The following is a 243,394-nucleotide window of genomic DNA, read 5'->3' on the forward strand; positions in this document are numbered from 1 at the left end:
CATAGGGCTATGGTGAAGATTAATTCATGTTTGTGAAGGGCTTGAGATCCTTGCTTGAAAAGTGCTAAAGGTTTGAGATTTTATTATTTTCGGGGCCACAGCTGATTACATCATTCTCCTGCAGTACTACACATACATGCTGTTCTTTTTCTGTGTAGTCAAGACTATTAGGATGATGTAACTGATGAAATCCTGACCGAAACTCTTACTCTGGAGGGATGGGATAAGCTTAGCATACAGGTCTAGGAATGAGGCCTTTCACATCCTAAAGTTCTGCCAACTTCTTTCCCAAATCTGCATTACAGTGTAGTGCCACCAGTCAGTGTTCATTCTCAGCTCAGAAGTGGCACTCCCCTGCCTGCAACTGCTCCATGAACACTACCAAGTACGTTGAATTATTTTTGCTATGTCGTGAAGCAATGTGTCAAAGAAATCCTCCTGTCCCCAGTTGTGGTGGTGGTACTTTCTGAGGGTCTGCAAATACAGGACACTTGTGCACTATGTATGTGCAATTTCCATGACAGTAGTGCAGAGCCCTAGGTGCTTCATGCTTTTGTGTGAGATAGCAGATACCAAAATACTTCATGTAGGTTTGTGGTGTATTTAAAAAAAGTGAAAATTATGGCATTGTAAGATGGAGAAAGTTGCATGCTGGGAAGTTGACCCCTCGCTTCCTGAGGTGTCTGGATGAGCCATTGCTATACTGAAAAACCTTGGAAAAATGTCCCAAAAGGCATTGTAGTGTCTTCATGTCACTCTGAGGTACCTACCTGTAGTGTAGTGTATTTTACATCAACACAAGCACTCCTGGTATATATGCAGTGCTGACAGGAGCAGCCATATGCATTCACCTAAGTGATATATAACTTTTTGCATGTGTATGCTCACATAATTTCTATTAATCAATGTTTGTAGCAGGGACTATCATATGTTTACACTATGGAAACTATACCAGCATATCTATATTCCGATTCAGTGCTATACTTTTCCAGTAATTCATGCTGTAATCCTACGTCAGCATTATTCATGTTCCACTGTATGTGACTTGAAGAAGAATCCTTTCATTGAACAAACAGAAATCACTAAGGAGAAGTTAATTCTACGTCTTTAATACATTAAGGTAGTTTAAAAGATCCACTGAACTAATGAGGATAATCTACATCTTCAATCATTCTAGTCCCATTTTTTGCACAATAGCAATGAATGAGAGATGTCATTTGTATTTCACGATAATAGCAGCACACTACCTACTTAAATGTCTGGTTCAGTCAGAAGCTTTTCCTGTATGAATCTCATTATGCTGACAAATGTCAGGTATCTGTTTGCCAAGTAAAATTCAAGCCTTCTTTCTTGAGAGTATTAACTCTTTCCTGTTTTATAAAAGGTAAGTCTCTTAGTTGCCTTATGATTATTACTGAATATTAATCCATAAAGAAAACACTTTAAAATACATGCGGGAAAGATGGTGTGATGGGAACATTATGCTGGCCAGGAGGGGTTAATAAACTGCAGTGTCTCTAACCCCACACCATGACACCTAATTGATTTGAAGCCAGGAAGGAGGAGTTAAAAGAAAGGAGCACAGAAGTGGGCTGTGCCCATGAAAGCTCGTGATACCATCTTCATGTTTGGTTAGTCTATAAAGTGCTACCAGACCATTTGTTGTTTTTTTTCTGTAACAGACTAACTTGGCTACCTTCTGAAGCAGATAAATTGGGGGTTGACTAGGGTGATAGGTTGTGAGGGAAGAGTAGTTGGGGGTAGGAATCACTGGAGACTTGTGATAGCACTTAAGAGATACACCACCCCTAGCATCCCTGTCAGAATTTCAGTTGCTAAATGAGGTGCCCCTTCCTGCCCTCTCCCTCTTTCTCTGCTGGTCCTCCCTCCCCCAGGCACAAGTTGCCTATCTTAAGAATTAATTGAAGGTTATGGTCTGCTATATAGCCTTCTTATGGAAGGGCATACCTAACACAGACTGTTAGGGTGCATCTAGACAGCACCCTTTTGTTGGAATAAGCTACACAATTTGCAGTATGCAAATTGTGTAGCTTATTCCGAGTCTAGGTTGAAACAGCTTATTTTGAAATTTGGCACCGTGTAGACCATGCCAAATTACAAAATAAGTCATTATTCTGACAAATCCCTTAACCCTCGTGGAATAAGGGTTACAGTGATGCCGGAATAGCGTGCCCGCTGTTTTGGGAAATGGTGGGAGTGTTTAAAGATGTGGCGTTACTATTTTGAGATTTTTCTGGTATCCCATAATAGCATCGCAGTCTAGACGTACCCTTAGGCTGTGTCTAGACTAGCCAGTTTTTCCGGAAAATCAGCCGCTTTTCCGGAAAAGCTTGCCAGCTGTCTACACTGGCTGCTTGAATTTCCGCAAAAGCACTGACTTCTTACTGTAAGAAATCAGTGCTTTTTGCGGAAATACTATGCTGCTCCCATTCGGGCAAAAGTCCCTTTTGCGCAAAACTTTTGCGCAAAAGGGCCAGTGAAGACAGCTGAGATTTGTTTTCCTCAAAAAAGCCCCGATCGCGAAGAAGGCTATCGGGGCTTTTTTGCGCAAAAGCGCGTCTAGATTGGCCACGGACGCTTTTCCACAAAAAGTGCTATTGCGGAAAAGCATCCGTGCCAATCTAGACGCACTTTTCCGAAAATGCTTTTAACAGAAAACTTTTCAAAAACATGAGGCAGCATGTTCTTTTAAAAAAGAAACGTGATTTTTAGGGTTAATGGAAGGTGCTAGCTTTATGCTCTGGAGGCTTCTGTTTATATGCAAAGCAGCTATAGTCTGAGCAGCATCATTCTACTTGATCACCCATATTGCCCTGCTGCTTTGTGTCTCTAATCTGAATTCAGGGGTGCCTTGTGGGTTTGGAAGGGTACCGTTTCTGTTGATAAGACTGCCAAAAAGCCATTTGCCCTAGTGGTAGGATTTTGCCCTACCAAATCACATTACATTTGCAAAATACTAACTGGATTATTGGGTCAAACTTGATGTATAATGCTTCTTGTGGGGTAGGAGGCAGAGGGGTTAACACATGGATATCACTGGAGGCTGCCTCTTACATGTGTCTTAGATTATACGTAAACAGGCTCATCTGCTTCCATTTTATTCATTACAGGACAAGCAACCAGAGCATTATTCTTCCCTTTTATTAATATATGCAAATGTCATCCTGTCCCCCTTTGTACCCTCTTTCAGTCACGAAGCAGGAGATCTGAGACCAGGCATTCCCTCTGATGGGAAGGTGGAGCATTGGACACTACCTCTGGCACATGGGTTTGAGGACCAGGCAAGATGAATACTGCAGAAGTACAGGAATTTTGGATCCTGCCTTTGGTTAGGATGGCACTGAGACAGGCAGATGCTGGGGAACTGCTACATTTCCCTCTTTAAACAGTGGATTTAACACAGGTATGAATCCCTATAAAGGCCCTCAGGGATTTTGGAGGATTAATTGAAAGACTCGGGTGCTCTTCAATGTCAAATGGCACTTTCCCTCTTTCTTTGAAGAAGGGCTAAGTGGATGGTGAGTATTTCATGGGTCCAGTTGCAGGATAGGACCAGATGTGGCAGCAGAGTGATGATAGTGGTACACCAGCGAAGTCCATGAGCGCTGTGGGTTTGGTCTCTATCTTCTGCAAGGATAGTGGGGAGCCAGGTGCTGCATTATTATGGGCACAATATAATTTCTCCCCTTCTTGGGAGACTGGAAGCACTTCTGCTCTGAGAGGGGTCATACCATGCCCCTTCTTCATCCACTCTGGGATGCGATTTATGCCCTGAATGGGGGGATACTTCTGGGGGGCAGCTCTAAGCCCCCTATGGGGGTGAGGTTATGGGGTACCCCTCCCCTGTGGGGTCCTAGAGACATGCCCTTTCAGACGGCCTCATTGTGTGGGCGGAGCCTTCCTCGGACCCGCCCCTGCGGGCGTGGCACTGCTGTGTCCCCTTGTGTGGGCGGAGCTTCCCGCGGCGGGGGGTGGGGTCTGCGTGGCCCCGCCCCGGAAGGACGCGCGGGCCAGGCGCTGGCGCGGGGCAGGCGGCGACGGCGGCGGTTCGCGGCTGCCGGCACCGGGGAGCGCGGGGCCCCGGCGGGGCCGGGCCATGGGGAAGGAGCAGGAGCTGCTGGAGGCCGCCCGCACCGGCAACCTGCCCGCCGTGGAGAAGCTGCTGTCGGGCAAGCGCCTCAGCTCGGGCTTCGGCTCCGCGGGCGGCGGCTCCGGGGGCGGCGGCGGCGGCGGGGGGCACCCGCTCTCCAGCCTCCTCAGGTGAGTCCCGCTCCGCGGGGCAGCGCCCGCCTCGGTCCTTCCACGGGCGGGAGGGGGGCGGGGTTCCGCGCGCCGGGGCGGGGGGCTGGATGCCTGGTGTGAGGGGGGGGGGCTGGATGCCTGCTGTGAGGGGGGGGGCTGTGGTGCCTGCTGTGAGGGGGGTCGGTCGGGCGGGGGGGGGGGGCTGTGGTGCCAGCCCAGGGGGCTGGATGCCTGCTGTGAGGGGGGGGGCTGTGGTGCCTGCTGTGAGGGGGGTCGGGCGGGCGGGGGGGGGGGGCTGTGGTGCCAACCCAGAGGGCTGGATGCCTGGTGTGAGGGGGGGGGTGCCTGCTGGTGGGCGGGCGGGGGGGGTCTGTGGTGCCAGCCCAGGGGGCTGGATGCCTGGTGTGAGGGGGGGTGGGGGGGGGGCTGTGGTGCCAGCCCGGGGGGCTGGATGCCTGGTGTGAGAGGGGTTGGGCTGGGGGGGGGGGCTGTGGTGCCAGCCCGGGGGGCTGGATGCCTGGTGTGAGGGGGGTGTGTGTGGGGGGAGGGAGGGAGGTGGGCTGGGGATGCTCAGAGGAAACTCCCCCCCCCCCAGAGGTGTTGGGACGGCGGGGGGGGGGGGTCTTGAAGAGGGGACCACTCTACCCTGGGCTTGCAGTCCGGTTCCGTGGCTCTCCGCACCCTCACGGCACAATTGCTCCAGCCCCTCGGTTTCCTTCCTGTGTGAGGTTACCCCAGCCAGGCCGGGCATGCCTTTCCCTGCTGTGATTTCTGTGACTTTCCAGTTTTAGATTTATAGTCCCTTGGCTCCCCGTCAGGACTGGGGGCAGTGCTGGGTGCTGCGCACACACCCCCAGGGTCATAGGCCTTTGCCTTGGCTGGGAATGCTCCGTGATGTGCGATCTACCTTGCTCTACCTTGCTCGGTAGCTTCCAGCTCTTTGTGTAGCTGCTTTCTCCTTCCTCTCTTCCCTGGAAGCAGCTCTCAAATAAACCTCTAGCTGTAGCATTTCTCGGGGTGCTGCTCGCTGCAGTTTTCCTTCCATGCAGTTCCAGTCCTGCTGCTAGAAAATGCTGCTGATCCTGTTCCCTCCTATCTTTCCCTCCCTCTGGCTGTTTGAGTTGTAGGAGGATGGTCTGAGAGTTGACGGCTACTTTTGCTTGCGTGTCTCTTGGTGGCATTCTTCGGAGATGGGGAAGAAATTTCTGACATGAATGCAACTAAATTTCATATCTCTCTTCACCTCTCCGTGGATTAAAAAATATAGGAGGCAGGGAAAGGCTCTTAAAAGGTCAAGTCCAGCTTCCTGTGCTGAGGCAGGACCAAGTAAACAGATCACCTCAACAGGTGATCTCAAACTTACAATGGTGGGGATTTCAGATTTTCCCTTGGGAATCTATTCCAGAATTTAATTATCCTTATAGTTTTTCCTAATATTGACCATAAATCTCTTGCTGCAGATGCCCATTTACTCCTTGTCCTGCCTTTAGTGGACAGCTGATCCCCATTTGGTTAATAACATCTTTTAAAACATCTTTTGAAGACTGTTGTTAGGTTATCCCCCCCCCCCCCCCCGTATTTCTTTTTCAAGACTAAAAATACCCTTTTGAATTTTTTTCCTGATAGGTCAGGTTGTATAAGACTTATCTTTCTTTTTCACTCTTTTCCGTTTGCTCTCTAATTTTGTCTTCATTTTTCCTGAAGTGTGGTGCACAGAATTAGACTCAGTACTCCAGCTGAGGCCTCATGGATGCTGAGAATAGTGGGACAAATAGCTCCTTACTTACACTATTCCTCTTAATGCACTCCAGGTAGGATGTTAGCATTTTCCACAGCTATATCATATTGACCTGTATTCAATTTGTGCTCCAGTGTAACTTCCACATAGTTTCCAGTTATACTACCTCTTAGCCAGTTATTCCCTATTTTGTAGATTTGCATTTGCTTTTTCCTTCCAAGTTCAAGTGTGTTGTGCTTGTCTTTATAGAATGCAATCACTTTGATTTCAGAAAAATGCTCTATTTTATCAAGGTAGTTTTGATTTCTTAGTCTCTCCTCTAAAGTGCTTGCAATGCCTCCCACCATCATCAGTAGGATCTGTTATTCAAGTAATTAATGCAAATATTGAATAGTACCAGAGGGAGGACTGATCCCTGTGGGATGATATATTGGGCGTTGTTCGAAGACACGATATTGGGCTACATTGGTCTTTAGTTTTCATTATGATGGTTCTTATGACCCTACTATTTATGTCCTCCCAGTTGGACAGCGAACTGCTGATAACTACTCTGAACATGGTCTTTCATTACTAGCTGTGCGTTTGTTATAGTAACTTCAGCTAGACTACGTTTCCCTTATTTGCATGTGAGAATATAATCTGGAACTATGTCTGTAGTCTTACTAAAATAAAAACATTTCACTTGGACTCCCCCAAACTAGAGCAAAAGCTCCGTTTAAGAATGAAATTCATTTAATTGGCATGATTTATTCTTGATAAATCCATACTATTTCTTGTAACCCTATTATCATCAAGGTGCTTACAAATTGCTTGTTAACTTGCTCCAGTATCTTTCCAAGTATTGGTTAGTGTGACAGGTCTTTTAATTCCCTTGGTTCTCTTTGTTCCTCTTTTTTAAAGATTGGTACTAAGTTTGCCATTCTCCAGTCCTCTGAGACCTTCTCTGTCCTCCATGAAATGTAAAAGATGATTGCTTCCACTAGTTCCATAAGTAGTTTTAGGATGAATTTCATCAGGCTCTGTTGACTTGAACTCCTCTAACATAGCTACATATTCTTAACTTGTTCTTTCCCTGTTTTGCCTTACTGATAATTGTTAGGGGTAATAGCACACTGAGGTACCAATGACATGAACAGCAGGGAGCCAGTGAGGTGAGTTGAGGAAAAGCAAAGGAAGTTTGTTTGCTGTCTTGTAAATATTTGTGATTTCTTCCCCCAAAGTGTAAATGTTGTATGTTTGGTTAGGTCAAACTTTAATATACAAGACATAGAGGGAAAATAATCAACGTTTGCTACTTCTGTTCTGGGTCAGAAAGCATTCAAACGTTAGTCTGCATTAGAGGAGAGATGTTTTAAATGGTGTACACAGGGTCAACGCAGTTAAATGCATGCCAGAAAATTTTATCAATCCCTTGTTCCAGCTGCTTGACCACAGTTCCTTTCAACATGTGTTGGTTATGACAACCCTGTCAATATTGGTAGGATGACTGCTTGTGTTATACGGGACAAGGATGTGATGTATGACAACTGATCCAACAGCTGGCTGTGTTGGCATGTATGTCAGCCTCAGATATGTGCATGTTGGTGCACCATATATGGTGACAACTAAAAAGTGTCAAACTGCTGTTATATTCAGGATCTCTCAATGTCTCTAACAGCAGTGTTATTAGAGGCTCCCTTTTCCTCAGGGACTGTTTTTTGTCTTGGATTCTGGAAGCTGAAGTTAAATTGGAATGTTGAGAATGAGGACATACAGTAGCTTTGAAATTTCCGTGTTACTTCTAGTACCCCATTAATTTATTTTGTGAATTCTTGTACTTTGGATCAGATGAATCCACAGCAGGAAATGTGTGTGCTAACTTTAGGCCACATAATGTCTTTATGAAAAAGAGTTACTAAATTTACCTGAACTAGGTGGCCTGAGAATTGTGCAGGGTGGAATTGGAATAAGATGGACAAACTTCCATAATTGTTTTCATAAATTGTCTGAGTTGAAGGGGGTGTCACTTGGGTTTGTGTGTGATACTTCGTTTTTAATATCCTGGGACTGACGTGACTACAACACTGCTTAAATGTAATTGAAATCCTGTTAGTACGGCTAGATCAGGCTTGCAAAAACTGGTGAAGGGGAGCTCTCTGATCTCTGAAATTGTTTGTCATTTTTGTAGCAATAGGTATGAAGGAGACATGAATATGATCCCTACTATTCTAGGGGATTGATTCTCCTCCCTTCCAAAAAATAAGACAGAGTGTCTTAGCGGTCTTGAGGTGTCCACTCTTTCCTCTCAGTGTGCATGTGTTGCAGTAGTCCAATTAAAACTACGGTACTGCAAAGGTGTGAAAAGTAGAAACACAGGGAAAAAATGTAAATGTTAGCCCAGCCTTTGGTAGAAAACTGAAGGGGGCACCTGTAAAGGTCACAAGAAGAAAATGGCAGATGAGTAGAGGAGGCAGGAAATCAGTTGAGCAATGAAAATTGTATTTATTGTAGGGAAGGCTAAGGGGGTGAGTCTCAAAGTAACGGCGTCTGACATTCAGCTCAAGAATAAATGTTTTTTTTTAAAACACTGAGTTGAAGGAGCTGTTCTTCAAAGTTCTCATGGCGCCATGAGTTTGTTGCAGAGAGATATGTTTTCTGAATTAAACAAATGAGCTGGAGTTATGCCCAGAGAGGAATTTCCCTTGAAAGATAGCATAAATGCATGCCAAGTGAAGTGAATCAATGGGGGCGAGGTCTGAGCATTACCAGTGGGGGGCTGGTAATTATCCTTATCAAGAGTGGGAAAAGGGGGTGGTTAAAGAATAATAGATGCTTCTGGCATGAAATGTCTTAGGGCTTCTCAGTTTGAGTTTAGAGTAGGGATATGAAGTCATGTTTGTGCTGATGTACTGTACTGAGGAGAAAGATGGTCCACTGTGGTTCTGCTGTGGGCCACATTAGCAACACTGAAGGGGTCTGTGGAGACTAGCCCATGCCACTGAAGCAGCCAAATGTGACTTCCTACTAGTGAATGATTATGGCAAAATCAGGCATTTGGTAAAACTTTCCAAGTCCGAAGTCACTCATATGCTCCTAAAAACTGTTTCCATTGCGCTGTCATTGGAGAGCCACTGTCAGATGGAGTGGTGCAGGAGAGATACTGAGCCTTCCTTTCTACTGAAAATAGAGGTTGCTGGGGAGCCAATTTAGGAACACATGGGCTATACGTTGTGGGCTCTTGCTGCAGTAGTCTTGGAGCATGGCAAGTGATAGGGGAACATGACAGCTTTTCTCTGACTCAGTGTGCGCTCTCAGTTGTGGTAGGATAAGGATAAGTTCCTCCCCACTATGTTGGCCAAAGTACCCTGGAGGAAGGAAAGGTGTGCAACAAGTTTCCTTTTCTTGGGTAGCAGCCATCTCTTCCTTCTGACTCAAGTCAGGTGGGTTAACAGTCTTCTTCTGAAAGCTCCTTCTGGGTAACAGGGTTGTAAGCTTTCTTTGCCATGTGTACAGATTTCCCATGGTTTTTCTGTCTCTGAGTTTAGGTCTGTTCATAACTTACCAGTTTCTGCTTTTTTTTGTACCATATTACTTTTTGGACTACTCTTTTGTGTGTTGTTTGAGGGAATGTCTGGCTGTTCTGGGCGTTGTGCCCAGTTTAACTCTTTTGAATAGGATTGTCCAGCATTTGGATACTGCATCTAACAATAGGCATTCTGTTTGTAAATAAGCAATCTGAGAATCTTCCTTTATGTGATATTCCTGGGGGGGATTGCAAAAATCTAGCTTGGAGTCCTGCAAAGCCTTCTGAATGGCAGAAATAAGAAGCAATAGACTGGGAAGAACTGAGCACAGCCTTGGGTACTTAAGGAACAGGTGAAGTATGTTTGTGGACATAATGCAGAAGGCTGAGTAACCTGCCTAGTGCTTAGGTGAGATGTCTAAAAAGGTAGAAGCTAGGATAGGCTTCTAAATCAATAATAGCACTGCCTCAGTGGTTCTCAAAACTCTTTACACTGTCCCCATTTTACAGCTGGAAAGGTGACTTGCCCAAGGTTTCCAAGCGGGTATTGGCAGAGCCAAGAATGGAATCCAGGTCTCCTGAGTGCCAGTGCAGGCTCTATTTCCGTAGTATCTACTGTTGGTTAAATGCTGATGTGGTGCCTCCCATCCCAGAATGCTTTGTGTAATAAGGTTATTTTTCATCCACCTGCTCAGATGCAGCACATTCAGGTTGGTGGCCAAATAACTTTACGTTACACTCTGGCATAATGATGTGGAAAGGGAGTCTCTAGGCTCGTCCCTGGTGCAAGCCTGTTTAAAAGCTGCTAATGCTTCAGTGGTCTTCATCTCATTCTGAAGGCGCCTGAGCAGGAAATTATCTGGAACTCAGTTTCTTTCAGCCTCATGCAGGTGATGGGCTAAGCTAATCCTTGCTGATATTCAACTCTCAATTGGCAGAGATTGCAGAGTATTTCATACATGGTGCTTCAACCGTTCAGCCATAACCTCTAGGGCAGTCCTTTTCAAAATGAGATGAATGGGTTGAAAATAAAAATGACACAGTTCCATCGTAACAATGTTGTAGGTATTTAGGAAGAGAGATCTGATGGGATGCAATGTGACAAAAGGGGAGAAGGAAATGCCCGAGTACTGTTAAAGATAAATCCTCTTCTTGGGATGCATACATTCCATTATTTAATACTTAAACATTAGGCAGGGAAATAAGCCCCAGTGTAAAATGAACATGAATGAAGTAGTAGCCTTGGCAGGAGGACCCAAGAGCAGGCATGGAGCAGCAGGTAGAAAGCTGTACTGAATGGACTAGGGAATGAAAGTTCAGTTAACAGAGAGGAGGATCATGCTTCTAGTCTTCCAAGCTATTGCCTAAGGAACATGTCAGTAAAGCCATACCCATGTTACTGTTACCTTACTAGTGTGGCACTCCCAGGTGAGACTGCTAGAACTTCTGAGAGCCTGCCCCATGGTTCTCTGAGCAACTATGAGCTGGGTCACCCCCTTTTCCCAGTGAATTGTGGAAGAATTAATGTGTCCTTGTAGGTGCAAAAAGAGGAGGAAGTGAATGGGCAGAGGAAACTCTGGGTCTAGGGCCATCAGCATTGAAGTATATTAACCTGCCTCCCTTGCTGAAAAACAGGTGGATTAGCGCCGTGTTTCTCAACCTTTTTTTTTTTAAAAGGGGGGGGTACTTTATAAAAAAAGTACCTCTAGTACCTACAGTTTTCAGGCACTTTTTTTTTTCGACCATTGCAGCACACTTGTTTAAACAACTTAATCGTACCTGGGCAGGTGATTAAATTTTTGTGTGTAAAAAGTACGAAGATAATAAAGCGCTGTAAAACTTAACACAAATTCAGTTTTCTCCAAACTTCAGTTGTGTTGACGTACCCCCCAGACTTCTCTCAAGTACCCCTAAGGGTACTCGTACCACTGATTGAGAAACACTGTATTAGTGGTCTGAGTGAAAGTGGAGCCCTGACTCTAACCCATGCCGTAGGTTGGGTTAGTCTGAGTTGAAAGCACCACTTAGTTTTCATGTGTAGATGGGGTGGGGTTTAGGGCAGTAGTCATCAGTGTGGTCTGCAGACCACTAGGAGTCCATGGCCGTCTTGCAGGTGGGCTATGGGCTCTCTCTTCTGCCACAGCAGGGAGCCCGCATTTCCCCCCCACTCCAAGAAGTTTGCTTCTTGCTACAGGAGGTGGAGCCCCAAGGCTTGCGAGCCGGATCTGGGTTGCAGGGGAAGGAAGTGGCTCTGCGTATGCTGCTGCTCCCCTTTGCCAGGGAAATGGCAGCACAGGAAACGGCACACCTAGAGGCTTTCCCCACTGCTTCTATTGGCCACATGCCCACCCCAAGCCTCCTCTTGAACCTGACCTCCTGCACAGATCCTCCAATCCCAGCTCACATATGGCCCCAGCCTCCTGCCCAGACTCTGCACTCCCAGCCTGTCCTGCACCCATTTTGTCCTTGTGGGTGGTTGGCTGGTGGGCTCCAGAAAGGTTTGTGTTCAGCCTGGCAGGCTGTGGGTCAAAAAGTTTGAGAATTGCTGTTAGGGTAACACCCAAGAAAGAAGCCTAGGTTAATGCTGCGCTAAAGATGCATTGAAATCATGAGGAAAGCATGCAAAGGCAAACAGCCACAACTTGAATTTTCAGTGTTCTTTACCTCTGTGTTCCCAGTGGAAAGTGGCAGGCACATGCCTGTTCTCAGTATGGAAGGGAGGAGAAAAAATAAAATAGGAGCGCACCAAACCGGGTGATGTGGACATTAAAACTGACAACTGCAGAGACAGGGACTTTCTACCCCTAAGCACTGAGCTGGCAAGAAACAATGCACAGCAGCTTCTCAGCTTTAAAAAGTGATTTGTGCTTTTGGAAGGTGCCAGATAAACAGACCTGCAGGCTGGATTCTCTGTTTACAGGTGGAACATGATCAGGGACAGTATAATTCTGAAAAGAGCTAGGAAACAGGAAAGGGAGTGCAGCCATTGGCTGTTGCTGAGACCCCTAACAAGGGGCCACTTGTAGACGTGGTTGGGTCACATGTTGTGTAGGTTTAGACTGTCGAGTTATGCTATGGGCATACCCATTTCCATATTCTAAACGTGCAGTATGAAGCCAGTGGGGTTTCTCACTGGTTCAGAAGTTTAAGCATGGATCAGATTATAGGATTCCTGGTCTGCGTACACAGAGATGTGCTCCTTGATACAATTTCTGCTTCTGCCCTCTCCAAACCATACCTCAAGTCCTTCATATATATGAACATAATGTTTCCTACTGACCCGTTAAAACAGCGGTTCCCAGTCGCCCTGCTCAGCGGGAGCCTTGCCCTGGCCTCCAGCTGCTCCCACCCAGTGCATAGGAAAATATGAATGTCAGCATGGTCGGACCTGTTAACTCCTGCCTCTTTAATTCTGGTGCAATTGAGGCAAAAGGTTTGGACTGGAGAATGCTCATGAACAAGCAGTAGCAACTATTTTATTGTTTTTTAAAATGCCTGTGCAGCAGTTTTTCAAATTCTTGTTAACCATCATGTCCTCCCTCCTTTGGTGTGCTGATATTCCATGGGCTAAAATTGCCATGCAATATGCAAATATTTCAGTGCCAAGTGTTTTTTAATGGGTTTGCCGGTCCATGGTATAAAAAAGGTTGGGTACCACTGAGTTAATCCGGAGATCTTCTCATCTTGAACCAGCATAAATAGTAAGCTAAGTAAGTAAAAGGAAGTCCAAGGAATACAAGTGCCTTACAAATCAAACAAGCCATTGGCTGGCCTGAGCAGGATACTTCTGCTTACAGCTGTGAAATTAAAATCTTCTTTTCCTCTTCATTGCAAAATTCTGTAGCAGGAAGCAGTGAAATGATCTTGTGGCCTATGCTGTTGTGAGTTGCATTCAAAAAGTTTTAACAAGGTTTGTAACAGTAATGGTATATTTTTTTTCTCTGGCAGAACTTTCAGAGTAAGCCTTTAATTTTGGTTGGCTGGTGTCAAGAGGCTGTGAATTTTGGTTGGCACTTGGCAGAGTGGGAAAGTGAGGCTATTTTGAGTTGTGGACTGTAAACTGAGACAGTTTCTATTGAAATTAAGAGTTTCTTGCATACATGTGTTGAGAAGAGGGGGCTTTTGTTTGACTCGATTTTCAATAGTAGTATTAGAAGGGTTTAGGAAATAACATGAGATGGGGGAATGTTTAATCATTATAAACAATTTCAGACTGTCCACATGCAGATGGTCAGAAAAGTGATTTGGGGACAAACCTGTTAGTTTATTCAGTTTACCAGACAAAATATGACTTACTGCCTAGTGCTGCAATCATTGCCTATGAACAGAAAATCCAACTGAGCTCTCTTTGGCCATTACACTTTCCCTAGAAATAAAAACTACATATTAATTGCACTTGGTTGATAATTCTGCTCATAAGCTAAGGTAGACTAAATTCAGCTCAATCAGCTGTATTGGCTATGTGTGGCTACTGGGTGTCAGCACTTTGTCACTAAAGAAGGATTCAAAGGACTAAAGAGAGCAAAGGACCCATCTTACATACCTCTCTGCCAAAATTGCTACTTATTACAGCTACAAAAGACACCTAAAAGGAACTGGAAGAGATTAGAGAAGTGCTTGTCTTTATTTTTTTTCGCTTGAGGGCACTGTCAGTTTCACTGTTTCTTCTGAGTAGGTCATTCTCACAAAGGAGAAGAATAAGAAAAGGGAGCTATGAAAGTAATAGTTGCAGGTAAGAAGCAAGAGCATGGATAGATTCTTAGTTGGGTTTTAGATCACTTTTTTTTTTAAACTGACTAGTTGTGAAAATGAAGTCCCTTTATAGTAGATTAAGGGAATGGGTAGCTCCAGTAGGACAATTTGTTAGATGTTTGGACTTGCTGCAAAAAAACCATGAGATGTATATACAGTCCAAATAATATTAAACTGAAAAAACAACAGATAGTCGGGTAGCACTTTAAAGACTAACAAAACATGTAGATGGTATCATGAGCTTTTGTGGGCACAGCCCACTTCTTCAGATGACTGAAGTGTTGGATGTCTAGGACCAAAATAAACAGGGGAGAGGCAAGGGGAGTGGAAGAAGGGAAAATTGGGGGGGGGGGGGGCGGAGAAGATGGATGACCAAGAAAAGGCAGTGGGTAAAAAATGTATCAAGGGAAAGCTGAGTCTATAAGCACCTTAAGACTAGATAGTCAAAGGGGGCAGATAAGAACCATTAATTAGCAAACAAATGATATTAATAAGTTCATGTAACATCTTACAACAATCAAACAATGAGCATCCTCTGGCTTCTGCCAAAGGGCAAGGAAGTTTGGATCTTGACATTGTACCATTGTAGCATTTGCTTGATTTCAATGTGGCTTTTCTCTCAAACTGATTTTGAACTATTAGCCAGTATGAAAAGGACTGACAACGTGATTTAAATGTTCAGAGACCTCTCATTGAGCAAAGCTGTTGAGATTTCAAGGCGATTTTCTGAAAGCTGTGGGACTTTGGTCAGATTACAAAATGTACAAAAATAATAAGGTGCTGTGAAACTTAAAACACAAATTCAGTTTTCTCCAAATTTCAGTTGTTGATGTACCCCCCAGACTTCTCTCGAGTACCCCAAGGATACTCTATACAGTGAGAGACACTGATATGTGCCATCAAGTTTCAGCAATGCCCCTCTACCATGTATGTTGGACAAGCTGGACAGTCTCTGCCAGCAAGGATTAGTAGACACAAATTCAGTACTCAGAAACTTGTTGGGGGAATATTTTAACTTACCTCGGCACTCATTAATGGATCTCAAAGCGACTCTGACAAAGCAATTTAAAAAACCAGTTGGAGAGAGAAACTGCAAAAATTGCCTTCATATGCAAATTTGACACATTTAACCACGGTCTGAACAAAGATGGGAACTGGATGGGCCGCTATATTCAATGCCCAAATGACATCAGAAGCTAAGTATTAGGCACTTAAAGCTCACTCAGTTGGTGTCATTCAGCACAAACACTTTGTGCTGGGAGACAGGGTTTTTTCTTTTTCCCTTCCCTCTCTCCCCTCTTTTTCTGCTATTTATTTGTACCTCTGGACCCCTTGTTCCATTCATATGAGGAAGTGGGCTGTACCCAGGAAAGCTTATGACACTATTTACATTTTTTGTTAGACTTGAAGGTGCTGCAGGACCATTGTTTTTTAATTTTTTTAATTAGGCTATTTTGGCCTTAAAATCTGTTTGTGGGAGCAGGATCTGGATGGATTCTGCTCCATGTGGAGTTAGGCTGAATTTCTAGTGTTCAAATTGCCCCTCTGCTCTTAGGTGCTGTGGTATCCCTTATGGATAGCTAAGCTTTATGGTGTGGTGTAAAAGCTGCAATATCAGCAGAAACTAGGCTGCTGCTCTCTTCTGAACTCCATTCAAGCTTTGAGAACTGTGGGTGTGGTGGGGGTGGGGCGGGATCAACAAAACTACTCCTTCCCCCCTTCAAAAAAGGAAGCTTTTCTGAGCACATAGTACAAACCCATTTTATGAGGATTTGTACTAATAGAAACATGAGGACTCTTCCTGAATCTTTCTTGCTTGGCTCTGTTAGTTGAACAATAGCCTGCTCACCCAGGTGAACTATGGAGTATTCACCACACCCTGTCTTGCAAACAGTTAAGTACAACAGGCTTCTCCAGGACTCTGAGTGCCAGTACTGTGGAAGGTATTAGGTGTGAATTGATATGCAGTCTCCCAGTTGACTCTCTTCCCCTGTGAATTGTTGACTTAAAAGCACTTTTTTACTGTTCTGGAAGGTTGCAAGGGATTGTTTTGCAGCATTCTGTTTGCTCACTGACCCAAATAGTTCTGTTACCCACAAGCTTGTAGGTGCAGCAGGGAGTTGAGGTCTGGGTTCAGTTTCTGGCTCGATCACAGACTTGCTGTGTGACAACAGAGAAGTCATGCAATTGGCACTTCAGTTAGCTCATTAGTTAACTGGGGGATAGTTCTTTAACCTGGGGATAATTATTCCTCAGTGTCTCTGGCTTAGATTGTCAGCTCTGTGGGGAGGGGACTTCACTGTTGGTACAGCACCTAATGCTCACTTGGAACTCGCATAAGATCATGTGACTACTAGTGTAGGAAATGGACACATCATCCTGACTGTTGATAGGTGATAGACACAGGCAGGACCCTGGTACATTTAGGCTGGCTTAAAAGGCAGTGTCCTAGCACAAGGTAATGGAAAGGGTTCTTATGCTCTATTAGTGTTGAGAGGGATGTTGAGACAACTTATGGATCAAGTTGAACTGCTCTGTTTTCAAAGGGCAATAGTTGTGGCACTGGTGTGGAATATTGAATGGTATTCACCCTGTTCCACATTACCTTTGAATGCAAGTGCCTTAATTGTTTACATAGGCACTTAATTTAGAACATCTGTGACTTATTAATCAAGTGCTGGCTCCACAATTTAGATAAATGCACTATATGGAATATGGAAAATATTCTTTGCAATATTGCTTTATTGTCAATCTCTTACGACTTTAGGAAGATTTTTTTTCTTGGCATTGAAAGTCTCAAATGTCAAAGGACTTGAGGTATCTTGGAACAGAGTTGCAAAAATATTACAAGTCTAAGGTGGAACAAGCCAGAATACAGTAGTTTAATATGAGCACCTTGCACTTGGATAGAAATTCTCTGAAGTTTTAAGCGCACGCACTCACGCACTCACACTCTTTCTCTCTCTCGTCCACTTTGCCCTTAGTCCTGGGTAGAATTCTTTCTTGGAAGGCTAAGATGTGACTCGGTTTTGATAGAAGGTTGAAAATTGAACTTACAATGGGAGGTTTAATGATTAATGGAGATGCATTTGTCTCACAGCATTTCTATGGCTGTCTGTCTTGCATTACAGCTGGGGAAAGTGAGGCAGATGTCTGGCAAAGCTCAGTTATGGCAGGAGGTAAGGATACAAGTCCTTTGCTTTGTTCAATAGATCACATTCCTTTATAAGAGCTTCCTTTTGCTAATGCTCTTGCTATTAGTACAACTTACATAAGGGTCTCTGGTCTCATGCCACTGGCAACCCACAAGTTCACCACTTAAATCACCCTAAGCGTGTTTCAGACACTAATGAAGACCAGGTCTTGTTCTAACCAAAGGCTGCAAGAAGAGTATCTTAAATAAATGGAGATAATTGGCTAGGGATAACTGAGAAGATGGTTTCTGGGCCATGGAGATGGCTGTACTTTGCCTTTGGTTCTGACAATTTGGTTAAAATGCAAGACACATGCTGAAACTGAAGCTGTTAGGGTTGGGTGCACTGGTGCTGAAATAACTGACCACTCTCTCCCAAGTGCTTGCATTAGCTTTTGGGTTTGGTTTTGCAAGATTCTCTGATGGCTTTTTCATTTTCATGCCATGACATATTTTGCCATTGAGTTGTGTGTAGGAATTTCAGGACTGTAGCCACATGTAAACAAACATGAGATATCTGAGTTATTAGATACTGTCATTTCAGTAGACTGCTGCTTCACTCTGCTTTCATCTCAGAGCCTGCAATCCTGAAAATGAACCAATGATGCTGCAGATTCAAATACAACATGAGCATCTGGACAAGAGTGATGCACCATATAATTCATCATTAAGCCTCAGAAAATAGATTTTTGGCAAACTGCCTTTGATAAATCTGGGTTGCAGGAAGGTTTTGGTTATGCAGCTGAAGTTAGGGCAAATGGAACCTTGTTCTTTCTGCATGTTCCCTGCTAGTTGTTTCACAAGTAGCCTCCAACACTGAAGGCAATGTTCTTAGTCTTTCCTGGAGGAAGTAAAAGGACTTGTCATAAGCAGAGTTCAGTAATGCATGACTGTTCTCCTGGATTTGTCCTTGCTGGTTACAAAAGGGGAACATTCTATTGTATCTAATCCTTTTCTGTCCACTATCAAGGGAAGACTTTGAATTCTCAGTTGGGAGGGCAACACTGCAGAGTCTTGATGCAGAAGTGGCTTCACAGCCAGAAAATTAAACATTCCTGAACATCTCAAGCTTGATGAGCCATTTTGTACTTTTGGAGCTTGAAGTGCAGAAGAGTCTTGGCTTTTACTGTTGCTTACTGAAGTGAACTGCTCCTTTCTAGGAGGCTAGCAGTCTGCAAAACTGCAAAAGAGAGGGACAACTGTCCATGCCCTATGCCTGGTTTTTTGTGGTCACAGAAAGAAGAAATTACTTCTGTTGGTGCACAAGTCCCACCAGGTAAAATGTGTTCACAAGTAGGGCAGATCATTCTGTGTGGAGTGAGGTATGTTGGAATAAGTTGCTGCTGTTTTCAGATGACAGAGCTGAGATTCTGACTACTAGTGCTCATTTGGGCCTCTGAGATATTAACCCTGGTTTCTTAGTGAAGTTCCTAAGTGCCTATGGAGTATATTTAATTGGATACAGTCTTTCACTTACCATGTGTTAACTTGTGTAGAGTTGCTATGTGTTTCTGAACAGCTGTCCTGCTTCATTTCAGTAGTGGATGAATAAAGTTCTAAATACTTCACTTGTCATTTGCATCCATGATCAGGTTCTTACCTTATGTTTATAGATGGGGTAAACTGAGGTGCAAAGAGTTCATGAGACTTACCTGAGTTAATACTCCTAATCAGTGTCATCCAGTCTCATGTCTTGTCCACGTGGCCACACTGCATGCTTGTCATGCTTTAAATCAGGGAAATGGCATTTCCACAACAGAAAGATGTAGCTTGCAGTCATGTGGCGTGTACGGGGGGTTGTCTGCTTGATGTTCCTTTTGTCATCTGCAAAACATAGTTTGCTTTTTGCACGCTAGTGCATTATAGGGAAATGGGATCCTAAAAAGATCTCTGTAAGCACTCAAGCCATTAATTGTCTGTAAAGTGCCACCTATGCCTATTGCACTGAATAGTGTATATCCATTATTTACACCTTGATTAAATAATTGTTCACCAGTATGATGCAGGTCCTATGCTACTAAAGATGATTAAATGGTAGGGGCTTGTGCTTTCGTGTTTGGTGGGGGCTACATTTTGGAAAGATGAACGCGTGAAATAGGGATGTAAAAAGTAGTCGACTACTTGGATTTGCTACTCGGAGGCAGCACGGTGTGTGGGAGGGAGCAGGAGCCAGTGCTGGAGGAAGCTGTCTCTGTGGTCTGGGGCGGGGAATCAGGGAGAGAGGCACAGCAATCTGGGACCTGGGTCTGGGAGCCACCTGCATTGCTGCTCTGCCTTTTTAATATAGCGAGAGTCCAGTGGCTCTTACTACATTTAAAAGGCAGAGCAGAGTGGTCCTGGAGCTGGAGTGAGCCAGGACTGCTCAGTGTCAAATTGCTACCCCTGCTGTTGCTCTGCAGAGGACCTCCCCTTATCAACTAATTGTGTAATCAGAACAAATTGTATCAATTACACAACTGAAACAGAAGTTGCTGCTTGCTTGTGCTCATTTGGGGCCAAATTTAATCAACCAACTGACCCTTGGAAATCTCCATGCTTGAATATAGATGAGGAGGCAAGTCAGCTAAATGAAGCTGTAGCAAGGGATAAAGGAACACACCAGAGCGCAAGAATGAAAATAAGGAGAAAGTACATCTATCGCTGTAATGAATGCATGGAGTTTGGGCAATAAAATGGAACAACCACAACTACTGGTGCAGGAAGCCAAATCAGATGAGATGGCATGAGGCTTACAGAAGAATGATGGAATAGCCTTCTTGACAAGAACACAGCATATTGCCTTGAATACCTGTATAAGGGAGAGAAATAAAGATAAAGATGGTGGGGTAGTATTGCTTGGTGATGCAATAAATTGTAAAGAAATTAAATGTGATAGTATGGACAAAGCAATCTGTTTACATCAAAATCACGTTAGGGAAGGATTATAAGAGTTTTTGTGAAGCTAGTGTTAGGGGGCCACCATAGGACTTGGGTCAGACTAATATTAGAAATACTGAAGGTTGAATCATAATGGAAGACTTCAATTTCCCAGATGCAGATCAGAGAATAACTGCTACTAATACTTGTAGGGTCCACTTAAATACTTGGATGTGGTAAATAACTGTTCATCAGACTGTTGGTCAGCTAACGACATAATGAAGTTTTATACACCATTTTGGTAAGTAATGAGGATGTTACAAAAGAGCTAGTAATGAGAAATAAACTTGTGATCACTCAATTCATGGTTACCTCATTTAATTTCAACTGAATCATCAAAACCAGGTGGTAGCTACAGTTTTTAATTTCCAGTGGTCAGACTTCAGGAGATTAAGGGAATTAGTTAAAAAGTCAGCTGGACTTGAAGCTCTCAAACTTAAATATGGATGTGGTTTGGAATTTCTTTAAATCAACAGTATAAAAAACTCTCAGCAATTTGAATTCTAAGCTGAGAGAGAACTTTAGGGAAAGGCTCCAGACACAGCTGGATGAATAACTACTTCAGAAAAATGAAGAATAAGCAGAGAGCTTTCAGGGAGTGAACAAGGAGGTTGATCAGCAAAGAAAGCCACATCTTAGAGATGAGAAAATGTAGGAATAACGTGAGATTTGGTAGAAGTCAAGCTGAAAAATAAACAATAAAAAGCTTAGTTTTCTAAATAAAAAGTTAATAAGGAGGGATGAGGTTTAGCTGCTATGCAGTGTGAGTGAAAAGGAGATTGAGATAATCTAGGTATGATACAAAACTTAAATGAATACTTTCCCTTGGTTTTCAATAAGGATGTTAATATAGAAGGGCATAATATAGAAGGGCATGAAGGCAAGACAGCTGATGGAGATGATGAGCATGTCAAAACAGAAATTACCACATTTGAGGCAGAAGGAGAATTCCAAGAGTGATGTGCTCAAAGTGTGGGACTGGGTAATTTCTATCACAGAATACTGAAAAAATATGGCACAAGATTGCCAGTTGAGTGGCAAGGATTTTTTTTATACACTTATCTATTCGGGGATGGTATTATAGGTTGAAGAACAGCTAAACATTTTACCAGTATTTAAGTAAAGAGGAAAAAGTGATCTGAGCAATTACATTGGTTAATCTAACCTCAATAATATGCAAGAGTTGGGAACACATTATGAAGAACCAGATGATTAAATTTATGGAGGTGAACAGAAAAGGGAGTGTAATGTTACATGGATTTACCAAAGGTAGCTTCTGCCATTCAAATTTGATAGGGTAAGAAAGTGGGTCCGTTTTTTACCAGGAAAATGCAAGGTGTATCCACTATACCTGGACTTCAATAAAAGATTTCATATACCACATAGGACACTTATTAGTTACAGAAGGTGAGGGATTAGTACACAAATTGTAAAATGGATTAAGAACTGACTGAAAAGGAAAAGGCAATGGATTGTGCTGAAAGGTAAACTTTCAAACTGGAGGGAGATGGCTAGTAGATGTCCCTAAAGATTAGTTTTGGGACCAGACTTATTGAATATTTTTATGAATTATTTGGCACAAAAAGTAGGAGCGATAATTTGTAGATAGTACAAAGTTGGGAGGAATTGTTAACAGAGGAGGATTGGAGTATTCTACAGGAATATCTGCCTCACCTTGAAAATGCAGTAACAGAAATGTATTAGAATTAAGGTTTAAGCACATGCACTTCTGATCTATTAATAACTTGAGCTACAAGCTTGTAGCAGATCAGTTGGAAGCAAAGTCCTAGGTGTATGGGTTGGTCACAGGGTGACCGTTGTAGTGGTGTAGCTGTGGAAAAAGGCAAACGTGATCCTAAGATGCATCAGATGAGGTGTTTTCAGTAGAGGGAGAGAGAAGTATTAATGCTATTCTACAATACTCCTGTAAGACTTTATTTGGAAGACTATCATTCTGATCCCCCATGTCCAAGAAAGATGAAATGAAACTGGAAGAATTGCTGAGAAGTTTCCTTTTTCAACTAGTGCCAGAAAAATAAATCTTTAACATCTAATTTCTATCGCTCTGTGGAGAAGCTGATAGAGCTTCCTGTAGAAGGGAGGAAAATGTGGATTGGGATGTTGGCTTGAGTGAGAGAAGGGAAGTCTTCAGTCTTCTAGAAGGGGTCAAATGCTGGATTGCTAGGGACAGAGGCACCAGCTTCCTGGATGCATGGGGCACGGTGCTTAACCCCCGCTTGGACCCACATCTTATGCCTACTCAACCCCTCTCCTCCATGCCCCTGCTTTACCCTGGCTCTTCCTGGCCTGTTGAGCTTCTTCCCCCTGCCTTTTCTTACCCCGCAGCTCCCACTCATTCCCAGTGCCTCCTGCAGGCTGCTGAACAGCAGATCAGAGGTGGTGGGATGGGGAGGAGCTGATCAGCAGGGTGTTGAGCAGCCACTGTGGCTTTTTTCCTCCCTTGGATGCTCCAGCCCCAGGGTCTGTGCCTGTCCTTAAGGAGGTCAGTGAGGTGTGAATTAGGGATGTAAAATCTTGTTTAACCAGCCAACCGGGTAAACAGGGGAGGGCTGCTCTGGCAGAGATGGTGGCCCTGTGCAGGTCTGGAGTGGCCCTCTACCTGTGGTGGGCTGCTCCCGGGTGCTGGTTAACTGGTTGCCGTTAACACTCTTAACAACATCTGTTAGTCTATAAGGTGCTGCAGGACTCCTTGTCACTTTTAATGGGAATCGTGCTCAGAATGAGATGACCTCTTTCCTGTTTAACAGAGGAGGAGCCTACATTATGTCCTCAAACTATTTATACACTCGCTTCCCTAAGGACTGCTCTCTGAGCTGGTACTCATCCACCTTCCTATGGTGTGAGAAATGGCCTGGTTAAAGTAAGACAGCAGTGCTTTCTACTGCAATGCATACTTGGCAGTTGGCAGGAAGGGATCAGAAAATATTGAGCCAGAAGTTTCTCTTAAAAAAAAAAAAAAAAAAAAGGGGGAAAGAAGTGGGGTGAGGGGGGTGTTGCCATTCTTTGCTGTGAGCATGGATTCTGCACTTCTCTCCTATGATAGTCGTGTAAACGGGTAACTGGCTAACCAGTACCTGGGAGCAGCGGCCCACCATGGGCAGATGGCTACTCCATCCCTGCATGGGTTGGGAGCTGGCTGCCTCGTGTGTGGGCTGGGGGTGGGACCAGTAGTGGGAGCCTGCCTAATCAGTTAATCTGTTAACCAGACTTCTACATCCCTGTCCTATGCTCTGGTTAGTGTGGTGAGGACATCATGCATTTCAGCGAAGTGACTCTTGAAATTACTGATAGGAAGAAGGCTCGCGGGTAGTTGACATTCTGCAGGAGATGGACATGAGCAACCTGTCGTGATCAGCACTCAGAGCAGCAGCACTTTTGTGCTGGGGAAACCAGCACTGATGAGTTCAATCATATTGTCCTGCAGGTGTATGATGAAGAATAGTGGCTACACAACTTTAGCATGCGTGAAGCAACCCTCTGTGCTGAGTTGGTCCCCAATTGTGGGTCAAGGATACCAGAATGAGAGCTGCCCTCTCAGTAGAGAAGCATGTTACAATTGCTGTCGGGAAGCTGGCACCTCCAGAGGCTACCAGTTGGTTACAAATCATTTTGAAGTGGGGAAGTTGACTTTTGTGGCTGCTTTGCTGCAAGTGGGTTGATCTGGAAAGGCGCATGACACATGCATCTTCAGGAACACTGGCCTGTACAGAAAACTGCAGGCACGGACTTTCTTTCCAGACCCCAGGGTTACAGTGGGGGATGTAGAAATGTGTACAGTAATCCTGAGTGACCCAGCTTCCCCCTTAGAGCAGCGGTGGGCAATAATTTTTGAAGGAGGGGGGCACTTCATGAATTTCAGAAGTGGTTGTGGGCTGCCCTGGAAGGAGAGCGTGCATGAAGTCTTTGTCCCTCTGCCCTGCCATGGGTGCGCAGTGCCTAGGGAGATTTGCCAGCTGTTGAAAAGAGCTGGTGGTTCCCTCTGGTGCTGCAGGCCTTTGCTGGGAGGAGAAGGCGCGGAAGGAGACTTGGTATGCTCCCCCATCCCCAGGTCTTGATTGGCTGGGGGGGCAGGGAAGCGGTTGTGAGCCCAATCTAAGGGCTTGGAGGGCTGGATCTAGCCCACAGAGGCTGTCTTGTCCACCCTTGCCTTAGAACAGTGGTCCTCAACGTTTTGGGGCTGCCGGGCACCTGGGGGCGGGGCCACTCATGGGCCACAGGCCTGGGGGCGTGGCCAAGCATACGCCGCGCGCCCGGGGCCGACACCGGCATGTGCCGTGACCCCGGGGCAGGGGCCGCCCATGTGCCCGGGGCTGGCTCCTGCCACACGCCCGGGGGCGGGGCCAACCCAGATTGCTCTATGGGTGCACATAAATGGCCCGGCGGGCACCATGGCACCTGCGGGCACCGTGTTTGGGACTACTGCCTTAGAACTATGGCTCATGATATGTTACATGGGGCACCCAGATAGCAGTAAGGAACTTTTCAACAGCAAGCTTAGCCAGTGCTGCATGACTGTGGAGTGTGCATTTGGCAGATTGAAAGGGAGATGGAGGTGTTACTATGGCAGGCTGGACCTCGCAGAGGACAATATTTCCATGGTTATAGCAGTGTGCTGCACTTCCCATAATCTGTGTGGCTCTAAGGATGAAGCGTTTGCTCAGGTGTGGAACACTGAGGCACAGTGCTTGGCTGCAGAGTTTGAGCAGTCGATCACTAGGGTTGTCAGAGGAGCCCAGTGGGCTGCCGTCAACATCAGGGAGGCTTTGAGGAAGCACTTTGACAGTGAGGGGAACTGAAATCTACCTCTTGTGGCTGCTTCCCTGCTGCATCACATTTAACATCCCATGTAACATGTATCCATGCAAGAAAATACTTGAACCTGGGACCAAGTTGATTGCTGTAGATGAATAGAAAATAAAATTATTGTACCATTCAACTTTGCCTTTATCCATCAAGACAAATTACAGTGAAACACACCACAGCACTAATGTATGCTGGTAAGGGAGGGTCTGGGAAAGGGTAAAACCTGACATCTGTGTGTAGGTCCAATTATTGTAGCCAAGGTTGTGAGAGGCAGTGGAATGCTGGGGAAATTGAGGCTTCCCAGAGAGTGAAAAGGAATGTGTGGGCATAGTATGTGCTGGACAAAGAATTTTGTGCGCGCTGCAGAGGTGGTCGAGCCTGGATCAGCTCTCTGCAGTTTGATTGAACGCTTGAGCATTTTGGTTTGCTCCTCTGTGACCTTGATCATGTGATCAGTGGCATCTTTCCTATCCTGCCTTTCTGTTACCCAGTGGTGGTCCTGCTCCTTGGCCTCTGGAGAAATGCTTGATCACTTTGCTCACTAAATCCTCCCTGTTGCATTTGAGTCTTTCTTATGGCGCAGCCTGTCAGCTGGGGAAGGCCCGTGTGTCTGCAGGGTCTCTGCTGCCTAAAACAATGCATAAAAGAGGGATGGTTTACATTCCAACTCAACACTGTAACATTTCACTTACAAGCGCCTCTTGCAACATATCCATTCGCTTTCCCACTGGTCCTTGCAAGGCACACATCTCTGCAGACCTTGTTAACATGGTGAGTGTGGGGAAGGGGTTCATAGGTATGCATAGGGGCAAAAGAAAATACAGTTGTGGCTTGTGGAGCAGCTTTTCAGAGAAATTATTCTATTTCACACTTCCCCACATTGGGTATCACTCAACCACACCTCACTTCTTAGTGTAAAGAGGAAACAGGACTCAATTACTGGATGCTAGCAGCTTTCACCCTATTCCATCTGCAGCCCGCCTATGTGCCTTTTTGGTCCCGGCATCATTAATTGGCAGAATGGTACATGACCTAGACTTGCTTTCGGACTCCAGTGCTCTTGTCGCGTTTCTGGGGAGGTCCCTTTCCAACAGTCTCTTTGCTTCATATGTCCTGCGAGACGCAACCTGGGAAGGAGGATCAATGAGTGGGCACAGGCACTTTGGCAAGACGCTTTGTACGGTTCTTTTTGCCCTAAGAAATACAGCCTCTCTCTGAGTTACGAACGAGTTACGGACCAAACATTTGGCCGTAACTCGATGCGTTCGTAATTCGGACCCTATTGAGTTACATGCGACTGTGCTGTTTGTAAGCGCAGGTCGCGTTCGTAACTCGGGGACCGCTTCTACGACTGCTCCATGTGAACTTTGGTCGTAAGTGCGAATGGTCGTAACTTGACAGTTCGCAACTCGGGGAGCGACAGTAAATGAAAATGGCAGGAAGCCAGAAGAAAAACATGGTTGGTGAGTGGCCCGATATAGCTGGCCCTTGGCTGGCAGGGAAGTGGCTCTTGGTAAATAACGGGAGCAAGGAAAATAGACCCAAATCTGCTCCCCACTGCTTGCTTAGGCAGCCCTGTGCTTGAGAGCTTGACGGCAGAAACTGCTGCTTCAGGGTGGTTTGGGGAAGTAATTGCTCGCTGCTTTTGCTTTTTTGCTCCTTCTTGTTGCAGGCAGCCGACCCTGTGTCTGGCTAGTGAGGTCTCCTATGCCACAGCTGCCTTTTCCTCTAGCAGGGCCAGGTCACACTGTCTCGTGTGGCTGTTGTTAAATGTCTCTACCAGGCCTCTCCAGAGACGGTTCTCTCGGGGGCACCCACTGGAGGGAGATGGTTCACGGGGAAGGGTAGTCAGGAGGCTGCAGGATATATAGTAGTGTTGGGCAGTCCCAGATGTGAATTTGGGCCCTATTGCGTCAGGTGCTGTACAAAACTCAGTCTTTGCCAAGTCCCCTCTTCTTCCTGACCAGGACTTTGGGGACGGATCCAGCACAAATGTATCCCAGGTGTTACGTCATGGTGAGCAATAAGCAGTCCATGGGCCGGACATGGTTCACCACGTTCAGCCCTGGTGGGATGCTGATGCTGTGTTTACCTGTGCCTCCGCACGTACGGCTGCTTGCAGCTCCCTACTGTGGGTGGAGAAACACGGTGGCACTGCCATGGAACCTGTGACAGGTAAATGAAGAAGTTCCTCAGCAAAGTTTCCCGAGTGTCTCGGCAGGAGTCCATTGACACCTTAGGGTGCATCAACATCCTGCTTGGGCCCATCAGTTAGCTATAGTGGGCTGTGTCCAGCTCACAGAAACATAGCCAGCCTCCCACTTTTCTGTGCCCTGCTCTGTTCAAGCGTCAGCCACCTACCCTGCATTTCCTCTCCTGCTCCCCAAGGAGCAGCTGCTGAGATTGGCGCTGCACCTCAGGAGTGGAGAACAGTTCCTGGCTGCTTTCTTAAGGTGCCCCAATCCTTAACTAGCTTTCCTCTTTTGTTCACCGGGTTAGGTTATTTTCTGCTGACTCTGTGCTCTCTGAAGTATCCATGGGGCTCGTGGTGGTGGTGGTGGGGTTGCCACCAATAGCTCCTTTTAAAATTGGCAGATCTTGGGTGCAGCATTGGAGCGACTGTTTGCCCCTTCCACCTTATGATATGAGACCTCAGCTCCTTTATCTTGCTTTATCTTCATTCTTCATTGTGGCGTGTCCTGCTCATAGCCCTTTACATTCAAGCTTTGCAAAATATGTTCGTGTCCCAATTCCTCTAGGTTAGTGGCCTCCAACCTTTTTCACCACAAGATGACTTTTTCAATTTCAGTGCAATGTAAGATCTGTCTCAAATACCCTTGCCCGGCTTCCCTCCCCCCCCCCCCCCCCCTTCTCTGAGGCCCTCCCCATGCTCCATCCCTTCTCCCAGGCCTCACCCTGCTCACTCCATCCCCCTTCCTCCACAAATCTCATTCACTTTCACCAGGCTGGGGAAGGGGTTTAGGGTGCAGGCTCTGGTCTTGGGCCAAAGGGTTCGGAATGTGGGAGGGGATGCCCTGTAGGTAGGGAGGGTGGGGTCTGTTCTGGAGAGGCCTTGGGGATAGGGCATTTGCTTGAGGAGCATAGGGTTGGGGGCTTGAGTCCCGTCTACCCTGGGAGAGGCCAGAGAGCCAACACCAGCTGCCCCAAGCATGGAGCAGGCTCCCGCACTAGGAAGGCAGGATCAGGAACTCCTTGAAGGTAGGGAGGTGGGGGTGGGTTATGCAGTGAACTCAGGAATAGGGCATCAGCCTTTGGAGCATAGGGTGGTGGGCTCAATACTAGGGGTGTTAAATATTGGTTAATTTAATAGTCATAAGAACGGCCATGCTGGGTCAGTTAAAAGGTCCATCTAGCCCAGTATCCACTGTCTACCAACAGTGGCCAATACGAGATGCCCCAAGGGGAGGGAACATAACCGATAATCCTCATGTGATCTCCTCTGTCACCCACCTCCAGACAAACAGAGGCTAGGGACACCATTCCTACCCATCCTGGCTAATAGCCATTGATGGACCTAACCTCCATGACTCTCTCTAGCTCTCTTTTGAGCCCTGTTAAAGTTCTAGCCTTCACCACATCCTCTGGCAAGGAGTTCCACGGGTTGACACTGTGCTGCGTGAAGAAACTTCCCTTTTGTTTGTTTTTAAACCTGCTGCCTATTAATTTCGTTTGGTGACCTGTAGTTCTTATATTGTGGGAATAAGTAAATAACTTTTTCTTATTCACTGTTTCCATGCTAGTCATGATTTTATAGACCTCTATCATATCCCTCCCTTAGTCTCCTCTTTTCTAAGCTGAAAAGTCCAAGTCTTTTTAATCTCTTCATATCGGGCCAGTTCCAAACCCCACATCTTTTTTGTTGTCCTTTTCCAATACCGGTATATCTTTTTTGAGATGAGGCGACCACATCCATATGCAGTATTCAAGATGTGGGCATACCATGGATTTGTATAGAGGCAATAAGATATTTTCTGTCTCATTCGCTCTCCCTTTTTAAATGACTTCTAACATTGTTTGCTTTTTTGACTGCCACTGCATGGATGTTTTCAGAGAACTAGCCACAATGACTCGAAGATCTTTCTCTTGAATAGTTGTAGCCAGATTAGTCCCCATCATATTGTGTATATATAGTTGGGATTATTTTTCCATTTATTTACATTCATCAACATTACATTTCATTTGGCCGTTTTGTTGCCCAAACACTTAGTTTGGTGAGATCTTTTTGAAGCCCTTCAGTCTGCTTTGGTCTTAACTATCTTAAGCCGTTTGGTATCATCTGCAAATGTTGCCGCCACTGATCTAGAGAAAGGGGTAAACAATGAGGTCTCCAACCTTTTTACATCCAAGATCACTTTTTAAATGTCAGGACAAGCCAAGATTGACTCCGTCCCTTCCCCAAGACCCCACCCCTTGCTTGAGGCCCCACCTTCTCTGTCCCCCTCCTCTCCATCATTGGCTGTCCCCAGCCCTTATACACTAGGTTGGGACAGGAGGTGTGGGCTCTGGGGTGAGAGAAGGATTTGGGTATGAAGGGGTGAGAGGAGCAAGCTCTGGAAGGCAATTTGGATGCAGGAGGAGGTGGGGAAGGGGATGCTGGCTTGGGGAGGGGGTTCCTGGCTGGGGAGTATTAGGGTCAAATGAAGGGTTGGGGTGCTGAGCAAGCCACGGGTGTGTGGATATGAGGGTGCAGGAGTTTGGGTTGGGTATGTGAGGGGCTCAGGGCAAGGAGGTTGGGAGTATGATGCATTCAGGACACAGATTTGTGGTGTGTGGATGGTGCAGGAGTGTTGTGGCAGAAGACTGAGGATGTGGGGTGCAGAAGTTTGGAGATGACAGGCTGAGGACAGGGGATTCCAGTGTATGATTTTGGGTCTGAGGGAGGTGCGGGGTTGTTATGATGTTGCAGCAAGATGGGGACTTGTTCCCAATTGGGGGCATATTGGCCAGGCTTCATTTTAAATAAAATATTATGTCAAACACAAAAGGTTTCAGCATTGTCTTTATTTGAGGGGTGGGGAACCTGTTTTGAGTCAGGGGTCAATGGCCCACAGAAAAGTCAGTTGGGGCCGCACAAGTGAGATGGTAAAAAAAACAACCCTCCAAAACCCCCAAAGTCTCACTAATGTGGCCTGTGCTGGGGCAGGGGACTCGGGCTGGGGGAGTCTGGCTAGGAGGAAGGGACAGGGACAGCTTGTGGCCAATACCTGGGGATCTTGCAGCTGCATGCCAACCCCTGGTCTCAGGAAGCATGTGCGCTGCTTCCCCCTCCCCCAACAGCCAGTACGTTTCCTGAACAGCCGGGTCTGTTGCACACCAGAGACTTCCTTCCCCTGCTGCCTTCCTGCACGGGGAGCAGAAGAGTAGGAGCTGGCACAGTCCTGGGACTCCTACCCCTCCCTTTGGCACCCCCTCCCGCCCCAAACATAGGAAGGCATCATGGGAAGGACGTTGCTGGTGTGCGACAGACCCGGCTGTTCAGGAAACGCGCCCGCTGTTTGGGGGAGGGGGAAGCAGCTTGCTCACTAGTGGACTCAGGTCCCCCCACCTCAGAGCAGCCGGATAGCCAATACAATCTGCCCCAGAGATAGAGCTGGCTCCCACATTAGGAAGGCAGGATAAGGGAAGCCCTGAAGGTACAGAGTTGTGGTGGGCTCTGGAGTAGATTGGGGATAGAGCATTTGCTTGGTTGTGTTTGAGTCTTGCCCACCATGGATGCCCACCCTGGAAGTGGCCAGACAGCTGCTCCAGAGATGGAGTAGTGGAGCTAAGGCAGGCTTGCTCCCGCCCTGCACTCATGAAAGACCCTGGCATGTACAGTTGTGGCTGATCCTCATCCACAGGCACTGACCCCACAGCCTCTGCTGGCCACAGTTGTCTGTTATTGATCAATGGGAGCTGCAGCAGTGGTGTCTGCAGGCAAGGACCCCCTGCTGTGACTTTCTTAGGGGCTGCAGGGATGTGCTAGCCACTTCCAGGAGCACAATTGCTACAGGGAACATTATTCCAGACATGACAGGCACTTTAGAACTCACTGCTTAAAGAATTAAATTCAAGTGCAAGAGAGAAATGAAAGTGAGGAAATGCACAGACCAGTCAAAAACCAAAACTAACCCACTTTGCAAACAGTAAAAGTAGTAAACTGGGGAGCATCAGGTCTGGAGATGAGGGGAAAGGACAGTGTGTGTTTGAGAGACTGACAGACACACACACTGTGTGTGACAGATTTGTATTGCCAAGCTCCCTCCATTCCCTTCTCTCTGTGTGGAGACCGTGTACAGGATTGGGGGGAGGAGGGACACCCTGATAGCAGCAACCTTTCTCCTTTCCACACCCTGCACAGGGAGCAGGAGGCTCCCAAGGGACAGCTCCAAGGCAGAGGGCAGGAGCAGCATGACAACAGTGGGTGGAGGGGCAACTGAAGTGCCAGCACTTGATAGTTTCCCGGCCAAACCAGTCAGTATCACCTGTCAGAGGCCCCAAGATCTACGGGTAGATCCTGATCTACTCTTTGGTGACCACTGTGGTAGATCACTTGCAGCTGAGACTGCACAGACTCCTGTACCCATACGCTCATGGGCCAATCTGGAAAGCATTTAGAGTGGTATCCAGCCATGGTCAGCTGGGAAGGTGCCGAGACACCACTCCATGCTGAGCCAGCCAGCAGGAAATGGAATGTAAAATTCATGGGACTTGCACGGTGGAGAGGTGGATTGCTGTGTACCTGGCTGCAGGGCAGCAGAGTTCAAAGTGCTGACCAGAGTGGCTGCTTGAGGCATTTGGGAAACTATGGGGTGGGCAATAAATGTGGGGAGGGGGAACCCTTCCCTGTATCCACACCACATGTTTGACAGTGAAGAGAGAGGGAAAAGAAACAAGTCCCTCGTGGAGGTGCATGTTTTTTTTGACGAAACTGGGCGTTATTCACGCGGAAGTCATGTGTGTACACTCCAGCAGTTTTGTCATCAAAAGGCACTTTCTGGCAACTGAACTTGGTAATGCAGATATGCACTCAAGTCAGCTGACAACAAATGATCAATTCTGTCAACTTACCCAGCTATTTCTAGAAAGATTTACAAGGAAGAGTTAAAGAATCTTTTTAATAAATATTTGGTATGCACTTGGCTACCAAATGCTGGGACCACATAAATATCTACGTTTCTGAAGAGCAATGAAAAAACACCAGTACAAATAGAGGGAGCAACAGAGCCTGGGTAGCATATGCCACTTCCCTTGGACCTTGCTCCTTTCTTTATCTGAAATCCTTTGGGACTAATCTGATTTGAGCGTAGCTGCTAAAACAGTTGGTTTTCTTAAACTCTTCAAGTCTGGGTTCATCCTACCCTGTAATAGGCTGTTTGTATTCAGAGCTGTCTGTAGTTTAAGGAAGGATGGAGTTTGAGGCCATATTGTATTTTAAGTTGGGAAAAGTACTTGGAAAGCAGTAGTGAGAAAGCACTTTCCTCCCGTACTTCAAACCTGTGGCTTCTTTTAAAGGGACGTTCAGTTTAAAAATAAACAGTGTGGTTTTTCTAGTGAGGGAAAGCCTCTAAGTATTATGGACAGAGGAACAACACCACCTCCTCCAAAAGCTAGTGACACAAGCGGATGCCAAGAATGTGGTAAAAATATTCTCAGTTTTGTCTGTTCCTTTTGCCTGCTGCTTTCCTCAAACGCAGTGACCTGAAAACTAGGTGAAATGCCTCATCTTAATCAGAACAATATCTGAAATTTGTTGACCAATCTGGAAACCCGAGTGGATTTTTTTTCAAATGTACTGCCATCAAACAAGCGTAGGTCCTTAAAGCCTTGCAATGCAGACACACTCATGGATTTTAATAGGGATGTTAAATATCAGTTAATTGAATAGCCGGGCAATCTCATGAATTCTTATTGGCTACTCCTACTTGGATATTCTATTGTCCTCCGGGGTGGGGCTGGCAGCCAGAGCACTGTGGCCCTACTCCCAAGGAGCCCTGCTGCTCCCTCTGTTACAGAGGCAGTAGCGCAGGGTGTCAGGTGAGAGCTGGTCCACAAGAGGAGCCAGTTTAAAAATCCGCTCCTTTCATGGACCTGTCACCCTGTATTGCTGCCTCTGATACAGGGGTGACAGTTGCCGCTGTTAGGGGTGTGTGTCAGAGCTTCTGGACCCAGTGTAAGCCGGAACTGAGCCAGGCTGCCTACCTGTCTACCTCGTAATAACAGTTTACATTTAGAACTGCAGTGGGGGTAGGTCCTGGACTCATTGCAAGCCAGGACTGAGAGAGGCTGCTGGCTAGCTTGCTATACATTTATTGGCAGGAGGTGTGTGTGTGTGTGGCGGGGGAGAGGAAATGTGCATGGTCTATAGCATAACCTATAAGCTTTTGCGTACTGGTTACTTGACTATACTATTACATCCCTAGATTTTAAAAGCTCTTTTACTAACTGTGCTTAATGTTAGAATCCAACATGGATTTTTTTAGAAAGAGTGGTTGTGGAGTAAAGCTCTGAACCAGGACCCTGGAGATGAATGTTCTGTGGCAGAACCAAGAGAGTGGGAAGATGGTCAGATCGTTTAATCTTTCTTGCTCAAGACCTCTGGAAGAGCTTCCTTTATTCCATCCTTTCTCTCTAGGTAAGGTAGGTTAGAAACTCTGCAGGCAGGGGCTCTGCTCTGTGTGCACGTACACGCATCTGTATGGTGTCTAGCACGGGGGGGTTTTCATCTTGGCAGGGGCTTTTAGGTGCTAATGCAAATTAAGGATGTTAAGTAGTTAATGATAGAAATGTAGCCGTGTTAGTCTGGGGTAGTTGAAGCAAAATGCAGGACAATGTAGCACTTTAAAGACTAACAAGATGGTTTATTAGATGATGAGCTTTCGTGGGCCAGACCCACTTCCTCAGGGACGAAAGCTCATCATCTAATAAACCATCTTGTTAGTCTTTAAAGTGCTACGTTGTCCTGCATTTTGCTTCAAGTAGTTAATGGTGGGAGCTTGCTTTCCCTCACTGCAGCTTTGCAGTTTAAATGTAGTAGGAGCCAGGCATCCTGGCATCCCGGTGCTATTATATCTAAAATGCAGAGCTGCAGTGGGGGTAGCTCCTAGGGGTGGGGCGAGCTGGGATGGCTCTGCCTCCCTTGCCCCTCTACTTCTTCCCTCCCCCGCACCGCGGAGATGGTGCTGGGGGTAGCCAGCTTTTAAGCTGACTGCACCAGCTCCAGCTCCCTCCCATCCCTTACTGCCTCTGCTACAGAGTCAGCAAGGGGAGGGGGGAGGTGTGTAGTAGTGACTCAACTACCTGATAAGCCCAAGCTTCTCAGGTAGTTGGCTTCTTGAGTAGTGGCTTACATCCCTAATGCAAATGGTGATTCATGTGATGTTGTAAGACCAAAACAGAGTGTTTAAAAATTGTGGTGCCCCCATCTAAGCCCATCCCTTAACCACTTTTTCATGTTCCTGTGGACATTTGAAACACACACGTTTTCTTTTCCAAGCCCTCATCTAGCCTGCTAGAAAGGTGACCTAACATATCTAAAAGTTACGTAAGTTTATCTCTTTCCAGTTAAAAACGGATAAAAATACTTCTCAGCTGGGAATATATGAAGCAGGAGGGCCTGATCCTACATGGAAAATGGGATTGGAGCTTGTCCTTATTGGTAAAATTGTTTAAGACCTAGAAAGTTGGGAATTGACTCAAAAACTTGGTTCTAGTCATCTAACTTTGAAGTGCATGTTGGTGTGACATGCCTGTCACTCCCTTAATTGGAAATAATCCCTCTGTGAGACTTGCTGGAAGATATTATGTCCTGCCCTGCCTGCTAACCTAGAAACAAGATTTCTCAACTTAAAATCCTAAGGATGCTTGTGCTTTTTTTTAAACCTTGTTCTGCACATTACAGCAGTAGAGGTCACAGTGTAAAGAGGACAGTCAAGTGGCAGACTTAAGAAATAGTAAGAAGGATTAAACCTCCAATGCTTTTTGTTAAGTATAGGGCTTCGGTGCCAGTTAAGATTCCTCAGGGAAGGCTGCGTAGCACTTGCTTGTCCCATTTGAGTTGGATGCACTATGATCTTTCTCTGCTACTTTGGATTGGTTCAGGTATACAGAAGGGTGCACTCCTTTCAGAAAGGTGCTTTCTCTGGTCTTGGTTAGATAAATTCAAGGAGGATAGGTCAATCCATGGCTATTGGCTAGGATAGGTAGCAATGGTGTCCTAAAGTTAGTTTGTTTGAAAACTGGAAATGAGTGACAGGTGATGGGTCCCTTGATCACCTGTTCTGCTCATTCCCTCTGAGGCATCTGGCATTGGCTACTGTTGGAAGACAGACTACTGGGCTGGATGGACTTTTGGTCTGAACCAGTGTGGCCCTTCTGATGGCTTCTATGTGTGGATTTGCTATGGAAATGACTTGGAAGTGTCTATTTCAAGACTAAGGATTAAAATGGCCAAGTAGGGTTATTGAACAAAACATTGGCTCGGGTCTCCCAGTCCCTTGCAACTTTTAGCATGCTCTCCGTGGTCATTCTGTTGCCTAAAGCTTCTTCCTCCTATAAATATTGTTTCTAATGTGTGCTCTCTTGTTATGCTATTTTAAACTTAAATGGCTTCTCGGGTTCAAAGAAGCCACTTTGTGCAGGATGTTCTCTGCTCCAGGGCCTCTGAAGGAAGTTGCCTGTTTGCTTGTTTAATCTGCAATCAACCACATGGGTTCAGATGAAAAATCAATTTGGTGAATGAGGTAGTGTGAGTGTAGGGGTCAGGGCTGTTTATATATTAGACTGAAAACCCACAAACCAACTTGAAGGTTTAAACTTGAATATTCAGAAATCTGTTTAAACAGGTGTTGCCTCTAATGTTCCTTTTTTAAAAAATCACGCATGGAAAAACATGCATATTCACTCAAGGCTCCCACCTCCCTCCCCCCCAGAGTGAGCCTTAAATTAACCTGTGAGTTCCAATGTTGACTAGATCTTAGCTGTGTCTTTTAGCTGAGGCTTAACGTACACACTTGAGAGAGCCAGGTAAAGAAATCTGATGAGGTTCAAGAAGGACAAGTGTAGAGATGGAAGAATCCCTTGCATTGTTACAGTCTGGGGACCGAATGGCTAAGTAGTAGTTGTGCAGAAAAGGACCTGGGGATTACAGTGGATGAGAAGCTAGATATGAGTCAACAGTGTGCCCTTGTAGCCAAGAAGGCTAATGGCATATTAGGAGGAGCATTGCCAGCAGATCCAGAGATGTGATGATTCCCCTTTATTCGGCTCTGGTGAGGCCACACTTGGAGTATTGTGTCCAGTTCTGGGCTCCCCGCTATAGAAACGATGTGGACTCATTGGAGAGGGTCCAGCGGAGGGCGACCAAAATGATAGGGAACTGGAACTCATGACCCATGAGGAGAGACTGAAGGATTTGGGTTTGTTTAGTCTGTAGAAGAGAAGAGTGAGCGGGGATTTGGTAGCAGCCTTCAATTTCCTGAAGGGGGTTCCAAAGAGGATGGAGAGAGGCTGTTCTCATTAGTGACAGATGGCAGAACAAGGAGCAATGGTCTCAAGTTACAGTGGGGGAGGTCTAGGCTGGACATTAGGAAAAACTATTTCACTAAGAGGATGGTGAAGCACTGGGATGGGTTCCCTAGGGAGGTGGTGGAATCTCCATCCCTAGAGGTTTTTAAGTCTCTGTTTGACATGGCACTTGCTGGGTTGATTTATTTGGGATTGGTCCTGCCTTGGGAAGGGGCTGGGCTTGATGACCTCCTGAGGTCTCTTCCAGCTCTGATTCTACGATTCTACAGGTCACACTTGTATTTGGGTTACTGCCTCCCTAAATTGCCCCTGAAACTGTGGTTGGATTTTGTGATCTTAAATTCCATTCCCAGACTCTGTAGCATTGCTGTCGGCTGATAAACAGTGCGTGCTTTCGGTTTAGAAGTGACTGAATTTCGGGGGAATTTCAGTAGAGGGCAAGGGTTTCTTAGTTAAGCTGTTGAAGTGATTAGGACTCCAATTAGCTATATAAATATAAGTTGTTAGAACTTTGGCATAACTATGGAAAACAGGATTCAAGTGCAAAACTTCTAGAGTGCTTAGAATTTTTGTGCTCTGTATGTTGGACTGATGTGCATCGAAAAATGTGTTGGGTTCAGAAATCCTTTCATTTGGTGTTGCCACCAGAGCTAGGGCTAGGGGTACTACATTAACAAGTCAAGAAGGACCAAAAGGCTTTTATCTGTAGCTATGCATTTGCCCTCTCAAGTAAGCAGTGTTTTAAGGGCTGTAACACATGCGGCTTTTCAGTATTGCTGGTTAGGTCTGATGTATATTCATGGAAGAAAATAGTCATCCTTGTTGCTGAGGAGATGGGAGTCTTGTGGAAAAGGTAAAACAGCCCGAGAGGAAAAGCCTGCCCGTGCTGCTTTCTGAAACGGAGCAAAGCAAGGTGGTCTGGCAGGTGTGACTAAAGCAGAGCTTACTTGAGCAACCTGGTCCAGAATCTGTCACCTACTCTGAACCTAGTTAGTGTGTGTGTGTGTGTGTGTGTGTGTGTGTGTGTGTGTGTGTGTGTGTGTGTGTGTGTGTGTGTAGTGAAATCTATGCTAAGGACCCACCTCTTCTCACTGCTTAGTGTGGTTAATTGGTGATAGATGTTTGACTTGTATGCGTGTGCTCTGTACCACCCCAGCCCTGCGCACATCGCTTGCACAGCAGACCTCAAGCGAAACGCCCAGTGACCACAAGATCTGTTAAGGGACAAAGGCCCTCAGCCACCTTCATTGTTGACAAAATATAGTGTTGGTATCCTGCAGACTCTATTTGATGACTAATACATGTGTGCCTGTAACAATGGACCAACTCAGTGAATGGTGGGACTTGCCATTCCTACCTAGACTAGACAAAGATACTCCCTCTGAGGTACATCTTCATGCCCTGATACAGACAGATCGGTACTGACCCTTTAATATAGCTAGTTTCTGCCCCAATGTTGCTTATCACCCAGCTCCTTGTATATGCTGGTTCAATCAAAACTTCTTTATTATATAGTGTCATCCTGACTTTGCCTTTCAAGAGGAGTTGGTATGTTCCTGTTATTCTTGAGGAATATTTTTGTACCGTCCTTGATATCAGGAAGTGTTTGCGTGAGTACTCTGTGAGCACTTCTTAGGAATGGGTATTCCTACAGTATCGGCCCTGTTCTTGCTAGATTATTTGAGCAGTTCCTGCCTTGTGCCAAGCATCTGATAGAAGGGCTTGATTCTCAGGCTCTCTTATTACTGTACTTGTTCCATTATTTGGTCCACATACAAGCTTACAAGGTATGCTGAAATGTGGCAGGTACAAAGATGAGTATTATACTTTTCCTCTGGTCTTGAGATCTCTTCACTTGTACATGACTTTCCCAAAATAGTGGGTTAGTAGATTCCCTTAACCCAGGAATACTCAACTTTGGAAGCCTCTGGGGCCACAGTGATACTCACGGCACATGCCAAAGGCTGCAACTTAAGTGTGGGTGCATATACATGCAAAAATATGTAAATAGTGTGGAAAAAAGCTAACAGGAATGAAGACAAAGATTAAGTCCAGTTGTGGCCAGTGTAAGCCAGTCAGCACTTCCCACGATGTCCCAGCGCTCCTGGCACCTCCTCCGTGAGGGCTAGAAACGCTGACACTCTGTACCAGTCTGTTCCAGCCAGCCCATCCGCTTGCGTCTTTCAATCCTCACCCCGCCTGGGAGACGCCTTGCCGTTGTGGAGCATGTTCCCAGTGGAGGCCACATTCAAAGGATGCCACCTGCAGGCCACGTGTTGAGCCCCATGTAAACCCAGACCGCAATGTGGGCCGTGTGTTGAGTAGCCCTGCGTTAACCTATACTATAATGCATGGCATTTGGACTGGCTTACTTTTGTGTAAGTGTTCGAAATCTACCTACTGTTTGTACTAGCAGTCTGTAAAGTTGTTGTTACTTGCTTTATTTCAAGACAGATTGAGTGCGTCAGCCGCTTCAGGTATGTTTTTCATTGGCCACTTTTTTCTTTTGATACATTTTGTAAATGTCCTTATTAGGCCAGCTCTCCCCATGCTCTAGGCCAGGGGCTGCTCTAGCTGCCCCTGCCAGCCCTGCTCCCGAGGAGGCAGCTTCACTGCAGTATAAAGCTTATTTAAGCTTTACGCCGCAGAGCCTGCAGCACGTGTAACCATGACCATTTTTAGTGGTTAGCTACATATTTAACAGCATTTTTACATCACTAGTAGGTACCCACTAGGGATGTCAATGTGTCAACTATTACATGATTAACTGGTAAGTCTGATTCTCACTTAATCTTGTTGACTACATTCATTCTCGCTCCTCTCTGCATCAGAGGCAGCAGGGGGGAAAGAGTGGGATCCAGTGCCCATGAGGAGCTGGCTTAAAAACTGGCTTAAACCACTCCCTCCCCCTAAACGTGCGCAGGTGAGGAGGAGTAGGTGGCAGCCAGTATGTGTGGGGAGCAGGCTTCCAAGCAGGCTCCCTGAATGTGCAGACTCCACTGACAACCCTTCCTTCCCCCCTGCTGTCTCCTACAGAGGCAAGAGCTGGTGCTGGGGAGAGCTGGCTTAAAAGCCGGTTTCCCCCAGTACCAGCTCCATGGTGCTGCCTGTCCCCACCTCATGCTGCTGCTTCTGATAGGGTGGCAGGTGGAGCCAGTATGTGTGAGAAGCTGGTTTTTTAACTGTCTCCCCTCACGGACTGGCTCCTGCTCGTCACCCGGCGTTGCTGCCTCTGTCTCACTGTCTGCCGGTCCTGCCCCTGGGAACATCAAATAGTCATGTAACGGCTAAAATTTCATGCAGTTACATGACTATTCAATTACACGCTAGATAACATCCCTAGTACCCGCTTAAGTGACCTATTAAGCAGCTATTTCTAAAGGAGACGGTCTGTTAAACAGTCACGCTAGACGAAGGGACTATTTCCCATAGTTGCTAGTAACCTGTTGATTCTGTTCTTTGTTCTTCCCTTTTGACACCATTATTGTGTATAGTTGATTGCTTACTATGCCACCATTGAGTTCTTAAAATAGACTGTGAAACTGTGTGTGGTCGCTGTGGCTATATTGCCATCGATTCCCAAGGGCAGGAGCATTACATACTGTCATAGGATAGGGTCTACCCAAACATTTTAATATTAGTAGCCTCTCCATGCCTCTAATTCTTGAGATTTGTGTGTTCTTTTCATTTAGTCTTGGATACTGAAGCAAACTCCTTTGCTGTAGCTTAGAGTCAGCATTTAAAACTCCTTCCTTTCCACTAATTTCCCACCCTTCGCACAAATTGAGACATTTTGGGGTCGGCTACTGATATAAGAGAGCAAGCCACTATCGGTGACTGCATAGACAGGACTGAGAGCATTATCCATATGGTTCAGAGCCTCAGTGAAGTAACGGGTTCCTGAAAATCTGACGGTACGGATCTTAGCACTGCAATGAGGGAAGTGTGGTATTTTGGGTTCATCCTTTTCTATGGCTTTGGTGTCTGTTGTCTGAACATGATTAGTGGTACAAAATGATGGTTAATTCCTGTTGCTCCTTTGAGTAGGAGAGAAACTCGTTGTGCATCTTATTTTCTTGGTGGTTTCTTGGTATTTTTCTTTACTTATTATCCTGGTTCCATGTTTCTCTCCCTTTACAGTGGTGATTAGCTGAGTGCCCACCACTAGGTTTTTTGTTTTTCCTGGTGGTACACATTCATACAGGACATGGTGCACATGGATTTATTCTGCACGTGCATGGAAAAAATCTGCACATGGTTGGAAAAGATTAGAGGGATCATTGGTCCACAACCATCCACCTCTGCTGATGATAAAGCAGTTCTATACAGCTTCAGAGAGCTCTCTATCAGGGTAATCTGTACTGGTGCAAGGGAGACAGAAGGTGGAGCCATCCTTCTGCAGCTGCGTATCACTTAATCTGAGGTGGTGAAAATATAACTTTCCTGATAAGCAATGAGAATGCCAGGTTCCCTGCCCAAAATGCCCTATGAGAATCAGATTAGGTCTCTGGTAGTGTATGTTTTAAATTTGTCAACAAGCCTCTGCTTTCTCAGTCCTATTGACATTCTGACAAGAAACATGTAGTAGTTTTGCAGACAAGGCAGCTAGTTGTGCGACTCATGCTTTCTGCCATCCCAAGATGTCGCTGGGGCTCGTGGGAGTGGAAAGGTGATTGATGTAATGAGTTAGGCGGCATGCTTCCCTGCTGATATGTAGGCTTCAGCATTTTTTGCACAACTTCCTTTTGGCAATGTTGTTGTTACCCTTGAACTTTCCCCTGGGCTACTGCTGGTTGCCAAGGGGAACAGAACAGATGAACTGTAGTTAGCAAAGAGAGAGCCTGGGCCAGCTCTGTATTTGCTAGCCGTAATTTAGCTGCACTTTTGAGGTTGTGGAGTTATGTATGGCAGAAGGAAGTAACTATCCATTTCCCCACCATAAAGAAATTGGAACAGACGATGCACTGCAAGTATGGTGGCTGTAGATAAGGGCAGTGTGTGACCAACGCTGCTGGTGGTTAAAGCAGGGAGGAACTATCTTGGTACAATGAAGCTGAATATCCTAAATAAGGAGAGCCTTTCCTAAATCTTCAGAAGTTCAGAGCCTTCTAAGGTAGTGTTGAGCACACTTCTGAAGGCGTAGGATTTGGTCTCGGAGCAGTCTTTCACTAAAAGAGCCCTTATTCAGCAGAGCCTGGTAGAGAACATTCTATCTTGGACATTTGGTTTAATTCCTTTGATTGCATCATAGGGACAAGGTTGAGCATCTGGCAGGCAAGGTGAGCAGCAGAGATCCTTGGGCGGTTAAGCTGCTCTTCAATACTGATGCAATTAATTTCTTTAAATGTATCTTTCTCTTTGCAGAGCTCAGACAGGAAACTGATTCAAATGATGAGCCAGGAGTATTGACTTAACTGATGGTACCAGTTCAAGTATGGAAGAAGAGCTTAAGCATTTGTCAGCTTTAGAGTTCTATACAGCCGGTCCCCGACTTATGAACGGGTTACGTTCTGAACAGCTGGTCGTAACTCGATTTGTTCTGAAGTCAGAAATACCCTTACACGAAGCATTCTGAACGTAACCAAGCACCAACAAATCAACAAAGAAAAATAGAAACACACGAAAAAAGACACTACTGCAGCGACAACAAACTGTAATTGACAAACATGAACTACAAAACACAGTATACTAATTTAAATACAATAATGGGAATTGAATGAATTGGATGAGGAATAGGAGGAGGGAGGCGACAATACTACAGTAACAATGTCGTCAACAGATTCATCTTCTACTTTACCAGTGCCTCTGCTTGTAGAAGGCATTGGTTCAGTGTGGGAGGCAGCAGTGCTGGGGGCTTGCTTCAAAAGAATATCCATTTTTGGACTGGACAGTTTGTTTTTTCTTTTCATTATAAATTTCCTTATAGCAAGCCAGGATGTCCTCAATTGAATGATCCACTTTTGAGCATTTCACAACATTAAGGGTCCATTTTTTTCAAACCTTTGCATTCCTTCATTTATTTTGCTGAAGGCTGCAGCCATTTCGTTCATCACAAACTTTTTGGGGCGGCTGCTTCTTCTTGGGCTTTTTGTGTGTCTTCCTCTGCTACCCTCTCGGTCTCCAGCTGCATTAAATCTTCATTGCTCAGCTCCTCCTGAACATCCTCAACCAGTTGGTGTATGTCTCCATTATCCATTTCCAGATCCTCCTCTTTCGCCAGCTGTACAATGTCATGGGAAATGTCTTCTAGTGCCTTTTCTTTTTCAAAGCCTTTGAAACTGTTCACAAATCTTCTTAGGATTTTCTTCCGTATGCCATTCTTACATTGTGGAGTGACTTCCTCCCACCCAGCAGCAATGTTCCTTATGCAATGCAGAATGTTGTAGTCCTTCCAAAATTCACGTAATGTTTTGCTTTTCACATTCTGTGGCAGATAGTGCCTTTGCAAATGTGTTGCAAAGATAATATGCTTTGAAAGCAGCTGTGGCCCCCTGGTCCATGGGTTGGAGAATAGATGTGGTGTTGGGAGGCAGAAACACCACTTTCACGTTGGAATGTAAGTCATTTAGGTATTGAGGGTGACCTGGAGCATTATCTACAATAAGCAAAATTTGGAAAGGAATTCCTTTCTCCAGGAAACTATGCCTTGACTTCAGGGATAACACAGTTCATGAACCAATCTTCAAAAAATGCAAGCGTCATCCATGCGCGATAATGAACTGGTAAAGTAGTCTTGCTGATATTCTTGAAGGCTCTAGGGTTTTCAGAATGATAAATCAAGAGGGGTTTCAATTTATACCCAGAAACATTGCCTCCTAACAAGTCTGTTAGACGGTCTTTGAAAGCCTTAGAACCAGGAATAGTTTTTACTTCCTTATGTACATAGGTATGTTCGGGCATTTTCTTCCAAAAGATCTGTCTCATTGACATTAAAGACCTGTTCTGGCAAATAATTCCCCTCTTTTATCAGCTTATCCAATTCTTCTATGAAAGTTTCTGCTGCTTTTGAATCAGCACTGGCTGCCTCCCCACTTAATTTCACATTGTGAAAGTTTGCACGAGTCTTGAAACGGTTGAACCAACCGTGTGACTGGCAATGAAAATTTGGTTGCAGTCATTCCCTTCCTTTTTCTTTAAGTCTTCAAAAAGACTACGAGCCTTAGCTTGTAACATCATGAGGCTTAACGGCGTGCGTTTTTCAGTTTGATCTTCCATTTAAAGCACTAAGAGTTTTTCCATTTCCAGGATAGGACTTGCTCTTTTCTTTGTTAGAATTTTTTATTTCAGAGGTGCAGATCGTCTCACTGCTTCACGAATATGATCACTATCCTTTATAATGGTGCTTACGGTGGATTTTGATATCCCTAAATTACACGACATGAACGACATTGTTTTACCCCCTTTGTATTGTCTCTCTCTCTCGCTATTTTCTGTTCCAAAACAATAGCTTTTCTCTTCCTTTTCTCACCACCCTTATCACTAGCCCTTTTCCTGTTACTTGCCAGGATGGCCACAAGCAAACACCGAAATACTGTAAGGGCAAGATACGTATATGAAGAAATGAAACGTAAACACGCTGCCGAACCGCAGACACGCAAACACAAAGTGCTACTGCGAGGTTGGTTAAGTGTGGATGGTCATATGTCGAGGTGTTTGTAAGTCGGGGACTGGCTATATATGAACTTTTTTTTAATGTAGTGCCCATAGAAGAATTTCAGTACTTCCTCTTAACAGGCATTCCTCCAAAATGACTCTATTCAGATGCTAAGGAGATATGGGGGAGTTTGTTGGGATGCTAATAGTGTCTCACATCTGAGGATCCCTAAGCACTTGTAGGATTGCCAGATGGTTTAACTAAAAATACTGAACTTCTCCCCCCCCCCCAAAAAAAAATACCAGGGGAAAAATTCTGTGGGGGGGGGGGGGGAGAGACCCAAGTTGTTGACCAAAAAAAGGACCCTGAGAGTTGTTAAGCTTAAAAAAACCAGCTTGGCCCCTTTAAGAAATGCTTTTGAGGCTTTTTGGCTCTAACAGGCTGCTGATGGCCATCCACCATCTTGTCTTCCTGCTCTGGGCCAGACAAATCCCCCACGGAACCAGGTAGGCACCTGGTATTTTTGCCTCCTGGCCAGGAAGAAATCGGAAAATACCAGACATTTTAGGTGTCTGGTATTTTATGAATTTTTTTACCAGACAGTATCAGAGGGGTAGCCGTGTTAGTCTGAATCTGCAAAAGCGACGAGGAGTCCTGTCGAAGTGGGTCTTTGCCCACGAAAGCTTATGCTCCTACACTTCAGTTAGTCTATAAGGTGCCACAGGACTCCTCGTCGCTTTTACCAGACAGGAAGCGAAAATACCAGACTGTGTGGGTCAATACTGGACACCTGGCAACCCTAAGCACTTGGCAAATATCAGTCAAACACCAACAAGCAACTCAATTTTAAAACTACCAGCTTCCCTTTTTTTCACTACCCCTGACCTGCCAGCTTGCTGCTTTGTGGGGAAATTGGCAGCGTGTGCTGCTCAGAGAAACCAAATTCCTGTGGAAATCCTTAATAGGGTGTTTGGCTCCTCAGAGTTTCCTGTGCAATTGCAGGGGCCAGGCTCCTGTAGGCTGCACACGCTGGTACAACATCAGTTGCTGAGTGCTAACCATTTGGCCTTATCTTCCCTGAGATTTAAAGCTATTGCACTTGCCTGGAGAAGATCTGTTTAGGCACAGGCCTTTGTGTACTTCCATCCCTCTGCAAATTAACCAGTGTAGAGCGCATAAAGTGTGTGACCTCTGCTGCTGTGTTGTACCTAATCAGCTGGAAATGCTCCAGTAGTGTGAGCGGGTTGCTGAGCAAGTGAGTGTAATGGTTTTAGGAATAAAAAGCTACATGTGCACTCAGTGCATGCAGGCCTGATGTTTTCTTATGGCTTTTTATTTTGTCTTCTGTTTAGAGTTGTTCTTTGTAGTGTAATGTGCACAAATAACCCCATTCTTTACTTTCTCTTGTGTTACTTAATGCTCTGGGTAAAAGAGCTGACTCCTTCCCTCACCCCCACATCTTAAATTGAGTGAGATGCATTTCTATTGCCAGGGGCCTGGATAAAAGTAAGGCTACCCTTTCCATAATGGGGACTTACCTTGTGGCTGGCCATTTTAGAAGAAAAAAAGCCTATTTGTTTTGCTCATTTGTAGCAGAAACCTGCAGTCACGGTGGTGAAACATGTGATTGTCTGATTTCTCAAACCTATGGCCCAGAATGCCTAAACCATAGCAGCCATGTCTGAAATTCAGAGTAAGGGCAGAAGACAGAAGAACAATAAGGCTGTGTCTAGACTACATGCCTCTGTCATCAGAGGCATGTAGATTAGACACATAGGCAAAGGTAAATGAAGCCGCAATTTAAATGATCGCGGCTTCATTTACATTTACATGGCTGCCGCACTGAGCCGACAAACAGCTGATCAGCTGTTTGTCCGCTCAGCGCGCTAGTCTGGACGCTCCCCTGCCGACATTAAAGCCCTTTGTCGGCAGCCCCGTTATTCCTCATGGGACGAGGTTTACCTGGGCTGCCGATAAAGGGCTTGGATGTCGGCAGGGGAGCGTCCAGACTAGCGCGCTGAGCGGACAAACAGCTGATCAGCTGTTTGTCGGCTCAGCGCGGCAGCCATGTAAATGTAAATGAAGCCACGATCAATTAAATGGCCGCTTCATTTACCTTTACCAAAACAACAAATCTACATGGCTCAGTCAACGGAGCCATGTAGTTTAGACGTACCCTAAATGTTATAGTGGATAACTCATACACTCATAGACTTTAAGGTCAGAAGGGACCATTATGATCATCTAGTCTGACCCCCTGCACAGTGCAGGCCACAGAATCTCACTCACCCCTCCTAGAATAATCCTCTCACCTATATCTCAGATATTGAAGCCTTCAAATATTTTGAAGACCCCAAGATGCAGAGAATCCTCCAGCTGTGATCTGTACCCCATGCTACAGAGGAAGGCGAAAAACCTCCAGGGCCTCTGCCAGTCTACCCTGGAGGAAAATTCCTTCCTGACCCCAAATATGGCGATCAGCTAAACCCTGAGCATGTGGGCAAGACTCACCAGCGAGACACCCAGAAAGTTCTCTATAGTAACTCCTATCATCCCTCCATTGACCTATTTCCCACTGATAATGAATGGTCAATTAGTTACCAAGATCATGTTATCTCATCAAACCATCCCCTTCATAAACCCATCTAGTTTAATCTTGAAACCAGATAGATCTTTGCCCCCACTACTTCCCTTGAAAGGCCGTTCCAGAACCTCACTCCTCTAATGGTTAGAAACCTTCGTCTAATCTCAAGTCTAAACTTCCTACTAGCCAGTTTATATCCATTTGTTCTTGTGTCCACATTGGTATTAAATTTAAATAATTCCTCTCCCTCCCTGGTATTTATCCCTCTAATATATTTAAAGAGAGCAATCGTGTCCCCCCTCAGCCTTCTTTTGGTTAAAGTAAACAAGCCAAGCTCCTTGATTCTCCTTTCATAAGACAGGTTTTCCATTCCTCGGATCATCCTAGTGGCCCTTCTTTGTACCTGTTCCAGTTTGAATTCATCCTTCTTAAACATGGGAGACCAGAACTGCACACAATATTCCAAATGGGGTCTCACCAATGCTTTGGATAATGGCACTAACACCTCCTTATCCCTACTGGGAATACCTCGCCTAATACATCCCAAGATCGTATTAGCCTTTTTCACGGCCATGTCACAATGGTGGCTCATAGTCATTCTGTAATCAACCAGGACTCTGAGACCCTTCTCTTCCTCCATTACTTCCAACTGATGTGTCCCCAACTTATAACTAAAATTCTTGTCAGTTGTTATTAATCCCTAAATGCATAACCTTACACTTCTCACTATTAAATTTCATCCTATTGCTATCACTCCAATTTACAAAATCATCCAGATCTTCCTGTATGATATCCCGATCCTTTTCTGAATTGGCAATAGCTCCTAACTTTGTGTCATCCGCAAATTTTATTAGGACACTTCCACTTTTGGTGCCAAGATCAGCAATAAAAAGATTAAATAAAATTGGCCCCAAAACTGATCCCTGAGGAACTCCGCTATTAACCTTCCTCCAACCTGACAGTTCACCTTTCAGTATGACCCGCTGTAGTCTCCCCTTTAACCAGTTGCTTATCCACCTCTCAACTTTCATATTAATCCCTATCTTTTCCAATTTAACCAATAATTCCCCATGGCAAGCTCCTTTTTGGTCTTGGAGATTTTGTTAGTTGATGCCATGGTTGGAGACAGTTTTTGCTGTCCTAGCCTGTTGTGCAGGTAGGCTGTTGAACAGCTGTAGTACTCCAATCCAGAGGTGGCTGAGTTTCAGTAGTGGATGAAGTGATTCAGGTATGCTTTAATCTCCTTGGTGGTGTAAACCAAGAGGCCAATATTGTTCAGCTACTGCAAGACTGTGGTATTGCTGCATTTGTTGAAATGTTGGCATTTGTACAGCATCTTAGTGACCCTCTTTGGATAGCTGTTAGTGTTGGATACCCAGGCAGAGGTGCTGGAACTGGGGGTACTGCACCCCTTTGCTTGAAGTGGTTTCCATCATACACAGGGTTGCTAGTTTGGTTCAATGGCTCTCAGAACCACCATTATCCAAATGGTTCCAGTTCCCCTGTACCCAGGTAGTTACAATCTGTGTAGATCAGTCATTTTTCTTGGTCCAGAGTTGTGCTCTGTAAGGGAATATGCAAATAGAGATGGGAAGGTCTTTGGGACAGGGACTGTCTTGCTATGTCTTTGCACAGTGACCAGCCCCGTAGGGCCAGTTTGTCACTAATACAAATACAGGCAGTCCCCGGGTTACGTACAAGATAGGGACTGTAGGTTTGTTCTTAAGTTGAATCTGTATGCAAGTCGGAACTGGCGTCCAGATTCAGCCGCTGCTGAAACTGACCGCCAGTTCTGACTTGCATACAGATTCAACTTAAGAACCCCAAGCTTCCCCAAGTCAGCTGCTGCTGAAACTGATCAGCGCTGATTCCAGGAAGCCTGGGGCAGAGCAACTCTGCCTCGGGCTTCCTGTAGTTAGCGCTGGTCAGTTTCAGCAGCGGCTGACTTGGGGACGCCTGGGGCAGAGCAGCTGGGGTGCTGCTGGGTTGCTCCAGTAGCACAGCTCCTTGGCGCTACTGGACCAACCCAGCAGCACCCCAGCTGCTCTGCCCCAGGCGTCCTGATTCAGCCACTGCTGAAACTGACCAGCAGCGGCTAAATCAGGACCTGGGGCAGAGCAGCTGGGGTGCTGCCGGGTTGGTCCAGTAGTGCCCAGAGCGGGTGCTGCAGGACCAATCCGCAGCGCCCCAGCTGCTCTGCTCCAGGGTCCAAAACAAAAGCCTGGTCTGCTGGGGGGGGCATACTATCCGCGCCCCCCCCCCCCCAGCAGACCAGGGACACGGGGAGCAGAGCAGCAGCGGGGTGCCGCGCCTCTGAGGCTTTGCTCTGGCAAAGTCTCAGAGGTGCGGGACCCCCCCCCCCCCCCCCCCCCCCCGCGGCTGCGGCTTCAGTCCCGGTGCCTGTGATCTGCTGGGGACCGTCCCCAGCAGACCACAGGCACCGGGACTCAAGCGGCAGCAGCGGGCGGGTTCCCGCGCTTCTGAGGCTTTGCCAGAGCAAAAGTGGCACAAAAAATCTCCCATGTAATCAAGACCTAAATGCAGCGTTGGTTTTGCAGTTTGTGGGCCCTTACGTTTTCAGGATAGAGCCATGCAAATAAATTACACTGAGTGAGAATGATGCAGTAAATGTGCATCTTTGAAGGACAAATGGGAAGGCAAGTTAAAACCGTAAGCCATATTTTAGTCTTTTTAACTGGCTTAAATGCTGATGACGAGTAAAATGGAAGTTCTGAAGTTCCCCAACAGAACAAGTCCTAACACGGCTCTCCCTCCCTCTTTCTTGTTCCCTGGAAAAGTCAATGGTTGGATTTCTTGCAGGGATGTCTCATAGCTTTGCATGTGCTGGAATTTACTGGGAAGGTAGGTGGTTTAGGAGTTGATTGCTTTTCGTCTCCAAACAAAAAGGGCATGCACAGGAGGTAAATTCCAGGAGTAAATGCTCTTAATTCCAGCTTCAAGGGTTTGAATCTCCTTAACTACAATGTGCACATTTTAAAATATGCACAATGTTAGGGAGAGGGAGCTTTGTGATTAAACAGCAGGAGGACGGCTTTCTTGGGCTACTGTCTCAGAAGAAAGAAACCAGATGGCTCTCAGAATCCCTGAACTTTGTTAGTATGATTGGTCATTGCCACAACAGTGTTCGGAAGTGAGCGTTAACAGCCTGGCTTCGCCTTGAGTAATTCACTAAGTTTTGTGTGCCTCCATATACCTCAAATCATGAAGTTCAAGCTCTGTGCTGTTTTTGCTATGGTATGTTTTGCTGAACTACATATCTGCCACCGACCTCACCCCTGCTCTCAAGAGAGAGTGGGTGCCCCATGGTGGAAATTGGGCTGGGTGACAGTTTGGCTTAGGAGCAAGTTTCACTTTCTCTCATTTATGGAAATCTGTTCATTTTGGCTTTGCATTTTAAAAGGAAGGAAAAATAATTCTCTGTATTGATACCTTAGATCAGAAAAAATGGTTCTGTTTTTCCTCCATATGCACTCACCCCAAATTTCTCCTGGTTACAGTAACAGCGTAAAGCTACTCTCAGGTTTTTCCTTTCATCTATGCTGATTTCCTTTCCCAGGGCAAGTTGAGCTGGGTCACTTGCTCTAATGCTCTGAGGTGTTTTTTCTTAAATATCCCTGTTTTTTCCTGTTTAATATATGCAAATAAATGTTTGCCTTTCCCCTACTATCTTTAATAGTTCTTGTCCAAAGTTGGGCTGCCAGGAAGGCACAGATTAAGTATTGGTTTTAAAGATAGCTGATGTGAAGTTACAACTTGCTGGTAAGCTTCACTGCTTTCTTCTCTCCCACTTCCCTGTGAAGCAGCTGCCTTGAGCGTTCAGACGCTTGTTTCCTAGAGCCATAATTGTCTCTTTGTTTGAGTTAAAACTCTCTTGGGTCACCCAAACATAAAGGGTTTGCAATAAAAATACAGGATTGTGTCTGTGAAGAAGGTGCCTGAACCTGGAGGCCTGATGGTGGTGTTGAAGTCTTATCCCCAGAGAAATTAAAAGCATCTTTCAGATTGGCTGGAGAGGGTCTGCTTGCCCTGTGAAGCATTTTGCTGGTGAGTCTGGTTGCTTTGCTCATTAGATCCTGTCTGCATGTTTTATTCTGTCAGTGCAGCTTGTTCTATCAGCCTTTTTGTCAAATTCACTTATGGAGACTGTATTTTCTGCCCATGGTCAGTAGCATCTTTCTGCAGTCTTTCATATACTGGTTGGCAGTGATGGTTGCAGGTTATGGGGTGTTGTAATACGCAGCATAAAAATCACCTTGATGGACATTTGTCCAGTAGAACCCCAATTCTAAATTATATAAAAACAAATAGTGCCATTGGAAGCAGTGATACGAAATACTACTTTGGTACTACAGGTATGGATGGCATGGAAACCTGCATTGAGAGTCCCAGAACTATGTCAGAGGCTAACAAATCTGCAGAGCACCCACTTAAAGGTTGATGTCAGTAGTTATAGCTGCTGGAGGAAGGATGGATTGGGGGGGAGAGGCGGAATTCTTCCTGAGTACTAGAAACCGTAATGAAACAGACGTGCTGGTTAAACAGATGCATCTATTAAATGAACAAACTTTTCCTATCCTCATTTGTAAATCAGGGCTCTATCTTTGGGCAAGGACAATACCTGTGCAAGGAAACAGCCCTGTAAGGTAATTCTTTCCACGGGCTTCCATTGCTTAGTTTTCAAGATTGGCTTACCAAGGTGCTTTTGGAAAATTTTGTGTGCACTAGTAAAGCTTTCTTTTTCTCCCTGCTCTTCACAGGAATTTCCTAAAAATAGCTGAACGCAATTAAAGTAGGAGAAAGCATCTCTAGTAGGCAGAGAGTTGTTGGTTCTTTAATAGCCTGCATGTCTTCACCTACTTGCCTTAGCTGGGAATACCATGGTCAGATACTCTTTGCACTGTCTTGGCGAATGCCTGCTCATACCCAGGCTCTCCAATAGGTTGGACATGACTTTCTGGCTGAGGAAGAAGAGATTCAGTCCAACTACAGTGGCCTGCTCTTCGGGCCTGTATTTTTTTCCTCATTGCTATTCTGCAGTGGGGTGTGGGTGGGTGGGGGTGTGTGTGTGTGTGTGTGTGTATTAGTTTCTCCACAGCTTAACTGGTCCTGCTTTGCACAGACTGATACGCACCATTTAATTTCATAGCTGTGATGCTTGGACTTGTACAGGAAGTGCTGACTGGATAGCAATCTAGACTCCCATTGAAGTTACTGGTATGTTCGGTCCGATGATCTTTTTAAATTCCTGCCTTCCCTCACTGGGACACACTTTGTTCATGTATTTTGGAAAGACTGTACTCAGTACTATATATATATAGTGTTCAAATTCTGCAGTTAGTAGATACCAGTACGTTTAATATGTGTGCCATATTGATTTTGCACAAGTTTGTCAGGTGACCTCTAATCTCTGCTCAAGGTGTACAAACTGGAGGAGGGTGGTTTACCTATCAGGTTGAAATATCCAGCTATCCTGGAACCATATGTTCAAATCGTAGGCAGGTCTGTTAGTCTCATTTTGCAGTTGACTTTCAGTTTTATGTAGCACTTGATCAATGTGCTCGGCATGCATGTGAAAGGTCCCAGTGTGGTTTTCATTACAGGTATTGCCAACTTTTCTCTTCCATTGTACATTGCTCTGTGTGCCAGTTGATTATTTGTCTGGTGCCTTCCATTTGGAAGTGGCTGGATTTCAGTAGTGCCTGTTCTCATAGCATAGGGAGGGCTCTGAAGCCCTTAGGGTGGGGTGGGGAAGTGCTGTATAAGTAATTGAGCACTGACTATATAAAAGTAGTATTCTGCATGTTGATTGCAGTAATAAGGTGTTCTACCACTTCCTCAAATCTGTGCAACTACAAACTTAAACAGATCACTGTGGGAAACTTGCTTCCAGGAAAAACTGGTTTTGTATGGCTCTCACATTGTTAGCTATGCAAGTCAAGGCTGTCAATTGGGTTATTTGCTTCCTGTGAAAGAGTGGATGAGAGAGGTATCACTTGGATATGATGGTTGGGGATGATGACGTATTCCATCACAAATAAGATTCTCTGTCCCGTTTGTATATGAGTTGCCATCTACCAGGAACTCACCATACAGGGCATAGAGTTAAGGTGCTGCTTTTCTGCCTGCCAGATGATTCCTCCTTCCTTTCATCTTGTCACTTGATTTTTTTTTTCTCTCCATTGGTCTGATGCTGTCATGTTGAATGTGGAGTGCCAGTCAGTGGATACGATTGAAGATACATTCCTGCCTCCGCCCCTTTCAAGAGAGTAATGTGTATTGAGTGGCCAGTATGGAGATGAAGTTCAGTCCCCAGTATCTGAGTCTGAGTGAGAGTTGCTGTCACTGTGAGAGGATTAAGACAGAAATTTGGAGTCTGGGGTGCTAAACACAAACAAGTGAGACAGTAGGTAGCACAGAGCTAAGCTGATGGCCACTAGGATCTGCAGCTGGCATCAGGGAGTAGAATTGACATCAGTCTTATAGTGCCCTTTCAGAGTGCATTGTGTGACTTGGCGAATGGGTGGCTTCCAGGTAGTGACTCAGTCATTTAACTCTGACTTCCCTAGTGCATGCAGTGTGTGTGGTCAGCCGTATGTGGGCCCTGCTGTCTTGTTAGATCCAGGGCTGCTATATTCTGTCTTCTGCCCCTTGTCATTTCACTGAACTCCATAGTCTGTCCCTTCGTGTCCTCAAAGAAGGGTAAATGCGGATGCTGAGGCAGAGAGCTTGGTGCTTGGAATACCTAAGTCTTCATAAAGCATTCCTGACGACTTTGGGAATGCTCTGTGATCTAGCTCCTGCTTCATTGAGGTTTGTCCTTTATCAAGACAGCTGGCTGGGGATGGCGTCCTTGGTTGCTGCCAAATCCGCTGTTAGTGGGCATTTTAAAAAGTCCTCAGCTAATGTTGTGGACATGTACAGCATAAATACAGATAACTTGACACATTACTCTACTGCACCCTCCCTAGTGAAACGTGCTGCGGCACCCTTCAACACCCATGCCAACAGTAAATTTGCTTTATAGCCCTTGCATCCCACAAGAAGAAAATAGATTTTTGATCTGAACAGTAGTCCACCCTCAAAAAACCCCCACACATGACTTTTTGACAAAAGGTCTCCCATATTGAGTCTGTTAGCTACAAGCTACCCTACTTTGCAAAAAGCTTGGCAATATTGTGATGTTTGAAATGCTAAATGAGTTATTGAATATTTCTCTTCTGGTAAAATTAAGGCACAAAAGTTAGAGAACATTATACATGCCAAATGCTTCTCGTATAAGATTGGAATGTTAAGTGACACTTAATGCATGCATTTAAAATGCCTATTCTCTGCAATGCATTATATAATTATGCTTTGGATTAAATGGCCACACACATCTTCTATAGTAGGTCAGAATTTTTTTTCAGAATTGATAAGGCAATTCAGTTGTAAAATGCTGCTAATCTGTTTAATGTTTGAACTCTTACGTTGCTGGAAAATATATTTTCCTTTAAGTCCTCTTCTCTCAAACCCCCCCCCCCAAAAAAAAAAAACCCAAAACAGAAGGTAGCATGGACTTTGTTTAATGTTTGCCCTTTTACAGCATTGTCTCGCTGTGAACGCACAAGACTGGGATTGAGGGTTGTACTCGCAGGTCTGCCATATGTTAGTTTGCCAACATTTTCTCATCTGTGAAATAGGCGTAATAGTGAGCTACCTCACTACATTAAAAAAAAGTTTACAGCATGCCTTGAAAACATAAATCAAGAGTTAGAGATGTTAAGTATCGGTTAATTAACTAATTGAGTAGTGGATGGAATTTCCATTGTCTACTTGATAAGGGAGAGGAGGGGTGCTCCTGCTGCAGTTCTGCACTTTAAGGCTGTGTCTACACTGGCATGAATTTCCAGAAATGCTTAAAATGGAATACTATTCCGTTTTCAGTTTTTCCGGAAAAGGAGCGTCTACATTGGCAGGCTGCTTTTCCGGAAAAGCGTCTGTGGCCAATGTAGACGTGCTTTTCCAGAAAAGAGCCCCGATCGCCATTTTCACGATCAGGGCTTTTTTCCGGAAAAGACTACTGGGCTGTCTACACTGGCCCTTTTCCGGAACAGTGTTCCGGAGTAACGACTTATGCCTGAGGGGGAGCAGAATAGTTTTTCCAGAATAGCGGCTGATTTTGTACAGTAGAGCATTGTTGCTTTTCCGGAAATTCAAGGGCCAGTGTAGACAGCTCGCAGCTTATTCCGGAAAAGCGGCTGATTTTCCGGAATAAGTGGCCCAGTGTAGACACAGCCTAAATGTAATAACCCCCCACTTCTGATAGACAGCTGGGATAGGGGAGCGACTAATCGAGTAGTCAATCTTAAGCCTATACTTATTGGGTAGTTGACTACTTGACTAGTTGCTTACATCCCTAATAAGAGTGCCAGGTATTTGCTGAGAGAGAGTGTTAATTTTTCATGCCTGTGAGGCTCAGGAATGTCAGAATGAGGCCTGCTCTTACAGTGGAGAAGGGTGTGGCAATTGTCCTGTGGAAGCTTGCAACACCAGATAGTACTTGGGACTGAGAGGGGACATAGCTTTCAAATACCTAAAAGGGTGTTACAAGGAGGAGGGAGAAAAATGTGTTCTCCATAGCCTCTGATAGGACAAGAAGCAATGGACTTAAATTGCAGCAAGGGAGGTTGTGGTTGAACATTAGGAAAAACTTCCCAACTGTCAGGGTGGTTAAGCACTGGAATAAATTGCCTAGGGAGCCTGTGGAGTCTCCATCACTGGAGATATTTAAGAGCAGGTTAGATAAACACCTGTTGGGATGATCTAGATGGTGCTTGGTCCTGCTGTGAGGGCAGAGGACTGGACTTGATCTCTCGAAGTATTCTGTGATTGGGAATCATACAGTCTGCAGGTTTAGGTTCCAGGGTAATTGATTTCTGGGCTAGTTTTTGGTGTTTTTGCAAATTGGCAACTCACAGCAGAGGAGAATGGATCCTTTGCAGGGACAACTAGGGGTGTATCTTCTGGCAATTTTATTTTTAAAAAGCCACAATCCAGTCCTCCTATTTAGCACACTACCACATTGCACTAAAGACAATTGAAAAGAAAATCACCCTTCAGAAGCATCTTTCAGATTGAAGGATAAAAGCCAGCCCTGGCAGACATGGTTTAGCAACGTTGGATGGGGATGAACTCTGTAGCAGAGCATCTTCATATATGCTAGCTCTCTCGGACTCAAAAATCTTGAAGCTTCTTGGTAAATCCTTGCAGGCGCCTGAGGGTCTCAAATCCCAATCTGCCATCTGATAGTGAATGGGTGAATTTGTGTTCTTAGCAATAGACGACTCTTGAGCTTGTAACTCTTCCCCAATATGTAAAAGCTTTCCTCTAACTTGTAACGGCCTGCGTTTTCCAACTACGCCAGTACTGTAACAATAGCCAGTTAATGAAAACTTTATCTGAGCCTTCTAGAACTGCTTGCTTCCTCTTTCTTCTGTCAACAACCACTTGACAATTGTAACTTAATTTGTAATGTTTAACTTGAACCCTTTAGTACCAGCACCATAAGCTCCCCGAGTGGTGCAGTCAATGGGTGTGTCTGTGCTGCAAAGAATATTTGTGGTGCTGAGCTCACTTGTCTCAGGCTGGAGCTGAGGTGTTATAATTATCTTTGTAGACTTTCCTGCTTGGGCTGGGCGCTCCAGGCTCTGAAACCTGGTAAGGGGAGTGGGTATTGAAGGCCAGGCTCCTGCCCAAGTCCAAATGTCTGCATGGCTGTGTTTAGTTCTGCAGCCTGAGCCTCTTGAAACAATTGAGCTGGACTCTGAGATTTGGCACTGTGCGAGTTTTAATTTGTAGTCTGAACATAGCCACTCTTTTTACAGAGGAGGGGGTCACTCCGATCTTTCCTCTTAGGTAACTGTGCCAGACACTGCAAACGTGTCTCTGTGAAAGACATGCCTTTTCTTCCAAGAAATATTCCCAATATCCTCCAGAAGCCCGGTTTCTTTAGACCACAGTATGTAATGACTTTGCTGCATCTAGAGCTGATAAACTTTAAGATACTGAATGTTTTCTTATGTCAAGTAGCATACACAAATCATTTCTTTTTATACAATGATTTGTGGTTAGGCCTAAGAACGTATGGCATTTTTAACTTTGAGGGGGAGATCAAGAGGAAGTGGTGAAGGGAAGAAAAGGCTGATTGACTTCTGTCTCACTCCCAACACCTGAGGATAAGTGCTTCTCAGTCTCTCGGATCCCTATGTTGTTCTAGGCCTTGGGATTAGTTTACCTTTTTTAAACCAAGGTGAGCTAGTTGGAAATTTTAATTTCTTTCCATTAGTAAGAGTTAAGTCACTTGTTGCACCTTTTTATTGCTTTTAAAAAAGTCCTATAATAAACTCCTGCAACATCCAAACCTTCTCATACTGAGAACCAGTCAAGCCTTCCTGTTGGAAATACCCTTCCATCTCCATAACAAAATTCTTGCCCTCTCCCTTGTTTTCCTGGTAAGAAAAGTGGTCTCTGCTTCTCTAAGAGGTGTATGCTCTGATATCTGCAAGTGGGGCTGCTGCAGAGTGCCGAGAATTTTCTTTCAGGCTAAGTATACTATTGTTATACTGCTGTTACCTTAGACAAGTGACTCGATTTAGAGTCTCATTTTCCCCCGTAAGATGGGACTAAAAAAATTACCACTCCATAAAGTGATTTGAAATCTTTGTTTGAACAATACCATAGATGCTAACTCTTGATGGTGGCTAACTCCAGATAATGGGCACTGTGTGTCATGTACAGAGCTTGACTATATACCCTTCTTGAGTTCTTTTCCTTACTCCAAATAGTAACATTTGCTCTGGCTTTGTCTGGTTAACCCCATTTATGAAAGGGGGCGTGCAGACACAACATTTATAAACTTGCCAGACTAAAAGCAAGCCACACTGCCATAATTTTATCCAATAATTGCCACTGTAAATCCAGCAATAAATTGGTTGGGTAACCACACTCCATGAGCCCACTGCCAAATGGAAACCACGGAGCTCTTGAATTGACTAAATCCAGCTTAGTCTTCATGGCAGCTGATAGCGGATAGGGCACTTCCTGGGTTCTGGCCTGTAGTTTATTCTGTCTCTGAGCTGATTCAAAGATGTCTTTACAGGTACACAGCCAGGGCTTTAACTGTGCTTCTCAAGTGATGTTGGCAACATCTGTGGGACTTAAGCATTCAGTGACCACTTTCTTTTGCTTCATTATGTGCTGCAGGAGACTGGGCAACTGTAAGAAATACTATTTGAGAACTATCTGTGTACTAGTGTTCTGTTCCCTCTGAGATTTTCTGCACCTTGCCCCTCCCCCCCCCCCCCGAATTTACCTGTGCCCAGTACCTCCCACCACCATAGATGGCTGGAGCCTTTGCCCCCCATGCAGCTGACTTCTGGGCCGGGTCTCCAATGTCTTTGGCCCCTCTGGTATTACCCCGGTACCTGCTTCGCTGCTCTCCCGCCCAAGCTGCCAGGCATCTCACGGCTCCTCCAGCCCCAGTCTCCTGCCATGTGGCTGGCTGCCCCAGCAGCCTCCTGCCACCCACTGCGCAGCTCTGCGTAGGAGGTGCATGTGTAACCCACACACTTGATATGGTTCACTATCCCATGTAGTGGCACTTAGACCACTTCCAATGAGAGATAACAAAGGAGCTCTACAGCATAAGCTGAGGGCCAGGTGGCTTTGTAGCTCAAGCTGTAGCATCTCCTACACTAAGCTCCTGAAGCCCCAGGTTCAAATCCACCTAGTGGCAGTTATATACAAGGTGGAAACTTCTTCTATGTGCAGCTTAGAGGGACGCCTGATGCTCAGTATGTTCCAGCCACAGCTGTTTGATTGGCGGTACCCTGGATCAGCTTTTGCTGCTGAACATCTGATTGGAGGCACCATCAAACGTTTGTTTGGAGACTGGAGGAGCAGCTCGGAAGAGGGTAAAGGGCGGCGAGCGGGTGGGGGGGCCTCAGTGAGTGGGAAGAATAGGATAGGAAGAGGCAGAGTGAGGCCATGGCCTTCTGGATGGGGTGGAGTAGAGCTAGGGCCCCCTGGCAAAGCAGGGGTGGAGCACCCTGACAAAAAGAAAACTCATTGTCTATGGACAGGAGAGCTCACTATACTTGCAGTGCTCCTGGGGAGGACAGTCTTATGTACCCCAAATTTCACTTCTGCTTACAAAGTCAGACCTAAAAGTACAACAGTGTCATAGCACACTGAGATGGACAAATGGCCGACTTTCTCAAGTGTGGTACCTGAGCATGTTTGTTACTTGTGAGCCTTATCTGAAGCTTGAGCCCCAGGTGGCAGGACTGAAGCATGTAACTTAGTTTCACAATACCCCAGGAGGTTGCCAAAATGCCAGCCCTGCACTTGCAATCCCCCTAAACCTGTCCTGTGACTCCCTCCCCCACCCCAGTGTACTCGTGATTGAGACCACTGTACTAGAGCAGTGGTTCTCAGTGTGGTCTGTGGACCACTAGGGGTCCACAACCATCTTGCAGGTGGGTCGCAGGTTCAAGGCTCCCCCTCCTGCAGCAGGGAGTCCACGTTGGTGCTCCAGACCTGCAGCCCCCTCCCTTGCCTTGTTGGCATGCCAGCATTGGCTTACTTCCCCCTGTAAGCCAGCGCTGGCGCTCCAACCATGCAAGGTTCTCCAACCATGCAGTGGCTCTGCACACTGCCACTGCCCCTACACCTGGCTGGGAGAACAAAAGCAGCACAGGAAATTGCTCACCTGGAGGCTTTCCCCCTTCCCCCAGCCCACTCCTAAACCCAACCTTCTGACCAGACTCAACCCCCAGTCCCACTTGCACCCATTTTGTCTATGGGTGGCTGACTGGTGGCCTGTGGAAAGGTCTGTGTTAAGTGGGATGGGCCAAGGGCCAAAAAGTTTGAGAATCACTGCAGAAAAGCACTCAGCCTTGTCTCCGAATTTGATCCTATGGAATCTTGACTTGTAGACCCCTAAGCCAGGTCCTCTGAGCACAGAATGCATTGTACATTTATGGGAACAATTGTATTCTGGAAACCAGATTACCTGATGCACTGTCCCTAAGTGTGCTCAGAGGGAGCCACCAAAAGGGAAGCCAGTTCTCATATTCCACTCATCAATTAACTGTATCCTCTAAGGATTTACATTCTATTCCACTTAGCTCATCTTGTCTTCCTTCTGAGGTAGATATTGAGGCCTGTGCAGTTGCTTGTGTAGGGATGTATTTGGATATGACTCTTTAAGTAGAGGTCCCATCTTCTTTGTACAAGGTAGCCTTTCTAGCCCTTTCGTCTTCCATGTCCTTGGCATATACAGGCAGTCCCCTGGTTACGTACAAGATAGGGACTGTAGGTTTGTTCTTAAGTTGAATTTGTATGTAAGTCGGAACTGGTACATATTGTAGGGGAAACTCTAGCCAAACATTTCTCCAGAACTCAGTTTTATTCTCCCACACCTCACTTCCCTCAGTCCTTTATTCTCAAGCTGAGGTGTCTGCTGAGAAAAGCCGCTCCGCGTCTCCCTGGTCTGCTGGGAGGAGGGGGGGGGGCGCTAGCTTCGCGTCTCCCTGGTCTGCTGGGGGGAAGCAGCTAGTGCGGGGTTGCCTCACCCCATTTGTAAGTAGGGATCCGATGTAAGTCGGATCCATGTAACCCGGGGACTGCCTGTACTGCTTATTTTCCTTTATGAATGACTGGAAAGCTTTTTATAACAGTCCAACCACTGGATCATGTGGATTCTTTTGGTGGGAACAAACCAACAACAAGTATTTTGTGGTTTGGGAGCCATCTTAAAATGTTTTAAGCTTATGTTTGGGGGAGAAAGAGGGAATCAAATGGTTTTGTTTACATTTGCTTTGTCTGTATAGGATTCCTATCAGTTTGGTGTCCTTCCTGTTTTTACCCCGATCCTTTGTGCTGAGTTGAGAGTGTGTGCGGTGTGGCATTTTTCCAGCAAGTGGCCCTAACATAATGACTGTTATTTTAGAAAACCTAATACACAGGCAACCCTAGCAGCCTACCATACAATGAGGCAAAGTGATTACATGCTGTGGAGGAAATGAAATTGTCCTGTCTGGTTCATAAACAGCCCCAGGTTGTTCTTATTTTAAGACAGTGCAGTTGGAGTGGAGGAGGGTGACTAAGGACCACCCCTACGTCTCTTGAAAATGCAGGTGGGGAGCTGGGATCTTTTTACTTTCATCTAACTAATCACACCATACTTACAAATCCATCTCTTTTAGAACAGGCCAAAGTGCAGCAAATAGAGGCTTATGAAAGAAGTAGGTATGCTTAGAGACAGAAGTCTACTGCTTTCTTTGGAAGCACATCTGGGTGCAAATGTATCTGTCCCATCTTTTCAATAGCGGGTTGAAGTGCTGGTGAAAGTTGCCAGAGGTTCCTTTAACTACTAAGGCATGGGCAAGGTTAGTGCCGGCTTCCTGCACACACATACTTTTTCAGTCCTGTTCTAGGTGGGCTGCTTCTAAGGGGCAAGAGAAGATGAATTGCTCATGGCCCACTACATCCTTGCTCTCCGGGCCAGGCCAATGTAATGGTAGTTGATGGAATTGCTCTGAGACCACCTACTTTTTTCACACAGACCTTTAACAGCTGTCAGATGGAGATGATTTTTGTCACTGCTGACTCAGAGTAGACTGAGATGTAGAGATGAAAGGTTCTGTATCCATTACTAATTTCCTGCTTACCATCCCTTAATGGTTTTTACCATTGAGAAAAGGAACCCTAGCTGATGAAAACCCTTCAAAGACACAGAGATGAGTGGTGGGATGGTGGTGTAGGTTGTTGAACCTGTTCTTGGTAGTTAACTTTTAGATGGACTTTTCCCATTGATGTTCCTTTTAAAACTGTTTAATAAATGAATGTATAGGTGAGAAACCTTGAATGATGATCATTGGTGAGGGAATAGCAAACCTGTGGCATGAGAGCTCAGACTGTTGGGAAGAATATTGAGTGCCTTATGACATTTTTTTACCCTTGTTTAACATAGCATTGTGCAATATCTTTTCTCTGCTTTACTGCAGCTAATTGCAGCTGCCAGTCCATTATTATGGCTTGATCTGAAATAACAGGCTTAGCATAAGAACTCTGCAGAAACCATTCCTTGCCAGCTGGCTGCCTCTAAATTTGGTACATGACTTACTATTGAGTTTTTTATCTTGCAGCATCTGGAGGGGACCAAATGTGAACTGCGTCGACAGTACTGGATACACTCCACTGCACCACGCTGCTTTGAATGGTCACAAGTAAGCAATTTTACCTTAGTGCTTCTTACCCTAAAGGATGCCTTTGTTTTACTATATACATAGAAATACAGAGAGAGAGGGAGAGAATGCTGTAAAATTCCCTTATTCCTCAGTATAATGCGGCTGCGTCCTGGATAGAACAAGGCTGTGGTGCGATACTATACCACCTTCAGGACAAAAAGAGAATAACCAGGTATTGCTGTGAATTGTAGGGGCATATTGTGCTGAATGCAATTAATCCCATGTAAAACTTGCTGAGGCTGCTCAGGCTATCTCAAACACACTTTCCACTTTAATGGCCACAAATGACGAAAACCTCTAGTTGTGTAATTCATCCGGAAGATGACCTCACCAAGAATAGAGCTTTGTAGAATCTTACAAGTGTATTTGTATTAATGCTGCCCTCTGAGCGTGTATTACAACGTTGCTTCCGATTACTTGTTCACCCTGAGGTAGATTCCCCTGTGCCCACTACCAGTGCAGTTGTAAAGAAATGACTTGCATCAATACAACAAACTGACACTGGTGGAAACCTGTTCTGACCTGCTGCACAGAGTGACCAAAATGTTCAGAGGTTTAAAAAGAAAGACCTATAAGGAAAAGTTGAAATAATTGGCATGTTGTGTCTAGAGAAGAGAAGGTTGGGAGGAGACACGCCTTGAAATAAGTTACTATAAAGAGGATAGTGATCAGTTGTTACCCTTTGTGGACATGGAAAGACTGGAAACAGTTGGCTTAATTTGCAGCAATGGAGATACAGCGTAAATCTGAGGTGTTAGGAAAATGTTGTAACTCTAGGGATAGCTGCACACTGGAATAGATTACTATGGGAGTTTGTGGAATCTCCCTTCAAAGCTTTTTAAAACCGCTTTGACACATGCCTGTCAGGGATCATGTAGGTATATTTAATCAGCGTGTGGAAAGAAGAGGGGAGTGGACTAATGACCTCTTGAAGCCTCTTCTAGCCCCTCATGTTTTTAATTCTTAGGCAGCATTTTGTGGGAATGTTGAAATCCATAAAATTATCAAGGTAATAAACAATGATTACTGTTCAGATTTATTTTTTCTTATAATTCAGTATTCTCAAGGAGCCTAAACTTGTTGGAAGTGAACTGTGAAGCAGTAATCTTTTCCATTCTGTTGCAACAAGAGTACTTTGGAGACTGACAGCCACCCTTATTTTCCAGGGATGTGGTGGAAGTTCTGTTGAGGAACGATGCACTAACCAATGTGGCAGACTGCAAAGGTTGTTACCCTCTTCACTTGGCAGCCTGGAAAGGAGATGCAGAGATAGTAAGACTTCTCATCCACCAGGGACCCTCCCACACTAAAGTGAATGAACAGGTCTGACTATCTTGTCTAATGTACCAGCAGATTCATATTGCTAGGGTGGGGAGGGATGTGTTAGCCACACGATGTAAGGTGCTAAGCAACTTAAACTTGGTTTGAATGTAGGAAATTGTTTCTTGGTATAATGCTCTAACTTGCTTAAACAATTGTTGGGTGTAAAAATGAGCAGTCTGTCAACCCCAGAGTGCCTGAGAAGTGGTTTGTTCTCTGAACATCATTTCCTTTCCAGTTGTTGGACAAAGATTGCTAGTACTGTCCAAGGATACACTGAACCTTCCTGAGGGAATTAATCAAAGCAACTTAACTTGTCCATACTCTCCAGTTCTGGTTATTAGCACTTGTGTTCACTTAACTAATTGTGTGAGGTTTTTTAAAGCCTGTAACCTGCATCAACCCTAGACACAGAACTGTAACATGTCAACTCACTCAGGCTAGTGGCTACTTGATATAAACATGCTTAATGTTGCCTTGAGGGCAGGGGACTGAATTAAAAACCTCTCAGTCCCTTCGAATCCTACGACTTTATGATTCTATGACTCTGCCCATTGCCTAAGCAGCCTGTTAATGTCTTCCTAGTGGTATTGCTGAGCTGTTGGCAGCATGTAAGGCAAATATACTCTTTAGTATCATTTACACTACCAGTAAACTTCCCTTATTATAAAGGTGTTCTCGAGTGGTTGCGGGAAAGAAACTCAGGAGTTCTGGGGTTCTATACTTGCCTCTGACCCACATTCCCCCTGTGCCTTGCACAAGATATGTAAATTCTCTGTTGTTCATGCACATTTCTTGCTTTGCGAGACCATTCTAAAGGCTGAATTACTTGTTCGCAAAACACTTTGAAGATGAAAAGTGCCATCGGTGCTAATTATTACCACTTGTCAATTAAGCAAAAATTGCTAATTGTGCGCATTTAAAATGCCTGGATAGTTGAGTTTGTCAATCATTTTTCAGCTTTGGGCCTACTAGTGCCCTGCATCACAGCTGCAGGCAGGCATTCATTCTGTATAAATGATGGTAGACTTAAGAAGCATACTAACATGTCTACAATCTGTAATGGAGTCAACCAAGTGTTGGTGTAAGTGTAAATGGGTCTGCTGTCTAAGAAAGCTATGCAGAAGATGGCGTTTAGTATAAACCTTCACAGTAATGTTTTGTTAATGTTTGTCTTAAATGGGAGCCTTTTTAGAACGAGAAAAGTCAAATAGCCTGCACACTCTAAGGATTTGTAAATTATGTGCACAATGGTTCAAATGATACCCTCTGCCAGTAGGAATGGCTTTTGAATAGAATGAGATGCCACAATTTATCATTCCCATCCTTTGAGTCATCCATTGCTTTGTTACTGTATCTCACCCATTTCATTGTCACATTTTTTTCTTTTTCCTCTCCTTTTTGTAGAATACTCTTGAGATCAAAGAACTCAAAAAGTACGGCCCTTTTGACCCCTATATCAATGCCAAGGTGTGTACTTCGCTGTCAGGATTTCACTGCATCATTACTCCAAGCTGCACTCTCATGCATCCAGGTGTATTTTCATCCAGTTGGCTGATGATGCCTGCTCGGTTCCCAGCCACTTGAACAGTAAAATGCAACCATTTATTTGTGGTTTTCTTTTTAAGCCCATTCTAGAGAAAATTAGGGCAATCTGTTCCTTACTTTCTTGGGGCTCCGTCAGTACTTACAAGATTTATGGTTGTGGTCAATTTGCTTAGTTTGGTTGGGTGACTTCCAAAAGAGAACACTTTTAATAAAACGCTTCAGGTTTTGTTTCACACACTCAAATGGTTAATGAACAGAAATTGAAACAGTAATTTTTTTCCTAATTAAAAATGGCTGCATTTTCTTCATGCGGTTTTCAAAGTGAATGACAAATCTCCTTTGTATTGAGACGGGGACAATGTTATACGTTTTTCTAAACAGGTGGCAGGGGGCAGTAATGGCTGTACTGCCTGAGATCTCCCATTTTTTGCTCTTTGCATCAGTCTCTCATTTTGGTGTTGTCCTTGTGTTTTTGTGTCTGGTGCTCTATCCTTAGTGTTCTGTCTCTGTGCTCTTGCCTGTTGACTTTTCTCTCTGCTTTCAGCAATTTGTCATCCCGAAAAGGGCACAAACGTGGGAATTAGGTATTGCCATGCATTGAAGCAGATGAATGTTTTTCTAAGGTCACTTATTCCGTGTCTCAGTGGATGGACAGACAGTACTGTGTTGCTCACACACCAGAGGGAGGAGGTGAGCAAAAGATAAAGTTGCCCCAGGGCCTGGGGCAGCAGCAGTGTCCAGAGCTCCCAAGCCCGTTAAATTGCCACTGAAGCACGGTACAACATGCCCCGTGCTCCTCTGAGTTGTGGGGGTGCTCTGGGCAGTGTGGAGGGCTGGCTGTCTCTGGCCCTGCCCCTTCTAAGGGTACGTCTAGACTTCATGCCTCTGGCGACAGAGGCATATAGGTTAGACTACCCGGCATAGGAAAATGAAGTGGCGATTTAAATAATCACCGCTTCATTTAAATTTAAATGGCTGCCGCGCTGAGCTGATCAGCTGTTTGTTGGCTCAGCTCTGTAATCTGGACGCTCCACGGTCGACATCAAAGGCATTTGTCGACCTCCCAGGTATGCCTCCTGGGATGAGGATGTTGGTTCCCCTGCACACCTGACATGTTTAATTGAATTCTTTGTATGTCCACGCTTCAGGCATCTATCTTGCGATGCTTCTGTTTTCAACTATCACCCCAAGGTGGCTTCTGGACAGTTATTTTGGAACCAGCCAGCTGTGGCAGATTTTAGCTCTTGAAAGTTTAGTTAGAGTTGATGCTGCTTGATCTGCACTACCCTACATAGTCAGAGTTTTAGGTTTTGTTAGCGGATGGGAGGTAGGGTCATTGTATTAGCAGAGATCTGGTAAAGGGGTAGGGGACCTCCAGTACATACCTGGTTAACTAAAGTGAAGATCATACTTACTATATTTCCTTATTTCCTTCCACTATTTGATCTGAGGAAGTGGGTCTGGCCCACGAAAGCTCATCATCTAATAAACCATCTTGTTAGTCTTTAAAGTGCTACATTGTCCTGCATTTCACTTACTATAGGGTATTTTTTTTAAAAAGATGGAATTTTACATCAAGTCTCTTCAGTGGAAACATCCTAAGAACTGTGCCATTAACTGTTAAGAGGAGACTTGTAAAATATGGGGAGTTTGTAAGTGTTGCTTGGGAATGAAGTGCTGTAATGCGGTACTAATCGAAAATCTCTCTAGAGCTGTTAAGCTATGTACAAGTGGCACAAGTAAGTTAGGGAGAGAGCGATGGAGCCTGATGTATCACTTTGATATTGTAATTGTGTTGCTTACTTTAATTTGGCTAACATCTGTGAAGAAACTGGCCAGTCAACCAAAACCAGAGTAGAAAACCTAGCCGTCTTGCAGCTAACAGACAAATGAGCTATGCTATGCCATCTAGGTTATCTTGGTTGCTTTTTAGTTGGTCTGTGGAAACAAACTAATGGAGATGGGCTGGAAAATGTGATGTTAGCTACATGGGTTGATGATAAAAGTGGAATCATGCCATCTGGAGGCTAGGCCGATAGATGGTCAGACAACTGGGGATCCTCTTTTTGAAATGGTTGTGTTTTGGCATTGTTGGACGTGTACAGAAATTAGACTATTTGTTCAGTCTTGTGCCCTGTATGATTTGCTCATGGGAGTTCTGTGGGAGCAGCAAGGGGATGCAGACCCTTTTGTGGAATGGCATTGCTGTAATTGATACTGTGGCTTCCGGCTACTTAGCAACTCTGTTCTATCGGAATGTTACGGCATGTCACTGCTAGGGAGAGAGGGGTGTTGCTCAGCAAGTGTTTCTTTGATCTTGGGATGCCCGACACAGCAACCACAGCTAGAAGAACATCTGCGTGTCAGATTGTATTTCAGTGACTGATATGTGACGTACTGGGAGCAGAGCTGGGCCAGCAAATGAGGGTTTTGACTGCTGAGTTTCATTAGAAATGCACAAAACCCCAGATAACGTGTTAGGAAAGGGAACACATTATGGAAAGGTGTCAGTGCTAGTATTGATTGCTTCAGTACAAAGGGTTCAGTTTGCATTTAATAGGATTCAGGTCTGGTAAGGAATATAGTAGACAGGTAAAAATTTTAGCCAACACCTACAAGCTCCGGAGCCTGATGTTTAAGTTGAAGTCTTTTCCTCTTCTGCTTCCTTACTTGGAGATCCCTAGGCAAGTCTTATAGGAAGCTCAGCCCCCCCGCCCCCATTACCAACTGCCATAAAGGGGGATGGGATGACTACAGGAGTACTCTTCCTGGAACTACTCAGGGACTCGGTCATTCTTATCCATCTTTGACTAGTTAAGTCTGAACTTGACGCTCACTGTCTCTGGCCCATGGAACGGAGTTTTCTCTCCTGGCACCTAGTAACCTGGGGGACTGCCCTTCTATCATTTCCTGATCTTGTTGAGGCTGATTTTTTTGGGGATGATGGTGAATCTCTTCTTCCCAGAATAGCTCTGGGAACGTGCTTGCCTTGGATGTTAGGTGTTCATAGCTTTCCCACTTCTTGTCCAGTTGGCTGTTGCCCACAGTGCATCTGTGGGTTTCTGATTTGTGTGTTCAATGATGGCTTCTGTGTGGCTGTTTGTCATGGATAACCCTCCATTGTTAACGTCATGGAAGTGTTCTGAAGGTAAATGCAAGGCTGCTCTACAGCAGTGTTCCCTGTAAGCTGAGTGCTTGGGCAGCCACCCATGAGAAGTTCGGGTGCTACCCATCTGATCAGTAGAGCGTCCACAGCCAGCGGCATGTGTTTTACTGGTGGTGCGCACCCCCACATTTTAGTGCATATGACAAAATTTATTCTGCACAACGATGGAAAAAATTAGAGGGAACATTGCTGTACAGGCTAGGCTTGAAAGTCAAGTGAGGGCATGTATGATGGAAAACTAGCATAGTGAATGTCTTTCCCTCCTCCATTTCTACTACTAGGAGTGGAGACCCATGAAAAAATGTCTTCCTGTCCGGCACTGTGGCAATGAGCATCTATCCAACTGAGTCCATAAGCACATCTGGCTCTTGCACAATGGTGGGGAAAGACATGGTTTAGATACTAATAGTACTGACTGTGTCATGCTGGGACCACATGGTAGAAAAGGATCAAGTTTTGGACTCCATCCTTCGTTCCAGAGCCTTCTCCCATCTCTCCGTAAGGAAAGGAAGGGTGGTCATTCATGACCCCGCCTCTTTGGACCTCACTTCCATCTGAAGGTAGAGAACCTATAGCAAATACTTCTCAGAGAATTACTTAATTGTATCTCTGAAACTGCAACAGACATCTACTTCTGCATTCACAATGCGCTCTGTGGGTCGTCTTGAGGGGTATGAATCTTGTGCTGGTGAAAAGTGCTTGGCTAGCCAACCCTAAAGGCGGAAAATTTTCTGTGCTTGTGCTATAAACTTTCCCATGCACAAGCCCACCATTGTGCCTCAGCCTGCTGGGCGAACCCAGCTCCAGAAGTGAGCCTAAATTGCCACGCTGTTCTGCAGAGATGGGGAAAATGTAGAGTGTATGTTTTGTGGACACTTGGCTTCTGAGACCTGCAAAACTCGTTTCATTGTCATGGAGAAGTTCAGGTGCTTCTGAGATGAATTGGATTCCAAATAGCAAACTGGAAGTGATGTTCCCCCTGGCCCTTTTCTATGGTCCAGTGAATAGGGCATGTAACTTGCAACTAGGGCTTCTGGGTTGGAGTCCTGGCTCCAATGTGGAATAGCTTTGACTTGGAATATGTCACTTATGTGCTGCTCTTTCCACCATCTGTAAAATTAGGCTGCTGCTACTTACCAAATCCTTGGTAAATGATTCGAGATGTTCAGATAAGGGGTGTTAATGTTTGTTGAGGGAGGTTTAGGTGTTCAGTCTCTTCCCCTTCCTCATGTGTATGTTATGTCGTCTTCACTTGGTATTTGCTGACCTGGCTCCCCTGCACTTAGTTGGTTTCTTATGGCTGCTTAGCCTGTGCTGTTAGACTGTGAAACTTGTACTCTAATAGTGATACCCTGCACCTCCCACACATTCCTCTTCTAAGTGTTGCTTATTTCTGCATGTGGCTGTGGATGCTTCTCACTTCCTCGTTCTGATTGTTTTTATAAGTGAAATCATGACTGTGAAGGCTCAGTCCCCACAGCTCCCTACTGTCTTTGTTTCATGTGGCTGAAAAATGATGCAGTCAAATACCAGATAAAAACCAGTGGGCGTTTGCATGCATGAGTTTATAATCGCTATGTTGTGATTTAACACGTTAGTAGGATTAAAGCACTCGTAGAGCCTGACCAGTTCACAGCTTGTTTCAATGGTAAATGGTGCAAAATATTGAGACTTTCCACTGCAATTCGTAATCCATGCACAAAACGGAAAGCATTTTTGCTACATATAATGAAATCTAGCTAAACAAATAGCTATCTTTAAAAAAAAAAAGGGGGGGGGGGGGAAAGTGTAGTTAAAGTTAGGTTTTCTGTGCCACAGTGAGAACTCCTGTGAAAGCATCAGAGAGCGTACAAGTTGGTACTAGAAACTTTTTACATCCAAGCAGTCACTAAGTTCTTCAATGGAAATACCTCCGTGTATGTTATTTCTAGTTATACAGCTGTGTATGTTAATGAAGGTTGAGTGGAAAGCAGACTGGTTTAAATCCAGGGAAGATATTTGCATATATTTTGCACCTGAAAATGAAATATTTCACAGATTTGCCTATAGTTACCCTGCACTGCTGATTTTTTTTTAACTTGACAGATGCTGCATGCATTAATTGGCTCAAGCTTTCACTATAGAGGCATTCACTTGTGGCTTAGACACTCCCCACTGCTGAATTGAGGGCTTGCCTGGGAAAGGCTGTTTGGCACAGTGCTGTGCTGCTCACTAAATGTCTTGCATTCACATATTTGCATGCAATAATTTAAACCTAGTGCACATGCTTTTCAAAATGATCTACTTACAAGTTTCAGAATTGTAAAAGTGGAATGGCTATTATAAAGAATCAAATCCTCAATCGTAGGATAAATAACTGCTTTCTAAAAACAATTGAAGTTTAAATTTTAAACAGACAATTAAGTTGCTATAGATGGAATTCATATTGTGGTGTTTGCTTTTTACATTTTGCACTCACTATTATGGTACCCAAGAGTGGTGGATGCTTCATAAATAGATAACAGGACCTTGCCTCCAAAAGCTTGCAAGGTAAATGGTAATCATAGAAACTTGTTCCTTCAGCAGATGGATACTTGCTTTTGTGTTTAATGTTTTGAAAGCAGTGTGCATCTGTATACAGCTGTTTCTTCCCCTAGATCAGAACACAAAGGTCTGTTGATGAGTTTTGAGGCTTTCTAGGGGGTTGCTTGGTCAATTTGACACACACCTGTGCCTGATAAGTGGTGGTAGAAACAAGACCCAAACACTGCTCAAGGCTCTTTATATTAGGATTTGTTGCATCCCCTCAGCTTGCAGTTTGTCTTGTTTTTACATTTAAACTTCAATGGTTTTGTGAGTGCGGCACAGACAGGCTTACTCCTTCTGTTTTCTGAAACGCTGCTGTGTTACTGATCCTTTAGAACAACGACAATGAGACGGCGCTGCATTGCGCTGCTCAGTATGGCCACACTGAAGTGGTGAAGGTTCTCCTGGAGGAGCTGACTGACCCCACAATGCGCAATAACAAGTTCGAGACACCGCTGGATCTAGCCGCACTCTACGGAAGGCTGGAGGTCGTGAAGATGCTGCTGAATGCTCACCCCAATCTTTTAAGCTGCAACACTAAGAAACACACCCCCCTGCACCTGGCAGCTAGGAATGGACATAAAGCTGTAGTCCATGTCCTCCTAGATGCGGGCATGGATAGCAACTATCAGGTATCTTGCCAATCCATGTATGAATCTAGTGCAGATGGAAGGGGTCCGATAGCAGCCAAGGAGGCTAGAGTCCTCTCCATAGAAAAGGGGCTATAGGGGTAGGGCTAGCTTCTCTTACGGACTCTCTGGATAAGAATAGAGTTCCCATTCAGTTCCTGGTCCCTTGTGAGGCAGATATACAAGTGAAATGTGCCCTCAAAGAGATGAGAGAACTTGTTCTTTTCCTACCAAATCACTTCTTAAAAGTTTTTATTTCTGTGCTAACATCAAGTACTCTTACCCTTCTCTTTGTTTCCCCCAGGAGTACACTCACTTTAAATACATTTTGGAGAGTATTTACTTTGAATTCTAAGAGCCCTCACATGTTTCACGTAACCTTTCTCCCACTTCCACATTCTAAATGCCACGGAATAGCCTCTCTCACTGACCCCAGTAAGGCATAGTCATTGTTTGTGAGTTTTTTGTCTAACTATGGATGTTGTTAGTTTTTTCCTGTTGATATAACCTCCTGAAATGTCCTACAACAGTAATTCCTAAACTATATGGGGCGGGACCCCACTTCAGTGGGATCACCAGGGCTGACTTAGTGTTACTGGGGCCAAAGGCTGACATCTGACCCCCTGTTGCCCAGGGCTGACCCACAAGCCCCAGAGATTCAGTGCTGGGTGGTAGGGCTCAGGGTAAACCCTTTGGCTTCGGTCCCCCGCCCATGGGGGGGGGGGGCAGGCGGGGATTTTGGCTTTGGTCTGTTGGAGTCATGTAGTAGTTTCTATAGTCAGAAGCAGGTCACAGTGCAATGAAGTTTGAGAACCTTTGTTTTAGGGTTACTGATCCTGATCTGGGCTCATGGTACACTGTTTAACTTTTACAGACTGAGAAGGGCAGTGCTTTGCACGAGGCTGCTTTGTTTGGCAAGACAGACGTGGTACAAATATTACTGGCTGCAGGTGAGAGAACGACATTTTGACACACTAGCCTGGAGATGGTTTTACCAGGAGCATGTGATAAGGGAATGGTGTATGGTGCCAGCATTTTTCTCTTATCAGCCAGCTATGGAAGAATCTGGGTGACTCGTGGAAGAGGTATTCCCTGGGTAATTGGGTCTTCGGTCTGTTTGGAGGAAGAATTTCTTTAATGTCTGGTAATGACCAGAAGAGCATCTAAATCGTGACTCGGTTACAAGAAATTGGCTTTATTGCAGATCATCTGAAAATGCTGTGTCTTCCTGCCCTCCTCTCTCTCTCTCTCTCTCTTGTAGGCATTGATGTGAATATAAAAGATAACAGAGGCCTGACAGCTCTGGATATTGTGAGAGAGCTTCCTTCTCAGAAAAGCCAACAAATAGCAGCTCTCATTGAAGGTAAATAGAGTGTGTGTGTTGGGGGGGGGGGGGAGCGGGGAGGCGGACAGGGAAGGGGCTTATAGGTTCTCATCATGCATATTTTTAACGTACGTGTGGCCTGCAGCCATATGACCTTGGTCTGTGATCCCAGCAAACATCATAGGGGAGGGCAGTGCTAGGAAGGAAGTGTTGAAGGATGCTGCAAGAAGCAGTGTTTTACCTCAGTAGGTGGTACTCTTCCTTCTGAGTTATTGATTGTGTGTCCCACCATGATGTGCTGGGTGCGATCTAGGGAAATAAGTGACTAGTCGACTATCTAATAAGCATATGCTTATTGAGTAGTTGACTAGTGACTCGACTAGTCGCTTCCTCCCTCTTTGCGGCCTCTATCAGAGGTGCAGCAAGGGGGGCAGGAGCAAGAGTCAGTGCTGGGGGGAGTTGGCTTAAAGGCCGGTTCCCTTCAGTACCATCTCTGTGGGGGAGCAGTGGAGGAAGAGGTGTAGTGGGCGATTGGGTGTGAGCCAGGAATCAGGTGATTCCTCCTCCTCTTCCCCCACCCCACTGTGCTTCAGTTTTTTAAATGTATTGCCTGGTGGCTTTTAATACATTTAAATGGCAGAGCCACAGCGGGGTTAGCTCCCGGGGCCAGGAGCTAACCCCACTGTGGCTCTGCGGTTCCCTCCCCTCCCTTATCAACTAGTCGATGGAAATTCCATCAACTGGTCAACTAGCTGATTAAATGCCATTTAACATCCCTAGTTCAGTCTTGCAGGTGCTCCTTAAAACAGTCTTGCTGACATATAGGAATTACAGGATCGACGACCCTTTGTACTAGAGTGGGGTGTTAACTCTGGCATCCTAAGTTCTCACTTGAGTAAAATTTTCTTTCCGTTGGATATGGGGTTTGGCGCTCCTTGCACGTAACTGTTAGTAATTCTACTTAGCATTTGTGTAGAGTGTTATCGGTTCCATGCACTCTGCAAACATGAACTAGTTGAACTTCTTGCCGCTCCTGTGAAGTTGCCAAACACTGTGCTCGTTTTTACAAATGGGGAAACAGACTGCTTGAAGGCTGGAAGCTTTCAAGTCTTGAGTGGCATGAGTGAGACACTTAATCTCATGTGTCTAATTTCAGGCTTTTCAAGTTGGTGTTTCTAGCGTAACTGTCTTTCCCATGATCATAGGTCTCTGATGAGAATCAGTCTCTCTTGTCATCATGTGCTGGTCCACATGACTACACTGATTTTTTTCGGTCTCACAAAACAGCTTCACAGCAATCTGATAAGATTGGGTGTGTTGTAATTAGTTGATCTGTATAGAACATGGAGCACATGCTGCTGACTCAGGCAATAGAACTGTCTGCCTAACTTGGTAAGCAGCAACCCCACTGGTGAGTTTCTCACTATTTGAATGTTGCTTTTTCCTCTTTGCTGCACAGATCACACAACTGGGAAGAAGAGTGCGAGAGAGGCAGAGAAGGCTTTGTTAACACCTGTCATTCCTGCCACTGAACCTGCAGTCCGGCTACCACGTGGTATGAAATCTGCTGTCTGGGAGGCAGGGCTTGAGTTTCAATGTGGTGTTGAGATGACTAATGATGACTCTGCTGTTGCGAGTACGGAAGAGGCAGGGTTCAGTTATAATAAATCCAAAAGTCATGCTTTGTGCTCAGCAAGCCAAATAGTCTGAAACCATGATCCCTCCCCGCCGTACTCAGTTCTTTAAACACAGCTTGTATAACGTATCTCCTCTATTGCCATTGAAATGAGTGGCTGTATACCTTCATAAATTCAGAGGGAGCTGCCATTTGTTTGATCTCCTCTTTTATTGGCTAAGCAGCACAGTAGCAAATGATCAGTAAAACACCTACCTAACATATCAAGTAAAATGCAGTTGTGATGCTTCCTATATGTGATTGATCTTCCTTTAGAGTCTATTAAAGTAGTGGCTGCATTCCATGGCTGCGCTGTAGTGACACAAAACTGATGGAGACTCAGATCTATAGAACAATTTTTATAACCGAGGAAAAAATCCTTTCGCCAACACTGATCAAGGAAGGAAGCCTTATTCCTAGAATGGTGTGAGCAGTCTTGTGGGTAAGACACCAAACTGAATGAAGACCCTGTCAGCTGTTCTCTAAAAGGGCAATTCCTAGTGAGTTTGGAATGTTCTTGTGTGGACGTGTTCATGGTATCTAAGCAGTGATGCATATGGCCTCAATTACTGTTCAGTTGCCAAACCCCTTCTCTTGCTTGATTTAAATCAGTAATGTTGAGCCATAGAGATATAGGCATGAAAAAAACCTTGATAGGTCACCTAATCCAGTCCCTGGTCCAAGGCAGGACTAAGTAGTATCTAAGCCTTTCCTGAGAGGGGTTTAGACACATGCCTATCTGTTAGCCAACTTCAGATTCTACAATCTCTCTAGGTAACTTTTTTTCTTTCAGTGCTTAATTTTTCTTGCAGTTAGGAAGTTTTCCTAATGTCTAACCTCAATCTCCCTTGCTGTAATTTCAGACCACTACTACTTGTCCCATCTTCAGGGATTAAGGAAAACCCATGTATTTATATATGGAGTTATACCTATCTCATAAAACTGGAAGAGACTTTGAGAGGTTATCCAGTCCAGTCCCCCGCCCTCATGGCGCAGGACCAAGTACCATCCCTGACAGATTTGCCTTAGATCCCTAAATGGCCCCCTTGAGGATTGAACTCAATGCTGTTTTAGTAGGCCAATGCTCAAACCACTGAGCTATCCCTCCCTCCAGCTGTTGCTTATGTACTTAACTGAGGGGGAACATAAGAATCTTTTCTTCTCCAGGCTAAACAAACCCAGTTGTTTCAGCCTTTTCTCATGTCACGTTTTTTAGACCCTTAATTATTTTGCTACTTTCCTTTGGACTTGAATTTATCCACATCTTCTGGTAGCCAGAACTGAACGCAGGATTGCAGCGGACGCCTTTTCAATGCTGAGTGGTATGGGAGGATTACTTCCCATATCTTGCTTACAACACTCCTGCTAGTATGTCCCTGAAGGATGCTGGCTTTTTTTGGTAACAGTATTGCATAGTTGATGCATATACAGTTTGTGATCCCCTATAATTCTCTGATCCTTTTCTGCAGGATACCTTCATTTTCACTCTTACACTCACACACTCTAGTGAGAGTTACCCAGCGTTGCTCAGGAAAGTGGAGGAACAAAATTTAGAGAAACAGTAGTCCATTATCGTTTTGTGAATTGTAGAAAAGGTGCACTGAGTTGTATACGGATTAAAATATACTGAGCTCGACAAATGCACTCGCCCGTTGCTGGTAGGTTTTATCAGGTGGCGAGTGCAGGGTGGACTGGCCCGGTGGGCCGTTGTGACGGGCTGCCCAAAGCCCGCACTACGGGCGGCGTGACCCCATCCGATCTGTTGCGCGGAGGAGTGGAGTGCTGCTGGGAAGGGGGAAGTGCAGTGATTCTCAGCGCCGGGCTGCCTGTGTGCAGTTCCGGCGCGAGGAGGCAGGGCATGAGCCAGAGGGCGGGACGCCGGCAGATGCCAGCATGTTATGGCTCTGTTGATTTTAAAGGGCCGCGGCAGCTCGGCTCTGGCTGTGTGGCCCCGGGAGCTGGCTGCAGTGCAGCCAGGCCCTGCCCCGCCAGCTCCAGTCCTGCCATGGACCCAACCCCCTCACCGGTGAGAGACGGCTCCTGGCCAACCATCTGGCTCGCTTCACCCACCCCGCATCCCTTTGTCTCCGCGACGCCCTTTCCTCACACCACCCCTGTTCCCCTTTACCCCAGATCCCCTGCTCTCCCTCTTCCCTGCGACTCTCCGGTTCTGTGCCGCTCTTGCACCCTGCTCCCCTCCGATCCCTGCCCCCCCAGCTCTGTGCTGCCCATTCCCTGCCCCGCCCCTAGACCCCGATCCCTCTGCCCGTCCCGTTCCCCCCACGTCCCATTCTCCGTGCCTCCACCGCACCCTGCGTCCCTCTGGCTCTGTGCCTCCCGTTCCCAGCGCCACTCCGGTACCCCACCCTCCACTGTTCCCTGCACCCCTCTGGCTCTGTGCTGTCCCTGCACCCTGTTTCCCCTGTGGGTCGGGAGTGAGGGGTGCCTGTCCATAGGGAGGGGCTGGACAGGGCAGGCAAAAGGCTGCTGTGATCCAGCAGCAAGTGAAAGAAGGAGTTCACTTGAAGCACCTTTGCCTTTATGGAAAAAAACAAATGAAAATGCTACTTGCTGTTTATAGGGCTAAAATGCTGGGACAAAAATGAAAACAAAAAAAAAAAACCATTGAAAAATGCAAATGTGTAAAAGACGACAAAAAGGGGGGGGGGGCCAAAAAATTTTTGATTGGGGCAGCAAAAAACTTAGAGGGGAAGGGACTGGGCTGGACTGGACTGTGGGGAGGGGAGGGGAAAAATATGGGGAAGAGGCTTCTGTGGAGGGGAGGGGAGGGGAGAGGAGAGGAGGTCAGGAGAAGAAGAAAGGGGAACGCACCAAGGGACAGGAGTGCAGGAGAAACAAATGCCAGGGTGCCAAGTGCAGACAATGAGGTAAAGGGCAGGAGGGGAGGTGTCAGTGGGAGGGGAGACAGGGTGATGCTGGGAGAGGAGAGAGTAAGGGCATTGGGGGCTAGAGTGGGAAGGGGGAGGTGCTGGGAGAAGGCTAGAAAGAAGGGGTGGGCATGAGGAAGGCGGGGATGGAGCAAGTCGTGTGAGGGCACGGGTATGAGGGGGAACGGGGGCAGAGGGTGGTGAGGGGGTGGGCATCAGGGAAAAAGAGAGCAAAGGGGGCAGGAGCAGTGAGGGAAGGGGGAGGCACCAGGAGGGTGCAGGTGCCAGGGGATTCTGGGGGTGAAGCAGAAGGGCAGACACCTGCAGGGGAGGGACCAGCACCAGAGGAGAGAGGCAGGGCAGGTGTGTAGAGGGAGGTTTTAGAAGAGGGGATGAGGAGGGGTAGCTCACATGATCAGAGTAGGGCTACTGGAGGAGTGGGCATGGGGGGGAGAGAAGGGCTGGTGGAGGGGGGCAGGTCTCAGGAAGGCTGAGGGCAGTGAGAAGGACAGGAGTCAGGACAGCAGGGGAAGGTGAGGGGTTGGGGGGCAGCAGGCACCAGGGGAGCTGATGTGGCAAGGGGAGGAGACATGGCAGCAGAGAGAAAAGGTAGAGGTTTATGAGATTTATTAATAACTTGGGTGATATTTATTAATAACTTATTAGTAATTCCTGTTCTTATTCTTATTAGGAATTTATGCTATTAAAAACACTTGGGGGGGGGGGGGGCGAGTCCCTTCTTTGTCTGGTGAGTAGGGTTTTCAAGAATTTGTCGAGCCCTGAAAATATATATAAAAAAAAGTATAAAACAACCAATTTTACATGTTATCAAAAACTGTATTGTAAACTATATTTTTGTTTCATTATTCTTAACAAATATGTACACATTTTTTCCACTTCCAACTCTTGAACATGCAACATAGAGTTGTCCATGTGAAAAATAAGATGTCTCCAAATCAATTTCAGCTACTTTAAGTGACTGTCCTTGTGCTTTGTCAATATACATTGTTGATATATAAGTTGACAGTTGATATAACTGAGGTGAGAAGCCTGAGGGGAGGGAGGGGAAACGGAGCCTGCTGCCTGAGTCCGAGCCCGCCTTCAGCTTCCTTGTCCCTCCACCGGCCTTAGTGAGTGACAGACCCCGCCGCTTCCTCCGGGAAGCCACTTCTCCCCGCACTGCCACGCTCCGTGCAGTCCCAGGGAGAGGCATCAATTTCTCATCTCTTCCCTCGCACAGTACCTTAAAACCTTCTCCTGGATAAAAGTTTATCCCATGCAAAGTTTGGTTGCGGTAGCTCTTATAGTGTCAAGTTATTAGCACATAAACTGTGTGTGTGCGTGCATGTGTGCGCGAGCGATTATTCCTTAAGAGTAGTACTTTGTGTTTGTCCTTACTGATTTTCATCCTGTTTATTTTAGGCCATGTCTCTGGTCATCGTTGTGAATTCTAGTCTTGTCCTTCAAAGTGCTTGCAACCCCTCTTGTCCCAATCCCATCCCTACACTCGATGAGTGTACTGTCTGCCCTTATCCAAAACATTTCTGAAGTTGTTGAAGGACAGATCCAAACCCAGGACAGATCCATGGAAGACCCCACTCCCTTCCAGCTTGACTGAGAAGTTGATAACTACTCTCTGAATATGGTTTTCCAACCATTTATGCACACCTTAGTTGCTCACAAGTTTGTTTGAGAGTCATGTGGGACAATATAAAAAACTGTACTAAAGTTGAGATCACATCTGCAGCTTCCCTCTATCCACGAGGCTTAAAACCCTGTCAAAGAATGATATTAGGTTGGTTTGACATGACATGTTCTCAACAAACTTATGTTGATTCTTTCTTATTACCATATTTTCTAGGTGCTTACTAGAGATGGTACATTTAAATCAATTAACTAATCAAATAGTCGATAGGATTCAAAAGCAGAATCGCAACACAACTGGTGCAAGTGGAGACTGCTTCAGTCCCCACTTGTGCTGTTTCCCACTGTGCTTCTACCTCCCTTGCACCCCCTGGAGACCGTGCTGGGGGGAACCAGTTTTTAAACCAACTCCTCCCAGCACCAGTTGCTGCTCTCCGGGCCTTGCTGCCTTTCTCTGATAGAGGCAGCAATGGGAGGAAGTGACTAGTCGCATCACTAGTTGACCATCTGATAAGCTTATGCTTATTGGATAGTCAACTAGTCGCTTACATCCCTGGTGCTTACAAGTGGATTTCTTGATTATTTGCTTGATAATCTTTCTGGATACCAAAGTTAAGTTGACTGGACTGTAATGCCCTGGGTTTTCCTTATTTCCCTTCTTATATACAGGTACCACCCTTAGCTAGCCCTGTAGGATCTCTTCTGCCCAGCATGAGTTCTCAGAGATAATTGAAAAGCCTCAATTTAAACAATTTTAGTCGGCTTCTCCATTTGTGCTTCAGTTACATTTCTAAAGAAAAGTACCTTCTCCCTGGCTGATTTAATTATTAAAGCAAGTTAAATAATTACAGATTTATAACTAAATAGTCTTTACAGTAGACTTGATATATCTTTTTGCTATGGACAAGATTATATTATAGCTCTATACAGTTGAGCAATGATACAATTAATCTGAAAATATTAAGGTATAATGTTTTACTATGTTAGAAAACAAATGATATATTGCTATTTACTAGATAACTTGTTCAGTATTTGTGTCAAGCTGAATGAGAAGTTTAACTGGAATTTTAAATACAACAGCATACAATGTATTGAACAATAACCTTAAATGTTTAGAATCGTTAACTTTTATCAGAACCAGTTTCACATTTATAATAATTATATTGGTTAGAACTTAACATATTGTTAAATTGCGATTTTTAAAATCGACCCGTTGAAAATGAAAAGAAATACGTCTTGTATTTTGTTACTTAAACGACAATATCTGATTTCAGTATCAAACCTCACCTCCTGCCACACATCATCAGTTTATATCTGCACTACTTGCTTGTAATCCTGCTTTGTTTGGCTCATACAGTTCTCAAAATGTGATTGGTGGGGCATTCTCATTCCCTCCAGGTGACGTGGAGAAAGCAGTGACTGAACTGATCATAGATTTTGAAATGCACCCAGAAGAAGAGAGTCCTTATGAAGCTTTATACAATGCCACATCGTGCCACTCCCTGGACAGCCTGGCCAGTGGGAGATCTTCAGACAGAGACTCGGTGAATAAGGAAGCAGAAACATCTGGTCTTAAGGCAGCAGGAGTCAGGCCTGTATGTAGTCATGTGTGTTTGTCTTTAGGGAACATAGAAAGTGTTTGCCATTCCCAGACGTACTGCACCCTTGCTACAGGCTCTTCAGGACCCAGCTCCACAGTGGGGAGTAACTTCTAGATCCTCCGCTTAGCTTGAGAGCAGTCGGGGTGGTCTCCCTCTTCAGCCTGGGATGTGCGTGTTGCCTCCACAGTATTCCCCATGTGTACCTACTTCTACGTCACATCAGTCTTTCTGTCCAAGTCTATAAGTAGGTGACTATGGCTGTGCTGAGCCAGACCAGTGGTCCATTTAGCCCAGTGTCCTGTCTTCTGATAGTTGCTAGTTGCAGATGGCTGACTGCACATTGTGAGAAGAGTATGTGTTTTAAATCTGCTACTTATTAATTGCATTGGTTTGGGCTCTGAATCCAACATAGTGTTGTGCTGCTGAGCTGAATTTGATGCTCACAGTATTACTTAAGCTGTTGGGAATATTTTTGTTTAAGCTTTAACTTCTTGGCTATGAGGAAACTTATGGAGCTTAGTATGATTCTCTGAGGTATGACAGTTTTCTCCGCCCTTGTCACCCTCTGCCCTCTCTAAAAAATGTGTAACCCAGTCACCTTTGGAATCTTGGTGGTAAAATCAAGTTTGAGGGTAAAACAAAGCTTGTTGCCTCTGGAGCTTCAGCTGTTGTGATAAGAGTTGGCAGCAAATTTGTATTGCATTTCATTTGCAGACAGAATCCTGCAGAGGGCGCTGGAGGCTTTACAAGAGTATTGTGTAGTGGTTGGGAGGTCTTTCAAAGAAATGAGCGAAACTACCCTTTTATTAATTGCATCTGCTGGGTCTTTAACAGCTCTTGGCAACCTTTTGCTATAGGGTAGGTGGACTGTTAGGCTCCTGGCATGTTGTCTGTTTCAGGGTCCTTTATTGGGACGTTGCAGAGATAACGAAAGCAAGAATTCACTAGCTAACTAGATGCTGAAACCCGCTTTGTACATTTTTAAAATGAGAATCCATGTAATCTCCTTTTTCTTCTAGTACGTTGGTTACTGGATGAGTGGTGCAAGACCAACCTAAAAAACAAGTTTCAGGGAAAATTTCTACTAGACCCAAGCAAATGCTGCCATGAACCACAGCTGAAAGTAGACTAAGTCCATATATGAGGCCTTTTTGTAATAGTGCCTGCTTCAGGCCAAGTCTGCCCAACTGGGATAGGAAGTGCTCTGAAAAGTAGACACTTACTGGAGTTCCCCAAAATCTACTGACGGTTTGGAGCAAGTGCCTGACGATTCATGCTTGCCAGTAGGTGTTGCTGCTGCAGAAAGCATGAGAGGCTATAGCTTAGTCTAGAGCAGTGTTTCCCAAATAGTGTTCTGCAGGAAGTGAAAATAAGGTTTCAGCGAGAAAATTCCATTACAATAACATTTTATGATTTAAAAATAATTAATATTTAAGCATTTGTGAATTTTATTGAAAACAACTTTCATTTGTATTTGCCACGATGTGTCCAGCTTAGCCAGAGAGTGGGGACAGTGTCACTACTCATTGCGATGTCCCTATTTTAGACTGTCAGGGGTTCCGCAAAATTCTTTCGCGTTTAAAAGGATTCCATAGCCAAATAAAATTGGGAAACACTGGTCTAGAGACAGTGCAAATGCCATTTGCACATGGCAGGATTTTTAGAGAAAAGTAGTAACCTTGTGGTCCAGTCTCTTGTGTCTTTACAACTGAGCACGCCTCTACAACATTTACTCCTACTAATGAAACGGAGTAACACAAAGTATCTGAATACGTTCTCCATTTCTTGCAGTATGCGCGATATGATGTGATTAATCCTTTGCAACTCCAAGGGGCACAGAATCAGATGCTTTTGTGAAGGAGGAAAGGCACCAGCTCAGCTGGGAATCTCCTGGCTCTGTTAGGGAAAACCCCTATTGCTGTCTGTCACGCTAAAAAGGCTGATCAGGGGATACTAGGGGGCTGTTCCCCCTGCTTGCTGTGCTCGCCAACCCCCCTCTCTCTGAGGGTAGGCAGCCCCACTCTTGCCCTGGCTGCTGGGGAGGGCCAAGCTGAGGACACAGCCCCCCCAACTCTCTCCCTTCAGCTGTTGGGGGGTTGGGCTTTGCTCTCTCCCTCTGACTGCAGGGGGCTCCTCTCAGCCCGGGAGGGCCTGGAGCAGAGACCACTCTGGCCCTATCTCTTCCCCTCCTTCTCCCCCTGACTTTGGCCACCGGGGAGCATGAGAGGCTGACCTGACCCTTGTGTGGGCTACCCCCCCAGGCCAGCCCTGGCCCTGGCTCCTCTCTCCACCCCACTCCCCAGGGAGCAGATGAGGTCACACTGGGCCCAGCTCTCTCCTCAGCTGCCAAAAGGGGAGTCCAAAGCCACCCCCGCCCTCCCCCCCTGCCCCCAGAGATATAGGCAGCCCTGCCCCACTCCCACCCCCGGCCGGCCCTGGCTCTTGTGCCACCCGACCCCCCGGTGCCCTAAGCCTGCCCCAGCCGCTGTGAGGGGCCCAGGCCAAAGCTGCGCCAGGCCCAGCTCTCCCCTCAACCCCCAGGATTTGCTAGGCTGAAGCCATGGGGGTGGGGAGCGGGTCCTCTGCCCAGCTGCTGGAAGGGGAACTGGGCGCAGGCCCACTTGGGCCCAGGCCACACCAGCCCTGGTGTTCTCTCTCTCTCTCTCTCTCTTCCTCCCCCCTGCTGCCGGAAGGCGAGGCCGGGGCCGGGCCATGCCTGGGACTGGGCCAGTCCTGACCTGTTTTCTCCCTCCCTTTCCCTTTCCCCCAGCTGCTGCCAGGGAGGGCCGGGCTGAGGCTGTGGCAACTATGCTCCCACCCCCCCTTGCGGGCTGCTGCGGAGGGGAGGTCCAGGGCCGCGGAGAGGCCCAGCTCCCGGCCTGCACATGGTCCCTGGGGAGGGCCAGGCTGGAAGTGGGTGGGCTTAGCTGCTGTGGATGCAGAGTTACGTGGTGACATCACCTCTGTCATCCCACAGGAAAATTTCTAGCTACAGATATAGATGGGAGGAGGGGGGAAGAGAGAAAACATTCCTTTAAGCATGTAAGAGGGAGCCAGAAGGAAGGAGTTTAAAACAAAGCTGTTGATGTTAGCCTTTTAAACAGCAGAGAGAGCGTCCGCCCCCTCCCGCCAAGCCGCCCCCTGACGAAGAGGAGGAGCATGTGGAGAAGAAGCTAGGTCGCAGTGCTTCCTGTGAGGTAGGCAGGCTTGGAGTGTTTTTTATTACAGGGGTGGGGAATGAGCAGTTTTAAAGGTGAGCTTGAATGGTCTGGGAGCATCCAGAGCCGCTTTGTGAATCTGACCATGAAAGTGAAGGATTCATTGTGTGGGGCAGTACTACTAGTGGCTTGATGTGGAAACTTCCCTTCTGCAATAGGAATGTTAATTGTGGATAATCAGCTAATAGAGTAGTCGATGGAATTTCTCTAATAAGGGCAGCAGCCTGGCTCCTGCTCCATTTTAAACTGCAGAGCCGCTGTGGGGTTAGCTCCTGGGGGTGGTGCGAGCCAGGATTGCTGGGAGCTAACTGTGCTGCAGCTCTGCCTTTTAGACATAGTAAGAGGCGCAGCACAGGACTCGATGCAAGTGGCTCTTAGAACCTTCAAAGAGCAGCATCACTTCGCCTCTGCCTCCCCCTCCCCACTGCAGAGTTAGTGCTTCTCTTTTCCTCACTCCCCCTCCCCCACTCCTTCCCCTTCCTCGCTGCCTCTGATATAGAGGCAGTAAGCGGGGTGGGGAAGAAATACAAGTAGTTGACTCGATAACCTGATTAGCCTAGGCTATTCGATTACTCTTTTACATCCCTATTGTGCAACCCTGCCAATGCACCTCAGTCCTGACCTGAAACCCTTCCTCCTGTTTCAGACTATGAATTCCCTTAAAGGCTTTGTATCAGGGAATGGTTTTGTGTTTTGCACAATTGTCAATTATCATGAACCCACTAAATATATTTTTGGTTTAATGCTGAAGCCTGTATTTGATTCCAGGTCTGGAGAGTTGCAAGACCATTGTTGCATCTTAGCTCCCAATTGTGGGTCAGTTACTTGGATGGTGTAAATTGGTGTCACTCTACTGACTTCGGTGGAGTTGAACTGATTAATACCTGTTGAGGACTTGGCCCAGTGTATTTGTAGGAGAGAGTTTCTCCCTCCTACACACGCCTAGTCTGTATATGCTCCCTTGTCATGCAAAACATGTGTTCACATTGTACTGTTGCTTGCAGTCTGTCTTGTTCTCATTTTGCCCAATTCCAGCATGGTCTGCAAAAGGCACTTCAATGAGAAAACACCCAAAATGTTTCCTTGGAGATTTCTTCTGATATGTAATAAAGATCCCCAGCGAACCTTGCTAGCTTCCTGCTCCATTAAAAATCTTAAGCGCTCTGCAAACAAGACGTAAAAATGCAAATTGAAAATCTCTTCTGCTCCTATCACTTGAATGGACTTTCAGTTCGCCAGACACCTGGCTTCAGATTTTTGATCTGATTATCTTGCTTCACTTCTTATTTGGAGTGCAGCAAGTATACAAAGTTGTCGGTAAAAATGCTGGATTGAAAAAATGTGTTGAACTGTGTAGTACACCTGGGGATGTTGTAGGATAAAATCTATTTACAAGGCTGGTCAATGATGGCCTATTGAATGGGTTTCAGTGCTATTACATATGGTTTTTCAGACAAATTTCGTAATCCTTTCAACATGCCTCTCCTTTGATGGGGTGTGGGGGAGCTAGGGAAAGGTATCACCAGGTAATGGAAACTAGAAACTCTGTTTACAAAGGTTAGCATGTTGGAGGAAAAAAAAATACATGGTCATGATCATAATGACAAAACGCTTGCTCCTACTGTACCTCCATTAAAAGTGATGTGGAAATGTAATCTTGCTGGGGAACGTTTGCTGGCAAACAGATGTGACTTGTCAGGGGCATGCTGATTTTGAAACCAGTTGCAGTGATGTAAACTACATGCACTGCCTGTATTACGGTAGCTGTTGGTATTGATTTATGGTAGATGAGATGATAAAACTGTTTCCGTCTCAAGCACTTATTTCTGCTCCTGAAGTTCAGGTTTTCCCAGAAAGTCACCTTTCAGGATCAAATTTTCTGTGCTTGGTTTCTGCCTGAAGAGGGTGGTGTGTGTGGGTTGTGTGTGTGGGTGTGTTTTTGTTCAATTTGAGAGAGATCCTTAATTTTGAATTAGGAATAAAAAGGCAATATTTCTGTTCAGATTGCAGGAAAGCATGGCTGACTGAATCTTGGCATGTATGGCCCTCATGATGGAGTGTTCTTGACCAAGTTAAGAAATTAATAAAGATCAATAACAAAGTGATACTGGTAGGCAATTAAAACCACTTCATGAGGACATTTCAATAAAGTAGCCGTAGAAAATCTTTACCAGGGCCCAATGCAATTCTGCCACTATTGTAATAACACAACATATCAGAGGGGGTAGCCATGTTTGTCTGTATTTTCAAAAATAACGAGTCCTATGGCATATTAGATTAACAATAAATAAATCTGTTAGTCTTTAAGGTGCCCTATGACTCCTCATCACAACATATGTTCCCTGCCAAGTCTGTCTAGCACAGGGGCAGCTGCTGGGACAACAAGCCTGAGTAAGGCTCTACATGTCTCATTGAAACATATGGTGCAGAATCCTCATCTACCTCCTCAAAACCTGTTAGGGACAGGAAAAAATCACGACAGAGGAAAATTAGATGAAATTATTTTTTTAGCTTCACTCTAGAAAAGCAAAGCTTTCATTTCTATTTAGAAATAGCCTGTTACTCTATTGCCATGAGAGAACCATTACAGTATGCATTTGTTCCCCACTTATGCTTCTTGACTTTCCCAGTTGAAAGATGTTTTGCACTTGTGTGCAGAATAGCTGATTTCTCGTACCTCCTGAGTGAATTCTTTCATCGCCAATAGAACCCTTCTGTCTTTGTAGTGTAATAAGTGTGAGATACCGAACACAACTTCAGCTGGTCCTTTTACTGCTTCCACTGTCAAAATGGGAAGCTTAGACACAACTAGTCTCAAAGAAAGTGATTTTTTTCAGTGGTATTGCCTATGTTTCTATCCTTGGAGGAAAGAGACAGACTTAGAACCTAAGTTCTCTGGGAGCTGCGTCTAGGTGGGGCTCATTTAGCAGCTGTGTGGCAGGGTGGCCACACAGCTGCTAAATGAGCCCCACCTAGAGGCTGCTGCCCAGAGAGCTTCTTGGCTGCGGAGGGGGCACTCACACAGCAGCAGAAGCTCCCTGCTCCAGACAACACATGTAGGTGGGGAAGGGGACATAAGGAGGGCAAGAATAAGTATGTGGCTGACATGGGAGAAGTTTGATTAGAAATCTGATTACAGCAACCGGGTTTGCCTGTAGCTTCCTGACAGGAAATCCAGCACGCTCCTCTACCATTCTGGGCTGGAAGCAGACTTCATGGGGTAGGTGGGGGAAATAGAGGCTGGCATCTGTGCAGTGAGGTGGGGACAGAGGGCAGTTGGTTTGGTCTGTCATAACTTGTTCCGATCTGGACTGCAGGCGGCAAGAGCCAAACCCTGTCTGTCACAGCACAGCAGCTGTAGTTAGGCTGCAGGCATAGGACTTTTTCCTGGGCTGGGGCTGGCTGTATGGGGTGGCACCAAAATTTCAGGTGGGTTTGAAAGCTTTTAGACTGCTTTGGAATACTGGAACAAAAGGACTAGTTCATGACATTTGCATGATGGCATTTCAAACAAAGTTTACATCAGTGTTAGTGGCTTAAGGTAAGAAAGGAAAGGATTCTTTTAACAATTTTTGTAGTGGTGTAGATATCTGCACACTTTGATCTTAATGATTTTTTTAAAAATTGTATGTTACTAGTTGATACATGGTCAGTTGTTAAAAGTGGAAGAACTTTACCATGGATCCTGTTTACTTTGACATTTCAGTTGGAGTTGGATTCTGGACAAGTGCTCTGGGGGCTTGTGACACACACAATGTGAAAGTTTCAAACCAGAACTTTTATCTTGTTTTACAGGTCTCTGTTTCACTTGCATAGCATGGATCTTAAACATTCCCCAGAGAAAGTGTATAAGCCTGAGTGAATGTGTTTAACTCTCCTTCCCGGTGTCTGTAAATATTGTATTAGTATTTTCAAGGAGAGCATGACTTATTTCTAGTTGACTCAGATTTATTTAGCATCTTAAAGCTGTGCATATTTTTTAGGCTATTACTTAATGGCCATTACTTTGATTTATTTATATAGCTATTTGCAGTACACCCCATTTTGGGGTGTTTAACTAGCTTGAGTTGTTAGAAGGACGATATTGTACTCCAAGGGTAGTGTTAATATATTAAATATCTTAAGCATTGCTCCTTGTTTTAATATATTGTCTTCCATACTTTTGGACTGTTTAAAATATATATTTATACCTAGGTTTTCTGTTTGCACTGGGACAGTCTGCACATCCACATACAGCCTCAATATTGGTGGGGCACAAGAAATTTCATCCCTGCCCAAAGATGGAAAATGTTAGAGGGAACACAGCTTTCAAAGCCACCTGTTTTTAATTGAAGCAATAAATCTGAAAGGTAGCAAAGGCCATTAAGAAACAATGAGTGGTCCTGTACTACCTTAGGGTATGTCTACACTACCACCCTAGTTTGAACTAGGGTGGTTAATGTAGGCAACCGAAGTTGCAAATGAAGCCCGGGATTTAAATATCCCGGGCTTCATTTGCATCTTGCCGGGCGCCGCCATTTTTAAATCCCCCGGTAGTTCGGACTCCGTGCACGCGGCACGGAGTAGGTAGTTCGAATTAGGCTTTCTAATTCGAACTACCGGTACTCCTCGTTCCACGTAGCTGCAGGCACGGAGTCCGAACTACCGGGGGATTTAAAAATGGCGGCGCCCGGCAAGATGCAAATGAAGCCCGGGATATTTAAATCCCGGGCTTCATTTGCAACTTCGGTTGCCTACATTAACCACCCTAGTTGGAACTAGGGTGGTAGTGCAGACATACCCTTAGAGACTAACAATATGTATATATTTGTTAGTCTCGATGGTGCTACAGGACTACTCATTGTTTCTTTAAAGTTACAGATTAATGTGGCTACCCTTCTGAGAACTGTAGCAAATCATCCAGATCAGGAAGTGTTCAAAGTTTATAGGGTTAAATATGTTTGACAGGGTGTTAGGCAGCACAGACTGGGTGATGGCTCCTAATTAGGAGCAATAAGGACTTGATTGACTACTCAGTTGATGGATGTGATGCTAGCTTGATTCCTTCTGCCCATCCTTGGTCCATGTTTAGTTAGGGTGGATTGGGCAACACATTCTGTGGTCAGAAACAAGGCATCTAGGAGGACTCTGCATACCAGAGGGGTAAATGACACAGACTTAGAAAGAGAATTACAATATGATGTCTCTCTAGGCCTCTGTGGTGCGGAGGAAGAGCAGGGGAAGTGCAGCCGAGGAAGAGGAAGAGCATCCTTATGAGCTATTGCTTACAGCAGAAACGAAAAAGCCGCTGGCAATGGATAGAAAAACTAAAGGTAAGAGACCATACATACAGCTAGCAGTGCCCAGCCTCCCAGGATTGGCAGATGTGACCAGAGAGCATGCAGGTGCAAGAGGGGAGGAATTTGATCGTAGTTATTTCTCTGGGTTGGATGGCTGGGTTCTGTGCTGCAGTTATGTTCCTCTGGTAATGGCTTTATAGTCGCAGGGGAGAAGATTCAAATATTCCTGCCTCAGTACATGAAATAAGGGAAGGTTTTTTTGTCCTTTAGATAAATGACATCCTAGGGACTTGATCCATTGAGCTTCAATGGAATCTCTCACCTGATACAAGTAAAACAGGAACAAAAAAGATGAAAGTGGAAGAATAACCAATTCTGGTCAAACAGATGTGTGTGTAAATAGTAGTGGGTGAGATCCTGAGAAGATGTAAATCAGTGTCAGTTCAAAAGTGCTGAATCATGTCAGCTGAAGATCCAAAATCCACACAGGTACCACTGTGTATCCGAGCCAATTAGAAAAGCAAACTAGCAAAGGAGGAAAACAAACACGTAGCAAGTAAAGCAGCTGGTAGGTGCCAGAGTAAAAACCAGTCAGGCCATTTGCTCTCTCCTCCCAGAGGAATTGTCGTTCAGTTGTTTATGTGGGATTTGGGAGCCTGAGAGCTCCTCGATCTTGCTATTGTCATTTTGCTTAACATGATAGGGCATGAATACCCATGGGAGGGGAGGAGTGTGGTTACATATACACAACTCTGCAGTAGTGATCATTCTTTGCACAAATCTTGGTCCAGGGGAGTTGATGGAAGGTGGTCATCATCCATTTAGCAGAATAGGGAGCCAAAGAGGGTTCCTGATTCTTATTGGTAGGGATGTGAAGGTTTAACCAGTTAATGGTAAGTCTTAGCCTTAACAGGTGAGCCTTACTGAGTAAAGTTAACTGGTGGGAATGGAGCAGCTCCCCCCCGCTGCAGGTAAGGGGCTGCTCCAGCTCATGGGGGTGCTGTGGACAGCACCCCTTTAATTGGTTTATCAGTGAAGCAGTGTTTAACCAATGAGCCAATTGAACAGAATTTTACATCCCTGGTTTTCAGTCAGAGGGATAGTACCCCTGAAGCCAGGTTGAAGATGCAGGGTGTGTCGTGGTTCTAATGAATCTAAAGAGCCCTCCTTTTCCATGAGCAGGAATGAAATCCAGGGACGTAAGTCTTTGATTCTGAGAGTCTGTATTCGCTCCTTTTGTTTTGGATTGAATAGTTTGAGGTGGCTTAGCTGAAGTAGTGGGTAGGGGACTGCTGTTAGAGGAAAAGGGGACTACCAGCGCATTTCTCTGTACTGTAGAAAAGATTCTGAGGTTGTGGGAAGAACAGGAGTCATTGTTTGCAAAGCAGTCACTATCTTTTTAGTATCAACATTCCTGGTCCTTTCTCCTTTTTAAATGGCACTTTGTTTGCAGCTTATACCCTGCAAATTAATGGACCATTTTTTTAAAGCCCTGAGATAAGGCATGAGGCTGCAGAGTGGAAAGGCTAGAGGTGTTGCAGCTGTTCTTGGCCTGGCCACCTCTCCTCATTCTGTAGGAACAGTGCTTTTTGCAGGACTCAGGTGGCACCGGGGTCAGTTACTCCCTGCATCTTGAGCTCCATGTGCTTAAGTGACAAGGAGTCCTGTGGCACCTTATAGACAAATAGATGAATTGGAGCATAAGCTTTTGTGGACAAAGACCCACTTCGTCAGATGCATGTAGTGGAAATTTCCAGAGGCAGGTATAAATATGCAGGCCAGAATAAGGCTAGAGATAACAAGGTTAATTCAGTCAAGGAGGGTGAGGCCCACTTCTAGCAGCTGATGTGAAGGTGTGAACACCAAGAGAGGGGAAACTGCTTTTGTAGTTGGCTAGCCATTCACAGTCTTTGTTTAATCCTAAACTGATGGTGTCCATGTGCTTGACAGCTCTTGTGTTTTGTAAGACACAAAGTTCTAATTGGGCTGTTTCTAATGGGATTTTCCTTCATTTATAACTGTTACTCCTGTCTTGTGCTTTTACTTTCTATCTTGCATCCAGTCACAACTGCATGTGTTTTTCTTAGCCCCTTTTGTAAACCGATAAAGCGGCTGATTTTTTTAAAGAGCTATCTCTCTAGCACTGTTAAGGTTCACCTGAGGCTGTGGGCGGAGTTTCATTTGGATCCAAACCAGTTTCCCATTTCATATAGAAAGGAAATAAGACAAAGTTTTAAATGTGTAGCAAAGTAAAGCATACGAAGTCGATAAGCATGGTCCTACCTGTGGATTTGTCAGAGTGTCTTGGTAAAACCCAGTGCATTTTGGGAGATAAGTCAGAGGTTGGGTGAGGAAAAACATTCCCAGGTTTTTATGTCTTTTTCTCTCTCTCTCTCTCTCCCTCTTTTTTTTTTTAAGGGGAATTCTCCTCTTCAGGTGTTCTCAGCAGTAACCAGCCTCAGGTAGGAGTGACTTGGTTCTTTCTGATGTGCACTATCAGTCATACAGGAGAAATAAATTTTTCTTCCTTGACATCACAATTCTGTCTTCCCTGGGAGATGGCAAACCCAATAATGTGTTTCATAATTGAGAGGGAGACACAAGTCTGCATTTGTGTGGCTCAAGATGGTTTAAAAGTGCAAAATAGTACTGCTATCTCCTAGTAACCAAGACATTCCTTGACTGCACCTCCTTTAAGGTGGAAAAGTTGTTTTCTGAACTGAATTGTTTTGGGGGGAGGGAGTGCAGAAATAAATTGCGAACAAGCTTGCAAACAAGCTTGCAAAGTAGTGCTGCATTCTCTCAGGGTGGTGACATAAATCCTGTCCAGAATGATTCCTGAGTTACTAGACACAGACATGCATGTAGCAAGCGTTTCCTGTTCTAGGCATCAATATTCATACTTAAAATTTGTGGAAGTTAACTTTTCTACTTTCAGTTTATTAAGCTAGAGCCATGGGTGGTGCTTTGTGATTCTGTCTGCCCCATCTCACCCAATTATTCTGGTTTCTTTTGTGCCACAAAAAATACACACTTTAATGCATTGTGCCATACAGTTTCTCACAAAAGTTGCATGCAAGTGGCCCCTTTAAAGCAGGCGTAGGGATAGGTAAGATCTACCCAGCAAATACCATGATTGATCTTTGGGTCAGGAAAGAGCAGAGAGCTTGATGCTTTTCATCGAGGGGACATGCTACAAGTCCTCCTGGTTATATAGAAGCGAGACTTAGACTTGCTTGGTGTGGGGAAGGCAACAGCAGTGAAACTAAACCATTTTAGAATCCTTTAGTAAGGAAAACTCAGCTAGGGGAGTGTTTCATGTATGGAAGTACCTGACTGCTGGCCAGAGCACTTAATTAAATTCAGCTCCTTGGTTCTATACCAGGATTGAGTAGCTTAGTCTGTACCACATCTGTTCTTGGATTTAAATTTTTTCAATGTATGTGACACTGTACCAGTGAAGTGGCTTCTCTCCAAAGGGACCTGTCCCAAGAGGAGCTTACATGCTCCATTAGGTGTAATCTTGTATAAAGATTGACTACCCGGTCAAATGCAGGTGTCTTTGTATTTATAATAGTTACTAGGGCTATGCATACACAGCAGTGTTATTTTGGAATAACTAAAGAGTATGTCTACACTGCATGCCATTATTTCAAAATAATGGTGAAGCTGGAGGACTTCTTACTCCAACTCCTGTAACACTCACTTTATGGGGAGTAAGGGAAGTCAAAGGACAAGTGTTCTTCAACTTCCTGCTGTGTAGACAGTACCAAAAGCCGAATTAAGCTGTTTCAACTTAAGATACGCAGTTGTCATAGCTCAAGTTGCGTAGCTTAATCTGACTTTTGCCCTGCTGTGTAGATGTGCCCGAAGTTAGTTAAGAGCACACAGATGGCTGTATTGTCACAGTATCTTGTCTGATGCTGACAGGTGCCGGACACTTCAGAAGGAATGAACAGAAGAGGGCAGTGTGGAGTTATCCAGTCCCATCTTCTGACAGTTAGAAACTGAAAGTCCGGATGGACAAAATGCATGTTGTTAGACTACATTCAGAATTAAACCTTAAGGCTTTGTCTACACTATAGCCTCTTGTGCAAAAAAGATGCAAATGAGGCAAAGCGTGGAATATTGTTGCACCTCATTTGCATAATTAATGAGGCCCTGTTTTTTCACAAGAGTTTTTTTGCGCAAAAGCTTCTGAAGCAAAAACAGAGCCTTTTTGTGCAAGAAACCCCCCCCCTTGCGCAAGAGCCATTCGTTCTTCCTCATTTTTTTTTCAGGACGAACGGCTCTTGCGCAAGAGACAGTTTTTGCACAGAAAGGAGCCATGTAGACTCCATGTAGACAGCTCCTTTTTGCTCAAAAGCCTCTTGTGCAAAAACAGAGCCTCATTAATTATGCAAATGAGGTGCAGCTATATTCTGCATTTGCATATTTTTTGCACAAAACAGGCACAGTCTAGACATAGCCTAAGTATAACTACAGAGAATGTTTTCAAAGGAACAGATGAGTCAAGCATGCACTCTCCACCACATTATCCTCTACACCTCTGAAAATCTCCCCAAGTTCCTTTACTTTCTCCAAGATGATCTGCTTCTCTACCTATTTAGCAGATCTATGGTTGGCCTGTTTTTACCATTGTAGTGGAGGTGACCATACTACAGGGGTGGGCAAGATTTTTGGAGAGTGATTGGGGCCGCACTCTTCCATGATATTAACAGAAAAGGTGCTAGATCTGGGATGGAAGTTAGGAGCAGAAGGGAGTTTGGGTGAAGGAGGTGGTTGTGACCTGGGGCACTGGACTGGAGTGCAGGGGGTTGAATTGTGATGTAGGGCAGGGAATTGGAGTTTGAGGGGCTGCAGGAGATTGAGGTGCAAGGGGTTGGGTTGTGAGACAGGAGGGGACTGTCATCTGGGGCAGGGGTTTGGGATGTCAGATCTGGGAGAGGATATGGGTGCAGGAGGGGGGCAGAGGATTTGAGTATGTAGAGTGGGGGGCAGACGGTTGGGGAAGGGAAGGGCTGGGGTGCGAGCGGCAGGCTCTGACCAGGAGATTTACCAGCCAGCAGCCCAGCACTTTTCTGAAGCAGCCAGCCTGCCTGTCCTGTCCCCACATAGGCTGCAATCATGTGTTCTGTGAATAACTTCCAGCCCCGGAGGGAAGGGGGCATGGTACTACTTGGCTTCCTGTTAATGGAAACAGGCAGCTCCCATTGGCCAGTTTCTGAACAAAAAATAGCCAATAGGATTGTGCTGGGGCCAATTCCAGCCTGTGGACCATTTTTTGCCCAGGCCTGCCATATTAGCCGTGTGATGGGCATAATCTAAGGTGTGTTTGCAGGCCAAGCCCCGAAAAGGCACGTCTTCCCACGATGGTCAATGGCCGTTGACTCGCCAAGCTTCTTCCGACCTCTCTTCTAGCCATTCCGAGGATTATCCAAACCCTGATTCACACTTGATTGAGACCTCAACAGGTAAGGATCTCACACTTGTCATCCATTTGGCCAAACAGTAAGCCTGCTTCTTCGCTTACCTGAGAGGGTTTAGTACAGGTTTGTGTTAAATGCCCTGAAATATTCTTCTCCTCAAGGCTTTCTCTGCTGATCTGCTCTTCTCTGCAACTGCCACAACCCCCACTTTGCCTACTTCCTCCCTGGCACCCTCTCTGAGATATTTCTGTCCTGGTCATGGGTTGGCTCTTCATTTGAGCAGGCTGAATGGGTGGCTGTTTTCTCTTCTGACAGAGGCCTCTTTGTTAGTCTTTGTGAGGGGAGATGGAGTAGTCTGTTGCGTGTGGGCCAAAGTTTTCCAGCACGCGACAAACTATAGCCAGCTGCCTCGGGACAGAAATGCCAGTAAATGTTAAACTGGGGCGTTGACGAAATGGGCAGTTAGGAATAGAAAAGGAATGAGAAGAGGCTGCTAAGGTCATCAAGACTCTTGATCTTCAAGTTAAGACAAAGGTCCAGTCTGTGCAGTACTTTCCCCTGTGGTGAGAATGGTTATCCGAGATGAAAGGATTTGCTGTGGTTAGAGCAGGGTTTGACCTTGCTGTTTGATGGATGGAACGTCCTTAATGTATTTCTGGCTTACGTTACAGCCTTGTATCTTTGCAAAGCTGTCATGTGGCTCAGGGATATATCGAACGCATGGTCTGGTCCTGCAACACGGTCACGTGACTAAGTGTGTAAGAGAGAGTGCAAGTCTTGTAACTGCACAGAAGTCTCCTTTTTCCCCAATTAGCAGTTTCGTTTGCAGACTTTACTCTGTATTTACATGCATTGATAATCGTTTCCAGGTACTTCACTTCATTAGAATTTTTACCTACTGAATTTTTTGTTTTGGGGATTTTGTATCTGCAGTGGTCATAGTGGGGCTTTACACAGGCAAGAAAAAGTGTAAGTTCCCTCACTGGACTGCCCTTTCGAGCTCACCTCCGTTGGGACCTGTGCTGCGATTCTGTTCTCAGGCAGAAGCTGCTGCTTGTACAAACGGTCTCATGTATTTCTATGGAACAAATGTGTAAGGGACTAAATTAAAATGAATCGAACACACATTTACAGTGTTGCTGTAGCTATGTTGTTCTCTGGATGTTTTGCTGAAACATCTTCTATTGGTGGAAGAGATGAGTTTTTGAATCTCGCAGAGCTTTTCATTTCTAGAAAAAACAACCAGTGTTTGAGCTAAATACAAGGTGGGCCAAATCCTTTATGCTAGTTTTCAGCTGACACGCTCCGGCTACTTTCTCCAGACCTGAGAGAGCTATGGGAAGCTCAGAAACATGTCCCTTCCATCAACAAATGTTGGGCCAATAAAAGATATTACAGCACCCACTTTTTCTTGAATCAAACGCATGTTACTTGTGACATCCATGTCTAAAGTAGCTTCCACATGTGAACTGCTAATCACGTTTGCTATTCCTTTCCAGGAAAAAGGACATGTTACATTTATACAATCCAAGAACTAATGTTTGCAAATGAATAAATCAAACCTGTTGCTAAAAAGGAAGCCCAGCATTAAGTTCTAGTGGTTACAGTATGTGAATACTAGCTGTCACTGACAGGTGTATAAACTTTGGCTACACAGATCAGAAACTGATAGTTCTTGCCAAGCGTCTTAAAATCCCATAAAGTTACAATTCACACATGAATAAGGCATGTGTAGCTCTGTTTTTGTGTGCCAGTTGGGAGTTGGCTTCAATCAATTATTCACAATTTATCCGGGGCTCTGGTATTTGATATTAAGGATGTCACTGCATTAGTAGCAGAGGAATAGTGTCAGATTTCTGGGACAGTGAGTACTGCAAGCAGCTTGCTGCATTAGTAGATCAGACTCTCTTGTATATTGAGTGGTTAGTAAACAGGAACAAGACTCTTTGGTGGGTGGAGCAGGATGTTACCACCTGTCCCCCAACTGCCTTGAGTAAGAGAAGTTGAGTCCCGAAGTCTGCAAAGCAGAAATCAGCTCTCTTTTGGAAAGGGATTTTGGAACTTTGCAGGTTAACTGCAGCCTAGTAGTTTTCCCATCGGCAGTCTGAGCCAAGAATAGGGAGGTGCTGCTCTAAATAAAACTTTGGCCTTTATAGAAATGTATCAAATGTTCCAGGAGTGTGTGTCTCTCCGCTACCTCCCTCTCCCTCTCTGCAGGATATGGTTAGCACTTCTCCTGGCCTTATATAGCAAGGCCTGATTGTTAGTGTTAACAGGAATAAAACAACAAGGAAAGCTGCCAGATTGCATAAATCAGGGCAGTATTTGGAATTTCATAAATGCTGGGACTTTGGGTACAAGTTGAGTACTTAAACAATACTGAACTGTTCTCTATCGCTCCCTCTCTCACCAGGGGAGGTGGAGTTTTGCTTCTCTTCCGTGTTTTTTAATCTCTTCATTTCTGTCTCCGTCCCCCTGAAGATCACAGGAGGAGCAGTGGCAGCCGGAGCCAAGATTCTGCAGAGATCCAGGACATCCAGGTGCCAGAGCAGTTTTCAGGGTTACTCCATGGCTCTTCCCCGGTGTGTGAGATAAACGAGGACCCTTTCAGACTCATTTCTTCTGTAGCCAAAGGAGGCACGGAGGGCACTGGCCATTCACCTGCTATGCAGTTGGAGGATGCTGATCTGCTTGCCTCTGGATCAGTACGGACCAGCTCTCCGGACCAAAACCAGAAAGCGATCTACGCAACAGTCCTGCACAAAAACATCCAACAGGCGGAACCGGAAACTACAGTGACTCCTCAGGGGCTGCCGCACCCTGGTGGTGCAGAGGAAGGAGACAGAGGTGGTGCTGGGTCACGAGGCCCCCTCGCAGGCAAGCCCAAAGCAGAGCTCAAACTCAGCCGTAGCTTGTCCAAATCAGACTCTGACCTCCTAACCTGCTCGCCGACTGAGGACGATGCCATGGGGAGTCGGAGCGAATCGCTCTCTAACTGCAGTACTGGGAAGAAAAGGCTGGAAAAATCTCCATCGTTTGCTTCAGAGTGGGATGAGGTAAGACTGACCTTGGCTTACTAACCCTTAATGAGCTGTATGAGATGCATCCTATGAAGTTTGTTTCAGGGAGTGGGAGTTTGAAGGATTTTTCACCTTCCTTTGTGCCTACCCCATTATTTGCCTATTTTAAGTGCAATAAGCTTCTCAGTGGTTGAATGCCAGGAGATAGGCATAATCACAGCTGGCTGGGGACTGTAAGGAATGACGCATTTTTAAACATTTGGAAATGTTCATATCATGGGCTTTATTTCTCTGGGCGTGTGTCTCGGTTCATTTTGGAATGGATTTTGTTGGCAAAAGGAGAGCTTTCATTTTAGCATCCCCTTTTCTCGTCCTTCCCTCTGGAGTGTCCCAGCCCAAAAGGAAGGAGGGTGGGTCCCATTTCTAGGTCTCCATTGCCTGCGGAAAGGGAGGTGGGTGAGAGTGGTGGGAGACAGAGTAATTGGAAGGCTTGGCATATTTATTGGATGTAGCTCATGTCTTAAGAGTTCAGAGGCGGGTTAGAAGTTACTTGAGTGGAGTGCAGAAGGGAGGGACCCTACATTGGTTAAATATTTCATGCTTAAGAAGTTTGCCTGAGTGAGCCACTCAACTGAGAGTGTTGCTCTGAAGTTTTTGCACTGCAGCATTACTGGAACACTCTTTGGAGATGAGTCCGTGCTTGTAGAGCACTGATGGGCAACCCAGGCTAGTGAGTGGGCTGTAGGAGTGGTCCTTCATCTCAGTGGGCTGCAAGATTCTTGTAACCAGGACAGGGTCGTTTTTGCCAACTGCACTTACATACCTAGATTTTGCGGGCTGCGCCAATTGAACCGTAGCAGCACTTTGGATACAGAGGGAGCGCACGCTCTGTCAACATCGTAGGCCATCAGCACACACCTCATTTGGCGCACATGTCACTTCAGTAATAGTGGTGGGAAAACACACCCTCTCATGGACCACACATACAACCCTGATAGGCCACTTGTGGCTCTTGGGCCACAGGTTGCCTGCCACTGTGGTAGAACAACCGAGTAATGCAAGAAATGAACAGAAAGGGAAACCTTCCCTGGGAGAGAATCAGATTTATGAAGGCCGCATGCGTGCCAGGCCTGTTAATAGAGGGTCGAAAGGGAATCCTGTCCCCATTGGGAGGTGTTTGTTGCGTTCTAGTGATATCAGTGACTGTACTCCTTGCTCAGCCCGTGTGTGTATTGATTGGGACTCAGCCTCTGCGTAATCTAAATCACATATTACCTTTTATTAGTTACATGCTGACAGATGGGTGAAATTTATTCCAGGAAGAAGGGATATACAGCTAAAAAATCCTCTGTGGTAACAGGGCTGGTGTCTGTGGGCATGCTCCCCTTTTTCCTTCCAGGAGACTTTCACGTGTGTTGGGTGTTCCTCCACAGCTCTCTTGGTTACAGTGACTTAGCAGTTGTTGCTGAACTGGGACAAATAATGCCAGGGTTAGACGGGACTGATTCTTAAGCGAACGATTGACATGTTGGGACTCAGTTAATTTGCTGTGCTGCTGATTTGAAATAGGGATGTAAAATCCTGATTAATCGGTTTAACTGGTTCAACATGTTTAACTGGTTAACCCACTTAAATGGGTGCAGGTGGGGGGCCGCTCCAGCCCGTCTGGGGCCACCGATTCACCGTAACTAGTAAGCATCACCCAGTAAGGGCAATGCTTACTGGTTAACCCGTCACATCTCTAATTTGAAATGCCTCCCTTTGCCCTGATAGCTGATTCCAGAGGAGCACTAAATGACTTACGGCAGGGATGGCCAACCCGTTTAACAAAGAGAGCCTAACAGCAGCGGGAAAAAATGTGAAAGCTGCAGCAGAATTGTGGAGCAAAAAAAAGAGCCCCCCAGAATTCTTAAAGGCTACCCCTTTAAAACAAGCTTAGGCTTTTTGGCCATATCAGGCTCCCGTCGACGGCCGCCATCCTGGGCGCCATTTTGAATCGCCACCCCAGTGAGCACCAGGGGGAGGAAGGGGGCTTTGCAAGCCACACTTTTGGGGGAGAAGAGCTGCAGGTTGGCCACCCCTGACCTAAGGGAAAGCCGAGCTCTCTGTGCCTTTAGGTTTACGTTGCTACAGTGGTTAGACTTGTAGCAAGACCTGCTAGGGCTTCCCTGCTTTGAGTTTCAAGCTTGCCTACCCATCTCCATGCTTGCTTGCAGGTAGGTTGCAGGGCCAGTTGCCATGTTAACACTAGATGGAACAGAGACTTCCCGAAAAGTCCAGTGTCGTATAGGGAAGGTAAAGTTTCAGACTAGAAGATCTGGGGAGAGAAGGCTGGATGGAGTAAATGTCAAGGATTCCTACCCTTAAACTTTAAAATCAGCTGTTCTAATTTAAAACTTCATTTTCAAAATCTTAATGTTTTAAGGGATGGATTGGGGTGGAGGGGCTGGATCATGAGATGGCAGCAGCATCTAGATGCCCAGTGAAGATCAAGCCCTGTTATGCTTTCTTTTCCCCACAGCTTCTGTGCCTTGGGCATCTATAGGATTTGCTGAGGATCTGATTAACTCTTTGTTTTTCTTTTTAAACCTCATGGGGCATCTGTGCTTCCCTTTGTCCTGACTTGTTTCCCCATGACCTCCTTCAGAGAGACTGCTGTGCAGGGCATTTTCGGGTGTTTGAAAGCCTGCAGAGCTCAGATCACGCATTGCAATAGGGTTGGGTAGATGGCTTAATAAGCCTCATTTATAGCTGGATTCCTGGGCTAGCATGCCTGCCTCTTAGAAGCATCATTTTGTAAGGCAGTGTGGCTCAGCGGATAGAGCAGTAATGTAGGGTGCAGGAGACCTGGACTCTATTCCCAGCTCTGCTGCTGACTTTGACCAAGTCCCGTGGCTCTGTTTTTCTGTAAAATGGAAATAATGATGTCAGTCTCGTTTTGGAGGGTGCTTAGTGATCTACTGAGGAAAAGGACTGCAGAAGAGCTAAATACTGGCAGTTACTTCATCAGGTGGGTGTCCAGCCACTTCTACTGGATGTGCTGCATTTCTGCTCAGGAGAGACACCAGTCAGTGTGTGTCCTAAGGACAGGTCTGGAGGGGTAGTTGAAGTGAAACGTGCTCATTGCATGCTTGAGCGAAGGCCTATGCTCGTTTCCATTTTAAAAATGTTGCGTATTGTATCCTCCCTGCAGGTGAGAAATGTCTAACTTTGCCCTTTGCACCAGCCCCAAAATGCACCCTAGCAAGAGAAGGAAACAGCTGCAGCTTTGTATTGTGACGACATGAATGGGCAGTCGAGGCACTGGTCTGGTGGCAGGTAGAGCTGTAGTGAGAAGATGTAAGAACTTGTTAGTCTTCTCCAAAGGTTTGCTTGGTCCCTTGGATGAGTTAATGCATCCGCTGGTGAATTAGAATGCAATTTACAGCCTCTGAATGAGTGTCTGGTTAATGTAAAACCTCATGGAGCCTGTATGTCTTGTGCCTTTGACTGTTAGCAGTGAGAGTGTTGGCAGTGGGATAGTCTCCCCTCGGTGCATGGCAGATTTACGCATGTTGTTCCATTAATGTTAATATTTATGCAGATAGCTATGGGGGAAGAGAGCCCCTGTCTGTGTTACTCTGTGCAGTGCAAACATTACAAATCAGTCTCACTCGGTGACTTCTGTCGAGAGGCTCCTTGCCCATTCACTGCTGAAGGCGGCAGTTGGCCTGCTGTGGCCCCTCAGGCGGTCTTGGGGTCAGTGTGGCCTAATGGCCAGAGACTATAGTACTGCTCACTCCTCCCTTGGGGCAACAAGTCTCCCCCGGCCAGAGAGTGAGCACAACTCCCCTGTGATCAGGGTAGTATGGCCTAGTGGCCACAGCATCAATATACTTCTCCAGGCTCAGGGTAAGAAGGCCTAGCAGCCACAGAGTCAATATGCCTCCCCCTCCTGGGGACACAGTTGTATAGTCCAGCAGTCCAAACATCAATACAATTCCCCTGTGTTCAGGGTAGTACAGCTTAGCGGTCAGAGTCTATGCACTTCCACTGAAGTCAGATTGTTTGGCCTAGTAGCCAGTGGCAGAAGAATAGGTGAAGCTCCCCATGTGGGATAGGTGAGGAAAAGGTAGGGAGACACAGGCACTCCCTCTCCACTGGGCCCCAACCCAGGGTCCTGTCAGTACTGAAGCTGTCCACTGCAAGCTCGGCAGGGAATCCCATAAGAACGGCCAGACTGGGTCAGACCAAAGGTCCATCTAGCCCAGTATCCTGTCTGCCGGCAGTGGCCAATGCCAGATGCCCCAGAGGGAGGGATCACAACAGGCAATCCTCACATGATCCCTCCCCTGTCAGACACCTCCAGAGAAACAGAGGCTAGGGACACCATTCCTATCCATCCTGGCTACTAGCCACTGATGGACCTAACCTCCATGAATTTATCGAGCTCTTTTTTGAACCCTGTTAGTTCTAGTCTTCACTCCATCCTATGGCAAGGAGTTCCACAGGTTGACTGTGCACTGAGTGAAGAAAAACTTGCTTTTGTTTTAAACCTGCTGCCTATTGATTTCATTTAGTGGCCCATAGTTCTTAGATTGTGGGAATAAGAAAATAACTTTTCCTTATTCACTTTTCCCATACCAGTCATGATTTTATAGACCTCTATCATAATCCCCCTTAGTCTCCTCTTTTCTAAGCTGAAAAGTCCAAATCTTTCTAATCTTTCTTCCTATAGGACTCGTTCCAAACCCCTAATCATTTGTTGCCCTTTTCTGCACCTTTTTCCAATGCCAATATATCTTTTTCGAGATGAGGCGACCGCATTTGTACACCGTATTCAAGATGTGGGTGTAGTATCGCTTTATATAGAGGCAATAAGATATTCTCTGTCTTATTCTCTATCCCTTTTTTAATTACTTCTAACGTTCTATTTGCTTTGACTGCCATTGCACACTGAGTGGATGTTTTCAGAGAATAATTCCCCACACTGGGCTACTTCCTACCGCTATCCTGTGGGCAGTCCTCTGTCTTAGCACTTCAGTCTGGGGGCTTCCTCCATAGTCCCTGTTGGCCTGGGCACCACTGCTTGGCCCAGCTGTGCTTCCTCCTCTGGAGCTCCTGTGTCTTCTGTGTCCCCTGCTACTGTCAGCCCCCTGACTGAGTTGCTCCAGAAGCCTTTATAGCTGGCCTCCAGCTGGAGCATTTCCAGCAGCGCTGTGGGGATGGGGCCTTATCAGCCAGCTGAGCCAGGCTAACCTCTTTGGGCCGAGTGCAGAGTTGATAGAACCCATCACAACTTCACTAAAAGCGGTCCTGCATCTTCGTGGAGTCGGGTGTTTGAGGAGTGACCTTGGTGAACACATGAGGCAGATGAAAAGCTGGGGGCAAAGAGCCCATGTTGCTTTTGGGCTGCTTGTGATGGTGCCAAATAAAACCCGTCGTTTGTGAAGATCAATTTTGCATTAAAGAGTTGGATCTCTTCTCAGGCTCATCTCTGTGAGTCCCTTTCCACATGACTGAATCCCCTTGTTTTGGAAGTGGAGGGTGGTACCCATCTCAGCAAGAGTGCGATGGGGAAGCAATGCTTCATCTGGCAAGGATCTCTCTTCTTGCTGACTTGCAGTGGAGGGAGAGCAGCTCTCCTACTCCATAGCCCTGGTCCAAATAATATGACTTTGTGCTCAGTGCTACAAAGGCATGTTTAGTATCAGTTTCCTTTCCGTCTTCTGACCCACTAGCTATTTCATGTGAACATGAGCGCACGCTTTCTCCCTTCTGCTGTCATCATCTGATACAAACTCCTTGCAAGCCAGGTGTAGGCGTTATCAAACCAAACAGCAGTGCAGCATCCAGTGAGAGGAGCCAATCCTGCTTGATCCCTCGCTTGAATGGGAATCAAGTTGGGCAAGAGAGGGAATTGCATGTGGTGGAGTCTCTCGTTAGCATAAATATTTGAATCCTTCCAGGCTTGGCTACGGGCTCAAGTGATAAATTTGTTTTTCATAATTGATTCATGAATATTTAGCAGCTGTGAGATGAGCACATAGCAGTCACTGCACACTGCATTTTATATGAGGGAATAAACTGTTAGGTTTCTCAAGGGGAGGGGACTGTTTGGTGCCAGGCAGAGAGATGCTGCCAGCCCCAGCTTCAGGAGCATGTTAGCTGGTGCTTCTGTTCTCCCTTCCTCCCCTTTAAGAGTTTCAGATCTCACTCTGCATCTGTCTGAGTCCATATGCTTTGAAGAAGCCTTGACACCCCCATCCCCAGATTCATCCTGGAAAACTGATTGCAAAATAATGTTTAGTGGTTTTATGTTTATGCCTTCATCTACCATGGCACAGAAATCAGTTTATCCACTTTGGAAATACAGCCACCTTGGTTGAAACTTATAGCTAGTATTGAACACTTCCCTGGAACAGTACACACAGCTTAGGATAGAGAATATCCAGTTCAAACTGTGTTGAGAGACGGCAACTGCAAACCAGTATCTGGCAGGACATTGGAGAGAGCTGCTCTCTAATGTTGTTTGACTCCTGTGTAAATGTAACCGTTACTGCTGGTTGCCTGGATGTTTATGTATAAACAGGAACTGCCAAACCTCTTGGGTAGGCAGTGTGGGTCCATTGCATACAGCGTAGGACTAGGAAACGGGAAGATATGGCGATAAGCATGTTGATGGATATGGAGCCTACCTTGTAAATGACTGTGATGTTTCATTTGTCAAAGAAAAGGCAAGGTTGCAAGGTTTGTGAACTGTGGTGAGGAATCTGGGTTGGGGATTCTGATCTAATAGCCATCTGAAAGCATTTGAATCAACTCGTTTTGCTCAGAAGAACTGGTAAGCACGATTCCGTCTGTGGAGTTGTAAGCAAGCAATCAAACAGTGCCAGAGTTCACAGCCTGCTTGGTCCGGCCAGGCTGAGGCGGTCCAAGGTGGATAGTATTCTTATTAGGAAATCCTGAGGCTTGACACGCTGGCCTACTCGACTTGAGGCAGTTGTGTATACTCTTGCATCTGTGCCTGTTTTCTGCCTCCATTACTGAGCTTCATATTGATCTATCGAAGTATAAATGTTCATCTCCAGCTCCCTCTTTGCTCTCAGCTCTTCTTCCAGTGCTACGTGAGCTGCAGTGATGTAGCTTGCGATGATTTTATCACCTTTCTTTCTGCTCTGGGAGCCGGGTGGCTCAGTACTGGGCAGCCTGGGTTCCTATCCAGTGACTTAGCTGCATATTCGAACACACATGCCTAAAATAAAACCATGCTTCCTCTGCAGTCTTGGGGTTCACTGACTGCTTGTCATGTGGGACAGTTGATTGACTTGCCTAGACAGGCAGAAAATTGCCCACATGTGAACTCTCAGATAGAATTTTGAGAATTCAGGGTAATTTTTAAGTGGTTTCTGGGTCAGTGTCGCTTAACTAAATTTACAGCACTTGCTCCTGTTATATGCATAACATTGAAGGCATCAGTTCTGAGTGGAATCAGACAACCAAGTACTAGCAGAAGAATGGCCATGCTGGGTTAGACCAATGGTACTAGGTCATGGAGTGTCCAGTCTTCTGACAGTGGGTGATGCCAAATGCTTCAGAGGGCCTCACCAGAACAGGGCAATTAGCTAGTGATCCATTCCCTGTCATCCAGTCCTAGCTTCTGGCAATTGGAGGCTTGGGGGCACCCTGATCATGTGCTCGCAAGCCTGACCATTTTGAGTAAGTCACTGATGGGCCTATCCTCTAGGAACTTAGGTAATTCTTTTTTTAATCCCGCTGTGCTTACAGCCTTCACAACATCCCCTGGAAGTGAATTCCACAAGTTGACATTATTGTGTGAAGACATTGTCTGTAGACGGAGCTTGGTCCTGCCTTGAGGGCAGGGGGCTGGACTCGATGACCTCTTGAGGTCCCTTCCAGTCCTATTATTCTATGATTCTATGACTCTCAAATGGGTAGCCATGTTAATCTGTATCAGCAAAAACGCAGAGTCCTATGTAGGGATGTAAGGGTATGTCTACGCTACCCCCTAGTTTGAACTAGGGTGGCTAATGTAGGCATTTGAACTTGCAAATGAAGCCCGGGATTTAAAAATCCCGGGCTTCATTTGCATGTTCCCAGGCGGGCGCCATTTTTAAATCCCCTTAGTTCAGATTAACTTCTGACTGCCATGTGTAGCTGCGGGCAGTCAGTTCGAACTAAGGGGTTTTTAAAATGGCGCCCGCCCGGGAACATGCAAATGAAGCCTGGGATATTTAAATCCCGGGCTTCATTTGCAAGTTCGAATGCCTACATTAGCCACCCTAGTTCGAACTAGGGGGCTAGTGTAGACATACCCTAAGTGACTAGTTGACTATCTGATAAGCAAAAGCTTATCAGATAGTCAACTGGTCCCTCTACTAGTCATTCCCCCCCCCCCCCCCCCCCCCCCCCCCCATCAGAGCCAGTAATGGAGGGGAACAGGAGCAAGTTCCCCACACCATTGTCTCTGCCTGGGGTGGCAGGGACCAGGCGTGAGCTGGGAATCACCTGATTTCCGGCTCATGCCTTGCTGGCTCTTAATACATTGAAAATTCCAAAGCGCAGTAGGGGGGGACCTGGCGCAAGCCAGGGACAGCTGATTCCTGGCTCATGCTTGGGTTTCTTCCTCCCTCCTCCTCCCCCAGTGCTTTAGGCTTTTAAATGTATTAATGGGCAACAGGCTCTTAATACATTTTAAAGGCAGAGTCGCAGCGGGGTTAGCTTCCCCGCTTATTGACTAATCAATGGAAAATCCAACAACTAGTCAATTAGTTTATTAAACTAAATTTAACATCGCTAATCCTGTGGTACCTTAGAGACTAGCAGATTTATTAGGGCATAAGCTTTCATCAGTAAAACTCATTTCCCCGGATGAATTGGAGTGGAAGTTAGAGGCAGGGGTTTGACCAGTCTCTGCATCGCAGGATAAATGGACCCCCCAAAAAAAAATACAGTGAAAGGTAATGTACACAAATCTGGACATTCAATAATGTAATTAAAAGAAGCCATCCCTCTACTCAAAACCTGATTACAAAGGGAAACAGCTGAACTGAAATTCATTTGCAAATTCAGTACAATCAGATTAGGAGTGAATGAAGATTTAAATTAGTTATCACACTACCATCAACTGCTGTGAGTAAGCAACATGCACTCTGACTTAATTAGCCTAATCAATACTGGTCCTACACTTGATCAGCAACTTCCACATTTTGTTGTACATATATCCCTGCTTCTGTAATTTCCACTCCATTTCATCTGAGGAAGTAGGTTTTTACTGATGAAAGCTTGTGCCCCAGTAAATCTGTTTGTCTCTGGTGCCAGAGGGCTCATCATTGTTTTTGTATAAATAAGTACTTCCTTATTTGTTTTCAGTATTCTCCCTGTTAAGTCTTATGAGAAGAGTAAATATCACCTCATGATAGTGAGAGCTACCACATTTTCCCCTAAAAAACATTAATAGTCCTGTAGCACCTCAGAGACTAACAAACATATATAAATAGTATCATGAGGAAATAGGTTGTGTACACGCAAGCTCATGATACTATTTATATATGTTTGTTAGTCTCTAAGGTGCTAGAGGACTATTGTTGTTTAAGTTACAGACTAACACGGCTGCCCCTCTGAGACAGCTTTCTCTTGTTGGTTGCAGGTTCCTGGAAAAACTAGTTTTTTATACAGTCAATTCTCTTGTCTTATTTTTACAGAGGCAGTTCATGGCTCAGAATTATTGATGCATTAATAGCAGCCTTTATTGATTAAGAGGCCTGTGTTCTTGGCACAGTAAGTCACATATATAAATATATGGTAGCCAGTGTCCTGGGTTTTCCTGGTCAGTGTGTAAATTGTAGCCTTTTTGCACCACCTTTCTCCTGCCCCTTAGCATAAAGAATTTCAACTTTTACACTCGTGATGTCACAGTAATACACTACAATATTTGTTTTGTGAACTAGTTTGTTTTCTAGGCTTGTCTGTCAATGAGAAAAATGTGGCCTGGGCCCTACGTGCCAATAGCAGGGAACTGGCCAGGCCATTGAGAATTTACTTCAGACCCTGCTACTGGTAGTTCTTAAAACACCATTTTTACAGTTGTCTCGCATCAGTTGAGCAGCTCCCCTGCTGAATTTCTAATGAAGTTCTGTGTTCCATGCTGATTCCCTGCATCAGCTCTGTAAAGTGATGTGGCAGCTTTGTGTTCTAGTTTTAACCCTTTCAACGATAGTTTCTTCAAGGAGTACAGATTGAACCTCTCCTGTCCGGCACCTTTGGGCTTGACCGGTGCCACACCAGATAATTTGCCAAACCACAGGAGGTCAATATTGCTTAGCAGCAAGTACGTACCACTGCTTATGGGGCTCTTTGAAGACATTTAGGGCTAAATGAGAGCTAAATAACAGCACAGAACAGAGTCAGGACTAGTAGCTGTAAACAAAATTGATGGGACTGTGGAAAATTTGACCACACCCATAAGTGGACATCCAACTAACATCTCATGCCAGACCATGCATGTTGCTGGACTCTAGAGGTTCAACCTGTATTAGAGAGAGCTGCAACTAAAACATGCATGTTTTAGATTTGTTAGATAAAGAAAACACACAGTCCAGCAGAGATTTGTCAGTCAGAAATCTCTTGGATGCATGTGTTCCCCAGAGTGAATTATTTAGCTGATGAATTAATACTTCATGTCTAATTATGGACTGGACAACTTTGCCTTGCCCCACTTTCACGTAAATAATTGGGATGGAGTGTAATGTTCTACAGTCAAGTCAGATTGCTCCACTCCCAGGAATTGTAGGCATGCGGTTGAATTGACTCATCTCTTTTGATGGTTCATTAGTATCAACATTGAGATAAAACTGTTGCACCTCTGTCATGTCCTTTCACCCATGTAAGATCAGCTCTCTTAGGTCCTAGTGCAGCTGGTACCAAGCACATAGGTAATTTTAAGCCGTGTGAGTACCATTAACTGCTCATATGCCTAAATAACTAGCTGAATGAGGACTGACCATACCTACTTCTTATGTAGCCCTTTTTATCAATACGTCAAAGTGCTTTGCAGTCTTTAATGTTTGTCTCTTCGTAACCCCCCTGTGGGGTAAGGAAGTGCTAGTCACATGTTTCAGATGGGAAACTGAGGCACGGAGGGCTTGACTTGCTCAAGGTCATCAGGAAATCTGTAGAAGAGAATTGTACCTAAGTCTCTGCAGTCCTGGGCTTTCTCTCTAATCCCAGAACCGTCAGGATTTTGTGGGTTTTAGGTTTATTTTGTTTTGCCACAGCTAGCAGATATTGCATAACTGTCCTGTTGTAACATATTTAATTTTTAAATATAATTTTGAAAATTGAGGATTTTGTTTTGATAAAGAATTAAAAACAATTGGATTGACAAAAAGTGTGTGTGTGTGTGTGTGTGTGTGTGTGTGTGTGTGTACACACACCAAAAAGTGCTAAATGAAAGAGGACAAAAATAGTTAATTTTGTGCTTAGTGAAATTACATCTTGTGTGTTTAACAAGTTATCTGTTCTGACAAGCCAGTATGACTCATGCTGTGTGCCAGTACTTTTACGGCTTTGCATGTATAATCACTATTACACTGCTTGCAATTAGGTTTAACCAGTTAACCGATTAAGCAGGAGGAGCCCAAAATGTGGAGAGGAGATGGTTTCTGCTCTCACTTGCACCTCCACACTTGGAGCTGCTAGCTCCTGCTCCTGGCCCTTCCATTTAAACTACAAAGAATTTTTAAGTCAAAACAAACATCTTGGGAGTTTTTTGTGCCAAGAAAACAATTGGAGATGATTATAGACTGTGGAGCACAGGTGTACAAATCATGCTGATAGGAATGGTTTCAGCCTTCTGTCAAATGCACAGACATCTCACTTTTTAGTAAAGGTGTTTTGATCTGAGAAGTGCATTTCTCAAGAAATGGAAATACATGATCTGACAGCAAGGTTTGTATCTGGGAATATTTGGATATGGTTCATTATTTGAATCATATCCTATACCTGTGTAGCAGTGTTTCTGGTTAAAGATCAGCTACTGCATCTGGGGGAATTCTTATGCCTTTGCACAGAGTTATGTTTGTGCTCAAAATACAGATCTAAATGCAGAATGACATCTGTTCTTTCTGCCTCCCATTTGTAGCTCTTAATCACAGGCACTAGGCTGGATATGTAGCTAAAGTTAGTTTCCTGTATGCTGGAATAATATAACTTCAGTTTGTTGGATAGCTGCTTGAGTTGTGGTATCAGGTTTTCTTGAACTGCTAAGTAGCATATTAATACAACATTCTGGAATTGAAGCTTTTGGTGCAGCTAGTGTAAATTATTCATGCTGTGTAATGAAAATTTTTAAAAATATATGCCACCAATTTGATCATTTTAGATCTCATGGCACTTTATCCAAAATCATTGATGTTCAAGGCTAATGCACTTGCCAAATTCTCTCTAATTGCCTTCTGCCTACCTTAATTGAAGCTGGAAGAGAAAATAAACTAAATATTCACTTCCTCTCTTGGGGTATGTCTTCACAGCAGGGCTAAAGTCGAATTAAGCTACGCAACTTCAGCTACGTCAGTTGGTAGCTGAAGTCAAAATAGCTTAATTCGGCTTTTAGCCGTGTCTACCTAGCAGGAAGTCAGAGGAAGAACACTCTTCCTTTGACTTCCCTTACTCATGAAATGAGGGATACAGGAGTTGAATAAGTAATAAGTCCTCCAGCTCGACATTATTTTGATATAAAGGCTTGTAGTGTAGATGCGCTCTGTTATTTTGGAATAAGATTAGCTATTCTGAAATAACACTGCTGTGTGGACGTACCCTTAAATAGTTCTGTAGTGTTGCTGTGTGCTATTAATTAGCTGCCAAATTCTATTACAGAGGTGGCTGCATTTCAGTAACTCGTGAAGTGATCCCTTTATAGAATAATGTTACAGTAGGGTCTGAAGGCTCCAAAGACCCATTATGGTAGATGCTGTACAAATACATAAATGGTTATGATAGCGGAGAAGCTTGCAATTCGTGTTATGTATCTTAAATTGATGCATTTGGCTGAAAGGTGTTCTGAAAATGCAGGGGCACAGATTAGTGGACTCTCAGTGAATGCAATGTAAAATGACTGCTGGGAAGGAAATTCTAAACCGATGCTGACAAGATGTTTTCAATTTCACAGTCCCCTCTTGCTATTGTTTGTGTAATATCGAATTTTATTGGTTTTTGCTAGGTCAGAGTCCATCTGCATAAATGTAGAGGGATAGTGGTCTTGTGAACAGAGGTGCCCTCTGAAATTGTGCTACAAATTCTGTTTAAAAAATTGTTTGGGCTCTCTGTTTTGATTGATACTGAAATGTAAACTGCAGGGTAATATAAACCAACATTTAACCCGGATGCAAATGCGTTTCTCTGAGACCATATTAAACCAGAAAGAGGATGTGCTTCCATATCAGTAATGAACAGTTGGAGAATGCACTGAAATGAGTAATTGACAAATCTAGGGAGTCCATGCGTAGCTGTGTTTGGAGGAAAAAAAAAATATATATATATATATATAGCTACAGAAGGACATAATGTGCTAACTATTAAGTTTGTTATTATGTACTTAATTTGCTTTCGGACAACTGACTTGTTTTCATAACTTCTCTTTGGATTAATAAGAACAGCATTAAGTTTTCAGGCCGTCAAGATTAATCCTGCCAAGTCCATCACAGTGGAGTCTGCTAGATTGTGTATTTGTAGAATAAGCAGATAACTGTGATTTATGGGGCTATAATTCCATGGAATGGTTTTTCTGATGACAGAAGCCAAGCGTCATAAACAGAGATAAAAGACCCGAGTGGTTTATGTAGTCATCTAACCTCTGGGATGGAATTATTGTCCCAGCTCAGATCTCAGTTTTGAACGGAATAGAAAAGGTGTTGACAAACAAATAACAGAAGACTTTGGTGATTCTATCCCCTTCAGGTTTGTTTTGAGAATTAGATATATATGGTGCTACTTTCTTCTAGTGGAGATAGAAAATCAACTGTCAATACTGATCAGCTGTCAATTGACCTTGTGGGGATGTGTCAGCAGCTGTTGACTGTCACTCTTGTGTGGTTTCATTCTTTTTCGTCTGAGATCCCAGAGGATACTATGGGACAATTTCTCATCTGCTCCAAGGGCATTCATGAGCAAGGTTGATCCAGACTTTCTTTTGCCACCCTTCATGTTCAGTGAAGAAATAAGAAATATGGTCTCTTATTTTATAATGGATGCCCAGCTGTGTTTTTAAATTGTTGGAATCAGCTTAGCCCATCTATGCCCAATTTCACTGAGTAAATTAGAAGGAACTTTGAGACAAGACTGAACTCTAATGCTTGTTGGATGGGGAAGCAATTGTCGGCAACATTAAAAATTATATTTGCACCCTTATGCACCTTTATGAATGGAGCATATCAGCACGGAGATACTTTTGGATTGCCAACTGTTTCTGTATACCCTGGAAATGATATTTATTAAGTGTGATTCCTGCTGGCTCTTGGAAAGCCTTTTCTTCTGGATTTGAATTTATTGTTCGTGCCATTTTCACGCTGAGGTTAGATTACTTCATTGGGGCTGCAAAGAATTTAGAAACAGCAGCCAGTGGTGGTTACAGCCATGGGTGTGTCACTCTGACTTGATAAGCTTTATTAAACTGCATGTGTTTAAAAATATTGTAACGCATCAAGTGCTTGGGAGAGGTGCAACTAATCAATGTGACTAAGTAAGCCAGATTTTTTGTGTCTCCTTTGTTTAGCTGTCAGGGTTTCTATATGAAGGTATTAAGAATGAGACTTGTAGACACATTGAAATCAGGAAACTCCTAAGCAATGGCAACTTGACTGGTTTGCCTAATTAGAAGAACTTTGATCACTGTATGATTGGCTGTAACATTCATTTTATGCTTGTGCATATTCAGCCATCTGCAATTGTTAGGTTTGTACAAAGGCTTTAATTCTCTAGCTTGTGTATTGGTAATGAATCATACACCATTGTACTTAAGTCAAAACAATCTCATTTCCTGACTTCAGTGCGTTTAAGTTTTTTGAGCTAAATGCCCTTCTGTCCCTTTCTGCAATAAACTTGTGGTTCTCTGGGTTTTTTCATATATAGATGTCAGACCTAGATCTGTGCCCTTGTATAGGGAACTTGTACAATGTTCATTTCTTTGCTTTTTCTTCAGTAAAATAATTCTTCCTCCCTTGCCTGTCACTGATTTCTAGCTGTTAAGGTGTATTAGATGACACAGAAGTTGCCTGAGTCTTGTGGCAATGTTTCTAATTTTAAAAACCAGCCGAACATTTCATTGCTGTCTGGTCCCACAGTCACAGGGTCCCTATATTCAGCATCCTTGTGTAATAGCAACCCACCCAGATAACCATTGAGCCATTGCTACTCAGTTTGCAACAACCAGTGCGTATAGCTGTGCTGGGTCAAACATATCGGTTTTGCTGCATTTCTTGCTCAGTTGAGTACACTTCACCTGCGAGCAAAAAAGCATGTATGTTCCTAAAGCTTGCTTCAATGGTCTTGTTTCTCTTACTTCCTGCCAACCCCAAAATAATGCTGGCCTGATAATTGCTGCCAGAAAATCCATACAATTGGAAATAACAAATTGTCCAGCCATGCATGTTCTGCAGATGCCCTATTGCTGTCTGAAATATAAACCTCAAAATGAAATTAATAAGGATCAGGAGTTGAGTGGTTGCATGCAGTAGAGATGCTTCATTTTAAAAATAAACCACCTTGTTTGTCTACTGCAGGAGTTAATACTAAAATTGTAACCCTTGTCAGTTACTTTGCAGCTATGTCAATTTTAAAATGACAAAGCCCTTTTAAACCAAACTTAGCATGTAACTTTCAAGAATAAAATATGCTGCCGGGCCTGGAATGTTGTGGGTTTCAGCTAGTGGCAAATTTGCACACAGATGTTTATGAACCCCTGATAATAAGGATTTATAATGGAAATCTCAATAGATGCTTATTTATGCCTGTGCTGGAGGGTATCTCTATAATTCACTAACGCTGTGCTTATGGCAGAAGCAGCATGGGCAGTTTATTTCTGCATGTTTGCTACGAAACTTTACCCTGATGATTATAATCTAAATAATGTGCTGCCATTTTTAACTTCCCATGCAATCAGCCAATGGACTTATCCTAACTTCACTGTGAGCTGTGCCGCTTTTGGGGGGATCCTGCGAATACTGGCCTGGAGCAAATGGAGGGAAACCTACAGAAAGGTTAGAAATGGAGGAAGTTCATCAAACAGAATTTGCACAATGTCCTGCAGGGTGCACAAGGTGATATCAGACACTACCCAGAAAGGGACAAATGCTCTAAGGAGGCACAGGGCACTAAGACTTGAGGAGGAACCTGCAGTGTGGATACTGAAGGGAGGTAGCTGTAACACAGCCAGAGCTCTGGGATTTTACAGACCTTCATTAGCAGAACCTTCACAATTCACCTACTTTAATTTTACCTACTTAATGGTGGTGTCTGAGCTCCCCACAGACTGCCCCACATCCCATGGAGCAGCCTGGGCCCGCCATAGACAGAGGCTGGTCTGCAACAGCAGTCCCTGTCCATGAGGGCTCCAAGCTCCCCATAGATAGAGGCTGCTGCATGGGATGCAGAGCAGCCTGTGTCCATGGGGAGCTCAGACCTCCCACAGATAGGGACCACTGCTGCCTCCCGCTGCTGCCTCTGATAGCGAGACAGCCGCCTGGGATGACAGTGGACTTCCTGAGAGTGGGGCTGGAAGCTCACAGGCTGCTGGCCCGACCCCCAGGGATTATCGAATAGTCGTGTAACCACATCAATGACTATTAAGTTACTTGCTATTTAACATCCCTCCTGATTACAAGGCAGGCCTGGATCAGTGCCTGAACCGTCCCTTGAAAATACTGACTTTCCAGGAGTGGTCTCCCAGGAAAAGGCTGGTGTGCAGAGTAGTGTTGGAGAGTGCCTTACAGAAATTGGAGTTGATACGGCTGCTCGGTTGGTCTCTGTCAGGAGGGCTTAAAACCTTTCTAGTTAACATTCACTAACTGTCCCTGTGCAGCATGCTCAAGGAAACGTACATTTACTCTGAACAGCTATTTTGTATGGCCTGTATCCTGCAGAGGGAAAGGTTTTATGTGTTGGTCGGGGATGTAGGTGGTGGTTGGAGTTGCAGAACAGCAGGGCTCGTTGCTGAGAGCAGCTATGTATTGTGATGCCATTTCCCTGGGTGGGGGGGTTGAAAACCATTTTGAATAACACAGCTTCGGCTCCATTAGATCTCGGTGACTGGAACAGCTGTAGCACTCCAGGTCACAGGCATATGCTTCTGTAGGGATAACCTTGAGGCACCCTTGGGAATTGCTGGTGCTGTGAATGGGGAATGAGTTTAAAATGCCCTAGTCAGTGTAGGTAAGTCTGAGGGCTCTTGAAGCACAGATTGTGGATTACTTAGGGTTCACCAGAAAAAACACTAATAGCAGATGAGGAGTCTTGGTGGCACAAGTCAGTGTGAAATTAGCATGTCCCTGTACCTTGGTGCTCTTGGAATGAAGTCTCCTTTTCCTGCCTCCTGCATGCAAATGAATCACTGCTGACAGCCTGGCTAGCGTGAGACTGTCTCCTAGCTGAGATGATGAAAGAGCCAGTGACTTGTTAATGCACCTCACTGTTTGTCTCTCTCCAGGGACTCTGAATAAATGGACTGGCTGGCTCTGGATGGAGGTGTTAGCTCTGTAGGGGACTATCAGACCTAGTGTTAAAATGGGCATTGCAGTTTCATGTCTATTAAGACAGGAGAGAGGAAACTAAGTACTTAGAGCTAGCTATGCTGGGCTGAAGAATAATACTTCTGGGGGGATCGAGGGACCCCCTTAGTCATGAATAGCTTTCAAGGAAGAGAGGAGTTTTTATCTGAAGAACCAGTTGGGCCCACGAAAGCTCATGACCTCATCTACACGTTCTGTTAGTCTCTAAGGTGCTGCAAGACTATTTCTTGTTTTTTATGAAAGACTTAGTGATTCTGTGCCCACTTGGAGGGGCTTCACTTTCCCTGACTCCATCTCTGTGGCAACTACCTGAGGGCACCAGGGAAGAATGGTCACATAGGACAATATCAGTAGCTGTATTTTGTGCCTAACTCGTCTTGCTGTTCACATAGAAAGATGATGCCTTTGCCTCCCTGTGCTGTGAGGAAGTGCACTGTCAGAATTCAGCACCTATTGTGCAGTGTGCGGTGGAGGAAGGCAGTAGGTATCTTCTGCATCAAATGTGTTGTGTGCTGGCTAGTTTTTTTAGTAGCCAGGGTCTCAGAACCACCTCAGTTGGAGTGGAATTTCTATATTTAAACCCTGTTGTCTACTATGTATTTGAGTGTTTGTCTGTCCAAGAACTTCTCCTAAACAGTATATGCTAGGACCTCCAAATTCAGTATACAGCTTTCTCTTATCATAATTTAAAGCAAGGTAAGAGGGTGCCTGGAATGGGATTGCTTCTTAGAAAATCACACAGAAAAGAGAATCACCAGGCAGGTGAAAGAGGGTGGCTTGCGGCGACCCTGATCCAGAACTGCCCCAGCCTGGAGCCTTCCAAACCCCAGGTGCTCTTTAGAGAAGGTGGGCGGGGGGGCTGAAGGTCCTCCTCCACCCCCCAATTTGTAGGGGGACATGGATGGCTATTCCCCTTCATGAGGGAGCGAGGAGAAAGTGCAGTTTGCTGCATTCCTCACTCTGGCTGGGAAGCACAGGAAGCAGATAAACCTGAGTCTACCTCAGCCAGGGGACATGCACCTCTTCCCTGGCTGTGCCCACTGGAGCTGCAGCAGTCATGGAGAAGTACTTCTCAGCTGGTCCCAAGCTGCTGCAGTGAGAGGGGGCTGGGGTAGTCCTCTCTCCCCAGGGCAGCCTGCATCCTGACTCCGTCCTCCCCAGCCCCACCCCAGAGCAATGATTTAAATGAAGAAAATAAAAAATTGTGATAAGTACCCAAGCAATGCGGGGTATAATTCACTAGTGGGAAAGAGCTGCCTAAGAACTCTTTTGCATTGCTGCATATTTTTTGTTCCAGAATATTTCCTTTTTGTTCCTTGTGCCAGGGCTTTGGCGTAGCTTTGGCATACAGTTGAGAATCTGTGTTGAGAATCTGTGCAGCATAGGACAGGAAATGGACAAGATGACTTTCTGAGGTTCCTTTGAACCCTCTATTTCCGTGATTCTAGGAAAAGGGTCCTCTTACATTGATTCCATTTTGTTTTGGGATGGCGTAAGCTAGTTTTGTTTAGGCTTTTCAACGTAGCAACCTCTTATTTGAAACGAAGACAAAAATTGCTGTGAAAAAGCAAAAATTGTACCTGTGATCAGCTTGTATAACTTATAGATGATGAAGGTTATGGTCTTGAAACAGGAGTGAGTATGTGAGGAATGGGGAAAAGAGTGTTTGTGTTACACTGTAATAAAATTTTCTGTGTCTGACCCCTCTGAGTCAGTGATCTGTGGACTGAGCCAGCGTTGCACAACTGGTGGGGCTCGACCCCTGCGAGGCGACAAAAGGTTGTGTATCACCCCGGGGCTGTACACAAAGACCTACTGTGAATCAGAATTGCAGATGGCAGATAGTTTCCCTTGAGTGAAAGTTAACAAGCGTTACAGACTTTTTAAAGGATTGTAAATTGTCAGTTTCTCTGCTCCACTGCAGAACTGTCTGTACCTGTAAGGATGAAAAGGGGGTTGATTTTTATCTCCGCTCCAAACATGTTCAGTTTCCGCTGTGGCTGATGCTTGATAGAGCTGACTGACTAACCAGTAGGGATGTAAAATCCTATTTAATTGGCTATTGTTTAACTGATTAAAGGAATGCAAGTGGGAGGTTGGAATGTCCCCTTTCCCCACACTCACTCACACCACTTCACCGCAGGCAGGGACTGCACTGGCCGGGATGCAGAAGCAGCCAGTGTCCACAAGGGGTCTCCTGTGGGGCTAAAGCAGCCCCCTGCCCGTGGCAGGCGGGGAACTGCCCCAGCCCCTCCGATTAACAGGTTAAATCTTCACATCCCTACTAAATACCAGCTAAATGTAACTTGGAGTTGCTTTAGGTTGTGAACCCAGTGTCAGGAGATGGCTGACCTCCAGTGAGGGGCATTATGTTGGTGTATTAATGTTCCCTGTGGACAGTCAACATTCAGTTGCACTAAGTATGGGATATGAATCTTGCCCACTGTATTACTAGGAGAACATGTGGGCTTTCCAGGCACTCTAGCAAATACCAAGCACACTTATTGTAGTGTGGCTGTCAGAGTTTTTGACCTGGGTTTTTACCGCCTGGATGATGGGTTGGGAAAATGCTGTATGCACCACTGGAAAGTTTGTTCTGTTGTGTTGGCAGGCCCTACTCTCCACTCTTCCCCCCCTCCCCCCACGTCTGTCTGGATTTTTCTCTTGGGCTCCCTCATTGTAGCATCTGAGCACTGTCACAGGCTCATGCTGGAGAGAGGTGAGCTCTGCTGACAGGAGGAAATGTTAAGAGGCTGGGGAGAGTCTGTTATTGCATAGATAAATCAAAGGATGCTCGTTCTGTGGCGCCTGAATGCTGCTCTGTTGGCATCAACGGCCTGCTGAGAAACAGAGAAATGGGTGGTAGTTATGAGGGGAAAGTCTTCCCCATCAATCTGGGGCAGAGCAGTTGTGCAAGTGGTCCCAGGTGGGAACAGCTATTCAGCTTGCACCCAGGGAGCCCAAAGTCACGCTCCTAGAAATAAGCAGTGGGTCTTAGAGGGTTTTCTGTGCCAGGTAGCTGAGGGGAGGAGGTTTCCCCAGAGTGCCTGGGTAGTAATCAGCTGAGTGTCAGTCATCCTGACCAAAGAGGCATTGTGAATGTCCAGGTTGAATTGGCCTGAAACTGCTGTTGTGAGCTTTATTTTCCCAGCAGCTGTTTCACATCTTCAGAGCTCAACCAGACCATGGTGGAAGAGACTGACCAAATGCTTTACCTCTTGCTGGGAAGCAATCTGAGGGTGATGGGGTTGCTGGAACATACATTTCCCCTCCTTTTTTCCCCTCTGCTCTAGTCCAAAACTTTCCTTGGTGTTCGGTGGTTGTAGTAGGAACTGGGTTTGGACCAAGCGTGAGTTGTGCTCCAAAAGGTCCTCTGAGAAGGAAGAGAGTTCCTTAAGCTTTTAGACTTGAAGTTAACTTAATGTCTTCGAAGGTAAGAGTGGTGCCTGCTCAAAATCTTGCAAGAAGCTTGATAGAGCCTCCCAAATGTGCCGGGCATAGTATCCGTACACTTCTGGTACTCTAGGGCAGTGTTGTTTTTAAAAAGTGTCTAGATTCAAAGCTCGTGTATTTCACGACAGACTAGACCTACATTTTGCAGCAAGGTATCCAGATTCTGCTGCAGCAGTTCCTTTTTCATTTTAAATAATGGAAGTTGTAATGACTAAACATGAAAGGTGAACGAAGCAATTGATACAATAGCCCCACTGTTTGTTTGAATAGTAAACCTCTCTTACAATATCCCTACACTTATACCTTCAGTATTCTGTGAATTTTTGTAGCGACACTATATAAAGTGCATCATGACACGCTGAAGTTTTGTCGGCTAGGGTCTTGGTACTGGAAGGACATAGGAGGCTATTCAAGAAGAGCAACTTTAAGGGCTATTCCTGCTGAAGTGATAAGCAGTGAAAATGGTAACATTTACACTAAAAGGACATTTTTTTCCCCCCCAGTTGATACCTCAGACACATACAGGACAATTCACCTCTGATTGTTCCAAGCTGTCTGCAGGCTCCTGCAGACATCACTGGATCCATTCCACTTTTGTACTTTCAAGGTTTTCATCACAACCTTGAGGGCTAGAAATGGTGTTTTAAGTGAAAGTTGAGATTCTAGGCCTCGGTGGGGGAGAGGGAAGGTTTTTTTTTCCCCTTCTTAATTCCCAATTAATAAGTTAAAATTCACAAACTGTAATAAGCATTGGTTTGGTATTGCCTTTGATGCTGTTAGGGGAGGCAGATTGGCTTTTAAAATCAGGATTTTTTCTTTTTATTGGGCTCCAGTTTAGTTGATCTACATTTCTACTGTGTCAATACTGCAGAAGGGCTGATTTAATACAGAGGCTGTCGATTGGCTGAAGAAATAAGATTTCTTCAGACCCTTTCAAGCTGTGTTTCCAGGGCTTCCTGTTGAACTAGAATGTGTCTAAGCCTTAATAGCAAGATCAAATGACATGAGCAGTCCTGTAATTTTTATCTGAGAAGACGCCTAGTGATCACAACGCTGCAAGATAAATTGCACGGTCTGCTAGATGCTTGGTTTGTGCTGAGCTTTTTAAAGGGGCTGCTGTTGTTTGCCCTCTTAGTCGGTGTGGATATCTGTGCCTCCCCCAACCTCTTATTGTTGGTCTGGTCCTATCAGAGGGGGCCCTTCAGCCTACAGGAATGAGGAGAAAATTCAACCACTTGTAAAAAATACTGACCATTTGTTCCTAAAGCTGTAAACCAGACTGGCCAGTTCCTTATCCTGTCTGTCATTGTCAGGCTGCTATAGAGCAAAGGTGGGCCATGCTAACCTTGGCATACGCAGGTGGTGTTACGCTGACCTGATTATCTCAGCAGATCTGATACAAAGGAGACCTGGGTCAGAGTAGTTCTTACCAGCCGAACATTACAGTCTTGTTTAAGGTACCACAAGAATAAAGGAAATTTAATATTTTCTGCTGGATGGTGTTGTAGGTAGAATTTGCCCATTAAGCATGTCTGTGTCAGCCTAAGAGTGCTTTTAGAGCCCTGCATTAGACCTCAAGGCCTCTATAGAGAGAGGCATGTTCATATGGGCCATTGGGAGTGAGGAGGAGAGAAAATATTTTCATTCTTTCTTTCCTGTTTATTTTACCAGCTGATATTTCAAACTAGTTGTCAAAGCCCATAATAAAACAGCTCTCTCTCTTAGAGAATTAGCCATGACCATGGCATCTAGGTGCAGTGAATCCTCCCATCTTAGCAAAATCCTTGTTTTCTATAGATGAGTGCATGGCACCTCTTCCCTGGTACAGAGATGTAGATGCCAAGTGAATTTTGCCATATCCACTGTGTATACAAAGGAAGGCTTGTGTTAGAGATCTAACTTGACAGAAGTCCTTCATGATTAGGGATGTCAGAGAAGCATACGGTAATTAGTCTCCCAGCTCCCCCTGATTCTCTTCAGAAATTGGGCATAGGGTTTCTTTTTTTGTTGAGGATGCCAGCCTAAAACCTTCCATTGCTGTGGGGGTGTACATCATGGGGGTAGCAAGCCACACTGCTTTCCCAAATTACGAGTTTTAGGTAGGTTGTCTTTATAAAACCCGTGAGCTGGTCCAAAGTTGGTCAGAATCGTGCCAGCCCTTAGCAAGAAACTTTTGCATAAGCTTTCCTTAAGATCCAAATAAACTCTGATTTTTTTTTTCATTATCATTGCATGTCCTTGATCATGTGCCTCCCATCCAGCAGCAACTGTACTGAAATCTTGCAAGAGGCCATTCATGAGATGTGACCCGAAATGTCTAGTGGAGAGGTGGAGGTTTACTGTTGAGATTTGCTAGCATGTTGTTGTAGGGTTAAACACCCGGATTTCAAACTGAATCTGAATCTCCCACTGCTGCTCGCAAGACAATAGCAGGTTGTAATTAAGAGCTAACAATCATATTTTAATTACATTTTCTTACCTATGTTTTGAATGCCTTAAATTATGGAAACTACAAGAATTTCACGTTTCACTCTGGCTGCACAACTTCCTGAGTTTCTCAGCCTGGGCAGGTTAGCCTGGTCAATTTTACAGGGATTATTTTTGTCTTAAAATGTTTCTATTGGCATTTAAGAAAATGTACAGTAAAACTTCTGTTTGGTCTTTCAGATTCTGTAAAAATCTTAACTTACAAAACCTGAATTTTGGGGCAAACTTGCTGATGAAATCCAGGTCCAGGAATGGAAGTGGTGAGGAGAGACAGATCCCTGGCAATTAAAATTTCCTTTAGTTTTCCTTTGATTACCAGTGAATGGGATTTGCTTGGAGCTGTGGGTTCTGAGCTGCTTACTTGAGGGGACAACATTGTCTTTACTTCTGTCTTCCAGGCTGTTCATGTGTGTGTCCCAGAATGCTGCTGCTTTTGCAAACTGCATCTGTTTTAGAGCTTACATTGGCTGTTCAGCCCTGCTGTCAGTAGAAGTGCCTTGTTAGGGCAGCTGAGACAGGGGAGGGTGGTCAAGAAGCAGAGGCCAAATGAAACGTACCTGCTGCATGCCACGAGAGAGTTGATGTGAACTGCATTTTTCAGCCTTTTGTCACCATTGGTGAAGGAGGGGTTGCATGTTTGTCAAGGGTGAACTAGGTTTTACAGGCCTCTTCCCTCCCCTAATTAAACTTGGTGATCCACAGAGGACTGTGAGTTCCTTCTGTGATGCAGAGATGTAGGTGGCTTTTCCTGAGACAATCCGGCGTTTGGGGAGGGTGGGGATCGGTAGAGTCCCATGCCCACCCCCTCTCCCTCTTTGTTCCATTCATTCTTTAGAAAATCTCCTTTCCAGGCCACATTTTAAGGACAGACCCTTAGGGGTTGGTGGGATTTTGAACTTCTCTTCCTTCCCTGTCACCTGGGAGCCTTCAGCAGTTGCATGGGGACAAGCTCCCAAGGCTGCCTCTGTCTTTGGGCTGAGACTTGTGGCAATATACTGTTTTTATATTTTCAGATTGAGAAAATCATGAGCTCCATCGGTGAAGGCATTGACTTTTCTCAGGAACAGCAGAGGATCTCAGGTACTGTGCTCAAATCTTATGTTGTATTCAAAGCCTGACATAATGGCAAATCCCTTCTTGGGAGCCACCTTCTCAACCTGCCTTTGCATTTGGAAGGGAAAATGAATGAGAGGGCCAGGATTCTCAGTCCTATCTCATGCTTCTGTGGGTGACATCACCTCTGCTGTCTGTGTCCTGATTTTTGGAGGCCTCTCTGCCTTCCATGTAGTGTTATGTAATGTTGAGTAATCTTTTCCCACAGACATTGGCTGGTGAGAGGGAGGGTTGAGGTGGTAACCGCATCCCTAACAAGGAAGTGAGCCTTAGCTTACTCTCTAATGACTCTTATTGCCTACTTTAAACCAGAGTTGACTGATATCACAAAGTGCTGTCAGGTAGAAGTTGGCTGCTTTAGCTGTGTTGCCTCATGAGAAATGAGTTAGTTTTGTGTGGATCCCTGGACGTAGTCTGCTCTGTGGTTCTGTTGAATTTCTTAGTATCCAGCCTCATCTCTTACAATCAGGTGATACTGTCAGAATCTCTGCTTTGAATTTACAAAGCCCCAAAGGTTATTTTAAATCTCATTTGTAGGCTTGGTTCAGGACTTGTGAACTCTTGAGGTTGGCAGTAGTGCTTAGGGTGTGACCAGCTGCTGCTTTTGAAGTGTTACTTCTCCAGACATTGTTCCTTGTGGTAGACATGGCACGATCCCTTCTAGACTTCAGAAAAATGACTCTAAAATAAGATTGAGGAGGAAAAATGTGTGTCTGGGTTCTGAAGAGCGCTAAACAGTATTAGCCCTGCTGTAGAGTTCTTTAGAGCAGAAGTTTGGTTTCACTTGCTGGGCATTCACTTGCTCGGCCCATTCTTTCTCCTCCCCTTGGCCCAAGGATGGAAAGTCGGGGCACACGTCTCAATGCCCATTCAGAGCAGAGGAAGAAAACCTATTTGTTCTGTGGGGGTTCAATTAGGCTTTGATTTCAAACATTTTCTCTCTCAATCTTGTAATCTCTGTTAACAAATGCTCAGACTTAATACAGAGATAAAGGTATCAAGGGTTGCCTCGAAATTCATATCTCCAGCTCCGCCAGTGGGTTGTGTGGTATACTGTGGCAGGCAGCTATGTGAGGAAGTATAATAGTCTCATTTTCCAATCTTGTGTGGCTTCTTTCAGCCCCCAGACAACTAGAACAAACTTCTTTGTCTTTACATTGGAGCCTCTTGTAGGCTCCCACACATATTCCACAGATTCAATCTATAAATAACATTTCTAGTTGGCTTGGAGCAGAAGCTCTTGAACAAGGCGTATATAGGACTCTGCCCACGCAGGACAGAGGATCCTGTTCAGGCTCTTCAGGGACCAGTCCTGCTCTCTTGTGGGATGACAATGAGAAGGCATTGATGCTCAAACAGAAAAGATCTTCCCTGCCTCAGGGATGCACTAAAATAACTGTCATGAAGCCTGTGATGGGAAATGAATTTATGGGAAGCTCATAATGACTATAAAGCTGGGGCAATAAAAATTCAGTCCTGTGCACTGCCTCTAAATGTGAATGAAGGATGGCTAAGGTCACAGCAGAACATGGATTTCTGGTTAAGGCAGTGAGCTTGGCTTCAGGAGATTCGGTCTTGAGCATTCTCATCTTGGATCCTGGCTCCCTGTGTCCTTGGGCAACAGATGAATCTCTGTACTGCAGTTCCGCAGGTGTAAAATGGCAGCCAATCCTTCCTTTCTCCCACTTGGTTCAGACTGCAAACTGGGGCAGGGGCTGTGTGCTAGGTGCTGTACATACAAAAATGTGCCCCTAGTCTTAGAGCCTCTTGGTGTGCCTGTAAAACAAACTGAGAAGTGAACAGAGTCTGCAGTAGAGCCTGGTCCTAAACCTAAATCTAATCTCTCCCAGAGAGAACTTCTTCAACCAAATCTCGAATATGAAGAACCCAGAGCAGATGGAGTAATGCAGCGATTTGCCAACAAAGCTCCTGCAATTGTTCTGCAAATCCGTTTCATTTGCCAGGGCATCTCATTATTGCACTTTGCTTCTTCATAGGGCTTCCACTTGGCTGGAGGGATGCACTAAAATTAGCCACTATGAAGCCTGTGTTGGGAAATGACTGCATAGGCAGAGGCCAGGGACGAATCCATGTCAAGGCTCCAAATCAAATAAACTCAACTTCTTCCTTCTGTCTCTTAATACAGCATAATAGTTTGCCTGGTTGCTCTTCTGTTTTTCAAGGATGTTGCTCCTTCTGTTTGTTTGCCTCTAGAAATTAGATGATTGATTGTCACCAATTAACCATGCCCCTGTGTTGTGCTGGTTTTTTTTTGCCTAGCCTTCTTGGCTTCCACAGAATAAATGGGACATTCATTGGTGCCAAGAGCCTTTTCTATGTTCATCAGTCAGTTGTATTTCCTCAAACAATGCTGGTATTGGTGAAAGCTGCCACCTGGTATATTCATTGCTCTGACTGAAGGCTGCAGAATATGAACATTGGCAGATGGGTTCCATTGCAGACTTTGTCATGTTCTAAAATCATAGTACACTTGCGAACATACAGCATTGGGACTGCTATCTGGGGAAAATTTCAGACCTGGAAAACATCCATGGCTGTTATAACCAACCCTCATAAATACGTTTTCAAAATAGCAGGGGTTAGAAGCACATTATTCATCCTGGGCCTTCAGACAAGATGTGTTCATCCTCATTTAGCAGCTAGGTCAGCTTTTACATGAACTTGTAAAGAGCTTGATTAAGTCCCCCTTGTACAGAACCCTAATGGGTATGTTTGTGTGCCGAAGGGGTGCTCCCTAAACCACCTGTATGAAGATTAGGCCTGAGGGTTTTTCAACATTCACGGCTCCATGTCTGCTGATCTCAGGACTCCAGGGCAACCCAAATCTTTCTGGACAGTTTTCCCTCTAAAGCATGTCAGTGCTGCTCCATAGTTGGGCTGGCCTGGAGCCACACTTAACCCTTCACTGCTACCAAGGTGTGCTTTCATCCTAGACATTAATCTTGTGCTTTACGCCTTCTGCTGTCAGACAGCTGCAGGCAGTTCTCTGAGACCTGTTGTCTGTGCCTCTCCCAAAAGGGAGTCGATATCCCACAATCATTTGGTGGTAGGAGAGGAGTCTGACCTTGATGTGCCATGGAAATCAAGCCATCTGATGGTGAAATGCAGTGTCCAAAACTTCAAGTGGACTCTGAACTTCGCTACTGGCTAGGGGCTGGCTATGATTCATGGACAGTTGTTGAGAATAGCAGGAAATACCAGCTGAAGATGAGACCAGCGGGCTGTGACAGTCTCCCAAGAGAAGTCATGGAAGTACCATCACTTAGCATGTTTTAAAACTAGATTGCTGTCAGTAGTACTTTGTGCTGTGTTAACGCCATGGCCAGTAAGCTTTTTATCAGGACATTTTTTAGGTGTCAAATTGGCACATCTTAGCAAGCACCTGATCCTTTTGGCTGGGATTTCAGACTGCTCCTCTTGCTGGAAGAAAGGTAACCTTACATCTCTGTCCTCTGAGTGTGTGTGTAATAAAATGCTTTGTGGGCAGAATTTGGGATGATGCCCGTTGCTTGTCAACACGTGTAATGCAGTGGCCATGACCCCCTCTTGTACACTTGATGTTTTGCAGGCTGCTCCTGGCAGACTTGCCAACTTGTCCAAAGATCAGCTTTTTCTTTGGTGTCAGCTGCAGAAGCAGCAAGGGAGAGAAGACGATAGTCCTGCATATCTGCAACATAACCTAAGCAGACTTGCTTATAGGAGAAACATTTTTGTTCCCCTGGATTGCTCCCTAAACACTTATTTCCTCCCCCATCCCTCCTGGAGCAGCCAAAGGGAGGGCTAATGAAAGCTTCTGTTTGGGTATGTCTACACTTGAGTACTCCTCAAAAAATGAGGTTTAAGGGTTATTTTGAGGGAAGGGTTTTCTCTCGAAATAACCCTGCAGGGACCAAGTTTGATGTCCCGAAATAGCACTATTGCGGAAAAGCGGCAGTCTGCGATTATGCAAATGCAGTGCGAGATATTTAAATGCCCACTTCATTTGCAATTTCAGATGTCTACATTTGCATTCCTCCCTCGAAGGAGAAATCCAGTGTAGACATACCCTTTGTCTCCAGTGGAGGAGGGACACGTGAGAAAGCAAAAGCGGCCTTCACAGTGATAAATCCTGCCTTTTTATGTTTTTCCACACCGAAAGTGCTGCATTTAAGTGCTTCATCTCAGCTAGTATGTACCTGTGTATCTAGTGCATATCTGCCATATTAAATCTTTGCTTCTTGAAGTTTGCTGCTTGGATTTTGCGTTGGTCAGGTCATCGTGTTCAGTAGGAGTCTGTCCTGTGACTGCTGTGGATCCTCTGGTCACTGATTGAGACTTGCCTCTCAAGTCAAACAGAGCTGCAGCACGTGTGTGTTGACAGAGGATATATTTGGGTCCGATCCAATGGTGACCAGTTAGCATCTTCCTTTGTGACCGTCCCCCTTTGCAGGACTGTTTGGAGTTTGTTGGATTGGCATCACTAATGCGGAGGCCTGAGGAGAGGGATTCCATTTTTGTTTCAGCTATTGTGCAGGGAGACCTTGATCAACTGGACACTTGTTTTTCAGAAATATGCTGACGCATACAGCTGCTTTGTTCTTAAACCATACATTTTTCTATAGGTCCTCTGTGGAACAGCTACTCTAGACACTTAGGGTATGTCTAGACTACAGGTTTTCCCTGCTCAGCGAGTGCTGTGGAGCTACTGAATTCTGAGCACCTGGTTTTTCAACTGCGTTTCTGTACTTAGAGGACTCTCACTTTGAAGAGAGAAGGAAGAGAGGGTCCATTACGAAGGGAAGATGGTTCAGTGGTTAGGCATCCAGCCAAGGACTTACAAGACTGGGGGACTGAGGTTTACATCTCTGCCACAGACTCCCTATGTGACCTAGTCTCCCTGCCTCTGGTCCCACTGTAAAATGGGGATAACAGGCCTTCCTTGTCTTATGGGGGTGTTGTGAGGAATGCATTCGACACAGATAGTAAGGTAACAGGATGGCCCCCATTACCAGAGAGAGATGGCTTTCTTTATTGCAGTATTTGGGCTAGAACTTATTGCTCAAACTTTGGGTTTCCCAGTGAGGCTTGCAGAAGATGACCTGTTTTGTCCAAATGTACTACTTGGCTGAATCCCAGAAGTGGGATATCTTAGACTAGGGGAAAAAAACCCATCTCTCCAGCCGAAGTGTAAGCATTGATCTGTCTGTAAGTGCTTTTCAATGGCTTAGATGAGCAAGAAATCTCATCTCTTGAAGAGCAATGTATTCTCCACCTCAGCTCCATCTTAAAGCATTTCTTTTTGGCCTGGGGACAAAAAGCTTTGTATTAGCCTGCAGTCTATATCCCTGTAGGAGTTGGTGTGTGGTGTGCAGTTTTGCATTCCTTATGTCAACAGCCTGCTCATGACTTTGCCTTCGTGTATGTTGAAAAAGCAAATATCAGGGACAAGGTAGAGGGGAATGGATTCCTTGATGGAATCACTCCCACGGCACTGCAGTTTCCTGAACCACAGCAGCTCTGGCTGCTGTAACTGAGAGCAGAGACACCTCTATGATGCCCGCTGGTTTAGTCATTTCTCAGGTAAGGTTTCTCTCTCCCTGCCAGAGCAGATGAATGGTTACTGCACAATGCATCAGCCAGATGGAGGGGGAGGTTTGGTGCACTGGACAGGGACTGCATTTGTAGCTCTATGTGAACTGTGCAGCTAGCAAGAGACACAAGCCTGAAACGTGGATGGCATTTTACTGGACAAAGGGAGGCTCTTTAGCATTCTGCATTTGACTAATCAGTTGTAATCCCAGTAGTGCTCAGCACTGGCTATATTTCCTGCATCTGAGAGAACTAATGGCTAATGTATTTAGACCTCTCTGCCTATACATCCTGCCTAATGCGCTTGATTTGGTTTATAGCGCACCTTTAGGGATTTGAGGACATTTTACTAATAGTCCAGCCCTTTAGACCATGTTCCATCCTTCTTTCAATGCCAATAATTGCACTGCTTGAGGTTTGGCCTCCTTTGCATCTTGCGTCTGAACTATACTGTCTGGCTTCAGTGAAGACAGAGTACAGCCTGTGATTTTTTTTTTTTTCCCCCGTTGCCTTATAATGTTAAGTGGGTTATGTCCTCAATTCCAGACCAGTCATGTCAAAACACACTTGTTAGACCCCATGCATAGGTAAAGTCTGCTCTAAGGAAATCTCTTGGGCATGGACCATCTTATCCTCTGTATGGCACCAAGCACGCTGTCAGCACTTGAACAACAATTGCCGCACTCTGTTAGATTTTTACATGGGAACTTTTCTGGGGCCTCACTCAGCCCTAATACCTTACCACTTTTCAAGCTTGTTGCATTTTCAGGAAAAAAGAATACCTTGGTTCTGTTTCTTAAGATTCCTAAAGAGCAAGTGTTGTCAGAAATGTAATTAGTCTATCTACTCTTGGTTTTTATATCTGAAACCCAGGCCAGACTCTTAGCAGAAATCATAGCTCTGGATATAACTTTACCAGGCTTGGGGAGAAGTGGTGGGGCTGGTTAGATTTAGGACTTGGAGTCTCCTCATAAGCAGTACTATTAAACTGGTGCCTCTATCCCCATTAGCAGCTTGGAGGGGATGACAGTTTTTTAGAAGTGTGATTTTTATAATCTTCCACAATACACTAATGAAATAACTGTCAGATTTTAAACTAAGCTCCTTTAGACTAACACAGTACATTCAGAAGCTGACCGTGTATACCTGGAATTGGAAAATGCCTGTTAAATGGCTTCATGATCACTTGTATGGCTCTTTCACAGGTTCAGTGTTCTGCTAATCGCTCTGAAAGGCTTTGTCACTTGTAAATTAACTTGGTTCTTGCTGGAGGAGGAAGCAGTGAAAGAACAGGGATAGGAAGTGTGAAGGGGTGGATATTAAGACCCAGAGGTGCCCCCAAATTATCTGGATGCACTACGCAGCTTAATATTCTGCACATGGGTAAGAATGACCCTGTTCATCCTCTCTTTAAAATGAAGTTGTGATCAGACGTCTGTTACAGCTGTGACCCAAGGAAGCAGTGTAGGGGGGCTAATTCACTCTTCGCCTTATAATATGCCGACATTAATTATTCAAGGGCATTTTATACTTCTCCAAATAATGCTGGCAGACATCCAATGGTTTCTGGATCTCACTATCACTCCAGATTTTTCCCTGAGAGAGGCAGAGAGGTTTGCAAAATTACCAAAAGCTGAAAAAATATTTTTTTTAAAATCAAAGGAAGAAGATGACCGTCTCAGTTCCTGTCACTGGTGCCCGACTGCTGGCAAATGCAGAAATCTCCTGCTGTCCTAACATAAGTGCATCTCACATATGATAAAGAAATTCTGAACACATGGCAAATCGCTTGATACGGTCTAAGCAAACCTTTACCATTTGTTTAAAAACCGAGCCATGGAGCTCATCATTTAGTAAATATTGAAAAATCGGCAACTTGAGCTTAACAGTTACAAAGCTGCTGTATCTCCCCTCTCCTCCTCTACCTTGGCAGCTTCTGTACTGAAGTTTGATTGCTGCTGGTAGGTTATATGGAAAGGCTGGGAGGAGGAGGGAAGGGGAGGGAGAGGCAGCATGCGATCGAGAGACAGGACCGAGTGGAACAGTAAGCGTGGCGCTCGCTGCCTTCAGACAAAGCACTGTGCTGCAGCTCTCTGCAAGGGTGCACCCTCGATCGCTAAGGCCAGACCACAGCTGTCTAGCTGCTTCCCTGCCACGAATGAACTCTTAGTGGGGAAGGATGGAGTCTCTGGGCAAACAGGAGCCTACTGCTAGAATTCCAAGCTTCGATGCTGTCCCACGGACTGTGGGAGGCAAGGGAGACGGAAATCTTTCTTGAGCTCTGCATCTCTGGGGCGGCAGTGTGTGTTAGAAAGACTCGCCTGCTCTCTAGAACATATTGATCACGGATTGCTTAGCCGAGAAGCTCTCCTGTGGACTAGTGCAGCAGTGGGATCCCTGACTCGAAGATCTTTCCGATAACACAGTGAGCTCCGCGTTGTGCAGGAATTGCTGTCGGCTGGGGTGGGAAGGATGTCTTAGAATGTGCAGAACGACTTCAGTGGATGCAAAGGTTCCCTGGTCCTTTTATTTTGCATATGCCCTTGAAAGATGGATGTGCTTAGGAAGCCTGAGAAATTCTGCACGTCTTGCATAGCAAATCCTCAGAGTGGGATGCAAAGGTCGCCTCTGAACTTTTTTCTCGGCATATCTAATGTCTTGCGTCTTGCTTAGAGGAAGGCAACGGGTTACTGGACTCTCTTCTTGGGGTTGGGGAAGGGAGGGTTTGCACATTTGGTTTCTGTAGGGCATTGATCAAATGGCTGAAAGGAGGTGCCGGGGGCAAGCTGTGGACATGAGCTACTGCAGAAAGAGGCAAGCGTGTGTGGGTATATTCAGTTTCCTTTTTCTTTTGGCTTGGTTTTGAAACAAGGAACTGAAATGTCTCCTTCCTCAGAGTTGCTTTCCATCTGATTGAGGGGCTCGGACAACAGCATCTGCATTGAGATGAGAAAAATGAAGCAAGGGCAAATCCACGCCTGTGTGAAACACCTGGCAGGACAGAATTCATTGGGTGGAAAATGTGCTGATTCCTCTTTATCTCTCACTCTTACCCAATGCTGCAGTGTAGTTAGTGGCTCCGGTCTAGGATGTTGAATCTGGTCCCCAGTCCAGTCCAGTCAAAGCAACCTGCCGGGATGCGATGCCTCTGGATGGGTGATAAAATGACAATGCCAGGACTCCTAAACTCAGGCTCGCTGTCATTCGTGCCTCTGCTCCTCGTAACAAAATAGCAGAGAGGACCTGTTACCATGGTTTGCCTATTTCGGGACTGTTTGGGGAAAAAAAGTATAAACTCTTCCTTTCTTCTGCTACAGTTTTGTGTGCTTTATTTCTGTCTTGCATGTCTTCCCGGGGACAGCTGTTCTCTAGTCTGGCTGCTGCTACCATCGTGTGTGTCTGTGTTTCTCTCAGCTGCATGAGGATGTATTTTCTCTCTAGCTGTTTTGTGCCTCCAAAGTTAACGGCCCTTCTTGCTGGCCTGCTGTACGGAGCAGTGCACCTGAAGTTGCATGGACGAGAGGACCCGCGTGGCTGTATGTATCTGTGAGCGCTTCCTCGCCAGTGTCTTGCATCTGCACTCCTGACTTGGGATGCCTTGGGGGAAAGTTTGATGCCCCCTGCGATGAGCCAAGGATTTGATCAGCATCCATCTGATGGGGGCTGGGCTTCGCTCCGCTCGTATGCCTGGCAAGAAACGTGCCTAAGCCCAGAAAGCCTTGCATGTGATGCTACTGTCCCCGAAATGGTTCTAAACAGCTTACTCTTGCAGGATGTGTTTGAGTAGAACTGGGATACAAATTAAAGCCTCAGTCTGTGGGCAGCACCCAGAGCTTATTGTCCATGGTCTGTGTGCGCAAGAGGAGTTGTCTCCCCTCTGACTTGTACTGTGGTCATAGTTTGGCTTCTTTACAGTAGTGACTATGATGTGGCAATGCCATCTGTCTTCCTCAGAGTGCCGCTGCTACCGACTTAATGGCTTTTCCCTTTTCAAGCGTCTGCCGATTCCTCTCTCGTCAGGTTCACGGATGCTGGAGCAGAGCGTCGGGGAGTGGTTGGAGTCCATCGGTCTGCAGCAGTACGAGAGTAAGCTGCTTTTGAACGGCTTTGACGATGTCCGCTTCCTAGTAAGTAGCAGTGTGGGATTTTAACCAAGTTCTTTTCCAACAGCCATAAACTTGTTCTGAGGCTGTGTCATCTGCAGCAAATGGGACCTGGGTTCTGTCCCAAGGATGTTTGGATTCTGTAGCACTCCAATGAGGCAGGTTGCTGCAGCTTCTGGAGACAAATTAAGGAAATGTGCAGGGCTAGCCTGGATTATTCCGTTTCATATTTAAGTGCATCTAACTCACATGCATCTGCACTCATGAGCAGTGGGGAAGCTATTCTATGCATAAGGGGATAGCAATAAAAACATTTTGGATAAGTGGCTTTACAGGAAAAGTAGAAGCTGACATGGGCATCAGGTATCTCCCTGCTTCCTTGCAAAAAAGAACCTGGGGATCCGCTAAGACTGACTGTCTGGTATATTGTGTTCATCTGAACCAGAGCTTCTAGCTTTCTCTGGACAGACACTGAGACTTTTGGCTGGTAGGGGATGCTTTAAGAAAACTTGTCTCTCCCCATTTGGCAAGTTCTCCTAGAGGTTAGCAGTATACAACTCCCAGTTGGATGGGGTGGTGTATCTCTTGCCTGTGCATGTAGAATTCTTCACCGTGAAGTGTAATTAAAGGAAAATACATGAAACTATGGTGAAATTAAGGCAGTATGGTACAGTTAACCTGCCAGTTGTCGTTCTGGATTTCCCAGTTGCACCATTATACTGAGACTAGGAAGCTTGAACTTAAGGACTCACTTGGAAGAGACAGCCCCAGTCCCAAGATTTCCATTGGCTTTGGTTAGTCTTTAGAGACTCATCTTTAACAAGTTGCCAGTCTTTGCGATCCTTTTAGGCAGACTCTTAAAGGTAAACTGCAAAAAGAGTTAATCGCTTGATTATTTCCGTAGTGGAATCCCAGAGCATGTGTTAACTCTCAGATACCTGGTCTTGGCATCTCTGCCTTTGCCGGAGGACTAGAAGACGAGGCTCAAAGATTTATTTGTATTGCTGCTTGTGTGCCTAGGAGCCCTTGTTGTGGCCAGAGCCCTTTATTAAAAAACGTTCCCCTTGAAACAGTAATCTCCCAAGTGGCTCAGGGCATCAGGAGAGGATGTTGTCACACCATCCTCTTGGCTTCGCTCAACCTCGTTAGTGCATTTTTTAAATTGGTTCAACAGTTGAAGAGGGAAGGGAAGCCAAGTCAAGAACTGCAGCTCAGGCTTCAGCCCACTTCAGTGTTGCTGTCCCTCTGACACGATGGTTCTGTTGCTCAAAGGAAACTCTGGTGGGAAACAGGGTTTGTAAGTGAAATCAAGGGCCTGACACAACTTCCCTAGGTCACCTTAGCAAAGGTTAGGATTGCCACATGGAGACTGGTGCCATAACATGACGTGTGGCTAATGCTAAGGTCACCTCCATGTTAATGCCGCCGCTCTGTGCTAGTTGGAAGCATTCTCACAGAGGTGGGACTCATTCGTATAATCAAAGATTTCTGCTCTGCTCTTGATTTGATGGAGAGAGGCAGCAGCCTGCTGGAAGAAAGAAAGCTGTTCCAAGGGGAAGTGTGGATCTTGAAAGACAGCAAGTACAATAATATATTTGCACGTTTCTAAAGTGGTATGCACTGTGCAGAACGCCAGGGCTAGTTAACTGTTCTGTTGCTGAGGCTCTCAGAACTGCTTTGGTGCAGATGAAAGGGATGTACAATACTCTGGCACTAGGTTTCTACAAAGGCTGATTCCATAGCACCATACATGAGTGAGATAATTAATCCATTTGTGATGTAAGTGAAGCCTTTCACGCAATTGTGAGCCTGGAACCCAGCAGCCATTCTGGTATTTGGGAAGGTGAGGGGAGAGGTGGGAAGACTTGCCTTCCCTGTGGTTTCAACTGGAGACTGTAGTGAGGTGGAAGATAATTATCTGGTTTGGCTGTGGCCTGGATTTCAGTAAACATTCCTGTGAATGACATAGGCCTTGAAAGTGCACTTGGATACTAGAAATGTGTTACCTAACAGATCTGCTTCTCTTTGTTTCTGTGGCAAATGAGTTTTTCATTCCCTTTGCCTCCGGTTAGCTCTGCAGAGACAATGCATCTTGAAGATGGTGCTGGATTTTACTGTAGCTCATGCATTTTCAACAGAGCTGCTGCATTGTTCATAGAGCTCTCTCTCCCCGTCCCCAGGTGGACATTTTATCTCAGCCCCTTGTATGTCAGTCTCTTCCCATGACTGCAGATCACACTTACCTTTAGTATCTTTTCCCCCTCTGTAAGATTTTCCCGTTTGCCTTTCTGTGAAGGTTATAATGAGTGTTGGTTTCATTAATTTTACTCTGGCTTTTTCATGCTACTTGGCTGTCCTGTATGAATGAACCTGTCCCATTGTACGCTGTCTGCAGAACCTTGGACAGCTCCACCAGGCAACATAGTACAGACTGAATCATCACCCTATGCCATTTTCACTAGGATCGCGTGGTTTGAGGAGCTGCAGGTAGTGTTCGCTAGGATGTGACTCTAAACAAGTAAATGGTTAGCCTGGACTCATTGGTTAACCTTCACGGTTAACCCAGTCTCCCCCCATTCCCTCCCGCTGCCTCTATATCGAGGTGGGGTGCAGGTGGGAGCCGGTGCATGCAGGGACATGCTTATCAAAATAAACTAATTTTAACTTGGGATGTAAGCAGATAGTCGGCTATTCAGCTACTTGCTCCCACCTCCTTCCCCCACCCCCCCGCTCCCTTTGTATCAGAGGCAGTGGAGAGAGGGAGAGGAAGCAGGAGCTGGTGCTGGGGGAGGGGAGCTGGCTTAAAAGCCGGTTCCCCTCAGCGCTGTATCTGTGGTGCTGCCTGCCCTCTATTCCCCTGCGCTGCTACCTCTATCAGAGGCAGTGGGGGGAGGGGGAGCTCAAGCTCACCACGGGCAGGGGCTACTGGACCCAGCGCAAGCCTCCCCTTGTTGCCTGTTCATGTAGTTGATACATTGATCGACTACATGATTAATTACCTGCCTCTAACATCCTTAGTTTTAACATGCCCAGTGTTCACATGAACAGTATGTCTAGTGGTGAGAGCCAGGCAGGAGCTCGGTAGGCTTCCTCCAGAGTTTTGACATCTGCGATAGGGCAACTTGTTTGACCTCTGTGCTACTTCACGTGTGTGTAAAATACACATCTCCTGGAGCCCAGAAGACACAATGCTCTTGCAGTCCTGCGATGCTAGCCCCTCTGCGTGTGTTGCTAATGTCCCATTGTATGGTTATTCTGCAGACTATAGTGGGATCCCATTTGAGAGAGTTTGATGGTTTGGCTATTGGGAAATGGGGGGCTGAACCTCATTCCAGGCCCTAGAGCACAGGTGCCTTTGTTCTCGCACCACTGCTACCAGGTGTGTCGCTAATTGACACTGAGGTGCTAGTCTTAGTACCGAGGGCAAATGTTGAGTGGGCATGGAAGCAAGCTGTCGCCTTGTCCCTCACAGGGGATCCCTTGAAGCCAGGGCTGGGCCATCGAGGAAACTCGTGTAGCTGCTAGTCCTGTCTTGAATGACTCGAGTCTTTCTCTCTCTAGAACTCAGCCAGCATAAGATAGCAAAGAATCTAACTTAAATCCTAGCTACCATTGTTCTTTCTCTGTGTGGTTACTCATCCCTTGTTACCACAAATTACTCAGTGATACCCATGAGAGGACTTCCCTTTGAGTGGTTGAGCTTGAAGCTGATACAGTAAGCACAATAGGAATGTACAGTTCTTAAAATTCTTCTCCACTTGTTCCTTCTTGTTTTCCTGATGCTTATTCATAGGACAAAGCCTTCAGACACTGTACGTATAAGGGACAAGTTAATTAGAAGTGGCTTTTCAGTGCTGGATTTGCACTAAATCAGATGAATTATTAAAGAGGTTGTAGATATTGCTGTTTGGAACTCAATGCCATGCTGTTCTCAGAGGTTTCGGACGAGTTTGTTAGCTTCCACAGAATCAGCCTGTACATTTTTTCTACCTGACTGAATGTTTCCTCTATTAACCAAACTAATTTTTCAGCTCTAATGAAGAATGTTTCACACTGAAGAGTGATTTTTTTTCTGGGGTTCTTAAGCAGTTTTTATGTGAGGATTAACCCTGATTAGAGCCTCAGAAGCATGCCTCAAATAGTCAATGTAGAAAGAAGCAAAGAATGCTGGGTAATGGCTTACAAATTGCCAGATGGGCTATAAGGCTAATTAAGTTTTAGTAACAAAAATTTAAAAGCTGGCATCTTTTGATATTGAAATGTTTTTTGCTTCTCTTAGATGCTGCATCACATTATCCAAAGTAGATCATGTTGCAGTATTGTTTTCAATATGCGAAGAATGTTTCCCTGGATGCTTTAATACCCAGGTGGCCCATTTGTGAGCAAATAACAGGCTCTGAGACGTTGGGTAGACAAGAAAGCATCATGAGAACCAACTGCTACATGTGCAACTGCTGCCGATCTGTCATATGGTTATAGTGTCCCAGGGCATTTATTTAGTCTAATTTCCCTTTGAAGAGTGTTCAGTTTACAGCCCTGGTTTAAGGGAAAATTTACAAAAAATATTCTAACAAAATCATCTAACAGCACGTCCTGTCACTACACTGTGGTGACAGGAAGTAAATCCAGTGTGTGCTTATACAATTACATTTGGCAGTATTACTTCATTTGAGCAAAACTAAACATTACAATGTGGAAGCTGTTTGAGTCTATTCTGGAGCAGGAAAATAATTGGCAGTAAGTTGCACTGAACGTGTGGAGCTGGGGGAGAGAGGTGGAAGTTACTTAGGGGTTGAGGGCAAAGGGTTATACAACAGAGTTCATTGCTCGTGAAGGATGATGACCCAATAGTGGTGAATGGCTTCCTGTGGGTAGGAGGAGTATATGTAACAACTCAGTAAAATCGCTCAAGGATACAAACGGCTCCTAGACGTCATCAGTGTGCAGTTAGAGCGTCTGAGTCAGTGTTCCCTGTAAGCATCTGAGCAGCCACACGAGAGAGTCAGATGCCGCCCAGCTGATTAGGAAGGTACCCACAGAAGGTACCCCCAACATGTTTTTACTGGTGGTGCACATCCACACATGCAGTGGTGCATGTAACAAACTTTATTCGGAGCAGGGATAGAAACAATTAGAGCATGGGTTCCCAAACTGGGGGGCATGAAGAAATTCTGGGGGGGGGGGGGCGTGAGGCCACCCAGCGCAGCCGGCTTCCCCCCCCCCCCCCCCCACCTCCCATCAGGTGTTGCAACCCTGGTCAGTTCCTTTGGTGAGCGCAAAAAAAAAAGTTTTGCTGCTATTTGGAAGGGGGGCGTGAGGGTTTTTAAAAAATCAAAAAGGGGGGTGTGGAACCACTGAATTAGAGGGAAGGAACATTGGTCTCAGGGTGTTTTAATGCTCTTATATGTTAGGCATTTGTGGCTGGGTCAGTGGTTGAATGGGAGTCCTTCAGGGAAAATCTTGGTAGCACAGGAGATGGCATCTCAGTAGGTGACACCTTTCCTTTTGTCAGTACTGAACCAGCACCCCCTGTGGTAGCAGCAGCCACTTTGCTGCGACGGATAATTTTTTGAACAAAATCCAAAACCAGGGTCCTGAAAACCTGAGGCTGCTAAAACCCCTGTGATGCTTTTCACAAGAGTAGTGTTTAGCCCAGGTGTCCTAGTTCCAAGTTGGGTAATTACTGTTCACCTAAAATTCATTTGGCTCCAGTATTCTTAATTTCCCATTGTAAACCATTGTGCTGTATTGTTCAGTATCATCTGCTTCACTCAAAGGATGGGTGTGAAATGAGTTCTGAATATGTAGCATGTCAAACGCTCTAGGATAGACTTATTAGATTACATATTGCTGATCTAATCTGGGAAGGCAGGAGGGTTCACAGGGTTGGGGTGGAATTTGTGGCGTTTCCAAGAATAGTAGTCAAGTTGCTTTCACAAGACCAGAGATCAGTGAAGTGACCTACAACTGGCCTCACTCTCTGGTCTGCAGATGTACCATCCATCAGCTGTATTGCTGCAGTCAAGTAACAGCTCCTGAAATTACATCACCAGCCGTGTGCTGGAGAATCATTGAGCTGAAAGGAGGTGGTCAGTTAGTCTGGGAATTGGCATGCTTTTCCCCTCACAGGGTGCATGTATGTATTGTAATGAGTGGTGGTGAATACCAGAGCTGTCTTTGGAGAGCTCTTTTCCCCAGTTTTGTCATGAAGAAACAACAATTTGATAGAGAAACTGGAATTGACCCATGAATCTCTCTAGCTTTTTCCAACAGAGGAGGGATGTAGGCATTTAAATGCTATGACATAACTGAACTTCAGTTTAGTGGCTACGTCTCTGGAGAAGGTCTCTTACTCCACTTAGGGACTGCTCTTACAGTAGCTCTGTTTTAAATAGCTTTTCTTCAAGTGCCTGCTTATGTCTCTTCCAATGAGGTGTACACGCACTGCATGCATGGTTGCTGGAAAGTTTTACCCAGCTGCCACCTGTCTGGTTGGCTGTGTAGTCCCTGGAGTGGCGCCGGTGCAGCGCACTATATATGACCCTGCCAACCCGAAGGCTCTTGGAACTGCAGCTCTCTTGCATTGCAAGTGACACGTCCTAGTGTTTACCAACAACAGGACTATAAATAGTAGTACTTAGCATGGATAGGACACTTTCCTTCTACTCTCACCCCTATCAGAGCTTATGGGTACAAATATTGCACTCCCTTGATGTGGGGTGGGCTCTTGACTTCAACCAGACGAAGCCCTTTCACGAGTCCTCACAGCTGTTTGTGGCAGGGGTGGATTGTGTGATGGGGCTGCCAGTCTCATTGTAGCATGAGGGGAGTAACCATTTTTCTGTGAACAGTGCTGTAAAAGATGCTGACTGATCATCTGGCCTGTTACTCTTCAGGAGGAGTCATTTAGTCCAATAGGAAGACCTTCCCTCTGTCACCCCCCTCCCAAACCACTGTGGTTGCTCTGCATTGCTGCATTTATGGCTTGGGGCAGTTGAACTGTGACACTGAATTTTTCCTTTTTAGAATAGGGCTTTGATCTGGTGAACTGCTTGCTTTACTAGGAATGGACTTTTTATAATAAAATGAAGTTTGCTGTTTTAAATCCTGCTTCCTTAATATGTAGCCCTCTGAAGCCTATTCCTTAGAGAAATACGTTTTTAAAATTTGTGATGAATAAATCAGCCTAACTGCAGATAACTCAAAGTTGTATCCTGCACACCTTGCCCTAGCAAATGTAGCTTTGCAAGTTGGATAGAATGCCAGGCAGAACTGCACACCAAGCAACATTCCTGTGATAGTACTAATGAACCAGACCCATGAGCACATCCAACAGATCATCAGCCCCACTGATTTCCAAATGGAAGAACTCAACAGCTGTCTGAACTCAGAGCTTCCAGACAAGTCAAATTTGGGGAGCTTGTAGGGGGTCATATGATAAAACACATGAATGTTAGAGATGGCAGAGCCCCTAGTAGTTCATTTAATGATAGTGTGGTGAGATGGAGAGAACCAGACAGTTGGCTTTGACCAGTAATTGTAGCTCTGCTAGGGGGATAATCAAATCTCATGCTTCAGGGCAGAAGCTAATCACAAGGGTCAGGAAGGAATCTCCATTTCCTTAACCTTCATGACAAGATTGGCCAGGTCCCTTATAATTCTCAGGTATTTTTAAAGATTTTTTCCTTCCCATGAAATATTACTTGCCGCTATGCTCGGTTTATGGACCAAGAAACAATGGAATTAATCCTCTGAGATCAAAGGGTGGTACCCAACTCTTGAAAGACAATAAAGCCATTGCTTCTCACTGGAGGGAGCACTTTTACAAACTCCTAAACCACCCCTCCACCGTAGTTTCAGAATCCCTCGACCTAATTCCTCAGCAACTGCCTCAGGATGATCTTGAAATACTTGCTACCCTGAATGAGGTCCAAGATGCCATCAAAACGATGAAGAGCAACAAGGCAACTGGACTAGATGGAATCCTCACCGAAGTCTTCAAAGAAGGTGGGCCAGAGCTCCATAAACAACTCCCATTTCCTGGTTCTCAAGATCTGGAATAGGGAGCAGATACCGCGAGAGTTCAGAGACACACTATTAGTCAGTCTCTTCAAGAAGGGGTGACAGATGGGACTGTGGAAACTATAGTGGCATCTCCCTTCTGGCAATGGCAGAGAGAATTTTAGCGTGAATCCTTGTCAATTCTTCCAGAGTCCCAGTGTGGCTTCCGACCATTCCGAGGAGTAGTGGACATGATCTTCACTGCTCAGCAATTGCAAGAAAAAGGTGGCGAACAAAATCAACCCCCATACATGAATTTAATCACCTTGACCAAGGCATTTGATTCAGTCAGTTGTAGCACCCTGTGGACAATCTTCTCAAAAATCTGTTGTCCCAAAAAAATCAGCAGCATCCTGAGGCTGCTTCATGACAACATGACTGCCACAGTGCTGAGTAACAGATCCCAAAGCAACCCCTTTGAGGTTAAAACAGGAGTCCAACAAGGCTGCATCATTGTCCCAGCGCTGTTCTGCATCTTCATCACCATGACCCTCCATCTCATTGATGGCAAGCTTACAGATGGCATGAAGATTGTCTACAGAATGAATGGGAAGCTTTTCATCCTCAGGAGACTGAAGGCCAAAAGCAAGACCACCAAAACTTAGATCATGGAGCTCCAGTTCGTAGATGACAAGATGGTCACTGCTCTTTTTCCCTCATAGCTCTTCAGACCGTCTTAAGTGCCTTTGCTGAAGTGTACATGAATCTCGGCCTCACACTAAACATCAAAGTGGCCCATCAACCCTTGCCAGTGGGACAATCTAATGTACCATCTATTAAAGTCAACAGAGAACTGCTGGAAAACATGGAGCATTTCCCGTACCTTGGAAGTCATCTCTCCGGCAAAGTTGACATTGGTGTGGAAATCCAGCATCGCCTGAGCTGCGCAAGTTCTGCTTTTGCCTGCCTGAGATGAAGGGTGTTTGAGAACCGGGACATTAGTGCCAAGACAAAGCTCCTTATGTACCGCACAGAGGTGGTTCCAACACTGTTGTGCGCATGTGAAACCTGGACATGATATAAGCATCACCTGAAGGCACTTGAACAATATCATCAACGCTGCCCCAGGAGAATCCTAAATATCCCTTGGGAGGACAGGCGCACAAACAGTAGCATCCTGGAAGAGTTGAACATGACCAGCACTGAAGCAATCATCATCTACCAACAACTTTGCTGGATTGGTCACATGGTCCAGATGCCTGATCAGTGCCTCCCAAAACAGATTGTTTTCTGAGGAGGAAGGATGGAGGAGTGAGGGGGCCAGAGGAAGCAATTTAAGGACATGTTGAAGGCAAACATGAAAACGTGCGTCGTCAGTGTAGATGCTCGGGAGAACCTTGCCCAGGGCTGTCCCCATTGGAGAGTGGTAATCCATGAGGGGGCAGCGCAATTTGAGAGGTCCCGCTGCAGCACAGACAAGGAGAATCAGAGAAGGAGAAAAGAATGGCAAAAACTGCCCCACGTCCCACCAATAGCCACAAGCACCTTCCCCTTCTGCGATAAGACCTGCGGCTTCAGAATCTGGCTAGTCAGCCATTAATGGATTCACAAATAGGAGGGTGACAGGAAGACGTCCTGCTGGTTACCGAGTGAACGCCAATTATTAACTTGGCCATCTAGGCCAGTGGGCCAGGGAACGTCCCTGGTTGTTGCACATTTATACTGTGGTTGAATGTTCTTAGTGTGACTATATTAGGATCTCAGGAAGAAAGCTAGCTAAATGAAATGCACATCCTTTTTTTGTTTTGCTCAGGTCTGAATTTCTAGAGAATTTGTGGACAGTACCTCACTGTGATTCAATGAGACAGCGTCAGACAGAAATCTGTTTTCCTCATGCAGTGCCTTGGGCTCCTGTGACTACTTCATTTTTTAATTGGAGGGAAGTAGTAGAGATTTGAGGGCAGTGAAGAACAGGGTGTTCACAAATTATTTAGTTCTGACATTAATTTGATTAAATGTAATTTAGTGTCAAATCAGATTAGCCTGTGGTGATGTGCATTACAGAGGCGCCTTCATCTTTTCCTGTTCTCCCTTTTCGTGTGTGAGCAGAATTCAGAGCCAAGGTCTGGCTTGATATGAGCAGAGAAGAGCTGAAATGCGAGTTTATTGAATAGGCCTGCCAGGCTCCGTTCACCCTGGAATACACGTCCCAGATTTCTGGTCAGCAGAGTTTGGAGAGGGCACTCAATGCCATTGGAGAGGGTGGGCCAAACCCGCCCCTGGCTTGTGCAGAGCCACCTCTCCTTTGCTCAGAGAATCCGCTGTCTTGGGTGCTAGAGAATAGGCCACTGTGTGTGTGAGTTTGTGTGATGGACAAATCCAACCTAATTGCAGCTGCTAATTGAGCACAACTAAGTGTTTTGTGGGGTTTTTTGTTGTGTTTTGTGGTGTTTTTTAAGTGCAAACCTTGCCCTAGCAAGGTCTCCTCCCCTGCTGAGATCAAACATGGCCAATCCTGAATCTAGGTGTTCCAGGTCTGTTTTGCACCCTCAGCTCACATCATTCTCCAACTCAGCATACACCCCATTGGGCAAGTGCCAGCCTTTTAACAGGCTCTGAGTGTCTCGTTGCCCTAAAGCATTGTCTGCACATTGGTTACAAAACTTGTCATGCTGTGGGAGCAATCTGGGGGAGATTTGAGCTGTTCATTCCAAGAACGTCCTACACGGAGTGATCCACTGGTGAGTGTCTCTGCATGTAAGGATTTGTTGCTTTGATGGGCAGTACAGTATTGTTTGCATTGGGGGATTTGAGCTGGTTACCACTATTGGGATAGCTGCATCAGTGGAAACCCCAAGTAAAATAGCTTTGGTGCTGGTCTGCGTTAGTGCCACTCTCTTGGGAGTGAGCTTCACTGATGCAAATCAGTTTTTGGTCAGCCTACTCTGTAGGTTTGTACTGGGGCAGTTACTCTGTGGACTTGACACTGAGGGCAAATCCCCATTGTAGATAGGAACTTCGTGTAATACAGTCTGGTCTCTGTCTTAGGGTGTTGGAAAGACTGAGTCAATCTACATAGTAAAATTTGCTATCCTAAAGCAGTTTTTAATATAGTACTTGCATCCTAGAGTACTCAAGGAGTGAATTGTTTCAAAGAACTCTTTTGTGGATGCTGCAGATGAAGCAAAAGCAATTCCCATTTAAAGGAGAATGGAGGGCAATGGAATTTTGTCTTGCCTGAGATCAGATGGGGTCTGTGTCAGAGCTGTTCACTAGATTAGGCAGTAATCGAAAGCTGACTGGGCTCTGAAATGCTCCCCCCCTTACATACTGGATGGCAGCATTGTTCCCTGAAGTGGCTTTCATTTATTTTACAGCGAAGATGGTGTCTGGGAGTTGATTAGACACTTTATATAGCATTACTGGTCATTCCCCACCAGTGCTACTGTGATGAGACCATGTTTTTGCTGAAAGGGAATGCAGGGTTTCCTACTAGATGTCAGTGGAGGGCTATGAAATAAAGGGAGAGGAACTTGTTTGCTAGATAGATTCTGGTGGCCTGGATGAGTCTCCTTGGAGATGCGTGGATTTGGATCTTTCTTCCTCGCTGCACGACTGCTCTTTGTGAAGGTGTCTGAGCAAGCCTCAGTTCACATTGTGAAATACTATCTTTTTGACAGCTCTCCAGTGGGCTCAGAGTGCGGCTTGGATAGAGAGACTTTTGCTTTTCTCCTATATGGTGTGCGTGGTTTGTCCCCTGGAGGGTATGGCATAACTCGCTCAGCCCATGACTGGATGGTGGAGAGGCATGAGGCCATGGCTGTATGACAGCGCTGGGCCATAAGAGCCTTTCTGCAAGCCGCTGGATGAGTGGCTCAAGCAACTCCAGCTAGTGTCTTGGGTGAAGCTTTTATAAACCTTATCTAGGAATTGGAGTGTTGCAGGGAAGCGAGTTGTGTAATGGGAGCTCTGGAAATGGGGAGAACAGGAGAGGGGTCTTAGTGAAGGAACAGTGTATCTGGAGGCTTCCACGCTTTTATACCGACAACCCATGTATTGGTGAGGCCGTGACCTCTGATTTACACTGCGATAGCATGTTGGAGTCCCCAGTCTTGTGCTGCAACTCCTCTGTGCTCAGTGCTTCCCAAACACAGATCAGACTAGGCCTGCCCCAAAGAGCTTATGACATCAGTTGAATCCCAACATAAAACCAGTTAGGAAAGGTTTGTGGGCTGTTCACAAAGGCATTCCTTGTAAGTCATGCTCAGTCTCATGGCATTAGTTGGATTGGTCAGTGAAGTGAAGATGCAGGGTGCTTTGTGCTATTGTACTGAGGCACAGGATACCCTATATCACCAGGTGTGCTGTCCATGGGCCCAATCTTGCCTTGTGCTGAGCTCCATTAACTCTTGCTGCAATGGGTGACAGGATACTCCACCAGTGGCAGGATTAGGACAGTAGAGGAGAAGCATTTCTCTGGCCATCATCTTGCTGCAAGTTTTTTGACCTTCTGATCTGTGTTATTTCCCTCCACTACTTCCCTTATTGATGTCTTAGCTGGTGGAGGTCAGGATGCATGCGGGCAAGGAAACTTGCATTCAGCTGAGGGCGTAACAATGGAGCCCTGTTATTCAGACTGATTGCAGAATGGCTAATACACACAACCCATAAGAGATCTGAAATTAGCATTTAACCACTTCATTTTGGCTTAATTTTTTTCCCCATGCACATTGGGATTGTTAGAGTGGTGACGGAGGGATTAGTCGTGGTTGTCAACTTCAGGCAATCTTACTGAAGAGGAAAAAATTAACTGCCACTTTAATGGCATTTTTAATGCTTGTTGGCCCCGGAGCGATTAATGAATTGAATATAAACATTCTCTGAGCTGCCAGTTTTGGTTCACCCTCCTTGCTTGCCAAAATCCACTGTGCGCGTTCAGTAGCACTAACCTCAGATTGTTCGTGGCAAACTTTTAATACCTTCAAACCTTCTGTACCAGCATGTCTAGATCTGCACTGGCAAAGGAAGTGGTTTGTAGGATATGGCAAATACGGAGAAGTATGTCCTCATGCTTAGAGATTTTGGGCTCTAGTCATGATGCTGCCAGTGGTGTGTTGCAGGACCACACATAAATCATTCGAGACCTGATTTTCAGATGTGGTGAGCTTCTAGCTTTGCCTTCGATGGAGATGGGAGTATTCAGCCTTTAGTCTCTGTTTCTTTTCCACCGTGTGTAAAGTGGAGGATAGCGCTAGCCTCTGTATTCCAAGCTGTGAAAGTTTTCCGTGAAAAGCCATGAAGTGCGTAACGACTGTATTCAATTCTGACTGCTCAGGATGTGTACTTGTTTCTAGAACAAGCTGCCACTCAGTCCATTAACAAGGGGGAGGCTGCTTTTATCCTGTCAAGCAAGATGTGGTAATACTTAGTAGGGATGTAAAAGAGTAGTCGTCTTCCCGATGAGCCTAGGCTTATCGGGAAGTCGAGTCAACTACTTGCTTCTCTTTTCCTTCCCCCGCCCTTGCTATGTCTATATCAGAGGCAGCAAGGAGATGGGGAGCAGGAGTCAGTGTTGTGGGGAGCTGGCTTAAAAGCTGGTTCCCCCCCAGCACAGTCTCCAAGATGTGTGGAGGGGAGGCAGAGGCGCAGCGGTCAGGGACCCAGTATGTCCAGTACACAGTCAGTTATCCACTTCTTAACATCCTTAATACTTAGCATTTCTGTACCCAAAGCGCAAAGCTGCACCACTCTACTGAGAAGCAGGCATATCTCACTATTTCTATTTGAAGGTGGGGAGTGGGGGGGGGGGGGGGGGGGGGGATGTTGTGACTTCCCTGAGAATGCACGTGGTGTCGGTGTCAGAACCAGCCTTCAGGACTCTGGTTCTTGGCCTCCCAGTTCCATGCTCAGACAGGCTTGCACACCCGTACTACACGGGTGCAGTGTGATTGCATGAGGCCAAATGTGCAGCTTCCCTTGCTAGCTAGAAAATATGGCTTTCATGGCATGTGACCGGGTCAGGTCAGAGGGTTACAAAGAGTGCTAGAAGGAAAGGATGTGAGCCTTTTACTAGGTAGGTCTCTGTTCCCTTGCTAAACTGGCAGGGGCTGGCCTAGAACCAGCCGGAACTTTCCAGAAGCAGTCTGGACAATCAGGCCAGTTAGAACACCTGGAGTTAATTTGGAGCCTTCCAGAGCAAAGGGAGTCAGGCTAATCAGACCACCTGGTCTCAACTTGAACAATCTATTCACTGTCTTTTTTTCCTCCTTTTTTTTCCCCTCTTCCCCCCCCCCCCCCTCCCTTTATTTATTCTTGGATCTGGAATTTCAGTACAGGCAGTCCCCGGGTTACGTACAAGATAGGGACTGTAGGTTTGTTCTTAAGTTGAATTTGTATGTAAGTTGGAACTGGCGTCCAGATTCAGCTGCTGTTGAAACTGACCAGCGGCTGACTACAGGAAGCCCGAGGCAGAGCTGCTCTGCCCTGGGCTTCCTGGAATCAGCCGCTGATCAGTTTCAACAGCAGCTGAATCTGGACACCTGGGACAGAGCAGCTGGGGCGCTGCCGGGTAGGTCCCCACAGCACCGCACCTCGGCGCTGCGGGGACCAACCCGGCAGCGCCCCAGCTGCTCTGTCCCAGGTGTTGGCGAGAAAAGCCTGGTCTGCTGGGGGGGTCACACTAGCTGCGCCTTCCCCCCCCTCCCCCCCCCGGGCAGGCCAGGGGGAGGTGGAGCAGCTTTTCTCCCCGCGGAGGATGCGGGCGGTGGGACTGTGGCGCGTCTGGGCAGTCCCGCCGCCCGCGTCCTCCGCGGGGAGAAAAGCCCCGTTCGTATGTAGGGATCCGACATAAGTCGGATCCACGTAAGTCGGGGACTGCCTGTACTCCGGTCATCTGAAGAAGTGGGCTGTGCCCACGAAAGCTCATGATCCCATCTCCATGTTTTGTTGGTCTATAAAGTGGTATTTGTTGGGTTTTTTACGTTTTTCCAGTTACAGACTAACTCAGCTCCCCTGCTGAAGCTTCAGACCACTTGGGGCCAATCAAGAACTTTGAAACACCATGTGAAGCCCGGGGCCAGCTGGGGTGTTCCCAGGCTGCACGCAGCATTTCAAAGTGGCAGCGCTGCATGGAGCCTGGGATCAGCTGTGGACTCCCACACTCACTCCGGACTCCATGCAGCATTACTGCTTTGAAATGCCATGTGGAGCCTGATGCTGGGGTCCCCATGACGTTTTAAAGTGGCAGCGCCCCATGGAGCCTAGAGTCAGCAGGGGAGTCTCCAGCAGGGGAGTCTCCGGCTGTTGCTACACTTCAAAAGCGGAGGCTCCTTATCGACTAATCGAATAGTTGATGCAAAATGCATCAACTATTCGATTAGTCAGTTACTCACAATTTAACATCCCTAGGCAGGAAGAGTGTGGTGGAGTATCTGGTACCAGAGGGAAGGTACTGGGAGGGATCGTTTGGGGAGGCAGTTGCCAAACAGGGAGTAGAACAAGCCCCATCTGTTGCTGCTGTCTTAGGGTCCCTAAGGTGGAACCCAGAGTAGTGGGCAGGCCCAGGTTCCCCCCAACCCTCCCCTCCCCACTACAGAGTCTGTCCCTGGATAGGGAGACTGGGACTACAGAGGGTTTCACCCCCATGTTATGGACTGGTCTGTGACGAGTGGCTCGGTATGCTGTGAACCCTGCCTCTAGTAAGAAAGAGGCTGTGTGGTGGGGCACAGCAAGCCTGTGAGGCTGACCACTATCTGCCAGAAGCGCAGGACATACGGCCACAGCCAGAGCTGGGCCACAGGCATTAACTTCAGCTGGCAGCTGGGGTGAGCTATGTCATTCTGAACTGAATTGCAATATTGTCACGCTCCCTGAAATAGCTTCCTTCCATCTGATCTTTCTAAATTCAGCCACTTCCGTTACACTCGCAATATTGCCCTTTAAGACTCAGTTGGACCCTGCAAACAAACAGCTTTTATGAGCCAGGCAGCAGAAGCAAATAGTAGCTTAGATGGCAGAGCTTAGAGGTGCTCTTCAAATCCTCTTGCTGGCCATGTAATTGCTGCTGCTGCTGCGCTAGGAACTGGTGGGATATGGAAAGTACTTCGGTTTGTTAGCAAAGTGGCTGGCCGGGAGGTTTAGTGGGGTTGTGCTGCCGTATGGGGAGTTAAGTCCCCTTGCAGCTAAGAAGGGGCATAACAGATGTGCTTAGCTCTGGATGTGCAGTGTGGAAACGAACGTGCTTGCATTGACTCCCCGCCTCACTGGAGGATGCAAGGGGGAGGCAGCACTTCACTGGAACAGAGTGCCCTAGTATCAGGGCCTTTCATGGTGGCAAGGTTGGAATTTCAGATGACCTCACACTCCCTCTCTCTGCCTTCAGGTGCTGTTTCTTCGGTACTCACTAGCTTCACTGGAGTTGCATAGCTTTCCAGCTGTGGGTATGCAAAAAGCAGCTGTAGACTTCCAATATCGCATTTGATGTAGCATTGTAATCTATGTGGAAGGAGCTTGCTACCCTCTGCTCAGTTCCCAGCAAAGAGATCACATCCTCCCTCCTTCCCAAAGCAGATCAGACACCTCTGCATCTGGCAGTCCTTTCTCCTTTGGCAGTCTTAGCAAGAGCCGAGTCTGAACTCTCCCGTCATCCCTGGGGAACCGCTGCCAGGTCAGAATTGAACCATGTTGGTGGAATGGTGTGGTGGAACCTTGCTTTGCCACCTTCTGTTCTGTATTTGTGCCAAGAATAAATGCAGACCTCCAGGACAGCCATCCAGCATCTTTTCCCAGTGCTATGTTAATAAAGTTGATCAAGTTTCCATTTTCAAATATAATGGAAATGATTTCACCAGCAGGGTTTATCATGTCTTTCTTAGACAAGTGACACAAAGTGCTAAGTCTAGGAGCTGTGCAGTGACCTGGAATTAGAGTAGTCCTTGCTGTTACTATTTTTGCTGGTCTGTAAGGGTATGTCTACACTACACCCTAGTTGGAACTAGGGTGGTAATGTAGTCATACGAACTTGCAAATGAAGCCCGGGATTTGAATTTCCCGGGCTTCATTTGCATGTTGCCGGACGCCGCCATTTTTAAATGTCCGCTAGTTCGGACTCCGTGCCCGCGGCACAAACTAGGTAGATCGGATTAGGCTTCCTATTCCGAACTGTCTGTACACCTCGTTCCACGAGGAGTAACGGTAGTTCAGAATAGGAAGCCTAATCCAAACTACCTAGTTCGTGCCGCGTGTAGCCGTGGGCACGGAGTCCGAACTAGCGGACATTTAAAAATGGCGGCGTCCGGCAACATGCAAATGAAGCCCGGGAAATTCAAATCCTGGGCTTCATTTGCAAGTTCGTATGACTACATTAACCACCCTAGTTCCAACTAGGGTGGTAGTGTAGACATACCCTCTGTTAGCAGATGTCTAGCATCTTGATTGAGAAATAGTCCACGTAGCCAAGTAACTCCCTGCAGAAAGTGCATTAGTAATAGCGGTAGCAGAAACTCTGGGCAATGCAGAGTCATCTGTGCCCTCCCAGATGAGCCAGGCTCTGCTTAAATAAAAATTAAAGGCAACAAGGTTGCTTTGACTGGACCAGGTTCTTTCCTGTTTGCTGAATCCTGTTCATTCTGGCAAAATTACAGTGAGTTTAATAGTTAGCCATACCCTATGCCCAATCTGTCCTGCCATCCGGGGTAGTCTTTGGAGTGCCGGCTTGCTAACCGAAGAGAGCTCACGTTAACATGAATTGAGCTGAGCAGCTGGGACTCATTAAACTGCTCTGCTGGCTGGATGATGCTACATGTCCAATGCAGAACTCTTTTCGCCTGAGGCTTTTCATTGGCTGGAGAGGGAAGATGGAATGAGGCCAGACTGTGGGTAAGACGCAGCATGTGAAAACTGGGCAGTTAAGTGCCTGCAGAGCACTCTGTTGGAGGAGAAACACTGGCAGATTTCAGCTGCCATTTCACTTCAGGGTCACTAAGCAGCAAGGGGACGCTACCTTGGCACAACATGGTCTTCATCTTGGTGCTTTTCCTTTTAATGAGAGACCTGAAGATTTACAGGGTGTCTAATTACAATGCAATACATCACGCATGACTGAAGCAGAACCGCTCTTCTAGAGCTTGTACTTCCATAGGCAGGTCAGGTGCACAAGCAGTGAGTAATTGCTAAGGGATCACAGATTAGCATCTCCTTAGCCAGTACACTATAGGGCAGGGTCTGCCTCCCTCTGTTTTGAAAGCATTAGCAGCTGTAAGCAGGACCGCAGACTAAATAATACTTATTCCCCCATGGCTGGGGAAACCAGAAAAAGGACCGTGTTTCGGTTGTCGAGGTGACTTAAGGGTAAAGGCGCTGTCATTAGTGGCTTGTATTTCCATGGTCTGAACACTGGTGGGGGTGGGGTGTACATCCCCACCTGCCTAGGGCTTTTTCAGGCCAGGACTTAAAAACCTCTAGGGATGGAGATTCCACCCCCTCCCTAGGAAACCCATCCCAGTGCTTCCCCACCCTCCTAGGGAAATAGTTTTTCCTAATATCCAACCTGAATCTGCCCCACTGCAACTTGAAACCATTGCTCCTTGTTCTGTCATCTGTCACTCCATCCTCTTTGGACCCCCCCTCCTTTCAGGAAGTTGAAGACTGTTATCAAATCCCCCCTCACTCTTCTCTTCCGCAGAGTAAACAAGCCCAAATCCCTCAGCCTCTCCTTGTAGGTCATGTGCTCTAGTCCCCTCATCATTTTGGTTGCCCTCTGTTCAGTCTCTGTCATGAACAGGAGTGCTAACCAGCACCTGGTGACTAAGGGGTTAACTCGGGTACTTAGCAAAGGTGCTGTCCGGGGGGGCTAGGAGAGCCAATCGAGAGAGAGCGTTGAAATTTGAATTGGATATAGTTCCCTGCCTGCTTTTTGTGTGAGAATATTAAACCAGGAGTTGAGAGAGACAGAATGATTTAAACCTAGGCAGGACTGCCATGCCCCCCACCAAGGAATTCAGGGCATGGGAGCAGACTGAAGAAAGAGAAAATTTCCACGGAAATTGAGTACCACGGAAATGTGAGTCCAATTCAGGGTAATTTTTCTTTACTTTGTGGTTTTGTTTGAACTGCTCTGTGTGAATGTATTCCCCTCCCGTCCCCTCACCATTTACTACCATCTAAGCATTGTGCCGAGACTTTTCTGTTTTTTTTAATTTGTTTTCCTTGGTTGCACTGTACCATCTAGCAACCACGTATGCTTTCTCAAGTTTCTTTTGTTTTGTAATAAAAATCACTTCTTTTAAGATGGTGATGTGATTCTTGTGTCTTGGAAGGTCTGTCTGTGTGTATCTGCAGGCCTCTGACTAAGGGACAGCTACCACAGACTGCAGCTTGGTTTTCTCTTCTTTTTCAAACTCTTTTGGGCAAAAGAGCTTGGGGTACCCCTGGGGGTGGTTTCAGGTGTTCACCCAGAGACTTTTTTAGGCATCAAAAAGCACTTGATGGTGGCAGCAGATTCCCCAAAATCTGTGTTAGGATTCTGGGAGAAGTTTTTGAACCAGAACCTGTAGAGGCAAGGTCTTGAAGCTCTCTTGCAGGCCCCCACCTTCTGCATTCAGTGTGCCAGAGTGGGGAACAGCCTTGACACTCTCCAATGTGTCCAAATCCTTTCTGTTATGAGGGGCCCAGAATTGGATGCAGTACTCCAGATGTGACCTCACCAGTGCCAAATAAAGGGGAATAATTACTTCCCTAGATCTGCTGGCAGTGTTCATACTGTTGCAACCCAAAATGCCATTAGCCTTCTTGGCTACAAGGGCACACTGACTCATATCCAGCTTTTCATACACCAGGTCCTTTTCTGCTGAACTGCTACTTTTCCTGTTACAGACTAACTCGGCTACCCCTCTGATGCGGCTTAGCCAGTCGGTCCCCTGTAAAAGTGCTTGGGATTCTTCCGTCCCAAGTGGCAGGACTTTGCACTTGTCCTTGTTGAACCTCATTTCTTTTGGCCCAATCCCCCAATTGGTCTAGGTCACTCTGGACCCTATCCCTGCCCTCCAGCATATCTATCTCTCCCCCTAGCTTAGAGTTATCTGCGAACTTGCTGAGGGTGCAATCCATCCCCTCATCCAGGTCATTAATAAAGATGTTGAACAAAACCGGCCCCAGAGCTGACCCTTGGGACACTCCACTTGATACCGACCACCAACCAGACATCGAGCCGTTAATCACTACCCGTTGGGCCTGACAATCTAGCCAGATTTCTGTCCACCTAACAGTCCATTGATCCAATCCATACTCCCTTAACTTGCTGGCAAGAATATTGTGGGAGACCGGATCAAAAGCTTTGCTAGAGCCAAGGGTATATCACATCCACTGCCTTCCCCATGTCCACAAGTAGGCCTGATGAGTAACATTCCACTTCAGCCTGGCAAGAGAGGCTTTCCAGAGATTCTGTAAGAAATGATGATGCGGGGATGGAGGGGGGTTCCATATCCACTTCATGAGCCTCTAATAAAATGTGATGCTTATGCAAACAGACTGGTTCTAGGAGCAGTTGCTAAACACGCCATCGGTACTGCAGGGGAAACCTGGAATGGAGTCATCCTGCTGAGAGAGGGGCTGGGCTCCTGCCATAGAGTTCAGGTTTTCATGCATGTTAGGGGCTGTGTGCAGCATTGAATTGTTTATCACTCAGCCCGGAGACGTTTGACAGGTGAGAAGTGCATGTTAGCATGAATAAAGTCTGAAGCTTGCTAAAATTGACATTTCTGAGCTTGTTGCTAGAGGAAAGTCACTCAGTGGACAAGAGGAAGAGCAGGAATGATACAGGAACCCTGTGGATGGGACTATTCCCAGCTTTGCCCAATCGTGGTCTAGAACAGTCCTCAGCAGAACTAGCTTTAGTAGATTGAGCACAGGGTTGGGGTCAAGGGGGGAATCCAACTCCTGGCTTTGATACACATTTGCCATGTGGTCTTTCAGTTATTTGCGTGACCTCTTCCCTTGAAAGGGAGGCAGGCTATTGATCTGTGATTGCTGTGCAAGAAGGATCCATTTCCAAACCTCTGTTTCCGTGACACGGGTACGATGCTTACCTATTGTTGGTACTTTGGAGATGGCAAACCTGCCTACGGTGGCTAATATTGCAGAAGAGCTATGTTATGCCTGAGAGGTTTTTACAGTTTCTCAACCCACTTTTGAATGTTGATTATATATAGGGGTTCTGAACAGCTAGTGTAAAAATGGCTCTCGAGTGTTAGGCTTAGAAATGCCCCTTGTACGTAGCTTATTCCCATGTTTTTTAAAGTAATTAGTGCTTATTGCCTTGTGAACTACTGGGCTTGGCTTTGCTTCCATGCAAGCCTTCCTCTGTGTGTTAAAATCTGGTTAGTTTAATCATGAAGTTGATTGGATTCATCTTGCACTGAATTGAGCTGGGGAAGGAGAGATGGCACAGGGAAAAGGGGGGGGGAGAGGAGAGGGTTAGAGCGCGGGTGAGAAGCTTTGTGGGTGACCTGGAAGAAGGTGATGTGGATGCTAGAAGAAAGAGTGAAGTCACGGCTGAGCTTGTTGAATTTCTCCCATGTGCGTAAGGAGGAGTTAGGCATGTGGGAGTCAGTGAAGAGGGAGGCGATAAGGAATGTGGCGGAACTGAAGGAGAAAGCTTGGCGTAAAGGCAGTGTGGTCGCAGGACTTGCTCCAGAGGTGCTCCGAGGACTTGCATGTAGGGAGTGAGCCTGGGTTGGAGTTTTCAATTAAGATTAAAGCAGAAGGATTGTACGGGAGGAGGCAGGGCACAAGGTGGACCAAAACAGGATGGGAGATGTGCGCACAGATGGAAAGGAATGGGCAGCAGAGCGGGGGTGGGGATGGGGATGTCAGGCAGATGATCTTCAAGGCACCAGGAGTGTATCTCTGAATGTTCCTGGTTTCCCTGTGGATAATGTGTGATCAGACAGTTGGGAGACTGAAGAGGAGCAGCTCATTCATTTGCTGTAGCGCTGGTGTTAAATCATCTGCCATTAAAGGAGATCATCAATTATTAGAGCTGGCATCTGGATGGGTGTGAAGGACACTCTGTAAGCTGTGGCTCATTTACAGGAAAGACCATAATGATTGATTGGGAGCTGTTATGCTTGCTCTCTACTCATTAAGTCCCCTTAGTATGCAGATTGGCCCTGAGGGATCTTAATGTAACACAAATATGAGTGATGATGAAGGGAAAACATTGCGTGTTGTGCTTATGCTTGACTTGAGGCGCAACCCAACTTCCCTACGCTGGGGACAGCTCCGTTGCTTCCCAGGTTCAGCCCTCGCTTGGGAGCCTCCTGCATGAGGCAAGCGTTCCCAGCAGAACCTGTCGCTGGACAGCTGTGGAGAGATGAAAATGGGCTCTTTTGAAACTAGTGTGATTCAAAACGTAAATAAGGTTTGCATCTACAGCTTCTCCCCGACTTACGAACCGGTTACGGACCAAGCAATTAGTCCATAACTCGGTTTGTTTGTAAGTCGGACCCCACAGTTACATGCGACCGTGCTGTTCGTAAGCGCGGATCGCATTCGTAACTCGGGGTCCGCCATTTACGACAGCTTCGGTCATAAATGCAAATGGTCATAAGTCAACTGTTCGCAACTCGGGGACTGGCTGTACACTGAAAACAAGTGGAGCAGTCACCCTTCTTTCAGTCACTCAGACCCAAATAGCTCTTCCTGCTCGAGTTCATGTCGCTTGGGAAAGGTTTGCTGTTCTGTAAACCATACTTTGGAGAGCACGGTGCAGAGCCTGCAGCAATGGCACTGAATGGCTCAAGTAAAGGATCTTCCCCCCGCTGGGCTAGAGGGGACTGAGCATGGCACTGGGAGCCAGGAACTCCCCAGTTTGAATCTGGCTCTGACCCCAGCTTGCCTGTGAGCTCAACCTCCTCTTTGCCTCGAAGCTTTGGAGGAACCTCCAGGGTGAGCTCCTCGCCCCTGCTCCAGTCCTGTGGTGCCCTGAAGGCCCCGTTTCTGGATGGGCTGTGGAGATTGCGAATGGTGCCAGGTGGTAGCTCCAGCCCAGATCAGGTGGTGCTGAGATGGGAGACACACACGTGGGGTGAACTGCTGCTGAGTGCTGAGGTTGATCTGTGATTCTCTGCAGTTTGAAATTGGTGAGTGGGAACAGGGTTGGCTGCACTCTGCGTGTAGGCCATAGCTCTCGAGGAAGCTGTCCAGGAGAGCAAAACCTGATTGTCCTGAGGGGTCTCTACCCCTGCTAATAGTCTCCTAGCTGGCTCAAGTTATATTGCTCCATGCCTGCTATTCTATTGGAGTTTCATTTGTTTCCTATCCCTGCTGCTGCTCTTGTGTCCCAGAGGAAACTCAGAGGCTTAACTTAGCAAGGGACTTCCTTTACGTTTGACACGGTTCTGTGTTTTACAAGCCAACTCTCTCCCTAGAAGCCAGCTTGAGGTTTCCTATGGTGCCTCCTATTGTGTTGTTAGCAAATGACCAAACCAAGGTGCTACACAGAATGCTTCCTGCCAGGTTTCTGGTGGTGTTAGCTTTCCGAGGGGTAGCTGGCTTTGAAAAGATTTGCATACTCTGACTGCTCACTACCCCTTCATGCTCCTGCTGTGCCAACGCTGTTCCCAAGGTGAAACTCCACCAAGGCAGGCATGAGAACTCCTCCAGATGAGGAGCAGAAGCCGGTACCATGGAACTGAATTCCTCAGTGCCTTTTAAAAATTGACCTGTTGGAAAGCATGGAAGGAATGGCTTGGGTAAGCTAGCAGCTCTTTGCCGTTTTAAACAGTGCTCACGCAGGAGCGCTCTAATACTGTGGCTCTCGGCTTCACGCTCTGCTCCACAGACCTGCTGCGCCTGCATTTCTTTTGTGCTTTCTCTCTGCTGCAGGCCGAAGGAGGAGGGTTCATCTGCCCTTCAGCCTTCCCATGCAGGAGTCAGAACTGGGGAGCCCTGTTTTCCTTCCACTCTTGTTTTCAGTGAAATAATTCTCTACAGCCTGACCTGAGCTCTCAAATACATTACACTGAGCGTGCTCTTTGTATGGCGTTACCTGTTCCTTTAAGTGCTGATCTCCCTATTGAAAGCAATGGATCCCCTTTTAAGGGTGGGGCTATGCTCAGGCTGGGGGCTCCCCGGTAGCTGTCAGTACTTTCTGCCAGCATGCGGCGGGGAGAGAGCGGAAGTCGTCTTATGCAGGATCCGTGACTGCTGCCATGTCTTGTGTGAGGCTAGTGCTGGGCAGTGCCACGAGCTTGCAGTCACTCTGTTCTCAACCATCCAGGGGTTTGAGGCTGGCGGCTCTTTAAAGGGTGCTCAGTGAATTTAGTTTTTAAAGCAGGGGTGGGGAACCTCTTTTGGGCCATGGGCCACTGACCACAGAAAAATCAGTTGAGGCCACACACGAGTGAGAAGCCAAAACTCCCCTCACTGAGGTGGCCCCTGACTGAGAAGGGGAGAGACATTCTCCACATTCCCGTCACACACCAAAGCCTTGGGGGGCCCAGGCTAGTAGATTGTGTACTCCAGCCCCACAGGAGACAGCAGGGGAGCTGGAGCACCAGCTCAAGCTCCTCAATGCGGGGAGACATGAGCCTGGGGGGCTGGATCCAGGTAAGCCGGGAGCTGCATCCAGCCCCCAGGCCTTAGGTTCCACACACCTGTCTTAAAGTGATCACAAAGATCAAGGTTCCCACCCTGGTCTGCCCTGAAGAAGTCTGTCCATGCATGTACACAGATACCCTACAGACCCCTCACATATGCTGTAGAGTAGACTGAGGGAGAGAGATTCTAGTTGATGAAGAAACATCCCATTCCGGAGCAAACACTGGAAGGAGATTGCCGTATGCTATGGATGTGCTGAGCACCGGAGAAGAACATAAGAATGGCCATACTGGGTCAGACCAAAGGTCCATCTAGCCCAGTATCCTGTCTGCCCACAGTGGCCAATGCCAGATGCCCCAGAGGGAGGGATCACAACAGGCAATCCTCATGTGATCCCTCCCCTGTCACTCACCTCCAGGGAAACAGAGGCTAGGGACACCATTCCTACCCATCCTGGTTAATAGCCATTGATGGACCTAACCTCCATGAGACAATCTAGCTCTTTTTGGAACCCTGTTAGTTCTGGTCTTCACTGCATCCTCTGGCAAGGAGTTCCACAGGTTGACTGTGCACTGAGTGAAGAAAAACTTCCTTGTCTTTTTGTTTTAAACCTGCTGCCTATTAATTTCATTTGGTGACCCCTAGTTCTTAGATTGTGGGAATAAGTGAATAACTTTTCTTTATTCTCTTTTTTCATACCAGTCATGATTTTATAGACCTCTATCATATTCCCCCTTAGTATCCTCTTTTCTAAACTTCACAGGAGACCCCTTCCAAACACCTAATCATTTTTGTTGGCCTTTTCTGCACGTTTTCCAATGCCAATATATCTTGTTTGACATGAGGCAACCACATCTGTATGCAGTATTCAAGATGTGGGTGTACCATGGTTTTATATAGAGGCAATAAGATATTCTCTCTCTTAGTCTCAATCCCTTTTTTTAATGATTCCTAACATTCTATTTGGGGAGAGCGATAACTCAGTGGTTCGAGCATTGGCCTGCTAAACCCAGGGTTGTGAGTTCAGTCCTTGAAGGGGCCATTTAGAGATCTGAGGCAAAATCTGCCAGAGATGGTACTTGGTTCTGCTGTGAGGGCAGGGGACTGGACTTGATGACCTCTCAAGGTCCCTTCTCTCTCATAGAGCTGGGTATATCTCCATATATTTTTTTTGACTGCCACTGCACACTTGAGTGGATGTTTTCAGAGAACTATCCCCAATGACTCCCAAGATCTCGCTTTTGAGTAGCTGAAGCTAAATTAGTCCCCATCACATTGTATGTATAGTTTGGATTATTTTTCCCAATGTGCATTACTTTACATTTATCAATATTAAATTTCATTTGCCATTTTGTTGCCCAGTCACTTAGTTTGGTGAGATCTTTTTGAAGCTCTTCTCAGTCTGCTTTGGTCTTAATTATCTTGAGCAGTTTGGTATCATCTGCAAACTTTGCCACCTCACTGTTTACTCCTGTCTCTAGATCATTTATAAATAAATTGAATAGGATTGGTCCCAGGACAGACGCTTGGGAGACCCCACTAGTTACCTCTCTCCACTCTGAAAACTGACCATTTATTCCTACTCTTTGTTTCCTGTCTTAACCAATTATCAATCCACGGAAGAACCTTTCCTCTTATCCCACCTGTAAACTGCTAATACACTCCCCGCCCCACGCACAGACAGACTCGCTACATTTACTTGTCTTCAGTTTTTAAAACCCTGTGGTGCTACATCACGTATCCTTCTGCTGTGAGTAGCTGCTCTGAATGGCTGAGAGAAGGAAGAGGCTGTATGTTACCATTTTTTATTGCACTGCTTTGACTAGACTCTTCAGTCCCCTTTTCCCTTAAGGGTCCCTGCACTGTGGTCACCTTTTGTCCTAACTTAGGCTGACCTTTCAGCAGCACTGCAGCCAACTTGAACTCAGTTTCTTTTATGAACATAGCAATGGCCAAGCCCTCGCAGTTGACCTTGAATCTGTGGCCATCTCAGCAATGGGGGAGGCATATGTGCAGTTGAAATTGGGCTCTTGTGCACCGCACCTAGCATAAAGGGGGGCTGGCCTTGATTCAGGCACTATTGCAATGCTAGTCAAACTGCGTATGGATAGTCTAGTAGCTGTTACATTGGCTATTTTGCTGATGGGGAACACACATCTGGCTCTTGGAGACCCACAGGCATGTAGCTTCTGCTCAGTAAAGGAAGGGCAGTCTCCATGCGCTCACGCAGTTTCATTCCCTCATCGCACCGAGATAATGAGTTTTGTAAAGCAGCATTTAATGAGAGCCTCTGCACGGAGAGGGGTGGGCTGCCTCTGTCCCCATGGAGACGGATGATAAATTACAGAGATACTGACCTTCCCTGGATCTCCAGCTTCACTAAAATAAATTCAATTTATTCTCTCTGGGCTCTCAAGGGAGCCTGAGCAGAGATGGGCATCTCTTGCCTGTCAGCGTGGTGCAGCAAGCAGCCCTTCTGTTTACAGGCAAAAGGGGCTGTTTGTGCATAGGGGAGATTTGCATTGCTGAACTGTGATCAAAGAAATGGGCGATTACAGTGTCTGCATAGGAAACAGGAAGGTCCCTTGAATCAGTGTCCTGAAATCTATTGGCTGCCAAGAGATGCCATGGAACAGACTGAGTGAGAGAAGGGAGGCGTATCTACATTCATCTCATTTAACTGTCTCTGTGCAACCACTGCATGCTCCAAAATTAACCCATCAGTACACCGGAATTCTCCATTCCTCATGGAGGCATCTTAGGGCAAACTGGGAGGGCACTGAAGAGCTGCAACATGGTTCCCAAGTGCCAGCTGCTGGAAGAAATCTTGGGTATCAACTTGGTAGAGGTAAGTTGTAGAAACCAATCAAAACCCATAGAACAGGCATCGGCAACTTTTCAGAAGTGGCGTGCCAAGATTTAACTTACTCATTTCTATTTACGGATCTGCGTGCTGGGGCAGGCTGAGTACAGTGACCATATTTTCTGAACCAGCTACAGCTAGGGAGAATGGTTTAATTTCAATTAATTAAATAGATTAAGCGTTTTAGCTTTCTCATGTTAGTTTATCAAACTTCATTTTAAATAAAGTAAAATATTAATTTATGTACAATAAAAAAGATATCGTTTTAGGGTTTTTTATGGCAGGGGTGGGGAACCTTTTTTGGGGTCAGGAGCCACTGACCCACAAAAATATCACAGTTAGGGACCACACAAGTGAGAAACTAAAAACTCCTCTAAAAACCCCCAACCCTCACTGATGTGGCCTCCAGCTGAAATACCTCACTCCTCTGGCATTCTAGCTTCATTTTGATTGTATCCCTTTGGTATATATGGTTGTGCCAATTTTCTTCCACAATTTGATCTGAGGAAGTGGGTCTGGCCCACGAAAGCTCATCACCTAATAAACCATCTTGTTAGTCTTTAAAGTGCTACATAGTCCTGTATTTTGTTTTAGCTTCATGGGGTGAAGGGAAGGGATACGGAGGACTGAGGTTTAGAGTTTCCCACAGGTCAGATTTACTTTTTTTTGGAGTTCCGAAGTTAGTTGATTTTATGGACCCCCTTACGCTATGGGGTAGGGACACAAATGAGGGGTTCAGTGTGAGTCAGAGCTGCCAGTGAATGGGATAGGGATGAGATGCAGGATCTCAGAGGGAGGCGGGGTGCATAAGGAGGAGAGGTTGCGAGGTCTGGGTGGGAAGTAGGGTGCAGAAACAGGCTGAGAGGAGGAGCAACAGTGATGCAGGAGCAGGGTGGGGGTAAGGCGTCTGGCCAGGAGGGAGAGTGCAGGAGCAATGGAGGATGTCTGAGCATGCTGGGAGTCTGGGGTCTTGGTGGGGGGAGGGCAGCGTGTGAGAGGAATTGGGTGTGGTGGGGGTCTGGCCATGAGGAGGGATACTTACCTGGCTTCACGCCCTCTTGCAGTGGGGAAAGCTTCTACACAGCATGCTGCCATTCACCCGATGGGGTGGGGAGGGAACTCAGCGCGCCCCCCCTCCCCCAATAAGGCTGCAGCACTAGCTCTGGCTTCCCACTCGGACATGCGAGGGAAGGGGGGGGGGTGAAGAAAGCCCTGACCTTCCCCGCCAGACCCAGCAGCTCCATGACTGCTGCTCCCCTAGTGGGGTGGGAGTGAGGAGGCATCTATCAAGCCCAAGCATGCCCCACACAGCCCTGCCCAGGGATGAAGCAGCAGTTCCAAGGCACCAAGGTCCGGGAGAGGCTCTGCCGGGTTTTGCCTCAGACCCAGCTGTGTCCCCCCCCCACCCCTGCAGTGGTGGCAACTGCTGTAACAAAAAGAGGCTGCCTGGAGGAGGCATAGGCATGGCTGGGGAGGGCCCGTGTGGCAGAAGCGGCACGGCTGGGGGCAGGAGAGGGTGCTGGGGCAGCCACAGTGGGGGAGCGGGGGTCCCTGGGACCCGAAGAATACTCTGGAAACCACGCATCTCTGGAAGCTGCCACGTTCTCAGGGAGCGGAAGGTGGGGGGGGGGGGGAGAGAGAGGCTGTTGTTGCTCCGCTCTAGCATGAGCCTGTCCCAGCCGGGGGAAGGGAAATGGCAACACACCGAGCCGGAGGGACTAGTGTTCCCAGCATGCCAGAGCTGGTGGGGAGGTTCGGGGCTTTCTCTGCCCCTCCCTGCTTTCATTGCCTGTGCCACTGACAGTCATATTGCATGTCACTTATGGCGCAGGTGCCGACCTCTGCCATAGAGGGTAATGTCAGGGCTGCAAGAGCTGGCAGTAAAGCCTGCTCAGTCCAGCGTTTCATTGCTCTGCCCCCTGGTGCAGCCATTCCTGCCATGCGTTTTCCCTGGTGCAGAGGGAAGCAGGGGCTCTGCAGAGTGGCCTCCCCTTGCTCCTCTGGAAGCAGAACGGGACGCGTGTGTGGCATGGGGGAAGGCGGTTGGAATATACATAGCTCCTACTCCAGCAACTGGTCCTGCCGCTGCACTCTGCTCCAACGTGTCTCCTCTGTTTCCACAGGGCTGTAACGTAATGGAAGATCAGGACCTTCGGGAGATCGGGATTAGTGACCCGCAGCACCGCAGGAAACTCCTCCAGGCCGCACGCCCCCTGCCCAAGGTGACAGTTGCTGCGTTACTTGCGGCCGCACGGGAGGGGAGAATGGGGTGGTGGAGTTAGCCATACGGGGTGAGAGTTGCTTGGTGACGAGGGCCACGGTGCTTGAAACCAAGAATGTAGCCCCGGCCAGGCCTCTTTAGAGACAGTCCCTATTTGGAGGTCTGCTCCCTGGGAGATGGCCATTGAGAAGAGGGCTTTAAGACCGCCTCAGCAGAGCATCCTGCACCGGAGATGGGAATGGCTAGCGGGGGACTGTACGTGGCTTTAGGTCTGAGGAGAAGCAGAGGCAGTTTGTTCTGCTGAGCTGACTGCGCATGTATTGGTGCATCTGAACTGTAAGGACCCACCAGGAGTGTGTGGCTTACAAGGCTGCATGTTGGCTCCTTGCAACCACACTCAGAATCCTAAGGTTATGCAGGCACCTCGGGGAGTTCCCCTCTTCTCTGCTGAGAGCTCTGCTGTGCCTGTGTCCTCGAATGGAGCGGGGACAAGGCTTGTGGAGAGCTTGCATTAAAGACTCAAGCATTGAGTCCCCTAATGCTAGGGATGTACAAGGCATCAGCCCTGGCAGGAAGTACTAGCATGGTCGCTGATATTCTACAGATGGATTTCTGAGCATCCTGGTTTTGGGGTGCTGCCCCTTACAGCCAGAGCCCCAGACTGCAGTCATAGGCAAGAGCGTGATGAACTTCGCTCCACATTTGACTCTACCAGCACTCTTCCACTGCAGTGAAGTCTAATTGCTGTGATATTTGTTTTGGCCAGAGAAACCGAAGAAGGGTAACCGCTCCCCTTGGTTTGCCTGCCACTCTTCTCTGTCACATTCAGCCAGTGCCCGATATAACCTCATGTCAATACTTCTAGTTAAGCCAAAGGTCCTGTGACCCAGCTTGAATTCGCACCGATAGGCTAACCGAGCTCCAGTGCTCAAACAAGGCAGTCTTCCTTTGCCCCGATGTCTCAGGTCTGTGCCAGGGGCGGCAGTGTGAAATTGGTCGCTGCCTTATCTGTGCCAGCGGCATGTAATGAGGGCGATTTCAGGCACTTGGAACAGGGCAGCATCAAGTCTGTGGGCAGCAGGATGCCTACCACTAGTGCATGAAGGAAATAAATGGAATGTGTTAAATGGAGCGACTCGCCAGTACCATTTGTTAGAGGAGAGTATGCCCAGGAGTTGAAGGGAGAATTCAGCAGTCTCCTCCAACCTGCTCTTTGCTCACAAGGGGCAGACAGACTCTGTCAGGTGCTGGAGACTGAGATGGACTGGATGTGGGCAGCCTTTATAAATAGATGAGAACGTGGCTGCCTCTTCCACCAGCTAGGCTGTTCCCTGCTGCAGTCACTTGTGAGCAGGGTATGGTCCTGACCCTGGAGCTAGCCCAGGTGTTGTTGGATCACCAGCCTAATTCCTTCACAGCAGTGACAGCGTTTCCCTGCCAGAAGTGAGGGCGGGGGTGGGGGTCTGTCTAGTTGCTAGTGGGCAGTTGCCCCACCATAAAAACCACCAGCACTTCTGGTGCGAACCACCAGCCTTTATTATGCTTACAACAGTAATGCTGAGGCCTGCCCAAGCTATGGAGATGGCCCTCAGCTCTGCAGTGTCCCTCCAGCTCAGGACGAAGGTTTTTTGATGCGGATGCTGGGGAGAGAGCCTGCCTGTCTGCTATCACCTGATAATTGAGGGACTCCTTCTCCTAGGCTATTTAATACAGTGACTTCTGTGAGCATTACATTGACCAAGAGAAGATTTTCCTCCCAGCCTTTGGTATTGCGAACAGTCCCCTCAGTCTCCCTTTTCTGGCAGCCTTCTCCCAGTGCGCAGATGTGTTGGATTGTACTCTCCCTCCCCCAGCTGAACCCAGCTGCTTGCATATGACACAGTTACTCCTGAATCACAGAGCCTGCTTCTCAGGCTAGAGCCCAGGGTGGGACAGCAGCGCTGTGCTCTCACCAGTGCTGTTGGGGGGAAAACACCTCTACCCAAAGGTACAACTGACTGGAGTTCAAGCTTTGCTGTGTTCTGAAGACACAACAGGAATATGAACTTGTTCCCAAGCTGCTATGTGGCTCTGGGCTTTAAAGGGTCAAAGCGGAAGGGAGGGGATGCTCTCCAGTGAGCACAGCATGGGAAATTCCTGGATTCTTTCCCAGTTTTCTCACTATGCAACCTTGGACTTGCTGGTGAACCTCAGTTCCTCGCTTGTTCACCTGTGGACGGGATAACACATTCCTGGCCCGGGGCTGAGGTCTGCTTGGTTCTTTGAGATCCTCATGTGGAAGTCACTGTACAAATCCCTGGTATAGGTTTGTAATTAATTACATGGGGCTTTAACTGCAGCCACTGTAGGTTTTGGAATCCAAGCTTTGGGGGCTCCCTGGAGCCTTTTTAACCCTTTCTTGTCTTTCACATTTTTAGGTGAAATCTCTAGGTTGCGACGGGAACAGCCAGCCTTCGGTTTCTGCTTGGCTTGACTCTTTGGGGCTGCAGGACTATATTCAGTCCTTCCTGTCGAGTGGCTACAGCTCCATTGACACTGTGAAAAACCTCTGGGAGCTTGAAATAGTAAATGTACGTACTGGCTTTCCCTCCAAGCAGGTGCGACTTGCAGAGAGATTTGTTAAGCCCAGTGCAGCAAAGCTGTAGTACCTGTCACATGCAAAGGTGTGAGGAGAATCAACACCAGTGTAGGATGATTCTGTGCCCAGCCACTGTCGCTGTTTGGAGAGTTCACTCTGAGGCAGCAGGACCACTCTTGTGAGCATGGTATAATAGACAGACCCATGGCTCCCAGCAGCTCGTAGGCCTGGGGCTTAGAACAGCCTGATTCCACTGGGAGGCAGAGTTGGTGTCCATGAAAGGGAAACAAGCAGCAGTGAAGGGCCCTGGAACAACAGAAGTTACCTTCGCTGAGATGCACGGTGTCATGCTTGGGGATTAGAAAAGTGTTTGACTGGGTCCTGACTCAGGGAGAGCCTGTACATGTGCAGATCTGGTCTTTGCTGGGAATGAGAGGATACCAATTGTAATGGGGTCTGCTCCGATTTCTTTCTCTCCGCATTTCATGCGGCTGATTCTTCAAGAGTCCTGAGATGAAATAAAACAGCCCGTTTGTCTGATTAAAATGTAACCTGTCTGCTGCAGGTTTAAGGTTTTCACCCTGCAAAAGATAACTGTAGTTATTTGTATATGGTTGGGGTACTGGGTAGCCTCATCTAGTGGTTTAAGATTGGGATTGAACACTAGCAACAGCCCTACTCTCTCAGCTGTGATGCTAACTTGTGTGTGACTTTGGATGCATCACTTAACCCAGGGGTCTCCAACCTTTTGAAGCATGAGATAGCTTTTTGAATTTAAGTGCAATCCAGGATCCACCTCCAATCCAAACACCCTTTCCCCGCCTCCTCCCTGCCCCTTCTCCGTGGCCTGGCCCCTGCTCACTCCATCTTCCCTCCCTCCCTCTTCTATCCATCCTTACTCACATTTATTGGGCTGGGGTGTGGGGGAGGGGGATGCACTCACTGATCTTGGGATAAAGGATGTGGAGTGAGGGAGGGGTTCTGAGCTGACCCTGGGGCAGGGAGTTTGGGTGCAGGGGGACTCAGAGGTTGGGGTGCAGGAGGGGTTCAGGACTGGGACTGGCATTCAGAATGCAGGTTCCAGCTGGGCACCGCTTACCACAGGTGGCTTCCAGGGGAGGAGGGGTGCAGGGAGCTAAGGCAGGCTTGCCCTCCACCACTCCCAAAAGCAGCCAGCAAACTATCTGCCCTGTGAAGATGGAGTACAGGGTGAGGAGAGGGGCACCCTGACATCAGCATCCCTTCCTCTTCTTCCTGTGCCCTGTACAGCAAGTAGGAAGCTCCTGGAGGTAGGGGCACAGAGGGCAGGAGCAGCATGGCAGAGCTGAGAGGGGCAGCTGAAGTGCCAGTACTTGACAGCCTCCCAGCCAAACCTGCCAGAGGTTCCATGATCTACCAGTAGATCCTGATCTACTGGTTGGTGACCCACTACCTTAACCCCTGTGGTCCTTGGTTTCCCTGGCTGCTCCCAATCTCACAAAGCGGTGGTGGGAACAGATGGATTGGGTCCTGTTCGCACAGTGACGCTGTGTACGTGCTGAATTGGGAGCAAGTGTATTTCCTGCACTAGCAAATTCGCCTCCTTTTTGGGATGAATCTGAGAGGAAATGACACCAGGCTGAGCAGCAGAGATGCTGAACAGTATCAGTGTGGGGAGGGATGCCCAGCAATGGGACAATCCCATTGGCAGTCAAAAACTGGCAGCTATTAGTTCGCCTGGAAGATAAAGCCCCACAGGACACGCTCGGGGGATATTGCCATCGGCCCGCCTCTGAGATCTGAGCTAACTTTGCCTCTTGCTTGCAGGTGCTGAAGGTGAATCTGCTGGGCCATCGGAAGCGAATCATAGCCTCCTTGGCAGACAGACCATACGAGGAGCCGCCCCAGAAGCCACCACGGTTCTCCCAGCTGAGGGTGAGTCATTGTTTGTGTTGCTGGCTGCCTGATTGATAGTGCTCCACACAGACCTAGCAGTGACTGCCAGGATGTTTTCTTCTGCGCCAGCTCAGCCTTTGCTTCCCTTCTCTCCCCCTCCTCTCCCCCCCTTCACTTTCTTTATTTCTGACGCAGACTTGGGTTGGTTCTTAATCTCCTTTTTGATGAACTGACCCCTCTGGGGATCTGAGAGCGTGCCAAGAGCCCAGGTGCTACAGAAGCTGTCCAGAGGGGTACCCAGGCACAGATGGGAAAGTAGGGACATACTGCTCTCTCTGAGCCTCGCTGTCTCAAAAACACGAGAATTTCTCCTAGCAGAGTCAGTAAAAGGGTCACAAAAATAACCTCTCTGGGTGTCAATATTTTATAAGTTAACTTACTTGAAATATTTACTGTGGGTAGTAAATTTCGAGTGGTTTCAGAGACGTGCATCAGTTTTTTAAAGTAGATTTCAAACCTAGTTGCTTTAACCTTCATTCTAAAAAGCAAAATTCCTGTGACCTACTGGGGACTGAGAAAGGCTGGATGTTACTTCTAGGTCTCATGTCAATTCCTGTGACAGTGCGTTGGGGGTCCCCCGTCTCCTGCACCCCGAAATGGCACAAACAGACTCCACCAGCCAGTAGAACTGAGGGTGGTTTATTGCTCCTCCAGGATACAGCATAGCACAGATGTAATCTGGTTACAGGAACTGGGGGCTAAGAGGCCTCAGTGCCCCCCTTGAGATAGGGGAATCCCAGCCCCCTCCCCAGTTCCTTCTCCCCTGCTTTCCAGTCAGGAACCAACCCACTCTCCTCCAGCCCTGCCCCCCAGCCAGGGCAGCATTCCACCTCCCTTTGTTCCTCTCCATGGGGGTCAGCTGGCCAAACCAGTTGGGATACCCTCTTTGCATAGTGACTCATCGCTTGTCTGCTTGGTGGTGCTACAGATAGCAGCCAGAGAGTTAGCAGGTTACCCCCCACTACGTCACAATTCCATCGATCTTTGTGAAATTTTTTCCCCGATAACTTGGGGCAAAAAAATGGACCTTGCAATTTAGACAGCAGCATCTCTGCCTCTGTGTAGGGGATAGACAGCATTGGGTGCAAGCTTGTAAGTTGGGACAGTACAGTCCAAACACTCCCACTCAGAACCTCAGATCTTGGTCTGAGCCATGCACTTTAGCCCCACCGTGTCTGTTGCCAGTCAGAGCCCTGAATTGTGGCTCTATTTCCTGTTAATCTTTTGGCTGATTGTGCTTTTCAGAAATGTAAAAGCCTAGTGTGAAAAACAACCTTCCTGGTACAGAATTGAGTCCAAGGCTAAAGCACAGGGAGGTCATGAAGTCAGCTGCATGTATTGAGGAGAGATTTGTGAACTGCTGTCTTGCAACTTGGGTCATGCAGAAAAATGTTGCTAAAGGTTTCAAGGAGCATGTTCCAGCTGATTTAGTGATGACATAAGGGTTTATGAGTTGGTCATTTTAGCTGCACTTCCCTATGTGGGGTGAAGTACTGACCATTAGGAGAAGCATGTGATTTCTATTTCCCTTTTTTCTCTGCCATGGAAAACAAACTGCAGAATGTATGCATAACAGTGCCGGGCCTGATCATGCTGAGTGCCCTCAGCTACTGTCGAAGTCACTGGAAGCTGAACATGATCTGTATCTTTCAGGGTCAAGGTAGAGGGTTAGGAGAAATCAGGCCAGTCTCCTTTCTCTCTTCACTGAACCCCGGTGTTCCCAGCAGTGTGTGTAGTGCCAGGGCATGATCCTGCTGTTACTGTAAGGCTTTGAAGGTGCTTAGCACCTGGCCCTTCAGTCACTGGACTTCATGTGTGCAGCAGCAAAAGCCTCAGCAGCTGCAGTCTCTCAGCTTCTATGCCTATGTAGTTAAGTGCAACTGCTACAAGGAGCATGTGGTGAGAGAAACAGTTCTCAGTGGCTTCATCTGAGTGTCGCTTTCTTAGTCCATTGTTTGAGAGATGCTGATTCCCGTTACGGTCTCAACGAAGCAACATCTGTGTGTGCGAGAACTGTCTTCAAACACCCGACTGATCTGCACTGATCAGCTCAGTTTGCTCCGTTATAGCTCCCGGGGATCCACCTGTGCTTTTACCATTGGGAGCCCGATGCCTGCTTGCCTGCCTCCTTGGTCTGTTTGGGGTTTCTTGGGGCTCTAGGCCTGTTTTTCAAAGGCACTGGACACTTACATCTCCTCATGACTTCCAGTTCAGTAAGTTGCTCATGGGTGAGACCCTTGACAGTCTGTCAGCTGGGCTAGGTTGGGGGGGGGCACCACCTGTGTAGGCTGCTTGCCGGTAGTAGAATTGCTCCCTGCCCCGAAAACATTTCACTCGTGTGGCCTGGCAGCGACACAGTATTCTGTGTTGAGCGATTCTCAGCTGCACCTGAGATTGACAGTGTGTGCGCGCCAAATCTGCAGTGTTGGAAATCGGATATTCCTGCAGCACCCAGTGGGAATGGCTGACAGGTTTGCTTTGAGGGTAAGGCAATCTTTCTCATCTTCCTTTTTGTAATCTGGCATGTTGAGTACAGGAGCCCTGCTCAAGGCCATTTGCCTTGGGTCTCAGCCATTGCTCTGCTCCTCACTTCAGGGGAGTGCTTCCTTTCGCCTGAGCTTGGGTTCAGGGCCTCAGCCCATGCTTCTGCTCAGCTGACTTGCTCATTCTGGGTCGCTGGCAACACAAGTTATACACCCTGTGGTGTAGGCTAAAAGCAATACCTGGAATACGTCACATGCTGCGTGGCTCATGCAGATTCCAGCCTTGAAACTGCTTTTAAGCAGCTGGTAGCCATTTCCCTTGGTTGTTTTTAAGGTCTGGAGGAATAAGTACAAGCTTGGAAGAGCTGCCAGCATTCAGACGGGCTTTGGTTTAGGCAAACATTGTAGCCAGTGCATTTTTAGTCAGACGCACCAGTACCTCTGCAGCATCGGCTCTGTCCGCAATGAGAAACCACCCCCTTCCCCTCAACAGTCCTGTGCCATGTTTGTAGCTGTTAATTGTGATGACTGGCCTGCACAAAGGGTGTTGCTCTGGTGTCCAAGACAGTGAGGTGGCTGGGCTGTACTGCCTCTCTAAATGGCCTGACCATCGCAGCAGAGGCCTGCGGGGGGCTTGTAGAAGCAGTGCCCTGAATAAATATGTGCAGCAGAGGTGAGCTGCGAGGAGTTAAGCCACCCTGTCCAAGGTGCACGCCCGGGAAAGGACAGCGGTGCTGGCATCTGACTGGGGCTTGGTGTTTTATGCTTTCTAGAAACAAATGAGTTTTGGCCTTGCGGGTGGAGGGTGTGGCATGTGGAAGGGGGTACGTGCTGCTGAGTAGACTCGCAATCTGCGAGCACCAAGGTGTCCGTGATACACGGCAGTGGTCACAAGCTCAGGACCTCGCCACTTTCTTTGAACACTTTTTTAAATGCCAAAAAGGGATTACTCCTGTGTCCTGGATCCTTTCTGCTCCTGTCACTGGTTCAATTCTAGACCAGGCTGGTGTCCCCTGCTGGCTGTTTAGGTGCAACTTGCTTATCCATAGCACAACCCACCATCACAACTGGCACTAGAGCCTTCAGTGCTCTTCAGTCAAGAACTGAGCAGGAGAGGCTGACTTCCCTCCCTTGGGTCCCTTCTCCTCTTCCCCTGAGCTGGCTCCTTCCACCAGGGGATGTAATGCGGGAAGGAGGGGTGTAGCTGTGTCCTGGCATGACAACCTGTACTTGCTTGAATACAGAAGACTGGTCCCCATGACTGACTCCTACACCTGCCATTAGCATTGAATCACAGGCTTCATAGATCTCAGATGGGAAGCAAACAGCTGAGAATCCAAGATTCTCTGAACCCTCTTCTTGAGACCAACAGGACCGAAGGAATAGAGAGAAGCGCCTTGGCACAGTGTCAGCTGATTGAAGTGCCGGGAAGGGAGGAGGTAAAAGAGAATGGGGCCATTTGTAACATTTCCTGATGCTACAGCTGTCGCGTTCCTAAACCTGATTCTGGCATGGCAGAACGGAAGGATGTTGGGGAAAATGAAGGGAGGATGTTGAATGGAACTAATGCATGTTGCAGCTGTGAGCTCCCAAAAGCACCAGCTTGAGTTCTCTGCTTTGTCTTCTGGGCCCTGGATCATCACGTACCGGGAGTGACTGACTCTCTTCCCCACAATTATAGCCAGCCAGTTGTAAGGCATTTGAATTGCTCTTACCGCTGGGCTATCTAAGGCCTCTAGCTTGGTTGGTAATTGCTATGATACCACTTTAAATGCAGCATTCAGAGTGCTTTGAGGCAAATCTGGGCCTGGCCAAAAGTCCGTCCATGGATGCCTGCTCTGGAGTGAGAAAACTTGCAGTAAAGGTGACAGTGTTTGGATGCTGTAGCAGTGGGGCCAGGTGAGAATCTAAACATGTCCTGGAGGGATTGTGGGGAGAGGCTGAGGAGAGACCTGACTGGGTGCCTTTCACAGAAGCCAGCAAGGAGAAGTCTCTGAGGGACAAGCAACCAGGGGACAAGTCACAGGTCCCTTTAACGCTTGGGTCTTGCGCACCCTTTGTACAAAATGCAGGACAATGTAGCACTTTAAAGACTAACAAGATGGTTTATTAGATGATGAGCTTTCGTGGGCCAGACCCACTGCCTCAGATCAAAAAAGGTTTTGATCTGAGGAAGTGGGTCTGGCCCACGAAAGCTCATCATCTAATAAACCATCTTGTTAGTCTTTAAAGTGCTACATTGTCCTGCATTTTGCTTCAACTACCCCAGACTAACACGGCTACATTTCTATCACTACCCTTTGTACAGGCATTGTCAGTGTGGGATTGGCAGAGCCAGATTTCTGCCCACATCCCTGCTGAATAATTCAAGGCCAGGCTTTGCATTCACCTTCGAGCAAGCCACCCCTAGGCGCTGCACAGTACCCTGGATAGCTGCCAGAAGCCGGCCACGCATGATCCCAGCTACATGTTTTGTTAGTTGTTGAAGTGCTATCAGACTATTTGTTGTTGTTTTGAAGACTCACTTGGCTACCCCCTGAAACTTAAATCAGGTGGTCAGGGAAGTGCCCTGCCATACATAGGTGAGTTAATGAGCTGTCTAGTGGCTTTGGGTCAAATCAGTTAACAGCCCATTAGCACACTGTCCCTGGTGTATCCCAGAGATGACTGGACTCTGGCTTACAGCACCTGTCAGATTCCTCATGTTCCTTAGGGCAGGGCCGGGCCAGTGCATCAAAAAGGAGATTTCTGCAGGGAAGACCATGTGTTAGCTGTCTCCATTATACTGCTTTTCCTCTTCCAAGCCACGGGTTGCTTTAGGAGTGGATGATTCAAATCTGCAGCACTCCCAGCTCTGTCTCCACGTCCTTCTTTGGCAAGTTGGTCCCAGAAGGAGACCAAAATTTTAATTAAAATTAACCAAAATTAATTTAAAATGCCAAATGACTGCCATAGCCAGCTTGCAAGGACTGTGGCTCTCCTTTAGAGCTGCATCTCTCTGCCTCCAGTGCCAGGATCTGATGTCCCAGACTTCCTCACCGCTGAGCCAGAATGACTCCTACACAGCAAGGTCTGCGGAGCTCTTGCTGCCTTCAGGGGATACTGGAAAGAGGCGACATGACAGTGGCCATGATGCTGCTTCTCACCCCAGAGCCGACAGATACAAAGTACAGGTCAGTGTGAGTGTTTTTCCCCTCTCAAATCTCAAGGTTTTCTCTACTCGGGAGCCTGCACAGATCCCCGGTGGTGTGGCTGGAGACATACCTGTGTCCCCCAGATAGGCTAGTGAGGCCCCCTTAGACGGTTTGACAAAAGGGGCTTGGAGTGTAAAGAGGATGCAGCATGGCCTAGTGGTTAGTGGAACACCTAGGCTCTGGGCTCACCTGCTCTGTGACTTTGGACAAGTCACTTCCCCTTTGTGGGTTTCATCTCCCATCTGTGAAGTGGGGACAGGACCCACCTTTGTGCCCATCCCATAAAGTCCAGTGCGTGCAGGGCTTGCTTTTCCGGAAGTGCGTCTTGCCTTGTGCTCTGATGTCCAGAGGATCCTGGGAGCTATGAGACAGAGGGCTGGGATGAGAACAGTGAAGCTCTCTGGCTGTCCTGGGCCCTCTGAAGAATTCCCCTGGTTGGACTGATGTTTTTACTAGGCTGTTAGCACTGAGAATCAAGCCTGAGCTGAGCAGGGAATAGCCACTTGGACCATCTGCCGCCTTAAGCCACTATATTGCTGTGCCTGTCAACATGAAACGTGGGCATTTGTTATGCTCTCCCTGGGTCTTCTGTCCCATGCTCTGCATGCATCAGAACTAGTAGTCTGGCTGGGTCCTCTCTGAGGTTTTACACTTACGCTTGTCCCCTCAGGAGGAGCATCGTGAGTCCAGACTGACTCTCAGGCCCCCAAGTCTCGCTGCGCCATACGCGCCTGTCCAGAATTGGCAGCACCAGCCTGAGAAGCTCATCTTCGAGTCTTGTGGGTACGAGGCCAATGTAAGTGTGTTTCTGCTCCTTGCCTCCGGGGGGAGTTTATGCTCTGGCCTCACCATGCAGGGAAGTTGCAGCCCTTTTAACCCCATGGCACTTGTAGTGAGGCTCCTTTCAGTGCTCTCTTCCCGGGACAGCCTGACACGGCCACTGGTCTCCAGCAACTACTGTGCAGAGCCCTGCGCTTAGTCCCTTGGCGGGAGCCAGCATGAGCCATTGTTTCACGGTGGGGACGGGCTCTGGGAGGAATCTAGACACATTGGCCTGAGCTGGGAGGATGGTGCCTGCCCCAGGAACTGAGCTGGAGGGGAGCATGAGAGCATCCCCCAGGCCTGAATGTGACACCCCCCCCTCTCCTGAGGGCAATGAGGAACCCGATTTTTCAGCCATTTGCTGTGCATTGCTCTGGGGGCTCGAGCAGTTTAGAGGCTTCCAAGCTAATCGAAGCCAGTAATAGTGGCATCCTTTCCTCACCTTGTTTTAAACAGTATCTGGGCTCCATGTTAATCAAGGATCTTCGAGGGACGGAGTCGACACAGGATGCCTGTGCAAAGATGAGGGTAGGTGTATGGGGCTGCCAGGAGAAGCCTGGCGGGTGTTGAGCATGATGTCCATGGGGACCAAGGTTGCACATGAAAACTGCCTCGGTGCAGGGCTGAGGCGGCCTGGCATGCAGAAATGGTGCATTTCTCTCGGCTGGAGGAAGTCTTGGAGTGAAATGTTTGTTCTCAAGCTGCATGTCATCCAATTGCCCTTCCCCCCTTCAGATGTCAGTCACTGGGAAAGAGGAGCCTTTGCTGCACAAGGTGCTTGTGTTACTGTGGTCCCAAGCCAGGTCCCTCTTCCATTCCGGAGCACTGGGCTCCCCCCCCCCCCCCCCCCCCAAAAAAAAAAAGCCACTGGATGATCTGAAGAATTGGGCTGTGCCCAGGAAAGCTCATGATCCCATCTCCATGTTTTGTTAGTCTGTAAAGTGCTACCAGACTATTTGTGTTTTAAGTTTATCCTGTACAGACTAACTCGGCTCCCCCTCTGAAGCTTTTGGGCAAAAAGGGGTAGTCATGGTGCTGGCTAGTCAGATCCCTTGCTGCAATACCTCCTCCAAGTCTCATTGGAAGTGTTTAATTTGTACCTGTTTATCTGTGCTCGTATTTCTGCAGAAGTCCACAGAGCATATGAAGAAGATCCCAACCATAATACTGTCCATCACTTACAAAGGGGTGAAGTTCATAGACGCTTCTAACAAGGTACATTTAAAATGCTCTTGGCTTAGCGTTCAGATGGGCCAGCATGTGCACCTTACTCCTCACTCGCCTTCTGTGTGTGAGACTTGAAGTCCTGTCAGCTGACTCTATAGCCACAAACATGTGCACACTCTAGCTAGCCCTGTGGAGCCTGCCTGGCCACAGGAGTCAGCCTTTGGCATCAGTAGTCAGCAGCTGTGTTCTGAGTGGGGAATCTTCCCAGTAGTGATGAAAGGGGAGGCAGAGAGCACCCATGAATTTTCTGTTTCCAAGCAGAGTTCATGGTGCTACATGTCAAAGGCAGTTTTACCTGGTGACTGGAGGAGGGGATGGAGTCACACTGGGAGCTAGTCTCAGGCTTGCCTTGACGTGCTCCATGCTGTACTCTGAAACACTCTGACAGGTGCTGCAGAAGAGCACAGCACTACTGGTCAGGGGGATCTAATGGTTTTCACTAGTGCTCCATGGTGGCTGACCACTCGTATGCCTGCAGACTGTAGGAATACTGCTTCCCCTCTGAGTGGTGGTGATGTTTCTCCTTAGACTAAGAATTGGTTTCTAGGACACGGGCGTTGCAATGTGCCATACCCCTTTATTCTGTGCCTGCTTGGGCTAGCTGTGAGCTACTGCCCAAGAAACCAAATTCCTAATTCCTCCCTTTGACTCCTGCAAGATGTGGGACTAAGACTTGGGTAGCTCTGCCCGATTGCCAACATCTCCCATCTGTCTGTTTGCCCTTTTGTCTGCAACATGCTGCTCCATTTGTCAAGTGTCTTCAGATCACTGTACTAGAAACACATGGTGAAAACCCTAAGTTCATTTAAAAATGGCTCGAGGTGCTATGGTCCTGCTGTGATGGGAAGCATCAACTGTTCCCGCATCAACCGGTCTGGTGAGAAGTAGAATAACCTTCCTAGGAGTGCTAAGAGCACTCAAAGGACAGCCAGGACCTCCTCCCAATTGTACGTGAATTCCCTCATCCCAGTCTCTTACCTGCACTCAGCTAGGTGTTTTGCTGAGCTTGGATAGGTGGTCATGACTTGCTAGAGGGAGATAGTCCACCTGTCTGTCCCACAAAATCAGCTGTCTGTGTTTAACTCTGGTAGAATGTTATCGCCGAGCATGAAATCCGGAACATCTCCTGCGCGGCCCAGGACCCTGAGGATCTCTGCACGTTTGCCTATATCACCAAGGATCTGCAGACCAGCCACCACTACTGCCACGTATTCAGCACTGTTGACGTGGTGAGTCGCACATCTGTATTAAAGGATTCTTGCCTTGCCCTGCATCCTTATGTGCTACACAAGCCATCTATGTGTAGAAATGCCACTGAGACCAGACGGCACTGACCAGCTCGCTGCACACCAGGGCCTCGGGGGAGTTTCTCTAGAAAACAGGGCAAACCCCTACCATGGAGCTGAGTTTGTCTCTCACAAGGAGGAAGGACCAAATGGATGCTGCTGGGAGTTGAACCTGTGAATCCGAGGAGTGCTGAGCTTTCCCTTCCAGCTCTCGCCATATCCCAGTGCACGGGTAGATAATCACATACCATGCAGATTCTGCTGTCAGATGACAGTGGAGAGTGTTGCACTGTAGCTCTTCAGAAAGTGGAGATGGAAAAACTTCATTAGCTTCTAGGGGATGTAAAATCTTTTAATTGGTTACTGATTAAACGAGGGGAGGGGCAGCTGTGGGTAGGTGAGAGCATCTCACTGGTAAGCCTCACGCATAAAGGGTGAGGCTTACCTGTTAACCGTTAACATGCAGTTCATCTTTTGGGGCAAAATTGTTCCATCCAGTGATTCTCCAGGGACTCGGGCCTAGTCTACACACATGTATTGTTTTAACTACACCAGTACACCCCCTAATGTGGCCTCAGTCACATGGGTCTAAGGGTGTCTTATGCTGGTATTGCTTATTCCTCGTCCCTTTCATGTCAGCTGTCTTTTGTATAGGAGTCTGTATGCCTGTGTAACTGGATCCTCACTAGGGGGACTGTACCATCATTAATTCAGCAGAAAAGCCAAGCCCTGCCCCCTTCTGCATGACCTACTGTTAGAAGTAAAAGGCTTGAGGGAAAATAATGGTCTTGGAGCTAGTTCAGCAAACCTGTGAATAGATTCCAAAGGCAGTTCACTGCCAACTCTGTAGGCCTGCCTGGAGTCCCATGCCACCTATGGGGGAAGGCAAAGCCAGCTGATGCAGAATAGCTACTGCAACAGATAACAAGGCTTGCAATGTGGGCTGTTAGCCTCGGGCTAACACCAAGATAAGTGGGGCATCTTTGAAGCCCAAAGGCCCAACTCAGTCTCCACTCAGCAGCTGGCCTTCCTGTTGATGGTGCTTGTTTTCTAGACCCTGCTTGGAAGCTCTGTTACCAAGGGAAGCCTTCTACTTGCCACTAGTGCATGGATTTTTGTAGCTAGCCTCTTGCAGTGCTCTGAAATGGTTCTGTGTGGTTTCTCCAAAGAACCTGACGTACGAAATCATCCTGACGCTGGGACAAGCATTTGAAGTTGCCTATCAGCTGGCCCTCCAAGCGCAAAAATCAAAATCCACCAGTGCTTCGTCAGCAGAAGTGATAGAAACGAAATCTTCCAAACCGGTGCCTAAACCTCGAGTTGGCATGAGGAAATCCGCAGTATGTATGCTTGGGAAAGTTGGCTTCAGATTGTGGCTTCTTGATGGTATTTTGCATGGTGTGAGCGCAGTAGTGACCCCTGCCCCCAAATCTTCCTCCCGTGCAATAGGCTTTAGATTTCCATGTTTTTCTGTCCCTTAAGATGATTTTCAGTGGTGGGAGCCTTAATGTAGATAAGGAGCTAGTAGCTGCTAATGCGTGATTCTGTAGTTCTCTACTGAGTATACAACATGGTGGTAGATGTTTGTTGACTCCTTGCTTTCCCACTGGTGGAACTGTAGCAGGTGGGAGATGGATTTGAGGGCAGAGGGCAAACACCCCAGCCATGCACAATCCAGAGAACTGAGAAGAGGGCTGTGCACCAAGCTCGTATCCTGCATCGGAGTGATGTTGATACAATCAGGAGATGAGACTGGTCCGGAGCATATTTAAAATAGGGTCTTGGGATGGTTGTTGCTTTCCTTTAATGTCACCTTTTGTCTGTGTTTTGCTTGCTCCCATTGCCCAGGTGCCGCTCCCTCCCGATAGTCGCTGTTGTTACTGTCACACCTGTACTACACACCGTCCCTCCTATCTGCCGCTGCAGTCTGTTAGTCAAGGAGCTAAGGTCTCTACCCTTCTTGCTGTCTTGTGTTTTGTGGTGATGAGCTCTGAGCTTCCTTAGTTATGAGCAGGCAACCCAGCTCTCTTGAAAGCCAACCTCCTGCTTTCCCACGTCTCTGCTGTGGCCCTGTCTTTTGCTTTGTTGCTTTTTGTTTGTTCCCTTTTTGCCAGTTCTCTTATTCCTCAGGTCTGAGCACAGATGAGCTGATCATGTTCATCCCCCTAGTGCTGAGATCTCTGAACGCCCTTTAGTGCCGTGCTAACACAGAACATGCTGCTTCTCAGCCCATTAACATTGCTATCACATTTGAAGGTCAGGAGGCTGAGAGAAGAAAAAAGCTGTCCTTTGGCCAGGAGAGCGTCAGATAAAAGGGAAAAATCTATTTGCAGGGAGCTGGTTCCACACCCTGGAGGATCATGTGTGTGGCAGTGATGCTTTCCTGCTTGTGAAACTAGGCAGGCTGACCTGACTCAGATGGGGCCAAATCACAAAGCTCCGGGTGGATTGCCTCAGGGCCTGTGGTAGCATAAAACAGGTGCTTCTGATTTTAGTCTGAAGATCTGGCCACATTGGGTCAGGCTTCCTCACCAGCCTCCACTTAGGAGCTACTGCCCTCCATGTTTGTATGACTGTGTTGGCAGCGTAAGTGTCCTGCGTTATCGCTAAATGCTTTTGGAATGTCTCCAGCTCCAGCATGACTGTCCCAGCGTGCACGTTGCCTAACATACTATCTTTCCCTCCACTGTTTTCTAGCTGGAGCCATCTGAAGTGGACCAAGACTCCCAGTCTCATGCCAGCGTCTCCTGGGTTGTTGATCCCAAACAGGATTCTAAGAGGACCCTCAGCACTAAGTATGAGACCACTATCTTCTAAAAAACCAACCCTGTATCCACCTAGTTTAACCGTGCCTTTGCGATCTGATCTGTCTGCTGTTCTAAACTCCCTCTCCCTCCAGCTGCTGGCACTGAGCTCCACCTCTAGGTGCTACACCATCAGAGGCAGCAGCACTAGAATACTGTAGACTAAGCGGCTTTTGTATCTGATCACTACTGAACACTGTGAATTCTCCTTACTCGGAAACAAGGGTAACATGCTGAGAGAATGACCTATTAGAGACCTGTGAGGTGGGAGATGCAGAGGGTTGGAAACCGCAAGAATCTGAGATGTGGATCCAGGAAGCCGCCAGTCATTTCACGTCTTTCCCTTTGCTCCGGCACTGTGAATCTCTGGGGGCGACATGACACTCCCCAGGCCTTTTTATATTTAATGTTGTTATCCTTGGACTGCTGTAGACTTCTTGTCTCCGAGGTGCGCACACTCATTCTAGATTCTATACTGAGCCATGGCTGCATACTGTTTCAGCAAACTGTTATCCTCTGTACCTGTCATCTGAACCAACACTAATCACTGTGATGCTGCCTGCAAATAACACATTCACTAGATTTCCTCGCATGGATCCTGCGCTCAGTCTCTCTCCCTCCCCCTAAAGTTCAGTGTTGCAAACTTGATTACACAGCTAATGTGAGAGCTGGTCTGTGCCACTTGCTGAGAGGTTGCTCACACCCTGCCCCCGACCCTTCTTAGCGAATAGGCTGTGTATACATAAGAAATGTCTGGCAGGGACTTCTCAGCTCCCCATTAAATCCCATTGTGTGTTTCATCATGTCTTGTTGGATTTGATGCAGGCCCCTTCTGTTCACACCGACCAAACTGATTGTGAGCGACCAGCTTGATTCTTCCTTTTTAGAACTATAAATAGGTTAAGCTTTTAAAGGCACATGTAATTGATCCTGTGCTGGGCCGGGTGCTGGTGACTGGACTATCTGATGTCTGACCAAAGCAGATTGACGAGCTGGGAACTTTGCTATGTTCAACAGGTTTCTTTCATATTCACTTTGATCACATTTCTCCCTTGGACAGGAAGAAAGTACAAGGCTATTAAATGCTGTGCAATGAGGGCTATAGAGATCTTGAAACACCTGCCACCTCCCTGTCCCTTGCCAAGGGGATTACCCTTAGGGATGTCCCTAAGTGCATGGGTACCCTGAGTGCAGCCACCTCCTCCTTTCCTTTCACTTTATTTCCTTGTCTCCAGAGTTTCTGACCCCATGGTTGGCTGCAACTGCTACTTTAGTTCCTAAATGTGATTCAGACCCCTTGCAACTGAAACTGCAAAGCACATGCTGCCATGCAGGCCAGAGCAGATCTGGGGCCTGGTTTGGAAGATGGACTAGATGTACCATAAAGCAGCTGAGAGCAGTTTGTTAGCCAGTGAACATTGTAACATAAATGCAGTAGAACCTCAGCTACGAACGCCAGAATTACAAACTGACCGGTCAACCCCAAACCTCATTTAGAACCGAAATATCTAATCAAGCATCAGCAGAGACACAAAAAAGCAAATACATCACAGAACTGTTAAACTACAAAAAAGGGAGTTTTTTTAAAAAACGATTTGACAAGGTAAGGAAACTTTGTGCTTGCTTCATTAAAAGTAAGATGGTTAAAAGCAACTTTTTTCTTCTGCATGGTAAAGTTTCAAAGCTGTAAAGTCAATTTTCAGTTGTAAGCTTTTGAAAGCACCATAACATTTTGCTCTGTTACAAATGTCATTTATGAGCAACCTCCATTCCTAAGGTGTTCATAACTCTGAGGTTCTATTGTGCTCTCCTGACTTGCCCTGGTGAACTCCTGACTAGGTAGTGCTTAGCGTCATCCCGGATTGAAGTGGGCAATATGTAGAAAGCCCATTGATAGCATGAAACTGTGGAGGAAGCATGTTCTAGTGATTAAACAGACTGGGGAGTCAGAGCTGCTAGGCCCTATGCCTGGTTCTATCACTGACTTGCTGTGTGACCAGTGTGTGTTTGAAGGATAATACCTCCCTTCCTTATGGGGGGATGTGAGGGTAAACTAGTTTGCAAAACAATTTGAGTGCCTCTAAGGAAGGCACTATGTGATTAGTACAGACTATGACATTAACCCACTATGTTCAGCTCACTCACTCTCCTGACAAAGGAAACCCCAGACTCACAAGGAGGGAGCTTGGACCTTGGATTCTGACCAGCATTTTAAAGTCAGACGGAAAAGAGTCTAGGAAGCACCTGGCTGTGAGAGGCAGTGCTTAGTACACCAGCTATTCTGCCACTCACTGGTCAAAGATGGAGAATGTGTTTGACCCTAGTCTAGCTCCAAGCATCACTTATTTTGCACCATTAGCAGAATCTGCTTATAGGAGAATCAGCAGTGGGAGGTTTGCAGGTGACAGAAAAGGTGTGTTAGGAAGAGAACTCTGAAGAAAGCTAGACAGCTATTACCCGCACTATCCATGCCTCTGTCTAGGGATGGATGGTATGTCATGAACCATTTAATGCCCCCATCTTCTCCTCCTTCCCAAATGTCCATCTCCAGGAATACTCAGTGTTTCCAAACTGACTCTTGAATGTTAAGCAAACTCCATTTACTGATGCAAGCTAGATTGTCCAGAGCAGGATCTGTAGGTATAAGAGTTTTCTTCAAATGTCATAATCTTTGCAGCAGCCAACCACTTGTATCTTCAAACCGACCCCAAATGTAGTTGTTCAGCCTATGTCTTCACTTACTATGTACTGGACTCAATAAGGATTTTAGTGAGCTATCTGTATTGCACCAGTCTTTTCTCTCCTCATTAGCCCAATAATTGTACTGGAATTTTGTTTCAAAATCTTTATCCAGCTCCTTTCTTGGCATGATTCTGACCTCCTAAATCCTCAGGGCTGTAGCATAAGGCAAATGAGTTCGGAAATAATAACCTGATCAGTAAATTTCCAAGATAGTAGGAAGATGTTTAGTAGAGCACTAGTGAAAATCAGTCTTGTCCATGGATTTAACATATCATGTACTATTGGCATCTATGGTACAAGATGTTTAGACAAAAGAATCCTTAGAGAGAGACTACAGTGACTGCTAAAACACTACAGCGTTCCTGTTAACTGTATTGATTTGGACAATTTCTGGAAAATACTATGACATTTTTACAGGCAGCTGCAGTAACAAATGAATATGGCAAGCTGGCCTAGACCCTTTCCAAGCTGTGAATGGTGCTCTAAAACGTCTTTCCACACAGATCAGAAGAGAAGTTCAGTAAGGCATACAAGTGGTTGTATGCTTTCATTGCTGAGTTTACTCTTACAGCTATCCACACACTGACCAGATTTTCAGAGGGGCTGAGTCCTTGCAACTGCCAGTGTTTTCAGTGGGTTCTCAGTGCCTCTAAAAAGGGGTCACCTGTGCATGTGCCTTTTTAATGCTGACCTCTGAACCTAGGTTGGATCCTAGCAGACCTGTCTGAACAGAGGGCTTATGCTGTGCACCTGTAACTCTCACCAATTTGTGGCGCTCTCTCACTGCGTGGTCAAACACCCTTCTCCCCTGAAAGCATTGGTTTGAATGTGACTCATTAAATTATTCATTGCATTTTTCCTTTCTGTTAACTTTGTCCCCTGTTCTGTTTGCCTCTGGAAAGCTGATCTGCAGGCAGCTGTGTGCTACCATGGAACTCTAATAACGGGGCAAAGACCTAAGAAGCAGTGGTACCCCCAACGTGATGAAGATCTCCACCTGGCACTGGTGTCTGCCTCTTTGAATGTATCCATGGCTGCTCAGTGAGAGCTTCCAAAGCTATGGGGGGAAAGGGATTCCAGCAACTAGCTGACAAAAGCAGCTACACATTTTTAGCAAAGGAGATTTGAGACTTCTGAGCTCAATGGGAGTGATGCCACATTTTCTAGTCTGTTGCAACAAACTTTGAGGGTTTTTTCCTTTTACGTGCAACAATACAAAGCAAAACAAATCCACAATTAAAATGTAGCATGTTGCGGTTTTGGGGGTGGAATGACCCTTATAATTCCACGGTACTGTCCTGTCCTGTCCTAAAAAAGTATGGTAAAAAGTCTTAGCAGTGGCACTAGTATGTTTGTCTAATGGTACTTTAATTCACCTCAGTTCTAGGTGAGCAGCAGAGAACAATTCCAAGATTTTGGTAATAGCTGTTTATGCCAAGTAATGAAACTCAGCTGTGTGGGTTTTCATACTCTGCTTTTGAAAGACACTCCAAGCAGCAGTGGGAAATGGATGTAATTTAAGGAAAACAGTGTCTGCAAAGGAGTTAGAATCCTAGTGATTACTGCTGGATATCTCACATGGTACGAAGCCTGCTTTCACTACACAGAACTGGTGTGTTGCAATACTTGATAGTGTTTATGGTGAGGACACAATCTGATCTCTTTTCATTAGTTTATCATCACATTGAGTAACTGAAGAGTTTGCTTCTTTCTACACGATCTCGTGCATCCACCATGTTTTTTAAATGCAGTTATGTGCTAGTCGGTTGGGTTTTTGAAGTCTGATTGTGGTTTAGCACTTCTTTGATACTAGCTCATTATTTAATGGCAATTAGTGGAACAGTATTTCAGAATATGAACAAACAAGGAGTTACGTTCTGGGCATTACATTGAAAACAGTTCATACCTGATAAATTCTAATAATCAGTCCAAGGATGGTTGGCCCCAAGCAATCTCGCATTCCTAAACAGAACACAGTTTTGAAGGTGCTTTGTAATTAAGCTTCATTTAAACTATCAGAGTATTTCTCAGTGGCTTTGGCTGTGATGGTTGTGTGAACTGGTGTGTTTTCCAGTGCCCTGACCATTAGGACCTTGTTGAAAGGAGAGATGGTAAAATGGGCATGACTTGGTTCTTGAGCTGTACAAACAGGATGTGCCGTGCCATGCCATTGCTGTGGTCTCAGGTGGGTGTGATGGTTTGGTGCCCTGCTGCTTATAACAGTGTGTCCTAGCTATTTGTTTTTAACTCCAATTGCTGCTGTATCTGTCAGTTTTTAATGTAGTCTCATCTTCAGTTGATAGTGAGCACTGAAGAAGCAAACAGAAATCCCCAGGGCCTAGATCTGTCAGTGATTAGTGGACAGAAAACAAGCTTAAAAAAATAGTGAATTTAGGAAACTTAACATTCCATCTTATGCCTATGTTGTAGCTCACTCATGTAAGTGTAAATTTTCAGTGTGTTGGCAACAACTCTGTTCAGAGACCGAACCCATTTTGGAGGAGGGTGAATAAGCTTTTGAAGTTGGCTTGCAGAAGAGGTGGTGAAAAAGACTGCAGTCTTGCTGTTGTCTTCAGTGACCCAGCAGCAAGCTTTGCAGCTCTCTTGCCAGATGTTTCTTTTTTCAGGAATACCTATTGAAGAGGAGCTGAGTTTTGGCAGTGTATCTCTTGAAGCTTGGTATGCTTTCAAGGTACTTGCCTGCTAGGAGCTCTCCTACCCAGCCTGTATTTTCCGGAGTTCAAGTGGCTCCCAAACTCCTCCTACTTTGCCATTTGTACAGTGTTCAGGCTCTTGCATTCCTACAGGGATTCACAGTATCTAGAGAAAAGTGTCCTAAATTTGTGGTGCTGAATGCGATGAATTTTTCAAAGTGCTGAGCTAGTTCTGGTAGCCAACAGTGCTCCATTTTCTTCCCTTTTTCAAAGGATAAGAAGTCTGTATTCTAGAGGCAACCTCCATACGTATCTGGTATGGGGCCAGGCTGAGAACTCTAGGCAGATACTAAGATTAATAGCAGAATTATTGTCTTAAAATGAGGTTGAAATCATTGTATGTATTCAGATTAAAACTGCTCTATCCTATTTTATTCTGTACCTATTAAAATGGCAGTCTCAGCTGTTGGATTTTTGTCCTTCAGTTTGCCTTGAGACTGTATTTTCTAGAAAAAAGGAAAGATGATTTGAGGTACATCCCAACTCCTCTCGCAGAGAAAGGGTATTGTGATATGCTTTGAGTGGGAAGCTGAACTGGACTGCTGCCCTTCTTGAGACTGCTGCAACATCCAGACCAGACACCAAATGGTATCTCTGAGAAACTCCATTTCTTGATCAAATTCAGTTACGTCAACACTCCCTCACTAAAGTGTTCCGATATCCATCATCAGGATTTTCTGTGGTTTTCCTTTATGCTTACATCAGTTGAGTGCAGTAGGATTTTTCATTTAATAACAAGCTCTCTATTTGCAAATCAAAATTCCCTTTTGGATCCTACACTGGCATATTTATAGGTACCTGTACAACCAGAAGCAAATCTGATGCTCTTGAAATGGGAGAGCTAACTCAAACTTTCTTTTGTCTCAGGAAAAATAACCTGAGATTCCCCAATAAGGCACAGAACAGTCAACTTCAATTTGCAATGTAGACCTTTTTGCTAATTGTGATGTATGGCGGTGGGACTGATTTGTAATAAAAATGTTATTTAATCTGTCTCTGTATTTTGATACTTGAATTATTTCTTTTATTTTCCTGTATATACAACTGTTAATCTGTTTAAATTTTTGTCTGAATTTTAAACATCTTGTGGTACCAAACTTAACCAATCTGTGCAACAACATAGACTGACCTCACTACAACAAGGCGAGATTGTAAATATTTCTGGGCTTCCAGCAGTCGTTTTGTTGTTTTCATAACTGTACAACCTAGAACAGACTGAATTAATAAATAAACTCAGACACACAACTTGACTTTGTTTGCTGTGATGTAGATATTGTGGAAGTCTGAACTGGTTGCCTGGAACCAAAGCATTCAGTGTTACCTTTTTTTTATGTCAAGGCCCTTTTCATTAAAAACATGCCCCATATGCATGTATAGCAAAGTGCCTGAACCAGAGACTGGCTGAAGCCCATACAAGTCTAATGGCAGCAGCTCTCATCCTGAAGGCTGAAGAAAACTAGTTCCCTTTCCTCCATCCCAAACTTACAAATAGGCAACTTGAAACATGGAAGGTAAGTGGACTGGCAGGCGCATAACCTATGAGTCCTTGTTTGAACTAGAAACACGGCTGCTCCCTACAGTAATGCACATATGAAAGCACAGCTACCCCTCCCTAGCCATATTCTAGCTAAAGCAATTCTTGCTGTACAACATCAATCATTTGATATAATGGAGATATCATTGTACCAGAATATTGAAGACACTGGCAGCGGTGGTAGCACAATATTGCTCCAGTAGAAACTAAGTTTTCTATTTCTAGTGTTGGTTCAAAGTGTTGGAAATTCATTAGTATAGAGGAGATGGAGGAAAACAGACATTTAACCATACATGTTAGTGTTACAATTTGTATGCCAAATAAAACCTGGTGCAAACAATATTACATCCATAGGGGATTAAATGTTAAACTGAGCTACAGAGCTGGCATATATGAAGTAAATCATATTTTTAGTTGACATTGAAAAATATATCCAGATTAGAAAGTAAGCTCTATCATCTTCAACACAAATCATCTCTATCAAATCCCCTGTTCTAGGCTGAGACAAATGTGTGTTAGCAAAGCACACTAAAACCCATAGTTAATGTCAAGGGGGGGGGGGGGGAATCAGGATGCATTACAGTGATATAAAAGCCATGTTTCACTGCTTTCCCAGTTAATGGGACAAACTGTAAAGGGAAATATGAAAAAAACAAGCATTTTTTGTTTTAAAGGTTTATTCAGACCAATGGGGAATTGGCAGTTGGTATTTATGTAACTATCCCCAGCAGCTATGATGGCCCAGCTGCACAAGTACTCTGGATACCATTACACAGAACATGACAGCTATTTAGTTGGCTGTAACAGACTTTACAAGCCAAAGCATGATTCTGAAAAGTAGCTGGGTCCTCTTCCTCTCTGCCCCCAGTGCATGTAATGCTTTGTGAGAGGATTAGAAAGAACCTATCCCTGCTTCTGCCTCTGCCCCTGGGAGAAGAACTTCCTTTAGAATTGCTAGGTAGTAGGGTCCATACACCTGTCTGTTATGATGAATCACACTGCTAAACCTGTGGCCAACTTCCAGCAGTTCTTCCTGAACAGGAGCGAGGCCTTTTGGGAGATTGTGAGAGTTCTGGGCAGTAGAAGACAAATGAAGACTGAGAAACGAATGGATCCGCTGCTCTGGAGGTGTAAAAGGAGCAGTCACAAAACGAGCCAGTTAAGAAAAGTGAAAACCCTACAATTTGAGATCATTATCAGTATGGATACAGCTCTTGAGAGAACACAAGGAAAATCATTCTGGATAAAAAAGTGCATAGTAATAGCCAGAATGCAACAGGGAATTTAAAATGCTTAATGCAACAGGGCCCAGACCAATGGGGAAAGACTTCAGACTGTAGTTTGAAAAAGCTTGGTAACATATACATTAGCAAGGCAGGCTAATGGAAAGAGTGCTAAACTGACACTCAGGTTTCATTCCTGGCTCAGTGACTGGCTGGCTCTGTAACCATGGGCAAGTCACTTGACTGTCACCATTTGGGGTGGCACCACTTTAAGTGCTTTTGAGAGAGTGTGGTATTGGCATGGAGAGCTTTTCACTGCTATATTAAGCAATCACAAATAGTAATTTGACTTCTGGAGAAGGAGTAAGGATCTCAGTCTATGGAAACTAAGTATCTGCTTGGTGGCAGTCTACACAAAGGGGCCAAAGACTGAAATTTGCTCTCACATCAGGCCCACCTTACACAGTTGTATATGCTAGACCAGTCCTGGGAGAGCACTTCACTCTAGGGCTCTACAGCCCCACACACAAAATGTAGATAAAGCTGTATGGTAGCCTAATTCTTAAAGTAAAAGCACATTAGGCATTTACACACTGACTCACCAATTATGCTCCGCACTGCGTTGTCCTTCTCTGCAATGCTCCTTATCTGGCCTTTTAAGGAAGAAGATTTCTCACTGGTGAAAGCCGGGTAATCCAGCTGCAGAAGAGCCTCACTAACTTCACGGTGCACATGATTGCTGATGTCCAGCAAAGCTTCTTGAAACCTAAATCATAGAGGCACATTCTATATTTTGGACTGCTCCTCACCTTTGCTTCTCAGCAAGGATAGTGGAACAGCTACAAAAATCCCCTCACAAACCCATAGCCAGGAATTTCATGATAGCAATATAGGGCAGGGACAACCAGCCATACTGCTGTGGTGGTCCATCAACTAAGCTGTCCCAGTGCTGGTTACGGAGACCAGAATGATCAGCAGTAATGGTTTACCAATTGTAACTGGGAACTGCTCCCCACAGCCAGGAGTTGTCCTCTTATTTTGAATTTTAATGCTAAGTTCCAGAGCTGCTTCCTGCAGCTCTTCTCATTTCCCAACTAACATGTGTTTACTCACGTCTCCCTCTGGAAAACATAAAAGTGAAGCAACCCACCTGGTGCAAGGAAGCCCTTCCAAAAGGGCCTTTGTTACCCGTTTCAGCCTATCTACAAACACAGGCGAGCTGAACAAGGTGCTTCCACACACGCTGCTGGACACAAGCAGGACTGCAGCTATGATTGTTAGCTGATTCACCTGCAACTGTATCTCCTGCAGCCGTGCTTGATCCATCAACAGAGTCTGCAAAGAGAAATCAAATCCCCCCGTCAGCATAGGAAGAATTAGGCTCACCAAGCAGCTGGGTTCTCAAGCAACTGCCCTTCCTTTTTTTCTACAGCTAAATGAAAGAGGGCTCCCTCAGGCAGAAGGGAGCAAAATTCATCAAGCACAAACTACCAGAAGCAGGAATGGCCTTATGTTTTGTAAGGGCCCCAAGCTAACACAAGAGGGGAAATAAGGTGCAAGCTTGAAGCTTTCACTGCCAAAAAAGGAGAAGAAGATGCAGTACAGAGCTATTTTCTCCCTTGCGGTTCTGTTGCTTAGCCAGAACCAGCTCATGCTGTAGAAACTGCACAGGATTTAGGGCCCACGCACTTGTTTTACTTATACGTAAGGCCAATTCTAGACTCTCTCAAAAAATGGCACAGCAGTACTCCGCTGACTAAAAGATTCTTCCTACCTCAGGGTATTTCTCTGTCCCAGGCTCCCAATGAAGTAGGTTCATGTATCCTTGGTTTAACACAGACATAGGATTTGGTGTAGCTGAACTCCTGCTGACAGCCCCCAACGAGAGTGCAGTGGGCGATCCATGGTCCTCAGGATGGGATGATGAAGATGCAGAGACTTCTGCTGCTGCTTTGCTTAACCACTCAGTTGTGTGATCCAGACTGTCTGGAACAGGATTATGGAGTGAGATATTAGCAGGAAGACTCAGACTGGGCAAGATGAATGGTGAAGGAACTGTTCTCACTGACTGTACTACACTATACTCTGAATAAGTAGTATGTCTCAGATGGGCCAGGAAGCAGTACTAGCCCCTACTACTTGGGAAATGACTAACACCTGTTGAAAATTTTGAGTCAGGCTGATTCCCTTAGGACACAGCCATGTCACTGTCAGGACAGGGATGTTATCCAGTATCAATAGATTCAGGGCTAGTCTCAGACAAGCTTTATGGCGTGCAGAGGGAGGGAATGATCACTCTGTGTAAGAAACATCTGGTCCAAATATGGTGAAATATCTCTAACAAACCAGACAAGATCTGCTGCAAGCCAGCATAGCTGGTACAGGGAACAGCAAAGTCTGCTCTCTAGGTGGTAACTTGTTTTTGATTCATTCAGCAAATCCACTAAAATCCCCTGGGAACGGTCGGCCAAGGGTGACTGCAGATCTGTTTAACATTCTGCCCTTTTCTCTGAGGATCTCAAAGCATTGTATGCACATTAACACAGTCTCACAACACACCCTGCGATGGGTATGTTACCTATATTATTCATGAGAAACTGAAACAGATTAAATAACTCACTCTCTTTTAAAAGGTACATTAGTGAAAAAGATGGAATTAAAACCCTCTGTCCTGACATCCAGCCACTGCTCTTGCCACCAATCCATCCCCTGGTTAGAGGTATTTCTCCTTATAATTATATTTGACAGTTCCTCCTTTCCATCTTGTTACTAACTCAAATTTGCATGAAAGATTCTTAACAGCTCTGTTTCTATTTGCTGCTTTTTGTTTACCCTGCATCTGAAGACACCTGCAGAATGTCTGCACCCATGGGCTGATGTCAAACAGAGGATCAGTTTCAGGTGGGCAAAGAAATAATGAGAAATGAAGTAAATAATTCTATTTCTGTACATTATTCCACAATAGGAAATAGAAAGGAAAGTGACCAATACCCCATATACAAAAACACTTGTTTCAAACAGAACTTTTAAAAAGGAATGTGCACATTTTAAATGCTTGAATAAGCTGTTGTTACAAACACTTGTTTCTCCATAGGGCTACTGAAGCAGTCAACTGACACAAGTTTACTTCAAACCACCTACCCAGTGTGCCAAGGGACCACTGCTTGTAAGCTTACTTTCCAAACCCACCAACCTTTGACGGCTCTGCTGACTCAGTCCACTTGCAAATGAGGGCTTTCTACCCTGGACAATATCTCTGCAGCCCCTAAGATCAGTCTCAGGGTGTGATCCCTTCCCCAACTGGCGTACATTGGGAATATTAATGCACTTTGGATGCATGATGCCCTACTCTGGTGCTCAGTATTACTAATCCTTGTATCGAGACACTTTATGGTGACCCAGAACCCCCCTATACCACCTCTCTTCCTCCTTCCCTGTTCACTCACTAGGCAACTTGGCTAGGAGCTCCTGGAATTTCTTCTGTTCATAATGGATAGCATGATCTTGCAGGTGGGGCCGGAGGCTCTGGATGGTAAAATTTGCCATGTCCATTTTCATCAGATCCAGCACCCGGAAAATTTCCCTGGGGTGAATAAGAGAATGTGGGAAGGGGAGGGAGAATGGCACTGCAAGCGTCTCACTGCAGTGAGTGCCCCCCTCTAAAGACAAGAGACCCCAATGTCATGTTGGCTACAGAGAGACCCAGTCTTCAGTTCTGGGCATTCCAAAGTGTTGGAGGAGCCAATCCAACCCCGCACACTACCCAGTGGCATTCTTTTCATGCAGCACAGACTTTTTTATAATCTAGTTTTTGTGCTGTGAAAAGGTACCAAAATGCGTGCCCCGGAATCCATCCAACTTACCCTTCACAACTAGTATAACAGGGCAGAGCAAGCTGCTTCATTTTTCCTCCAGGCTTTTCTACCCTGATCTAAAGGGGCCCCCAGCGACATCAAGAGAACATGACCTCCCATAAGAGCTATGTTGCACTGAATGCAATCATCTTGCAATGGGATAGATTTATGCATACAGAAGACAGGATCTGGAACCAATCTACAGACTCATTACAAGAGGTAAGATGATGGGACTCGGAACTTAATGCAAAGTTTACTTTTATAATAGCTTGGAGGCACTCCAATATAGTGATGAGTCCCTAGATATAGGGGAAATAAGAACCTATCTTTTGTTTCATCCTGTGTCCCTCTGATATGGGGGGGGAGGTTCTATGCAGTGCCGATTACAATGGAAGTGTGTGAAAGGAACACATGTTCCCTTGGAACTAAGCTGAACCTCTAGTTCATTTCACATGATTCCCCAATACCCCTGAACAGCAATTTAATCCAATATTCATTTTTAAAACTCATAATACCGACAAGGTTAGGCTCAGTATAGCAAGAGTCAGATGTGATGTGATTATTGGGCAGGGGGCAGTACGTTTCCATGCCACAACATAACAATTGTAGATGCATTCATTTATGGGTGGCCCACCTGAGCAGCTGAACAGGGTCTGTCACACCCTGTAGTCTCTGCACTTCCTCATCTCTGATGGGTGCACACAGCATCGCCATTGTATCTAGGATGTACATGGCGAGATTGGGAATGTCTAGAGCCCCGTGCTCAGCCTCCTGTCTGATCAGCTCCATGTCCAGGGCTTCTTCAATCTGGCTCCGCAGACGGCTCTGCCGTGGCAGCAGCAGCAACAGTATGGACTGCCCCAAAGAGAGAGTCAGAAAGACAAAGTCTGTATGTGTTCCAACCTAGGAACCAGGCAACTTGCCAGGAACTGCACAAGACTCAAGGCTGGCCTTAAAGGAATGAGCACTCAGGTGACTCACACTGAAAATCAGGAACAACCATAACAGCCATAAGAGAGTTTGTCCCTATTCACTCCCTTAAGGCTTAACACAAGATGCTAGACCCCAACAAACGTGTGATCTCTTCTTTCCTTTTATATCAAGGGATATCTTTTATTGTCCTGCAGGATGGCTTTTGGGGAAAGGCGTTGCCTCTCAGGACTATAAAAGGAGAGAGGTATGGGATAATTAGTCTTGGAAAAGGGTTTTGAGTGAGTGAGAGAGAGAGAACAAACTTACAGGAGTTTATAGAAAACAGGGACTGGATGCTCAGAAGGGCACAGTCACTGTTGGCCTAGGGGGGATTTTCATGCAAGACGTTTTCTCTTTACTTCATGTGTCTTTTAGGCTTCTTTAAGAAACCTAATGAGTAAAATTTTAATTAAATCAAACCCATATAATACATTTTTAATTCAAGAGGCATGTATTCAGTCTACAATCCTATTAACTGAGACATCATCTACTGTTCTTAGAACCCAAATCGTCTGTCCTGAAGTCAAGACAGGGTTTGGTCCACTGAGAGAGGTTCAATCGAGTTAAGGGGGAAGAGGTAGCCAAGGTATTAATGAATGCAGCTATCACTAGGACAGGAACAGGGATGTTTAAAAAAAATGTAGTAGTTTTCCTTCCGCCTACAAGCTAGCCTTCTGCTCATGTCTGGTGAAAATCAGAGGGTCCAATACTAATGAGATTTAGCACATCCCTTAATTGGACCAAGATACTGCCTTTCACCTGGCTGCAAAGATGGTGTTGCCAGGAGAGCTTTGGTTCCTTTGACCATGGGATGCTGTTCCAAGAAGGACGGCTAAGTAGGGATGGGGTTCACCTTTCATAAGAACGGCCATACTGGGTCAGACCAAAGGTCCATCTAGCCCAGTGTCCAGTCTGCCAGCAGTGGCCAATGCCAGATGCCCCAGAGGGAGAGATCACAACAGGTAATCCTCACGTGATCCCTCTCTTGTCACCCACCTTCAAGGAAGGGGAAAACAATATTTGGATACAAACTGGCTAACCTAATGAGGAGGGCTTTAAATTAGGTTCAGTGACCAAAGCCCATGGATAAGTGAAAAACATGGAGACCTGGAAGATGGGTCAGAAATGGGAGGAAGCATGGGCTATAATAGCAGAGATAAAGGAGGGACAAGGCAAAACTGGTGGGCAAAATCAAATCAGTATTTTAGATGCCTGTATATAAATGCAAGGAGTATGGGAAATAAGCAGGAAGAACTTGAAGTCTTAATAAACACAACTATAATTGAGATTTGGTGCAATAATATACACAACAGAAATATTGGCATAGAAGGGTACAGCTTGCTCAGGAAGGAAAGGCAAGGAAAATAGGGAGGTGTTGCGGTGTATGTTAAAAATGGATATCCTTTGACTGAGGTGGAGATGGACATAGGAGACAGACCTGTTGAGTGTCTCTGGGTTAGGTTAAAAGAGGCAATAACCAGGGATGAAGTCATGCTAGGGGTCTACTACAGACCACCTTCCCAAGCAGGAGAGATGGATGAAGCTTTCTTAAACCAACTAACAAAATCATCCAAAGCGCGGGATATGGTGGTGATGGGGGACTTCAACTGTCTAGACATATGTTGGGAAACTAACACAACAGGACACAGATTATCCAGTAAATTCTTAGAATACATAGAAAATATGTTGCCATAGAAAATATGGCAAAAGACCAGCTTGGCTGAACAAGGAGATCTTGCATGATCTCAAAATAAAAAAGGAGTCATATAAAAAATGGAAACTAGGACAAATAACAAAGGATGAATATAGGCAAGCAACACGGGAATGCAGGGGCCAGATTAGAAAGGCAAAGGCACAAAATGAGATCAAACTAGCTACAGGCATAAAGGGAAACAAGAAGACCGTTTATAAATGCATTAAAAGCAAGAGGAAGACCAAGGACAGGGTAGGCCCACTGTTCAGTGAGGAGGGAGAAGCAGTAACAGGAAACTTGGAAATGGCGGAGATGCTCAATGACTTCTTTGTTTCGGTCTTCACCGAGAAGTCTGGAGGTGTGCCTAACATATTGAATACAAACAGAGAGAGGGTAAGTTTAGAAGATAGGATACACAAAGAACAAGTTAAAAATCACTTAGGAAAGTTAGATGTCAGCAAGTCACCGGGTCCTGAAGAAATGCATCCCAGGATACTCAAGGAGCTGATAGAGGAGGTATCTGAGCCTTTAGCTATGATCTCTGAAAAATCATGGAAGACAGGGGAGATTCCAGAAGACTGGAAAAGGGCAAATATTGTGCCCATCTATAAAAAGGGGAATAAGAACAACCCAGGAAACTACAGATCGGTCAGTTTAACGTCTGTCCCAGGAAAGATAATGGAGCAGGTAATTAAGGAAATCATATGCAAACACTTGGAAGGTAATAAAGTGACAGGGAATAGCCAGCATGGGTTTGTGAAGAACAAGTCATGCCAAACTAATCTGATAGCTTTCTTTGATAAGATAACAAGCCTTGTGGATAAGGGAGAAGCGGTGGATATCATATACCTAGACTTTAGTAAGGCATTTGATACGGTCTCGCATGATATTCTTATTGATAAACTAGGCAAATATAACTTAGATAGGGCCACGATAAGGTGGGTGCACAATTGGCTGGATAACCATAGTCAAAGAGTTGTTGTTAACGGTGCTAAATCCTGCTGGAAAGGGATAACTAGTGGAGTTCCGCAAGGGTCTGTTTTGGGACCCGTACTGTTCAATATCTTCATCGATGATGTAGATATTGGGATAGAGAGTACGCTTATTAAGTCTGCAGATGATACCAAACTGGGTGGGGTTGCAACTTCTTTGGAGAATAGGGACATAATTCAAAATGACCTTAGCAAGTTAGAGAAATGGTCAGAGGTAAACAGGATGAAGTTTAATAAAGAGAAATGCAAAGTGCTCCACTTAGGAAGGAACAATCAGTTCCATACATACAGGATGGGAAGCGACTGTCTAGGAAGGAGCATGGCAGAAAGGGATCTAGGGGTCATAGTGGATCACAAGTTGAATATGAGTCAACAGTGTGATGCTGTTGCAAAAAAAGCAAATATGATTCTAGGTTGTATCAACAGGTGTGCTGTAAGCAAAACTCGTGAAGTCATTCTGCCGCTCTACTCTGCACTAGTTAGGCCTCAGCTGGAGTACTGTGTCCAGTTCTGGACGCCATATTTCAAGAAAGATGTGGAGAAATTGGAAAGGGTACAGAGAAGAGCTACAAGAATGATTAAAGGTCTGGAGAACATGACCTAAGAAGCCAGGCTTCATGAACTGGCTTGTTTAGTTTGGAAAAAAGAAGATTAAGGGGGGACATGATAGCGGTTTTCAAATATCTAAAAGGGTGTCACAAGGAGGAAGGAGAAAATTTGTTCTACAAATATATTAAAAGTAAGAGGAAGACCAAGGACAGGGTAGGCCTGTTGCTCAGTGAAGAAGGAGAAAGAACAACAACAGGAAACTTGGAAATGGCAGAGGTGCTTAATGACGACTTTTTCAGTTTTCACCAAGAAGATTGATGGTGACAGGATGCCTAACTAACAGAGTGAATGCTAGTGGAATAGGGTAGGTTTAGAAGTCAAAATAAAAAAAGAAAAAGTTAAAAATTACGTAAATGTCTTCAAGTCACCAGGACCTGATGAAATGCATCTTAAAATACTCAAGGAGCTGATAGAGGAGGTCTTTAGTTATCTTTGAAAAGTCATGGAAGTCAGGAGAGATACCAAAAGATTGGAAAAGGGCAAATATAGTGTCCATCTACAAAAAGGGAAATAAGAACAATCTAGGAAACTATAGACCAGTCAGCTTAACTTCTGTGCCAGGGAAGGTAATGGAGCAAGTAATTAAAGAATTCATCTGCAAACCTCTAGAAGATAAGGTGATAGGTAACAGTCAGCACAGATTTGTAAAGAACAAATCATGTCAAACCAATCTGATAGCTTTCTTTGATAGGATAATGAGTCTTGTGGATAAGGAAGAAGCATTCTTCTGCTCTACTCTGCACTGATTAGGCCACAACTGGAGTATTGTGTCTAGTTCTGGGCACCACATTTTAAGGAAGATGTGGAGAAATTGGAGAAGGTCCAGAGAAGAGCAGCAAAAATGATTAAAGGTCTAGAAAACATGACCTATGAGGGAAGACATAAAGAATTGGGCTTGTTTAGTTTAAAAGAGAAGACTGAGAAGGGATATGATACCTAAAAGGGCGTTATAAGGAGGAGGGAGAAAAACTGTTCTCCTTGGCCTCTGAGGATAGGACGAGAAGCAATGGGCTTAAATTGTAGCCAGGGAGGTTTAGGTTGGATATCAGGAAAAACTTCCTAACTGTTAAGGTGGTTAAACACTGGAATAAATTGCCTAGGGAGGCTGTGTAATCTGCATCACTGGAGATATTTAAGAGCAGGTTGGATAGACATCTGTCAGGGATGACCTAGATGGTACTTGGTCCTGCCATGAGGACAGGAGACTGGACTTGATGATCTCTTAAAGTCCCTTCTAGTATTCTGTGATTCTATATGATTCCTTATGCAGAGTGTGAATAAGCTCTTGCTGAAGAAACCATTGCACCGGTATAGGACAGAGATTTAAGCTATATATGCAAAAGCGGCGAGGAGTCCTGTGGCACCTTATAGACTAACTGAAGTGTCGGAGCATAAGCTTTCGTGGGCAAGGACCCACTTCGTCAGATACATCTGACGAAGTGGGTCCTTGCCCACGAAAGCTTATGCTCCGACACTTCAGTTAGTCTATAAGGTGCCACAGGACTCCTCGCCGCTTTTGCAGATTCAGACTAACACAGCTACCCCTCTGATACTTAAACTATATTCAGGCAGTCCCCGGGTTACGTACAAGATAGGGACTGTAGGTTTGTTCTTAAGTTGAATTTGTATGTAAGTTGGAACTGGTACATATTGTAGGGGAAACTCTAGCCAAACATTTCTCCAGAGCTCAGTTTTATTCTCCCACACCTCACTTCCCTCAGTCCTTTATTCTCAAGCTGAAGTGTCTGCTGAGAAAAGCCGCTCCGCGTCTCCCTGGTCTGCTGGGGGGGGGAGGGGGCGCTAGCTTTGTCTCTCCCTGGTCTGCTGGGGGGAAGCAGCTAGTGCAGGGTTGCCTCACCCCGTTTGTAAGTAGGGATCCGATGTAAGTCGGATCCATGTAACCCAGGGACTGCCTGTATGTTAATTTAGGTCCATACTGACTGTTACATATTTCCGCTGCTTTTTACACGTTTGAGATATAGTTAGTTGACTTACACAGGTATAGTTGAAACTTGGGTGTCAAGGGGATGGTTTTACAGACAGGATCTAAAAGGTTGGGCCTAGTATTTAACTCTTCCTCAAAATGAATTCCATTCATTCATGCCTCTGGTCTAATACGTAGCCATAAGGGAAGGCTTAGATAAAATGGGCTACAACGTCATAAACAGAAGCCTAGTTCTAAGGGGGCTATTTGTCCTGTCTCTTGAACTGCTCACCTCTTTAATTTCCTGCAGCAGTTGAATCACATGCGTGTATTCTGGTGGACTTGCAGACAGCTGTTCTTTCAGAGCGTCCCAGAAAGCTTTGTGCAATGTTTCCTTCACTCTGCTTTCCAGGCTGAGTTGGGAGTGGGAACAAGTAACTATTTAACATTCTAGCACCTATCATTATGGAGTGTCCCTGTCCCCACCTGAACCTCTGTGCATTTTCTTTGAACTTTGCTTCTAACATGGGAATAAATGTGCCTTATGGCTCTCCCTCCTATGGGAACTTCTATTAAACTAAATTCCCCAGTTCTTCCAAATGTGTCCTATCCAGCAGTCTCTACTTACCATGGCCAAACATGCTCTGGCCTTGTCTACACTGGCAGGAGTATGCAGATAAGTGCAGCTACACACCACAGTGAAAAGCAAACTATGGCCTCACTGCTGTGTGCCTGCACATATCCATGGAAGGCTGAGGTAGCAGGCAAAGTTTCTGGGCATGGAGGACCAGCTGGAGTCTTTCCCTGCAGTAGGGAATGGCTCCAGCAGTTGGACACTGGGATGTACTGCCTCTGAAGAGAGGCAAGTAGAGTACATAGCCAAGGAATTAAGACATGTATTTACTCACCTAAATAGCACCACCCCCTCTACACTGCTATTTATACCAATACTAGCTGGGCATGCAGAATATGTGCTCACAAATCTATGTAAATTGCCTTAATCTTACTTCTACAGCACTTAAAATAGTTGAGCAGTAAGCCACCCTTCTTAGCCAACCTGTGATAGATACAGATAACAAATGCCCTTCATATCCCCTGTTACTGCCTATACAAGAATGTAGGTGTATTCTTACAGGGGTATAAAAAAGAATTAAAATCAGTTTATTTGTATATGATGGTTTGAAGCCTTGTTCATGACCTAAGACTTTTGGTTAAGATGCAGGAACAGCCATAAGCCCGGAAACATGCAGTCACACCGTGGCACATTCCAAACCAGTCACATTGAAATGAGGCAATTTGGGGCTGTTAGAAAAGCGATCCAATCTATTGCCTCCAGATAAAGGGGAGAGCCTAGAAAATTTAAAGGAAACTTGGTTGATAGCCTTCTGCCTGGCAAGGACTCACTTATCAATAGTAGGGATTATGAAAGCATCATTCTTTTTGTTGCTTCATTATCTCCCCATCTCTGTATTGTTTATCTGTATGATCTGTCTGGTTCTTTGATTATCTACTGTGTAACTGTGCTGGATGTAAACCAGTTAAGGTAGCAGGATATAACTGGCTAAATAATCATATTAAAATAAATTAGGGTTGGTTAGTTAAGTTTCAGTAAAATAACTAAGATATATACCTAAAATATTACTATATATATATATATATATATATATATATATATATATATATGGGACAAACAGGAAAGGGGTGGGGAAAAAACAAGGGATAAAGCATCTTCAGATTTCAGATATTGCTGTTCTCTATTCACGTGAGGGCCAGGGAAGGGGGGGAGTGAAGGGATAAATCCTCTAACCCCTATTTCTTATCCTTAGAGATTGGCAGAATACTTTTCTACAGAGCCTCTTTTTTGCAGCAACAGAGGATACTCTAATGCAGCGTTTCTTAAACTATGTTCCGCAGCACAACGGTGTGCCATGAGGCAGTCCGAGGTGACCACGGAGATATGGTGACCATATGTTCCTTTTTTCCAGGACAGTCCCGAATGTAAAGACACCCAGCGCTAGTGCAGTGCAGTAGCAACTCCCTGCCTCCACCCAGCACGTAAGCGGCTCCCTTGGTGCTTTGCACGGGCAGCCAGGGCCGCTGCTGGTGGCGTGCAGTGTCCGGAGCCCCGAGCTCCCATGCAGCATGCACCGCTGTCCAGCAAGCCCCTTCCCGCACCATATAGCCCTTCCCTCTCGCTGCAGGACTGCCTCCACCGTGCGCTGCCAGCCCAGCCTCCTCCATCCACAGGTAGCTGCCACTGCTGCCAGAGGTGGAGGGGCGCTGGCAGAGACTGCACAAAGCTCGGCTGAAGTGCTACAGAGCGGGTTATGTTCGGGCTCTGCCAGTGTGCACTATGCACAGCCCTTTCTCTCCCCACCCCTTCCCACTCTGCTGGGAAGTGACAGTGCACGGACCCGGTCGCACAGCCGCGGTCCACAAGCCAGATCTGGGAGGATGAGGCATCAGATCCGTCAGCCAGATCTGGGAGGGAAGGAGGAAGCACCAGGAGGGTGCAAGGGTAAGGGAAGGTGCAGGTGCCAGGGGATTCTGGGGGTGAAGCAGAAGGGCAGACACCTGCAGGGGAGAAACCAGCACCAGAGGAGAGAGGATTCGGTGGGGGCCAACTCATCCCTCTATGGGTAGGAGGATGATGGGAAAAGTTCTTAGAGGGGGTTACTTTTACTTCTGTCATGTGCCCATCTTGACCCCGAGAGTCAGGGGCATAGTAAACAGAGGTCAAAGGGTGTAGTTAATGTGTCCCAAATTTTGGTTCAGAGAGAAGAGTTCAAATGGCCATCTTTAAAAGGGGACAAGCTTCCTTTTTTTTTTCCCCACTCAACAAAAATCCTTGGTGTTCCCCATCAAAAAAATTGTTTGGTGTTCCTCGGTCTTCAAAATTTTTTAGAAACACTGCTCTAGTCGTTAAGGTGCTCAGATAGAACTCAGTAAGTTTGTAGTTACAGGGAAGATTGCGGAGTGATCTTTGCTGAAGATTTTACATCTCTTCTCCTTTATCCCTCTAAGTCAGTCATGTCAAGCATGAGGCCTGATGAAATTTTTTTGTGGCCGTGACTACATCTTTATAAATTATCTAAGTGCGACCTGCCCAGCTACATTGTTTATAACAAGGGTGGTGGCTAACCCGTGGCTCTCGAGCCACATGCGGCTCTTTGATTAAGGAAATGCGGCTCCTGCTGGTTCTGAGCTGCACACCAAGACTGCTTGTGGCTGGCTGCTCTGTGCACGCGCCCCAGCACCTGGAGGGAGAAGAGCAGGGTGGCGGCAGCTCCAGGACACAGGCATTAGGTTAGAGCGGAGGGGGCAAAGGGGCGGGAGGGGAATTGGGTTAGAGCAGGGGGGACTGAAGCACCTTAAACTCAGAGTTTTCATGGATGCAAATAACAATTTTACACATCAAATTATTGTATTATATTCAAACAAGACCTGAAAAAATATTATAAAATATACCTAAAACATAATCTATAATAATAAATAATTACGATTTTCTGATAGAAGTAAATTTTCTTTGGTGGCCCTGAAAGTTATCAGTTTTCTTTTGTACAGACCTCAACAGGCTTCGAGTTTGACATGCCTGCTCTAAGTCTTCCCCTCCCCCCTTTCCTATTTCAGCTACATGATCTGCAACTTCAGACGAGAAAAAACAGAGAAATGTAAGGAACCTGTTTGGTGACAAGTTGACTTCTTGCACTTTGAAATCACGGTTCAACACAATCTCATGTGCAATGGTCATTTTGGAAATCTCTTGTGCTGTTTCTAGTAGTTCTGCCACGGAGAGAAGTGGTGGAGGGCTGGCTGCAGAAAGGAAGAAGTGAAATTAGTGAGATATAGGGGCATGATCAACTAGTCTTACATTTAACATTCATAGAATTATAGAATTCTTAGACCTGTAAGGGACTTCGAGAGGCCATAAAGCCCAGTCCCCTGCACTCATGGCAGGAACAAGCACCATATAGACTGGTGGTGGGAAAATTCAGTCCTGGGGGCTGGATCCTGCCTGCTAAGCATTCCTCTCTGGTCTGCCCAGCTGATTAGCAGAGGTACATACTTACAGCCAGCAGTGTGTGTTCAGCTGCCCCTCCCCTCATTCTGTCCTACAGCTGCCTCCAGGATTCTCCTGCTAGCTGAGAAGGAGAATGGGGGTGGAGGGGAGTGCTGAAGTCAGTGGTGTTCCCCTGCCTATGTATGCCATCTCTGCAGAGCTGGGGTCCTAGACAATCAGTCACACAGACACATAAGTCAACAGAGCTGCTCCAATCTGAAGCATGTGACTCAGAGGCACGCAGAACAGGGGTGGGGAAGACAACAGAGCAGGACACATTCTCTGAGAGATAGTGTGGCTTCTCTTAAAAACTTAGCCAGCACACATACCCAGTCTGTGCCACACACAGACACTGCCACGCATACTCTCCCAGTCTCTGCCAAATATACACACTGCCACACACTCAATCTCACACTCAATCTGTGTCATGCTCTTTTTCTGTAGCCTCAACCCCATTCCTGCTGGTGGAGGGCCGGAGCCAGCCTGTGACCAGGTAGCAAAATATGTGAAGTGGTTCCCCTCCAAAAATTATTGCCCATCTCTGATCTAGATCAGTAATTCCCAACCACCAATCCACAGTCCACTGCCGGTCTGTGAACCGCTGGCTGCCGGGCCCCAGAAGCTGCCAGAGCTGAAGCCAGCTGTTCACAGCAGGTCAGCACCAGCAGTTATGGTGGCTCATTTTTTGTGCCGGAACTGAGCTAGCAGCAGGAGGTGCCCTGCCTGTACAGGCAATTTTGCCAGCGGTGGCACTGAGACTCAGGCAGCAGCAAGAGAGGTGGAGCAGAAGGTGCCTCCCTCCATCCTTGGTAACAGCAGCCCAGCTAGGGCTCTTCCCCCCCATGAGGATGCAAAATGGCTTGAGAATGGAGGGGGCACGAAGGAGGGAGCATATGTGCCCTCAACAGCTGCTCCCCTTGCCGGTATGCAGTAATGGCCATGCTCCTTAGAGGGGGCAGCTTCTTTCTCTGGGGAGTGTGGGGTGGGGGCATGGTGGGGTCATGGGGCAAAAGAGTGTTGGCATGGGCTGTAGAGGTCAGAGGTTAAAGGATCACAGGGCGTAGGAGTGGAGGTCAAAGGGTATTAGGCACTGGAGAGCAAGGGGCTGGGATGGGGCTAGGTGGACAGGAAACATTGTATTTTAATATTTGCATATTCATTCTTTGCATAATGCATATGCAAATTAGGGATGTTAAAATTAGATTAATCGACTAATCAAATAGTCAATGGAATTTCCATCAATTAGTCGATAAGGTTGCTTCCGCTTTGAAACATAGCAAGAGCCTGCTGGGCTGTTGCTACATTTCAAAGGCGGAAGTGCTACCTAGCAGGGACTCTTGTACATTTCAAATGTGGAACGCAGCTGTTGTGCCCCTGCCCCCTCCCACGGAGCTGGAGGGAACCGGCATTTTAAGATGGCTCCCCCCAGCACCCCTCCACTCCCCCGCCTTGCTGCCTCTTTCTGACAGAGGAAGCAAGGGGGGGAAGCGACTAATTGACCGGCGTGTCAACTATCCGAAAAGCTTTTGCTTATTGGATAGTCGACCAGTTGCTTACCATCCCTAGTGCCAACATGTAAATAAAATTATGATGGACCGCCAAAAGTTTGTGAATGCGTTTGGCCTGTTCACAGCATAAAAAGGCTGGGAATTACTGATCAAGATCATTCCTGACAGATGTTTATCTAACCTGCTCTTAAATATCTCCAATGATGGAGATTCTACAACCTGCATAGACAATTTATTCCATTGCTTAACCACCCTGAGAGGCAGGAAGTTTTACCTAATGTTCAACCTAAACTTCCCTTGCTGCAATTTAAGTCCATTGCTTCTTGTCGTATCATCAGAGGTTAAGGAAGATGATTTTTCTCCCTCCTCCTTGTATCTCCCCTCTGTCTTCTCTTTTCCAAACTAAAGAAACCCAATTCTTTCAGTCTTCCCTCATTGGTCATGTTTTTTAGACCTTTAATCATTCTTATTGCTCTTCTCTGGATCTTCTCCGATTTGTCCACATCTTTCCTGAGATGTGATTCCCAGAACTGGACACAATACTCCAGTTGAAGCCTAATCAGTGCAGAGCAGAGCTGAAGAATTACTTCTCATATCTTGCTTATACCACTCCTGCAGAACATCCCAGAATGTTTGTTTGCTTTTTCTGCTACAGTGTCACACTAACTCATATTTAGCTTGTGGTCCACTATGACCCTTAGATCCATTTCTATAGTACTCCTTCCTAGACACTTCCAATTTTGTATGTATGAAACTGATTGTTCCTTCCTAAGTGGAGTATTTTGCATTTGTCCTTGTAGAATTTCATCCAATTTACCACATATCATTCTTCCAGTTTGTTCAGATCATTTTGAATTATAACTATGGATGTTAGATATCAGTTATTTTAGTAATCATGTAGCTGCAACAATATTTAGCACTTACACAGTTATTAAAATGCTCCCCTTGGAGACTGGTTCCCACCTGCCGCCCCATGCTACTACCTCTGATACAGAGGCAGCTTCCTCTTCTACTAATTGAAAGCAAAGCCCAGGTTTGGCTGTGCCAGGACAACCACAAGCCCCAGGAAAAGGACTGTTTTCTATAACATGGAAAGGGAGGGGCTGCTGTTCAGAGGAATGGGATATGAATGTGTCCAGTGTGGGCAGTAAGCCTTCAAGGCAGAGATCCTGCAGTGTGGCCACAGAGGTCAGCCATACTAGCAGGGGAGTGGCCAGCAGGCTCTGCCCACTTGTCTACATACACACCAGTTAGTAGCACCTCTTGCCCCAATCCTTGACCGCAGCAGAGAGGGGGGGAGGAAAATAAAGGTCCCTGGTGGTTATGAGGAAATGATGGCTATACTTCCTCAAAGTTACAATTAAACTTGTCTGAGAGAATTAAGCTGTGAATTGACCAAAATCCAGATTCAGTTTTGATCTGAGCCTCTCTTTCTTTTATACCAAATAAAGCCACCTCTTTTTATATATGAAATAAGAGTGACATCTAGTGACCATTGAAAAACAGCACCTGTCTCATTTACTGAAAGCTGTGCAAGACCATCAAACTTCAGCCCAACTTCACAGTGGCAATGAAAGAGGTTTAGTGGAAACATGCTCTGAAGAAGTCTTTGAAGAAATAGATAAAAGCACTTTGGGGCATGACGTAAAAGAGAAATATTTCATACACATGAGGGGAAGTGTAAAACTGTTGTTTCCTGGGGCAATCTTTGCAAAATAGCGTGATGGCTGTTCTCCCTCCTCCAACAAGGTTAGCAGCGGGATGGGAAGCAGAGCTTAGGATCCCACATTAGGCTTAGGACACTAGGGCTATGTCTACACTGGTGGGAAATTGCGCAAGAACGGCCATTCTTCCAGAAAGCGTCCACACTGCCCACCTGCTCTTGTGCAAGAATATTTACAGTATGGCGTGGTAAGAGAGGGCTTCTTGCGCAAGAGTTACACTCTTTTTTAACAAGAGCTCTTGCGCAAGAGGGCAGTTTGGACGCTCTGCAGGGATTTCTTGCGCAAGAAAGCCCTATGGCTAAAATGGCCATCAGAGCTTTCTTGCGCAAGAGAGCCTCCACATGGCCATGGATGCTCTTGCGCAAAAGCACAGTTCGCACATGGCAGTGTGGACGTTTTCTTGAGCCACCAGTGTAGACATAGCCTACAAGACCATTTGACGCTGTGTATGTCTCCTTTCTCACAGCTCCACTTCAGCATATTACAAAGCTAGGATTGGTCACTGCACACATTATTATTATAATGGCAAAAGAGCCAGTGGAGAGCTTAAGTATCAGAGGGGTAGCCGTGTTAGTCTGAATCTGCAAAATCAGCAAGGAGTCCTGTGGCACCTTATAGACTAACCGAAGTGTTGGAGCATAAGTTTTCGTGGGCAAAAACCCACTTTGTCAGATGCATGTAGTAGAAGTTTCCAGAGGCAGGTATAAATATTAGGAATGGAAACATAAAAACCTGTAGGGGAACACTTCAATCTCCCTGGACACACAATTGAAGATTTAAAGGTAGCCATCCCGTAGCAAAAAAACTTCAGGACCAGACTTCAGAAAAACTGCTGAGCTACAGTTCATCTTCAAGTTTGACACAATCAGCTCAGGATTAAATGAAGACTGTGAATGGCTAGCTAACTACAAAAGCAGCTTCTCCTCTCTTGGTATTCACACCTCCAGATCAGCTACTGGAAGTGGGCCTCATCCACCCTGATTGGATCCACCTTGTCATCTCTAGCCTGATTCTGGCCTGCATAGTTATACCTGCATCTGGAAATTTCCACTACATGCATCTGATGAAGTGGGTCTTTGCCCACGAAAGCTTATGCTCCAACGCTTTGGTTAGCCTATAACAGTGGTCCCCAACACAGTGCCCGCGGACACCATGGCGCCCGCAGGAGCATTTGTGTGCGCCCGCCAAGTGCTCGGGGCTGGCTTGGCCCCGGACACGTGGCGCATGCACTGTGCCGGAGCCGGCCTCGGGAGCACGGCGCACAGTGAGCGCCGGCCCTGGGAGCGCAGCGAAGTGGCCACCTGTGTTCCGGGTGCACAGCGCATAGGGAGCGCCGGCCCCGGGTGCACGGCTATATAGGGGTGGGGGCGCCGGCCCCGGGACAAAGTAGCCGCCCGCGCTCTGGGCGTGCGGCTATGGCGGAGGGACACCGGCCCCAGGCGCACAGCTATGTGGGGGGGGGCGCGCAGCGAAATGGCCGCCCGCGCTCCGAGCACGCAGCGCATGGTGAGCACCGGCACCGGGTGCGCGGAGCATGGAGAGCGCCGGCCCCGGGCACATAGCTATGGGGGGGAGGGGCGTCATCCCTGGGCACACGGCGAAGCGGCCGTCCGTGCTCCGGGCGCGTGGCGATGGGGAGCGCCAGCCCCTGGTATGCGGCTATGGGGGGTGCCGGCCCCAGGCACATGGCTCATGGGGGTGTGGCATATGCGCAGCCCTGCCCCCTCGTACCCGGTGACATCAAATGGTTGGGGACCACTAGTCTATAAGGTGCCGCAGGACTCCTAGGGTGCGTCTAGACTAGCAAGCTTTTGCGCATAAACTTGCCAGCTGTTTACACTGGCCGCTTGAATTTGCGCAAGAGCACTGACTTTGTAATGTACAAAATCAGTGCTTCTTGCGCAAATCCTTTCATGCTCCCACTCGGGAAAAAGCCCTCTTGCGCAAGAATACCTGCTTCAGAGGACCAGCATAGACAGGGAAGAATTGTTTTGCGCAAAAAAGCCCTGATGCCTAAAATGGCGATCGGGGCTTCCTTGCGCAAAAGCATCCGTGCCGATCTAGACGCGCTTTTGCGGAACTACTGGTCAGGGAAAACCTTTTCCGTGAAAGGTACGTCGGCGAAATCCCGCCGGTCTCGACGCTGCCCTAGCGGAGAGCTGGGTGGAAGAACGGGCCGGCCGGGCGGAAAGCAGTCCTGTAGTTGAGGGATGTAAAAATCCCGTTTAGTCAGGTAACTTATGTTTAATGCATTACGGGGGGGGGGGCAGTTACCCATCTCCTCCCTAACGGCCCCCACGTTGGAGGCAGAGGCAGCAGCAGAAACGCCCCCCCCCCCCCCGGCCTGGACACCGCCCTAGTCCAGGTCCCTTCCCATCCTCCCCCCCCCCCAGCCCTGCCCGCGCGGACCCGTCGCAGGGCGGCGGCGCTAGGGCTGTCCTCTAGGCAGAGGGGCACCTACGGGCTGGCAGCTGCGGCGGGCGGAGGCTGGGCACGTCTCCGTCGCGGCTCTCCGGGGCCGGCCTCGCCTGCCGGGGCCGGCAGGGCGCGGTCTCGGGGTCTGGCGTCTCCTCTCCGGGGTTCGACATCGTGTCCCCGCTGCAGGCCGAGAGCAGAGCGGGGGGGGGGGTAGAGCCCAACCCGGCCGCGGAGCGGGGCCCAGAGGGCAGCCCGCGCGGGAGGGGGAGGGGGCCGCCCAACGGCTCCTTGCCTCAGCGAGGGGTGGAGAAGCGGCCTCGCGCCTTCCCCGGAGGGGCGGGGCGAAGGTGGAGGAGCGGCGGCCGGGCGGTGGTGACACGACAGGGGGCTGCCCGGCCGCGCTCTCGAGCCCCCTCAACCGAACTGCCGTTGGGCGTCCGGTGAGCGTCTGCGCCCAGCTTCAAACTGGACCCAACCAACTGCCTGAGGGCAAGGGGGAAGGGCTCCACTTCTTTACACCCGTGCGAGGCTGCAGGCGGCTGCTTGGGAGATGCCTTTCCCCCATGCAGCCTACGAGCTCTAAGTCACTGTCCTACTTCGTTGGGATCCCCCCCGCCCCATCACTGAATGGAGTTTTATTATCCGTCCTCCCCCGTTTCTCTGTCCTAAATGGGCTGCTCCATAACAAGCTCGTTTTGAGGATTGAACCAATCTCACAGAGATAGGGGGGTGGGCATACCATCCACAATCGCCTCTATTTAGAAGACTCCTGGGGAAGCCAGCTCCCATGCTAAGAGCTGAATTACCAGGAATCCTAGAGCTGGAAGAGACCTCAGGAGTCGTCAAGTCCAGCCCCCCCGGCAGGACCAATCCCAACTAAATCAACCCCACCAGGGCTTTGTCAAGCCCAGAGTTAAACACCCCTAGGGATGGAGATTCCACCCCCTCCCTAGGGAGCCCATCCCAGTGCTTCCCCACCCTCCTAGGGAAATGTCCTAATGTCCAACCTGGACCTCCCCCAGTGCAACTTGAGCCCATTGCTCCTTGTTCTGCCATCCATCACTACTGTGAACAGCCTCCTCCAGCCTCTTTGGAAGCTCCCTTCAGGAAGTTGAAGGCTGCTCTCAAATCCCCCCTCACTCTTCTCTTCTGCAGACTGAACAAACCCAAATCCCTCAGTCTCTCCTCATAGGTCATGCGTTCCAGTCCCCTAATCATTTTGGTCACCCTCCGCTAGACCCTCTCCAATGTGTCCACATCCTTCCAGTAATTGGGGCCCAGAACTGAACACAATACTCCAGATGTGGCCCCACTAGAGCCGAATAAAGGGGAATAATTACTTCCCTAGATCTGCTAACAATGCTCCTCGTAGTGCAACCTAATATGCCATTAGCCTTCTTGGCTACAAGGGCACACTGCTGACTCCTATCCAGCTTCTCATCCACTGCAGTCCCCAGGTCCTTTTCTGCAGAACTGCTACTTAGCCAGTTGGTCCCCAGCCTGTAACAATGCTTGGGATTCTTCCATCCCAAGTGCAGGACTCTGCACTTGTCCTTGTTGAACCTCATCAGATTTCTTTTGGCCCAATCCTCTAATCTGTCCAGGTCACTCTGGACCCTATCCCTGCCCTCCAGGGTATTTACCTCTCCCCCTATCTTAGTGTCATCTGGGAACTTGCTGAGGGTGCAATCCATCCCTTCATCCCGGTCATTAATAAAGATATTGAACAAAACCAGTTCTAGAACTGATCCTTGGGGCACTCCACTAGAAACCGACCGCCAACCTGACATTGAGCTGTTGATCGCTATCGGTTGGGCCCGACAGTCTAGCCAGCTTTCTATCCATCTTGCAGTCCATTTATCCAATCCAGACTCCCTTAACTTGATGGCAAGAATATTGTCACCTGACTCTCTACTCTGGAGGGAGGGAAGGCTTCAGGTGATCTCCTCACCCCAGTCCAATCTTCAGCTCCTATTGGCTGAAAACAATCAGCCAATAAGAACTGACCCCAGCCAGTCTCTCAAGCAACCAGCCAATAGGAGCTGAGAGATCAACCGGGGGTGGGGGGTGAGCAGCACAAGCTTCTCCCCTCACTGGAACTGAGAGCCACATGGAGGGAGCAGCCTGGATTTTCAAATAGTTTGGAGTTGCAGCAGGCAAGGAGCCCAGCCTGTCTTGGGGATGCTGCAGGGCTGCTGTCTGGGAGATGCTTAGGTAAGTGCCTCCTAGCCAGAGCCAGCCGCTGGCACCTCTGACCCTCCTATCCTCCAACTCCCTGCCCCAGATCACCACCCAAACCTTCTGCACTGCCTGACCCATGTCATAACTCCCACCCCAGACTCTGTACCCTCTCTACATTCCTCCCCCAGGCCAAAATTCTCTCCTGCACCCACACTCCCTCCCTGACCCTACACCCCAGTCCCCTGACCCAGGTCATAATCCCCACCTCTACCCAAACTCCCTCTCAGACCTCACACTGCCTCCTGCACCCCAGTCCCTTAGCCTGTGTGCCCTTCTGCACAAAACCTGCATCCCAGACCCCTTCAAAGAAAAGTGCGGCCCTTGGCCACTTTCCAAAATCTTGGAGTGTCTCCACACCAAAAATTATTGCCTATCTCTGCTCAAGGCAGCAGTTCTCAGACTTCATGGCATAGTGACCCCCCTTCCTCCAACAAAAATTACTACCCAGGTGTGGGGAAACAAGCCGGACCCCACCCTAGCCAAAGCCTGAGCTGCCCCATCCCATGCTGGGAGTGCAGGGGCAAAACTAAAGCCCAGGGGCTTCAGCTCTGAGCAGAAAGCCTTTAACCTGAAATCCACCAACCACCCAGGGCTGAAGCCAAAGCCCGAGTGCTGCTGCCCAGAACTGGAGACCTCAGGTTTCAACTTCGGTCCTGGGTGCTGGAGCTCAGGATTTGGGCCCAGACCCCAGCAAATCTAATGCCAACCCTGCAACCTCATGAAAAGGGGGTCCTAACTAGGAATGTTAAAATGCGGCTTTTTAGTAAACGTCTGATCAGCGATTAGATGTTTACATGTGGGTGGGGGTAGGGCAGGAGGCTCCCCGCGAGCACCAGCTCCCATCTGCTCTCCCCCTGATACAGAGCCAGCTGTGTGTGTGTTGGGGGAGAGGGGGGAACTTGCATGTAATCATGAAGGTTAACCAATGAGCCCAGGCTCATCAGTTAACTGTATAAACGTGGACACTAACACATCTCTAGTCCCAACCCACAGGCCTTAGGAGTGAAAGTAGCTAGAGAGTTTGCAGGACTCTGTATGGAGTAACACACACAGAAGCCTCATCTGCCTCTGAGAGCCCTTCTGTAGCAGGATCCCCCCACCTCTGTAGCACCCTTGCCTATCTCTGGTCTGTCTGTGAGCTCCCTGCCGCAGTCTCTGTCAAAACAAACCTCTTTCCCCCCAACACATCCTTCTGAATCTTCATAGCCTCAGATGCTTTCCATCCGGATAGTAGCCATAAACTGGGGCCAAAGTGCAGTCATTCAAGTGGGAAAAGCCTTGGTTTGAAGGCTTTCAGGCCCTGCTGAATGGCGGTGCCATGGGACGCTAGGGTGGGTTATGTTTGGAATAGGGACAGTCATGCAGATGCGTTCCTTTCTCATGGGGACTCTACCGCATTCATGCACATCCTCTACTGCAGCAGTTATTTAAATGCAAATGTGATGAAAATGCGGTGATGTGTCTAGATTTAAATGAAGTTAATGAGGTGCAATGTTGTCTGGTGGGCTGGGCGTCAGGAGACCTGTGCTCCAGCTACTGTTCTGCCATAGACTTGCTTTGCTGTCATTTTTTACTTCTCAGTGCTTTTGTTTCTGCTCCCGTCTAAGTCATAAGCAGTTTGGGACAGGGCCTGTTTTTTTACTACGGGTGGACAGCACCTGGCATGGTGGGGCTCTGAGCTGGGTTTGGGCCTCTCAGCCGATATGAAATATGGGTGCTATTGCTTCAGAGAGGTCTGAGGAGACTAAATGGGCACAGAGGTTAACCCTTTCATTGACTCTGGGTGTGATTTTTCCCTTGTGCTGAGGGTTAACACGGATCTCTGTACCACTATATTGAGGACTTAGGTGGTGCTGGCTTTCTGCACAGGGATACAGTTCCCTTGTCTGAGAAGCCCTCTCCTAAGCAGCTAACAGCTGTATTGAGCCATTGCCTGCAATCAATGCACATGGGAGACACTTGTACATCTTGCTGGGAGGGTCTGACGATTTGGGAGGCTGCAGGACTCTGTTAAGTTCGCCGGCAGATGGCAGCAGCCTTTCATTCTAGGTGACAGGAGGCTAGACCAAGGGCACCTTGGGAAAAGATTAGAAGACAAAAGGTGACTCCTAGCTGGCACTTCTCATAAAGACAAGGTTTAACTGGATTGCCCGGGCCCACGCAATTTTAAGAAGCGCTCAGCCCCATTTAGGCACCTCAGTGAGTGGCCACCTTTTGGAAAGAGTATTCACTGATTCCCTTTGAAAACAATGGGAGTTACAGGGGGAGGTAGATGAAAATCTGGTGCTGAATGGCAGCAGTGTTTTGGCCTGAAGGAATTGCACATATGTAGTTAGATTGAGAGGCAGATGTACATAAAGAGGGAGCGGCGCGGGGGGAGGAGGGGAGGAATTGATGCAGGGGGCAAATCAGTGTTACCCAAAATTGCAGTTTAAGCAATGTATTTTCCAAGCAGCTGAGCTCCTGCAGATCCCACTGAGTTCACTTAGAGCGGTGAGTACTCTGTAATGCTGAAAATCTTGTCAAAGGATCTGAGGTTGAGAACCCAACTTCAGAGATCACTTTTTAAAAAATGCGATCTGTAGGCCAGGTGCCTCAGTTTCCCCAACTATAAAAGGGGAATAGTGGAACTTCACCATCTTTGCACAATGCTTTGAGGCTTGTGGATGAAAAGCACTATTTAAAGTATTTTTCCCTCTACTGATCAATTCAGAAGGAGTCATGTGGCACGATTTTCAGAGAATGCTGTACACCTGCAACTCGAATTGTGGTTGGTGGAACTTACCTTACTCATAAGGGGCCTCCTTTATACCCCAGGATTATAGACACCAAATTCAGGTTCTGTTAATCTACAGTTGGTCTCTATCTATGTAAAGTCTTGTGTTGTGTTCATCATACGAGCAGTCTTAACAGCACAGCAATAAAAGAAGGCACAGATGAAAATTTGGTTTTGCTTATCCAGTGTCTTTTTCTCCTCTAGATATGGTATATGATTTTCCTTAACAAAGGCATTCCGCCACGTTTTATTGACCCTCCAAATCCCCAAACCCACCCTTTGTCCCTCCTTCACAATGTGTTTTATCGATGGAAGTCACAAATAATTTGGAAGGTTTTCCTGGGCCAAGTGAGGCTGCAGTTAAACAAAAGGAGGTCACCCGTCCTGGTCCCTTTGCCCTCTCTGGAATGGCAGGAATTTCTCCTGTGCTCTATAGTCTGGGGGCAGTAATGGCATGAGCAGTGGCTGATTGTTTTCATATCTCAAGCTTATACAAGGCTCTGGCTTAGTGCCTGTCAGCTGCAAGGGTATTAACCTTAGAACTGTCAGAGCTAATAAAAATCCCCCTGTGTCTGTGGAGTGTGGTAGGAGGTACCAGCAGCTGCAGGATACAGTGTCTACAACAATTGTAGAGTCTCCATGTGTGCAGCTCCCCATTTATTTTATTCATTTGCTTCCTGTGAGTCCAAAAAACTCAGGTTGAAATTCTGGCTCTGTTAAAGTTGGTGGCAAAACTTCCTGAGGCTGTCAGCGGGAGCAGTGAGGCTACAAAGCAGAGTGGGCTCTCAGGAGGTGAGACTAGGGGCAAGAACAGTGGGTAAATATCTTTGCCAGCCTGTGTCCTACATATGCATTCAGAGACCCACGTTTTTCTGTACCGGTGACCCACTTGTGCGTGTGCTCTGCACCCAGAGTGTGTATCTTATAATTTGCATCCATCGGTGCACATTCACACCCATGTACATTGTTGCACCAAGCATGCGTAGTTGAATGGCAGCTGCTATCCTGAGGTACCATAAGGGTAGCTCTACACTTAAACCTGGGGGAGGTGCAATTCCTGTCTTGAGGAGAAACATTTGTAGTAGGTCAGCCTGAGCAATCATGCTAAAAATAGAATGTAACTGTGGCAATGGGAGGAGCTAACCACCCCAAGTACATGCCTCTCTGAGATGTAGCTCCTTGCCTCAGTTTCCCCATCTGTAAAATGGTGATAATACTACTACAGAGGAGATGGGAGGATTAAGCCGCTGTTGCTCATAAATGCTTTGAGAGTCTGATGCCAAAGGCATTCTAGAAGTGCATAGAATTAAAAACAAAAGATTGGTACTAAGGACATGGATAATAACAAAGAACAGAGAGAGTCACTTTCTGCTCCAGTGTCTGAAATACAAGGAAGTGTGAGAGATTTCCTCAGATTAGCAAGGAATGATAAAAGATATCTCCTCAGAAGGCGATAAGGGAAAACTGCCCTGGCCTTTGGAGACAGAGGGAGAGGGTAGAGACGGCAGTCGCACTACATAGCAGCATGTTACCAGCTCAGGGATGGTCCCAGCTGAAAAATTGATGTGGGATCAGTCCCTAAAAATGATTAGTCCTAACATAGGCAGCTCTCTGGCAGCATTTGTATAGCTTGTCATGCCGTAAAGCTGAAGAAATCAAGAACCACTGACCTGCAGTATTAGGAATTAAAGGTCTTACCAGGTGTCATTGGAAAGGTAAATTCTCTGGATTTACCATAAGGTCTTGGAGCTGCCCTATGACCTCTGTAACATGAGGTATTAATCTTCATATGAACTGAGATTGGCATGGCCTAGAAGTAGAGGTGTTAGCAATGATCTTCATCTGTTTAATATTCAGGCAAACGTATCATTTTGGTCAGAAGGGTTGAATTTTATTAATTTTCTAAGGATGAACTCAATTCACAGAACTGTTCCTAAACGGCAGCAGACTAACCTCAAGCGGAACTGATTTACCGACAAGGCTCCCCGCGAATCATGCATAATCTGATAATTATTCTGCTAAACTTTCCAAAAATATAACAGGCAATGCCTTGGAGATGTAACTGGAGCAGTTCTTAGCGTTTCCAGGACTGAGAATTCAGTGCCAACAGGACATCAGGGGAACGAAGGAAAGCCATTCCTCCGAGCAAGAAGTGCAAAAGGCCATGCATGCCGCTGGACTGCATGAAGACCATGCAGGAGTGCCTGCAATGAAGCACGAAACCTTGAATAGCTGATCTCTGTAGAATCCATATGAGATCTACTGATGGAAAGAGTTATCTAAGAGCTAGATCCCTTAATCTGTCTCTGTATAAAGGTGCTGAGGATAAACTGATTAATGTGTGTGAGGTGCTCCGATATCATGGTGATGAGGTGGATGTGGGGAGAGCTTTCCCCATCCCTCTCATGGATGTCATGTCATAAGTGTACATGGCATTTTCACAAACAAGTTGGAATCCAATCACCTCTGAATTTAGGCATGTGTGATTTGGACCAAGTTCCTATAAATCTGCCTACAATGTACGAAGCGGCCTAGATTTACATCTTGATCCTGGAGCCATAAGGAAAGAGATTGGATGAATGAGAAGGAGGAGTTTTGCTCCAGAAATAGGGAGAGACATGAAGCCAACTGAGGGGAGGGGGGATGAAAGGAATCCCCCCTTTACAGGCTCATTATTTTTGGATGCTGCCAAGACACCAGTGTTTGAAAATCTGGCCTAGGGGATATAAAAGCAGTTTGGCTCTTAGTTTTCAAGAAGAGCTTGCAGTGGGGCAAAATTGTCCCCAGATCCCCCAGGGAATCCAGATCTATTGTGTGCAATTCCAGAGCCCCTTTGCATCTGTGGCTTTATAGCTTTTTGTTGGAGGGCTGGGGGGAGAGACAGACAACATTTATGTTTTAAAATAAATTGAAAACAGCACTTTGAGTAAATCCCGCCCTGTCGTAGTCTCTTTCAGTTTCATGACAGAGCTCGGGTCCTGCTTGTTCCAGACCCCCAGATCTCTCAGCCTATAAATCCTCCATGCTCTTGCCCCAGAGGGGAGGAGGAGGGGCGTGTGTGGGGGTGAGTGTTTTTGCCCTTCATTAATTCCCTCCCCTGTGGCTGCTGACATGAAGATTTGTAACTGGCAGAATGTATTTTTAATGGATTTCCTGCAGGTCACTGTAGGGGAATGTAATTCCTATGTGGGCTGAGATGGGTTTAATTTGCAATAAAGGAAGAGGACCTAGGAGCGCTGCTATTGCAGGGGGTTTCTTTACTGTTTCAATGAACTCAGTCCATCTAGCTGCTTTCGATTCATTTATTTTAAATAATCCGTTAGGCAGAGATCCCAGCAGGGTGAATGAGAGCTTCAGTCGTTCAAGGGAGATCACTTAAGTTCCATGCCGCTTGCCGTTGGGGGATTTGTCAGAAGAAAGCTTTTATCTGCCCAACATTTTGTAATCCCCCAGTCTTCACATTGGTTCCTAACTCTAAATCCTGATGTCCTATCTGGGCTACACCAGTGTTGAGACCTTGTGGCAGTGTTACTGGGTGGAACACATTGCTAACTCAAAATGTAGGTGCCACCCAAGCCTATCCTAGGTCCTATTTTGAGGAACATACATGGTTTGTGGGTGTGATGGGAGCACTCCATGAAGGGGAATTACAACAGAGAAGAGCAGGGTTTGCCCGTGAGAACAGTTTAAGTGGTCACCATCGACCGCCATTGGGGCTCGGCTGTCAAATAAATTCAGCTTTGAGCTATTTTGAAAATCTAGCCCAGAGACACATAGGGCTTGGGTATTTAACCCCTTGGACATTCCCAGCCTATGGGTGGTTTTTTTCCGTGGGATTTGAAATACCCAACTCTCTTATGGCACGTCTACACAGCAGGGCAAAAGTCAAATTAAGCTACACCACTTGAGCTACGTCAATTGTGCAGCTGAAGTTGAAATAGCTTAATTCGGCTTTTGGTACTGTCTATATAGCAGGAAGTTGAAGGAAGAATACTTTTCCTTCGATTTCCCTTACTCCTTGTGAAATGAGGGTTCCGGGAGTGGGAGTAAAAAGTCCTTGAGCTTAACAGTATTTCGAAATAATGGCTTGCAGTGCGAACATGCTCTTTGTTATTTCGGAATAACGTTAGTTATTCCAAAATAATGCTGCTGTGTAGACATAGCCTTAGGTTGCTTCAGAAATCCCAGCTATAAAGGACCTGATCTGAAGCACCCAGAGGGGTGCGTTCCGTGTAGCAGAGCACTAGCGATGACAAAGATTCCCCTTGCTACTGAGCACCTGACCTAACCAGTTCTTACCAGTGGCCACCAGTGACCAGTACAACAGGTGAGGAATGCCAGCGGCGAGAACTGCACCTCCTTCCCCAGATCGCACCTCTTATGCTGCAGAAGGTGGGATAAGAGCTGCATTTGTGGCTCTAGGAGTCTCATATATTATAAGATCCCTCCAGCATTCAACTAAACTAGCTTTGCACCAGTATAGCAACCCAAAGTTGCCACCGTGTAAGGGAGAGTCATGTCTTCCTCCCCAATGTTTTCTAGGCAGAGAAAATTGTATGCTGTCGGCATGCTCCTTCATGTGGGATCTACAGTGCCTTTGTCCTGACAAACCCTTGTCATTGTTGCAAATCCAGCCTCATGACTTCACCAGCCAACCTATTGCATGGGAGGAGGTAATGGATGGGCAGGACCCACTTGTTCAAACAGAAATATCTTCCATGGTTGCTGCAGCTGATGGAAAGGGAAATGGATTTTCTGTTTAAATACGATGTGGTTTTTAAAGTCTGACTAATGTGAAAGTCCCCATTTAAAGGCGTCGAACTTGCAGTGAAATTGGGCAGTGTTTACACACCCACGCGTTGACTGAGGCAGCGAAAAGCAAACTTCCTGGTATATCCTGATCCAAATCACCTGGGAGCAAATGCTTAGAGGGTACAGTCCACAGAGCTGTGTGCAGGAGCAACAGCCAAGAAAAATTCTCTCTCTCTCTGTTTTCAAAAAGACGAACGTATCTGAACAGGGAATGTAAAGCTTATTTGACATCACATCGTCGGCCCCCGCTCACAGAAAACAGTGGATTCGAAATCTGCACTGCTGCTTCAGCTGAATTAGAAATTCTATTCCTTCTCTTCTGAGTGTCTTGCAGGCCTCTTTGTCTTTTGGAGGCTTTGTCTGAGGGCTCATACATTGAACTGAGAGTTGGGAGATGTGTCCAGATCTGCTGATAACTTGCTATCTACTCTTAACCACGTGACTTTGTGCTCCTAAGTTTCAGTATCCCTACCTGTCAAACTACAGTAGCAGCTAGAGGATCATTATACTACGCAATCTACAGACAGCCCCTGCTCTAAACAGCTTACAGTTTTAAATAAACAAATGCAGTATGATTATCCCCAGACATTCAGCCGTTGATCACTACCTGTTGAGCCCAACAATCTAGCCAGGTTTCTATCCACCTTACAGTCCATTTATCCAATCCATACTCCCTTAACTTGCTGACAAGAATATTGTGGGAGACCGTATCAAAAGCTTTGCTAAAGTCAATGTTTATCACATCCACTGACTTTCCCATATCCACAGAGCCAGTTACCTTGTCAAAGAAGGAAATCAGGTTGGTCAGGCATGACTTGCCCTTGGTGAATCCATGTTGACAGTTTCTGATCTGCACCCCTTGACCTTGTTTTTCATTATTTGTCCCCCCCGTAATTAGTTGAACCCAGGGCCCAGTCATCCCTCCTGCAAGGTTGGGGAGCAGCTTTTTAGAAGTGGGCGGACTGGCACCCACCCACCCCTTTGAGTTCAAATAGTGATTGTTCCTGATCACTTTCCTCTCTTCCAAGTGCTTCAGAATGGATTCCTTGAGGCTCCCCTCCATGATTTTCCCAGGGACTAAGGTGAGGCTGGCTGGTCTGTAGTTCCCTAGATTGTCCTCCTTCCATTTTTAAAGATGGGCATCACATTTGCCTTTTTCCAATCATCTGGGACCTTCCCCAATCACCACAAGTTTTCAAAGATAATAGCAAATGGCTCGGCAATCACATCAGCCAACTCCCTCAGCACGCTCAGATGCATTAGATCCACCCCCATGGATTTCCAACTTTTCTAACTAGTTCTTAACCTGTTCTTTTTCCACTGAGGGCTGCCCACCTTCTTCTCATATTGCATTGCCTAGTGTAGTAGTCTGGGAGCTGACCTTGTCTGTGAAGACAGAGGCAAAAAAAGCATTGAGTACTTCAGCTTTTCGCACATCATCTGTCATTAGGTTACCTTCCTCATCCAGTAAGGGCCCCAGACCCTCCCTGACCACCTTCTTATTGCTAACATGCCTGTAGAAACCTTTCTTGTTACCCTTCACATCCCTCGCTAGCTGCAATTCCAATTGCGCTTTGGCCTTCCTGATTATACCCCTGCACGCTCAACCAATATATTTATACTCCTCCCTAGTCATCTGTCCAAGTTTCCACTTCTTGTGAGCTTCCTTTTTGTGTTTAAGCTCACCAAGGATTTCACTGCTAAGCCAAGCTGGTTGCCAACCACATTTGCTTTTCTTACTGCGCATTGGGATAGTTACCCCAACATTCTCCAAAAACTTCCTGGATTATCTGTGTGTTGCTGTATTGCTCTCCCAATAGATGTCAGGGTGTTTAAAGTCCCCCATGAGAACCAGGGCCTGCTATCTGGAAGTTTTTCTTAGTTGTCTGAAGAAAGCTTCATCTACCTCACCCACCTGATCTCGAGGTCTATAGCAGACACCAACCATAACATCACCCCTGTTGCTCCCACCTCTAAGCTTAACCCAAAGACTCTCAACAGACTTTTCTCCCTCTATATACTGGAGCTCTGAGCAATCATACTGCTCTCTTACATACAATGCAACTCCTCCTCCTTTTCTCCCCACTTGTCCTTCCTGAACAGTTTATACCCTTCCATGACAGTGTTCCAGTCATGCAAGTCATCCCACCAAGTCTCTGTTATTCTAATCACCTCATAACTCTTTGACTGTGCCAAGGCTTCTAATTCTTCCTGCTTGTTTCCCAGGCTTCTTGTGTTCGTGTACAGACATCTTAGATAACTAGTTGATTGTCCTACCTTCTCTGTTTGAATCCGGGGTCCTCCTCTGTTGCACCTTCCTCCTTGTGCTTCTTCCCAGTATCCCACTTACCTCAGGGCTTAGGTCACTGTCCCCCAATGAACCTAGTTTAAAGCCTCTTCACTAAGTTTTCAAGCCTGCCTGCAAAGATGCTCTTACCTCTTTTTGTTAGGTGGATCCCGTCTCTTCCCAGCAATCCTTGTGCCTGGAACAGCATCCCATGGTTGAAGAATCCAAAGCCCTCTCTCCGACACCACCTGCGCAACCACACATTTACTTCCAAGATTTGACAATCCCTACTTGGACGTTTTCCTTCAACAGGGAGAATGGACGAGAACACGAATTGAACCTCAAACTCCTTGATCCTTCTTCCCAGCACTACATAATCTTCAGTGACATGCTGAAGACCATTCTTGGCAGTATCCTTAATTCCTACATGGAGAAGTAGGAAGGGGTAGCGGTCTGAAGGTTTGATCAGTCTCGGAAGACTGAAAGTAGTAGGAAGACAATTTTCAGAAGTATTCACTGGTTTTGGATGCCTCCCTTTCTCGGTACCAGCTTTTTCCCTGTTTTACAGAGCTATAGTGCACCAAAGCTCCAGTTGACTTTGGAACCCCAAAGGTTCCATTGTTCAAAGCCTGGTTCTCCTCTCACGTTAGTTGTGCACCTGTGCAATTCCCTTGACTATAAAAGTGTTAACTCCTGATATGCATGCATTATCAAGTGCGGAACTGGGACTGAGCTGTCCCAGCATGGGCATCCAAAAACTGAAGCGGAAAAAATAGCAAATGCTTCTAAAAATTATCTGTAAGCTTGGCATCTAGTCTTGCTGTGACTCACTAGTAGGTTCTGGAGTGGAACCCAGGAATTGTGACTCGAAGATTGTTGCACTATGCCCAGGACAGCAGACCTTCTCTTGCTTAGAGCACATGGACAGACTGAGATTTACTGTAGTAATATATACTGCTGTTGGCTAGACATCTTTGAGCTGGCCCCTGCATCTGAAGATGACTGGATTAGGATGGAATCTACTCCCGGAGAACTCAGATATATTGAAAGACAAAAAGAAGCTGAAGTGTTGCATTGCTCCATTCAGGTAAGTCTTTCCTGCCCAGTTGTTCCCCCTGGCTTCTATCGTTGTTTGTATAATACCATCATCTGCTAGTTGAGTATTTTCCGATTGTATGGCAGAGTTGTCCCATGGCTTTGTTTAGAGCTTTCTGTACATTGATCTCAAGAGACAAACATGGATTACTTTAAAAGGTGTTTTGAAGAGTTTATTCCTAGAATCATAGAACACTAGAACTGTAGGGGACCTCAAGAGGTCAGTGAGTCCAGTCCCCTGCCCTCATGGTAGGACCCAGTACCATCTAGACTGATAGACATTTATCTAACCTACTCTTAAAAATCTCCAGAGATGGAGATTCCACAACCACCCTTGGCAATTTATTCCAGTGTTTAACCACCATGACAGTTAGGAACTTTTTCCTATTGTCCAACCTAAACCTCCCTCACTGCAGTTTAAGCCCATTGCTATCCTCAGAGGCCAAGGAGAATAATTTTTCTCCCTCCTCCTTGTGACACACTTTTAGATACCCGAAGACCGCTATCATGTCCCCTCTCAGTCTTCTCCTTTCCAAACGAAACAAGCCCAATTCTTTCAGTCTTCCTTTATAGGTCATATTCTCTAGACCTTTAATTATTCTTGTTGCTCTTCTCTGGACCTTCTCCACATCTTTCTTGAAATGTGGTGCCCAGAACTGGAAACATTACTCCAAATGAGGTCTAATCAGCACAGAGTAGAGCGGAAGAATGACTTCTCGTGTCTTGCTCACCACACTCCCGTTAATGCATCCTAGAATCATGTTGGCTTTTTTTGCAACAGCATCACACTGTTGGCTCATGTTTAGCTTGTGGTCCAGTATGACCCCAGATCTCTTTCCGCAGTACTCCTTCCTAGACAGTCGCTTCCGATTCTGTCTGTGTGAAACTGATTGTTCCTTCCTAAGTGGAGCACTTTGCATTTGTCCTTATTAAACGTCATCCTATTTACCTCGGACCATTTCTCCAGTTTGTCCAGATCATTTTGAATTATGGGCTTATCCTCCAAAGCAGTTGCAACTCCTCCCAGCTTGGTATCATCTGTAACCTTAATAAGCGTACTCTCTATGCCAATATCTAAATCGTTGATGAAGATATTAAACAGAACTGGTCCCAAAACCAGACCCCAGCAGAACCCCACTTGATATGCCCTTCCAGCAGGATTGTGAACTGTTAATAACTACTCTCTGAGAGTAAACTAACTAGTTTACTAGCTAACTAGTTTTGCACCCACCTTATAGTAGCTCCATCTAAATTGTATTTGCCTAGTTTATTGATAAGAATATCCTGTGAGACTGTATCAAATGCCTTACTAAAGTCTAGGTATACCACATCCACCGCCTCTCCCTTACCCACAAGACTCGTTATCCTATCAAAGAAAGCTTATTAGATTGGTTTGACATGATTTGTTCTTTACAAATCCATGCTGGCTGTTCCCTATCACCTTATTATCTTCCAAGTGTTTGCAGATGATTTCCTTCATTACTTGCTCCATTATCTTGCCTGGCACAGAAGTTAAACTGACTGTCTGTAGTTCCCTAGTTTATTCTTATTTCCCTTTTTATAGATGGGCACTAGATTTGTCCTTTTCCAGTCTTCTGGAATCTCTCCCGATTTCCATGATTTTGCAAAGATGATAGCTAAAGGCTCAGATACCTGCTCTGTCAGCTCCTTGAGTATTCTAGGATGCATTTCGTCAGGCCCTGGTGACTTGCAGACATCTAACTTTTCTAAGTGATTTTTAACTTGTTCCTTTTTTTTATTTTATCTTCTAAAGTAGTGTCGTTTTGCCTATGGAGTCTCAAGGCCAAATCCTAAGGATTCAGATTCCACTTGGTCTTGACTCAGGCAAAATGCTCTGTAGTGTTGAGGAGAGTTTATGGAGTAATGGCCCTCAACATTGTGGGTCACAGTTACCGGATACATTTGCAGAGCCTCTTTTATATACCTTTCTAAAAAGAGTTTGTTTCCATTCCTTTCAGAACTGCTGCCACAGTAGGAGCAGTGCATCTGTTCCCGGCCATCTGGGAATATTAAAGGTAGCTTGTGTTCAAATCCAGAAAATGACCAGGCTCGCTAACAGGGGGCAGGGGAGAGGGACAAAGGGGGCAATTGCACTGGGACTCAGTGTTTCAAAGGGGCCTGCAGCTGCCGTTGCTCCTACAGTGGCCAGAATCCCAGGCCTCCGCAGGCGCTCCAGGCAGCTTTGAAAGCTGGGGAATGGGGGGGGAGGGCAGCATCGTGCTCTGGGCAGCACTGAGGACTGGCTGCCCCCATCCGCATCCCTTCCATGCTGGCCTAGCCCTTTCCAGGGATGTGGAGCCAGCCCCTCCCCACATCTTGCCTTCAGGCCCGCGGTGGCTGTCGGCCCCACTGAAAATGGCCATGGGATGGGGTAAGAATGGCTGAGGTATGCAAGATCTCCCTCTTTTCTTTCTTGTGCCTTCCAATGTGCTTAGGACAGGCGACATACAGGGCCATGGAGCTGACAAATTAGGTGTGTTGTTCCAATTTGATGCCACATAGGCAGATGTCTGTGAAATAAGCCCTTGCCGCGCCTTTTAGGTGCAGTGGAGTGAAGTGTAATCCAAGTGAAGTGTGACCGAAGCTTTGAAGTGCAATTTCAATGGCTGGAGCCATGGTGGAGGAACAGAAAAATGGGCCCGTGCCGGTTTTTGTTGGAGAGCTCCCTCCCTCAACTTTTAATGAGTGCAGCACTGATTCCCATCACACATGCCAATTCAACTGTTCTGTCATGCACGAGAGAGTCTCCACAATCCGACTTCTCTGGGTCTCCCTCATCTGGTTCTGCTTCCTCCCCTTGCCCTGGGCCCCTGGGAGGGAGTAGCCAGCTCAGCCCTGAGTGCATGGACCAGTTACCCTGGCTCCAGCAATGGCACAGGCTCCCTCTCCCTGCATGAGGGATGATAGCAAGTAAGCTTATCGGGTACTCAACTGGAGTATCGACTTCTCGCTTTTTCCCCCACCCCTTGCTGCCCCTCTATGAGAGGCAGCAAGGGGGTGGAACAGGAGCCAATGCTGGGGAGAGCTGGATTAAAATTCTCCCTCCCCCACTGCTGCCTCTATCAGAAGCAGTGGGGCAGATAGGGGAGGCTGCTCCAGCAGCAGCCTCTGTCCATGGGGGTAGATGGGCCCCCCCTTCGAACAGGGGCTGCTGGACTCAGGACCGAGCAGACCTGGCTCGTGCTGGTCTGGGATGCTGCACCTCTGCATTTTAAAGGCAGTAAGAGCCTCATGGCTCTTAATACATTTAAAAGGCAGAGCCGCAATGTGGGTGGCTCCCATAGCCAGCACGAGCTGGGACTGCTCAGTCCCGGCTTGAGCCGGCTCCTGGAGCTACCCCCTGCTGTGGCTCTGCAGAGCTGTCCTTATCAACTAATGGTGTAGTCAACACAAATTATATCGACTACATAATTAGCCAGGTAACCGTAATTTAACATTCCTACCCTACATTTCTCCTGCTGCTGCAGCTCTCTACTGAGCCAGGCCACTGAGCCAGCAGCCCGCAAAGCGTTTAACCATTCACTGATTGAATTTCAATTGGCTACATCATTACTGTTTAAAAAAAAAATGTTTACATCCCTACCAGGGTCCAGATATCCCTGTTTCTTATCCCTCTGCAGCACAGAGATGCAGAGACACGTTGGCTCTTAAAATCAGGAATAAGGGATCTTTCGGAAAAGGCTTTATTTTCCAAAAGATCTCCGTCTAGACTGGCGCTTTTTGCTGGCAAAGCCCTGAGCAGGAAAAAAGCAGAAGCCATGTTCATGCAAATGAAGTGGGGGAGATTTAAATCCCCTCTTCATTTGCAATTGCAACGTGTCTAATCTGCATCCCTTTTCCGCAAAAGGGATGCCGTCTAGACACAGCCATGTTGTGTCTAGAACTCTGCAAATGCGCAGGTCTCTGCTGGTATCTCCATCCATGGATGTAGATATCTGCGAACCATTTTTGTAGATGCCGATGTGGATACCAATTTTGTATCTAACCATGTGCAGTAATGACTCCTGCACAGCTGCCGGTGGCAGAAAGGGGAGTGTTGCCAGCAAGCCAGGTTTGACTTTTGATGTGATGTGGTGCATGGGGTTGCGACGCCACTGATATTTAGTCCTGCTACCCTTGTATCTGGCATTACAGAGGGGTGGTGAGGCTAAATTCGATTGGCATTTCTGCAGGGGGCTCGTAGGGGGAAAGGGTTTGTTTTCCAGCCCGGATCTGATGGCCACTTTCAACACAAGAGAGTCATTTTCTGGGCTAACCAGTCATCTTGTCCATCCTTTATTTGCCAGAGGATTCCCTGCATCTACTTCAAGACTGTGGACCCCTTTTCTGCATGTGGTTGTTACCAAACTGTTTGCATTACTAGCTGGTAAATGTCAGGGTAAAGCTGAGGTCAAGCTCAGATCTGAATTTGGTGAGCTGAGCACATATGACGACTGGACCATGTGATGTGAAAAAGGCATGAGAGGGTCATGTGATATTCCCTTCCTCTGGTTTCCTAGGTCTGCTGGGATTATGGAGAAGGGATTTCACAGCTGAGAGGCCAGCCTTGTGTTAAGATTTAGGTTGTGATCGATAAACCAAGCCAGTCCCCTTGGGATACTAACTACCCTCTGGATCTGTTAAGAGCATTTTGAAGTCAGTGGAGCTGTGTGGGTTTACACCAATTGAGGATATGGCCCAGCGACCATTATGCCCATTCAAATCCTTGGAACGTCTCAAATCAGGTACACGCATAGAAACCAAATCTTGATCTGGCAAGAACAAAGTGAGCTGGTGATAAGCGTTTCAATATGAAGAGCCAGATCTAAATGGCAGGTGAGCTTCCAAGGCTTCATCTTACACTGTGTTTCAGAACCCTCAGCGGTGAGTCTCAAAGCATGGGTCGACAGTCGGGCATGCACTGTGGTGTGTGTTCAGGCTCTGATGTAGGACGAAGGCTGTTGGATTGCAGATAGGATGGGATGTTCCCGAATCTGGCTGTGGTCCTGTGACCAGGTAGCAGTACACATGGTGAAAGACTTCCTGTCGGTGGCCTTGGCCAATGCAGAGACAGTTTGCTCTGTTTTCAGTTCAGTCCGAACAAAATGGAAGGATTTAATACTGAGCAGCTATGCTCGTACCAAGGGTGGGGTTGCTTCTGATTCCTGGGAGTTGATTGTCTAGTCTTGGGATGGAAAAGCCAAAGGACACTGGCCCAAAGGAGTGTGGGGTAGAGTTGGTGGACTCTCGGGGCTCAAGTCTATGAACTGGGTCCAAGCGACAGCCACACTGCAAAATTAATGAATTAGGCCTCGGATCCCAGGGGGAGTTGAATTCTGATCTGTCCCTTCTGCTGATTGTGTCTTCATCTCAAAAAAGATATCTTGGCATTGGAAAAAGTTTAGAAAAGGGAAACAATGATTAGGGGTATGGAAAGGCTGCCATTGGAGGAGAGATTAATAAAAGTGAGGCTTTTCAGCTTGGAAAAGAGGAGACTAAGGGGGAATATGATAGGTCTATAAAATCATGACTGGTGTGGAGAAAGTAACTAAGACAAAGTTATTTACTTGCTCCCATAATACAAGAACGTAGGGGTCACCAAATGAAATTAATAGGTAGCAGGTTTAAAACAAACAAAAAGGAGTATTTTGTCACACAATGCACACCTGTGGAACTCCTTGCCAGAGGATGTTGTGAGGACCAGGATTTTAACAGGACTTTAAAAAAGAACTAGATACATTCATGGAGGATAGGTCCATCAATGGCTATTAGCCAGGATGGGCAGGGATGGTGTCCCTAAACTCTGCTGGAAATGGGTGACGGGAGGGATCACCTGTTCTGTTCATTCCCTCTGGGATTCCTGGCGCTGGCCATTGTTGGAAGACAGGACACTGGGCTAGATGAACCATTGGTCTGACCCGTATGGCCGCTCTTATGTTCTAGATCCTCCATACTGAGGGCTCACTGGCCTGAGTGAGACACATTGGTGTATAGACGGAAGGGGGAGTTGACATACTTTTTCAGCGTAAACATACCTTAAGTCGCTCTCTGTCTCAGTTCCCCACCTGTATTATGAGAACAATAGAGTTTCACTACTTCCCAGGAGTGTTGGGAAGATGAATGCACAAACAATCATAATGCACTCAGATACTACAGCGGTATGGGCTGTTCTATCCATCAGCACCCACAAAAGATGACTATGGGAATGCAGTGTCTGACAATGCATATAGACCGACCAATAAAACCGAATTCCATTGCAGGGACCAATTGGAAGTTGCAACTCACCACTGCCACAGAGACTTGGCTTTGGCTGATACAAGGCCTGTGTTTTACACAGAAGTTCCGGACTCCCTCTCACCTGCCCGCCCCAACACAAACATCAAATTAACAATTTATTTGATGTGTTGTGGTCTGCTAGTTTCTTCCCCTGATGCCCCGATCACAGGGAATAAATGTTGCAGTGTGCAGTAGTGTTCATTTCATGGGAGGGTAAATATAGAAAGGAAAACCTGCTGAGAGCAAGCCTTTTTTTTTTTTTTTTTTTTTTTTTTGCCTATGAGCCCTCCAGTTATAAAAGGTCAGTCATACTCATTTGGAAAATCCTAGCGTGATTTTCTTGGCAACCCTATAAGAACTTTTGCTTTTCTGTAGGTTAAGGATTCCATTTAGTAATAATGAATGGTATCTCACTCTCATCTGCTCTCAAATATTTAGGACTTGTTGACTCATCTCCTGGGCTAAAGCATCACTGTTCTAATGAAAACCTGGTCTGCTGGGGTATTTACTGGGCAGCCTTTGTACGGGCTTCCTTGCTTAGGTTCACCTGTGGAAGTTGTTCCTGAGTCTCGTCATGCTATTTCAGTTAGGTCAGGACTTCTGGGAGATCTCTCATGCGCTTTCCTGTCCCATGTATGGATGGTGGCCCAGCAGGCCAGAAGGCTGGAACCATATAACTCCGGATGTATTGGGTTACATCTCCATATGGGAGAGGGTGCTTCAGAAATGTTTGAAAGCATCTCAGCAGCCTGCTCGGGGTTTGTGTGGGTGCTGTGCGTGGGGAGTGTTCCTGCAGGCAGACAAGAAACCAGCTAAGGTTGGGAGTGGGAGGTGAGGGAAAGGGCTGGGCTGAGAGTGAACAGAATGAAATGAAGTCATAATGCTGATGGCACGACAGCTCAGAAAACCTCTGGGAGAGTCTGCAGTGGAGAAGCCCCAAGAACAGGAACCAGGCCCCAGGACTGTTGTACCTCTCATGCATGGACTTGGAGGCCTATCATGAAAGGTCTGGATGGCCAACCACTTGGGACAAGCCTATGATGGTCCTACCATTGGATACTAGCAAGGTGTGAAGAAAATAAACCTTTGGGAAGATGGGAGGCATCATAGAAAGCTCAGGGTGAAAGGGGGGAGACTTTGGGGTTTGAGTGGGTCCTAGGGCAGGTGGGGACACGGAGAGCTTACAGAATTTCACCACTGGATTAGGAGCACAGCAGCATTGGCTCTTGGGGACTGCATGCCACTCAGGGTTAGCTTTCAAAACTAAGTGTGGTCTCTTCAGGCCGTGCAGACACATTACTTGTCCATAAGACCGGGGGAACCAGGTCTGAATCAGGTCATCCCCTCCTCTTGACTCTTGAGTGGTAGGTACCCGAGAATGAAGAAGATAAATTTCAGATCCCACTGCAGCCCAAAGGGGAAGGGGACCAAGGCCCTGATGTAAAAGCTATTGAAGTCACCAAGGGTCTTACCATGACTTTCAATGGGCTTTGGAATAGGTGCCAAGTCTCTGTTGGCTTCCCACAGCAAACGCGTTTCTCCCTTGGAAGATTAAATTAGCAATTCTAGTCAATGTTCTTTGCCCTTTAAAGCAATGCCTCTGTGCCTAGCTGAGCCGAGTTAAAAGGCTTGGATTGCTGTTATTATTTTAAGAGCTATCCATACATCATCCTGGATAAACCATGTTTAAAAAACCCCAACCCCCAAAAACTCCATCCTAAATGTTGACTCTAGTGGTGACATTTGTGAAAGTGACAAAATATTTGTGCAGTTGGCGTTGGTTCTGGTCGGGGCTTCTGGAAATAAACCAATGCCTTGTTAAATTGTGTGTGGAGTTGAGGGGTGGAAATGCAAAGGGGAAAATGCCTGACATCTTACGCAACTTGTGCAAATAAAATCATGGGTTTACTACAGCATGAAAAAACTCTGGAATTAATAGACCTCTTTTGGCTTGGGGGTGTGGGATTCAAACCCAGCTAGGATTCATAAACTATTTAAAGCAAAGAAGTGCTACTTTTAAACCCCCGCATCTGGATACTAGAGTTAAAGCTGTGTCATCGGTGCCCATGTTAACTCCTTGCTTTCCCAATGTTTGTGTATTCCAGCTGCTTAATAGTACCTCGAGGCTGAACATTTAACAGCCAAGAATAGTTCTGACCTCAGTATAATCATTAAGCAACTAGTGATTGTTTTTGGATCATGTTTAGTTTTATGGGCCAGAAGTAAATAGTGTTAGTTCATAATTTATTTTTGAAGGGCGTCATTTATGATATTGACGGAAAACTTAAGTCTAAAAGCATGCTCTGACTTCACTTCAGAAAAGCACTTAACCATATGCATAAAGGGACTTCAGTAGGATTTAAGCAGGTGCTGAACGTGGATAGATTTCAGTTAAATGCAAACTTCAGTGCAGTACTGAATCAGGACTGTAGTAATGTACGACTTGATCCTAAGTCCATCACTGGACCAATTTTAGAGACATTCACTGGCATGTGTTATACAGTAGGTCAGATCAGATGACCACAATCATAGCATCATAGAATACTAGGACTGGAAGGGACCTCGAAAGGTCATCGAGTCCATTCCCCTGCCCTCATGGCAGGACCCAGTACTGTCTAGACCATCCCTGATAGACATTTATCCAACCTGCTCTTCAAAATCTCCAGAGATGGAGATTCTACAACCACCCTAGGCAATTTATTCCAGTGTTTAATCACCCTGACAGTTAAGAACTTTTTCCTATTGTCCAACCTAAATCTCCCTTGCTGCAGTTTAAACCCATTGCTTCTTGTTCTATCCTCAGAGGACAGGAAGAACAAGTTTTCTCCCTCCTCCTTGTGACACCCTTTTAGATACCTGAAAACCACTATCATGTCCCCTCTCAATCTTCTCTTTTCCAAACAAAACAAGACCAATTCTTTCAGCCTTCCTTCATAGGTCATGTTCTCTAGACCTTTAATCATTGTTGCTGCTCTTCTCTGGACCTTCTCCAATTTCTCCACATCTTTCTTGAAATGTGGCGCCCAGAACTGGACACAATACCCCAACTGAGGCCTAACCAGCACAGAGTAGAGCGGAAGAATGACTTCTCGTGTCTTGCTCACAACACTCCTGTTAATGCATCCTGGAATCATGTTGGCTTTTTTTGCAACAACGTCACACTGTTGACTCATATTTAGCTTGTGGTCCACTATAACCCCTAGATCCCTTTCTGCCGTACTCCTTCCCTAGACAGTCGCTTCCCATTTTGTATGTGTGATACTGATTGTTCCTTCCTACGTGGAGCACTTTGCATTTGTCCTTATTAAACTTCATCTTGTTTACCTTCAGACCGTTTCTCCAATTTATCCAGATCATTTTGAATTATAATCCTATCCTCCAAAGCAGTTGCAACCCCTCCAAGCTTGGTGTCATCTGTAAACTTAATAAGCGTACTCTGTATGCCGATATCTAAATCATTAATGAGGATATTGAACAGAACCAGTCCCAAAACAGACCCCTGCAGAACCCCACTTGTTACTTCTTTCCAGCAGGATTGTGAACCGTTAATAACTACTCTCTGGGAACAGTTATCCAGCCAGTTATACACCCACCTTGTAGTAGCCCCATCTAAGTTGTATTTGCCTAATTTATAGATAAGAATATCACGCAAGACCATATCAAATGCCTTTCTAAAGTTTAGGTATACCACATCTACCACCTTTTCTTTATCCACAAGACTTGTTATCCTATCAAAGAAAGCTTATCAGAGTGGTTTGACATGATTTGTTCTTTACAAATCCATGCTGGCTGTTACCTATCACCTTATTATCTTCCAAGTATTTGCAGATAATTTCCTTAATTACTTGCTCCATTATCTTTCCTGGCACAGAAGTTAAACTGACTGGTCTGTAGTTTCCTGGGTTGTTTTTATTTCCCATTTTAGAGATGGGCACTATATTTCCCCCTTTTCCAATCTTCTGGAATCTCTCCTGTCTTCCATGATTTTGCAAAGATGATATATATCTGGACAGTTGAAGTCCCCCATCACCACCAAATCCTGCGCTTTGGATTATTTTGTCCCTTCTGACTTTGGACTCCATGAATTCAATGGGAAGACCCTTCCCCTTTGACTTTCTTGGCCTTAGGAGGACTTTAGGAGATCCAGCTGCTCCGTTATTCAAATGGCTTGTTAGAGAGACCTTTTAACATTGCTTTCCAGCAGTAATCTGTTCATTTCCATTATGTCAAAGCACCTTCCTTCCCCCACATCAGTCTGCTCCATCAGATGTACTACGTGTGCCTCCAAAGCACAGGAGATAAAAGACTCCTAGGGCTTGTTACGGTGTGAACCGGAGGTTGAGTTGAGCCTCACACAACTCTGCCTGTGGGCACTTGTTTTACTCTATACTAGGGATGTTAAATGTAGATTAATAGGCTAATCAAATAGTTGGTGCAATTTGCATTAACTATTTGATTAATTGATAAGGGCCCCTCAGCCTTTGAAGTGTAACAACAGCTGACACTTTGGAGCACCCCCCCTTTACTTCTCCCCCTTTCTGCCTGTTTCTGATAGAGGCAGCATGAGAGGGAAGCGACTAGTCGACTAGTGTGTCGACTATCCGATAAGCATTTGCTTATCGACTAGTCGAATAGTCATTCACATCTCTACTACATACTTTAGAAAAGTGTGTCTGTCTGTCTGTCTGTCCACCTGTTCAAGAACTCCTCCTAAAGGGTAAGAGCTAGGACCACCAACTTTGGTATGCAGCTTCCTCTGATCATAACTTAAAGCAAGTCCAGGGTTTGATTGTGCCAGAACAATGGGATATGTCTGGAATTCGATTTTCTCATAAAATGGTAAGGGAGGGGTCTGGTTGGAGGGACAGTTATTCTGTAGAATGACCATGGGGTGGGGGGCAGCAAGGGATCAGAGATGGGGACCAGAGGTGGGGGCCAGCAGGGAGCAGGGATAGAGAAAGGGACAGCTGTCTGCTATTTATCTCAAAGAGTTTGTCTGTTTGTGTGTCTGTGTGTATGTCTGTCCGCCAGCCAGAGGACATGCATCCTCCCATGGCTGTGTTTGCTGCAGCTGCAGCAGTCATGGATAGATAGGTGTTTCTCACCTGGCCCCAAGTTCCTGCAATGAGAGAGGGCTGATGTAGGCCTGTTTACTGAATCCGTCATCCTCAGCCCCACCCCAGAGCAATGATTTAAATGAAGAAAAATACAAGTATTTGAGTTAAGGACCTGAGAAATGCCAGGTAAACTTTCTAGTCCAAAATAAAAATGGCCTTTTTCTGGCTTAGTTTGTATAATTTTGAAAGCTGTCTGAGTTAAACAGGAGAAAGGGACTCTTGTTTCAGGATAAGAACATAATTAGCTGGTAGTCCAGCTGCCTGGGTTCTATTATGACTCTGCCATCAATTCGTTGTGTAGCATGGGCAGTGGTTTCACTGTGTCACTTTCCCCATCCGTAAAATGGGTAAAGCCATGCGGATCGTCCTCTCAAGTGGTTAGTTGGGAGGCTTCATGGTTGTTGGTGAAGTGTTTTGAGACCAAGGTATCCTAGAAGGGCAGGTTATTCTATAATGTGACTTTTATTTTCCCCTCCTCCCCACAAGTGTCTGAAAAAAAATGAAAAGTTTTGGCAAAGTCAAGATCTACTAGATAATTCCCAGTCTGGTATGTCTGAGTTGTGCAACCTTGCACCGTTTGCGTGTTACTGTGAATAAAGAACTTTCTTTCATCATTTGTAGTGTTGGTGTAGCCTTGTTGGTCCCAGGATATTAGATATAAAAGATACTCCCTCACCCACCTTGTCTTTTGTATACATTTTAAAAACTGAACTCTGTTCTCTTCTGTTTTTATACCGCACCCAGTGCTGTGGTATTTAGGAAACTCTTCTCTGCTCTTTTGTCAGGTTAATGCCTTTCAAGTCAGGGTCTTAAAGCATTTTATATGTATTAATAAATCTCAACCCTCTGGGAGGTCAAAAAATACTATTCTCCTCAATGGGGAAACCAAGATGTGGACAGGCACAATGACTTGTTCAAAGTCACCCAGCAACTCATAATGGGGGCCAAGAATAGAACCCATGCATCCTGACTCCCAGTGTTGCAGTTAACTACTAGATCACCCTTTCTGATCTCATGGGTAGGTCCCGAAAGCCATTATATAAATGCCGTTAATTCACAGACCATTAAGGAGGATTATATGTTTCAATGTGTTTGTAAAGTACCCAGCATAGTAGAAGCTTGTTCACCTAGAAAACACGGTGGCAAAAGTAAGGTGGCAAAATTTATAGACTGTACAGAATTTCTCAAGATAGTTAAGATGAAAGCTCACTGCACAGAGATCACACAAACCTGGATGACTGGGCAGCAAATTGGCAGATGAAGTTCAATGTTGATATATTCAAAGTAATGCATATGGGAGTGCATAGTATAATCTAATATATAAAGGAGAATGTTCGTATGTTTGTGCGCTAATAACTTGGACACTATAAGAGCTACCGCAACCAAACTTTGCATGGGTTAACCTTTCCTCCAGGAGAAGGTTTTAAGGGACTGTGGGAGGGAAGAGATGAGAGACCGACGCCTCTCCCTAGGGCTGCACGGAGCTTGGCAGTGCGGGGAGAAGCGGCTTCCTGGGGGCCTCTCACTAAGGCCGATGTAGGGACAAGGAAGCGGAGGGCAGGTTCAGGCACCAGCAAGTGCATGGCTCTCTTCCCCCTCTCTCCCCTCAGGTTCATCACCTCAGTTATATCAACTGTCAACTTATATTTCAACAATGTATACTGACAAAGCGCAAGGACAGTCACTTAAAGTAGCTGAAATTGATTTGGAGACATCTTGCTTTTCACATGGACAACTCTATGTTGCGTGTTCAAGAGTTGGAAATGGAAAAAATTTGTACATATTTGTTAAGAATAATGAAACAAAAAATATAGTTTACAATACAGTTTTTGATGATAACATGTAAAATTGGTTGTTTTATACTTTTTTAATATATATTTTAATCCCTATAGAACTCAGCGCAACTTTTCTACCATTCAAAAAATGATAATGGACTACTGTTTTTCTAAATTTTGTTCCTCCACTTTCCCGAGCAACGCTGGGTAACTCCCACTAGTTCCTAATATACAGACAAAGTGATGGGGTCCGAATTAGCTGTTACAACTCCAGAAAGAGATTGTGGATAGTCCTCTGAAAACATGCATTCAAAGAACAGCCACAGCAGTCAAAAACGCTAATGGAATATTAGGAAGCATTAGGAAATGAATAGATAATAAGGGTACGTCTACACTGCATCCCTAGTTCGAACTAGGGATGCAAATGGAGACGACCGAAGTAGTTAATGAAGCGGGGATTTAAATATCCCGTGCTCCATTAACATGATCTCGCCGGCGCGCTAGTTCGAATCACGGCTGATTCGAAGCAGGAAGTGCGCGCCGGGACGCGTTAGTTCGGACTAAAGCCCTTAGTCCGAACTAATGTTACTCCTCAGCTCTTATAGTGTCCAAAAAATGAGGAGTAACATTAGTTCAGACTAAGGGCTTTAGTCCGAACTAACGCGTCCTGGCGCGCACTTCCTGGTTTGAATCAGCCGTGATTCGAACTAGCGCGCCGGCGAGATCATGTTAATGGAGCGCGGGATATTTAAATCCCCGCTTCATTAACTACTTCGGTCATCTCCATTTGCATCCCTAGTTCGAACTAGGGATGCAGTGTAGACGTACCCTAAGACAGAAAATTTCATAATGCCATTGTATAAATCCATGCTACACCCACACCTTGTATACTGAGTGTGATTCCAGATGCCGCAGTTCAAAGAAGATAAATTAGAACAGGGAAAAAATACAGAGAAGGACAACAAAAATGAATAGGGGTAGGGAACAGCTCTTATATGGGAAAAGATTAAAAAGACTAGCCAGAGCCGTTCAGTTTAGAAAAGAGAGAGCTAAGAGGTGATACGATAGACCTCTACAAAATCAAAAATAGTGTGGAGAAAATGAACAGAGAAATGGTATTTACCCCTTCATATAACACACGCCCACTCAATGAAATTAATAGGCAGCAGGTTTAAAACAAACATTGAGAAGTGCTTCTTTACACAACACAGTCAACCTGTGGATCTCATTACTAAGGCCTATCATGAAGGCCAATGTTCTAGCTGGGTTCAAAAAATAATTAGATAAGTTCATGGAACTTAGATCCATCAATGGCTATTAGACAAGACGGTCAGGGATGCAACTTCAGAAGCTGGGACTAGACAACAGGGGATGGAACTCTTGAAATTGTCCTGTTATGTCCCCTTTGAATTATCTGGCACTGGCCACCTTAGAAACAGAATACTGATCTATAGGGATGTAAGCAAGTAGTCGAATAGTTGACTACCCAATAAGTCTAGGCTTATCAGGTAGTTGAGTTGTCTTCTCTACTACGCGCATTTCTCCCCCTTGCTGCCTCTGTATCAGAGGCAGCAAAGGGGAGAAGCAGGAGCTAGTGCTGGGGATGGGGGAGCCAGATTAAAGGACGGTTTCCTACTAGCACTGTCTCCGTGCTGCCGCCTGCCCCCTTTCCCCACTCTGCTGCCTCTATCAGAGCATGCGGGGGTGGCGGGGAGGGCAGGAGAGGCTGCCATGAAACAGCCTCTGCCCACGGCAGGACCAGGCTTGCCGCAGACAGGGGCTGCAGCCAGAGCAGCTTGTTTGTGGGCAGCCCGGGCCACCGCTGACAGGGGCTGCTTTTCGGCAGCAGCCCTTGTCTGCATGGGGTCCAAGCTTCTTGGACCCCTTGGACAGGGTCTGCTGGACCCAGTGCAAATTGGGACCGCTCCAGCTCTGCATTTTAAATGTAGTAAGAGCCAGCCCAGCTCTTATTACATTTAAACGGCAAAGCCACAGTGGGGTAGCTCCTGAATCCGGCATGAGCTGGGATTGAGCCGGGCTTGCTCAGTCCCAGCTCGCTTCAGGTCCGGGACCTATCTGCACTGCGGCTCTGTAGTTTAAACGTAGTAGGAGCGGAGCTGCCTGCACGCCTGGCTCTTAATTCATTTAAACTGCAGAGTCTCAGCGGGGATAGTTTCTGGACCCAGCGCAAGTCGGGACTGAGTCCCTTCCCTTATCGACTAATCGTGTGGTTGAAACAAATTGTTATCGACTACACAATTAGCCAGTTACCTGCCTCTTCCTATCCTTACTGAGCGAGATGGACCACTGATCTGACCCAGTGCGGCCTTTGCTATGGATGCAAAATTCATATCTGGTCCAAAATGCCCAGCTGTCCGAGAATTCATGATCAGATGCAAACTGCCTGCAGAATCGATGGGTCAGTCTGCTGGGGCAGAGGCAAATAGAGAATGTTGTTTTATCCTTTTTATGCTATGTACATCACTGTAGTATTCGACTGCCTTAATTTCCTGGCACTGTCCATGTAGCCTTAGTGGGGTTTGAGCCCATTAACCTACAGCTATTCGGTCTCCCTTATATTGATTGTGAATGATTGTCACTAGAAGACAAAAAAACTTTAAACAACCAATAGTCCTGTAGCACCATAGAGACTAACCAAAAAATGTTGATAGTATCCTGAGCTTCCATGGGCACAACCCACTTCCTCATGAATGGAGCAAGAGTTCCAGGGGTACAAATATTGCAGAAAGAGGGGAGAGGGAAAACCCCCTGTCAATTAGAGTGTCTGTGCTAAATGAGGCTAATAGAGTGGCTTTTGATGTCATTTGGGTGTTGAAGATGCAGCCTCCTGGCTCCCGGCCCCATGCATCTTCCCCTCAGCTTTGCTGCAGCTGATGGCCCTTCTTCAAGCTTCTGGAGATGGATGTCCTTTCAGGAGCGCCATAAGCCCTGACTCTTGCTGATCCTCATTCCACTCCCCCCCCCCCCGCCCCCCGTTTGCACTCTGAGTTCGTCAGTTAAACTCTGTGCAGGACTGTTCTGAGTGGAAATGTGTGTTTGCTGATGGGACATGAATTGCCTCTTCTGTCCCCCCCCCCCCCCCCCCGACTGGCTTGTTGCCTGAGGAAAACAACACAAGGGCCAAATAAATAAATAAATAATGACCTCCGGTCACCTCCTAGAGACTCTTCAGCCAGAGGGAAGAGGGGAAGACATCACTGGGGTGGCACGGTGCTCGTGTCTCTGTCTCTGCATAAACACCCTTCAGCAGCAGCTTAAAACCCAGATTGAAAGGGAAGTGGCGGCTTTGATCGGTGGACGTGGCTGTTGTTTTCTATCTGCAGATTCTTCCTTTTAAAAAAAAAAATGTGCTTCACAGGAAGAATAAATGCCCTGTTGTGAACTTTGGCTGTGTATCCTGGTGACAGAGGCTGGCAGGGTACCCTAAACTTCCCTTGCTCCTCAGATAACCATGCCAGCATGGCTGACAGTTTGTTACTGGCTCTTCTTCTGGGAGCACGATGGGCCAAATCATTTGCCCTTGTCATCTGGAGGGAATGAATTGGGCCTATACTCATGCCATGGCTGCTGGCGGGGATGGTGTTCCTCAGGCTGCCATCACTGTGACATGCTACTCAAACTGGAGGGCATTTCCCTCCCCTCTGCAAAGTCTTTGGTCCAACATCAAAAAGTCTCTTCCTAGGGTACTGTGGATGGAGCTCCTACAGAGCATAGGTCCTAGCTGGGATCCCTGAGGCTCACTGCTGCCACATGATCCAGTGGACCACATTGGGTGGGAAGGATGGTCTTATAGGCTGCTACTGCGGCGATCTGCCTTCAGTTCTTGGCTCCACCATAGAGACCCCGTGTCCCTTCCTGGGGCATTCCTTTCTCCAGTCTGTAAAATGAGGGTAACAACACTTCCCCACCTTATAGGGCCGTGGTGGGCAACCTGCAGTCCGTTGGGGTTCAGTGTGTGGCCCATAAGACCTTTGTTTACCATTGCCCATGTGCAGAGTTGCCAGATTGTGCTGGTTTCCCTACCGGTATTACTAAAGTGCCATGCATGGTTAGGACCATCCATATTTATTAGCCAGGATGGGTCAGAATTGTGTCCCTAGCCTCTGTTGGTCAGAGGCTGGGAACGGATGACAGGAGAGGGATGTTCATTCCCTCTGGGGCACCTGGCATTGGCCACAGTTGGCAGACAAGATGCTGGCCTAGATGGACTTTTGGCCTGACCCAGTCTAGTCTTTCTGATGTTCTTATGAAGCCAGGGCGTGGGAAGTGAGGTGTGAGCTGATTGCACATCACACTGACTGTGAGAGCTGTGCGCTCCCTCTGCATCCAATCACAGCGCTGCTAAGGTTCAAGCAGCATCCCGGAAACTCTAGGTACACAAGTGCAATTAGCAAAACTACCCTCACCCTGGGAGATCATCTTGGTTACAACATTCTTGCGCCCCGCTGAGATGGGATACTCACCTGGTGCACTCGCTAACCTAGGTTGCCCATTGCTGTTGTAGAGTGTTGTGAGAATGAATGAATGTTTGTGAGATGCTCCAGTACTGTGGTGATTTGTGGGCAGGATACGTGAGCTCCTGCAGGGATTGCTTTTTCAGGCCATGAGTACGTGCAGAGAGGGACTGACCAGGTATCCCGCTCTTGAGTAAAAAGAGGATTCAGAGAGCCTCATTCTGTGGGGAAGCCCTAAGCAGCATTGGAGAATTGGACCACCCACGTCAAGTCAAGTTTGCAAAGTAGCCTCCACTCTGCCCCTCATTATGTGTCCCCAAAGCATAGGTCGGATATGGTGCTGGCTGCAGCAGCGGGAGCTTTCTCCTGCATCCCTCTCCCCGCCCCCAGCCCTGTCTGGGCATGGCCCATCCCGGAGGCAGGAGGAGTTCAGTCTCCCTGGCCCGTTGGATCATGGCCTCTGTGCAGAGGGGTGGGAATTTGTGGTGTGGCCTCCCGCTAGCCAAGAGTTGGACTGAGACAAGCTCATTTCGCACATGCCCCCGACCGTGGTGTCCACTTCTACACCTCCAAAGTTAGAGGCTCCTTTGGAAATTTGTGTGTGACTCGGCCATCCCATTCCCACTGGAAACCCTGCCCTGGCTGAGACACCGACTCCTGTGCTGGTAGTTGTCACCTGCATCTGCTGAAGATCTAGATCAGAGGGTCAGATTCAACTCTGGTGGAACTCCATTGGGAAGCAGGAATTACTTGGGGGCAGGTTTCTGGCCTGCCTTTTATGCAGGAGGTCACATGAGATGATCATGGTGGTCTCTTGCGGGTTTTGAATCTATAAAACTATGGGTTTGGTCCAGCAAAGCAGCGCTGTTGAACCTAAATTCAGTCCTGAGCATATACTTGCTAATACTTAGTTCTTCATCCCTTGTGCATAGGGCCGTATGGTGTTTTGGCATTTTGATTACATGTGATTCTGTGTACTTAAGGCTGGTTTATGGGTGTTTACACTAGTGCGTAAACCTGTAATTTATAACTTCAATGTATAAATCAACATAGTTAAAGGTCTTGTCTCTAGTGCCTTGAAGTCTGTCTCCAGATTTAGAAGACAGTTGTTTTTTTAAATAGTGTTTAGTTTTCCTCTAGTTACGGCGATAAAAAAGATCGTCTGGTTGGAGAGAGACAAGTTCTGCTCCGAATTACAGCATCTGCAGCTGACATCAGTGAAGAAGCATCATCTGAGTGAGAGAAGAATTTCCATTTTGACTCGGGAGTTTGGGGACAGCGACTTGCGAGACAAATCTGATGTTTACATGACAAACCCACATCTGGAAGGAAAGCTGATGCCATTGCTTCCTTGCAGGTGGTGTGATGTCTTTACCTGAATGCAGGTTTAGCAGCGTACCTAGCAGAGTATTTATAATACATGTAATGCATGAATCACAGCAGAGATGGGGGTCCCATTGTGCTAAGTCCTTCATGAAGATCACCCCTGTTCCAAGTAGGGTTGTAAGCGACTAGTTGACTATCCGATAAGCATAAGTTTATCAGATGAGCAACTAGTCAAGGGACTAGTCAACTCCCTCCCCCCTGCTGCCTCTATCAGAGGCAGCAAGAGGGGGAGCAGGAGCCGGTGCTTGGGGGAACTGGCTTAAAAGCTGGTTCCCCCCAGCATCGTCTCTGTGGGGGGCAGGGAGGTATAGGGACTGGGTGTGAGCCGGGAGTCAGCTGATTTTTGGCTCACACCTAGTCCAAGGATGCTGTGCCTCCGCTTTTTAAATGCATTCAGCGCCTCCTGGCTCTTAATGCATTTAAAAAGCAGAAATGCAGCCGGGGGGGAAGACCAGGTGTGAGCTGATTCCTGGCTCATGCTGGGTCCCCCTCGCTGTGTACCAGCCTTTTAAATGTATTAAGAGCCAGCCAGCTCTTAATACCTTGAAAAGGCAGAGCTGCAGTGGGGTTAGCTCCTGGCCCCGGAACAGTGAACCGCAGCCAATCGGAGCTGCAAGTGGCCATATCTGTGGGTGCGCAGATAAAGTGTCCAGTGGCCTGCTTAGGGATAACCCTGGTGAACCGCATCTGGCCTATGGGCTACTTATTGCCCATCCCTGTATTAGCAGAAAAATAGAACTAGAAGAACAAAAAAAAAACTAGCTGAAAATGATAAAGAGAAGAATAACTCTTGAAGGTTTGAAAAGGAACTAACTTAAATGCCAGAGGATGTTCCAAGTTATGTGATTCTCATCCAGATCCATAGTACTCAATGAGATAGTGTTAATCATGTGCATTGTTCCACTGTGTGTCATAGGCCCAATAGTGGTAAGCATTCAAGGTGATTTGCGTACTATGGAGGCTTATCCTGGAGCAGGAGGAACAGAGTTCTGTCCCCACTGTTGCTGTGAAATTCCAAGTGGCCACGGTGGGCGGCACAGTGACAACTGTGAAATTGCTCAGTAACCACAGATTTGTTAAAGCTGTAAACATCTCCTTTGCGAGTGCAGCCTGGGAAAGAGCCGTCTTCTGCCTTGCCGTGTTGTGTCTGAGTTAGGGCAACTGCACCAGTGCAGACATACTGCACCAGTGCAACAAAGCTCCATAAATTACTAAGCTAAATCACATCTCCAGTTTTGCATGCTGTCTCTATTAGTGGTCTGCACTAGTGCAAATTGATACAAGACTTTAAGTACAAAGTCCTGTTCGCTGCCTCACTCGCACTCTGGCCAGTAAGGGATAACAGAGGAATGCTGGAAAGACAACTGTCTTGAGTTCATCTGCATCCATCCAGCAAGAGAGAACTTGCACCTGGGAGTTGTGTGTTGAGGACAGCTGGCCTAAATGTTCCTATTAGGCAGGGAGATGTGAACACAGCAAGAAGGATACTAGTGCTGCTACCGGAAATGAGCTTTCTTCATCCCTCTTTCCTCTTTGTCTTTTTCTTTCCTGGGAGTGTCTTTCAGCTCTTGCCCGTCTCTCTCTCTCTCTCTTTGGAAAGCGTTGGTTTCTGGGTTTACTGCAGGGACATCTCCACTTGGCATGTGTCCCTGGTTGCATGGCAGTGGTGTCAAGGACTGGTGGATAGGGTGGTGTGAAGAATCTCTTGAGCATGGTGGTTCTCCAGAAAGAGTCTTGATCATGGCTTGGCAGAGAATAGAAGGGTCTTCAAGGATAGAGGGCTTTTCAAAGACATGTGATTTGCAGTCAGTTATCGCTAGCAATTTATACACATGCTGCCGTCTTGCCCAATCCCCAATTTCCAAGATAAACTGCTGATACAACTACTCTGATCGTTGGGGCCCTGATTCTGCAGCAAGGACCCTTGGAGATTGAGTGTGTTCCATAGCTTGCAGGACAGATCTAGTGTCTGCTACAGGGTATAGGATCACTCCCTGCCCTATCACCTGGGAACAGAGGAATTACCAGCCTGGGCCACACAAGGGCTCCATCTAGTCAGGATCCTGGTTCCAACACTGGCCAGCACCAGCTGCTTTAAAGGAAGGGGCAAGAAACCCTAAAGGAAGCAGTGCTGGGGGTAATCTGTTCTCAGGAAATTTCTAACTGACTCTCGGTAGAGAGAGGTCAGCCTGTGACCTGAAGCATGAGGACTTCGATTCCTCCCAACCCCCTTTATTTATTTTTAGAATATATTGTTTTAACTTTGGGTTGCTTTGTTAGCTATCTTAGTGCCTAACGTTTAGCCTTGATTCCGAATGGATAGGCAAGTAGTCAGATTCCTGGCTCTGCCACAGATTTGCTGGCTGACCTTGGGCAAGTTACTTCCTCTCTTTGCACCTCATTATCTGTAAAACGTGGGTGGTGGTGATCACACTGACCTCCTTCATAAAGCGTTTTGAGATCTCCAGATGACACTAGCCGTTATGACTCAGCTCTCGGCCTCAATGGTATCTTCAGGCTGATTGTGCTTGTGTAAAAGATGTCTTCCCTGTTATTGGCCTGGAATGCCGGAATGTTCTGTGTTTAGCTGACCAGCCCTGTTTTGGACAACTCATCCGATTTCAAAAACATTTTGCTTATAAAACGTGCCACAAAGTGTCTCCGCCCTCACACGCTAACTGAGCTGTCCCCAAACCAATGCTATCTATTTCCTGCCAGGTTCCCTTCACTGCATCTCGTGCTCTGTCTCTCCCTCCTGGCAGACAGATACGTGCCTGCTCCTATCCAGTTCAGCAGGCTCTTTCGAGGACATGGCTGCAACTCTTTTGTTTCTTCGGCAAGGGTGGCAAAAACAATCACATTTGCTCTTGTGAGGGTGGCTGCTCCTAGCAGTGTAGTCTAGTGGCAAAGCATTACACTGGGATTTAAGAGATCCAGGTTTTAAGGCTTGGCAGCTCCAAGCATTCAAAAATCATGAGACTGGCTTAAAAATCTGAGTTTTCACAAAATAATGATGTGAGTTCTTTGTATTTAGCTACTAGTTTGGGAGCTTTTTGGCGGGGGGGGGGGGGGTGATATCTCAGAGTTTTTTCTGCAACAAGGAGGTCTAGAAACTTGACCCCAAAGAAAAAAGAGCTGAGATTTTCTCAACATAAACTAACTCCAGGAACTGAAGGTTAAGAAAGACACTAAATATCAAGAGACTCAGGTGAGAACTGCAGCACTGGAGTAACTCCAGTGGACTTCTAGACCTTGCTCTGTTAGAGTATGCCTACACAGCAGGGCAAAAGTCGAATTAAGCAATGCAGCTTCAGCTACGTCAATTGCGTAGCTGAAGTCGAAATAGCTTAATTCAGCTTTTGGAGCTGTCTGCCTTGCAGGAAGTCAAAGGAAGAACATTCCTCCTCCAACTTCCCTTACTCCTTGTGAAATGAGGGTTGCAAAAGTCGGAGTAAGAGGTCTTCCAGCTCACCATTATTTCAAAATAACAGCTTGCTGTGTAGATGTGCTCTTTGTTATTTTGAAATTGCATCAGTTATTCCGGAATAAGACTGCTGTGTAGACGTAACCTTACTGATCTGCTGGGCCACCCTGGGGAGTGTCTTGCTCTCATATGGCTCCTTTTGCCCCTCCCACTTTTTGTCAATGCACCTTTTAGACCACTGCAACAGTTAAGATCAAGAGACCTCTACAGGATTGGCTGTGTCTAGACTGGCAAGTTTTTCCGCAAAATCATCTGCTATTGCGGAAAACCTTGACAGCTGTCTACACTGGCCGCTTGAATTTCCGCAAGAACACTGACGATCTCATGTAAGATCGTCAGTGTTCTTGCGGAAATACCATGCTGCTCCCGTTCGGGCAAAAGCCCTCTTGCGCAAATCATTTGCGCAAGAAGGCCAGTATAGACAGCACAGTGCTGTTTTCCGCAAAAAAGCCCTGATGGCTAAAATGGCGATCGGGGCTTTTTTGTGGAAAAGCACGTCTAGATTGGCCACGGACGCTTTTCCACAAAAAGTGCTTTTGCAGAAAAAGCGTCCTGCAAATCTAGACGCGCTTTTCCGAAAATGCTTTTAACGGAAAACTTTTCCATTAAAAGTATTTCCGGAAAATCATGCCAGTGTAGATGTAGCCGATGGGTTGGGAGCCAGCTGGCTGTTAGCTCAGAGGGTAGAGGCACCTATAATCAGCTCCCTAGGTTCAAATCCACCTTGGTGGTGGTTACATGTGGGTATGTTTATACTTTGGGGTAGGGACCTGCTGTGAGTGTGCAGCGCCCAAGTCACTCATGGAGTCTGTATGGCGTGTATAGACATGTCTGTCATGCAAATAACAGGGAAGGATGGGTGGCAGTGGGAATGCTTGTGAGGAGTTGTTTGTAGGGATAAAGCTCTCTCCACTGACTGTTGCTGAGAATACCTTGTATCTGGGGCAGAGTGTTGCGGCTCAGAGTTTCTATAACACCTTTCCCCTGGGGATCTCAAAGCACTTTACAAGCATGAGCTAATTGTCATCACCTGACCCCTTCCTTCCCCTCCTCTTTAATGAAGTAGTTGCCATTGATGGAGAAACTGGTTGAGAGCTGGTTTGCCTTTATTCATGCAGTGGAGTCTGTGCCTGTCCAGGACCCTAGAGTCCCACTTTGCTGCTCTTAGCACTAGGTAACACTGCCTCCCAAAACCTGGAAACAGAACCCAAGGCTTTTTGTTAACCATGCTTTCCTGGTGATGGGACTAGTCCTAGCTCCCACTCCCCTGTGCTAACTGCTAGCCCAGACTTCTGCCCAGAAAACAGGCTCTTTGGAAGAATTTTGAATGATTCAGAGAGAAAGAAACTTTGGGGCTGAGATGGTTCAAGCCCTTCCCAGTGAAGGGGACAAAACTCATTAGGGTAAGGCAAAGCCTCTCCCCCCCCCCCCCATCTTACAGCTGCTGAAATGTAGCAAAGATTCTAGCTCATTTGCAAACAGATTTTTTTTTTTTTTTTTGCTATTACCAAGTCTTCCTCTCCCTGTCTGCCCCTCCCCTCTAGCCACACAGCAAAAAGAAGAGTGTATTTATCTTTGATCTGGAGTTTCCATTGATCCATTAACATGCTGTCTTGCCTTGAGACCAGGCACCAAGAGGAGTGCTGCGGATCATGGCAT

The 243,394-nt window shown here is 46.3% G+C and overlaps 2 protein-coding genes across 19 annotated transcripts; one reads left to right on the forward strand and one right to left on the reverse strand.

Annotated features, from left to right (window-relative positions):
• Positions 1–3,994: 3,994 nt before the first annotated feature.
• On the forward strand, positions 3,995–182,091 carry ANKS1A (ankyrin repeat and sterile alpha motif domain containing 1A). 14 transcript variants are annotated; one of them, XR_012897912.2, is made up of 28 exons: positions 3,995–4,281; positions 62,102–62,182; positions 63,370–63,526; positions 64,931–64,993; positions 71,138–71,434; positions 72,306–72,381; positions 72,693–72,794; positions 74,215–74,310; positions 80,361–80,557; positions 83,656–83,760; positions 88,973–89,093; positions 91,479–91,522; positions 94,402–94,534; positions 96,971–97,545; positions 122,243–122,309; positions 131,952–132,058; positions 161,618–161,716; positions 164,133–164,285; positions 166,100–166,207; positions 171,720–171,884; positions 172,576–172,701; positions 173,184–173,255; positions 173,856–173,942; positions 175,046–175,183; positions 176,410–176,580; positions 177,089–177,187; positions 177,938–179,647; positions 181,689–182,091. XR_012897912.2 is itself a non-coding variant. In XM_075910418.2 (28 exons), the coding sequence occupies exons 1-28, from the start codon at positions 4,118–4,120 to the stop codon at positions 178,150–178,152; spliced, it is 3,714 nt and encodes a 1,237-aa protein (XP_075766533.2). In that variant the 5' UTR covers positions 3,995–4,117; the 3' UTR covers positions 178,153–182,091. The 14 variants fall into 14 exon arrangements, 13 of the variants coding, with proteins under 13 accessions (XP_075766533.2, XP_075766536.2, XP_075766535.2 ...); XM_075910418.2 differs by having other exon boundaries at positions 177,938–178,035; positions 178,140–182,091; XM_075910421.2 differs by having other exon boundaries at positions 177,938–178,035.
• Positions 163,228–206,484, reverse strand: TCP11 (t-complex 11). Of its 5 annotated transcripts, none has more exons than XM_075910437.2 (10): positions 206,055–206,484; positions 205,692–205,790; positions 199,982–200,114; positions 196,594–196,714; positions 190,746–190,966; positions 189,704–189,840; positions 188,032–188,243; positions 187,408–187,592; positions 186,860–187,023; positions 163,228–164,801 (listed from the first exon to the last, which is right to left on the reverse strand). In XM_075910437.2, exons 1-10 carry the CDS (start codon positions 206,179–206,181, stop codon positions 164,680–164,682), a joined length of 1,521 nt encoding a protein of 506 aa, XP_075766552.2. In that variant the 5' UTR covers positions 206,182–206,484; the 3' UTR covers positions 163,228–164,679. The 5 variants fall into 5 exon arrangements, with proteins under 5 accessions (XP_075766552.2, XP_075766551.2, XP_075766550.2 ...); XM_075910436.2 differs by lacking the exon at positions 163,228–164,801 and adding an exon at positions 182,346–186,211 and having other exon boundaries at positions 206,055–206,482; XM_075910435.2 differs by lacking the exon at positions 163,228–164,801 and adding an exon at positions 182,346–186,156 and having other exon boundaries at positions 206,055–206,477.
• Between the last annotated feature and the right edge of the window lie 36,910 nt (positions 206,485–243,394).

Source organism: Pelodiscus sinensis, chromosome 27 (assembly GCF_052426305.1).
Source record: "Pelodiscus sinensis isolate ZL-2025 chromosome 27, ASM5242630v1, whole genome shotgun sequence".
NCBI lineage: Eukaryota > Metazoa > Chordata > Testudines > Trionychidae > Pelodiscus > Pelodiscus sinensis.

Excerpts from the sequence above, each read along its gene's own strand:
- ANKS1A (XM_075910417.2), top strand. The coding sequence starts at position 4,118 with ATGGGGAAGGAGCAGGAGCTGCTGGAGGCCGCCCGCACCGGCAACCTG. Across the intron at positions 132,059-161,617 it reads TTGACGATGTCCGCTTCCTA|GGCTGTAACGTAATGGAAGA; the intron begins GTAAGTAGCAGT and ends CTGTTTCCACAG. Across the intron at positions 166,208-171,719 it reads CACGGTTCTCCCAGCTGAGG|TGCCAGGATCTGATGTCCCA; the intron begins GTGAGTCATTGT and ends CTCTGCCTCCAG.
- TCP11 (XM_075910435.2), bottom strand. The coding sequence starts at position 206,181 with ATGTCGAACCCCGGAGAGGAGACGCCAGACCCCGAGACCGCGCCCTGC. Across the intron at positions 205,791-206,054 it reads CCCGCCGCAGCTGCCAGCCC|GACTGCTTTCCGCCCGGCCG; the intron begins GTAGGTGCCCCT and ends CCTCAACTACAG. Across the intron at positions 187,593-188,031 it reads GGACAGAGAAATACCCTGAG|ACTCTGTTGATGGATCAAGC; the intron begins GTAGGAAGAATC and ends TTCTCTTTGCAG.